At 33.5% G+C, this 288,358-nt stretch overlaps 1 pseudogene; it reads right to left on the reverse strand.

The window, feature by feature from the left end:
• Window positions 1-52,844: 52,844 nt before the first annotated feature.
• Window positions 52,845-209,523, reverse strand: LOC149543537 (beta-galactosidase 1-like; annotated as a pseudogene).
• Between the last annotated feature and the right edge of the window lie 78,835 nt (window positions 209,524-288,358).

Consider the following 288,358-nt stretch of genomic DNA (forward strand, 5'->3'; position numbering starts at 1 on the left):
CCCATTGTATGAAGTGGATGAGAATAGTGTATGGGAAAACTATAGTGAAATTTAGTGGGAAGAGTGAAAAGACTGAGAGGAATAGAGCAGTATTGCAACATCCAGTTGATGAAGAACAAAATATCAAAGTATCAAAGCGTAGAATAATAGATCTTAGAGGCTTAAGATCAAAATGAGTAGAACTAGTGCCTGAAATCAAAAATTGAAGATTGTAAGCAATCGAGTCAAAGATTTCTGATACTCTGTAGCAATTGTATTAGATAGTGAAAATCCTATGATGACAGGTTAGCTTAATAGCTATTTTGTAGATTCTTTGAAGAGGTGATTAAATCCTTTAACAGGGTGACATTTCATGTAAAGTGTTTTAAATCCTTTATTCAGGTCACTATTGACACAGTGTAAAGCCTTTAATAGGGCAAGCCTTTCATAGTGTAGACCATCAAAAGTGGTCAAACAATTATTGTTATTGTAGTGATTTTGTGGGTATCATCCCCACCCTAGTTTTACCTTCTTATTCTTGGAGGGTTTCTAGGTTACCAAATTTCTAGTGTTATGTGTTTACTTGCATGTGTTTACTTTATGGTTATTTGATATGTTACATGCATGATGTTTATTTTTAGTTAAAAATTTTAATGGATAAAATGCATTACTTCTGATTCACCCCCCCTCTCAAAAGTATTCTTCCCATTTGATTATTCTAACAATTGGTATTAGAGCAAGGTTCTCACAAGGAGAAGCCTACCAACTTAGAGAAAATATCTAAAGATGGAAGTATTCAAACTTGGGAAGATCATAGAGAATCAGTTGATTGATGTGCAACTCGCCCTACACAACTTGGAGCAAGCCAGAGAAGAATTGAGAAAATCCTTGAAGAAAAGGAAGCATATAGCCATAGCTAAACATGACATACACTACAAGGAGATTGATACCACAAAAGTGTTTTCCAATAGAGATTCCAAAGAGTTTGATGTAGCAATAGTAGAATTGATGGAGAAGAACAGAGCTCAAGCAGAAGAAATCAGGATACTCAAGCGTGAATAATAATCACAAGCCATATTGCTTTGTGAAGTAATTGAACAAAAGAAGAAAGCCATTAAAGATAAGGCTATGATAGAAGATGACAAGAGAAATCTTACCAATAGACTAGAGGAGAAGACAATTGAGTTTGAAAGAATCTCAAACATGTAGTTAGACACCTTAAGCTAGATGATGAATGCACATCATGAGCTAAATATGAAAGACATTGAGATCTCTACATTGAAGATACAAAATGAACAACTACAAAATGACCTAAAAAGAGAGAAGGAACTTGCAAAAAGTTTCAAAAAACCCAATGAGGCTATCAAGTACTTTGAGTAGCTATTGAAATCACCAAGGGCCAGTAATGATACTTCAAGACTTGGTTACACCAGCACTGAACAAGGAGAATCATTGAAGACTACAGAAGAATGGAGTAACAAATGTAAGAACACTAAACCTACTTTTCATTTCTATAGTAAAAAGGAACATACTTCTAATTTATGTAGGAGAAAGAATGCCCATCAGCATGATAAGCCTAAGAATGCAAGCTACTATCATAAGTTCAAGAAGCAAGGACATCAAGCACATGAATGCAGGACTAGGACTATTAGAACACCAAGATTTGAGGGTCACTGCTACAACTACAAGAAATATGGACATAGAGCAGTTGAGTGTAGATCAAAGCCTATGTGGACACCCAATCAACCTACAAAGGGAAATAACCATGTTCATCATTGCAATTGGGACTATAACACTAGGTATAGCTATCACTACTATCAGGAATATGGACATATTCCTAAAAATTGCACAAGGACACATTTTAGAGGGAACTACAGTAGATGGTTAGGTCAAACCACATGTTTTAGTTTCTTGAAGACTGGTCATATCAGTAGGTATTTCCCAACAAGGGCCAAGGCACCCAAGTAAGAAGTCAACAAAGGAAAAGAGAAAGTAGATGTTGAACATATTAGAGGACAAATGAATAAGACATGGAAGAGAAGGGATGGAGCTAGCACATCAAATGAAGGGATCACTTCACCCAAGAGGTCAAGTGGTCACAGCTCATCCAACTAAGGAAAGATAGGTGTATGGGACTGATATACATAGTTATCTCATGCATCAGTCCCAAGATAAACAAGCATTGTAAAGAAGGAATCAACATGATTAGAGATGCAAAAGTTAAAATTCAAGGCTTTCACCAGTGTTTCTGAGTTGTCCTTAGATGTCGAGTAAAGCTCCAGTGGATGCTGAGTAGTTAGTAGTGACCAAGTTGATAGTTAGTACTGAGTTGAGAAATGTCAATGGAAGCTGAGTGAAATGGAAATCTAGTTGAAGTTGAGTCATGTTGAAACCTTCAAGAGCCAAGTGTACAACTATATGCATTATGCATTTAATGCTAGGTTTTAAATGGTATACGGTCAATTTTTTATCATTTCATGCCATTCAAACATAGAGCAAAGAAAAGAAAAGCATAGAAGAGATCAAAGAGAAACCTTGAAGCCATTTGTATCGATTGCAACAATGATTCAGCATCATCTTCATTAATCTAAGGTATTCATCAAGTGCCAAGTTACACAATTTTAAAAGTTTAAATTTTTGAAACCCTAGATCAGTATAATGGCATCTAGTTCCAAGAACCCAAAGCATAAGGAAGGTTTTGAGGTCTAGTTAGTCAGTAATAAGGTCAAATAACCCGAGTTTAGGCCAATCCTAGAAGTCGCCTACAAAAATGACCCTACTGGCACATTGTCCATTATTCCACCCAAAGTTGTCATGGTGTAGGATGTGAGAAAATGTTACAATTGGAAGATAGGTGCAATTGGACACCTTGAGATTTTTCAAGCATATGATAAATTGTGTGATAATAAAATACTCAAGGATGAATTTCAAATAGTCGATAAAAAGGGTTTAATCCATGCCCTAGTTTATCCCATAGGTTTCAAAATAGAATGGATATAGATTGTCTTGAGCAGAATACACAATGGTTGTTTGTGGTTGGAAGGGGGACCAATTAAAATAAAAAAGAGGATAGTGCATAGGGTTACAGGCTTTCCAAACCTAGATCGACCCAAGACCTTGTGCAGTGATTCTAAAGAAGTTATTGAAAGAAACATAGGGGCTAAATGGAATAAAAGGGGCATGACAATTAACACTATCATAGATCCCCTTCTGGTCTTTGCCGTGAGAATCATTTCTCACAAGTTCTACCAATATAGTAGATTAAACAATGTACCATGCATTGCTATGGATGTAGCCTATAAGCTTGTAAAGAAAGATCATACATATGATCTGTTAGAACTAATGTTGTAGCAGATAAATGAGAACCTAGGAGCAATAAGAAGGTCAAAAGGAGCTCAATGCAAGTTTGGTTCAGTCCTTGTCTACATATTTTTCTATGTCATGGAAGAGTTTCCTTCAATTGGAAAGGTAAATTGGAATTCAAAAAAGTTTTCTATCACTCAAATCAATGAATACATTGAACAAATGGGTGACAACGTTGAAGCTCAAATGACAAGCTAGTTTGAGGATTTTAAGAAATCCATGAAGCAAAGGGTTAGGATACTAGTTTCCTTAGTGGAAAAACATATCAATAACATATGCTTCGTGGTAGACATTGACTACACTTATATCCAAGAAGCAGTTCCAAGGGTCAGATGGCTCAAACCCTTAGGTTATGAACTAGATGTGGATGAAGCTTTAGTAGCAATCACAACATTGCTTATAGAAAAGATTGATAAGGAGGCTCCTCACTTTGGAACATATGATGTTGTGTGTTCCAAGATAGATATGGAACTAAAAAAAACCTCCATTTTAAAGAAGAAGGATAAACTAGTGAAGAAAATAAAGAAGAAATTTGGTGTAGAAATTGAAGGGGTAGCAAGTGCTGAAGAGGAAGAAGAAGAAGGTGGGAGTGAAGAAGGAGAAGGGAAAGGCCCTATGGAATTGACCTAGGGCTTAGGAGAAGATAAGGAGGAAGGTGACAAAATAGAAGAAGCTGAGGAAGCACCTACACAAGCTGAGTCAAAGAAGAGAAAGGCTAAAACTCAGCCTCCAGCTCAACCCAAAGCCAAGAAGGTAACCAAGCCTGCACAAGCCAAACTAAAGACACCTACAAAAAGAGCTACCATTAGGGCATCTACACAAAAGGCCAAGGAGGAAACAAAAGAGAAGAAGCAGGCCACTGAATAGACTGGTGAAGTGCAAAAGAAAAGAAAAAAGTATGTAGCACAACTAGATCCTAATGAGGAGAAGACTAAATCAGAGGATATCAACCAATTTAGAGTGGTAAGTCATCCTCCCAAATCAGTCATGGATAAAATCTGTGATAATGTTAGGAAAAATGTAGATTAAACTGATTTGAAAAGTGTTGATTTTAATAAGTTAAGTAGAGAGGACCACAACAAGATAGAGGAATCAGTGTATGCCATGATGATAGAGTTTAAGAACACACCTCTAGAGTTAGACAATACCATGCCTAGGGAATTATATGAGATCATTGAAAAAAATGGCACTTGAGAATGACACTATTGTCTCAAGATGGAGAAGGAAATTAGATAATCAACATTGGCACAAGTGATTCCTAATCCAAAAAGAGGTCAAATTACTAAGGCTACTAAGAAACATGGTTGCAAATTTGCACAAAAATATAGAGCCTTTAGTATTCTACAAAATAAAATTGAAGATGTAGTGAATAAGTCCACAAAATTGTGGAAGTCAATATACAAATTAACTGATGACAAGGATGAAGAAGCAAATAAGGCTAAAGCCAGTGAGAAGGAAAAGGAAGCCAAAGAAGCAGAGTAGGAAAAGAAAATAGAAGAGAAGGTAGAAGAGGAGAAAAAAAAAATGAGATGAAGAGAAGAAAGGAGAAGAAGAGAAGAAAGAGGAAGAGGATAAGGAAAAAGGATAGGAGGAAACACAAAAGGGAGATGTAATGGCAACAGTTGAGTAGCAGCATCAAGAAGAACAAAGTGTGCAAGACACACAAATGGCACCTCCTAGCCCTCCTCATGTAACCATCACACCTGCAAACACAATAACTATCAATGATGTTACTAAAAAATCATGTCAAAACATCAATCCCCTAACTGCAGAGGATCTCAAGAAGATCCTTCACCAATCAACTTTATAGGCACAATTATGCACAAATTCTATATTGTTGAGTGTAGATGAGCTAAAAAAGGTATTAGGAAGACCAATAAAAGACAAGGTGAAACCACAAGAACCACCTTCCATCTTTACAACTACTAGCACTAAACTCCTACTTCTTCCACCACTATCATAGATTGCAACAGTTGATACATCTATAACAATTGACACCATTCAGAAGTTGAGTGTAGAAGTAACGAAAGACATAGGGAAAACATGATAGATTGCTACATTTGGTCCTACAGTACAAAAAATAGGTACACCCCCACTAATTTTTGTCATTGATCAAGGGAAATCTAAAGAAGACAAGGAAGACACATCAAAGGAAGAGGAGTAGGACACAATACAAACACTGGTCAAGTTACCAAAAATAGACACCCCTACAAAAACTCTTTAGAAATTGAGCACTAATGCAATACCTTTGCAATCTCTACACCAGGCTCGAGCTCAACAAAAGTGACCAGGGTACTTCACCATGGAGACCCTGAGTTAGATGAAGACATTGTCATACCTTCTTATGACTCAAAGACTATCACCATTAAGTAGATTACAGAGATGTAGGATGCATTAAATAGAAGGGGAAGACAATAAATACTCAAAAAAGAGTATAAACATAAGCAAGAACTACATGAGATTAAGGACATTTTTATGGATGCCTTCAGCTTGCAGTCACTAGATGAGTCAAAGCCTATAATGGAACAATTATCAGATATAGTTGAATAGGTGACAAGTGAAGACCAGGATACCAACATCAAACTTATGGAGTGGTCTAAGAGGAAGTTTCAAGGAAAATTAAATGAGGAAATATCCAACAGTATAACACTTCAACAAGTTGAATTGGCCAAGAACATTGAAAAGGTCAAAATTATACTTGAGAATATCTTCTCATTGTACAACAAGCTTTGTGATTTTTCCAATTTCACATACAAGATAGGCCAAAGGAACATGAGCTTGGAGAGAAATATAAAGATTTCTAGCATGCAGCTACCCACTAATCCAGCTCAAAGTGAGAAGCATTTTTCTCAATCGCTTCACACTCAAAGAGAATTAGTTGCACTAGCAAGTGAAGAGGCCAATATAAAAGCCAAATTGATACATATATAGCCCTCCATTACCCCACATCTGGAGGTCCTCCAAAAAGAGCAAGCCTATGCAGAGAATATTCTAAAGAAAGATCCTAATCTTTCTACACTTGATGGGCTTGTACATCTTGCTGCAGAGACTGCCATCCAGCATAAGTCACTAGAAATTGCTTTGGAGAATTGGGATGCAGCTCTCAAGATAATAATGGAGGTAAGCATCACATTTTTTGCAAAATATGGTATTACTCCTTAGAACCCTTTGACATAAGTATCAAAAAGAGGGAGATTGATATAATGTTTAGGAGGAGAAAGAAAATAAAGAGGGAAATATCACTAAGGGGGAGAATGCTAAGTATTCTAGTGATTACAGTCTTTCATTCATTATTTTGGAGAATGAAAGGGAAAAGATTGCAGATAGCCATAAAGGGGGAGATAAGACATAATGTGTAAATAGTGTGGAGGAGAAATAATGTTTTGGGGGAGATATGAATAAACCTACAAGAATAGATAGAATAGATAGAACAGCTCAACAAGCAAGCACAGGGAAAAGACAAAGAGTATCATATACATTAGCACAAGAATTTTGGTTGCAGGAATGAAATGACATAATCAACTTAGGGGGAGTTATAAGAATTTTAAGGTATATTGTTGCTTACAAAATTTTGAACAAGTTTTTGAAATTTTGTATATATGCCAAACAGATTGGATAATGTACTCAAAAGGTCAGATAAATAATGCTTAGTTAAGTGTTTTTGAAACTCATGTCAAAGGGGGAGATTGTTGGTCTCAGATTGGTTTTGGCGATTGAGTGTCAACACACTTAACCACTTCTCATATAGAAGTCGAGTACACTATATATGTTGAGCTACAGTGTGTGTCGAGCTAGAGTTCCAATAGGTGCCGAGTGATCTTCAGGTGCCAAATAAACCTTATGAGCCAAGTGATATATAGGTTCTGAGTCATAGTTGATGCTAAGAAAGTTAGATTTCTATAGGTGCCGAACAAAGCAGAATCAAACATGTGTCGAGCACCAATAATCCAGTATGTGCCAAGTAACACAGAATCAAACTCAGATGTAAACCATTTTTTGGGCCAACATAGAAGGATCTCAAAGGATAATAAGGATAAGAACAAATCTTTTATATTTCCTATCCAATCAACATGCAACCAATAAGAAAAATGGAGAAGGCATGCAACCAATGAGAAAAGTGCAAGGAATGAGTAGGAATTAAAGATTCAATATGGACCGTAGATCCATACCTAACCATAAGTCTTCATAATATTTAAAAGGAGGATGAAAACCCCATTGTATGAAGTGGATGAGAAAAATGTATGGGAAAACTATAGTAAAATTTAGTGGGAAGAGTGAAAAGACTTAGAGGAACAGAGCAATATTGCAACATCCAGTTGATGAAGAAAAAAGTATCAGAGTATTGAAGAGTAGAATATTAGATCTCAAAGGATCAAGATCAGAATGATTAGAACTGATGCTTGAAATTAGCAATTGAAGATTGTAAACAATCAGGTCAAAGATTTCTAATACTCTGTAGCAATTGTTTTAGATAGTGAAAATCCTATGATGATAGGTTAGCTTAACAACTATTTTGTAGATCCTTTGAAGAGGTGATTAAATCCTTTAATAGGATGACACTTCATGTAAAGTGTTTTAAATCCTTTAATTAGGTCACTATTGACACAGTGTAAAGCCTTTAATAGGGCAGGCCTTTTATAAGGGTCAAATTTAGAATAGGATATCATATCATATAGAATTACTATCCAGATATTATTCTTATAGTAACAATACTATTAAATCTAAAACATCTTAATTGGCTAGAACTATCTACACGTTTATGATAGTAACAATAATATGAAAAAATAGAGTGATTTATTACAAGTAAATTAAAGAAAAATATTAGATAAGTTCCATTTGTATGCTCACTTTAATCCAATTGAACTTTTATATCAATTTATCTTGTATAGAGAATGCAGCAAAATATATTACAAGTTGCAATTTTTAAATTAAAGTATTAAATATAGAATTTGTAGTATTGACCCTTATGAATAGTTTAAGATCTTCAATACCTCTAAGAATCTAGTACTTCCACAATTTTTCCAATCATCTTCAACATTCTATTTGGGAAAAATTCATCCTTTGAAGTCTTTAGTCACTACATTTGGTGCTCCCATCTAGATCCAACTGCAAGACCCAAAATGAGGCAAGTGGTAAAGTTGTTGAAGCTAGAAGATTGTGTACCTAATTTTTCTCTAGAAATTCATACCTATACCATAGAGTATCATCCCATCATTCTAGACCTACAATGAATGAAATTGATTAATTAATGAAGGTATGTTAGTTTGAGCTCACTTGGTTTCGAAAATATTTTAATATTCTCTACTTAACAAGGCCAACCATGTAAAGGTGGAAGCTCATCTAGCCTCACACCTCCTCCCCATAACATCAACCTAAATTCCTCATTATCATCTAATTACATACTTCATTCATTCATTCATCCATTTATGAACTATAACATTCAATCAAGACAATCACATAATATTCATTGATATGATATAAAATTCATTAATATGCAATACTAATCAATAATTCATTAACATGTAACAATATTCGTTAACATGACATAAAAATCAATATTAATACTTAACATTCATAGATAATTACTTAAAACAATGTTCTTCATTATCCAACGAAGTTTATCAAATAAGGTTGATCAAAGAGCATTTTTAAAAATCATTTCTTCTTTTTGTTTTTCTTAGTTTTCTTAAGGAAAAGGTTGATAGGAGTATCAATTTCTTCCTCATTCTTCTCCCCTTGTGGAATATGTAATGTAAAATTATGATGCCTCCTCCTATTTTCAGGAGTATGAGGCTGCTACACTAAAGGGGGCTCTATTAGAATAACAAGTAAATGGGTCAAATTGGCATTTTACTTTTCTTTTTTTTACTATTACAAGAATTTCATTAACCAGTAGAACATAACATCTATTTTTCTTACCTAACAATGAGACATCATGTACAATAACATTTTGATCCACTGCCACCTCGACATACTGAACACTTTGAACATGCTTCACTCCTTCACTCCTTCACCATGATGTTCAACATGCTCTAAAATATTCAAAAAAGGTTACATGTCAAATTGCAGTTAAAGATGTTAAATTGTATTCATAATTGTGTAATTAATTTCCAGTAAAAAATTGTAAGAATTTACCTTAGGGAAAAATCACCCAAGACCAAGGAACTCAAGCACAAGCACAACAATAGACCAAAAGAGTATGATCAAAATGATTATATGATATTCATTCAATGTATCAAAGTAAACTAGGAGTGCCTATATATAAAGGCCTCTAGAATGCATAGGAATTAGCAACATGATAAGTCATACAACCAGGCACATGTCCACCAGGTGTGGGTTATCCTCCATTAAGCACAAGAGTAAGTGTGATGATGTGAGGATAAGCCTACAAAGGTGTAGCATGCAAAATTATGTTGTAGACACCATGTGCTAAATTAGAAGTGCAAATAATTGTGTTGTCTACACAAAAACTCAGTTAATTATGCAAAATCCAATGTTGTAGACACCATTTGTTGAATTAGAGTTGGTTACTCTGGTGTTGTCAACATGACAACTCATAAGAGTACAAAAAATCCTAAGTGTCTCACCCAAGAAATAATAAAATAATGCATAATAATAAAATAATGCATTAACCTAAGTAAACTTAAGTAAAGTGTAATAAGTAAATACTTGTTTACACCAACACCCCCCCTTAAGTGCACCTTAGGGGAATGCACTTAAGCTTGCGAAAGCTAGGATGAAATGCATAATGGGTCTTGACTAATAGGCCATGTTAGGTACCCATGTACATAATGCAATGCAATCTCTCATAAAGTGGAGAAAGAGGGAAAAATTCATGGGAAAAACCCTCCGCTAAAAAGAGAGATAAAAAAACTAGATGCATGGATGGATGGAGTAATCAAGATCCCCCATTACAACATACATCAAGTATATAAATAGAGAAATATGAGAAGAACACAATCCCAAAAGAGGAAAAGGTCCCCCCCACAAGAGAGAGAAGAAGAGAGACAAGGTAGTCCCCACCCCCCCCTCAAAATGTAGAATGGCCATCAGTGATAGCTGCTTCAATGTAGAAGTTGATCCATGAATACTGAATAATGATCAATGATGCCTTTGAAACCTACTCAATTGTCCCTATGTCAATGCCGATTGCCGCCCCTTCCAATGCTACTAAAAAAAACAATGTCAGATCTAGCAAGGATGGATGTAGAACTTGTCCCAAAGAAATATATGTCTCCTCAAGTGATAAAGAGACCTCCTACAACTTTTGTACATAAGAATCCACAATCATATCAGCCTATGAAGATCGATCATGTAGAGAATGGACATGAGGGTCAGAGTGAGCCCTCACAACAATTGAAGATCAATCTTATGTGGATTGAATGTTGGTGGATTCTGAAGATCAATACCCTCAAGTTTGTAAAAATCTATAAGTCTTGTGTTCACATATCTAATTTCATTGTCCATCCGAAGAACTTTGATGGCTTTCATTGATTATTGTTCAACATGACTCTTGAAGGCTAGAAACTTGTCCAACACTTCATTCTTGTGATGAAGAAAGTAGACCCATGTGTAGTGTGAAAAGTCGTCAATGAAAGTGAGTATGTAGTAACCCTGGCTAACTGATGTCACTACAAAAGGACCTACTAGTACCATGCAAACCAACTAAAGAACAACTAGTGCTCTTGAAGACTTCCCTTTAGTAAACTTCTCCTCTAGATGCATATCCACTAAAAAATTTGAACATTCACCTTTAGAAAAGTTGATTGTAGGTAGACCTTTGACCATGTTTTGTGAGCAAAGTTGCTAAAGATAGCGAAAGGCAAGATGGCCAAACCACTCATGCCATAATTTTATTTGTGGATGAAATTGAGTCAACAAGGCATGCTAAGGAGACTTAGGCACAAAGTGGTAGAAATAATACAACCTCATGTCATGATTAACTTTCCACTCTACAACCAATGAATCATCTTTGAGAGTGCACACCATTACTGAATCTGGAAGGAACTCAACTTGATTTCCATCTCCAAGGTGAGTGATTTGGTAAATATTGAGGAGATTAGAGCTTAGGTTAGGAACATAGAGAACATCTTTGAATTCCCCATTTTCAATCTCCACTTGTCCTTTCCCTTCAACCTCCATTTTTGTATTATCTCCTACAAAGATGTGTGGTATCTTGGACTAATTCAATGAAGAAAAGCCTCCTTTTGAAGAACTCATATGATATGAGACACCTAAGTCAAGAATCCATTCCACTGAAGAACATGAGTTTGCCATAAGTGCTTGCCCTTAGCCGTTTGAATTTGAAGATGAAGATCCTTTCTCCTTATAAGAATTAGGTAGTGGAACGTTGTGTTTCTTTATGATGTTTGTTAACTCATCAATCTTTTTATGATAACACTCATGTTCATCATGCTTATTGCAATAGGCACACTTTTTCTTCTCCTTATTATTGTCCCCCTTCTTGTTTGAATTTGAGGAAGACTTGCCTTGTTGATTTGATGATGTTGTTGTCTTTTCTAAATCCTCTTGTGTCTTATTTTTCTACTTCTTTTTCTTGCCCTTTGCTTTATTTGAAGTTTGAGAACCCACATTATTGGCCACCAATGCCTTAGACTTAGTTGACTGGAGAATCCCCATTGATTTCAACTTATGTTCTTCTTCATCCAATAGTTGAGCATATTGATCAAAAGAGAGTTTCTAATAGGTAGCTCCTAATGAAGTCTTTGTGGTGCTATAAGAAGAAACAAATGTGGAGTACTCAAATGGAAACTTATTATGAATGAGATAGATTAACCTATCATCTTTAATAGGATTCCCGCAATCATCAAGTTTTGTTCTTAATTCATTCACCTTTATGATAATATCATGTATAGAATCAAATGTCTTTGGATCTAAGGAGACAAGCTCATCTTCAATTTTGTAAATATCCTCCTCAAAAAATTTACCATATATGTTTTTGAGGGTATCCCAAGCTTCCTTGGATGTATGAGACTTTTGGATTTGATAGACAATCTTGTCTTCAACCCCCAAACAAATATCACCTTAGGCTTTCCTATCTATTATTTCCCAAGTAGTGATTTCACTTGAAGATACTTGATCACCTGTTGGTTTAGGAAGGGTACCATCCACATATTGAGAAATTCCATTATGCATTAAATGACACCACATTTTAATTGACTATGTCGCATAGTTATGTGGTGTTAGTTTTGAAAACTCAAAATTTTCCATAATGCAGAAAATGAAAGAAAATAGTAGGAAAAGAGGAACACAAGACCAAGAACACCCCCCCTTTTCATTCAATCAAGAAACTCCCCCCAAAAAAGATGATTTTGGCACTTTATATGTAGTGCATTTACAATAGCCACTTGTCAATTTTGGCCTTAGTGGACTTTTGATTTTGCCTTTTTACAACCTCCTTATGTAGTTCAAAGCTGAAACATTACAATGTATCTGAGATATACAACAATTCTGAAGATATATCAAAGCATTACAATGGAGAAAAGGACCTAATTCTGAAAGTGATACTCTTGTCCACATAACCCTATAATCTGATTGTAGATCTAGAAAGTAGACAAAAAATAACACACTTTCAAAAAAATGGAACCTATTTTCAAGTTCAGATGAGTTCGTACAGAGCAATTGAAGTTGCAAAATATGGGATTGGATAGGTACAGTCACCAAAAGGCATAATTTTTGACAAATCCATGCACCAAAACTAGAAAAGAACTACACCACTAAAATTTTTAGGAAATTTTAGCCAAAAAAAAAAAATTGCACTTGATTTGGAGCTCGAATGATCGAGTTATGGCCTCCCAAAGTCAGACTGTCAAATCAAAAATGAATCTAGAGAGGGGTCTAATCAAAAAAAGATAAGGTTAAATTTGATGGTCAAATAGCCATCGCAGTAGTTCAAATTTTCCTCTTAATGATGGTTAAATGGTCGTCAAATTTAAGATAGTGAACTGTTGATGTCAGCAAAAAAATTGCCTCCCACGTGACGTGGTAGTACAGATTACCTACATGTTAGTATACAAAAAAAACACATGGAAGTTGTAGTTTCTAACATGATAGATTACATGGTAGTCAAGTTAGAAAAATGTTACTACTGATGTAGGAGATGTCTGTCATTGATTGGACTTCTGCTAACGTAGGCGGGCTTGCTGAAGGGTCCGTTGAGTTGGCTTAGACATGGCAAAGCCTATTTGGCAAGCTATACACTCCACATGGGTAGGGTCTATGTCACCGTTCCATGTGGTGGATTGGAGGGTAGGTCCACATCAATGTAGATAGGGTCAATGCATGGTAGGAATGTCAAATCTACCACTGAGGGAATATTACGATGCCAAGCCGAACTATTTATGCGGGGCAATTGTCGAAAGCTTTCAAACTATAGTGGAGGAAACTTAGTTTTGTGGGCACCAAGAATCTTAAAAAATATCCCACATTGGTGGGAAAGAAACCCTATGGGTTGTTTAAAAGAATAGCCTGCAATATATGAAATAAAGCCGCAGTGAGAGTGAAGGGCCTACCAGTTATGGAAGTTGTCAAATTTGTAGAATATGCAGCCAATTTCCACAAACTGTGTTGCCACTATTTGTAATGAATATTTTCCTAGATATATGTGTGATTCTCATCAAATAAATAAAGATGTTGATGGAATATTCAGCTTGCAAGGGACAGGGTGTCACTACCCAGTTCCTGCAAAAAAAAATTCTCTACAGGGCCAACTGGCCAGAAAAATCTGAAAAATACCCAGATTCAAAAAATAATTGCAGAGAATAAATAATTAAAAATCTAAACAAAATAATTGGACAAATTTAATCGATCATACCAAATTTGCAAATTAGGGCCTACGAGTGTTGGTTTGCAAAAAAAATTTGCTTCAAAATTGACTTTGGCCCAATATAGAAAAATTTATAGTTGATTTTCACCAAATCAATGTTCTAGATGTAATGGCAAGGTCCTTTTTGGCTCTAGACACTCCCAATATCTATGAATTCTCCAGATATGGGTCGAGGTACTAAAGCAAAAACGGTCTTGAATGGCTATGTGAAGAGAATCTCCCTCAGCTCTAATACCATGTAAGAATTTACCTTAGGGAAAAATCACCCAAGACTAAGGAAATCAAGCACAAGCACAAGAATAGACCAAAAGAGTATGATCAAAATGATGATATGATATTCATTAAATGTATCAAAGTACACTAAGAATGCCAATATATAAAAGCCTCTGGAATGTTTCTAGAATGCATAGGAATCAACAACATGATAAGTTATACAACTAGGCACATGTTCAATAGGTGTGGGTTATCCTCCATTAAGCACAAGAGTAAGTGCGATGATGTGAAGATAAGCCTACAAAGGTGTAGCACACAAAATTATGTTGTAGACACCATGTGCTAAATTAGGAGTGTAAATAATTGTGTTGTCTACATGACAAATCAATTAATTATGCAAAATCCAGTGTTATAGACACCATGTGTCGAATTAGAGTTGCTTACTCCAATGTTATCAACATGAAAACTCATAAGAGTACACAAACTCCTAAGTGTCTCACCTAAGAAATAATAAAATAATGCATTAACCTAAGTAAACTTAAGTAAAGTGTAATAAGTAAATACTTATTTGCACCAACACAAATTAATACCTCCACCACTATGATGCACATCATGGCATTCATCATACATAGGTTATGTGATAGGATTTGAAGGCTGCTGTGAAATGTTATGCACATTTTTATGCACTCAATTTATGTTGGAAACTAATACCAAAAAAGAAATTTCTCAACTATTCAATTTGATTTACTTTTCATTTGACCAATTTACTTGCATCTTATTTGGTGCACTAGATTCTTGGGCATGGATTTTAGATTATTGTCATAGGTGTGTAACCATGACTTTATAGCATTTCATGAAGGCAATTTTTTTAATCTTCATCCATGGACTCTACATTGAATTCAGTGCCTTGTATTTTTTGCTTAAAATTGTCAGTTTTGCATTTATGATTTAATTAAACAAAATTGGTTGCAACATTTGATAAAAAAAATTATATGAAATTCCATTGCTGCTACTTACAAGTTGAGAGTGAAGATTCATATAGCCACCAGAGCCAAGTTTGTATTGGCCAACCTTTTGTGGTCTCATTTTGTTAGCTTTTGATGTGTCCTATAGTTTATGAAAAGTTTGAAACATGTTAAATTACATATTTACAAAGATCACTAATTAGTGCATGATTACATTCTACTTAATACTATCATAACATACCTTCCTTTACCACATAGCCTTTTCTCTTTTACATCTTCTATTATTTCATTCCACTCCATAGGTGGAATCATCAGAGGAAACTCGTACTTTGGGTTATCCTTTAGACCCATTCTATATTGGTCCCTCACAATCTTTATATGTGTGGATGCTCTTTTGAGAAGTAGAGCATTGTCAAAAAATTTATTTCCAAAAAGGTCCTCAAAAGATGTAATGAGCTAAAAAAATTCAAGACCTTGTTTATTCCACCTTTAAAAAAATTGTTAGATCAATAAATTTAATATAGTACAATAAATAGAAGAAAAGAAAAATATTATAGCAATGATATGAAACTACGTACCTTCTACGTATGATGGGTCCAAACAACTTCAATTTCATTTCAATAAGATGATCATAGAATACATCATTTCCTACAAAAACATCATGGGATTATCAGTCCAAAATGAGTTAAGTATAAGTAAACTAAAATTACAATATAAATAATAAATTTTTTAAAGCAACTAGAAGATTTGGTAATTTTAATGTAAACATAGTTTTCTTGTCTAGCAACAATGTCCCAGCAAATGAATCAGTACTAGTCACACGAGCTACTCTAGGAAATGGTTTAGCTTTAGTAGTACTAGTATCTATTGTTATGTGTATCTATTAGTGCATGAAATTGGTCCATGAGTATAAAATCCACCCCCAAAAAAAAAATTATGATTAGCACATTACAAAATATAGCAAAACAAGTCTTCACTAGTTGTACTTTGCATAGTCAAAGATGCATGCAAGCTCCTTGTTGTTGACAATGTAGTCGGCAATATTGGAGTGATGATAGAAGGATGCATTTGCACTTGATCATGAGTTGAAGAATAATTTTTTAGCAAACACATTTTCAATGAATAAAGATCAAATGGGATACTAGCTAGAAGTATCCAAACAATGTTGCACTAGTAGGGCCACAATCTTCTATTATTGCTCATATTGTTTTATATGTAGCCAATGAACTTCATGTATCGATTCTTTCATTTGGAGAAACATATCCAAATCTCTCATCATATTAGTATGGAATGAGTGGTTTCTATGGGAGAAATGGATAGCTTCTTATCATGGTTGCATATACAAAGTATATGTATGGAATGATGGCAGTTGCAATTGTTATTGGTTTCTATGGCTAGAAAGATATAATTTTCACATTGCATTTTTTGGTGCACTAGAGTTAATTTTCATATGCATTATAGGGTTATATATGTATAACTATAATAGTGTATAAATTTGATGCAAGAATGTGGCGTACAACTGTTGCATGCTTTCTTCTCATAGGAGTTGTTTTATGGACTTTGGAGCATAAATCAAATCGTGATTTTCAAGGATGTCCAAAGGAGAAAGCCACATTGTTAGAAAATACATTTGCAACATTGTTTATTTTCATTTTTAATGGATAAAGATCAAAGTTAAGTGTTATAATTTTGTAAATAGAAAGTGTTACTTACATGAAGGTTGTGCGCTACAACCCTCACCATATTGACCATATATCTCATAAGTGTCACAAAATCCTATAAGAAGAACACATAATATTTTAGATCATTATCCATAAGATACTATAAAATATAAAAATCTATTGAAATTTTATTACTACTTAAGATTAATTACTGCTTACTTTCAAACAATTGACTCTAAGTATCAATTCTTCTTTTAGTGCTTTTGTCTCCTCATGTATGTTTCTCTCGAGGAAAAGGTTAAGAATTTCATCACTATATTTTGTTATAAATTTATGGGCCATGAATATGAGGTCAATGCTATACATGATGTCATCTACAAATGACATATGTGTTTCATATTGCATTTAATTTACTTTCATTTTCACTTTTCCCTATCAATAAGTATCAAGTTGTGACATTGATATCAATAAAAATCCATCAAAATAACTTAAAGCCATAAAGAAAGGAACATAATAATATGATATTTGTTTCTATATAATTTTTATGATTACACTAATTAAGGTTTAACTTCACTGAAGAAGGTGTGTGAGCTGGTACATCCCCACCTATGTCTTGTGGTGTATCCATGCCACCTTGTGAAAAAGATTAGTAATTCTTAGCATTTAGCAGTGAAATGAAAGTAATAGACTTACCAAAAAAATTATTAATAAAATAGTAGATTGTATATTGGAGTCAATATTAATTGGAGGAAAGGTTAAATTTTATACTTACCAATCCTATGATAGGGAATGTTTTTGTATCTACACGATTCAAATTGTAATATATCATAAGCTCTACCCCTACACTTATTGATTTTATTGCACATACAAAAATAAGATTTCCTTCACATGCCTTGAATATAGATTTCAATCACTTATTAGTTGAGATAGGTTGAGAACTATTTATAAATCCTACAATATTCCCTATTGCTTTTGGCCTTCCATCAATATACATAGAGAACCTTCTATTTTGATCATTTTCTTTGCATTGTATATAATTTGGTGACAATGCATACCTACACATATTTTTTAATAATCTGCATCCAATTGTTGTAATTGTAACATGGTCATACATCATCAATTCAACAAATTTATTGTAATTGACCTTTATGTCATCCATAGAAAATAGGCCCAAATCATGTAATGAAGATGGAACTGTGCGATATATCCTTTTATTAATAGAAAAATTAGTGTTAACTGGAGGTAGCCATTCTTTCTGAAGATGTGTGTACCCCCCAATAAGAAAAAATTTCATTCATCTATTGAATTTTCTTCTAATCTTTTGAATTCTACTTGATCTCCCTATTTTAAACCTACTAAATATCTCACTTTTTTCTTCTATTCCCACATTTTCCTCACTCAAGGAAGACAGATTGGACAAATACCTATTTGGTGATACTTGTCAATCCATGTGAGTATGTAAGATCCTAATCAAAGGCATTAAATAGCCTACATATGTAAATCATTTATCTTAAATTAGCCAAAAATTACATGATATATATTCTACAAATTACATAGAAGACAAAAATTGCATGATGCATTCATTGAAATCATTGTATATTTTGTAATTCCTTACCTCTACTTTATGTGTGGTAGCTATGCAATATCATTATATATACTCCATGATAATAGATTTGAACACATAATAACTTAATTATAAAAACAAAAAAAGTCAAACAAATTTCTATAATATTTCATGACCCCATCATGCTTGACATTGATCATATATCAACATACATTTCATTGATCATGTCATTGATCATCATCTTCATCCATGTCATCATAATCATCACCATCATTGTACTTGTCATTTTGATCATCATCATCACCACCACCATCTTCATTTCCATCATCATTCTTCATCACTATTATCATGACCATCATTGCCCTGATCATCACTATCTTCATCAAATTTGATCATCATCATCATCACCATCATCGTCAACATCACCAAAATATTCTTCTTCTTCTTCTTCATCATTGTGTAATAGTAATTCATGATCATTATTTACTTCATCTTCTAATTATTTAGTATCTTCTTCTTCTATCACATTATACTTTACCAATCTTCCTCTCGGATCATGTCTAACAACAAATGACCAACTTGTTTTATGTGGAATGGCAAAGTAAAACACTTTCTCACATTGGCTTGGAAGAACATAGTGCTTATCTCCAACTGGTTCAAATGACCTAGTATTAATCATTGTAAATCCACTATGATGTTCAATAACAGTCCTATCAAGATCATTTTGATTTACCCCTAGCCCTAGCCTATACCATTTGATGAAAAATGGAACTAATTTGAATGAATTAAAGTCTCACTCAATTATATCATAAAAAATGTCATAGTATTGATTTTTAGATTGTTGAGGATGTATCTCATTTGTAGACAAAATATTGGCAACGTCAAAGATTGAACTTATCCCAAAATCACAAGTTTTCTTTATTTTGTCTAACTTTCTTATGCAAAATTTATGGCCATGGTAGTACATAGTTTTGTGGTATTTGGTCTGCAATTATTCAAACATGTCAATATTATTTGCATCAATCTAGGAGTTGATATTAAACTTATGGGTCATGATTAATAATCTTCTACATACCTTTATATCTCTTAAGCTATATGTTAGATAAGTACCATTGACATAACATTGGGATCTCCATTATGATGAGATTCTTTAACCAATGATGTAACATTGTCCCATGTTAATGAGTGACCATTTTTTTGAGACTGTTGAATCCATTCCATTATCCAATCAAGATTGTTTGTAATATACAAATGTAGTACATCCCACTCATGACCAACTATAAGAAAATAACTAGACTAGTTAGTGATAATTTATATTGATGATGGATAAGAATTAATTAACTACAATAACATCTTATAATTACCTCTCACTTTTCTCAATGTACCTTTCCCCATCAAGTACTCCCCTTCAAATTTGTTAAAGGATTTGGGATCCCAAATGCAATCTACATGAAACTTTGATGCAAACTTGAGAAGATATTCACTAATGTACACCACGGTCTGGTATATCATATATCCCTCTACCATAGAACCCTCAGGATGTGATTTTTATCAAACCAAACCCTTCATAAACTTTAAGTACCTCTCAACCATCCACATTGACCTAGTTTGTACATGTCCACACAATTCAATCTTCTCAACTTGATGTATGAGGCAATGTTCTTGAGCATTGAAAAAGTTTGAAGGTAGACACTTTTGCATTTCACACATAAGTTGTGGAATTTTTCTCTTCCAATATTTTATATATTTTTTTTATCAATTCCTTTAGATGATAACCACCTAAAAGAGATTCAACACGCAAGAACATATAAATGAGATTTTAGATAAAAATATACAATAAATTACATAAAAAGTAAAGGAAGTCATAAATATAATATATGTACAACAAATCTAATAAATAACACTTGTAACCTCAAATATTTTCCAAGATCATATATAATTTGTTTAATATTGTTGTCAAATTGGTGTGGGGGGATAGAGGTAGGACATATTGCAATCATTAAAAAATGATATTTCAATATATTATAAAATAATGTAATAGGTAGTACATGCAATTTTACAAATATATTGTAAATAGAGAACATGACTTACCTTGATGAGGTATGTCAACCATGTGTTTTTTACCCTAGCCCAAACTCACCTTTCTTTGATACAAGACTACTTATATTTATAGCAAATCCTATGGAAAATTTTATTTTTCTTATGACTTTTTTTAATGTGTCACTTTTTTGCTCCGTTAATAACCAAGGAAGGGCACTTGTATTTATGCAGTCTCCATTTCTATTTGATTTAATAAAATTATTTAGTGTATGATTGGATTCATGAATGTCATTACAAATTTTGGAAATTCTTTCTCTATCATGCCTTCCATCCAATATTTTTCATAGTGTCTCTGTTACATTCTTTCCAATATGTACATCATCAAATAAATGTAGGATTGGGAGATCATTGTAGTACGATAACCTACAAAATTGAGTAGGATAATTTTTTATTCCTCTAGGAATTTGGTCATTAATGCCTTGAAAATATTCATGAGCATTAATTCCATAACTACTAAATAAAAGACAATATCAAAATATAAATTTTAAACTTCAGACCACAAACTGGATATTACCTCGATGATTCAGTCAATTGTATTCCAACTTCCATAGATAAGGTGTCATTCTTCATGGCCTTGATTTTGTCTCTTCTTTTCCATTAAACAAATGTTTTTTAGTAATTCAATACTTATGATTATTGTGGAGAAAGTTCCTAAACTCATCAAACAACTACTTTCCTAAACTTCTTGAATGACAAGATTCCATTTTCGGACCATAAACTGGACATGTAAATTTTCCCTTTGTCTAAAGACCTAAAAGATAATGTACAATTGGATCATTTAAAATTATCATTCACAACTTAAACATACAAAAATAATGTGTAAACACTATAAAAGGCCAAAAATATGTGATCTTAACAATATAACATACTGCAAAAATGAGTTATCCCAGGGGCATCATGTATTATCCATACAAGAATTGCATGGAATTAATATTTTCTTTGTCCTATTGGTCTAGAGATGTCATACATAGTGACCCCATTCCATAACTTCAATATCTCATCAATAAGGGGCTTAATATACATGTTCATATCTTTAACTTGGTACTTACCTAGTAATTGAATGAACATAAACATTACATAATTATTATGACTATTTTGATGCACTATTTATAAATTAATTTAGATAACTATTAAATGATAAAATACCTAGTACAATCATTGAAAAAATAGTTTGCTCCCTCTTTATGGACATCCAAGGAGGAATGTTATTATTAATAGCAAAAATAGGCCACACTAAGTAAACAAATCTCATATCTCCGAATGGATTGACACCATTCACTGCCAATGCAAGCTTGAAATTATGAGGTTCTTCTTTAAAGTGTGGCCATGTTTTTTCTATCTCTTTAAATGCAAAAAAATCTACAAGCATTCATATAATGTCATTTTGGTTTCTATCATGTGCATGGTAATCCATAAATTGTGCCAAGCTAGTGCACTTGAATAATTGTTCAAGATGTGGAATAATGAGAATGTACTGAAGAACCTTGTGAGGCACCTTTTTTGTTATTTGATATGAATGATATCTACTAATATGACAATCAAGGTATTCTATTGCAAATTCATGTTGTTTATGATATAGAATGTGATCATTGGGACATGCATGTATTATCTAATACTTCATTCTAATTTGATTCATAATAGTAGATAATTCTCAATATGATGAGGCAGAATGTTTGATGGTGGTAACAAAAACTCACTTATCAACCTACAACAACAAATATGAATTGTTAATATAATGAATAGTAATGGTATGATAACATTGAAGATGACAAAAATGACATACCTTAGCATATGTGATATTGTTACATTAGATAAACCATTAATAACATTCAAGTTCACCAACAACACTATAGAAAAGAGAAGAGTTGTTTGGGAGCCTTGATATAGGAGCTTGTATGCCTTCTCAAGTATAGGTATATCAAGACCATCTTCATCATCATTATCAGATGTGCTAGTACCATCATCATGAGAATCTTCATCAGTTGCACCAATACCATCTTCTTCAATCATGTCCTCTAGCACATTATCATCTTCTTCCATGGGAGTGTTATCCTTAGCTTGGATATTCACACCTCCATGTTCCTTCAGTTGGATATCCACATTCACTAATCAAGGAAAACCATGGCCCCGTTCAATGTGACTATGTTGTCTACAATGATTCTTGGCTATTGTGATTAGAATTCTTTGATTTTTCAAGCCCTTAGACTTTTTGTAAGGACAATTACATTTATTAACTTTTCTTTGGAACTGAGACCATAATCTAGCAATTGTCTTGTTATTTTGTTCTAGGTTCATATTGTCAAGCATGGTCTTTCTTCACAAGAAAATATATTTGCAAAAATTATTGGACATGTTGTACTTAATGTTTATATGTGCACATATGGTTTTGAAAAAAAAATTTGGTTTAATTAATGTATATATCTACAAAAATATTGGACATTTTTTACTTAATGGTTATATTTGCACATATGGTTTTGAAAGAAAAATTTGGTCTAAATAATGTGTATATCTACAAAAATATTTGATATGTTGTACTTAATGTTTATATTTGCACATATACTTTTGAAAGAAAAATTTGGTTACCTCGCTCAAATTTACCCATATTATAATCAATGAAAAGTTGTCTGCTTACAACGCTCTTTGTTAATTGTACAATATACAATGCTCATTATAAAATATTTAATCAACAAGCTCATCACCTTGGTATTTAATTGTTCATCTACAATAAGTTTACAATTAGCATGGTACATAGGAGATCTCATTACATCATAGTGATCTTCTATGAATCATTGTGCCCACGAGGAGTACTTGAGCTCACTTGAGGAGAACATTTTAGCTCAACTTTATAATCAAAGTGTTTTATCTCTTAGCTCCTCAAGTAATACTACACAATCTGAACTTTTTGATTCTTACTCTTGTTCTTATCTATGATAAATTCTCATGGATAGTTATTGAAACTATACTTCTCCATGTTGAAATCAAATTTCAAAGATTTGGTAATGTTGCTTCTCACTAAATCCTACATTCATATCACTCTAAGCTTTCCTTTTTGGTGAAAATGTATGTCTTGTATTGGGTCAAAGAATTTTTGTGGGTTCTTGTCACTTGAAATGTACATGGTTTATTATGGACCTTGTTGCCTTGTGGAAGTTTGAGATCTTGTGAAAATTGGCATGATTTCTAAGGATGTATGTCAATGTACCTAAGTATGAGGGATGTATGCAAAATGCACTTTTTTTTTTCTTTTTTGGATTTTTTGAAATATAATTATGAAAAAAATGCACACTATGGGTATGTATGAATTTTTTTTTTTGGAATTTTAAAAATTTTGGATTATGAAATTTTGACATCAGCAATAGAATCTAGGCTAAATTTGACAAACTTTAGACTTCTTCTTTTTTAAGTTCTTTTTTGGACTATTTTGATCAACTCAACCCTCCAACCCTAAAATAAACAACCAAAAAAATGAGTTATCCCAGGACTAGCAATGATGTACTCTCTAGTACAACATATTCATGATTAATTTAAAACATATTGCAACCTAAATTCATGGATGATCATTGGAGGGAGGTTAGAATCTTGGGGAAACTAAAATTTGATTGAATAAAAACAATTTCATTTCCATGTTTGATGGGAAGGATAAATAGAGTTAAATCTATAACTTGTTTGAACTAAAAGACTTACTTATTCCCAAATTATAACATCTCAAGACTTGCAAGAAGTGAAGGAAAGCAACCTCCACTTGGAGGCAATCTATGATTAATCTATTTTGGCTCAATATGTAGTTCACTTTAAGATTTGCAAGAGGAATGATCATTGCTTTGAAAATTGAATCAATCCATGATCCAAGGCATGTTTTGATACTAATGCAATGTAGTCTTATGAAAACATTCAAAGTTTATCATTTAATAAAATCAATTCTTTTCCCTCCTTATTTTATAAAGTCAAAGATGTAGGGTCTAGGAGGTGGAAGATGGAGATGATGTTACAAGCTCAAGTCTGGGACTTTGAACGAGATCAAGCTACACAAGGACTGCTTCAAGTTTCAAGACATCCAAATGAGAGGAAAATACGTCATCAAAGTGCAATTTAGGTTTGAGATCAAGCTAGGTACAATCACATGAAGACATCATCAAATATAATCAAGTTTAAATTAGATTGAGATACAAGTTCAAAATGAAAATTCAAGTTAAGGCATGAGAAAGATCTCAATAGATAGAGAAGAATCACAAGATGAGGCAATTGAGAACATGGGCCAACACATTCATCCTAAAGAAGTTGATAGTTTTACAAGAGCTAATCAAAGTTAGAAATGTTGAGAGTTAATTTCTAATAATTGACAAAGAAATATTTTCACTTTTAATAGCCACATTGCACAAACCAACATTCAAAACACATATTCTCAAATGGAGCTATAGGATAAGGATGATGAGGTGGCACCAAGTTGTCTTCTCCAATCAAAAAATTCTAATTCAAGCAGAGTTAATCATATTATACCAAGTGTCATTTTCTCATTAGCTAAAAAAGCATTGTAATTTTTTTAATGGCCCATGATGTAGCATGCTCATGTAATTAGTTGTAAAAGATATGCATTGACATAATAAAATATGATTGGAGTGTTGTTGACCAGTTGGCAACAACTATTGGATTCTGTTGTAAGAAAAATTACCAACGTGGATATCCCTAATATATTTATTTAACATGATTATGATGTTGATCATGTTGATTGAATCTATGGTAGATGATTATAGTATAATCCTAATCAAGGATTGTTTGAATTATCATGTGACTTGAATGAAGAAACTCAAGTGACTTCATTTTTGCCAAGATTTTATCTTTGATAAGTAATCTCAAAATAATCTCAATGCCCACTCTCTCACAATCTATAATCGCAAATGCAGATAGTAAAATCACTTTCTATTCTTTCAATTTTGAGTTGCATACCTCTTACAGATTTTAGGTGTTCTAGGTGCCTCTTCAAACAATCCTTGAGACTCAATAGCTTCCTTGTACACAAGTGTATCTTTAAAGTCTATTGCACCAAAATTGTATGTCTTGATTACTACTCCACAAGAAATAATCTACAGAAAGAAGAGATCAATCTCATTCATTATTGAACAAAAATCATAATCCCACAAATATATAGCTGCATTTAAAGAGCACAAGAAATTATATTGCTTGAAATCATTATACCATTAAACATACATGAAATCTTTCTGAACTTTGACCTTTATACACTTAAAAATGCCTATAGATTTCTGTAAATAATTTTCTGTACACCTATGACACTTTAGACCCCAATACAAAAATCCTTTTGGGTATAGCTCAAGTTGACCTATACTGGTATATTTGACTAGGTCAACCTATACCTTAGGGTATTCTTAAGACTAGGGATCATGGGGTCTAGGGTAAAGTCTATAAAGATTCAAACACCTAAGACACTTAAAAATAGTCCCTCACTCTCATAGGAATCTTTATAGCATATAGTATAAATATTCAAACACTTAAGCACTTCATTCTAGGATATTTTAGCACACATTAGTTTTGTTTTGGTCTCCCTCACTCTCTCTCACTCAAATTTTAGGTCATCTATCATTTTATGCACATGTCCTTTAGGAGCTATTTCATCACCATTTTGGTCATATATTCTTATAGTTCAAAATCCCTTTGGATCATGTGTTCTAGGGGAAAGTGTATAAATATTCCCACAAGATATGTTATTATTACTACAACTAAAAATACTTAAAATTTCTAAAAAATAATTAAAGCTTAAGGGGATGGATAATTACCCTTCAAATCTAACTCTTTGACTGAGTACAAGTTGCTTCAAGGGGCTAAAGTCAGTGATTGACTTTTACTATTATGTTCTAAAACCTTGTTAAACACTAGTAGACTTACTATACCAAAATAAGATTTTTTTTGTTGGTCAATCCATGGTGGTATGGTACAAAATCCTTAGCTCTAGCAATAGCTCTTACAATCCTAAAATCCTCAACACCCATAATCCACATCTCCCACAAGATATGATTATTTAGCTCGTACAAACCTCAGCTCCAATACCTCCAATAGTGCATGAAGAATAGTAACAAATTAAAAAATTAAAACTTTTGGCTATTTTGTTAATACAACTTGAGTTGGTCAAAATTTTGACCAAATTGGGAAACCCTAAGTGTTGACATTCTAGTCATGTTTGTTATGAGTGACATATACTTATTCAGATTATGAGTTTATACCAAGAATATTGTATAGTTAACAATGTTAACCAAGCATTTTAGTTGCTACTAAGTTCTACAGTTGCTACCAAGTCCTTTGGACAAATTTTAGTTTACACTAAGTAGCTACTACCAAGGTGATGATTAGCACTACAAACTGAGCATCTCAGTGTATATCAAGTTTACTAGTGTAAACTAAGTTGTATAATGCTTATCAAGTTTGTAGTTGATCAGATATGAGTCCAATGTTAACCGAGCTACTCAGTATTAACCAAGAGACTCAGTTTATACCGAGCTTGAAATGATAGCATTGACTGAGCTATGCAATGTGAATCAAATAATTTAGTTTATATGCTAAGTTTTGTAGTATTAATTGAGTCACTAGTGTAGATTGAGTTCAAGACTACTTGGAAATGATTAGTATGGATCAAGCTTCTATGTATATTGAGTGCATGATGGAGCTGAGAATTGATAATGGATGTTGAATATCAGAACATCATCGAGTCAATCTTCAAAACCCAAGTTTCTACACTTTGGCTAACTTTGTAATATTTGTCTAAACTTGTATCATGGTTGACTTTGTAATTATGTAATTAGATTGGTATATGTAATGTAATGTATTACATCCAAATAATCATACAGAAGTAATGTAATCATCATGATAAGAGTAGAAGAGTGAATTACAAAGGCTACAACAATATAAGGAGTAGTAAAGATTCATCTATCACAACAAGGTGATTTGTACACTCACAAGAATCTCATTCAAAAAACAAAGTTGTAGATCAGAGATCAGCTACTGCTCCATCCTAAGAGGTGGATCAGTCAAATCCTTTAACAAGGTAGACCTAATAGTCTTATGTAAATATCTTTACCAAGTGCATACTTCATTGTATTTTTGTTAATCCTTTTGCAAGGTGGACCTAGTAGTCCTTATTGCTCCTAATAGGGAAAATCATAAGAAGTGATCATTATAAGCCTTAACAGGCCAACCTTATACTATAGTACTAAAGCTGGTGGGTATCATCCCCACCACAATTTTACTTTCTATTTGGAAGGTTTTTGGGTCACCAAATCTTATGTTAAAGTATTATGCATGCTTTCATGTTTTTAGTTTCTCATGCATGCAATTAGATTAGAATATACATAAAGGATTAATTTCTAATTAGGATAAAAGTTTTATAAGTTATTGATTCACTCCTTCCCTCTCAGTAACTTAGCCTATCATAATATTTGCAACAATTGGTATCAAAGCTCTGTGGTTCTCAGTGAAAAGTTTAACAACTTGAGAAAAGATCAAAGACAATGGAGGTATTTAGACTTGACAAGGCTATTGATAATGAGAAGCTAGATTTGGAATTGGCCATTGGACAACTCAAGAAAGAAAAAGAGAAACACTCTTAGTCCCTAACAAGAAGAAAAGATCTTGTAATCCAGATGAATGATTCACTCTACATTGAAGAAAGAATTGAAGACATCTATTCAAGCAATTCAGATGAATTTGATGAAGCAATAAAAAAACTATTGGAAAAGAATAGTACTCTGCAAGAAGAAGTAAGAAAACTAAGAAGAGAGCAATAAATTCAGTTAGTAAGATTATGTGAATTCATGGAAGAGAAAAATAAGATTAAAGAAGAGATGAAGGAAAGAACAATGAAATTCAGTACCTATCCCTTTAGAAAGAAAACTCCATTGATTAGCTCACCAATGCAAATGAAAGAATCATGAATCTAAGATCAAACAATGAAAAATTGAATAATGATCTAAACATTGAAAGACATACCAATGAAAGAATGATAAAATCCTAAGTAGACATGAATCAGTTGAATGAGTAGAGTCATTTTAGACAAAAAGGAAAAATAGGAATTGGATATATAGAAGAAGGTGAATCATCCAAGCAAGGATCTCAAAAGAATAAATTTACTTGTAGTCACTATGGTAAGATAGCTCATACTTCAAACAAATTTTTGAGAAATGGGAAAACAAAATTCAATGGAAAATGCTACAATTGTAATCAACATGGTCATAGAGAAAATGAATGCAATGAAAAACCAAGATTTGATGCAAAATATCACAAATGTAAGAAGGATGGACACTAGTCATCAAAATGCAAAACCAAGATATTGAATCGAGCAAAAAAAATTGTGAGAGCTATATTTGGTTGGGACTATAACACTCGGTGCAGATGTCATTATTGTGGAGAACTTGGACACATTGGAATGAATTGTTTAAAACAACACATGAGGAAAAGAGATACTACCAAAAAATGTTTCATCTATATAGAACTTGGTCATCTTACCAAGAACTATATGAATATTGGAAGAATAGAAGATGAAAAGAAGGAAAAAGTTGATAACATCATAAAACAAACGAGACAATAGTGGGTTCCAAAGTCTACTGAGAATGCAAGTCCAAGAAATGATGATTAAGTCACTCAAGAATTGGGTGATTCCACTATTTCCACTTGATTTCTTAAAGGAGAATTGGAAACAGGCTACTAAAGAAGACATCTAAATTGGTTCTAGTTAATAGGACAAAAGATCCATATCAACATTCAAGATGCAAAGGGATCACTAAGTAAGAGGTACCAGTTACTACCAAGTTACCTTCCTTACCGAGTGAGGTCGGGTTACAGACTCTACTGAGTGAGGTCAGTAGTGACTAAGTCTTATATGGTTACCGAGTCATGAAAGACCCTACCAAGTTATCGATGCAAATAAAGTGGATGACAGTCTGTCAATTTGATCTAACATCTGTACTAGGAATTTATGATGAAACTTGATAGAAGAAGTAAAATCAAAGTCATTTTTTCACTTTGAATTTTCAAGAGCTATTTGTGCAGAGTGATCTTTAAGAACATTCAAGAGATTTGAGTTAATTGCTACCAATTTTTTTTGAATTCTCTCAAACCCTACCGAGTGAAGATGGTAGCTACTAGTAGAAAGGTTAAATGAGGATCAGACATGTTCATTTGTGGTATGGAATGGAAAGCACTACATTTCAAGCTCACTCTTATAGTTGTGAAAACCCTAGATCCAAGTGGAGCATAGTCTCAAATCCCTCCTAAGGTACTATTGATTAACATCATTCTTTCTCATTTCAAATGTACAATTAAAGATATTGGTACACTACCCTAAAGAAGCTATGTGTTAATGGTGTGTTGAAACCTAAACACCAACATCTGGAAGTGAAAGGTTTAACACATTCTTCATATGCCATGAGAATTTCAATTTAAATGGATAAGATACATCCTAAGTCATGTGCATAATGGTCATTTGTGGTTGGAGCAACTAATTTTGATCACAAAGAAGATGATCCATAGGATCACCAGTCTCCCCATGTTATCAAAAGCCAAAATGACCAAAACCCTAAGTTATTTTAAATTGGAGAAGAAAACCCTAGCTAAGTGGGATGGAAGTGGAACAAAGATTAGTAGTGTGACTAATATGGAGCTCAAGTTTGGCATACATATAATTTCTCTCAAGATCTATAGTTTGAAAAAATTGAATAGTGTGTCATGTGAAGCAGTGGACCTAGCATACAAGGTAGTCAAGAACAACCTTTCTCTTGACCTTGCCAAGCTACTATTGAACTAGTTCAACAAAAACATGGAGAGCATTAGGACATCAAAGAACAATCCATGTAAGTTTGGCTCACTATTGACATGTTTATTTTTCTATGTTCATAAATTCTTTCCATCAAAAGGTACTCTTGTTTGGAGAAAAGATGTGCTAGTACTCTATTAGATTAATGAATACATTGCTGAAATGGGAGAGAATTATACTAGTATCATGGACAATTATTTTGATGCATTCAATGAGAAATTAAATAAAAGATTTTGAATCCCCAAGAAACTAGTTGAGGATTATAAAGATGATGTTTGTTTTATGGTAGATAGTGACGAGGTATATATTTAGGTAGTTAAGCCTAGAGTTGCATGGGTGAAACCTCTAGGATATGAGGTGAATATTGATGAAACAAAAGATATAATTGAAGCACTAATAAATGAGCTAGTTGACCCCAAGGTTTCTTAATTTGGCATCTATGATGAGGCTAAGGCCAAGATTGAACTGGAGATCAAGTTTCCTTAGGCAGTTAGCAAGGGCAAGAAGAGGATTGCCAAATTGAAAACTAGTTTTTCTCTCTTGTTAACTGAAGGAAAAGGTGAGGATGAAGAAGTAGATGATGAAGAATCAAAGGAAGAGGAGCCACTAAAGAAGAAGGGCAAGTTAATCATTACCAAGCCTACCAAGACATCCATTGTAGTGTTCATCAGGAGATCCTCCAGAAAGAAAGAAGACAAAGAAGGAGGAGACATAATTTTTAAGAGGTCTCCTCCAACATTTGAGGAGAGAATGAAAGAATTAGAATCATCAGGTTCTGGAATAACAAACTTCAAAGCAATGAAATATGAGACCAAAACTGTTGATGAGTAGAATCAGATTGAAAATATATTGATATCCAAGATGGGTAAGTGGAAATATTCACCTGACTAGCTCACTTAGCAAATTCCCAATGCTTTAATGGACAAAATTAAGCCAAGATGGGAGCATGTAATGCAAACTGTAAAGGATATATATGAGTAGACCTTAAGGAAAATTATGCAAATTTGATTGACAAGGAAGTGAAAGAATCTTTAAAGAAAAAATGAGGAAAAGTTAACCTTAAAATTCAATATTTGTCTTATTTTATTGAATCAAATAGAGCATGTTATGAAGAATGCTACAAATACATGGAAGAATGTCTATATTCTTCACAAACTAAGTGATTTTTTTGTAAGTGTAAGTGATAAAGATGGTGATGATCATGAAGAAAAAGATAATGACGAAGTGACTTATTTTGATAATGTTGATGATGAAGAGGAATAGGAGCAAGAGGCTACCAAGGAAGATACTCAAGATGTTGAGGAAACTAACCCAGTTAAAATTGCTACAGTGGTTATAACCTGACTTCCTCACTCTCCAAGAAAAATATTGATAATGTCAAGTATGGAGACAACCTCAGTAGGATTGACTATGACTAGCACTGCAAGCATAAGCATTCAATCAATCTTTGCACTAGTCTGAGCACATCATTGATTGAAGTGCAAAGCACTTCATCTACCAAGTTGCAAGTTATACCCTCTACATCAATTTTGGCTACAATAGGTATTTCTAATAGTATTTCAACAATGAGTACAGTATCTATTTTTGTTGCAAGTCCTACTATTTCAACTATTGTTTCCATTCCTAGTACACAAGCAATAAGTGCAAGGATAGTTGAGACCAAGCCTCAACTGAGTACAAAATTTTTGGGAAAAGGTAAAGAAAAGGAAGAAGATATAGATCTTCATGAGGAGATTGTCATTCCAAAATGGGACATCTCAAATCTAACTCTAGATCATATGCAAACCTTTGGTGAACTTCTACAAAAGAGAGCCAAGCAGCAAAGGCTAAGAGAAGAAAGAAACAAGGAGTTCAAGATCATTAAGGATGCTAAGAACATTCTAGCAAGGGCCCTAGGTATAGAGGTTAATACTTCTCAACCAATTTTGTATCAGTGGGTAGAGGTAGTCCAAAAATACAATGAAGATTTGAATGGACAAAATAAATTATTGTAGAGAGCTGAGAAAAAGTTTTAGAACTTATTGCTCAATAGATTGCCATTCACCACATAGAATTGTCTACTATTTTGGGCTCTCTAGAAACTTCTTGCACTTATGTATCATTAATTTTTGGTAAATTATGTGATACATCAATTTTCACAAAAGAAATAAGAGACAAATTGTCTAAAATTGATGAAGATCTTAAGGTAAGTGCATAACAGTTGCAATTCGACTTGATTTCTAGCTCTACATAGTTCAATAGAATTAGATTTTTGATAAATATATAGATATAACTACTCAGAGAAGAAGCAAGAATTAGATCAACACCAAAAGATATCCAGAATATGATTCCCACTAACATGGATGCACTACAAAAGTTTATTGCACATTCAAAAACCCTCATCCATGATAATAATTTCTCTATTGCAGACCACATGATTGAATTATTAGTAGAAGTGCAAGTGGCATTGCACACATATAGGGTCTTGCAAGAGAATTGAGACAAGACTTTGGTGCTCATATTGAAGGTACATTCAGAATTCCTATCACATTTTGTCATTACTATGTAAATACATATAGCATAATTCTTTGGCATTAATGTCAAAAAGGGGGAGAAGCTTTAAGGAGATAAAAAGGGGGAGAAGATTGGATAAGGGAGAAAATTAAAAGGAAAATTGTAGACTGTAGATAAAATGAACATTATATGTATACTATACTGTATATTATGTATGGGGGAGCATTACCATGTACAAAAATGTATCCTTTACAAAACAAATTTTGAAAAATCTCAAAAATACTATACTCTACCGAGTTGGAGATATAAGGTGATGAATAAAGGTGTTGTTGAACATTCTTTAATTTAGTTTTGACTAATAAGTGTTTTTGTCACTAATGCCAAAGGGGGAGATTGTTGACATTCTAGTCATGTTTGTTATTAGTGACATAAACTTATTCAGATTATGAGTTTATACCAAGAATATTGTACAATTAACGATGTTAACCAAGAATTTTAGTTGCTACCAAGTTATACAGTTGCTACCAAGTCCTTTGGACATATTTTAGTTTGCACCAAGTAGCTACTACCAAGGTGATGATTAGCAATATAAACTGAGCATCTCAATGTATGCTAAGTTTACCAGTGCAAACCGAGTTGCGTAGTGCTTACCGAGTTTGCAGTTGATGAGATATGAGTCTAATGTTAACCAAGAGACTTAGTTTATACCAATCTCAAAGTGATATCATTGACTGAGCTATGTAGTGTGAATCAAATGATTCAGTTTATATGCCAAGTTTCATAGTATTTGCTAAGTCACTAGTGTAGACCGAGTTCAAGACTAATTCAAAGTGATTAGTATGGACTGAGATTCTACATCTACCAAGTGTATGATGATGTTGAGCATTGATAGTGGATACTGAGTATTAGAACCTCACCGAGTCAATCTTCAGAACTCAAGTTTCTACACTTTGGCCAACTTTGTAATATTTGTGTAAACTTGTATTGTGGCCAACTTTGTAATTATGTAATTGGATTGGTATATATGTAATGTATTTATCACATCCAAAAAATCATATGGAAGTAATGTAATCATCATGAGAAGAGTAGAAGTTTGAATTACAAAGGCAACAATAGTATAAGGAGTAGCAAAGATTCATCTATCATAGCAAGATGATTTGTACACTCACAAGAATCTCATTTAGCAAACCAAGTTGCAGATCAAAGATTAGCTACTACTTCATCCTAATAGGTGGATCAATCAAATCTTTTAACAAGGTAGACCTAACAATCTTATGTAAATCTCTTTACTAAGTGCATACTTCATTGTATGTTTGTAAATCCTTTTGCAAGGTGGACCTAGCAGTCCTTATTGCTCCTAATAGTGTAGATCATTAGAAGCAATCATTGTAAGCCTTAACAGGCCAACCTTATACTGTAGACTAAAGCTTGTGGGTATCATCCCCACCCTAGTTTTACTTCCTATTTGGAAGGTTTTTGGGTCACCAAATCTTGTGTTAAAGTGTTATGTATGCTTTCATGTTTTTAGTTTCTCATGCATGCAATTAGATCAGAATATACATAAAGGATTAATTGCTAATTGGGACAAAAGTTTTTTAAGTTACTTATTCACCCCTCCCCTCTTAACAACTTAGCTTGTCATAATATTTCCAACACTAAGTTGGTCAAAATTTCAACCAACTCAAGCATAAAAACAAAACAAAACAAAAAATTTAGGTCAAAATTTGACCTATAATTTACTAGTCCTATATGGTGTTTTATTCAGAAAACTAGCTCCAATAATTAGGTCCATACAATGAATTATACTTCTTACTTATGGTAAACCATCAGATATATCTTCAATAACAATCTCCTTATACTCAATCAATAACCTTTCAATTTTTTTTGGCACTCGATCATCACAATTTTTTGTCACTTGATTGCTACTACCACAACTTGGTCCTTTAGGGATTACAACAAAATATACTTGGTTCTTTTTCAACCTCTTTTCAAATTATTTCCCATTAACCACACAAACTTGAACATTAGAACAATTAACCTCATCTAAACTTTCAATCAAAAGAAACAATACTTTCTTTCTTCCATTCACCCAAAGAATATATTGATTCAATCTTCCATCATGCATAACATATCTATCATATTTACAAGGTCTACCCAATAGAATATGACAACAATTCATAGGCATAACATCACAAAAAACTTCATCAAATTAATTTCTAATCTTGATCTTCATCACACATTGTTCACTTACAACCATCTTATGTTCATCCTTGATCCATGAAACATGATAGGGTGTAGTGTGTCTCAACCTCTATAATTGTAACTTTGTAACCAGCTCCTCTAAATCTAAATTTACTAAAATTCCATTGTCAATAATCACTTTGCAATATTTTCCAACCATCTTATATATGGTCTTGAAAATACTTCTCCTTAGGATAGGTCCCTCATCAATTCCCTTGTTACACATAAATTCTCCTTACCATTAGATTCCCTCCAACCTTGGCTCCACTTGGTTAACCCTCAAGATCTTCTTGAATCACAAACTTTTTATTACCTTATTCATTAACACCAGAATATTTGCACTCAAATGGTCTCCTTCTTTTCCACATCTAAAAAAATTACCATGAAAACCACCTCTAGAATAAGAATGACCTCTTCCTCGATAAGAACTAGTACCTCCTCAATAAGAATTACCACCTTTACATTCAATCTTACCTTTGTCATCATTTCCACTCAGATTTTCCCTTGCACAAGATTGTTAGAACTACCAACTTATCCACAAGATCTACCTCTACCTCTCTTGAATCTAGCACCTCTATCTCTTTGTCTTTGTTCATGCTTCTTTGTCAAGATCTCCTCATCTTTCAAGGCATATTGATATGCTTCTTCCATACTTTCCAATTCACAAAACTTATCTCATCTTAAATTCCATATCTCAATCCATTTAGATACCTTGCAATGTTCTCAACTTCATCATCTACATGTCTAGATCTTATGTGCAATCTATAGAATTCCTCAGTATACTCTTTTACAGTCATGTCCTTTTGTCTTAGATTTTGCATTTTCCTTAAGAAGCTAACTTGGTAATCAGCAAGAAGGAACTTCTTCTTCACTTGCTCCACCATTTTCAACTAGGTCTTGATCTTCTCTTTTCCTCTTCTTTGTCTATTAGTTTGCAAATTCTCCGACCACATTGATGCATGGCCTTTCAACCTAGTGACTATAATCTTCACCTTCCTATTATTAGAAGTTATTTCAAACTCAAAGAACTTCACCATATCAAAGATCTAGTCCAAAATAGTAGTGGCATCTAGTTTTCTAGCATAATGAACAACTTCCAAAATAGGATTTGAATGTGCCCTAGAGAATACTCTCAATGATATTTTCTCATCTTGATCTTCTTCAAGTTCTAGATTAGGGTTTGGTGTGATTGCTTTAGCATCACTCACATCATCAAGATGTGCTTGTCTCCTCTTGGTCATCTCCACATCATCTAATCTGGTTGTAATTTGTCTCAAAATGTCCATAATAGTAGTCTCAACATTTCTTCTACCTTGAACCATCTTTACAAATAGGTTCCTACAAGATTGTAACCCTCTTTAAGTTATAGGTCAAATATGCAGATCTACCACCCTACAAAAAAATCCAACTTAGGGTTCTACACTATCCAATTCTACAAGGATGAACCTAAAACTTTGATACCACCTGACAGAAGGAGAGATTGAAAAACTAGGGCTTGAGGCACACTTAACTATCCAATTAACTTGTTGAGTAACACAATGAAAGAAAACAACACCAAGGAGAGAAGGAGATTTGAAATTATTTCTTAATTCATCAAATTATCTGCATACATGCCTAGCTATAAAGTCTTCTAGGTTAAGATGAACAAATACAACTTCAAAATGCACTATCCAAACTTCAAACTCATTATTCCAAGATATTTTGATCTCTACTCTCTAAGTTCTTACCCAACTTAAATCAAATACCCCTATTTATACTTTCTAAAATGGTTTACATAATATTCCATATCATTGCATAATATAAAGGATTGTTGGAAATAACAATGGGAAAGTAAACTCTAAGAGGGGGGGTGAATCAACACTTCAAAACTTTAACCATAAATAATTCACCATACATCCATCTCACAACTTAGCATGTAAATTGAAATAACTAACTACACATGTTCATCCATAGCATGAAACAAATAATGCATTACATAATAAATTTTTTACCCAGAAACCCACCAATGAGAAGGTGAAACTTGGGCAAGAATGACACCCACAAATCATCACTATTGTAGTTGTAAAGTGTAGCCAATTATGGTTACAATAATTTTGATCATAAACTATGATCTACTCTGTGAGGGGTCTACCCTATTAAAGGCTTACAAAGGCTATTAGGTCTCACCCTATTAAAGGATTTCAACACCCTGCTAAAAGTGTGCCTTGTTAGAGGACTTAAACTTATAATAAAGAAAGCACTTGGTTAAGAGATTTACACAACTTTGTTAAGACTACTCTGTTAGGAGATTTACTCTATATGATGCAGGAGCATCCAGAGGTATAAGGGCAATCCTGTGTCACCCAAAAAAAATGTACTTAGACTTAGTTTCTATTTTATGTCTTTACATTTTTGGATACCCATTTGGCTCAAATAAAGGTTCCAACTCTCATAGTTCAACTATCAGTGCATTTGAAAATCCCAAAAAAATAGGAGCATGCAATTTGACCATCATTTTGGTGACCTAGAAGGTGTGACTTGGCCAGATGAATGTAATCGAGATTTAGAGTATTCCAGAAAAAGAATCAGGTCAAAAGGCCCCACGGTTTGAAAGTTATTGTAGTTTTTCGGGTTTTGGAGACCCCCTAAGAATGCTTCAAAGTCAGGTTTGGGGCATTAAATGACCTTGAAAAGGGTCAAAAAATGGGGGATGAGCAAAGCTTTTCCATAGGGCTATAGAGCGCTTCGAGAGCTTTTCGAAAATGTAAACAGTTCGTCAATCGGAGTTACAGTTCAAAAGTTATGCCTCCCGGAAGTTTGGCTACCGTTTCTGGATTCTTCTAGAATTGCACCAACTTCTAACGCAGCTTTCGGAACCTTCTATTTTGTCGGTGGATGCCTACTAGCACTTTCTAGAATGTACTCCTAGTCCTTAACCCTCTGGGGTCTATTTAAGGAGATTTTTGGCATTGTAATAGGCAATTCGGATTGGAGCTTGAGAGGAGGTGCTAAAAGGAGAAATATTCTCCAGATTTATGCTATTGTAAGCCCGCAGGGCATGTTTTGAAGTTTATTTTCTCTACACTGTTTGTACTAGCATATTTTCTCAGTTAATATAATTCCCCTTTCTATTGTGTCTATTCTGTTGTTGGGTTGTGTCCCCATCAAGTGGTATCAGAGCGGGTTTTCCTGAGTGTGCAGACAGAGCGCTGACTGTGAGGCAGTTTGCACCAGGACTGTGTGGTTGTGGGTTTGAGTTAGAAGATGCCTCCATGAAGAGAGCATGGCGGAAGGGCTAGAGCTATTGATCCTGAGGAGGTTAGAGCCCTCCAGAGACAGGTACAAGCATTGCAAGAGGAGCTTCGTAGAGGAGCAAATATTGCCGCAGATGACAATAGTGAGGATGACAATGAAGAGGAAGTAATGGAAGTTGACGGGGAAGTTCTGAATCCTGTAGAGGAAAGGCTTTTTAGGGCCATTTCTAGGTTTGGGAAGAGACCTACAATTGAAGTGGGTATATTTTCGGGAAATTTGAAACCAGATGAGTTGATCGATTGGATCAATGAACTGGACGAATACTTTGAGTATGAGGATATAAGGGACCCATATAGGGTTAAGTTTGCAAAGGCAAAACTAAAAGGCCATGCCAAAATCTGGTGGCAAGAGATTCAACTGGAAAGACTTAGAAGAGGAAAGGAGATCACAAGATGGGATCGCATGGTGGACAAATTGAAGAAGCAGTTCATTCCTGTGGACTACGAGCTTGATCTGTTTAAAAAGATGCATGGGTTAAAGCAAGCAGGAAGGTCAGTCCAAGAATATACAGAGGAGTTTTACCGACTCCTGATTAGAGCAGGGCATGCAGAGGCAAATAAGGAGAAGGTTGCTCGTTATATCAGTGGGTTACGACCTAGCATCCAGGAGGAATTAAGTTTGGTAAGAATGACCAGCGTTGAAGAAGCATACCAGTTTTCCCTACGAGTTGAAGAGAAGCTGAGTAAAAGGTTTGAAGGAAGACAAAGAGGGCGCGGTCAAGGAGGAAGGGGAAGCGGTAGATCATCTGGAGGTCGCAATGAAACTCAAAAGAAAAATGAAGATGAGGGTACTAGCAGGAACCAGAGGAATGAGGGTTTCAACCGCTCCCGTGATCAAGATTTTGGAAATCAAAGAGGAAGAGGTAGAGGACATGGACAAGGAAGAGGAGGCTTTCGTGGTACCTGTTTCCATTGCAATGAAGAAGGTCATCGTGCCTTTGAATGCCCTCAACGACAAGGAAGGATAGATAGGAGAGCTGAGGGCCAAGCTAGGGTTGCTCATGTGGATGAGGATGCACAATCATCACATTCAGAGGATGCAGAAAGAGGAGAGGCCTTGGTAAATGAAAGAGTCCTACTAAGTGGTGAGAATGAACCAGGACAACGGAGGAGTTTGTTCCGTACCAGATGCAAGTGTGAGGATAAATGTTGTGATGTGATCATTGATGGTGGTAGCACTGATAACCTGGTATCAGAAGAGATGGTCTCTAAGCTGAAGCTCAAGAGGGAGAAACATCTCCAGCCCTATCAGATTTCTTGGGTAAAAGATGATCATAAGGTCCTGGTAAGTGAACAATGTTTAGTAAAATTCAAAATTGGGAGTTACCATGATGAAGTTCTTTGTGATGTTATTTCGATGGATGTTTGCCATCTATTGTTGGGTAGACCATGGCAGTTTGATAGACATGCAATACATGATGGACATGCAAACACATACTCTCTGACAAAGGATGGAGTTCACCACAAATTGAAGCCCATGAAAAAGGAAGGTGAAAAGGTATGTAGCAGTGCTAGGATTTGTCTTGTTGATGGAAGGAAGTTTTTAGATGGCATGAAACATCAGCGTATGTACTATGCTTTGATTCCTAGGAAAGATAAAGAAGGTAGTAGTGAAATACCATTTGAAGTTTCAGATTTACTAGGAGAATTTGGAGATATTATCTCTGATAATGTTCCAGATGGATTGCCACCAGTAAGGCAAATTAGTCATCAGATAGATCTGATTCCAGGAGCTAGTTTTCCTAACAAGGCTGCTCACAGGATGACTCCTACTGAAACAGAGGAGCTAAATAGACAGGTTCAGGAGCTATTGAGGAAGGGCTTGATTCGAGAGAGCCTGAGTCCATGTGCAGTACCTACAGTACTTGCACCAAAGAAGGATGGAGAGTGGAGGATGTGTACAGATTCTTGAGCTATAAATAGGATAACCATCAAGTACCGGTTTCCTTTACCAAGGATGGATGATCTTATGGATTGCTTGAGTGGAGCTCAGTACTTCACAAAGATAGATCTAAAGAGTGGCTATCATCAGATATGGATTCGAGAAGGAGATGAGTGGAAAACAGCCTTCAAAACCAAGGAGGGTCTTTATGAGTGGTTAGTCATGTCCTTTGGATTGACGAACGCCCCAAGCACCTTCATGTGGCTCATGAACGAGGTACTTAAGAAGTTCTTGGGAAAATTTGTTATTGTCTATTTGGATGATATTTTAATTTTCAGCAAGACCTTGGAAGAACATTTACTGCATATTCGTAGTGTCCTTGAAAGGCAAAGGGAAGAGAAACTGTTAATTAATCTAAAGAAGTGTGTCTTTGCAAAAAGTGAGTTAGTTTATTTGGGATTTGTTATATCACCTGAAGGTCTCAAAATGGATCCAGAAAAGGTAAAAGCCATCTTGGAATGGCCTACTCCAAGGTCTGCTACTGAGGTAAGATCATTTCATGGTCTGGTTAGTTTTTACAGGAAGTTTATTAAGAATTTTAGTGGCATATGTGCACCTCTAACTGATACAATAAGAGGGGATAGAAAAGAGTTCAAATGGACTGCAGCAGCTGCGAGAAGTTTTGAATTGCTGAAGAAGAAGGTGACTGAACAGCCTGTGTTGGCACTTCCAGATTTCAGAAAAGTATTCCAGGTGGATTGTGATGCTAGTGGTAGCGCTATTGGGGCTGTATTAAGCCAAGAAGGTAAGCCTATTGCATATTTTAGTGAAAAATTGAATGATGCAAAGAAGAAGTATTCTGTTTATGATCAAGAGTTCTACGCAATAGTTCAAGCCTTAAAGAAATGGAGGCATTATTTATTGCCAAAGGAATTTGTTTTGTATACTGATCATCAGGCATTACAGTACCTAAATAGCCAAGGTAAATTGAATCAGAGGCATATGAAGTGGGTAGAATTCTTGCAGAGTTATACATTTGTGTTGAAGCATAGAAGTGGAAAATCTAACAGGGTTGCAGATGCATTAAGTAGGAGAGAGCTATTGCTTACAACAATGCAGGTTGAATTAGTTGGGTTTGATGAACTCAAGAATTTATACCCCGAGGATCCTGATTTTGCTGAAGCATGGAAAGCTTGTAAAGAACCTGTTGCTGTAGATAGAACCAAGTGGTTAGACTATTTGATTCAGGATGGCATGTTGTTCAAAGGTAGTCAATTGTGCATTCCAAGGAGTTCCATGAGGGAAAATCTGATTAAGGAGAAACACAGTGGAGGGATGGCAGGACATTTTGGTCGGGATAAGACCATTTCCATTCTTAGAGAACATTATTTTTGGCCTCAAATTACACAGGATGTGAAGAAGTTTGTACAGAGTTGCCAGGTTTGTCAAGTTGCCAAGGGGTTTAGTCAAAATACTGGCCTATATCAGCCATTGCCTATTCCATCAAGGCCATGGGAGGACATAAGTATGGATTTTGTTCTTGGATTGCCAAGGACACAAAGGGGTAATGACTCAGTATTCGTGGTGGTTGATAGGTTCTCCAAAATGGCACATTTCATTCCATGCCACAAAACTCATGATGTTGTCCATATTGCAGACTTGTTTTTCAAAGAGGTAGTAAGACTACATGGTCTTCCAAGGAGTATAGTTTCTGACAGAGATAGTAAATTTGTGGGATATTTCTAGAGGACATTATGGAAGAAGTTGAGAATAGACTTGAAATTCAGTTCCACACATCACCCACAGACTGATGGCCAAACAGAGGTGGTAAATAGAAGTCTGGGCAATTTGCTAAGATGTTTAGTTGGAGATAAGCCCAAGGGATGGGATTTGATTCTACCACAGGCAGAGTTTGCTTATAATAACTCTGTAAATAGGAGTACTGGAAAATCACCATTTCAAATTGTATATGGAAATAGCCCAAGGACTGCACCAGAATTGAGGAAGATAGAACAAGGGGAGAGAACAAGTGCTGAAGCTGAGGAATTTGCTGAACACATCAAGCACCTACATGAGGAGGTTCAAGCACACATTATCAAGATGAATCAAGAGTATAAAGCTAGGGCTGATGCAAGGAGAAGACATAAGGAATTCCAAGTAGGGGACCTTGTCATGGTGCACTTACGAAAAGAAAGATTTCCAGTTGGTACTTACAACAAGTTGAAAATGAAGAAATTTGGCCCCTGCAAAATTTTGAAGAAACATAACTCAGGAAATGCATATGAGGTGGAGCTGCCAGATGGTATTCACATTTCTCCCATTTTCAACATTGCAGATTTAACAGAGTATCATGATGATGGTGCAGATGAGGAGCTGGTTTTAGAGCCATGCCCAATTCCTGCTTCTAAGAAGGAGGAGATAGAAGACATTCTAGATCATCGTGTGGGTAGGAGTACCAGAAACAGGCAGTATGAAGAGTATTTGGTCAAATGGAAAGGACGACCGATTGAAGACTCAACTTGGATTTCAGTAGCTGAGGTTTCCCATTTGGGATTTCCTCTACCATCCATAAAGTGACAGGGTCACTTTTCAATCTACCCTGGGTGTCTGATGCAGGAGCATCCAGAGGTATAAGGGCAATCCTGTGTCACCCAAAAAAAATGTACTTAGACTTAGTTTCTATTTTATGTCTTTACATTTTTGGATACCCATTTGGCTCAAATAAAGGTTCCAACTCTCATAGTTCAACTATCAGTGCATTTGAAAATCCCGAAAAAATAGGAGCATGCAATTTGACCATCATTTTGGTGACCTAGAAGGTGTGACTTGGCCAGATGAATGTAATCGAGATTTAGAGTATTCCAGAAAAAGAATCAAGTCAAAAGGCCCCACGGTTTGAAAGTTATTACAATTTTTCGGGTTTTGGAGACCCCCTAAGAATGCTTCAAAGTCAAGTTTGGGGCATTAAATGACCTCGAAAAGGGTCAAAAAATGGGGACGAGCAAAGCTTGTCCATAGGGCTATAGAGCGCTTTGAGAGCTTTCCGAAAATGTAAATGGTTCGTCAATCGAAGTTACGGTTCAAAAGTTATGCCTCCCGGAAGTTCGGCTACCGTTTCTGGATTCGTCTAGAATTGCACCGACTTCTAACGTAGCTTTTGGAACCTTCTATTTTGTCGGTGGATGCCTACTAGCACTTTCTAGAATGTACTCCTAGTCCTTAACCCTCCGGGGTCTATTTAAGGAGATTTTTGGCATTGTAATAGGCAGTTCGGAGTGGAGCTTGAGAGGAGGTGCTAAAAGGAGAAATATTCTCCAAATTTATGCTATTGTAAGCCCGCAGGGCATGTTTTGAAGTTTATTTTCTCTGCACTGTTTGTACTGGCATATTTTCTCAGTGAATATAATTTCCCTTTCTATTGTGTCTATTCTGTTGTTGGGTTGTGTCCCCATCACTATATCACCTATTAAAATTATTTAGCACCATGATCCTTTGGTTAGAACTCTATTTCTCGATGCTAGATCTTCTCTTTCCTCATGAATCCTTGATCCTTCTGATAAGATATGTCTCCTCTTTCCTCTCTCTACTTTCCTCTATTCTCTCTAACTAATTTTTCAAATCATAACATTATCACAACCTCCATAGCCAACATGAATTCTCTTTATGCACTTAGCATTCATCTCCTTTTGCACATTCACTCATTTTAAAAACTCCTTAGGGTTTGCCTTCTTAAGTAAACATAGGTGGGATAGGGTTAGGTAAGAATCAATGGCTGATGTTGATCCTTATTGCTACTTAGAACATCCCTAAATTTGATTAGTCACATGTACTACATAGTATTTCCTAATATACCTCCATACACATCTTCTAGAATCATAAAAAAATCAATAAGCTAGCCCAAAAATGGTTTATATTGAAGTTTTTACCATTACAAATAACTTTGTATAGAACTATTCACTCAGCATCTGAAGGCTCTAATGCTCGTCCATTACTATATTCACAATATTGTAACTTGCTTCTTGAATGACTTGACATACACTATTTACTTGACTCCTAAATCACTTGGCATGTATAGTCTACTTGTCTCATGAGTGACTCAACACATACTAGGTATATTACTTGACATGCCTTGATTGCTCAGCTCACATTGATTGCTTATCTTGCTTTGTTCACTTGACTTGCATTGTAATACTAATAGATAATGACTGTGTTTTATCACTACCTTGTCAAAACCAATCCAATTCCCCATTTGACATGAGTGGCAAAAACACCGTGTCATGCATATACAATCCTTATTATAAGCATAACTCAAACAAGATATATATGTGGCTCAACTCTCATACAAAATTTCAAAAACTTCAAAGAATTTCAAAATGGATGACTAACTGTCATACCTTATTTCTCCATTTCTCCATTACTCCCTCTGAGTAAGTATTTTCTTTCTATATTTGAATCTGATACTCCTGTTGTGTAGATTTGTGTACCCTATTTCTACATGATTAGTCCCCCTTACTCAAAACTCTATTTCCTTTATCAACAAAAAAATTTATAATCCCCCTTTTTTGACACTTATGTCATGGGTGGTACACTAATAGTGTGTTTATCTAAAAATTATTTATGGATCTCCATTATGATCTTCAAAGTTGCATCCCAATTGTTGCATGCTACCTCCAGAGATTGATAGTGAATGTCTAGCTGGAAAACAAGGTCAACTAAGCCATCAGGAGTAGAAAGTTGGTTATTTTTCTTCATCAATGTCATAGCATAGACCAGTTCCTTATGCAACACTTCCATGTGTAGGGTCAACATGGATTGAATACTAATCAAGGTAGCTTGAATGTTTACATCTTGTTCTTTCAGCTCAATAAGTGTACCTTTAGTGGACAATAATCTTTGAAAATGAGCTTGGCTTTGACCAAGAGATAACTTAAGAGTAGTGCTTGTAGTTTGTAAATCTCCTTGTAGTTGGTCAATAGCTGTCTAAAAGTCCTATGTGAAAATATTCATATCACATAACTTGGTGTATAGAGAGAAAATATCACCTAAAACCTTCTTCACACTCTCCATTTTGGTTGTTAAATCAACCTGTCTTAGTGCAATAGGACTAGATATCTTCTCAAGTACCTTAGTGTGAAATTTTCTTTCAAATCATTCTAGAAGTTTAACATTAGTGTCCAGTCTTCATCCTTTATTTTGTCAACAATGGTGATAAGTTTATAAATTATGGGCTTATCTTTATTTATTTCTAGGAGATTGAATGCATCATAAAATATGTCTTTTGTCTCATGTAAAACTTGTTTTTTCTTGTACTCCCTCCTCATCATCTCTTGCATTTTCTTCCTTTGTACTATCTCCTACAGAATGCTCATATGCTCAATAGTAATTATTTCCAAATCAAATTTTCTTGGGCAACTCAATTACCTCATCCAAACTGACATCCCCAAAAGATGTGTCATCTAGACTTCTAGATGTACTAGCACTTGGCTTTGATATTTTCAATGGTCTCACATCTGTGCTCAACCTTTGAAGAGCTTGACTACTAGGAAGAGTGATAGAAGCTAGTAGAGTTACCAAGGTCTTTATAGCAATTTTTTCCTCTGGTGTAGTAGTCACCTTCAACTCTTTAGTCATTACGCCTATAGTTGCTTCCTATGGTGCTTGAGTATAAGGTGTAGGACTTGCTTCCTGACTTGTATGGACTTTTATTTCATCTACTTCTATTGTCAATATTGTTGGAATACCTAAACTATTTAGAATAGGCATATATGTATCTTCTATTGTGCCTTAGCCTCTATTATTTGAAATGTAATGGTGGGCATTACAAATTGTACCTATTTAGGGTGTGCCTTTTGATCCACTTGGAGATCCTTATTGAGGGGGACATTTGATGTTTCTTTTTGTTGTTCCCCTAAAGATGCAAGTTTTTCCTTCTCAATCTCATCTATTCTCACCAATACAAGATTGTTACATAATTGTGCTCCCCTGGTGAAATCCTTCAATATATTCTTCAAATCTTCCTCAATCAAGGGATTGATGTTCTGAGCTAAATTATCAGGAATGTCCTTGATTTGCACTTATTGTTGGTAACTCACTTGGTGAGGACAAGCATTTGACACTTGTTCATCCTAAACATCTTGTGTATCTTGTTGTTTTTTCTTAGTTGTGGCCTCTTCTTTTGCTGTTGCCTCAGTACCTTCCACATTGCCATCCTTGAATGGAACCTCTTTTGTAGTCTCACTAGTACATTTGAGGTCATTTTTCAACCTTTATTGGCCAAAATTGAATTCTGACCAAATTCAACCAAATTTGACCAATCCATTGGTCAAAATTTTCTCGTCAAAAATTGCACAGAAGTGTTGGTCAATTTCTACAAAGCATTGAATGCTTGGTAGAAAACTCCATAGCATTGGTCAAAATTTTTTGAAGCTCACACTTGTTGAGGTCCACTTCAGCAATGGCCCTTCCTATGAAATTGCTATCTAAAACCTTTCTAATGAGATAATTTGTTGTGAGCTCTTCATTAGTGGGATGGAATGTGAATCTAGGAGGCAGTTGTGCATCACCCATATCATGACTATAACTAAAGTTAAGAGCCTCTATTATTGAATTCTCTTCCCTATCACCCATATAAGCTCACACTTGTTGAGGTCCACTTCAGCAATGGCCCTTCCTATGAAATTGCTGTCTAAAACCTTTCTAATGAGATAATGTGTTGTGAGCTCTTCATCAGTGGGATGGAACGTGAATCTAGGAGGCAGTTGTGCATCACCCATATCATGACTGTAACTAAAGTTAAGAGCCTCTATTATTGAATTCTCTTCCCTATTACCCATATTAGCAAATATGGGTGATAGGGAAGAGAATTCAATAATAGAGGCTCTTAACTTTAGGTACAGTCATGATATGGGTGATGCACAACTGCCTCCTAGATTCACGTTCCATCCCACTGATGAAGAGCTCACAACACATTATCTCATTAGAAAGGTTTTAGACAGCAATTTCATAGGAAGGGCCATTGCTGAAGTGGACCTCAACAAGTGTGAGCCTCAAGGAGGGTTTAATTCCCTCCTTTATTATTCACACCATTCTAAATGTAACAAAAATCAATCTAGATTAAACCACTTAAGTTTCATAACAACATGGGCATTACAGTAGAGGATCTGACATGCCTTTCCCTCAAATCTAAAAACCAATAATTATCTCATAATGGAAACATTTATAGCAACTTGGTTTGTATCTCAGTTATAAGAAAACCATCCAACATTCTTTCTAATGGAAAACTTTGATAGTATCAAGGGCATAATGAAGGACTTTGCAGCAATCACAAAGGAAATCTTACAATTTTCCATATACCAGTTCAAACTTAGATATATCTTGCTGATCTAACAACATCCCATCATTAAAATTGCTAGAGAGGCATGCAAACATTTGCAGATCAGCATAAGATCCATAATACTGAAATGTACTTGTAATATGCACTTGGAGATGATGCATAGAACCTCTATCTGCAAGAGCCATTCAATGAAAATTCGTAGAAAAATAACAAAGTTCTAGACACAAGCAAACAATAATGTGCTACTCATCTTGCATCCTATGCCTTCCCACACCTAAGATATTAATATCTTTAATTTATGAAATAGTAAATGTTGCCACCAGAATCTCTTCAAATTCTCAAGCTACCGGCTATCAGCTTGTATAATATTTTTGTAGTTCGATTCTCATTTAGCCACCTCAAGCTACAAGAGCCTCTTCTCATATAAAAAGAATGCTGCCTTTAAAAAATTAAGTTATGCCTCTTAGAGCTTGATTCTATTCCAGCCTATGATAGCCTCATGATCACATATCTGTATGCCATAGAGATGTGTTAAGGAGACATCATATTAAGACAACTATGTAGTCTACTACTCAAACCCTAGTAAGCTCTCACAAACAAAAGATTAGACTTCACTATCAGAGAGTAAAATTTTACAGTAGAAAATCTGAAAATTATACTTACAGTTTAATAATAGGATGAGCCATTGCCATGTAAGTATCCACCACCCATGCCATGAGTCAAATACAAAGATGAGTAAGAACCTCCACCACCTGCAAATAACATTATAAAATGAATAGGAGACTTAATCTGACTTCAACATATGGAAGTGTTAACATAAATAAAATCATGCAATTCAACATGGTTGCTCAATATTGTCTTCTTGTTTGTAAGATTCAAATAAGCTTAAAGAAATGGAGGATCATGAAGATCTCAAGTAAAAGTTTATTTACTGTCCATATATTTCCAAGTCTAGCCAATAGAAATAGTAAACATTTATCAACTTTCTATTTAAATGGGAACTTACACAAGGTTCCCTAGAATGTAATCATTAAGGATGTATCACTAATATTTCAAGTATTAAGGATGTATCACTAATATCAAGTATGAGCCACAATGACACCTGTATTTGAAGTATCAATGATGTATCACTAATATTTCAAAATTTACATTTTTTAAAGCTTCACAGGTGTATTATTAATTATTAACAAGTAAAATTTTGCTAGAAAAGAGTTGAATATCAATTATATCATTTACAAGGAACATTGATGAACTTGCTAGAATGTCGTTCCTTTCAAAGTTTTTTGAAACTTGGGAGACTAGTTGCCCCGGCCTCTTATTTATCTTCATCAAAACATGAAAGACTTGGTGGATTGCTTACAAAGCTAAAAGTTATCACTTAATTGTTAGAATTTTATAGCTAAAATTATTAGATGTTGCAATATAATTTTGATAAAAATGCATGTCCAATAGTCACTTGTTATCCTTTTATGAGGCCTCAAGTCAGCATGTACAAAAGGCAAACAAAATTATTCAAAGATGTTAGTTGATTTGTTGTCAAGCTACTTTTCACTGTGCAGATGGCAAGCATTGCATCTTGACAGACACATATTGCAACAGAACTGTAGGGTCACTGCCAATTTCTCGGAGAGACAAGAATGCCCAAAACATGAAACATATAGGCCTTAGCCACATGAAATAAGACCCAAATCTGGGCAAAAAACTCGTAAACAAGGACCTAAACTAGATCTAATCCAAACATGTCACCTCAAATCTACAAGGTAGATCCTAATCAGCAAGGTGATCCCAAATCTAGGCTCTAAGCTCGTTAATAAGAGAGGCCATCAGTATACTAACATGCATCCTTGGAGGGATAAATTAGGCCCTAATTCAATTAAATTTCAAGCAATTGAGATCCTAGTCGAATGAGTTCTTTAATTGGGATCCATGGCCCTAAATCTAAGTTTGCCCTAAATCTGAGTTTGCATTAAACTTATAGCTACTTTTATTAACCATATGGACCTAAATCAAGCCTTAATTGAGATGAGGCATGACATAAATTTGCCCTCTAATAGAACACACAGTTCCAATTTCAAATGCAAGGGCCTGATAACCAAATGTGTGGCCCATTGTTCAATTATTGGCCCCAATATCCAAACGTGTGGGCCTCTAATTGGGCCCAAATCTGAATGCATAAGAACCTACCATGAAATGTGTGAGCTAGAGTTTGTAAATTGGACTAGAAAGAAATGCATTAGGCCCCAAATTGTCTAACGTGTGGAACCAAGGCCTTAGATCTAGCCCCTTTCTCAAGCAAATAGGCCTAATGAGGCCCAAAACTCAAAAAAATAGACCTTAAGAGAGAAAGAAAGAAATGAGCAAGCAACTATAGGAAAGGGAGTTAGAAATGCTGAAAGTGCAGAGGCACAAAGGTTGGAACAATTGAAAGCTGATACACAAGAAATGACACATCAATCCAACTTCACCTCTACATGGAGAAAATTGGAGACACCAATCTTGGGCCATTTGAAATGAAATTTTATAAGGGATAGAATGTATGGAGTCAACCAATCCAAGGTGATCAAGATGATCATTATGAGTGGCATCACACAAGCAGTAGTCTTCCCTCCTATACATCAATGGATAGAGTTAGTTTTAGAGATGGCAAAAAACTACACTCTAACCACAAAATAAGTCCTCACACTGAAGGGAAATGTTGTAGCTCCACTCAAAGTGGATACCATAAGAGATTGATTTTAGTAAAGATGAAGGAGATCTCATTTTGATGCATGGTCACCTGGGCATGTCCAGGGGCTGTTTGGAGGAAGAAGAGAGTCTTGGCATATGTTCTCAATGGACTCCAACAACCACCATGCATGGTGCAGGGCACCCTAGCAAGAGCATGAGAGGAGAGTCATTTAGACTCATGAAGATCAAAGTGATCTTGAAAGATTAAGAGTTAAATGTAATCAAATCTATGATCCATCTTTGTATTTTATGTTTTGATGTAATGAAGCCTAAAACTATAAAGGCAATGTAATAGAGGTAAATGGTATTGAAAGATTAAAATGCACCTAGGAGGTTATTACGGGTCATTTTATGGATCCTAGCCTAGTTATGGGATTTAAAGACCTATATGGTATTGGACCAATGTAATATGGTCTCTAAAATCCATTAAATATTGTAAAAGCAGTAAAAGTGCTCAAAAGTTGTACTTTGCCATGTTGGCAATTTAGGTCTAGTAAGGCTTGTAAGGGGTTTAGGTGTCTTTGGAAGGGTTAGTGAAGTTATTAAACCTTTGAAAAGGTTAGTGAAATGTATTAAAGGCATATATGATTGTAAGTTGTCAAAGTTGACACTTTGTGTCAACTTAGACAACAAATTTTAGTTTATAACTGAGTGTTACTATTACGGTTAGACAACAGTGGGTATTGGCCTTGTTTGGCTATTTAGTGGAAGGTGGTAAAGTTTTAAAGGAAATGGAGAGTTGGTGTTTGGAATAATAAGACATGTAATAGACTCTGGAAGCAATAAAAACAAGTTTTTTCTCAATTAACTAGCCACTGTTCCAGTATAGTCATAACCAATACCTCTGAAATGATAGTTGAGTTTGGCTCTCGATTGATCATGATGTAGGAATCTTAAGGAAGTTGTGTCTTATTCTTTTCATGCATTTTCTTCCTTATTTCATAGTTTTTAGTTTCAAATGATCGGGCTGTGTTTGTAAGACAGTGATTGGCAAAGCACAGTCGGGTTTAGATTTGAAGTTTTCTACAATGTGGCAACTCTTACACCCTCTGTGATCTATGTGATTGGTGGAAGATTTCCACAATGTTGTACATACTTGTATATTATTATTTTTCTATAGGAGAATAGAGAATCTTGGTGGAGAAGCAGTGTTGAGTGTTTATTTACTGATTGTGAAAGAGCCTGTGTGAGCACTAGTCAACATGAATGGGCTTTCCTTCAAGGATAATGATATTTGGTGAAGGAATATGTATGGGGAGGACATTTATGAAGTGTTGGTGCAGTCCTTTTGTTTTGGTGATGTTGTTAGAGGTCTCATTGAACAGGCCCTAGTTTAGTGACCCTAGAACCAAGGGTTTGGCAAAAAATGAATTGGATGGCTAATAGAACCTTGGAGATTTCAAAATATCTTGTTTTATGAGCCCTAGAAAGACTCTTTCAATGTTTGGGGACAAGAGGATAAGTGGAGCTATGAGTTACTTTGAAAATGGGAGAGAAGTAGGCGTTGTTTGGTGTCACTAGTGGTATTGGATCTTGGGTATGATCCAAAAGAGTTGATATTGAAACTTAGGGAGGATGTATAGATCCCAAAAGGGTATCTTAATTAGGTTATAGTTTCCCTAGTTGTTTGGGATATATTAGAGAAAAACCCAAATTAGTGACTGGGATAAAATGAACCACAGTTGTTAAGATGAACCATGATAATCATATCATTCATGGGATAAAATGGGGTTGTAGTAGAAATCATCTCTCTTTGCAAAATCTCATTCGGGACATTTCAGCATTGGTGGTGAATTCAAGTCCAAGCTGCAAAAGCAAAGACATTTACATAAAAACTAAGCAACCCTGTCTAGCAAGAAAAGATATATAGAGATCTTCAACTAAAATTACAAATTGATGCTGAAAAACTTAAACCATAAGAATTGTTCTATAGAATAATAAAACAAATGATGATAGCATACATTTCTCATTTCTAGGCTATTCTGGTGCTCAGTGGTAGATTTTTGTCCCTGCTGAATCATGCTGCATGGAATTATATGGAATATTTGATCATTTAATATAATCTACATGCATTATGCAATCATATGGTTCAATATCTTACCTAGTTGTACAATAGAAAAATGATAAGACAATTGACAATGATTTATGATTTACCCGAATGTAGAATATGCAAATGCCACGACAGTCAAGATCGATCTCACAAAGTTTAAGAGGTGCTACTTGATAGCTTGACTTGTTTCAGAGGTAGTCACAAAAGGATCAAATGCCTTGGAAAGAATAAATTACTATAATATACCTAACACTTCCCTTAACAAAAAGAATATTTGCTACCAATTTATTCCAAATCCAAGCAATCAAATTCAAAATACACTAAGCCAATAGGTTTCCAGTTGGTTGTAGCCAGGATCGAGGAATATGATACCTGAAAAATAAAAATTATTGTCTATCAACTACATATTCCTCTTAGTAGCTTTTATTTTATTTTAAAGCTCTTAAATTCAAATTTTACCACAAAAGTTGCAGTATCATCCATAAACTAGCATCAAGGAGAAAGTTGAACACAAAAAATATAAGAAATCTCACCAGCATTGAGATAGCTGGCCATAATTTTCAGCACATTTCTTTGGACAAAAAGTTCCTTGATAGTTGCATCCATCTGAGTAGACACCATTGACATGATAAGAAGGCTAGTACCGTCCAATATTTTGACCATTTACCCATGCTTGGCCTTTACCCATTGTGCTCAAATCCAATCCTACTGGATCTTCACCAGCTGGTGCATCAAATGTTGCCTGTACAGTAATACTTTAAATTTTAATGAAAAATGTTAAACAAAGTACACAAATTATAACTATGCAAACCTTTTCATGGTTCCTGTGGTTGTTGACACAATCGTAGATTTAACATTTAACATTAGGAGCATACCTTGTACCATGTTAGTGGCTGTCTCTAAGGGACAACTACTCCTTTCATCCATTCAATAGAGGAATGACCATCTATTGTATGGAGATCCATTGATTTACCTTTCAAACCAACCTGCATCCACAAAAAATTAGATATGCATATACATAGAAAAATATTACAAAATGAGCTGGAGCTGTGTTATCAATCATAATAAATCACAAGATTCCAAACAAGTATTTCTCCTAGAAATCTGTACCTCACATTTGTAATCCATTCAATACCATTCACCCTTTTGCATTTGAACCCCAAAAAACATCCTTTATGTCAAAAAGTAATGCTCATATTCTTGAATATTAAGGAAGAAAGTTAAGTTGTTCTAGAATTTGAAGAGAAAAAAATTAAAAGATACCTAGGTCCACTTGTCACAGGTAAAATGTGTAGAGTCATCATGTTATTATAATTTGCGAAGACATATATAGAAAAAATATGGTGCTGTTGGGATGTTTGGAAAGAAAAATAATCAATTTTAGTTCAAATTGTGATATATTAAGCAAAGTACAAATATCACCAGCTTAGCAGGAAGACACAAAATGACATATTTGATCCAAAATTGATGACTTCAACCGTGTTTTATTACTTATCCATTTGTGCTCTCAAAAAAATGTATCATATCTAAATAATTTAATCAATAATTAAAAATTTAAATGTATATAAACTATTCTTTTCTACTCCAAATTATAGTATCCTATTTAAGAAAACAAAATAAAAAATTTGCATTAACATGGTTCATACCTAGTAAGACCACTTTTGTCTCGACAAGTCTCGTGTTCCCTCCTTAAAGCCACTAAGGGTAAGTGGACCAAGAATCCCTATATTCCAAGATTCAAAATGGGGTCCAATATTCTGTAACATAAACAGATAAATCAAGAATTAGTATCTAATGTGGAAAAGCATTATACTATTATAGTGACAACCAGTAATATTATATCTGATTTCATTTGACATAAACAACTAGTGATTAAATTCTTATACATGAAATTAGACATAAAACAAGATATTGGCATCACTACACCTACTATTTTCACTTCTACATCTGCCAAATAAGAAAAAATTATAGAAGCAACTGCACATATGTAGTTTGAAACAAACTTGTAAACCAACTATCATACTCAAGAGTGTAATTATGTTTGTTCCAACCCTAAGCTTCACACCGGATGGATATCTCACTTTAGGGTTTTCCTTGCTTCCAAGTTAAGAGCCTGTCAAAAGCATAAATCCAACATGAAAAGTCCTCCCAATTCTCAATTTCTATGTCTCAACATCCAAAAACCAAAAACAAAAACATAGACCAAACTAGCAATTATTAGTCCAATCTGACTGTCTAAGTCAACGGCACTAAATTAGAAAACACACTCTGAATTCAAGGATGTTGGATGATCTTATACCTGTAAATTCTCCATTGATGAAAACATGCAATGCATCACGTACTGAATCTATAGAAAGAACTGAAAGACCACCATTCTTTATAAAAGGCTCATCCTCACCAACTTCAACACTATACCATACATGATACAACAAATGTATTAATATGTGAAACTATCAATTTGTGCCCAGCAAAAGAAAACTCTTAGGTTTGAATTGATTTAAGATTCTTGTTTAACAAACTAGATTCGTGTTCAACAAAAAAAGTTACAAACTAACCATATGACTATTCATCAAGTAGTCTTCCTATCCACAATTCAACATTAAACATTTAGAATCTAGAGGAAGTATTAAATAATAGATCTACGTGGAAGAAAAAGGAAAATAATTGTTCATGATTTCCTTAAATATTCCTCTGTTATCAAGAGTAATATGTTAATATTTAATGGAGTCAAAAACTTAAATTGTTAAAATAGAAGAGCATTTAGAGCTCAGATACAATCAATATGGATACCGTAAAATAAGTCAAATGTGAAGCGTAAATGAGAATCAAGGAACAACAAGAAAAATATTTCCAAAAATGGAAAAGATACAAATGCAAGACACTAAATAAAGTTATTCCGCAAAAAGCATAAGCATGCAAGAGATCAACTAAAGTTATCTTGTGATCTATGGATTAGAACATAATTAATTTTCTAACCTTTCTAAGATACAGTTACAAATCTCAATAATGTGAAAACCGAAACCAACAGAAAACAATCATTCTAATTAGTAAGAATGTTTGATAAAATATTCACCTCGGTAACCATTTAGAAAACTACAGAATTAAAAAAAGATGTGGAAAAGGTATATCTCACCTCATAGTGTACCACAAGTAGTCGGTATTATCTCTTGTAGTGTTTATTTGCTCCAACAAACCTATTGCAGTGAGAGAGCTATCCACATTGGAGGTAACATATTCCTAGAATGATTCCCAAGAAAATCCCTTAACGGGTGTCATTTTCATTTGAGTTGTTTGGACAACAAATTTTCATAGAGCATGTGAATTTATTAGTGCCATAAATTCTACAACTCATGTGCAACTGAAGTAATTCAAATACATTCTATCCATGTATAGAAGAAATATAATGCTCTCTAGAAGAGAGAATATTTTAATAAATATTTTTTCACACTAAGTTTCTGTAGTTAGGGAGAATGCTAACAGACCAAGCAAGGATGTAATAGTGCTGATTGTTAAAAAAGACTACTGCAACAGAGTTTACATCAAAATTTGCAAGGAAAGCAACACAACTTCCACACCTTGCAGAATACACATACGACTGAAAAGACAATGTTGTCAGCTCATTGTGTTTATAATAGCATTATCAACTTCTAAAAAAAATTTTCGCCTTTTTCAAATGAGACTTTAAAGTTTAATGTAAAAATAGTCTATAAAGTAGCAAACCAGTCAACATGCTCAACTTACTTGCTGATAAGTGCCAAGAGAGTTAACTTGAGGATCACCACTAACTAAAGCAGCCTCACAAAGCTTTATAGCCTTGTGTAATTCTATAAGATGTCCCCACTTTGGTTTCCTAAGAAGCCCTACAAAGAAAGGAAAAGAAAAATAGTTCATGTTCTAATTCCTGAAGACTTTATAGTATTTTTGAGATAGAATAAAAATACCAAGCTCAAAACAATTTACATGTTTAAAAATACTGAAGATCCAACTGATTTTATTTTACCCTAAGGTAGCAAGGAACTTAAAGCGGGATATAAACCTCATCTTTTATAAAGATAGACAAATGTATTGCTCTTTAAGAATTTTATGTAATTCAGAAAAAATGATCTATTCTAGTTTGACACTGTTAACAAAGAAGAATATCAACACAAGTCTTATCTCATGCCCGACAAAACATACCATATTCATCAATAGGTGCATCATAGTCATAACTAGTTGTAATGAAAGGCCCTCCTGTAGTACGGCCAAAATTTGTTCCACCATGATACTACAAAGAAGAGAAACTGAATTAATATAAAAAATGAGGCCATATAAGAATGGCATGTGCTAGGATAACCCATTTGCTTCAAGGTGAGCTCTACCATATAATAGTTCACAAATGATCCTCCTTTCTGAATAAAGCAAGCAACTGCAAAGGCCAGATCTTCAACAGGTCTATCAGAAGTAGTACCCCCAAATTTTGTAAACCTACAAAAGAAGTAGACAGTGAACTTATAATTATAATGTTAATGGCATTCAGTGTACCCACTGGTTAAAATTAAAAAAGAAAACACTTTACTATCATTTCTTAAAAAGCTAAAATCTGCAGGCCATCAAGAAGATCGATTACCTAATTATTGCAAATAGCACTATATAAGCAATTTTCAAAATTCAACAGCATTGAGAAGAGGGAATGATCTATACTAGCCACTCCATGCCTTAGTCCACATTGATCGTTTGTAGGGTTTGTTAGGTTCAAAGTTGTCACAGTAGAAACCGTTGCAAGTGTTAATCTATCAACAATATTCAACAAAAGGGTTGAAGCATTGAATACTTATATTATCAACAAGAATTATTATAGGAACATAAAATAACATGTAGACACCTCAAAAACCCAAAAGCTTACATTACATTATTTACCACTTCTTCAATTTTTTGGATAAGTGTACATTACATTAAAATACAAAAACTTAAATGTTAGGAAACTAAATTGATGAAATGGATTTAGTGTAATTGCAAGGACACAAGATAATTCCAAACTAACCATCACAATTGATAGAGGCATTAGAGTCTCCAAGCCTCAAAATAGAAATGGGTCATATGAAATAGAACTCACCACAGGATTTGGCACATCATCCTATTTGCACATAACCCAGGGTACACCTGTACCCAATCTCACAGCCATTTGTGTAGCCTAGTTCATGTATGATGCCCCAGTAGGCCCAAACATTGCTTCATCAAGTTTGTATTCATTTTCTACTTGTGAAGAGGATGAATTAGCAGGTTAGGATATTCATTGATTCCATACAGATGTACACTTAAAACTCTTCTTGTTTCACTGATCTTTTGTAAGATCAATGACCTTAAGATAGAAAAAATTACCTTAACATAGATTCATGGTAACGTTGTAAGAAACACACACACCTGGGACATAATAATAGGTCCAACTTGAGACTCAAAGAGCCCTTCACTCTTCATTAAGTCCACAACCTTTGATGTAAAACTTTGCATTGCATCTACAGTACTCATCACTTATTCAATATGAGAAACAAGATCAAATATTATGCAATAAAATCCTGTAAAGATACAAGGTATTTATAAGTCTTAAAAGTTTCATCATTTCATAGAGAAGCACCTTGAATGACACGTTATCCATCCTGAAGCTGATGCTAGGGACAAACTTTAACCAAACTAGAAAGCCCCTACAAATTGATCGATAGAATTAATATCCACATTTAATAAACCATGTTGGGTGTTTGAAAGAAGATAATCTTGCATGTAATATAGATCAGTTACAAAAAATTATACCCAAAATTCCATTCGGCACAGACATAAGGACCAATTTGAAGGCTGACATATAATCCTCCTGTTGCACTATCTTCACGAACTTTACCAGATCAAATCTCCCCTCAAAATATTATTGCAAAAGCAATAAAGCAATACAGAGTCAAAAATAACTTAGCTTTGGAACCTGCAAGATACTGTGAATCTAAATGCAACCCTATACAACTGAGTAATTTTAAGAAAAACCCATGACATTCATTGGAGAGAATCTAGATTTTACTTAATAGGACTATGAGAAATGATTTGCATGCTATGGACATTGAAATTTGATGTAAATAGGAGCTCTTTGTAAACACTACGATGAGAAATATTGCATGCATTCAGTTCGATGGAAAAGATGCTTGCAAATGGAAAGCCCTCTATCAATTCTTACATTATATAGCAGGCGGAATGAATGGTTTCTGATATATGTGCTGAGAGTGCACATATATATGTGGCTTCAAATTATTTTATGAAAAGGAAACACTCAGGACTAACATTAATTTACACATCACTTTCCTAACATGAAAAATACCATCATAACATGTACACTAAAATTAAAGTCAAACACAACTTAGTTTTAAGTGGCTGGATTCTATTTGTTCATCTGTTGATAGAGAAACTAGAGAGAGATGCTGCAACCTGTAGCTTCATCTCCATATCCAGTGCCTATTAACTTTGTTTACCCAAATCCATAGCCACCAACACCCTTTAACAGTAATTTGAAAGAAGACCCAACACAATAGTAGGACATAGGGGTAGGGGCCAACCCTTTAGAAGATTGGGGGGGCATTTGACTGAATGAAAGCACGAGTAGCCCAGGACTAGTAACAAAGTTATCAGCTAGAAGGATAGGAATCAATCCACCAACATGCCTATTGCCACAAGATTGAAAATGTGTACCATGCCTTGCAAATCTAATACAATGAGCTGTTTCTTAAAAAAAATGCATAACCTCTACAATATGCCAAGAAGCCTCCTGCAATGAAGCCTCTTGATATCTTGCATTTTTATATCACTGTGTGTGTATTTCATATTACATACTACAAGAAAAATAATGATACACACAATTTATGTGCCTAGGAAGACATAGAAGAGGGCTTCAAATGCAATTCAATATTGAATACTTTTTGAATAGATAATCAAACTATTTTTCATGTAAATACAACCAAAGTTTTAAATTAGAAGTTGAAATGCTCTAGATATTTGTTTATTCTTCACCTGCATTTTGGGAGACTTTGCTTGAAGACTTTGCATTGAGTGTAATAATTTCTCCTGCTAATTTGCTTGATTCTCCCAACTAGATATCAAGTTAAATGAAAACAACTTTCCATTAAACATTAACGAATACAAGATACATTGCTCCTTAATATGACATGTGTCAATCTCAATTTAGACATAATAAACCTGTTAATTTACCCAAAGCACTCACATTTGAGAAGATTTGGTTTTGATTGGAAAACAACATGAGCAAAGATGTTCTACCACCTGCTGAAACTTGCAAATGTAAAATATAGTAGAGAAATAGGAAACTAATCAAAAATTTCAGACAACTCATATCACCCAAACCATACCCTTATATTCAAATACTTTAATTGCATGATGAAGTACATTCACCATGTAATGCATATTTCATAAATCCTATTCATGATCATTCAATTAAATATCCCCACTTGCTGGATAAATCTAATCTTTCCATTTTCCAAGAGGGACACTCTCTCCCATGTGATAATAATAAAGAATCTAACATCTAATAAATAATGGACGATATTTTCAACTATAGGTGCAGATGCTGGCAAATCCATTAATTATATTTATATTGGATATTCAACTATCATTTACATATATAGTGTTTTCTTTCCCAAAATGCAATAAAATATCAAATAAGGAATTATTTCTTGCAGCTTTAAATAAGGTTTAATCCATTGCATGAAATCTTATGCATATAAAAGCACTTTAGAATTATAGGAAAAAAATCAGCAACTAAGTATCTTTAACATCTATCTACATATAACTCAGACATATTTTTAAAAATTACAAATTTCAATGGTGTTTATTAAGGGTTACGTTACTGAAAATAAAACCTAAGAGATCCAACCTTCACACATCTATAAAATAGTAGATAAAGAACATATAGATGCTATATTTATCTATAGTTTGCTACTAGCATTTTAAGCTTGTGGATTCTTGGATCTATTGGCAAAGCACTAAATTCTCACCTTTAAAAAGCTCAATTCTTATTGGTTGCAAAGGGTTGAGTCCAAGAGTTACACATTATAAGGACAAGTTCAAAAAAACTTTTGATTTTTTATTCAATTTCTAAATAAAAAATTTGAAGTGCCTATGTCATTATCTAAGTTATTAGTTTCTTTGGAAAATTCCCAAGTTTTGTTGCGGGTGTGAGCCTAAGACTGGTTCTAGGCTGGTTCGACCCAAAAAGTGAGTCAAACCTACCAAGAGCTTTGGGTGCCTAGGAAGCACCCAGGCAGAACCTAGGATAACCAGTCTTTGGTCATTTTATGTTATTTCAATACGAAGAGAAATATAAATATTATATATTAAATACATAGTAATTTGGATTTTCATTGTGTAATGAAATTGTGTGAATTTTTCAAATCATGAATATATGAAGTATTTTATTAATAAGTTTATTCACAAGTATGAAAAAATCATGCATGTGTATGTAACTGTGAAACTATAACATCCAGAATTGCATCGCTAGACTTATCAATTGATGAGCTTAAGGGGCTTTCTAATGAATGGTTCATAAGGTACAACACTTGGTGAAGGTTTTGCAAATGGGGTTGCAAGCTTTGGGTTTAACTATGGAGGAAACTCTGTAGTTAAGTACGCTCAGGCTGGAGTAGTATTGGGATGGGTGACCTCCCAAGAAGTCCTAGTGCTTCACCCTTGTGAGCATCACCTAGATCCAATGAGTTCTAAGTGTTCCATTTATTCTCATGAGAGATGGATTCATATTGAATCACTACTCATGAAACATGGGTCATCAAGTTTGACTCAAAAATCACATAGTTAAATCTTGATATTCATATCACAATTTGACTTACTGTGGAAATTATCTACTACTTATCAATCACTAGATTCATTCCTTTAGTTCATAGGAGCCACATGTCACCACCCATGCAACAATTAGTGCTTTCCCTAGAAGGTGTGAGACTTTAGCTCCCCAGGGACCTCCAACTATTATCGACATCATGTGGGACACAATAATTTTCTTAAGCATTGGACAAGGTGCTATGTGGACTATATTAATCTTGTGGGGCAACAAAAGCATTTTGTGGCATAATAATTATGAACATTTCAATCTTAACTATTTAGCCAAGCTAAGCTAACTAGTTGGATTACCATATATCTAAGAGATGCAAGATATTTGTGCAAGTAATTAGTCAATAATTACATTGAAAACTCATTTCCTACCAACATAGCATGTCATGAAATGGAGGCTTTAGTTCTCAATAACTAAGATATATGTGAGATTTTCAATAAATCACTAGTAATCAGGTTTGATGGTTTTGTCAAGTTCAATTCACTAGTTAATGATCAGAACCATAGATAGATCAAGACCCTAAAGTTTAATAACAACAGTGAGTTCACTTCAATACACTTCCAAGAATTCTAAGAGAGGTAGACATTTGAACAATTCAATCCAATACACCTCTCAACAAAATCAGGTGATTGAGAAGAGAAACAAAAATATTATGAAAATTGCCTAGTACATTATGCACAATAGAGCCATGCTATAAAGATAAGAGGCAGTGAACAATATGGTATATCTACCAAACAAAATTTAATGGTATTTAATTTGGAAATACTTAAGGTTTTCTAGCCAATCTATGATATGAGAAAATATGAGCATGATAATAGCATGTCAAAGAAAAATTCTTTTAGTTTTTTCACAAAAATGTATTTGAAAATAAGTCAACTACTTATCTTTTTATGTACTTGTGGAACTCAATATCTTGTTTTCAAGGCTATTATATTTAAAGTTTACCAGGAAAAAGATTGATGTTTCAAGAATTTTATATTTGAAACTATTCGTAAAAACAAATATTTTCAAGGATGTTAAATTTAAGTTAATCAGAGAAAAGATTATTCAAGATGACCATTTCAAAACAACCTCCTATATTTTTTAGGGAAACTTGAGAGTGATAAGACCATGCATAAAAGTTGCAGCAATTGCCTTACCTGTAGAAGCATTGAAATGCAAAAATTTCAAATCTTGAGTGTGCCTGCCACCAGCTTTTACAGGGCTTGAGAAAGGCATTTTGGTTGAAGAAAACATAGAGAAAGACTGAAGTTGAGCCATATCAGTATATGCAACTTCCAATTTGTCCTGCACCCATTTTCCATTTTAAAATATTAGATAAATTTCAATGCCTGCTCAAATTACTAGAGAATGGGAGATGTAAAAATACACACAGTTGAATCCCAAAAGCAATCTATGTTACTTAATTCACGTGTGTGGAAAACTCTTTCCTACCATCTGAAATAACTGAAATCTTCTTTGAAATTATTTTAGTTGCTATGAAAATTTATAAACTTTAAGAATTATTAATGCACACTTATTATCTATGACGTTCAGAGAAAAAAGACATCACATAAGCTAAATAGTGCCTGTTGATAAAGCAAGGCCAATTTTATGAAATGAAAAAAATATTGTTTCTATCCATCATATGAGTATGGATAAAATTCAAATAAAATTTGAAGAATAGTGACAATAATTGTGAGAAACAGCAACTGAAAAGGTTTTTAGTGCAAGGATCTGTGGCCTAACAGTAGCAGGGATAGTATAACCCAACAAAGGTTCAACCCTATAACACCATGGACATGAGGAGAGTTTTTGCTCCAGCAAACACTGAGTACCTTTGAATGTAACCCATGTGTAATAAGGTACATTAGAGACTGGCCCATGAATAGATATCTAAAAAATGTGCTTCAAGCTTATTCCACACAAAAAAATGTAGTCCAAGTTAACAAACCCCACACAACCTTAAACATATCAAGATATTCTCCCACAACTAAGTCAAATTGTGCACCAGACCATAAACTGTATAATTAATCTATCAATGGTAGACCAAAAAAAAAGCTTATTTCATTTTGCATATATTCATCTACAACAGGATATACTAATAAGTTAAAAAAAGAAGTTATGAAGCTATAAAAAGCTTCCAATAATCACTCTCAAGTTATTAGTAGCTGCTAGTTTATAAAAGATAGAAACCCTTATCTTTTTCAGTATATCGCATTGCCCCAATCCTATTAACTTGAATCTTGATGGCAGTGCTTTGATCTCCATTAAATGATCATTTTCATTGAGATGGAGACTCTCAAAGACAGGGGTAACGGTCTTCACAAATAGAAATCCTACGCACATTTTTTTTTTGTAGACGCACCTCCTTGAGGTTACTCAGTCCAAAAGTAAATGACGCAGCTCAAAATCTACTTTGATCAGGCAATTCTCTACTTCTAAATATTCTAAGAGATTAAGTTCCATAGAAAAATCGCGTGCATGAATGAGTAAGTTCATTTGGTTTAATGTATAAGGCCTGTGTTGGTAAAAATTTTGACCAACATGGGCCTTACATGTAAAATAAATGAAATTTTTTGCTTAACATTTTGACCAACTTAAATTTATTTAGTTACTGGTCAAAATTTTTGGTCGAAAATGAGGTTAAATGTAGTAGTGTCTTTGCTACCTCTTGTTCAATTTTCTTAGGGTTTTTCACTTGTTTCTCACCTTTTTCTTTGATTGCTAGAGTGGATGATCCATATATTGATTTCCAAATTGATGTGCTTTTGTTAACCAAATCTTCAATATTCTTAGTCAGGATATGGAAAGCTCTATATTTGGGGAAAAATTAGACTTATTTTTTTCCATAGCCTTAGCAATCTTCCTTTTGTCCAATTCTAGCATAACTTAGGCTAGAGTTGATTCCCAAATTTGTCTTTCAATTTGCAAGTTGTATTGCCATTTCTACTCAACTCGATCATATAGACTTTTGAGTAGTGAGTTGGCAATTTCTAGAGGAGTCAATTTGACTATAGCCATCATGACATATATGGCTTTCTCAATAGTATTTTGTTCAACTTTGCCTAGCTTATCAAAGACAATGTGTGTGAAACTATATAAATCTTCATTTGATTTGATATTATCACACAAATTGTCAAACTCAGAGGAAGGATTGTGGTTTACCACTTTAAATTAACTCATGTCATCTAACTCTTATTTCTCCTCATCTAAATTTGGTTTAGGCTCCGACTTCTTCTTTAATCTCTTATATGTTTTCTTAATAGGCTCACTTGGCTCTGTTGTGTTAAATTTCCTCGTGCTTTTAGGCTTAGCAACTTCTTTTGCTTGAACAATGGCTACCCTTGTGCTAGACCTAGTAATAGGTACTACAGGCTTCTATTGTGGCTTCTTCATAGGATTCTCTTGTTTCTCCATTGTTTGTTACTTGGCTTTCCTCTTCTTGGCTATAGTTTCTTTTGGTGCTTCCTCAACTTCTTCTCCCTTAACACCTTCTATATCTTCTTCTAGATCCTCTCATTGACCTTGAGTTAATGCAAGTGGGCTTGGCCTTGTTCTTCCTCTTCTTCATCATCACCTTCTTCTTTTTCTTCTTCTTCTCACCCTTTTCTAAATCTCTCCTTCATCTTTTTAACAAGTTTGTTCTTCCTCCTAAGAATTGTAGCTATTTTCAAGTCAATAGTTATCTTTGATTTAGCTTCCTCATATTTCCCAAATGAGGTGGCACTCTTATCAATTTCTTCTTCCAATAAGGTTTTAATTGTTGTAGAGGCCTCATCTACACGTATCTCATATGGCAAGGGCTTAAGCCATCTAACCTTAGGTATATCCACTTACACATATGTGTGGTTGGCATCTACAAAGAAAAAAATATCATCATAGTGTTTCTCCACTAAGGATATAGGGATCCTTAACCTCCATTTCATGGATTTCTTAAAATCCTCAAAATAACTTTTCATTACTGAATCAGAATTATCACCTAGATGCTTAATAAATTCTAAAATATGCACTACAATAGACCTATTGGTCTTCAAAGAAACCATTCCAAATGTGGGGAATGTGTTCTACACATAGAAGAATATGCAAACTAGTAAAGAACCAAATTTGCATGATGCAATCTTTGCTTTCCCTATGGCCTCCAAGTTTTCTGATAGTTTTTGTAGTTGCAACTCAAAAAGGTCATAAGTATGGTCCCTCTTTACTATCTTGAATCCCAAATCAGCAACCATGTAAGAAACATTGTTCAACTAGCTAGACTGAAAGAACTTGTGAGCAATCACTCTCATTGAAAAGGCAATTAGGGGATCTAAAATTGTATCAATAGACATCCTTTTTTTGTTCCACATTGCACCTGTGTTCTTCTCAATGGTCTCCTTTGCATTACTTATCATGCTCTTAGGTCTATCAAGGGAAAGTTACCCTGATACTCATTTTATTATCCTCTTAGTGAGCTTAATTAGTCCATTCTTTGACCAGATATAATTTTCATGTATGAAGATCAAAAAAATTCTAATCCATTCTATCTTAAACACTTGAGGAAAATCTAGGGCATGGTTCAACCCTTTCTATTCAAAAAAATTGTATTCTTCCCTCAAGACTCCATTATCACAAAGTTTGTTGTAGGCATCCCTTATCTCCATGTCACTTAGTTTTCCTATCTTTCCCATGTAACAACATCTGAAGTCTTGAATCATTACAAATTTTGGTGGTATCATTGACAATGCACCAAATGGGTCTCCTTTGTATGTTATTTTATTTATTTCTTGGAAAGGTGGTTGTCTTACATCATTACTTATTAATTTCGCATTGAAAACCTCCTTTCCCTCTTTCCTAACACTTTCAGATGAACTAGACACCATTTCAAGTAACTAGGGTTTTAAAAAATTCAAAACATAACTCGACAATAGTGAAATACCTTTCCAATCTGATGAATGAGTTTAGTTGCATCTAAATTTGGTTCACAAATGATAGAATCTCCTTTTTCAATTCACCTTTATGCTCTTTTTGCTCTCTTCAATCACTGATGAATGCAAATGAGTCAAAAATTGACTATATAACCTTTCATATATGACAATAAATGCTCAATTCTTACATAGCTGTAAGCTTGGCTATCATATGATTTCCCATTCACTCACCTTATACATGATTTCTAGTATGCTCACCTAACATAGAGAGCTTGGCCAATACTAATTACGATTCCATCACTCAGCAATAACTATGAAACTTTCCATGCTCAGCAACAACATGAAAACTAAAAAAACTAAAGATTTCTTCTAGGTTTTAACCAATACATTGCATCTTAGTTTGTGCATATATAATATTTTCAAATCTTAGATTCTTGGAGCTGATGTATAATATAACATTTGAAATATCAGTCCCATACCTCCCTCTTGATTACCTGGTTAGGGTGTGATCACTTGATCCATTAGATGAAGTAACCTTATATGAACTTGATGTGTTTAGATCTTCCTTCTTCTTCCATGTCTTATCCATCTATACTTTGACCTTCTCAACATTGACATTTTCTTTGCCTTTATTGTTTCTATCACTCAGTGTTGGTGATCTAGTTGGATATTTTTTGCTAATATGACCAGTCTTGACATAACTAAAGCATGTAGTCTCACTCAACCATCTATTATAGTTGCCTTTAAAGTGTATTCTAATGTAATTCTCAAGAACATGTCCATATTCTTGACAACAGTGACAACTATACCTTGTTTTATAATCCCAATCATAGGATTTTCCATTTTGTTGTACCTTTGTCTTCTTGTTTGATGTCCACTTGGCATTAGATTTGTATTCATATGCTTTCTACCCATACTTATAACAATTATGGCAATATCCTTAAAATATTTGAGTGCTCATGGTCTTGGTCTTGCATTCATGTGACTGATGTTCTTGCTTGTTGCACTTATGATAGTAACCCTTGAAATTTTGCTTAGGGTTCTAATTTGCATTATTGCTCCTGCAAACATTTGTTGTATGGCCTAACTTTCCACAATTATGACAAGTGGGTTTGTAGTTCTTACCTTTGTTGTTTCTTTGTTCACCACTTTTAGATGATTCTCCTTCCTTGGTACTAGTTTATCCTAATCTAGTAGCATCAATGTTAGATCTTGGATATCTCATCAATTTCTCAAAGTATTTGATGGCTTCACTAGGTTTGTTAAAACTTTTAGAAAGCTGTTTTTCTTCTCTCAGTTTATTCCTTAGTTGTTCATTATGTAATTTTAGGGCTGTGATCTCAATGTTGTTTCCATTCAATTCATGGTTTTCAATCATCAATTGATTCATTGTATCCAGTTGTATGTTAGCAATCTTTTGTAGATATGATGTCTTCTCATCTAGTCTATTGGTCGGTGTTCTTTTTTCATCTTCAATCATGACTTTGTCTTCCTCAATTTTTTTTCTATTCAATCACCTCACATAGTAATACTGATTGGACTTCTTGTTCTATCTTAAGATTTTTGACCTCTTGAGTTAGGGCATTGCTCTTTTCCATTAGATTTGCAACTACCACATCAAACTCACTTGAGTTTCTATTCTCAAACAATTCAATAGTGTCTTCCTCTTGGTAATGAGTGTCATTTGGCTAAATAGCCAGTTCCTTTCTTCTCTTCAATGAATACTACAATTTATCTCTTGCTTCATTGAGTTGGTCTAGGGAAAGTTGTACTTCAATCTTCTGGTTCTTAATAGCCTTTCCCAACTTGTAGACTTCCATTGTCAAGATCTTTCCTCAAAGTTGTAAAGCTTTCCATTCTAGAGAATAGTGCTCTGATACCAATTGTTGGAAATAACAATGGGAAAGTAAACTCTGAGAAGGGGGGGCAAATCAACACTTCAAAACTTTAACCTTAAAATATTCAACATACATCCATCTCACAATTTAACATGTAAACTGAAATAGCTAACTATACATGTTCATTCATAGCATGAAAAAAATAACGCATAACACAATAAATTTGTTACCCATAAACCCTCCAATGAGAAGGTAAAATTGGGATGGGGATGACACCCACAAATCTTAAAAATTGTAGCTATAAAGTGTAGCTAGTTATGGTTACAATAAGTTTGCTCATAAACTATGATCTACCCTATGAGGGGTCTATCTTGTTAAAGGCCTACAAAGGCTGTTAGGTTTCACCCTGTTAAAGGATTTCAACACCCTACTAAAAGTGTTCCTTGTTAGAGGACTTAAACTTAGAATAAAGAAAGCACTCGATTAAGAGATCTACACAAGTTTGTTAAGACTACTCTATTAGAAGATTTAATTTGTATCACCTATTAAAATGATTTAGCACCATGATCCTTTAGTTAGTACTCTATTGCTAGATGTCGGGTCTTCTCTTTCCTGATGAATCCTTGATCCTTCTAATCAGATATGTCTCATGTGTCTTCTCTCTAACTGATTTTTCAATTCATAACATTATCACAACCTCCATAGCCACCATGAATGATCTTTCTACACTTATCATTCATCTCCTTCCACACATTCACTCATTCTAAAAACTCCTTAGGGTTTTCCTTCTTAAGTATACATAGGAAGGCTAGGGTTAGGTAAGAATCAATGACTAAGGTTGATCTATATTGCCACTTAGAACATCCCTAAATTTGATTGGTTGCATGTATTGTATAGGGATTCCTAATATACCTCCATACATATCTTCTAGAATCATAAAATAATTGTTAATTCATACCAAGAATGGTTTACATAGAAGTTTGTGTCATTAGAAACAACTATGTACAAAACTATTCACTCGACATCTGAAGGCTCTGATGCTTGGCCATTACTATATTCAAAATGTTGTAACTCGGTTCCTAAATGACTTGGCATACACTAGTTACTCAGCTCCTAAATCACTCGGAATGTATGGTCTACTTGGCTCATGAGTGACTTGGAACATACTAGGTACATTACCCAGCATGTATGATTTGACCACTAATGCTTGGCATGCTTTGATCACTCATCTTGCACTAATTTCTCGGCTTGCTTTGATCACTCAGCTTGCACTGTACTATTGATGTTAGAATAATCAAATGGGAAGAATACTTCTAAGGGGGAGATGGGGGGTGAATTAAAAGTAATACATTTTATCCATTAAAAATTTTAACTGAGCATTGGATTGGTTACATAGTGAAAGGGTATGTCCCTTTGTTTACAAAATTTACAACTAACTGACTCAAATGTTAAAAATTAACTATATGCACATAAAAAAAGTTTATAGAAAAAAGACTTATACTGTTTATTATGATGATGATGACTCGATAAAATCATTGCATTTCCTAATGTATTTTGCATATTTTATATCTCCCAGTAAATTTGCATTGTTGATTACTTCACTTGCCTTGATCATAATTTTGAAGATCTACTCGATCTGTATGCTGGCCTTTGACATCTCTAGGGCATTATTTTGTGCAACTTCTAGGGCTCATTCCTACATCACATAACACATATCCATCCATCTCTCTTGATAAATGGTGTCCCTATTTTTATCTTTCCAAGATATAACTCTGTGTTATGTAACCAATTCCTCTATTAACTTGAAAGAAAACTGAAATTGTTGTGAATATGTAGTATGATCCTTAATCAACCTTTCTACTTCTTGGATACCTTCATCTTCTTCAAGGGTATTCTTTTCTTTATCCAAGCTCTTATGTGTCTCATTATGTCCCATAGATAGGGTTTTATAAGTAATGTAAATATCCCAAACCTGGCCAATTTTGTTAAGCAACTTCTTAAAACAATTTTTGATCAGAGTGCTAGAGACTTCTCTTCTAATCATCAAAACATCTTTCAATTTTGTATTCTCTTATTGAAATTTCTTTAATTCAATTCTTAGAGCATCAATAGATGATTTTCTCATTGGTTGCACTTTAGGCTTCCCTAACTTTAACATATTTTTATATAAAGTTTTCTAGTTATCCCTCTTAAATGTCACTTGCTTCACACTTGCTTGATTAAACAATGCCAAATCCACTTGCATGCTTTCAACCTTGTTAGGGTCTATCACCCCTATTTTTAGTGTCATCAAATGACCAAAAGCCTGATCAACATCAATAATTTTTGGCCTTTGTATGGGGGGTATAAGGCCCACAACAATATTGGTTTTTCATCTTCCAAAAATCTTGAACTAATTATGACATCTTTGAATCCATGTACATCAAGTTTCATATCCTTTTTACTAGATTTAATTAAACTTTCAAAAATGTATGATGCACTCAAATCCCAACCAAGAAGAACCATCACCTCTGCTTCATTCAATAGTTGCCTTCGTCTTTCTAGAATCATATGCTCAACTTCCCTTTTGATATCTTCCTTCAAATTTTTCATTAGTTCTTGTTCATTCTCAAGAGAGATATTTTGGATATTCTATCTCAATAATTTTCCTCTGTGTTTATACAAAACAACCATGAAATCCTTGGATTTGATACAAGCATCATCATTTACAAATTTTCTCGACTCCAAAAGTCTTTCATCCTTCTTAAAATTTATCCTGTCAAGGATCTGCACATCATGCTCCAAGGGCTAAAGTATTGGCTTGTCTATATTTCTTGAAATTGGAATAGGGGAATCTAGAATCTTCTGAATGTCTTCTTTAAATTGTTCTCTAGATTTTTCCCTTTGTTCTTCTAGTTCCCTATTTTGATCCTAAATCTTTTGTAGTACTTCTTTGCACTCCAAATTCTTGAAACCTTCCTCATATTCAATGCCTTGGTGAATATAATCACCAAATTTCTTTGATTTCCTACAAGCATGAATGTATCCTTCTAGATCATAATAACTCTAGGAATCCATTTTGTATATGTGATATTCATTCTAAAATTTCTCTCTAATCTTTTCATATGACTTAGTTGCATAAATAATAAAGTCTCCAAAAGATAAAATTGTTGGAAGGAAAGTCTTATTTCTTTTTTTACCTCCAAAATTTTGTTTTCTAGATTCAGACATCTGCCTTATAATTTCTAGATATGCAATTCTATCTGGCATTGATGCTGGTAATCTATATGGCCTTCCTTCAAACCCAAATAATTTGATACAAGTAATCATATGCATACTAGTATCCCCAATTTTGTTTGATTTTCTCTCCCAACCCATTATCCCTAGGTCTTAAAAATCTTTTAATATCAGGGCTAATTGAGGGAAAAGACTGGTGTCCAAACAAAGTGTAGAAAGGTTGAACAAAGTGATCTTCAAATGTAAAGTAACAAGAAAAATTGAACCCATAATCCCATATTGGTGTCCACATTTGAAAAGGCTTCATTTCTCCATTAGATTCCCTTAAATTCAATTTCAAACCCTCACCCCACAATCCTCTCATTTACCAAAAATATAAAACCATGTGCATAAGCAAGGAATAGTGTTTAAAAGTAGGGTAATCAACATATTTAAAATTAACAAAAGATGTATGAATATTATCAACAACATACTTTGTGTAATCATAGAGTCTAGGCTCCAACATTTAAATGTCCGATGTTAACACCATGGACCCAATTTTCATCAAATTAGGTGCTTCCATCCCTCCTACTTGTGCACATGATTGGTATGTCATGTCTAAGTATGTCTTAAAGAATTTTATGTTGAATGGAGGTCCATTTGCTATAGTTAGAGGCTTATTTTCTATTTTGTGCAATATCAATTTCCATTGCATATATGAGATATCTGACCTCTTATATTCATTTTTCAATTATGTGAATGACAACCTTTTAGTTAAACCACCAGTGAGTCTAAAAGCTTCATTTAGAGATTCAATAGATATCTTCATAAATTTTTCCCTATCCTTTTCGTATATGCATCTATCTTCAGCATTATATTTTCTTATAATGACCTTGAGTAACTCCACATTGACAAACATATTTTTCACTATCAATTTCCCTAAATTCATCTCCCAAGGATGACAAATAGATTCATTTTGATTTCTCCTCATATAATGATTAAAAGGAACTCATAACCCCTAGTCCTAGCCCACACATCTCTAATGTCACTATACTTGCCTTCAATTTTGTCTAGAGATGTGAATTTATTTCTTATTGACTTAGGACCTACAAAAGCCATCTATTCAATGATGTCTTCATTCAAGTTTTGTAGAGGAACTTCATCATCTTCTTTTTGCTTCTTATCAGCTTTACCCTTTTTGACTTTCTCAACTTTCCTCTTCTGTATAGAACCAAAACTCTTTATGACACCTTCTAAAACTTTCTCTGAGTACAACTTGTTGATCTCAGATTGGTTTTGACAATTGAGTGTCAAGACACTTAAGTCATTTACTAATTTCATGCTAAAATAGTAATGCATACTAAGCTCAAATGAGTGTTGAGTCACTCAAGTGCCGAGCAAACAATACTTTTAATGTGATCAAGTTTCCACAATCCATCATAGTTTTGTGCATCAGTTTCTGGATTAGATTGTGTGAAAATTGTCACACAATCTAATCTAGAAACTGATGCACAAACAATACTTGCCAAGTGATTCAAGTACCAAGCAAATAGGTGATGCTGAGAAGTTTAGGTGTTGAGTTAGAAATAGAATTTATAGTATGTGTCGAGCATCAATAAATTCAAGTGTTGAGCATCATAGATTGGACACATTTGTTTGTGATTGTACAAATAACTGTGTAAACCATTTTTTAGCTGACCTAAGGATAGAATACAATCCATTAAGGATAAGGATGAATCTGTATGTGGATTCCCTATGCAATTACATGTAGCCAATCAGAAAAAGAGAGAGATTAAGTGGCAAAAAGGATGAATCTCAGCCATAGATTCATACCTAACCATAAGTCTTCTAGTCTTCTTAAGGAGGAAAAAACCCTAAACTTCATAATGAGCATGTAAGGAATTGAAGGAGGAGAATAGTGAAGTTTGCATGCAAGAATGGAGCATTCATGGAGACTTAGAAGATATAGAAAGTGAATTACAAAATCAGTTTGAGAAGAACAAAGGATAGAGGATACAACATTGACATATCAGATTAGAGTGGATCAAGAAGGACATTGTATAGATTTGATCTTTAATCAGGCTATCAGAGTTAATCACAAGATCTATGCTAAAACATCCTAATAGGTGATTTTAGTTAAATATTCTAACTGGAGTAGTCCTAATAGACTGTTGTAATTCCTTTAGTAGGGTGACATTCCAAGTGGATGTTCTAAAGTCCTTTAGCTAGGCACACCTCTAATAGGGTGTTGAAATCTTCTAACAAGGTGGGACTTAATAGTCCTTGTAAGTTCTTTAATAGGGTAGGCCTTTCATAGGATAGATCATGTCTCATGGTCAAATCATTATAACCTTAATTAGCTACACTTTATTGCTACAATAGTGAAGAATTGTGGGTGTCATCCCCACCCAAGTTTTACCTTCACTTTGAAGGTTTTCTGGGTAGTCATATCAGTTGTCCAATGTGTGATTGATTATGTGTTTACATGTTATTTCAAGTTTATCTATTGAATGCATGAGTGGTAAAAAAATTTATGGGTTCATGTTTTAACTGCTAATTCACCCCCCCTTCTTAGTAGTTTACCTTTTCTACTTGTAATTCCAACAATTGGTATTAGAGTTAAGTTCTTAGAAGAAGAAGCTTTGTAACTTAGAGGAAATATCTTTAAATGGAAGTCTACAATATGGGAAAGACCATTGAGAATGAAGAGATTGAAATACATATCATACTATATCAACTAAATGAAGCTCGAGATGCTTTGAAGAGTTTCCTGAAAAGAAGGAAAGAGATTGCTATAGCAAAAAATGGCACACAATATAAAGAGATTGACACCACAAAGCTATTTGTAGATGGTAACTCTAGTGAATTTCATACAACAATTATAGATCTGATGGAAAAGAATAGAGCACAAGCTGAAGAGATCAGAACTCTCAAGTTGAAGCAAGAATCACAAGCTATATTGCTGTGTGAGGTGACTAAACAAAAGAAGAAAGCTATAGAAAACAAGGCCATGATTGAAGAAGACACAAATTTTGGCAAATAGATTAGAAGAAAAGTCAAAAAAGCTATCCAGGATCTCAAACATGCAATTGGATACCTTAAGCCAAATGATGAATGCTCATGATGAGTTGAATGTCAAGGACATTGAGATAACTACATTGAAGTTGTAGAATGAACAACTATAGAATGACTTGAAAAGATAAAAGGAATTTGCTAAAATTTTCAACTAGTCAAATGAAGCCATCAACTACTTTTAGAAAATACTAAAATCCCCTAGATCCAATAGAGATACATCAAAATTGAGCTACACAAGCACTAAAGAAGGAGAATCATCCAAATCTATTGAGGAAAGGAACAATAAAGGTAAGAACTCTAAACCTACTTGTCATAGTTGTTGTAAGAAAGGACATACTGCTAATGTGTGTAGGAGCAAGAATGAAAATCAAAATGGTTGGCCTAAGAACATGACTCATTGCCACAAGTGCAACAAATGAGGTCATCAGGCACATGAATGCAAAACCAGAACCATGCATGCATACAAATTTGAAGGATACCACTACAATTGTTAGAAGTATGGACATAGAGACTTTGAATGTAGATCCAAGTCCACATGGTCATCAAGCAAGCCAAAAAAGGTAAGAAGCTATGAAAACTCCTATAACTGTTATTAAAATAAAAGATATAGCTATCACTATTGTCAAAAATATGGACATGTACTTGAAAACTACATTAGGAATCACTTTAGTGGTAACTACAAGACATGGTTGAGCCAAACCACATGTTTCAGCTGTCACAATATTGATCACATCAACAAGCATTGTCCAACTAGGTCCAAGGCACGAAGTTGTGAATTTGATAAAGGTAAAAGCAAGGCAGATGTTGAACACATCAGGAATGAGATGAATAAGACATGGAAGAAGAAAGATGTTGGCAGTACATCTAATGCAGAAGGGATCACTTCACCCAATGGGTCAAGTGGTCACACTTCATCAAACTAAGCAAACAAGATGTATGCGGGACTGATACTTAAAGTGTTACATTATACATTAGTTTCAAAAGAAACTAGCACTAAAATGATTACATTAGCATGAATTAAGATGCAAGAAGTTATGGAAAATTCAAGGTTAAATCCTTAAGTTTTCATGTTGTTGTCAAGCATGAAAAGTCTTCTATGTATGCTGAGTGAAAATTTAGTTAATGTCAAGCTACTGATCAAAGAAAATTAGAGATGAGTTTGTAGTAGCTGTCGAGTGAAGGAAGTCTCTATAGATGCCAAATGAAATAGTAATTTTGATGTCAAGTTTATAGTTGTACAAGTACCAAGCATTAATTGTAAAGTTTTGGAGGGTATAAGGTCAATTTGCACCTATTTTTTGTCATTACAAATTTAAGAAAGAGAAAGTAGAGTGAAGAGGTGATTCACAATCTAGTTCAAAGTGTTTGGAAAGATCCTAGTGATGATCCAACTCTAATTCACCAATTTTTTTGAGGTATTCTTCATAAGCTAAGTTACATAATTTAAAATTTGTAAAACCCTAGTTTGAAATGATGGCTTCTAGTTCAAAGAGTGTGAAGGAAAAAGAAGTTTTTGATGTCCAATTAGTTAGTAATGAAGTCAAACAACCAAATTTCAAAGCCATCCTAGATATTTCTTATAAATGACCCGTCAGGCACGTTATCAATGATCCCACCCAAGGTCATAGAAGTCCAAGACATGAGAAAATGTTACAAATAAATATTAGGAGGCATAAGTGACATGGAAATAAGGTAAGCTTATGATAAGTTGCATGGAAATAGAGCCTTGAAGGAAGAATTTAAGATTGTGGAGAGAAATGGTTTGACCCATGCCCTAGATTTTCCCACGATTTTCAAAAATGAATGGATAAAAATAGTGTTGAGTAGGATACACAATGGATGTCTCTGGTTGGAAGGAGGACTAATCAAGATTTCAAAAATAATTGTTCATTGGGTGATAGGTTATCCAACCCTAGATCGACCAAAGACACTATGAAGTGATTCAAAGCAGGCAATAGAGAAGAACAGAGTCACAAAATAGAATAAGCATAGAATAACAATATATACCATCACTGATCCATTACTTGATTTTTCTATTAGGGTTATTTCATAAATTTTATTAGTAAAGTAGGTTGAACAATGTGCCATGCATTGTAGTCAATTTTGGTTACAAAATTGTCAAGAAAGATCACATGTATGATCTTGCAGAACATCAATTACAACAAATAAATGAAAACCTAGGTGCCATTAGGAAGAAAAAAAGTTCACAACGTAAATTTGGATCAATACTTGTGTGCATATTCTTCAATGTATAGAATGAATTCCCATCTTTTGGAAAAATAGATTGTAAATCCAACAGATTAGTGGCTATGCAAATCAATGAATATATTGAGAAGATGGGTGAGAACATTGAGACTGTTATGACAAGTTATTTTGAATATTTTAAAAAGTATATGAAGTAGAGGTTGAGGATACCTATTTCCTTAGTCGAACAACACTACAATGACATATGTTTTCTTATGGATATTAATTACACTTACATTCAAGCAACAATACCTAGGGTAAGATGGTTAAGACCCCTAGGCCATGGGATCAATGTTGATGAGCCTCAACTACTAATACTACACTCCTAGTAGAGGAGATTGATAAAAGTGCCAAAATATTTGGCAACTATGATGTAATGAAATCCAAAGTTGAGATGAAGTTGAAGACAACCTCCACATTAAAAAAGAAAGACAAACTGGTAAGGAAAATCAAGGCCCAATTTGGTGAAGAAGAAGAAGAGGATGAAGAGGATGAAGAGGAAGAGCACAAAAAAGCCCAAGAACTTCTTGCATTGACCCAAGGAAAGGGTGAAGACATTGAAGAAGAGAGTGCCAAGGAAGAAAAGGAAGCAAAGGAAGAACCAAAACAAGCATAACCAAAGAAGAAGGCAAAAGCTCAACCTGTACAAAGACAAAGGCTAAAAAGATTGTAAAGACAAGCCAAAAAAGTCTTCAACACCTACAACCAGGGAAAACACAAGGGCCACTACACAAAAGGACAAAGAGAAATCCAAAGAAAATACCAAGGTTACTAAACAAGAAGGGCTAGAGAAAAAATAGCAAAGAAGAAAATATATTGCAGAACTAGAGACAGATGATGAAAGAACATAATCTAAAGATACAAGTCAGTTTAGAGTGGTGAGTCATTTGCCAAAATATAATCTTGAGAATCTTTGTGAGAATGTTAATAATAATGCAGATTTATTCGATTTAAAAAAAAAAATCTAATTTGGGAAGCATAGTAGAGAAGAACAAAATTTGATTGAGGAATCAATATATGCAATGATGTCTAAATTTAAGAACACTCCACTTGAATTAGATAATACAATGCCTAAAGATTTGTATAATATTATTGAAAATAAGTGGCATTATTGTTTAAATCTAGAGAAACAAATCAAAGAACCCACACTAGTATAGGTGATGCCATATTTGACAAGAGGAAAAATTGTCAAAGCAAATAAGTAATATGGTGGAAGGTTTGCACCCAAATACTGGGCATTAGCATCCTTCAGAATAATATTGAAGATATTGTCAAGAAATACATCCAAATGTTGAAATTGATCTATGGATTGAGAAGTATTAAAGAAGGAGAGGAACATCCCTTTGAGGGAAGGAATAATGATGATGAAAACAATGATATGGAGGAAGAAGATGTAGAAAAATATACTACTATGGAGGAGACACAAAAAAGAGAAAGATGACATGGCTATAGCTAAAGAGCAGTAGGAAGAACAGAGTGTGCAAGACACAAAATGCCTAGCATGAGCCCTCCGCATGACACAACCATGCCTGTAGAAACTATAACTGTTAAGAATGTTCCTAATAATTTAGCTCAGAACATCAATCCTTTAATTGCAGAAGATCTTAAGAAGATTCTTGACCAATCCACATGACAAGCTAGATTGTGTGGGAATCTAGTATTGGTTAGTGTCGATGAACTTTAGAAGGAAGTATATGACATTACAAGGGATAAGGTGAACATGCAATAACAAACTTCTACCATCCCATCAGCTACCAATGCTCAACCTTTAACCCAAACATTAGTAGACACATCAAAAAAGGTTGACACAACTAACAAAGTTGATTTGGTTGAACAACAATGGACTGAAACAGAAGAGGAAAAATAAACTTTAACAGAGCAAATAGGAAAGAAAGACACTTTTGTACCTATAACACAAACACAAGGTGCAAGTCAAATCATTGTAATTGATGGAAGCAGATATGAAGAAATTAAGGACATACCAAAGGAGAAGGAGCAAGAGGCCACTCAAGCATTGGTAACATTACCAATATTTGGCACTCCTACAAAAGTTCTTTAGGAGCTGAGCATTGAAGCTGTACCATTGTAGATATCAACACCATGCTCAGGTTCCTCCAAGGTTGCTAAGGTAATTCACTATGGAGATGTAACTCTAGATGAAGAAATAGTGTACCTAAATATGATTATGTAACCATAACATTAGAGCAGATAGGCATTATGAAACAAGCCTTGGAAAAGAATAAAAATTAAGAAATACTCATAAAGGAGTATAGATAGAGGCAAGCATTGCAAGAAATCAAAGACATCTTCTTAGATGCATTCAACTTGCAAACACCTAAAGAGTTAAAGCCACTATTTGAAAAATTATAAAAAATTGTGGAATAGGTGAATAATGAAGACCAGGACACCAATGCAAAACTTTTGGAATGGTCTAAAAGGAAATTTCAAGGAAAAGTGAATGAAAAGATATTGGGTGATATAGCACTACAAAAATTGAGAAAGTGAAGAAGGTACTTGAGAATATTTTCTCATTGAACACTAAACTGTGTGATCCCACACTCTTCACACAAGAAACAAGCCATAGAATTCTAAGTCTAGAGAGAAATTTAAAAGTATCAAGTATGCAACTACCTCAGAACCTAGCTTAGAGTGAGAAGCATTTTCACTCATTGCTTCAATCACAAAGTCAACTAGTTGTATTGACAATAGAAGAGGCTAATATAAGAGGAAATTGATTAACATCCAAGCCTACCTTATCCCTCATATGGAGATACTCCATAAAGAACTAAGATTTGTAGAAACATTGTTGAAGAAAGATACTAATCTTTCTACATCAAATGGACTAGTTCAAATTGTAGCAGAGATAACAATCCAAATAAAGTCACTAGATGTTGCATGTGACAATTGGGATGCTACTCTAAAAATAATCATGGAGGTCCAAAAATCTTTTTTTGGACAGATATACCATCAATGTATAGACCCTTTGACATAAGTGTCAAAAAAGGGAGAGAAAATTAAGAAAGGGGGAGATGATAAAATAATAAAAAGGAGACATAAGTGAATAAAAAGGGGGAGATAAAACAAAATAAAATAACTCAAAGGGGGAGCAAATAGAACAAAGAGAAAACAAAGCATATCAAATAAAGAGTATCAACATATTGAAGACAAAGAATATCAACAAGAGACAAATCTTCTCAGAATGGAGAACAATTTTTTTTTGATATAGGTTAGGCACATTGACTCAAGGGGAGTTATAAATTTTGAGGTATACAGTCTATTACAAAATTTTGAAAATGTTGAAGTTTTGTATAAAGTTGAGTTGTGAATATATTATACTTGAGAAGGCTAGATTGATTATGTACAGTTAAGTATTTTTGACACTCATGTCAAAGGGGGAGATTGTTGATCTCAGATTGGTTTTGACAATTGAGTGTCAACACACTTAAGTCATTTACTAAGTTAATGCCAAACTAGTAATGCATGCTAAGTATGATATGTAAATACAAGACTGTGCCAAGTTCTAATGAGTGCTGAGTCACCCAAGTGCCAAGTAGACAATACATACTGAGTGATTCAAGTGTCGAGATAACAGTAGATGCCAAGTAATTTAGGTGCCAAGTCAGAAAGAATATTTATATATGTGCCGAGCATTAGTAACTTCAAGTGCTAAGCATCACAGATTGGACATATTTGTTTGTGATTGCACAAACAACTATGTAAACCATTTTTCAATTGACCTAAGGATAGAATACAGTCCTTTAAGGATAAGAATGAATTTGTATATGGATTCCCTATACAATTACATGCAGCCAATCAAAAAAAGGGAAAGATTAAGTGACAAAAAGGATGAATCTTAGCCATAGATTCATACCTAACCCTAAGTCCTCTAGTCTTCTTAAGGAGGATGAAACCCTAAACTTCATAATGAGCATGTAAGGAATTGAAGGAGGAGAATAGTGAAGTTTGCATGTGAGAACAGAGCATTCATGGAGACTTAGCAGATATAGAGAGTGAATTGTAGAATTAGTTTGAGAAGAACAAAGGATAGAGGATACAACATTGAAATATCAGATCAGAGAGGATCAAGAAGGACACTATATGGATTTGATCTCTAATCAAGATACTAGAGCTTATCACAACATCTATGCTAAAACATCATAATAGGTGATTTTAGTTAAATCTCCTAGGTGGAGTAGTCCTAACAAAATGTTGTAAATCCTTTAATAGGGTGACATTCCAAGTGGATGTTTTGAAGTCCTTTAGCCAGGCACACTTCTAATAGGGTGTTGAAATCCTCTAACAAGGTGGGACTTAATAGTCCTTATAAGCCTTTAATAAGGTAGGCCTTTCACAGGGGTCAAATCATTGTAATCTTAATTGGCTACACTTTGTTGCTGCAATAGTGAAGAATTGTGGATGTCATCCCCACCCCAATTTTACCTTTCCTTTGGAGGGTTTCTGGGTAATCATATTAGGTTTCAAATGTGAGATTTCTTATGTGTTTACATGTTTTAGATGTATATGCTTTACATGTTATTTGAAGTTTATCTATTACATGCATGAGATGGATGAGTGGTGAAAAGTTTTATGGGTTCATGTTTTAACTATTGATTCATTCCCCCTCTCAGTGGTTTACCTTTCCTACTTGTAATTCCAACACAAATCTCTATTAAAACTATATACAAACAACAATCTCACAATTTTCCTTTAGGAATTCATGAGATCAAACTAGTAATGATTGTCTTTTATTACCAAATAGATTGAATTTGTGCATTTAATTTCTGCATGAATTGAAACATAGAGCCATTTTTTATCATTGTAGCAAATGAGCTAGCTGTTAGAAGTCATTTCATGCACTTATTTCTACACCTAATGAGACATATTAAAAAATTTGATTTCTAACACTTTCAATAATATAAATATATGAAATTCTTATCTCTATAGCTTGTTCTCACAAATAACAAATTGCTTTTAACTTCATGTCTATTACTATAGCAATGGTGATATCACCATTGCTTATTGCTATACTAGAAACCCTTCATCTACAATCTCTAATACACCTTCTCATTATTAGGTATAAAAATATGAAAAATTTAGCCTTTGATATTGGCACTTGAAATGTCGCTATAACACATAGCGATATCCCACAACTCATCGCTGATCGCTATATCTCCATAACACTAAATGAGATCAATGATCACATTCAACTTATTACTGCAACTCATAGCGATGCACTTTTAATAATACAACCCTCCATTGCTATAAGTTATAGTTATTTCCAAGTTTCATCCCTAATCCCTATATCCTTTTTGTGCTCTCATCACTTAGCAATAGATCATGATTGCTATAACATAAAATGATATATGAAAACTTATCACTCATCGCTATACTGAAATTCCATATCCTCTACTCATTGATGAGATATATCAATATAAGTTATAGTGATAATTTAATTCCATCACTCATCACCATATCTGTAATGAGTCTTCTCTGCGCAATGATGAATCTAATTACTATATGCTATAGTGATATCATACCCTAGTTCAAGCTACCCAAACTGCAATTGCTGAAAGATACCCTGATATCTGATGCATCATTGTTATAATTGTAGTGACAATCTCAAAAATGAGAATATCTTCATGAATTCAAATAGGACCAAGGCCTAGATTGATTAATGGATATTGCCATGTGATGAGTAAGCTCTAGGAGTGAAATTTCTACAACATGATTCTTTTACTTGAGTGATAAATAGCTATTTTATGCCAAAATACAAATCTCTCTCTAATCTTGGGGATGTTATATTTTCTTTAGCTAATAAGAGTGAAAATGTCCCATAACATAAAATAAAATTGACCCAAATTCTTTAGGATTCCCTAGGTGGCCAAAAAAAGAAACTAATGTTTGTACATCTCAATCCAGACATTGACTCTTACTTGAAGACAATCAACACTTTGAAATTTGCAAAGATAGTGTCTAGCTTGGAATTGGGTGCTATACATAGAAATAAGGAAAGAAAGGATATAAGAGATCTCAAGGAATAGATTTACAAATTGAAGGAAATCATTGTAAGAAAAAATGTCGAGCTCAAGCATTTGCAAAAATTGAATCCCTGAAGATGTTCTGCACACTATTAATAAATATCATATACCCACTTTGGAATTTGTTGTAGATGAATTCTATGAAATTGTTATGATATCTAATCTTCTTATTATTAATTATGTGACTATGGATTCTTGTTATCAATTGAGTTTTTCTACTTATGCATTTGTTATGTTTTATGAGTATTCAGTTGTGTGTTTTTATAAGATTTCTTAAGAAATTAGATTTTAGAAGCTTAAAAATTTACCAAATATATATTGCATCTAGATGGTTTTCATATAGGTGAAACATTAGTGTTATACAAAATATTAGTGTTTTTCTTTAATCACTATAGAGATGATTACTTTAGACATATAGTGAAACTATTATGCATGTTAATATAGGTATTAGGCACTTTAACACATGCCTTGGTAGAAGTCATGTGCTAGTCCTGTGCGCTTATTTATCTTAATCTCTCCCAAAGCATGTCTAATATATTCTATCTTTAAACATCTTGATAGATTTTTGCAGCAAATATCCCATCGAAAGGGAATGCTTCTCATGCTTTAACTTTCCATTGTAGCTTGTACCTTTAATCTTGCAAATTCTCAACTCAAAGTATGTTGATGCTTTTAACTCTATCATCCACTTATATGCACTAACAAGGAAACTCTACTTGAAAAATAGTACCTAAAATGTGACTCAAATAGTTTCTCTCTTATTTTGTACTGACATGTCTTTATAATCTAATAAAAAACTATCAACACTCCCTTAACTTTTTTACATATCTACTAAAATGGTTATCAATGAGAACATTTTAGTATCACTAATGGTCTTTTGAGATATAAGATACTATTTTAAAATATTTTTTAATTATTTTTTATATGTAAGATATTATTTTAGAAGCATTTTCTATAACTTTATTCTCTTGTCCCATTTGATGTTTGAATGATTTATATAGTCTAATTTAACTAATGGAAGAGTTGATTGCAGTTTGTTTTCTTGATTCCCAATTGAACTGCTATCATGATTTCATCATCATTGTTAAGAACTTGAGAATCAAGTAAATGAGTTGATTTCTCATGTTTCATGTTACATTCATCAACTATTTTTATTAGAACCCAACAATTTTTCCTATAATTGTATTTTCAAGATATGTTTCCTACATGGCACCCTTGCACTTGGGGCAACTAGAGGCTTGAAAAAATAGAAGGTAATGGAAGAAGGTTTAATTACTATTGAGGAAATAGAAAACTTGAAGCTTGCAGAGGATATTATGAAGACTTTTTATGAGATGTATTTTGTAACAACTACTAGTTGGCTTGGCACCAAAAATTGCACATTTTTCATATACAGGTGAGCTACTTTGGAGGAATTAATAACCTAGATCAAATACATTTTGTTATTTTTCTTACTACTCATGTTTTTTGTATCTTTTTTTGAGGGTATAATTATGAATTTGAAAATTTTGAAACAAGAATTTTATGAAGATGGATTACAGGGAGGAAATAAAAGTTCTAAGTTCCTCGATGACATAATAATTAGATATGTAGACTGCCACAACCTTCTATGACCTGAGACCATGGAGTCATTTTTTGTGTTGCACCGCATAACTCAAGATCCCAAGTAAGATTTTTATCAATATTAATTGTATCCTACTATTCCATGTCACAACATCTAATTTTTGCATTTTTTTGAATCATTATTTTTCAATTCATTAGCTGATTTGAACTTTCTCTACTTCTTGATTATTTTATAATAGCAAGATTTTTCTAAAATATGATATCCTATATTACTATGCTAAATAATGGATGTACTCCTTTTATTTTACTATGTCAAAAATTGGAGCCAAAATGTTTGTCTTAGCACCAAACTCCATCATGTCACTATATATCCATTGTTTGGTTTAGCTTTGGAAGTAGTCAAATCTCTAAGGTAAAGGTTGGAGGTGCCAATACAAGTTAACTTACATCTTTATTGACAAAGAAAGGGAATTCATTATAGCTAGATGGTCTTTCAAAACCCATTACCATGCTAGTTCCTAAATTGATAACTTCCAAATGAGTGGTTTTTACAAAGAAGAGTGCTCATTTTAATGATTTCTTCCCCTAAACAACCCAAATATGTTTTGTTTTCAGAGAACATGCCATACTATTTCATATTTTGACATACAATACACATCTATTAGTCATGTTAGAAATAGTCTTTGAAATAGTCAAGGTAGATACAATGAGTTATTGCAATTGAAGGGCATAATACATTTTGGTATGAGATATTTAGGGAATGATGAGTTGATGTTGTAGAGAATTGTGGGTTTTGAATGGGTAGGAGATGTAGGTGACATGAAGAGGGCTTTAGGATATTACTTTAGAATATGACTTGTCCAACAATGATACGCCACTTAGTATAAGTCTAGTTCAACTTTTATAAGTTTTGTTTAGATAAACTAGCAAATAATGAATGCCTTCATATTTTTTGGACATCGACATGAGGTAATGATTGATTTTCATTTTTTCCATGTAAGCTTGAAATAATATTAGTGCTTGATATGAAGATTCAAATGTTCTTAGTTAATTTGTGTATTGGCAAGACTATGAGAATGATGATGCAGGGGAGGAGGCATAAAATGTTGATGATGAGATGATATACATTGAAAATCTTAAAAATATTCTACTCAAATCAAAACAATAAAATAATTAAAATCAATAAAAAAGGTACTAAGTAGAAATTCATAGGTTATAGATTTTTTGTGGAATATTTTATTCTTAGGCCCTTGTTTGTGTGAGGACAACTAAAAGTGTAATGGAGGAAGTTATGAGTCCTGCAATTGGTAGTATTTTAGCTTCTATATCCTATTCATTACTTCCATCAAACTTTAATGTGTGGACAATGTTTTCACTTAATTATGATATCTATGTTATATATAATGAATAATTATGGTATGTGATTTTCCATGGTTATAATACTATCATATTGTTATTAATGGTATAATGTGAATGGATGCTTGTTTGTTAAGAGGACCCTTGAAACCTATGTGGAAGAAGTTAGATGACATAGACCAAATGCAATTGATAGAAAACTTTTCCAACTCTATCTTGGAAGGAACTAACACCCAGAGGATTTGGAGGAGTTTATAGGATGATAATATTATGTTTTATTAACTTTATGTATTGATTCTTGCATGTTCCTATATTCTTGTCTACTAATTAAGAGTTCAAACATGACTGGGACACCGGTTAGTTAGTTGAGGTCTTTTAGTTTCATAAAGGAATAAGTCACCCTCAATGTTGGGGAGGTGTGACATGTCTCCCTAGTAGAATTTAAGATGTAACTAAGCCCACTCTCTTAGAATGTGTATAAAGTTTAGTTTTGCCAATACTTGGTGGATCAACCAATGCACATGTGATATACTTAAATTCACACCTTGATTTTTGATTTGTTAAGTTGTTACTACAATGGTCTATAATGTACTATTTTAGAGGAATAAAGTGAATGACTTGATGATGTGTTAAGGTTACTCGTGAGTTTGAGGTTACATTTCCTCAAGCAATGACCACTTGAGGCAATACAATTCTCTTGTAGTTAGATTCATTCAATTTAGCAATAACATATATTCTCTCCCTCTTCATGGTCTAGATGTAGGGAATGGGACACCTTGATAGATGAGAACATCATCCATCTATAGCCACTTGTGGTGCCATCAATATAGGTTTGTGAAATCTCATCTCAAGGTAGTGGTAGACCCACCAAAGAGTTGAAGATAAATATCCAAACTAATCAGTGACCAACATGTAGTCAGTGATTGCTTTGGATATTTATCTTCCAATAAATTTTTTATTTTTACTTTTAAAAACATGTTGGCCAAAATTTCCACCAAAGTTTACCAACATTGGGTGAACTTTTGATCAATCTTGGTCGTAATTTCCACCAAAGATTTTTTGAAATTATTGTCTTGGGTTTGGCAGCTTGGTCGATCAAGGGCCAACATTGGTCAAACTCTTGACCAATCTTTGGTGGAAATTTTGGCCAAAGCATCAAGTAGGATATCATCATGGGTTTGGCATCCTGGTTGATGCTTTGATTGACATTTTGACCAAACTTGGTCAAAATTTTGACCAATGGTCTTATTAGCAAGGGAGGCCATTTTCAACCAAATGCATCATCATAATTCTAAAACCTACAAGACTTGGTCAAATTTTTGATGAAGAAATTAGTGACAAAGCATGAGTCAAAAACTCAACCAGTTTTCATTGAAAGATGAGTCAAAATGTACTAGTGTAGATTGACACCTATAGAGAATGAAAAACTTAATAGACAAGTGCAAGAGTTATTGTAGAAAGGTTTCATCAAAGAAAGTTTGAGTCCATGTATTGTACCTGGTGTATTAGCACCAGAGAAAAATGAAGAATAGAGAAAGTGAACTGATTCCAAATCTATTAACAAAATCACAGTAAAATATAGGTTTCCTATGCCGAGAATGGATGATTTAATGGATTATTTGAGTGGAGAAATGTATTTTACCAAGATTGATTTGAAGAGTGGTTATCATCAGATCAAAATTAGAGAAGGTGATGAATGGAAGACTTCTTTTAAGAAAAAAGATAGTTTGTATGAATGATTGGTTATGTCTTTTGGTTTGACTAATGCACCTAGTACTTTCATGAAGTTGATGAATGAAGTTCTCAAGAGGTTTTTGGTTAAGTTTTTGATTCATTATTTGGATGACATGTTGATATTCAATAAGAATAAAGAAGAACATATTGATCATGTTAGACAAGTATTCCAAAGATTGAAAGAGGGGAAGTTATTGATTAATTTGAAGAAGTATTCCTTTATGCAAGAGGATATTATGTATTTGTGATTTTTTTATTTCAGCTGATGGTTTGAGAATGGATCCTAAGAAGGTTAAATCAATTTTGGAATGGCCTACACATAAGAATGTGGGTGAGGTAAGATCATTTCATGGTTTGGCTAGTTTCTACAAAAAAATATAAAGAATTTCAGTTCTATTTGTAATGCTATGACTCAAAAAATTAGAGGAGATAAAAATGATTTTAAGTGGAGACATGGGGTTGATAAGCCTTTTGAGAATTTGAAACAAAAGGTTTTTGAGTTATAAGGTATTTCAAGTGGAATGTGATGCAAGTGGTAGTGCAATAGGAGTTGTGTTGAGTCAAGAAGGTGAACATGTTGCTTTCTTTAGTGAGAAGTTCAATGATGCTAAAAGGAAGCATTCTATGATCAAGAGCTTTATGCTATTGTTCAAGCCTTGAAGAAATGGAGACATTATTTGATTCCTAAGGAGTTTGTGTTGTATACTACTCATAAAGCTTTACAATATTTGGAAAGTCAACATAAGTTGAATAAAAACATGTGAAGTGGGTTGAGTACTTACAGAGTTTCACATTTGTGATCAAGCATATAAGTGGAGTTACTAATTGCATTATTGATGCATTGAGTATAAGAAATTCTTTTTTGACCAAGATGAAGGTTGAAGTTCTTGGTTTTGATGAAATGAAAGAATTGTATGATGTGACTATGATTTTTATGAGCAGTGGAGAGAGTGTAGAGCACCAAATCCAAATCTATGAGAATAAATGGAAAATTTTGATGATTATTTCATTCAAGAAGGTATATTATTCAAAGGAATTTGATTGTGTATACTAGGAAGTTCCATGACATTTAACTTGATTAAGGAAAAGTATTACGATAGTTTGTTTGGACATTTTGGAATTGATAAGAAATTAAGTTTTCTTAAGGATAAGTATCATTGGCCACATATGTATAAGGATGTTTAGAAGTTTGTAAGGAGTTGTGGAATTTATCAAGTTGTAAAAGGAGTAAGTCAGATTAGTGGTTTGTATACACCTATTTCTATTCCTGAGAAACCTTGGAGTGACATTACTATGGATCTTGTTCTTAGATTACCTAAGGCACTAAGAGGTTATGATTCCATATTTGTTGTTGTGGATAGATTTTTTGAGGTGGCACATTTTATACCATGTAAGAAGAAATCAGATGTTGTGCATATTATTGAGATTTTCTTCAAAGAGATTGTTAGATTGCACGAATTACCAAAAAGTATTATTTCTAACAAAGATATTAAGTTTTTTGGTTACTTTTGGAGGACTTTATGGAAGAAGATGGATACCAACTTGATATTTAGTTCTACATTCTATCCATAGATAGATGGATAGATAGAGGTTGTGAATAGAAGCTTGGGTAATTTGTTGAGATGTTTAGTTGGAGATAAGCCAAATAATTGGGATATGATATTGGCACAAGATGAGTTTGCATATAATAATTTTGTTAATAGGAGTATAGGAAAAATAAATTTTTGATATTGTTACTAGAATACAGTCTAGAGGTATATTAGGTTTGAGGGATGTTGCTAATGAAGATAACAGAAAAAATGAAGTGAAAGAATTCACTAGTTTTATGAAATCTTTGCATGAGGAAGTGAAGTTGAAGTTGGAACAAAGTAATCAAATGTATAAGGAGAATGTTGATAAGTCTAGGAGACATCATGTTTTTGAAGTTGGTGATGAGGTGATGGTTCATTTGAAAAGTGGAAGATTTCTTGTTGGAACATATAGTAAGCTAAAAATGAAGAAGTTTCGACCTTGTAAGATATTGAGGAAGTTTGATAATGGTAATGCTTATGAAGTTGAGTTACTTGATGACATCGATATATCTCCTATATTTAATTTTGTTGATTTACATAAGTATAATGAGTTAGATGATGAAGTTGTTGTACCTAATGATTATCCTAAGAAGCATGTTGAAGAGGTTGAACATATATTGGATCAGAGAGTTGGTAAAAGAACAAGAGAAAAATACTACTATGAATATTTGGTGAAGTGGAAGAATAGACCAGTAGAAGATGCTACATGCATTTCTCAATCTAAGTTGGATTCAACTCAAGTTGTGATATCTCAATGATTCAAGAGAATCATTTTTTTCAACCCTAATTGTCTAATGGGGGAGCATATTGAGTTGTCTTGCTATCCTACTCATCTTTGTTCATTATACCTATTGGAGCCAAGTGCCAGTGGTTTCCAAGTTGTTATTGTTATCGAGTTGTTCAATGTTGGTTGAGTTATTGTAGGTAGTGATGGACAAGTTACTATAGCTAGTGATGGCTAAGTTACTATAACTAGTGTTGGCTAAGTTACTATAGCTAGTGATGGTCGAGTTACTATAGCTAGTGATGGTTGGGTTATTATAGCTAGTGATGGTCAAGTTATTGTAGTTAGTGATGGTTAAGTTACTATAGCTAGTGATGGTCAAGTTACTGTAGCTCTCTAGTATTGGTTGAGCTATCTAGTATTGCCCAACCTATCTAGTGTTGGCTAAGTGTTCCTTCATATGTCGAGTGAGCATAATATTTACTAATTCTTAATTCCTTCTTTGATCAATTTTGTCTATGATTAGTTCTTAGTTGGATCTAACTTATGAAATTAACTTGGATCACAAATTTAATGTTTGGATCTTGTCTTGGGATATGTGTAGACTATTTTAAGGTTGGTCTTTCTATAATGTGATGATCTAGAATCTTCTATAAGACATTTTAACAACTATAAATAGGAGTATTTGGTTTAGGTTAGGTAAGAACTTAGAGAGTGGAGATTAGATGCTCCTGGAATAGTAAGTTTGAAGTTGGACCATATATTTTAAAGTTGTATTTGTTGGTCATAACCTAGAAGGCCTTACATCTAGAAATTTATGTAGATAATTTGATGAATTAATAAAGCATTTGAAAGTTCCTTCTGTCCTTACTGTTGTTCTCTATGTTTATTTCTTCCATTGTGTTACTCAGCAAGGTGATTGGATAGTTAAGTGTGCCTATGGTCCTAGCTTTTCAATCTCTCCTTGCTTCATCTTATTACAAAAAATTGTTAATGCTTCCACCACCAATAATCACATCACAAAACTTATCTTTACATTTGTACCTAGTGTGAAATAAGCTCTTCCTCTAGTCTAGTTCACTCTCACCACTCAGTAGGACTCTTATATTAACTACAACCTCTCCTCTTTCAACATCTTTAGAAGCTAATGATTTGGCATATTTATCTACATGATCAACTATGTTCTAGCCTTCAATTCTCTTATTTGTCCTTTCTTATCCCGAGGACATTCAAATTCTCTATGACATTCTCCATAGTGAAAAAATGTTCCACAATAGCCTCCTCTTTGTGATCCTTTTTGGAAATAATCAAGACTAACAAGGTTACTGAGAGGGGAGGGGTGAATCAGTAACTCTAAAACTTTAACTCAATTTTGCATAATAATATTTTTATCATTCATCCATCTAAACTACTATATGCATGAAAAGATAAATATTTGTAACACATGAACACACAGATTTGGTGACCCAGAAACCTTCCAATTAGAAAGTAAAACTGGGGTGGGGATGATACCCACAAAACTTCAATACTACAATATAAAGTTGGCTGGTTAAGGCTTACAATGATCACTTCTGATGATCTTCCCTGTTAGGAGCAAGTAGGATTGCTAGATCCACCTTGTTAAAGGATTTACAAACATACAATGAAGTATGCACTCTGTTAGGAGATTTACAAAAGACTGTTAAGTCTACCTTGTTAAAGGATTTAGCAAACTGATTCACCTGTTAGGATGAAGCAGTGGATCTGATTACAACTGATTGTTGGTAAGATCCTTTGCGCTCTGATCACCTAATGTGATGAATATATACTTTTTGCATCAATGTTGACATTGCTGACTTAACATTCTCCATATATAATATTTGAATAGGCATAGTGAACTGTTGCCTTTACTTGTTATGCTTGTTGCCTTGATTAATTAACAACAAAATAAGTGGATCAGTTATTGTGAGCTGATAATGTACTACCTAAGGTAATCTCATTGACTTATAAAATAATCAAGTGTCAATAAGTATTCATTGCTTGAGACATTTTAATTACTTATAATAATCATATGGATTAACATAAGTCATTGTTACAATGATGAATCACTTATTTATCCACAGCATGACAGTGACACCCAACCATGGATTAATGGTACCATCTCTGAAAATGTTATTGAAGTATGTTGCCGTATGGATACATCCATACATGTTAGAATGATCAAGTGATACATCATTGTAGCATGTAAGTATATATACATATATCAATCATACCAAAATGAATTTCATCATAGACATATCAATGATCTCAAGATGACGCGATGATGTAAGATGTAGCCATATATGCATATGTATATGCCCATTAATGCATGTGCGTGCATGTGTACCTTTGTATATGTGATTTTCTAGGCATGCAATTATGTTGCATGTCCATTTCATAATATAATATCATTAATCATTTATTTATATATTTTTATACTATCATAATAATAATTATATATCAATATTATATAATAATGCTTGATGCACTACTATTAATATTTATATATTCAATTTTTTTTAATAACAATGAACATAATTTATTAATAACATTATTGTTATTATTATGTGTACAATTGATATCTTGATTACCTTACTAATATTATCAATCTTTTATTTATTATATTTTAATACTATTATCATATTATAATTATAATGTAATATCATATTGTATGATAATAACATTATTATTATTATTATTTTATTTATTAATAATGATTTGACCTTTAATATTACCTTATTACCTTAGTAACGTATTATTATATCAATAATATATTATTATTTATCCTTTAATAGTATCTTAAACCATTAATAATATATCAATATTTCTTTTAACATTTAAGAAATAATATATTTATTTATTCATAATAATTTACTTATATTACTCAAATTAGGGGACATGATAGTCCACCCTTCCTCAAATTGCTTGTCCTCAAGCAATGATTGCTTACACTAAATATTTATTGTGAATTCAATATACAAGTTATACACTGGAATGAAAGAATACATAAGGTATGCATGTGGTTAATGTCAAAATGCATGAAGTAAATATCTGAGTGCTTGCAAACACAAAGCATATATGAAGAAGACACATTAATGCATGAAGACACAAAGTATACACGATGTAGACACATGATGCATGAAGGCACAAAGCATAAATGATGTAGACACATCATACACTCCTTGTTGATTTTCATAATGAAGTAGAGTAAAGGAATGAAAAAATATACTTCCCCAATACTCCTTTTGGTCATGGATCCTACAAACACAAATAATTTTTAGTATATAATAGCTCTAAAGAAAGATGAGTCTTGTGATGATTCCTTCCCTTCTTATTATGATCATCTTGAGATGGTAGATTTATGGTGCAAAGGGTGCGTGAAACAAGCTACAAGTGGTTCCCTGGAGGATATCTGTCATGTGCTCGAATTTACTCTACCTCTCCCTCCACCCACTCCCTACCTTAGGATATCATAATGTGGTTGAGAAGATTAATCTAATGAACATAATTACTTGACACAAGAATCTTTCTCTCTCCTTATTATGATCATCTTGAGATGGTAGATTGACAGTGCAAAGGGCGCGTGAAACAAGCTACAAGCAGTTCCCTGGAGGATATCCGTCAGGTGCTCAAATTTACTCTGCCTCTCCCTCCACCCACTCCCTATCTTAAGAGATCACGATGTGGATGAGAAAATGAATGTTAATCTAATAAATAGGAATCTTTCTCTCTCCTTATTATGATCATCTTGAGATGGTAGATTGACGGTGCAAAGGGTGCGTGAAACAAGCTACAAGTGGTTCCCTGGAGGATATCTGTCAGGTGCTCGAATTTACTCCGCCTCTCCCTCCACCCGCTCCCTATCTTAAGAGATAATGATATGGATGAGAAAATGAATGTTAATCTAATGAATAGGAATATTTCTCTCTCCTTATTATGATCATCTTGAGATGGTAGATTGACAGTGCAAAGGGCGCGTGAAACAAGCTACAAGCGGTTCCCCGGAGGATATCCGTTAGGTGCTCAAATTTACTCCGCCTCTCCCTCCACCCACTCCCTATCTTAAGATATCATAATGTAGACGAGAAATAGAACCCTATGTATTATCTAATTAGATGGCTTTCCTTTCTATCATAATTGGTTAAATTTTGGAATATACACTGCTCTATGGACACGTATTTACTCCTTGTGCTCAAAATCCCATAGTTTTTCAAATATGCCATTTAAAATAGTATTATTAAAATGGATGTAATATTTCTTAGTTTTCTTCATGTGAATCCAAAAGATAATTATTTTATCTTTTAACCAAATCTTTCCTCTCAAATTCTCCTATTAATATGTGAAATCAAAAGGTCTTTAGTTGGAAACAAATTTTCCACATCATTGGAAAAGAAAAGAAATGGATAGGGAAACTCATATTACCCATTTTCATAAGTGTAATGTCCCAATTGTAATGTCCCGTTCTGGACATACTTCAAATTTCTCTTAGTCACCAATTTTAATAACTTTAGGTGTGTGTTCTTTACTTGGAAATAAAATTAGTACTTATCTTCTAGGGTTTCCAAATTCTTTGAATAATATAATGAGTGATAGTTTCATGTATAGAATTGCATAATTAGGACTATAGTCCTTCCTAATAATATATTAGTTTATTTTTTATTTTTATTTTTTATTTTTATTTTTTATCCTTATATATCCTAGGGTTATTCTTATTTTTGTTTAATGAAGAAATATTAATTTCCTTGTATTACTTGAAGACAATGTTCTAACTTGTATTATATGTGCATTTTGGTGTGTCGGGTACAATGCTTGTATTTACTTGTGTTTCCCCATTGCACCTCTCTAATCTTTGTTCATATGTTCCAATGCAAAAATGCCTCCTTATGTATGGATATACATTAAAATTTCTTCAAATCCAAATGCTACGATACTTTATTTTCGCTTGTATAAGTATTAAGACTAATGTTATATTGAGCGTACAAAGGCTTCATGTAGATCTACGCTAAGAGGAGTTACTTGTATTGGCAATGTGGCTAGCTTCTGTATGGTTGACTACAGATTATCATTACTTATACTTCCATGCCTTGTGCCCTTTTAACCTTCTTCCCTGTGCTGGATTAAACCTTAGTTCCTTTTTATTTTTCGTTGATGTGGAATGTGATTCCACTATTATACTTCCATGTTCCTTCCAAAATCTAGAAATGAGTCAAGAGCAGCACCCGTATATAGTAAAGGAATTAGGGTTTACGTGTGGAGGGCTCACACTAGATGCTCTTGCCCTCATTTTCATGAAAATGTGTTTTCAGGAGAATCTCACAGTGGTGCCCGAAGTTTGCAAGTCATGGAGGATGGTAGTCGTGCAGTCAGACTGCTAGCAAGAGATCAATATTGAGGAATGGTGCCATCACAAAAATTATGGAGAGAATGGTTGAGATTCTTATCAAGAGAAGCCAAGGATCGATGCACAAATTATCTTTGTCTAGATTGGCTAGTGATAAAACCTTCACTTTCATTGCGAGCTATTAATAATCTCAAGACACTGCACATGCCAGCCAGTCAGGTTGTTGATTCCATTGTTACTAAAGTTACTTGTACCTAGCTTATTCCTGATGATTGGCAGAGAAGTGGGAGGAAGATATTTGAGCTTGTTGATATTTGTGTTGTTCATTATAGAACAAAAACATGTCTTTCAAAATTTTGATATCTGATTGTGGAACACGAATATTTCTTTTTTTTTCTAGGTAACTACCTTTTGATAATTATTGCATCTCTCAACATTTAATATTGCATCCCATGGATTAAATGAATTCTAAGTGTTCTATTTATTTTCATGAGGTAGATTTGTGTAAATCACTACTCTCTGAAATATGGGTCAATGAGTTTGATTCAAAAACTACATAGTTACATTAATTTAATTTAACATAGCCTTTTGTCTCTTCAGTGCTTTGTAGAGAAGCATACACATGGGATGATTGATGATAAATTCCTTCAGGCGAAGGTCAATCCTTCGATCTTGGGAAATTGGTGGACATATTGTGTTTTACAGAAATGTTGATTATAGCCACACTATAGAGAAGTTTGTAAGAGATTTTCTTGCTATTGCATCTCCCAATCACGAAGAATTTGAGGGAGTGAAATGCCTATGTGTCGGCATTGCAGAAGACATTTGTTGCCAGTAATAATTCGATAAAGTCATTTGTTGCTGATGTTTATAATTTTGTTAGGGATAATTCTATGGGGATTATATAAATTTGAAGATTCTTATCCTCCAATGCCATCTTATCAGAAGATAGAATGATGCAGCTTAGATTCATTCTAATCATGAAATTAAAAGAACATATATAGTTCTTATTGTACAACAAAATATATTAAAGGCTTGATCATATGGATTATAGGCTTCTACAGGCTTGATCATGATATGTTGCCATTCTCAATATTGATCAAGTTTCTGCAATTCCTCATCTATGTTTACTTGTAACTAGTGAGATACTCATTAGATGGAGAAAGCAATTGTAGAGTGGGGTAAAGGAATGTCACTGATCTGAGTTTTCCCTAATTTTTAGCTGATCATAGCTTACAACTATTTAGTATAAATATGTAATCATTGATTGACATTAGAAATCGATGGAGAATTTATATTTAGGTGGGAAGTCATATCAACATTTGTTTGATTGACTTGAATTAAATTCTTTGCTGCAACTGCACCATTGATGCAAGTTTGACAGAATTCTAGGGTTTTCTCTATCAATTCTTTTTTTTTAAACTATAATTTATTGTACACAAAATTCAATGGCACTGTATAAAAGAATTCAACAAACATAACCTATAGGAATGCTCTTGTAACAATTTATTCTGAGTGACAATAGGGGTAGGCAGACCATAGATCTCAAGCGTGTTTAAAGTCTCTGATGGATTGACCACAGGACATGGCAGATAGGTGCTCCTTTAATATCTTCTCCAAAAACTCATCGATTATCTGCTGAAATTTCTTCTAATAAATGATTTACAGGTTGGCAGGATGTTAGCTCTGATACCAATTGCAATGACCCCTTTTTAGGGTCATTCATTTTTGTGACTTTTCTCTTCTTTACTTATATCTTTTGCCATGTTTTCTCTGATATAACCTTATTATGTATGTAATCTGCAATGCTTCAACAATGGTGAGTCATGTATTTTGATGTGCAGTCGGGTCTGAATATTTGTACGACTATTAATGTGTTGCCGTTCCATCTCTCTGTCATATTTTCAATTGTTGACTTAACATTCTCCATATATAATATTTGAATAGGCATAGTGAACCGTTGCCTTTACTTGTTATGCTTTTTGCCTTGATTAATTAACAACAAAATAAGTGGATCAGTTATTGTGAGCTGATAATGTACTACCTAAGGTAATCTCATTGACTTATAAAATAATCAAGTGTCGATAAGTATTCATTGCTTGAGACATTTTAATTACTTATAATAATCATATATATTAACATAAGTAATTGTTACAATCATGAATTACTTATTTATCCACAACACGACAGTGACACCCAACCATGGATTAATGGTACCATCTTTGAAAATGTTATTGAAGTATGTTGCCGTATGGATACATCCATACATGTTAGAATGATCAAGTGATACATCATTGTAGCATGTAAGTATATATACATATATCAATCATATCAAAATGAATTTCATCATAGACATATCAATGATCTCAAGATGATGTAAGATGTAGCCATATATGCATATGTATATGCCCATTAATGCATGTGCGTGCATGTGTACCTTTGTATATGTGATTTTGTAGGCATGTAACTATGTTGCATGTCCATTTCATAATATAATATCATTAATCATTTATTTATATATTTATATATTTTTATACTATCATAATAATAATTACATATCAATATTATATAATAATGCTTGATGCACTATTATTAATATTTATATATTCAATATTTTTTTAATAACAATGTACATAATTTATTAATAACATTATTGTTATTATTATGTGTACAATTGATATCTTGATTACCTTACTAATATTATCAATCTTTTATTTATTATATTTTAATACTATTATCATATTATAATTATAATGTAATATCATATTGTATGATAATAACATTATTATTATTATTATTTATTAATAATGATTTGACCTTTAATATTACCTTATTACCTTAGTAACGTATTATTATATCAATAATATATTATTATTTATCCTTTAATAGTATATTAAACCATTAATAATATATCAATATTTCTTTTAACATTTAAGAAATAATATATTTATTTATTCGTAATAATTTACTTATATTACTCAAATTAGGGGACATGACATTTACACTGGCAAGGTCAACCAAATACAAGTGAACAAGTATTACTGAGTCGGCCAGGTGGTAGAAAACTCGGGTTCCACAAACTGACTCGATGACCTTTTGATACTCGGCATCCACTATAATACACTGCATCGTCATGCACTCGGTAAGAGTAGAGGCACGGTCCATACTAATAATTCTAAGTAGCTTGGAACTTGGTAACCATTGGTGACTTGGAGAATATTGTGTCACTCGGTAAAAACTGAATCCATTGATAACCTTCTTCAGTTGGTAAATACTAATTCCTTCATTTACCTTAATTATTCAGTAGTCACTGATTCCTTCATTTACCTTGGTCACTCGGTAAACACTAAGTTCTTTGTTTACCTTGATCACTCGATAAACACTAAGTTCTTTGTTTACCTTGATCACTTGGTAAACACTAAGTTCTTTGTTTACCTTGATCACTCGATAAACACTAAGTTCTTTGTTTACCTTGATCACTCAGTAAACACTAAGTTCTTTGTTTACCTTGATCACTCGGTAAACACTGATTGCTTGGGGAACACTGTTCTGCTTGGTAACCACTAACTGCTTGGAGAACACTATTCTGCTCAGTAACCACTATGAACTTGGTAAATACTGCTGAACTGCCCATATGCTCAGTTTCCAAAAGAATGCTCGGTATCAACTGTTTACCTGTGGAGTTTATAAGGTAACCGCTGAATGCTTGGTGTGAACTGTAGACTAGGTGATGAGCTCGGCAAGCTTTCAAAATTGAATAAGTGTTGTCACTGATGATAAATATATCATAATTCCAACAATCTCCCCCTTTGGCATTAGTGACAAAAGCACTTATGAGTCAAAACTTATATACAATGTTTGACATACTGACAACTGATTCTACTGAATATACATGGCTTCCTTACATATGACTCCCCCATACAATATACACAAGGTATTTACCTAAGTTATATGAATTTTATTTACAGTATCTCTTTGTCCATTTTGTACATTTATCTCACCAATAACTCTTTCTGGGTATCTCTTTCTCCCCCTTTTTGACAATAATGCCAAAGAATAAAAAATGTATTTACATAGAAACACAAAAATGTGAGATAAACTCTGAATGTACCTAAAGAATGAGTTGCAGAGTCTTGTCCCAATTCTCTTGCAGGATTTTGCATGTGGATAGAGCTATTTGAACTTCTGCAGAGAGTTCAATCACATGGTCTGCAACGGAGAAATTGTTGTCATGGATCAATGTTTTTGAATGGGCAATGTGCTTTTTCATTGTGTCCATGATGGGAAGGATCATATTCTAAATATCTAACAATGTAGATTGGATCCTTCACTCTTCTCTCAGAAATTCTACTTGTTTTTCTAAAAAAAATTTGATTCTGATGTGATGAGATGAGGTTGAACTGGGGTCAAGCTTTAGGTTTTGTGCGCTTGCCTTCAGATCCTCATCTATCTTATTCAATTGCTCTCTTATTTCCTTAGTATACTCAGTAACATCACAAAGCTTAGCAAAAAGAGATGTTACATTATTAAAAGAATTTTCAATGTTGGTCAAAACTATGGTTAATTCAACCTATTTTATTGCTATATGTTGAGCAATATGCTCAAGCACCTTATTATCAAATTTCTTCTCTACCTTCTCTATCAACTTTTCTTGACTGGAGGTGTCCTCATTTAATTTATTGACTGCCTCTTCTAATTGTAGCAAAATGTGTTGAGAAGTATCAACATCAACACCTATAGCCTCAGTAATTATATTTTTCACTTCATCAATAATTTTAAATTCTCTATCTCTCTCATTCCTTAGTTGTTTCTACTTTGCCTTCAGTTCTATTTGCTGACTTAGCAGTCTTAGTTCATCAACTAAAGCAGTATTCGTATCTATCTTTGGAATGACAATTTGAGTATCCAAGTCTACATCATCATCAATTGTCTTGCCTGTAAGCAGAAGTTTTAATGGAGTCTTTGGTTTTTCTACTATACTAACATCTTTTCCTTCTGAAACAGAGACAATGGTTGATGAGGTTGGACTGGCTGTCAAAAATGGAATAGGACCAACTAAAGGAAGACTAAGAGAGGGGCTAAATGTATCCAAAATTGGTATACTTCCCAGAATTGATGTGCATACTAAAATATTTACAATTGAAGAGCTTACTGGTGCAAAAATTGGTGCTAATGTAGCTGAAGTTGAAAAAATTGGAGAGCAAATTGGAAAACTTACTGTACATACTGCAAGAGTAATAGATACTTTTGATGTGGTGACTACTGCAGTGGATGACTCGATAATTGAAGAAGCTACCTATAGCTCGGTAGATGAAGTGGAGGTATGCAGCTTGGTAGATGAAGTGGTAGACACTTCCATTGATGATACCTGGAGCTGAGATGTGGCAAGTGCAGATGATATATCTAATGAAGTTGTGACCAAACCTGTCGAAGCTGACTCCAACCTTGATGATATCACAGTTTTAGGTGGAGAGTGAGGAAGGGATGCAATAACTACTGCTGCAATTTTCATAGGGTCATCCTCTTCCTTATCTGCCTCTTCAGCTTCTTCCTCCTTGTCTTCTTCCTCCTTATCTTCCATCAGTGCATGCAACTCTCTTGGTGAGACTGTGATAGATGGAGTGCTATCAAGCTCATCATTGCTCTCGATGTCATCATCTTTGATTTCTACTGGGTCTACACTAGGCTTATGTCGATGATAGATGTTTTTCCACATGTTTGTAGCATCATTTACAACATGTTCAATGTCTTTAATCAAAATCAAACAAGTGTGGAATCTGATCATCATTTTACCTTCATAGTTTTTCATTTCAGCTTTTACTTTTGCTCCAGTGAGACTTGGTCAGAGATTCCTTAGAGATTGCTCATAAATATCTTTTATCATTTGGGTGGCTAACTCCCATCTCGGTTGCAATCTCTCTAGTAGTTCTTTTGAGATTTGAGGGGCAATCTGGTCTGGGGAGTATTTCCATTTACCCATCTTGTTGAGTACCAGTTCCTCAATCTGCATTTTCTCTGAATCAGTTCTAGTTTCAAATTTTAATGCTTTGAAATTTGTGATGCTAGCTCCTTCCTCCAATTGTTTGAGCCATTGCTCGAATGTGGATATAGGCCTAACTAGTATAGGTTCCTGCTTACCTTTCCTGGTTCTTCTAGTGAATACTACAGTAGGCTTCTTTTTGGGTTTGGTAATGATTACCTTACCTTTCTTCTTTGGTTGTTCCTCTGCAGATTCTTCTTCTCCTTCTTCTACACCTTCTTCTTCTTCTCCTCTTTCTTCTTCTTCTCCTTCTTCATCTTCACCTTTTCCCTCGGTGAGCATAAGAGAACCGGTAGAAGTTTTCAATTTTTCTATTTTCCTCTTGCCCTTGCTTATGGCTTTTGGTAGCTTGATTTCAAGCTCAATTCTGGCTTTAGCTTCTTCATAAGTTCCAAAAATTGGTTGCCTTGGGTCTATTGACTCATTTACCAATGCCTCTATGATGTCTCTGGTTTCATCAATATTTACCTCATAAGGAAGAGGTTTTACCCATGCAACTCAGGGTCTGACTGCCTGAATGTATACCTTGTCACACTCAACCATGAAGCACACATCATCTTTGTAGTCCTCAACAAGTTTAGGAGGAATTCTGAATCTATTATTCATTCTTTCCTTGAAGTCTTCAAAATAATTATCCATTATACTATCAAAATTTTCACCCATCTCTGCTACAAACTCATTTATTTGATACAAAATTGGAATATCTTTCCTCCATGCAACTGTACCTTTTGAAGGGAAAAACTTTTGTACATAGAAAAATAAAAAAACTAACAAAGAACCAAATTTATGAGAATTGGTTTTTGAGGTTCTTATACTATCCATGTTTTTATTAAGTTGTTTTAGCAACACATCTGCTAGGTCAAACTCCATGTTTTTCTTCACAAACTTATAGTCTAAATCTACAGCCTCAAAGGGCGCGTTGTTCAATTTGCTAGAACTATACATCTTATATGCAATTAAATAGAGTCTGAATCTTAACTCTACATTAGATACATTGTTAGGTTTTAATCCTCTGCCATCCCATTTGGCTAAGGTTAACTTTTGAAGTTCATCCTAACTTAGGGTTTTGGTGGTTTTTTATTTGCTTAACATTGGCAAACCCGTGATCCTATGAATCATTTTCTTTGTTATCAGGATGGGTTGCTCTAACCATAATTGACCATTATGCACTCGGCTTAAAATGTATCTTATCCATTTCATTTGAAAGTTCCTTGGCAAATGCAGGATATGGGTCAAACCTTTGGTTTCTAGATGTTTGAATTCAGGTTTGAGGGTTCCATCCACACACAAATCAGCTAGGGCGTTATCCATATCTAGTGTCCCTATTTCTTGAATAGTGCATTTGAAATGAGTATGAATGTTGTTTATAACAAGTACCTTTGGTGGAATTTTTGATCGAGCTCCATGAGGGTCAAGCGATTCAGCTATGGCGGGAACGAGCTTGAAACTAGGTGCTTTCCATTCTACTCCTTTCACAAGCATTTCAGAGCCTCTTTTTGCCTTGTTGCTGCTGGTGCTTGCAGATGCCATTGCTACTTGGTAAGTGAATGATTTTGTAAACAAATTCTTCACTAGAAAATCACTTCAAATCACTTGAACTCACTTTCGCACTCTTGGAAACTCTTCACTCTTTATATTCTGAATTCGTGGTGAAAAAATGAGATCAATTTTTTCCTTTTTGATGAAAAATTTGCCATTAATGCTCAGGTACGAAGGTAGCTGAGATGACCTAGGGTTTTTCAGAGATTCACCGACTTACTCGATAAACCTTGCAACTCGGTATACAAACAAAATCTTTCATATTATCAACCTGGCTTGGTTAAGTTTGAAACCAACCTTGCTCGGTAAAATACATCACAGTGAACAATACTAATTTGTCATTTACACTTCTACATTCTAGAACTGCTTAGGATATTGCTTGAAGATGTAGTCCCCGGTCCTTCTTGATGAGTCTAATTAGAAATGGTGGAGTCACCCACTTCTTGAGTGACATAGCCATTATTTGAATTTTCTAGCTCGGTAGATTTTGGAATCCACTGTTGTCTCATCTGCTTTCGAATGTTGTCAGCTCTGGATTTGTTTTCATCTTCAATTCTTCCTGTATTCATGCAATTCTTGGATATATGACCAAGTTCGATACATGTATAACATCTTATAGTAGTATCTTTCTTCCTTAGATGATGCCTTGCACAGTTTATTCCAATGTGTCCATATTCTCCACAATAGTGACATCTACACCAAGTATTGTAGTCCCAACCAAATAATGCATTTACAATTTGTTCTGCAGGATTGAATGATTTAGATCTACATTCAGATGCCTTGTGACCTTATTTCTTGCATTTGTGACATTTTCCCTCAAACTTTGGTTTTACTTTGCATTCATTTTCTTTGTGACCATGTTGATTGCAATTGTAGCATTTACCATTGAATTTTCTTTTACCATTGCTCCAACATTTGTTAGATGTATGACCTAACTTTCCACAGTGATTGCAAGTAGGTTTTTGATTCTTTTGGGTACCCTGTTTGGAAGATTCACCTTCTTCATTATATCCAAGGCCTGCTTTACCTTTTTGTCTATGAAGATTCTGCTCATTTTGCAAATTCAAATGATCCATATCTGCTTGAGATTTTATCATCCTTTCATTGACTTGTTTTTCAACATTTAAGTCATTTTTTAAACTTTCATTGATTTTTCTTTCAGATCTCAGATCACTTTGCAAACTTACATTGATTTCTCTTTCAGTGATTAAATTATTTCTCAAACTTTCATTCTCAGATCTTAGAATCATAATTTCTTCATTTGCATTAGATAGTTGTCCTATAAGATCTTCATGCTGAAGGGATAAATTATTTCTTGCCTCTAAGTCTTCATTTTCCTTGTTTCTCTGTTCCAAAACTTCACATAACCTAATGGATTGGACTTCTTGTTCTCTTTTGAGCTTTCTTACTTCTTCCTACAGAGAACCATTCTTTGCTAGGAGTTCCTTGATTGCTTCATTAGCTTCATTTGAACTGCATGATGGTAAAAGGTCTTCAATCCTTTCTTCAATATATTGATAATCATTCATTTGTCTTGCAAGTTCCTTCTTTCTTTTCAGGGATTGAGAAAGATGCTCCTTTGCTTCATTGAATTGAGTCATGGCCATTTCCAGATCTAGTTTTTCATTCTCAATAGGTTTGTCAAGTCTGAATAACTCCATTGTCCTTGATCTTTTCTCAAGCTGTCAAACTTTTGCCCTGAGAACCACAAAGCTCTGATACCAATTGTTGGAAATAATCAAGACTAACAAGGTTACTGAGAGGGGAGGGGTGAATCAGTAACTCTAAAACTTTAACTCAATTCTACATAATGATATTTTTATCATTCATCCATCTAAACTACTATATGCATGAAAAGATAAATATTTGTAACACATGAACACATAGATTTGGTAACCCAAAAACCTTCCAATTAGAATGTAAAATTGGGGTGGGGATGATACCCACAAAACTTCAATAATGTAGTATAAAGTTGGCCGGTTAAGGCTTACAATGATCACTTCTGATGATTTGTTGTGTTAGGAACAAGTAGGATTGCTAGATCCACCTTGTTAAAGGATTTACAAACATACAATGAAGTATGCACTCTGTTAGGAGATTTACAAAAGACTGTTAAGTCTACCTTGTTAAAGGATTTAGCAAATTGATTCACCTGTTAGGATGAAGTAGTGGATCTGATTACAACTGATTGCTGGTAAGATCCTTTGTGCTCTGATCACCTAATGTGATGAATATATCCTTTCTACATCAATGTTGACCTTGATGTATTCTTCTGTTCTGCTGGTGATTCGCTTTTTCTTTTTCTCAAAATTATTGCTACACATCATAATCAACTACTCTTAAAATCTCATCATTTCACATGATATATACCAATCCAATATTTACACTGGCAAGGTTGGCCAAATATAAGTGAACAAGTATTACTAAGTCGACCAGGTGGTAGAAAACTCAGGTTCCACAAACTGACTCGGTGACCTTCTGATACTCGGCATCCACTACAATACATTGCATCGTCATGCACTTAGTAAGAGTAGAGGCACGATCCATACTAATCATTCTAAGTAGCTTGGAACTCGGTAACCATTGGTGACTCAAAGAATATTGTGTCACTCGGTAAAAACTGAATCCATTGATAACCTTCTTCACTTGGTAAATACTAATTTCTTCATTTACCTTAATGATTGAGTAGTCACTGATTCCTTCATTTACCTTGGTCACTCGGTAAACACTAAGTTATTTATTTACCTTGATCACTCGGTAAACTCTAAGTTCTTTTTTTACCTTGATCACTCGGTAAACACTAAGTTCTTTGTTTACCTTGATCACTCGGTAAACACTAAGTTGTTTGTTTACCTTGATCACTCAGTAAACACTGACTGCTTGGGGAACACTGTTCTGCTCAGTAACCACTAACTACTTGGAGAACATTGTTCTGCTTGGTAACCACTGTGAACTTGGTAAATACTGCTGAACTACCCATATGCTCGATTTCCAAAAGAATGCTCGGTATCAACTGTTTACCTGTGGAGTTTATAAGGTAACCGTTGAATGCTCGGTGTGAATTGTAGACTAGGTGATGAGCTCGATAAGCATTCAGAATCGAATAAGTGTTGTCACTGATGACAAATATATCATAATTCCAACAATCCTTACCCTCTTCCTCTTCCTCTTTGATCTTTATTAGTCTCATCATGGAAATAATTGAAATCGTTTCTCCTTTGATTCTTACTACTACTATTGGCTTCATCCTTCTTCTTCTAATCTTTATTTTAGCCTCCATAAGACCGTCTACCAAATGTTCCAACATGACCTCTTCCACACATCTTTTCCTCAACTCTTAGGTAAAATTGATATGCCTCTTTAATACTATTCATTCAAACTAGACTCAATTCCTCTTGAATTCTTGGCCTCAACCAATTAAGGAAACTAATAACTTTCTCCTTTTCAGCTTCTACATGGCCTTTCTAATTAGAAATCAATAAAAGACTTCTATCTACTCCTAAACAAATCTTCTTGCTTACATCAACCCTTACATTTTCTCAAACAGATCAAGGTCATAATCTATGACAATGAATTATCTCTTTAATTTAGCTATCATCTGATCCCATCTTGTGATTTTCTACTTCCCTCTTCTATTTCACTCCAATTAAATCTCATGCCATTAAATATTTGCATGACCCTTCAACTTGGCATTCACAAACTTGACCCTATCAAGATCCTCTAAATCTTCATACTCAAAATACTCTTCTTATTCATTGATCCAATCAATTAATTCATCCAAGTTATGATTTTTTTAAAATGTGGGAACCTTAAACTTAGAGCTTTTTCCAATCGTCAAGATGGCTCTAAAAATCCTTTCTTCTTCTAGGTACATAACTTCCTCTTCTTCTTATTGATTAATGTTTCCTTCTTCTATTTCATCCTCACTTTCTTCTCTTATAACAAGATTCATTCCTCTATAACAATGCTTTAAGTTGTCTGTAAAGGGCTCTAAATCTCTCAAGTGTAACACCTCCATCTCTTCCACCATATTCCCTATGCGGAGGCATTTTTGTACTTTCATTAAAACCCTAGTTCAAACTATCTCACTATCGATGATTTGTCTACATACTCAGCCCAAACCACATTCCTAGCACAAACTGCCTCACACTCAAGAACACACTATTTTATACCACTTGATGAAGCATTCTCCCCTTAATACCAAAAACACATAACATAAATATAGAAAAAACAACAATTTGTGAGAACAAAATATGGGCTTCTTATTATCTACACAAATGTGAAATTAAAAAAATTTGAAATACAATTTGCAAACCCACATTGGCACCTTCTTTACAATAATATGCAACATAGTGTTATGAATTATCACCCAAAATTGTCCTATTCAACCTATGAACCTTCTTTATATAGGAGATTTTCCACCATCTTGGATATTTCATGACGTTTAACCCAACTCTTAAGGCAAACAAACCTTAAAATTACATATAGAGTCGATTCCAAATAATTAAACATTTTATTTCAAGATTTTTGGGTAGCACAACTTTGGAAGGCCATAACATGAAAAATGTTGAGTCAATTGGCTATTATGACCCCATTCCATAATCCTCATCACTTTTTCTCCAATTCCTAATTTTTGTAAGCCCCAGTCAGCCAAGTTTCAATCCCCATATGGAGCCTCTAAGTCTTTCAAAATTGGGCCTAAAATTTTGTATCAAAATTTTATACCAAAAAATCCATAATAAGTTGAGGAATTCTTGTGATATGGAAGTGAACTTCAACTGATAGGTTGATATATCTAAGATGAACCTCTAGCCTTAAAATTAGAACATTCTGTGCTCGTATGACTAGCTTACTAAGTAGTAAGCTTCCACAAATAGCAACTTTGCACTAAGACAACCATTATTGAAAAGGAAAAAATAAAATATTTTTGGGTGATGCAAGATTTCTCTTACACCCAAGATGCTCCTTCATCATAAACCATTCTATCTAAGGTGTCCCATTGATTAGGAGCCTTGAATGATGATTTATAGCTTCCTTATTGTAACATGCAAGGGAAATGAGTGAAATAAAAAGCTTGTGGCTCTCAAATCAATCAAGAAAAGTGACCCTTGCAAGGAGCACTATAGGGTGGAAGATTAAATGGAGTAAATAAATGAGATGATAGTATCTATTGAAGTTGATGAAAGATCAACCCCATAGCTCCCAAAAATCACTGCATACAAACACTAGTTACATAAAAGAGAGGAGCAAAACTATGGAGGCTCAAATTCAGAGATGCATAAAAGATTAGACATTGTCGATGTGCAAAAAAGAATTGCAAATTGTATTGAATGAATGAATATATTTGCAATTGTCATCATTATGAAAGGAGAAAGGTAGACACCCTAAATGGAAATATCCTAGGTTGCATGATAATAATTAATTTTTATATGCCTGAAGTTTATCTTAAGTAAAATAGAGATAATGAGTGGCTTAATAATTAAATATAAATTATTTAATTAATATGGAAATATTTTATTAATCTAAGATCCCCCCTTAAGATAAACTTAGGGAGTAGTTAAAAACCTAAAAATTGTTGTTGAAAGTAAAAACAAGTGCTACCGAAAACAAAGGTCTGATCAGGTACCCAAGCATGACCAAATCTTTGTAAAGAGGAGAAATAGAGAAAACCACATGGGAAAAACCCTACTCCAAAGAGAGATGGAAATAATGCTGAAAAGAACTAGTGAAGGACTCAAGAATCTTCCAAACTAGGGAATGTCCTAGAATATAGGAACAAATGGATGGTCATGTAGAACACCACTAAAGCATGTAGAAGCTGCAAAGCTTTGTCAAATTAGATGTTGATCTAAAGAACCTCCACTAAAATAGAACCTGAATAGGTAGAGAAGACTATAATCTTCATGAGTGCTCTCAGAAGACACTACTTGAATCAAGAGGCACACAAAGGAAAACAACTAAACTCAAAAATATAGATGGCATAAAACATCAACATGATTATATTGACTTAATTCATATTACAAAGAGAGATCATCCTTATAAAGGAGATCAAAACCGTAAAAGGTAAAACCTAGGTTGCATTATAATAATTAATAAAAGAATTAATTTTTATATGCCTAATGTTTAGCTTAAGTTAAATAGAGTTAATTATAAATTATCTAATTACTCCAACACCCCCCCCCTTAAGGTAAACTTAGGGAGTAGCTAAATACCTATAAACTACTAGTGAAAGTAGATTTGGGTCTCGACAATAAGACTTGATAAGGTACCCAAGCACAACCAAATCTCTAAAAAGAGGAGAGATAGAGAAAACCACATGGGAAAAATCCTACTCCAAGAAGAGATGGAAACAATGTTGAAAGAAGTAGTGAAGGAATAAAGAAGCCTCCAAACTAGAGAATGTCCCAGAAGATAGGAACAAAATGATGATCATGTAAAATACTATTAAATCATGTAGAAGCTACAAATATCTATAAAAAGTAATTGTTAGTTTAAAGAACCTCTACTAAAATAGAACCTAACTAGGTAGAGAAGACTTTAATCTACATGAGTGCTCTTAGAAGACACTACTCAAATGAGGAGGCACACAAAGGAAAAAAATTGAACTTGAATATACATATGGCATGAAACACCAAATCTTGAAGAGATGATCAATCAAACATGAAAGGTTGTAACCAAAGTAGGAATGAAAATAAAAGTGTCTATATGATAAATAATCCATCTCACTGAAATTCAAAGGTACCCATCCACTGCATCTGTCTAGTACATAGGAATAAATATTAAAGAAATTGATCACTCCATCAAACCAAATAAGCATAAGAACCAATAGAAGAACCCCCCTAATGTAGACAATAGTGAGGTGACAAGAAACTAGAAAAGTGGGTCAAAATAACTACATGTCAAGGAACCACAATCAAGATGAACAAAATAATATGTATGTGTGTATTGAGGTGATCAATCTTAGACACATCATGAGGCTAATGTCATAAAAGGAAGATGTCAAACAAAGGAAAAACATCAACCCCCCATGGTACTTTAATCAGAGTAGTACATGTACAATAAGGAACAAGATATGGTAAATCCCAAGAATACAGTAATTTGTATGAGTGTCCTTAGATGTCACTTATTGAATTAGAAGGCAAAACAAGGCAAAAAAATTGAAATAAAAATATAGATGGAATATGGCACTTTATCTCAGTGCATTTGCAAGAATGTATACAATAGATTTCTACAAAAACCAAAAGAGACATAAGGATGATACAATAGATAGTACAACCCAAGACAAATCATCAAAAGCAAGGAAATTGATCCCCAAACTTGAAACGACCAAGATATCCACTAGAATGAAAAAAATGCAAAAAAATGAATACAATATTCTTAGAGAATAATATGGAAAAACAACTAGCATCACTAGAAAGAGCTCCAAAAGAACTTTCTAATGATATAAAGAATTCCCAAATCAAAGATTAGATGCTCAAGTTATGTCTTCCAGAGTACAAAATAGAACTCTTAACTTTGATAGCATAAAAAGCCATAAAAAGGGCATCAAAACATAAAATAACCTATACCAAGACAACGATCTTAAAAAGAACTTTTTGACGATATAAGATTTGTCAAAAAATACCTCTATGTGCCCAAGATATGACCAAAATGCCATCAATAGGTCTTTAGGAAAAAACAAATCAAAGAAAGGAACGTTTGAAGGCCACAAAAATTTGGCTAAAAAATGTTGATATCAAGACCTATGTAAAAGTACTGATGATGTCAGTAAATTTTCAAGTCTATCAGTACCTACATCCTTGACGATGTAGGCATACTCATGCACTTTTTCTTTTTGTTTAAAAAGCTACTTTTTAAAAATAGCTTTTAAAACCATGCAAAACAAATGCATGCATTCTTTTTAACAATTTTTTTATGAATTTTTTTTGAATAAAAAATAAATAGTTGCCTTGGGAAGCAATACCAGATTTGGGGAAAATTTTTATTGCTTCAAATTGTAACTATGTCCAAATTGAACAAATTTTAAATGAGAATAGCAATTTTTGGGTGTTACGAATGCAATAGTGAGATCTATTTTGGCTCAAAGTGTACTAAAAAATAGTGACCCCCAGATCCAATGTAAGACTTCTAAAAAACAATAGATCTAAAAACTAAAGCCAAACCTCTAATGAAGATAATAGGGGCATGAAAGTATGTAGCTCTAATACCATATTGAAGTTGATGAAAGATCAACCCCACATCTCCCAAGAATCACTACATGCAAACACCTGTTACAAAGTGAGAGGAACAAAACTATGGAGGCTTCAATTCAGAGATCCATAGAAGATGAGGCATTCTCAATGTGCAAAAAATAATTGTGAATTGTATTGAATGAATGAATATATTTACAATTACCATCCTTATAAAAAAAGAAAGGTAAAACCTAAAAGCTAGAAACCCTAAAGTGAAATATCCTAACTTTCATGCTAATAATTAATAAAATAATTAACTATTATATGCCCAAAGTTTAGCTTAAGTAAACTAGAGATAATAAGTGACTTAATAATTAAATCAAAATAATTTAATTAATAAGGAAATACTTTAGTACTCTAGCAGTATCCAATGGTTCCCAAGTAGATATGCAAATGCAAGTAAGCTAATATGAATGTGAAATATACTCTAATTGATGATGCAAATGCAAGTAAAACTAAAGAAAGCTAATCTAGCAAGATGAGAATTACAATCCTCCTAATTTGACTACATTATCTTAGATAAAATCAAACAAAGGAAAGATTCATATAAGATGCAAGTAGACACGATGAAAGTGCAAGTATAAGTGCTCAAGCACCAAAGAATGCAAGTAATCCAAATGGTAGCATAATAATAGTGTAAACAAGATGGATTCTTAAAGAGTGAGGAGGGAGGCTACTTTTAAAGAGAAATAGATGATTAGAGATTAGGAGGCAAAATCAAGGTTGGAGAATTATTTCCATTTTGAATTTGGTGCACAAGATTCTCAAGAGAAAAAATAGATGACTTTCACCTTGGAAAGTGTGCATTCAATAAATCACAAAATGTCTTTTTATTTTACTTTTAAATTAGAATTTTTTTTAATGTGCACACATAAAACAAAAGGGAGCATGTTCTTTCAATTAAATAAAGAATTAGGATAAAGTGGTAAAACCACATGATATAATTAAATGATTATTTGATCAAATATTATGATTGATAAATTATGCAAAATTGATTAAGCATAAGATTTAGTCTAGCATAGAGATTAAAATATTTAAAAGGGAGCTTATACTATACCAGACCATTTTTGGGTGATTACATTTGCCCCTCCTTGACTGATGTGTAGTGATTTGGGAACACATTAAGTCAAAGAGTGATGATGTCAAGAAGATAAGAGATTTGACTCTATACTAGCAGTAAACAAAGTGCATTGAGATAACTAAACCTGAATTAGTAGTGAATAAAGGTTAGCAAGATAATTCCAATGCATAATTTGAAGAAAAAATTGAACACTTAAACAAAGATAAATAGATAAGAAAATATCAGAAGTGATATGATGTAATGAGAAATGATATGCCCAAGAATTAATAGATTAGATCAAGATTCTACCACAATTGAAGCAAAAGGTAGATAGATATAGTAGAATCAATTTGTAACATTGAAAGATAGGGTATTCTTTCCCCCTTGAGATAAAAAATGAAAGGATATACAGGAGATGCAAAAACTAGATAGACTTGATTAAATCAAGTTAAGATAAGGTCCATGATGATAGATAAGTGATGTAGAGAACATTTGACTACCAAGCACTGATAATGTTCCCTAGTTTGACTGAGATGAAGAAGAAAAGAGATGGAAATAATTTAATAGAGATGATGAGGACATAGAAATTATGAAATGATGATTGTCTTGAAAGATGTGAAGATTTTTGTGAAAAGAGATAGTCAAGTATTAATAGAAGAGAAAGAAATTAAATCACAAATTTAATAGTTAAGATGAATTTGGGTTTCAATTTCAATCCCAAAAATGCTTCCAAGACATCAAAATTAGGTTAGGGTGTAATTTTGGTAGAAATTCAAGACTTTTAAAAATTAGTTCAAGATTCTATATAAGGGGCCCAAAGGGTCATTTTCAAATCATTTGACATTTGTCATTTTGTGAGTCTAGAGCCTTTAGAGAGCAACCATGTAGGTCCTAGTGCACAAGCATACTTTTGAGCTGAGTTGATTGCATAACTAGCTATGAGGATGCCTTGCATCACTAACTGATCAAAAAACAAACTCAATTTTGTTTCTGTTTCATAATTTTTCATGTCTCTAAACCCATTTGAGTAAAAGTTTATATGATGGTTTAAAATATTGTATGCTAGTTATGTAAAAGATCATAGATCATTCTTTAAATCTATAAGATTTAATATGGTATTATATTGAAATGTTGCATGAGAGGCACACATGAGTCATAAGATATGGTATGAAGTGTTGGAAGAACTCAAAGTGTTGTATGGTTTGAGATAAATTGTGATACAATATCTTGCTGCCTATGAAATGACATACAACTTTATGTGGTTGAATTATTTCTTCCTAGATTAATCAGCGAGAGTTGTTAACTATTTTGGGTAATTCTTTGATGTTTTTAGACACTTCTTGATATCTCATTGATATTTTCTAACATGTTTTCCTTGTTTTTTTGGTTATGATGAGTGTTTCTTGATGTATAAATTATATGTCCACATCCTAAAAACACTTCTCTTAGTCAGTTAGCTCTTGGATGAGGATATACAAGTGCTCACAACCATGGGCCTTGGTCTTTACTATATTTTCCCCATACCACATAAAACCTTGGTCTCTTCACTTCACTAGCTAAGAGGTTCCATTCAAAGCATAGCACCTTTCACTTGTTGACAGAAGAGATGACCATCACACTTAAGGATGTGTATCAAATCCTTTGGATTCCATACAAAATAGAGCTTGAAAGTATCTATATTTCTATTTTCACTTTTTAATTGTGTTTTTATGATGAGATACTCATGATAGATATTGATATGCTATGACTTGTGATGTAGGTGTATTTCAATCAAACCTTGACAAAGGGGATAATAGTCATGCAATGTATGTTTCACAATGATGCCATCCAAGATCGCTTTATCCTTTGGGACCAGATGTTGGGGGAGTATAGTGATGAATTTATTATATTGTTTATTCTATGCTCTTTTATTGGATATGTATTAGATGTTGATCAAAGCTAGAGGAGCTTCCACTATGGATAGGACTGCCTGATTATGGATTTGATGTCTTGTCCTTAACATATGTAATAGATACAAAGAGTGATATGATATCATGTATAGAGAAGGGGTAAAAGAGATGGTTAGAAGGGTTTGTGGTAGGATAGGTGTTGGTGTTGGAGCATATCATTATGATCTTCCCATAAGTTAGCCTAGATAGAGGGGTAGACCCTACATCTTTAGATACTCTTGATTCATCTAGAAGACACATGTCAAGGACATAGCCTATTAGAAGAAAAGGCCTAATGACATCACCTTGATTACATAGTGACCTTATAGAGAGGTCAAGTAGTGGGAGGGAGAATGGGACATGTTAGCCTATATGTTCTACAATAGGCCACTATTAGGAAAACATCTAGATCTTGTGGAGTGATTTATCAATAGCCATGTATGGAGGTAATTTGGGAGGAATTAGGGTGTGAGTATTTAGGTGGCTACATATTCTAGGTACCATGCAAATGAGTCCTTACAATGGAGACCAATGCTTAAATATGATCAGTGTGTGATTGAGGTATAACATATACAATGAGTTGACTAGGACTTACTCCCAACCATAGAAGATGAAGGAGAGTCTCTTGAGTATAGGAGAATCTTCTTAGTATAGGAGATGACTAAGGGATCATCCATTTACAAAACCAAAAGGGAGAGAACCTCATGTGGGAGGCCAAGGTAGAGGGGATGATGAAGATGGGGGAGATGTAGGAGGAGAAGGTAGATAAGGTAGGATGAGGGATAGTGACCCTGCTAGTAATCATTGAACCACTAGATCTAGGGTGAGAAGGATAGCAGTGGCCATGAAAGAGGATCAGCCCATAGAGGAGGAAATGATGGCGTACAAAATTTTTATAGATATGGGTTAGAGGAAGACTTATTAGTAGGAGGAATAAGGGGATTACAACTCTTCAGCTATAGCATGGATAAAGGAGCTCAATGTAGAGGAGCAACAATTGTGAATCACCATGGCAGTTAGAGACTAATAGCTATAGGACATCAAGGAAGAGGCATGGTCCAAGAAGAAGGCACTAATATAAGAATAAGATAGAGATCACCAAGATGTAGAGAGACATAGAGCACATGCATCATACTACTATGCAACCTATATAGTAGTGATATTAGTAGGGAAAAGGATTCTTGACTACTCATAAAGAGAAACACATTTAGAGAGTGTAGTCTAGCCACCTAATAGAACACATGCTCCTCCCCCTCCTCCTCCTACATAGGAGGGTGGGAGCACATCATGAGATCTTTGATGTCTTAGTTTTGTTTCTAGGGCTCCATTTTTGAGATACTCAAGGTTTTGACATTACATCCAAATTTTAATCTCATGTTTGTATGTGTACTCAATTCATTATGATATATATGAGATACTAGATTTGTCTTATATTATGTACTTGTCTTATTTACTTTATGCGCATGTTGATACTAATATCATGGAAATCTCTTTACTTTAAGATTTTATTTATTTACTTATGTGATGTTGATATATGATCATGTTCATTTTTCTTTTAGTACCATGATCTATGTGATTCTCTCATAGTTGTCAATATTCTAGTTCCAATAGATTGTTCTCATAAAAATGTGATTTGAAAACTTATCTTTTTGGGAAAGATTGAATACAATGATATGATTAACCCATTTTGATGATAGGAAGAAGGATGATAATAATTGAAAGTTTCAAAGGAAGAAAAGATACAATTGAAAAAGTAGAAAGAAGACAAAGGTAGTCTAACATAGTTAACTATCCCTCCAAAATGATGAAGGCGACTCCCTCCTAACCCATATCCAAACTAGAAATGCAAACTATAAGGAAACCTTAAAATTAAAAATGATATGAAGATGCAAAGTGAAAGTTGCAATAGTAAATTAGATAGGTGCTTATTTTTACCATTGGGCCTTAAAATGTGAGAACCTATCATAAGCATCATAGACATAGAGATCAAGATGAGTTTTTGATAAATTCACTAAGTTTAATGTTGCAACATTACAACTCTACCAAGGCATAAGTGATAGGATAAATATGAGTGAAGTCTTGTATGAGAAAGCACATTGTAATAGATAAGAAAATAGCTACAAATAACCTAAGTGTCCAAGGGATTAAATTAAGAGACACCTAGGATCATCAACGCTACACCTATAGGTAGAAATGAAAGAACACATCCTCCATTGCTCAAATCCTCTAGTCAAGCAACATCCTAGAGAGACTAATGAGGAGACACACAATGAAAATCATCAATAATAGTCAACACACAAAGAGAAAAAGTGAAGCATATCTTAGTCATTTTAGTTTAAGTGTGATGTAAAAAGGAAAAGAAAGTGTTGACTCTTTAGGGCTCATGCCTAGAAGTGAGAAATAGCACACAATCCTAGACTATTGAAAAAGTGTAAAATCAAGACACTATGTGTCAAGGAAAGCATTGAGAAACATTATTTGGTGATGTCATTTAATACTAACACATCCTATAAACCAAAGATGAGACAACTCATGACCTATAGACCTAGAAAAAGACCAATTCTAGACCAAGGTAGATGTAAGTGTAAGATGAAGATCAAAAAGTCTTAGAGTTTAAAGAAATAGACTAATAGATAGTAGTGCAAAGGTCTTTGAAAGGATTTTTTTTTTTGGATTTCTTATGATTTTTTTAATCTTTTCTAATATTTTGATTCCTTGGTGATACATTAAACTAGCTATTGATAGATATTCACTAAGTTGATCACTTTTTGAGAATTTTTTCTACTTTTTAGGATTTTTTCAAGATCATCAAATATGTATAAAAGAACTCTAGATGCTAGGATGTCAAGCAAAGAACTTCTTTGGATGGAGTATATTGATGGAATCAAGAAGATGCCCCCCCCCCCCCCCCCCTCTAGTGTGGAAATCTTATATGCACTAGATCCAAAAGAAGTAGTGATAATATAAGGACCCAACGAATTCAACTCATATTTTCCCTTCTGAGGTCTATTCTATTGGTTTTCAGAATTTTATCTTAAGACCAAGTCACCAAATTCAAAAGCTTGATGATGGAATTTCCTTTTATAACTTGTATAAATCCTCTTTTGATAAAATATCATGTGATCAAAGGTTTTTTTTTTGTTTTTTTTTTAAATTTTTGCGTTCATCCAATAATTCCAATTCTTGCATGCAAGAGATTTGGTAGTCTCCATCGATGATAAGTCCTCTAAGGTTGACATGGAGTAATGGATATTTAATTCAATAAGTAAGAAATCATTAATCCCATAGATAAGGGAAAAAGGAGTAGCCCCTATAGGTGTATTTATGGTACTTTTATTAGCCCACAAAGCTAGGTTGATCTGTAAATATTAATTTAATCCTAATTTACTAATAATCCTATGTAAGATTTTGAGGATCATTTTTTTAGAGGCTTATTCTTGGTCATTCCCTTGAGGATAATACATAGAGGACCAATGATGTTCAATCTTGAATTTCTGGCACAACTACTTGATATCTTTATTTTTGAATTGGCTTCCATAATTAGTAACTATGGAGGAAGTCACACCATACCTACAGATGATGTATTTGAGGATAAATAGTGACACTTGTTTCCCTATGATAGTTGAAAGAGGTACATACAACCTCAACCCACTTAGTGAAGCATTTTGTGGTAGCTTTAATGAACTTTTAACCTCTAGATGAGTTAGGATGTATATAGCCTACAAATAGAAAGCTTGTTGTTGAAAGGTCTAGTGTGAAATAGAAAGTATAAGATCTCTTCTAGGAGTATAAATTAAATTCCCTAGTATCCGATACTTGTTACAAGATCTAGAATAGTGAGTAGCATATCTCTACATGTTATGCAAGTAGTAACTAGACCCAAGAAATTACTGAGCTAGCACAAGACCATTCAAGTGAGACTCACACACACACACTTATTGACTTTGGCTAACACAAATTCATATTCTTCTCTTTCCAAGTACCTAAGAAGTTATCCATCTAGATCCCTACTATATAGGTCACCAAATATGAGGGTAAAATAGGGAGCATTACAGATAATTTTACTTTTCTCATTGTGAGTTAGGACATTAGGGATAATTTGGTCATGGAGTTAAGAGTACATTTTGGCATAATATGATGAATTGTGGTCAATGGTAGTGTAGATGACATGATTTTCTGGTGAGTCATAGTTAGTGTAAAGTAGTTCTTCTACCAAGAATTCATATCTTGATTCATGTTTCTCTAGCTACAAGATGGGATCTAAAGCGACCATAACATCAACCACTTGATTGTTAGCTCTAGGAATCTGTTGGAATGTGACAAAGGAAAAATAATTCTTGAGATCATCAAGCATCTTCTTGTAGGGTACCAATTTGTCATATTTTATTTGACAGTCATTATTTTTTTTATTGATAATTAGCTGAGAATCTAACGAAGACATGTAACTCTATGATCCTCCATTAAATTGCTAGTTTGATCCCATTAGTAAGAGCTTCAAACTCAACTATATTACTGGTTTATGGTAATAGTAATTTGTAGGACTTGGGTATAGTATATCCTTGGGAATAAAAAAGATAACTCCAACACTAGCACCATTTTTTTAATGGGAACTATCAAAGAACATTCTCCAAGTTTGTGATGTTAAGATTAGCCATGGACATAAATAACAATTACATGCAAATATTACCGATATGATTAAATAATAAATTGCACAAAATAGAACACAAGACACAAATATTTGACATGGTTCACCCAATTCCTAGGCTACATCTACCAACAAAAAGTCCAATATTTTTATTATCCAATGATTATAACCTAATTACAATTTGTAATCCCTTGCAGCCCAATACCACTGCAAGAACTACAATCTCATCATACATTATGAAGTCCCTAACTCTAAGAAATTTTATACAATATTTTCTCTACTTACAAAATTAGGGCTAGAATAAATCATCCAATAGAAAAATAACAACTAATGTCTTTTGCAATAGTAAATTCATTTTTGGCTTCAGGGGCATTGTCCCAAAGAAACCCCACAGGGGCATTTCCCTAGGACCCCACAAGAGGTGCTTCTCTTTGACCTCATCTTGAGGGAACTTTCCCCAAACCCCCATAGAAATAATATGGGGGGAAACTATGTCAAATAAAAGGGGAAAAATTAACCTCCAAGTCTTATTAGGCTCCACAACTCAACACATGAATTCATATACATGATAGAAGATTTAGGAAAATCAATTTATATTGGATTTTTGTCTTGAAGAGGAAAGCCAACTAGTTGATATGCAATATATTTTATTTTAATGGCCTTATGCTCGACATTATCAACGTCAAATTTAGAGAGAATCATCATCTATTTCACAAGTTGATAAATAAGGGTAGCCTTACTCAACATATATTTTAATAGGCTAAATTTTTCTGCAAGATGTACAATGTGTGCAAGCATGTAGGGTTTTAATTTTTTAGATGCAAGGACTACATCAAGGAAATATTTTTCAATATTATTGTAGTTGACCTCATAGGATACTAATATCCTACTGATATAGTATATTTCTCCTTCTTGTCTCATCTTTTTGTTCTAGTAATGCCCCCAAGGATGTATGTGTAGTTGATATGTACAAAATGAGAGGTTTCCTATGAATAGGAGGCATTATAATTGGAGATTTAGCAAAGTTTTATTTTATTTCATTCATACTCTTTTCATATTCCTCATTGTAAACAAAATAAGCTCCTTTGTGTAGATTTATTATTAAAAGGTTGCATCCTATTGATAAGTTGAGGTACAAACCTCCTAATAGATTAAAGACACCCTTGGAGACTTCTCATTTGACTTATGTTTTTGGAAGGTGACGTATCCATTATGACTTCAAATTTCTCAGGGTCAATTTTTTTAATCAAAATGGGATGACGTTCTTATTGGAAACTACAATTTGAATAATTTTTATATTTTCATTGATGTCAAAACATACTGATGAGGTAATTACTACCTAAGTAGAGTACCATATCATTTGATTGAAGAAGAGGATTTGAAAAGAATAGATAACAAGAAGACCTAGTGGAAAGGTTGAGTTGTGTGGAACTACAATGAGCACTTTATTATTTGGCACATTGGAAAGATAGCGTGTTGTTTAATTATTATACTAAGTGGAGAAGATAGTTGAATTGAAGCCTAGTAGAGAAGATCAATGAAAGACCAAATACATAGGCTAAACTGAGAAATAGAGTAGAGTTGCATGTATATGATCAAATTATTGTTACTTTCTAACCATTGTATCAATTAAAATCCATTAATCAAGGTTGACCTAACAATCATTTGTAAATCCTTTAATCATGGTGACATTCTAATGGGATGTTCTTAAGACCTCTAACAAGTCCACTCCTAACAAGGTGATTAAATATTTTAATAGGGTCATACTTAATGGTATGTATTGTAACATTTAAAAGGGTTGGCTCTTAACTAAGTTCACTTTAGAAGAGCAAAAATTTGGTAACATGTTACTGGTGGTTTTTCCCAAATTGGGCTTCCATGTTAAATCCTAGTGTCATACTTGTGTGAATACTATATGATGTGTTTTATTCTTCATTTCTTTACATTCTGCAAGTAATTTATGATTAGGATAGTGAACTATGAATTTATGTTATTTATAAGCTATTATAGGGACTGAGTGGACTAATGAATAAATCTAAGTTGTTAAAAGTGGTTAAAACTTTATTTGGAACATCTAGACCCGAGTATAATTGGTACACTCCCCCCCCCCCACCACCTCATCTATTCTAAAATCATTCTAACATTTGGTATTAGAGATTATGGTTCTTGTAAGGAAAATTTGAAGGGACTTAAAGCTAAAGATAATATGTTTAGAAAGGAGGTACCCAAGTTGAACAAGGATAACTTTTGTACATGGTAAAGCTTGATGAAGTTTCACCTTACCAGAATTGGAGATTGAATAGTATGCTACCTAGAGCATAACTATATAGTAGTCCCAGCACCTTTGACATCCTAGTAGATAAAGGAGAAACAAGAACATGATCATGCAATGTTGGAGATTGTATTTTCCCTAAGTTACTCAAAGTTTGATGATATAAAGGAATGCACTACTACAAATCTCTTTTGGGACAAATTGGCAAAGATCCATGGCAGAGACATGAATGTACTAAGAGCTAAGTCAAAAATCTTCAGAGGAAATTCTAATGATATGAAGATGAAAGAAGGTAAGAACATTACACAATACCCTGGCCAAATCAAAGAAGTAGTGAATGTAATTAGATGAGATGAAGGAAAAAAATAGTGATAAAATGTGATCGACAAGGTACTAAGAACCCTACTTCCTATTTATGCTATTAGAGTTTCTGCAATACAAGAATCAAGATGTACTCCTGGTAATGATCCAACCTTGGATAGTCTAATTGGGAGGCCTACTACTTTTGAATTGTCAAATTTTGATAATTTCACTGGCCCTACTATTGAATCTGCTTTCAAGTTACAACTGCTTCTACATAATTCTAAGAAGAATAAAGGAAAGTATGAGGATGGTGACAGTGAATCATCTGATGATGATCTTGAAGCATTAATGGCTAGAAGGATACCAAGGGGCAAAAAAAAATTCAAAGTTAAACTTCATATAATATTTTTTTATGCAATAAGCACTAGTATAATTTTGGCAAATAAATGACAATGTAACTAAAACTTTTAGTCATGAGACTAATTGTTTTAGTCATGTGACTGAAAGTGATCCAATTCTAACATTATTTTACAATTTACAGGTATAACTAACTAAATAAATGACTGATTTAGTCATCAAATAAAATGACAAGGTTAGATAAAGATAAGTGACTAAATAAATGATCCGATAAATGATTAAATAATTGATCACTAACAATTAGTCACCCAAACAAATGACACTAATATTATCACTATTTTGGATTATTTTCATTACAAAGAGAAGTAAAATGAATTAGGTAAGTCATTCCTTCATTTTTATTTTTTATAAACCCTTCTTCAAATATCATGGAAAATGTACGAAGAAAAATACAAGTCTTCTTAGAAACCCTTGTTCAAATATTATGGAAAAGATAAGAAAAAAAAGATTTCCTTGTAGTTGGTTTGTAATGTAAATGTTCCTACCTTATTTCTCTTTCACTCAAAAAAAAGTGTAGTGTGAATTGTATCTTTACTATTTAAGGATTAAACAAATTCATGCATACTTATTTAAATAAAGATTAATTCATATAATGCATTGCAAAAAAAGAAGTTGATATTTTAAAATTTTTCAAGCACATTAAATGTCTAAAATTTTCTATAGAGTACCAAAATTGTTTCAAACAAAGGTGAGCTTTTCAAACTATTGAGAAAGATAGCAGGAATCCACTTTCTATTGATAATAAAGAGACTTTTTCTACAATAATTCAAATTATGATATATTGTTGTTAGAATTCAACTGCTTAGTTTTCATTGACCCATGTTTCATGAGTGGTAGTTCACAAAAACTCATATGTGGAACACTTAACACTTATTTCATTTCACTCATGAGATCAAACAAGTGCTAAGTGTTCCATTCATTCTCATGTGAGATGGATTTTCATGAACCACTACTCATGAAACATAGGTTAATGAATTTGACTCAAAAAAATGTATACTTGAATCTTGATATCAACATTGCAATAGTTTGTTAGGCAAGAGCCTACAATGCAATGGTAAATTATGAGCCTCTCATCAAGGAGGTCTTGGGTTCAAATCTAGTCAAAGTTAACACATAGTAATAATTAATCTTAACAATAATAATAAATGAATAATAAATAATCTAGGCTTTGGGTTCTCTTTCTTTAATCGAGAATCAAAGAAAAGAAGGCATGATAATCAAGGAGGATATTAGATTCAAGAAATTAGAGGGGCATTAGAGCATAAGAGAAATATATGATGAAACTTCAACCAAACAAGCATGAGAATCCTACCACATTTCACTACATAATTACCTCATTTATTTTTTAATTTTGAAAATAATTAAGGGACTTTAAATTAATTCTAAATATTTTTATTTCTTAAAAATCATAAAAGTATATTTTACTCTTTCAAAGTTTTTAAAATTTTAAAATTATCAATATTGTACAATAACATTAGAGTTTTTTTCCATATTGAATATGATAAATATGTTTAAAGAAATTCCTTGACAACAAAGCATTGAAGTTTTTAAAATAAGGATACTAATATATTAAATAAATGTAAAAATATATTAAAAAATCCCTTAACCCCAAAACATTTCTCCATGCCAATCAAAAGGTAAACCATGCAAATCAAAATGTAAAAACCCACACTAAGTAGGGCACGAAAAACCACTAGGGGATAACATAACTAACCATTTGAAAATATTCTCTATCTCCATGAACTAAAACATTGTTCTCCTTCCAAAATCTAACCATTTTGGCATAGGAGCCAATAAAAGAGTGCAGGCAACAATATTTCCCCTTGGATGCAACCCAACTACATTACATAGGAGCATGATAGTGGTTATGGGAATGGTAGATGTCACAACTTCTGAAGGAGGAACACTTGGAAATGTGGGATCTCATAGGATTCAACCCAAATATTTGACACCATTTCTCAAAGAAATATAGCTTTCTGGAGTGTCTCAACTGTAGAAAAAAAGCATAAGCTTTAGCAGAGGTATATACAAATTCAACTATCTTTGCTAGCATCCTACATGTGATTCATAATGAAAACCAAATAAAGTGCATTATTGGTTTGATTGAACACCACACATGAATGTGGTTTTATAAAAATCCATGATAGCTTGATATCTATCGAATAAGACAAGTTCTTGAGATGAATGGTGAAAGAAAAATTCCATGACCTTTGTCTACTTCTTCCTAGATCTGCCAGACATAAGGCATGATACCTATTTGATAAAATGTCAAGCAAGGGAATGTTGATAGTAAGTGAAAATGCTACTTGATAAAATTTCTATAAAAACATTAACATTGCATGTAAATTTTTTGACAAAATGCCCTAAATAAATGTCATCTAATGTGAAGGACTGATAATAGGTTTTTTTTTGCAAAACTAGCTTGTTAAAAATGGTTTTTGAGCAAGTGAAATTGGTTGGTTTGAGCCCAAAAACTATGATCTTTTCTAGCACATGGGATGCAAAGTCATATATGAGGAACTTGATATTGTTGAATAGAGCCACCCCAAGGAGAAGCGATTTCTTTCTCACCAACTATTTGGTTAAATTCCATGATTGCAAGATATACACAAAATTGGTCATTGAATTTTTTTTGAAAACTTTCATGCAAATGCAGTTGGTGGGTGTAAAGTTGGTATAGTTCATTGATTCATTTTTTTTATTTCTTGAAATTAGCCATTGTCCTTTTTTAGATTCTTACATTCACATCACAAAGTTTTCACCCCTTTTGATCTCAATCTCCTTGTACAAACTGTTGAATGGTTCTCCTATTAAGCTTATACATGGCAGGAAGAAAATACTAATGATGAAGGTTTTTTCATACTCACTAAGACAAGGATTTTAGACATATTTCTATTAGACAAGGAAGACTAGTGCATGCACTATACCATATTACACTAGAATCAAGAGCACTAGACTGCTTCTTCCTTTATTAGATTATCTCTCACCTCTAATGCTAACATGGAGACTATATTCTTCTTACCAAGGCTGACCAAGTTGCTACCAAGACTATTTGACTTTTTTATACTAACTTAGCTTAATTAAAATTTTATCATTATTTCTTTTGGGTGTGTTCATTGTCTGATGGGATTTGGGTTGGATGACTTTCAAAACTTAACTAATTATTTCTCCATATGGTAGTTTGTTCCCTTATCACTTATTAAGTTTGTTCCCTTATTTCTGGAAATGGTCAAGCGTTGTAGACTAATTACTAAATACAATCTTATGATAACTTGTCCTTATGATTAGTTGTGAAATTTGTCCTAGTTATTTGTGAGATTGAATAGGATTGTCGATGGTGCCTTGGAATGTTCACTAGATGTCCTTATATGTTCATTTTTTTTTTGAATTCTTCCTATTGTTTATTTTTTCCTCTTTGCTTGTGCTGGTGTCTTTGAATTTTAAGGAGTTGCAAAAATAATTAAACTTTTGAATGAAGGTGATTACTAACACTTTTTATTAATCTAATTCATATGATATTCCTTAGCATTGGAACTTAGATGTTATCTATAGCATTGAGGGAATGTCATCTTCTCTTTTAATGCTTATCACTCTATATTAATCACCTACTCCCTAACTCTAGATTATTGTTTCTTCACTTGTTCATTCCTTGGTCAGTAGATGTTAAACTCCGTGTCTCTTATCATTCCCATAAATCTATCTGTAGGGTTAATCTTCCTATATATATATATATATATATATATATATATATATATATATATATATATATATATATATATATATATATATATATATATATATATATATATATGATAATTCTTGTTCATGCACTAACTATCCTCTAAATATTAGTGTTCTTTTGTAGCTTCTTTGTTCATAATGTCATTTTGTCTATCCCACTATTAAATATGAAGAATAAAAATATTGTTCCTTTTAGCTCTTTTCAATGAGCCTTTTGTACCATGGAATACTTTAAAGGATCATATTTTCTTGGCTGAAAAGTAATGGTGTATTTTTGGTTCATTCTTATTTTGCAATCATTGTTGTGTTCAATACTTTCTAAACTATCCTCAGCATAGTTTGAGATCAAGCTAAGCATTAATTACTAAGACATGTTTTTGAGAACTAATGAAATTTATATTGTCAGAAAAAGATAGAAAATTTCTCAACAGCTAAAGCTATGACTTGCCCATCAGTAAGGAATAACCAAACACAAAATAGTTTGAAATGTATGTAATATCACTTCTTTTTATCCCTTAGTTTCTTTAGCATCATAGATTAGAAGTGACATGATTCTTATTTTGAGTTAAATTAAATTTGATACATGCACTTGACTAACATATAAAACTATATATTTATGCCAAAGCACTTAAGGTAACATGTTTCTAGGTGACATCTTGTATACAACATAAAATTAAATGTTCATTCTAGAATACAATCTTATGAGTGCATTAGTGAAGGAGAAAGTTATGTACAAATATGTCCAATTATATTTTCAAACAATATATGAACTCCTTTACACCAGAAATCCCCTGATTTTATCATCAAAGCAACTGAGGAATCTTGTACAAAAACTCTTGTTTTTACAAATCAATCTTGTTATGAAAAAATTAGGTAATCCAATTTTTCTCAACCTATAATAAAAAATGTAACCAGGCAATGGTTCAATCAGTGTAGATCAAAAGCACTTGATTCCATGCAACAGATCAAATACTTAGTACCTAATTTTGGATGACAATTGATAATAAAGTACTTTTGTTTACTAGTGATAGATGCTTTGAATATTACTTTTCTAAACCTATTAGGCATTGCATTCAAATATTATTAAAGTGAAGGAATTGGGAAACTCTGCAAGAAGAAAATTAGATTTTTTGGATAACATTAGTGCTTTCCAAGTAAGAAACTCAAATAATTCTAACTATTGCCAAGAATTGGAAAAAGATCTTGAATTTGAGAAGGCTATCTATACCCTATGCACTTCAAATGAGATCAGTAAGTGTGAAAGAGTTGTCTTTACAATAAAATATTCATGGGTAGATTTAAAAAATAAAACAAAAGTTGAATCTTAATTGCTAAGAGCAGCCATTGTGGATTAGCTCACATAAATTCTTCTAACATCTAGGGTAGAGGACATTTTAAGGGATACTATTTGTGTATTTTCCTAACTAGTAATAAGAGACAAGTTTTTTGTGCACAACATTCTCAAAAATGATCCAGAACTCAATTTTGTCTTAGCTATTCTCAAAAGAAGGAAGATATATGAGGCTTCTATTCTTCTCTATCTGTTAGATCTCTCATGTATACAGTTGAAAACACTTGACATATTGGAAATTCTTGTAGAAGTATTATATGATTGGAGCTACTATGTTAAGGGACCAATTCATCTTCCATGGACACTGAGTTTTTCAACAGTGCTGATGATCAAATTATTAGTCAATTTTTTTGATTATTTAAGAAATGACTCACATCTTTAGGATATCACATATCTTAGTATCCTTCTAGGCCTTTTGGATAACCGATAATCTCAAACATGAATGATAACATTTTCTACATTTCATGTTTGTGTTGCTTCCTTAAAACTGAACATCATATGCACCAAAAAACAACATCTAATACTAACCTAAAATCTTATCATTCATACCATTGGAAACTAGTGCTATGCATCTTGTGAATTTGGAAATCATTACCCAGTCTAAGAATCATTATGTTGATACTAGTATAGTCCTTAACAGAGGTCATTTCATCAATAAGGATATTGATAAGGCCATTCACACTATTTTTTTCAATGGGCAGACTAGATATTGATTGATTTTTCAGCATTATGGTTTGTCTTAATACTAGAAACTTATGACAAATAATTCACAGGTAGGAAGTTTTTTATAAAACATTTATATTAGCTAGAGTTAAGCCCAATTCTTCTACATACCATAGAATACTTTTGATCTTTGAGATGACTTGAAATAGTTTATTTCACAACAAAAATGCTATCTAATATTTACAGCCTACTTAAATATACCTTGATATTGTGTCATGCTCTTGTGAATTTTGCCACTTATATATGTTCTATTTTCAAATGGCATCCAAATTTAAATGGTATATAAACTGCTTGCATGCAATTCCTTTTCATTGTCTAAGTTAAGAGTAAAAATATTGGAAAGTAAATCATAATAAGATATCAAGATTGTGTGAACTAAGATGTCTCAACAAAACCATGCACAAAGATAAGCTTCCAGTTTCTTTTAGAGATGAGTTAATTTATGAGCTACATGGTGTTTATGTTCTGTAAAGACAAAAAATTTCTTTGGATATTATTGAATCTTTGTAAAGGGTATGCTTATGACCATCTATGGATCTTATGAGAGACACTACACATTTTTTATGCCATTTAGACTCACAATACTTTTTCTACATTCTCTAGTTTCAAGAATCCATTTTGAATACTATTGTTTGAAAATTTGTGTAAAGTTTCCTTAATGAATTGTAGTTACAAGGAAACTTGGGAAAAAGTCTTTGGCATGTTGGCCGAGAATTATAGATAGTTAAAGATAGTGAACACGATTAGTGAAAATTAAAGTCTATTTTTTTTAGTATTTGAGTTACATGGTGAATGCATGGAGGAGCTAAGGTGATATCATAGTGTTAAAGTGTAGCTTCAGTAGAAGTGAAGCACATTAAGTAGATGATTTTGTGTTTCAAAGGTGCTTTAAATTAATCTTGATATTAGACCTTTATAATATATGTTTCAAATGTGTTTTAAAGTAATCAAGTGTTTTATGTAGGTTGCCAACCTAGGTTCTTTGGCAAAATTAAATCAACTTTCAAGAGATACAAATTTGACTCTAGTGCAAGTTATGCAACATTCTTCTAGTCATAGTGTTATAGGATGAAGAAGCAATTCTGACCTTGGTGTTTGTAATGTCCCTCTTCCTTAACTTCTTATGATTTGGGGACTACTACTTCAAATTCCAATAGACTCCTTGGTTTTATGCAAGATTTATGTTGACAATAGTATTGTACAATGATGATAATCTCCTTAGATTTGTAAGATCAGGTATATCAATACAAATATATAACTATATGTTTGTATCTCTAAATATATAGGAAAATAACCTCCTATTAAGCTATTAATTGCTTTCATGTACTATTTGTCGATGACTTAAGGATTGTTCAATTTAAGACTAGGTGAGTTATCATTGATTCTGGTCATATAATGAGGGACATTGAATATAGTTCTAAGAGATAACACTATCCCAATTATCCTTCTTCTATTGTTGTGAATTACAGCTAGTTAATTAGATCTCAGTTATTTATCTGATATAAGAAATATATAATGGTGGTATTCACTTGACATTGTTCCTGATTATTGTTTTATTATATGTATGACTAATATCCAAGGGGTTACTTGCTATATTTCAAGAGATTCAACTATCAAAATAGAAAATAAAAAAATGTTTGATGTCTTTTTCTTTGAGATGTTTCTTATCTGTCTAAAGTTGTTTTATGATTCCTCCTCTTCCTCTAAAGGTAGAATTACCTATCTATTAATATTCCTTATAAAAAATGGGTGTGTCCCCTCAATTTGATCCTCATGGCAGTAAGTTGTGACTCTTAGATTATCCCCATTTTCTCAATATTTATCCTTATATGTAATTGTCTTCTAATAAATCCCTTATTATTAGGAAACTATTGCTAAGGCTAGAGTTTAACTCATGATTAATATTCTCTTCTAAAACTAATTATAATATTTGTCTGACCTTTTAGAATGTATATTTTCAATATTGCTCATTTTAAAATTAATGAAGATGGTTGACAATTAGCAATAGTCTATGCAAATCATCACTTTTACATAATCCAATGCAAGAGAATACATGAAATTTTAAAAAAGGATCTTAGGGTTTGGGTTATCATAGAGTGCCTCCATAGCTAGCATTTTCGGAAAGAGTATCAAGGTAGTGGCATTTTTGTTGTAGGAACTTGTGAGTAGGACTTTTCCCTTTCATGAATGTGTGACATATGGTTGTGATAGGAAGAGATGTATACATAGAGGCCTATGTTTTTTTTATCCATGGACCCCTATGATCTTTTTTGCAACCACTACAGTTATTATGATATTTCATGTAACCACTATGGTTGTGAAGTAGTACTATTGCATCTTTGATTTTTCTAGAGTAGATATCGATCCCAATTGGTGTTAGAAATATAGATGAAGTAACTAAGAGGGTAGGGGTGAATCAGTTACCACAAAAATCAATTCCAAAATCCCTTAGATATATTTACATACTATTGATACTCAGTAAATAGTGCAGGAAAACTATAACTTAGTAGATTAATTAATTACTGTTTATCTAGCATTCATAGAATATGTTTGTAAAGATTAAAATAAATGAACACAAGAGTCATCAGATTTAACGTGGAAACCCACTATGGGAAAAACCACCAAGTAACTAGTCACCAATTTTCACTCTTCTGAAGTGAGCCCTGTTAGGAGCTAACCCTGTTAAAGGTTACAAAATACACTGTTAGGTGTGACTTTGTTAGAGGATTTAATCACCCTATTAAGAGTGGCCTAGTTAGAGGTCTTGAGAACAATTCAACTGAATTGTCACCTTGTTAGAGGATTTATAAAATGGCTATTAAACCAACTCTGTTAAGAGATTCCAGATTCACTGTTACAATGATTAGAAAGCAACAATGAGGTGACCTGAATGATATGCAACTTATCTTTTGCTGATTACAGATCTTTGTTTTATTTTATTGGATCCTAGCTGATCGAATACAACTTTGCATTTCCTCCAAGATATTTAATCCTTCATCAGAGTTTGTTCAGTTCACTTATTTCATCCTTATCCATATGCTCATTTTCTCACACCCACTAATTCACAACTTTAACATCTATATATATACCTTTCAGATTATCAAGTCAGCTTAAATATAGGTTCTAATAACAAAAGAATCATTACATTAGTCGGCCACATGAAGCAATTTAAACTTAATACCAAAATAGTGAAATCCTTTGCTAGCCAACCAAGCTCAGTAACCATTGCACCAAAGTGGTTTTCTAGTGTTAACCAAGTGAAGTTCGGTAAACACTGCAAACTCTGCAAGAATCCTTTGGAGACTGAGTGAGCTCGGTTAGCACTGACCTTCCTTTACTGAACATGTGAGCTTGATAGACATTGACTTTCCTTTGTTAACCTTGGGAGCTCAATAGACATTAGCTTTCCTTCATTAACCTTGAGAGCTTGGTAGACATTAACTTTCCTTTGTTAACCTTGGGAGCTCGGTAGACATTAACTTTCCTTCGTTAACCTTGCGAGCTCGATAAATACTAACTTTTGCTACAAAATCCTTTGATGCCCGAGTGAGCTCAATAAACATTAACTTTTCTTTGTTAACCTTGGGAGCTCAGTTAATACTAACTTTTGCTACAAAATCCTTTGATGCCCAAGTGAGCTCGGTAAACATTAACTTTTCTTTGGTAACCTTGGTAGCTCGGTTAATACTAACTTTTGCTACAAAATCCTTTGATGCCCGAGTGAGCTCGGTAAACATTAACTTTTTTTTGTTAAGTTTAGGAATGTTCGGTAGACACTATAAATTGCTTTGCAAATCATCTGAGCTTGGTAGACTCTGTCTGATGACTGATATGACATTTGTGTAACATCAAAGACAACACATAATTAACAATTGTATCCAACAATCTCCCTCTTTGGCATTGATGGAAACACAACATGTCATAGCAGAATGAAATTTGAAAATAAGTCTAACAAGCCTTTTGCTGTTCGAACAACTTTATCTATTAGATAGAAAACTCTCCCTCTTTCAGTAATCTCCTTTTGTAGGGATATCATAGCAAACTTCTTCATTTCAAACAAATTTCAGAAAGATATGACAGAAAACTCTCCATCTTTGACAACACATGCCAAAGATAACAATACTCAAATGATTCTAATGTACTTTTAGTACTAGTTCATATGCAATATTTCTTGATTATGCTACATCAATTGATATATTTTCAATTGGTATGCATTGATGCATCACTAAAACTTTGTCTTAGTGAACTTTAGATAGGGCAGTGACCCCTAACTTACTTCTTAGATACAAGAATGCATCCTTAGGTAATGGCTTTGTGAATATGTCAGCAATTTGTTCCTTTGTATGAACATATTCCAATATGATCTCCTTGTCTTGCACAAATTCTCTGACAAAATGATTTTTTATTGCAATATGCTTGGTTTTGGAATGCATCACTGGATTCTTAGATATGTTTATTGCACTTGTATTATCACAGAACATAACAACTAGTTTTTTGATTTCCAGCTTCATCCCTTCCAACAATTGTTTAAACCAAACAATATTAGAACAGTTTACTGTAGTAGCAACATACTCTACCTCTTCTGTAGATTGGGATGTGCAATTCTTCTTTTTTCTTGTCCAAGAAACCAACCTTTTTCCAAAAAAGAATGCTTCTCGGCTTGTACTTTTTTTGTCATCAAGGTTTCCTACCCAATCAGCATCAGTAAACACTTTCAAATCTAGATTACCTCCAAATTTGTACCATGAACCATAATCTTCAGTTCCTTTCAAATATCTCATTATTCTTTTGATTGCCATCATGTGATTTTCTCTTGGTTTTGCTGAAAATCTTGCTACAATACCAACTACAAGGGCAATATCTAGCCTAGTATGAACTACATATTGCAACTTTCCAATCATAGATCTATATAGTGTTTGATCTACTTCTTTTGATTCATCTTCCTTGGTAAGTTTTAATCTAGTACACATAGGAGTCCCAACTGGTTTACAATCTTCCATACCAAAAATTTTCAATATCTCCTTGATGTATTTTGATTGAGTGATGTAGATACCATTTTTATTCTACTGAATTTGAAGACCAACAAAGAATTTGATTTCACCAAACATAGACATTTCAAATTCATTTTTCATTTGCTCTGAAAATTCTTTGCAAAGATCATCATTTCTTATGAAAATAGTATCATCTACAAATATTTTTGCGAAAACAATCTTATTATCTGGTCCTTCCTTTATATACAAGCTATTGTTATCATTAGTTCTTTGAAAACCAATCTGAATAAGATATTTTTGCAATCTTCCATACCATGCTCTAGGGGCTTGTTTCAGACCATATAGTGCCTTGTGTAGTTTGCATTAGTTTGCAGACCATGTTCCTTTTATCTAGATCAACAAAACCTTCAAGTTGTTCAATGTAGACCTCTTCATCCAGTATACCATTGAGGAATTTTGACTTGACATTCATTTGATAAACTTTGAATCCTTTGTGAGCAGCATATGCAAGTAAGGTTCTGACTCCTTCCAATCTTGCAACAGGAGCAAAATTTTCTCCATAGTCTATTCCTTCTTCTTGAGCATATCCTTTGCATACTAGTCTAGCTTTGTTTCTTGATACCTTACCATCTTCATCCAACTTGTTTCTGAATACCCACTTGGTTCTAATCACATTTTTATCTTTAGGCCTGGATACAAGAGTCCATGTCTTATTTTTCTCTATCTATTCTATTTCTTCATTCATAGCCTCAATCCAACTATATTTTCCAATGCATCATTGATATTTCTAGGTTCAAAATCAGCAAGTAAACAAGTACCTTTCAACTTACTTCTTTTAATGGTTCCTTCAGATTTGTTTCCGATGATCTGATCTGCTAAATGATGTCTCTTGACATATTTTGCTAATACAAGTTCCTTTCCTTTTGAAAGAATTTCATTGTTATCTTCTTGCATTTCAACTTCAGGTTCTAGCTCAGTAGATATTGGCTCGGGTCCTTTAGACTCAGTAGACACTTGCTTGATAGTATCTGCATGTAACTTAGGTTGTTGTAGCTTGGTTTGAACTACCTATAACTTAGTTACTGATGACTTGGGAGTAGAGGATTCTTGATTGACTGGTACTATATTAGGTTCAGTGTAAACAAACCTTCTATAGTCTTCTGGTTCCCTTTTGCTTTCTTCTTCAGTCCTTTCTACAAACTCATCAACTTTCACATGTGCACTTTCTATGACTCTATAAGTAGACAGGTTCAAACATCTACATGCTTTACTTTTGCAAGAGTATCCCAAAATATTCCTTCATCACCTTTTACATCAAATTTTTCTTTTCTAGATTCTTTCAAAATGTAACATTTACTTCCAAATACTTTTAGATAACTTACATTAGGTTTGTAGCCATACCATAGCTCATAGGGATTTTTGAATGAGTCTTTCTTAAGCTGTACCCGATTCAAGGTATGAACTATAGTGATGATAGCTTCCTTCCAGTATTTAATAGCAATGTTCTTTTCAATCATTAGGGTTCTTGCATAATCCATGCTAGATTTGTTCCTCCTTTCAGCTATTCCATTTTGTTCAGGAGTTCCAGGGGCTGATACCTATCTTTTGATTCCTCTTTCAATGCAAAAGTTATTGAACTCATGTGAAATGAATTCTCCTCCTCTGTCTGACCTCAAGCATTTCAATCTTTTTCCTATTTCCTTTTCTACTCTGGCCAAGTACCATTTGAATTTCTCAAATGCTTCTGATTTGTTCCTTAGATAGATGACAGTCATCATTCTTGAGTAATCATCAACAAAAAGAATGAAGAACTTTTCTCTAGTATAGCTTTCAATTCCAATGGGTCCACATAAATCAGTATGCACAATTTCTAATATATCTTCAGACTGATAGATTTTGCTTTTAAAACTAGTCTTTCCCATTTTACCAATCTAACAATTCTTGCATAGACCGACCTCAGGTTTCTTTATGTTAGGAATGCCTCTTACTTTCTTGAATTTTCTTATCTTTACCAAGTTAATTATCAAAATTGACATGACACAACCTTTTATGCCATAACCAACTTTCTTCAAATTAAGCAATAAAAAATGAACATTCACGAAGTTCAAGATAAAATAAGTTACCTTTTGTTTGAGTGCCTGATCCAATCAATTTTTCTTTGCCATCCAGCAGTCTTGCTTTTCAATGCATGAATTCTACTTTGAATCCATTATTGAGTAGTTTTGCCACACTCAACAAGTTATGCTTTAGTCCTTCTACCCAATAGGCATTATCACATATAAGTTCTTTGGTTAGAGAGATTCTTCCTCTTCCTTTTATACAACAAGGTTCATTGTTACCAAATCTTACACTGCCACCATCATAGTTTTCAAAGTATTCAAACTTAGTTTTATCACCAGTCATGTGATGAGAACAACCACTATCTATGATCCATGTATCATTTTTGCTCATATGAGAAATGAGTGCCATTTCCTCATCATTTTCATATTCATCTTTCATAGCAATGTAGACAATTTCATCGTCTTCATCATTATTAGAATCATTAGAATCTTTAGCCATAAAACACGTTTTCTTACCTTTATCTTTGAATGATTTGAAGTTTTTCTTGCCATTGTACTTGTAACCTTTCTTGTCATCTTTATTCTGCTTGTTTGGGCACCTAGCAGCAATATGACCAACTTCTTCACATGAAAAGTAGATTAGAGGAACTTTACCTTTAAATTTACCTTTGCCTTTAGAATATTTCCTTGCTAGTAGAGCTTCAATCACTTCAAGATCACTATCTAAACTTTTCTCTGATTCATCTTCACTTCCTGATTGAGATTCCTTTTTCTTTTTTCTTTTCTCCTTAAGTGAAAGCTTGGCTTCAAATGCTGATTCAATGTTCTTGGAAGCTGGAACATAGTTGTCAAAGTTGTCTAGTTCAAATGCAGTCAATCTTCCAACTATGGCCTCTAGATTTATCTTGTGATTTGATTCACATCTTCTTTCTTGAATTGCATAAACTTTGATTGTATAAATGGGAAGTAGAGTTCTAAGAACTTTACTTATTATTGTCTCCTCCTTGATATCTCCTCCAGATACTTTGATTGCACTGACACATGCTTTGACTCTTTCAACATATTTTGCAATGTTTTCATCCTCTCTCATCCTCATTTGATCAAATTGTCCTCTCAAACTTTCTGCTTTGGCTCTTCTTACATTATCATCTCCTCCATAGATTTCTTTTATCTTTTCTCACATTTCAAAGGTAGATTTTTTGTCTTTAATGTCATCAAATTCTTCATAACTCAGAGTAGATGCTATATCTATCATCATAATGTTGTGGGTCTTCTTTTCAGCAATATCATTGACATATAATGTACCAGATGGTTCTGCATATTTTTCATCAACGTATTTTAGTCTTGTATCTCCAATAGAAGCTAGATGAAGTCTCATCAACCCTTGACATGCTAAGAATTTGTCCCTATTAAGTCTTGGAATTTCCCTCTTATAAGACATCCTGATCTTTGGCTTAGATCCTTGAAATCTTGTCCTGTAAGAACCAAAAGCTCTGATACCAATTATTAGAAATATAGATGAAGTAACTGAGAGGGGAGGGGTGAATCAGTTACCACAAAAATCAATTCCAAAATCCCTTAGATGTCTTTACATACTATTGATACTCAGTAAACAGTGCTAAAAAACAATAACTTGATAGATTAATTAATTACTATTTCTCTAGCATTCATAGTCATTAATATGTTTGAAAAGATTAAAATAAATGAACACAAGAGACACCAGATTTAACGTGGAAACCCAATATGAAAAAAAGCACCAAGTAACTAGTCACCAATTTTCACTCTTCTGAAGTGAGCCCTGTTAGGAGCCAACCTTGTTAAAGGTTACAAAACACACTGTAAGGTGTGACCTTGTTAGAGGATTTAATCACCCTATTAAGAGTGGCCTGGTTAGAGGTCTTGAGAATAATTTAACTGAATTGTCACCTTGTTAGAGGATTTATAAAATGGTTGTTAAACCAACTCTATTAAGAGATTCTAGATTCACTATTACAATGATTAGAAAGCAACAATGAGGTGACCTGAATGATATGCAACTTATCTTTTGCTGATTACAGATCTCTGTTCTGTTTTACTAGATCCTAGCTGATCGAATACAACTTTGAATTTCCTCTAGGATATTTAATCCTTCATCAAAGTTTTCTTAGTTTTCTTATTTCATCCTTATCCATATGCTCATTTTCTCACACCCATTAATTCACAACTTTAACATCTATATATATACCTTTCAGATTATCAAGTTGGCTTAAATATAGGTTCTAATAACAAAAGAATCATTACATTAGTCGATCGCATGAAGCAATTTAAACTTAATACCAAAATAGTGAAATCCTTTGCTGGCCAACCAAGCTCGGTAACCACTATTCTAGAATGGTTTTCTAGTGTTAACCAAGTGAAGCTCAGTAAACACTACAAACTCTGCAAGAATCCTTTGGAGACCAAGTGAGCTCGGTTAGCACTGACCTTCCTTTACTGACCATGTGAGCTCGGTAGTCATTGACTTTCCTTTGTTAACCTTGGGAGCTCGGTAGACATTAGCTTTGCTTCGTTAACCTTGAGAGCTCGGTAGACATTAACTTTCCTTTGTTAACCTTGGGAGCTCGATAGACATTAACTTTCTTTTGTTAACCTTGCGAGCTCGGTAAATACTAACTTTTGCTACAAAATCCTTTGATGCCCAAGTGAGCTCGGTAAACATTAACTTTTCTTTGTTAACCTTGGGAGCTCAGTTAATACTAACTTTTGCTACAAAATCCTTTGATGCCCAAGTGAGCTCGATAAACATTAACTTTTCTTTGTTAACCTTGGGAGCTCAGTTAATACTAAATTTTGCTACAAAATTCTTTGATGCCTGAGTGAGCTCGGTAAACATTAAATTTTCTTTGTTAAGTTCAAAATTGTTTGGTAGACACTGTAAATTTCTTTGTAGATCATCTGAGCTTAGTAGACTCTATCTGATGACTGATATGACATTTGTATAACATCAAAGACAATACAAAATTAACAATTGTATCCAACAATTGGGCTTTTCCATTAGGATGTTTCTTCTTCTTGTTTTTCCTCTTTGACTCCATTGATTCAAATCCTAAAAAAAATCCAGTCTGTGGTCAATATTCTTAAAAATACCTTCCCATTCTCCTATAAAACTAAGAAAGCATTTGGTAAGACTTCTAACACTAGTTATAAAGAGCATACGGGTTACAAGAATATGACACATGATTTTTGGCATCATTCAAAGGTATGAGGAATTGCTTTTGTTGTTCCCCTACCTCCATAGAATTTGTAGGTTTCACATTTTCTCCCTCATTTTTCCTAATTGCAGATGTTATGTTCTTCCCAAATTTAATAATGTGCTCTCTACTATTCCATCTTTCCTTTGGTTATACAAAAAGCTTTCCATTCATTTTTCCACCATTGATCTTCCAAATAAATTCTCAAAGTTCATTCCACCTCTAAAAAAAATACAAATGAAGCTGTGAACTCCAAAAATAAAAAATAAAACCGCAATCTTCCATACCTACATTTTGCAGAGATGGCAATGAAAATATTCAAATATTTACTCTCCAAATGGATTGAGCATATTCAATCTACACTGGTATGCACAATAGCTAACTTGTTTTCAATATTTTATTTTATTTGAATTTCATTACCATCAATCATTACATTTGTGTGGGTTGTAAAAAAGAATATGAATATTTCTATTTTTCTTTTAGTTTTGAAATTAATGTGTACACTTCCATTTCAAAAATAGCAATTAGTTTTGATATTATGATTTGGTTTACACTTTTGAAAGTACTATTTAAGTTCCTGCAAATATTTTTTGTTAACTGCAAAGGAAGAGTTGTGGTTCATGACGACCAACACTTCTTTGTTAGTCACTAGTCATGACCTATACCTAGCCTCTTGGATTAACCACTAGAAATGGATGCCATCATTAGAAAAAGTCAACTGCTACTTGCTTCAATAACTATAGTAGAAAATCTAGTAATTATGGTTATTGTGCATAGTTATACATTTGGATTGAAGAAGAAAGTTGGGGAGCAAAACTAGATCATTACATCAACATATCTTAGGTTTTTGAAGTTTTGACATCTATGATAATTTAATATGGAATTATTTTTATGTATCTTTGTGGACTCATGTTGAAGTATGACAATAATTTATTTTAGGCATCTACAGTTCACATAAGATATTTCTTTTTACATGGTCATCTGGAGTTTCTCATTCTCTTTCCATCAATTTTGGCTAGAAACATTTCTTTAATTTCTTGTATAAAAGATGTACTCAACACTTGTTTCCTTTATCATTATTTTTCCTCTATTAAACAATGCATTCATTACTATGCATAGGGAACCCAAATTGGAACCACATATCTGTACCAACTTAGAAGTATTCAATCTGCCTTTGTTATTAGTTTATTTCATATATATTATCATAGGAAGGATATTGATTCCTATAGATATACATATCTTTATATTTCATTGAATTTTCTAAATGCAGATTCCTATAAAATACCTTATTAACTATTGTGTGCAATCCTAGATCATAGAACATCATTGTATCATAAACAATTTAATAAATTTGTAGATGCTCAAGTTCTAAAATCTAACAAATGAGTTGCATTATATCAATGTATTAGAATGCCTATAAATCATAAATCATGTTCATATAGTTTGTTGAATTTAAATGCTTGTTGATTGGTTGGAAGTCAAGTTGGATGTGTTTACTTGCCAATGATTCTAGTTGGGGGGTGATGTGTTCCAACAAATATGGATTGTCTCTTTGGGGCATAAATCATACAAAATTATGGCATTACGAGATGAAATTTCTCAAGGACCGCCTCATAGAAAGAACCTTGAAACTTTATCACAATAAGAAAACATATAGCATAAACATTATGCAAAAATAATCTACTTCTTATCTTTTGTACATCTAAAAAATTGCAAACTATTAATGCAATATTAGTAGCTTAAAAAATATACAAATGTATTAATGTAGTCAATTATCTAGAATTTGACTTCCAAGTTGTAGCTTCCTCATAAAAATATTGAGAATTCATGGGATTGTTCTTTGATTCAAATCAAAGGTTATTGAAACAATGTTTTGTAATGCTATTATTGCTACTTTTCAATGATCGATCACATTGTTTTATTGTTCCTTTTAACCTTCACAACAATTTTTTAAAATGTAATATATATATAATCTTTGTTATTTGATTAGGCTAGAAGTCTCTTGATTTAGATAGAAGTCTCTTGAGGCTACATATCATCCTAATAATCAATAGTGACTTAGTAGAGAGGAAATTTGACTAAGAAGGGATATTGTTGATACTATTTCTAGCGATATCATATACTAGATATTCAAGTGCTGTCAAGGAAAATAATGCTTGATGAATTTTATTTTACACATACCATATTTTCTTCTTGAACTTTGTGACCCTTCTAAAGGATCTTTGACAATGTGGACACTTCTCGAAAAAGCCTTATTTGGCTTGTGCACATTTTCTCATTTTTTTGAATTACCGTTCCAACAATGGCAGGAGCTGTACTACCCTATAGCTCTTGTGTTATCTTTTTTTCTTTCAATAATATGTTGCCATTGATTAATGATAAGTATTTACACCATTTATATGTTTGCTAACTAGATGTAGGAATCTGTGTTTTGACCTCTCTACCAATGAATGTTGGCTCATCAATGTATTTTTGAAATTATTTTTGGAGGAGGTTGGCATATACCTTCACTATTATCATGAGTAGTGCACAACTACAACTATTTGTGGAAGTCATTATTCATGTAGACTACATGCACTACCAGCTTCTCATTCATCATATAATTATCTCACAAAAGCCTTGGTTCAACTTTTATTATCAGTATTGACTTTTTTTATGGGGTCTACTCTATTAGGGACATCACTTTGATATAGTTTATATTAGTCTTGCACACTTATCTTATATCTACTATTGGAATTTATTTGAGCTTTGTCGCTCCAATAGTTGATGGTATTGTTAATCAAATGTTGTTTATTAATAAGTAATATATGAACAAGATTCATACATTACTCTATATTGTAATATACTCTAAATTTTATTTATATATTATATATGAAAAAACAATATTATTATGATGGATAAAATGATAGATGGTATCATTTTATTATAATGTAGGTGATGTTATTACATTGTAAAAATATATGAGATTGTTTGTTACTAATATTATTATATTATTATAATAATGGATCCAATTATATATATATTATTATTTTTAATATTAGATACTAAAAATGGGGACATTATAGTACTATTGGTGATAATTTGGTTGGCTCAATTGGAAATTCTAGAGGAACACACAATCATAGTTACAATCTCCAAATGCTTGATGCAACATACCACAATCTTCCTTAATCCAAAGATTTGGAGTGCTTGAGGAGTTATGTACATGTATGCAAGATTTCCTCAATAGTAAAAAAGGAAGCTTAAATGTATTATTCATATGCATTATATTGAAGGTGGACATGATTCTATTTTAGGTCTTTTATTTAATTATGTTGTTTCATCATCTATGAAATGTGCAGGGGCAAGCTGTTGTAACACCTACAAGCTTTCCTCAAGTTCAATTGCCTATATTTGAAAATCTTGCCTTTTGGGAGTACTTGGAAACATATACTCTCTTTTTTTCTTTTTTACTACAAATAAGTAGGGTACAATTCTACAAGATTAATACTCAATGCTTCTAAATCAACATAAGCTCTTTATATTGAATGTTATTTATCTAGTAAAGACACATCCTGGCTTGAAAACATGATAAAATACATATCAATAGTACTACAAGAGAATTGAAGAAATAATCATGGAGGTACCATAGGAAATATAATACATGGTTCCAGAGATGTGAGGAACCAAAAGTCACAATAGATTAATATGAATAGGGCACATATGTGTACTTTGATTTCAAAATATTGAATGATGACTACCAACATGGCTAGGATGATATTTTTCAAGTTTTGTGCTTTGTCATAATTTCTCATTGAATTATTTTGAAAAAATATGTAGGTTCTTGCTACTACCATGAATAGAGTATATCATGAGAAGAGTGTATCATGTTATAGTGACCATGATCATGATAGATCTAATGTTGGGAAGACAACTTTGTCAAATTTTTGCATTAATCTTTAAAGGGTACTAGCTCAATAGAAGAGCACCTACTTTATAAGTAGGATGATGGTGGTTCAATTCCATTGTGCCCTAATATGACTAAATTAATGATTAAATAAACTACCACATATATTACCATATATACTACCAAAAATACTACCATATATACTATGCAAAAAACTACCAAATATACTAACAAATCAACTACCAAATATACTACCTCATCAACTACCAAATATACTAACTAATTAACTACTAAATTATACTACCATATGCACTACCCAAAAAACTACCAAATATACGACCAAATAAATTACCAAAATTACCATATAAACTACCAAGTAACAACAATAAATGACTAAATCAATGACCTAATCAATGATTAAAATAGTTTAGTCATAAATTTGGTTGAGAGATAAATGTCTAGCAAAAAACTACCATTGGTCATGTGATCAAAATTAGTCACATATCTACAATTTTTAGTAGTTTATTTAGTAATATAGTGTTGTTTTTGTACTAGTGAAGGTTGGTCATATTGCTGCAAGATGTCCTAACAGGGATGACAAGGATGAAAATAAAGGCAAAAAGTATAGAGGAAAAAGAGATGGAGGAGACAACAAAGGATACAAGGACTATAAGGGAAAAGGTAATAAATCTTGTTACATTGTTGAAGAAGAACTGGTAGTGATTCTAATAGTCATGATGAAGAAGTTGTTTATGTTGCAATGAAAGATGATTCTAATGAAGATTAGAAAACTACACTTATTTCATATGTGAGTAAAGGCGATAGATGGAAAATTGATAGTGGTTTCTCACATCACATGACTAGTGATAAAAATAAGTTTGAAACTTTAGAATATTATAAAGGAAGTTGTGTTAAGTTTGGTAATGATGCAACATATCTTGTGAAATTTAAATGATCAATAAGATTGACTAATAAGATGAGATGTGATAATGCTTATTTGGTTGAAGGATTGAATTACAATTTATTGAGTGTTACACATTTGAACAGTTCAGGTTATAGAGTTGAGGTTTAATATAGGAACACTAAGATCGACAATGGTTCTAGATAATTTATTGGATGTGGAGAAAAAAACAAGAGGTAACTTGTTCTACCTATATGTAAGCAATGCCAATTGGGTAAAATGACAAATTTGAGTTTCAAGAGAAAGACCTATTCATCTAATGATATATTGGAGTTAGTTCATACTGACCTTTGTGGACCTATTAGAGCACAAAGCTACTATGGTAACAAATATTTTATTCTATTTGTTGATGATTACTTTAGAATGATGAATGTGATATTTATTAAACAAAATTCTAATGCATTTCAATTGTTAAAGTGATATTTGGATAGAGCTGAAAAATAAGTAGTTAAAAGATTGAAGTATCTGAGATCTGATAGAGGAAGTGAATTTATATTTGAGGAATTTAACATATTCTACAATGATAGAGGAATCAAGAGACAAATTTTAGGACCAAGGACCTCTCCACATAATGGTATAGCTAAAAGAAGGAATAGATTAATCATGGACTATGCTAGGACATTGATGATGTTTGAATACTTTAGAATAATTAAGAGGGGAGGTGAATCAGTTATCCAAGGTCTAGATTTATAAATAAAATTTTCACGACTTAGTTAACCCATAAAAAATTTATACTCATGCATGCATCCATAATATTATGCAATCATTTAAAACTTGTAGGTTACTGTCAAATCAAACTTGCAAAAATGTAAACATGAAACATAATAGATTCATCAATGCACTTGACACAATGAATTACATGGAAACCCAATTTGGGAAAAACCACCAATAGCATGCTACTCTTTGAAGAAAGGCCAACCTTTTTAATGGCACTATTAAATGTGACCCTATTAAAGTATTTCAATCACCCTATTAGGAGTGAGCCTTGTTAGAGGACTTTAGACCATTCAATTGGAATGTCACTTGGTTAAAGGATTTACATATGACTGTTAGGTCAACCTTAATCCAAAGGATTTATCCTAGACTGATACAATCATTAGAGAGTAATAGTAAGGCTTTGATCTTATACAACTTACAAATTCATTTGCAAATTATAGATATTGTTCTGTCCTCAATTCTACTTGGCCTTCATACTTTGTAGCTTTGATGGCTTGTTCACCCTTTAAGCATTCATCTCTTTAAGCCTTCTTTCTTAACATGCCATTGCTGACTCTTCTCTTAGGTCACTTGATGAAGAAAAGCCCTTGACTCCTTGTCTTCTTAGGTTCTTGCACATGACAACCTTGCTTCATGACTAGTCATTCCTATAAATAGGAAATCAAGATCTTTTTGCCACTCATTCTCCACCATCCAATTTAGAGTTTGGATGGATTAGGTAGGATACAATGTATCTACCCCATATATCATATCTCTTCTAGAAACTTCTCCTAGAATCCACTTTGAATTCACCTAAAAATGGTTTACATTTACCTTGAATTTTGTGCCACAAGCTCATCAACCTTATCTTCCACCTGCTTCACATAATCTAAGAAAATAAACTTGTCAACTTAGATCCATTAAATTCATGATCTTTTGAATAATGTAATAGCTCAACATTATCAAGCTTCTAATGCTTAGCACATACTGCATTGCTTGGTATCCTCTATGAAATTACTCGACATGAACTAAAGTTTGTTGGAGCTCTACATCAACTAAACTTTACTCGACATCCACTGTTCTGCTCGGCATACATTGGAATGAACTTTTACTTGGCTCCAACTAATTTTTTGCTCAACTTTCTCTATCTTTTCTCGACAACTACTATCCACTCAGTCAAGCTTGGAAGAAAAAATTTGTGTAACTTGTTCTTCTAAACCTTCTTAGTGTAACCAACCTTCGTATCCTTAAGTAGATTGTGAATACATCATGTCATGACTATCTTAATTGATTCTTGTTCTTCATTACATAAACATCACTCAAACTTTCCTCTAGGTGCTATTGTTACATCTTTTGATCAAATCCTCTTTGTCAATCAAATAAGTGATAGTAATTGAATCTTATAAGGAGTTATCTTACTAGAAAATAGCAGATTTGACATCAGTGAAAAAATAATGATTGAAACATAGTCTTCTTCAACAATCTCCCTCTTTCAATCTAGTTTCAACAATTTCCCTCAACAATGATCTTTTCAATCTATTCTCAACAATCTCCCTCTTTGGCATTGATGGAAAACCAAACTAATCAACCAAATCAACCAAATGGTAGACACCTTATTTAACCAAACTAACTAGGATAAAATAGTAAGACAATACCAAAAAGAAAATAATTCCATGTATTGAAATCTCTCCCTCTATCAATAACTTACATCTTCTGATTAGGTTTTAAAAAAAAATTCTTATAACTCCCTCTTACTATATCTCCCTCTTACTAGGTAAATGTTAGGATTTCTCTTTCTTTGCTCTCTTGATCAACAAGTGTCTCCTTCAACAATTAACTCCCACTTAGGATTAGTAAACTCTCCCTTTTTTACAACAATGCTCTCCTGATATAATCTCTCCCTCTTTATCAGTCAGTCTCTCTTAATCAATAAAACTCTCCCTTTTTAACAACAATTCCAAATACTTGTCATCTTTAACATGACAGATATAAACATTTTTAGTTTCTTGAATTTCTCCCTCTATCACCTTGCTTGTGACTAATTTTAAATTTTAGCTCTTTGATTACTTTAGGAAAATCCTAAAGTAAGATCCTTTGCATCAATGTGTAACATATGAACATTAGCTTGTTTGATTCAAGGCACTCCTCTTGTTACTTAAATAGCCTTAGATGGGGGTATCACCCCTAGTTTACCTCTTAGATACTCATGAACATCCTTAGGTAATGGTTTCATGAAGATATCAACAATTTTTTCCTTTGTGTTGACATATTCCATCTTCACCTCTTTATCTTGAACTAACTCTCTCAATTAATGATACTTGATTGCAATGTGCTTATTCTTTGTATTCATCATAGGATTGTTTAATATATTGATAATACTTGTATTATCACAATAAAGTATCACTAGTTCTGTGATCTCTTTTTTCATACCTTTGAGTAGTTGTTTGATCCATACAATGTTTGTACAATTTATAGTAGCAGCAACATATTTAGCTTTAGTAGTAGATTGTGAAGTGCAATTTTGTTTCTTGCTAGTCCATGTAACTAGTCTCTTGCCTAAGAAAAATGATCCTCCACTAGTGCTCTTTATGTCATCAATGTTTCTATCCCAATCAACATCAGTGTAGGCTCTCAATTCAAATTTTTCATTCTTCTTATAGTATAGACCAAAATCTTCTATTCTTTTTATATATCTCATTATTATTTTTATAGCCATCAAATGATTCTCCCTAGGATTAGCAAAGAATCTTGCAACTATCTCTACAGATAATGTAATATCAGGTCTGTTATGTACTACATATTGCAATTTTCTAATCATAGACCTATACAATGTTTGATTCACCTTAGCTAAATAATCATTCTTTGAAAACTTGTGTCCTATTACCATAGGTGTACTTACTAGTTTGGAATCCTCCAATCCAAAAGTTTTTAGTATTTCCTTGACATACTTTGACTAAGTGATGTATATACCATATTTTATTTGATATACTTGCAAACCCACAAAGAATTTGATCTTTCCAAATATAGACATCTCAAATTCTTGCTTCATCTGATTTGCAAAGTTCTTACATAAAGCATCTTGACATCCAAATATGATATCATCAACAAAACTTTCAAATAAAAAAATACCTTTATCTTTCTTTGTCTTCATGTATAGATTGTTGTTATGATCAATCCTTTCAAATCCAATCTTCACAAGATAATTATGAAGTCTCTCATACCATTCTCTTGGTACTTGTTTCAACCCATATAGAGCCTTGTGTAGTCTACATACCATGTTCTTATTGATAACATCAACAAAACCTTATAGTTGTTGTATGTAAAATTCTTCCTCTAATATACCATTTAGAAATATAGATTTAGCATCCATTTGATAAATTTAAAACCTTTATATGCAGAATAAGCAAGTAAAGTTCTTACTCCTTCCAATCTAGCAATAGGAGAAAATGTCTCTCCATAGTCAATTCCTTCTTCTTGTGTATATCCCTTGCAAACTAGTTTTTCTTTGTTCTTTGTGACTTCATCACTTTCATCTAGCTTGTTTCTAAATACCCACTTGCTACAGATCACATTTTTGTCTTTTGGTCTAGGAATTAGACTCCATGTTTTGTTTTTCTCAATTTGTTCAATCTCTTCTTCCATGGCTTTACTCTAGTCATCATCTTCTAATGCATCTCTCACTGATTTGGGTTCCTTCATGCTTATCACTTGTCAATCTATTTCTTATCATTGGTCTAGCATCTTTATCTCCAATGATTTGGACAGCAGGATAATGTCTTTTGACATACTTAGAGAATCTTGGTTTAACTCTAGTTTGTTCATTTTGTCTTTCAACTTCAAAGTCATTGTGTACATCTCTGTTAGGTAGCTCAACATATCTTTCATGTACACTAATCCTAGAATCAAAATGTGCATCCACTTTATTTTATAACTCAACATCTATATGTAGTTTGATTCCTGAATGCAACTCGACATTCATAGGGTGTGACTCGATAGTCACTGAAACTTGTTGTTGATTTTTAGCTTGATTTGTAGCATCTTCATTAGTAGGCATACCTTCATAAAAGTAAACAAATGATTTTTATTCTTTTGGTTCTTTCATAGGTTCATCCTCATATATCTCTATATATTCATCAATGTTCACATTTGCACTTTCCACAATTTTGTTAGTGTTAGTATTTAAACACTTATAAGCTTTACTTCTTGTGGAGTATCCTAGGAATATACCTTGTTCACTTTTTTCATCAAGTTTTCCATTCCTAACATCTTTAAGAATGTACCAGTTACTTCCAAACACCTTAAAATATTTTACATTGGGTGAATATCCATACCATTGTTCAAAAGGTGTTGACTATACCTTTCTTGATTTGCACATGGTTCAAGGTATAGATAGTTGTACTTACAGCTTCTCTTTAGTATTTCAAACCAACATTCTTCTCCATCATGAGTGTTCTAGCACAATCCACTATAGATATGTTCCTCCTTTTAGCTATTCCATTTTGTGGAGGTGTTCTAGGGGTAGATGTCTATCTTTTAATTCCTTTATCATTACAAAACATTTCAAATTCATTTGATGTGAATTCTCTTCCTCTGTCAGATCTCAAACACTTTAGGCTTTTATCTATTTCCTTCTCAACTCTTGCTAAGTACCACTTAAACATTTGGAAAGAATCATATTTCTATTTTAGAAATGTAACTATCATCATCCTAGCATAGTCATCAAAAAATAGCATAATGTACTTATCTCCTTTGTAGCTTTGCACATCAACTGGTCCACACAAGTTAGTATGAGAAATCTCTAGTATTCCTTTAGAGGTATAAGTTTTACTCTTAAAACTTGACTTTTTCATTTTGTCTAACTGACATTGTTTACACATTACATTATTAGACTTCTTCAATTTAGGAAAACCTTGAACTTTATTTATGTTACTGATACTAACCAAGTTATCAAAGTTAACATGACATAACCTCTTGTGACATAGCCATACATCATCAAATTTTACAAGACAAGTAACATCTTCTATATCAAGATAGAATAGATTACTGCTAGTTTGATCACCCTTTCCAATTAGTTTCCCATTTATGTCATATATCTTAGCAATCTTGTTTTCAAATTCAACCTTACATCCCAAATTATTCAGTTGTGACACACTCAACAAATTATAGTTAAGTCCTTCAACATAATAAGCATTGTCACATAAAATCTTATCTATGAGTTTGATAGAACTTTTTTCTTTTATCAGACATGGTGCATCATTACCAAAACTTACACTATTTCCCTCATAACAATTTAGTTTAATGAACTTGCTTTTGTCTCTAGTCATGTGATGTGAACACCCACTATCAATGATCCATCTATAATTCTTGTTCATACAAGTCACAAGTAAAGTTGCTTCATCTTCATCATATTTTTCCTTCATTGCAACATACATCATCTCATCATCATGTTCATTAGATTCTTCTTTTGTTTCCTCTTCAACAATGTAGCATGGCTTCTTGCCTTTGTCTTTGTGATCCTTATTATCTTCATCTCTTCTACTCTTGTACTTGTCACCACCTTTGTAGTTCTTCTTCTCTAGAAATCTAGCAGCAATATGACCAATCTCATTGTAATTGAAAAAAATGATGGATAACTTACCTTTGAACTTGCCTTTACCTTTGTGGAATCTTCTTTCCAGTAGTGCTTCAAGTTGTTCAACATCCTCCTCATTTGTATCACTATCACTAGACACATACTTCTTCTTCTTCTTCTTCTTCTCATTAGGTTCCTTTAATGATACTTTATCTTTAAAAGTAGATTCAATCTTTTTAGGTTTGTAATTATCAAAGTTAGATAGCTCAAAAGCAATGAGTTTACCTACTAGACCTTCAAGCAATACTTTATTTCTTGGAATACATCTCAATTCTTGAATTACAAAAAACCTAATAGCATATATAGACAATAATGTCTTTAAAACTTTTCTTAGTACAATATCATCATCTATATTACTAGTAGCTCCTATTTCATTAACAACTTCTTTTATCCTTTCAACATATTGAGAAATATTCTCAACTTCTTTCATTCTCATATCATCAAACTTACCTCTGAGACTTTTAGCTTTGGTTCTTAGAACATTTTCATCTCCTCCATAGATAGTGGTTAGGGAATCCCACATTTCCTTTGCACTATCAAGGCCTTTCATATCATCAAATTTGGCATAACTTAGGGCAAAGGCAATCTCCATCATTGCTTGGTTGTGTTCTTTCTTCTTCTTCATATCTTCAGCAGTTGGGGCATAGCAAGATCAACATGCTCAAAAGAAATGGTAGATTGTGCATGATCTCCAATTCCTCTAAGGTGTAGCTTCATCAAACTTTTCCATATGAGAAATTTATCTCTATTGAGCTTGGGTACTTCTCTTTTTGACATCTTGATCTTTGTCCTTCTAGTACCTCCAAACTACTCCTCTTAAGTAGATGGCTTTGATACCAATTGTTGGAATACTTTAGAGTAATTGAGAAGTGGGGTGAATAAATTATCCAAGGTCTAGATGTATAAATAAAACTTTTCACATTTTAGTGAACCCATAAAATATTTATACTCATGCATGCATCCATAAGATTATGCAATCACTCAAAACTTTTAGGTTACTATCAAATCAACTTGCAGAAATATAAACATGAAACATAATAGATTCATCAACACACTTGACACAATTATTTATATTGAAACCCAATTTGGGAAAAACCAACACTAAAATGCTACTCTTTTCACTCTTATGAAGTGATGCCCTATGAAAGGCCAACCTTGTTAAAGGTTACAATACACATTGTTAAATGTAACCCTATTAAAGGATTTCAATCACCCTCTTTTAGGAATGAGCCTTGTTAGAGGACTTTAGAACATTCACTTGGAATGTCACCTAGTTAAAGGATTTACAAATGATTGTTAGGTCAAGCTTAATCCAAAGGATTTACCCTAGACTGATATAATTATTAGAGAGTAACAATAAGGCTTTGATCTAATACAACTTACAACTTCATTTGTAGATTATAGATCATTGTTCAATCCTCAATTTTGTGTGGCCTTCATATTTTGCAACTCTAATAGCTTGCTCACCCTTCAAGCATTCATCTCCTTAAACCTTCTTGTTTAACATGCCATTGTAGGCTCTTCTCTTAGGTTAGCTAATGAAGAAAAACCCTTGACTCCTTATCTTCCTTGAGTTCTTGCACATGACAACTTTGCTTCATGACTAGCCATTCCTATAAATAGGAAATTAAGATCATTTTTTTGCTCATTCTCCATCGTCCAATTTAGGGTTTGGATGGATTAGGTAGGATACAATGCATACATCCCATATCTCATCTCTTCTAGAAGCTTCTCCTAGAATACACTTTGAATTTTCCTAAAAATGGTTTACCTTGAATTTTGTGCCACTAACTCATTGACCTTATCTTTCACCCAGCTCACATAATCTAAGAAAATAAACTTGTTGGCTTAGATCCATCAAATTCATGATCTTTTAAATAATACAACTTGGCATTATCAAGCTTCTAATGCTCGACACATGCTATGTTGCTCGGCATCCTATGTGAAATTTCTTGGCACAAACTAAAGTTTACTGGTGCTCAGCATCAACTAAACTTTACTTAGCATCCACTGTTCTTCTCAACATATAGTAGAATGAACTTTTACTTGACTCTAACTAATTTTCTACAAAGCTTTCTCTGTCTTTGCTTGGTACCTACTATCCACTCGGTCAATCTTGGTAGACAAACTTTGTGTAACTTGTTCTTCTAAACTTTCTTAGTGTGACCAACCTTTGTATCCTTAAATAGATTATCAATATAGCATGTCATCATTGTCTTAATTGATTCTTGTACTTCATTACATAAGAATAACTCAACCTTTCCTCTAGGTTCTATTGTTACATCTTTTGATCAAATCCTCTTTGTCAATCAAATAAGTGACGGTACTTGAATCTTATAAGTAGTTGTCTTACTAGAAAATAGAAGCTTTGACATCAATGACAAAATAATGATTGAAACACATAGTCTTCTTCAACAATCTCCCTCTTTAAATCCAGTTTCAATAATTTCCCTCAACAATGATCTTTTCAATCTATTCTTAATAGATGATGGAGAAGAATGTTTCACAAAAGTACTAGAGAGAAGCTATATGTACAATTTCTTATACTTTTAACTAAACAAAAGAAAGAAAGTTACAAATATTACACCTTTTGAGTTACTATATGGATATGCACCTAGTGTGAAGTATTTCAAAGTATTTGGAAGCAGATTTTATATATTGAAAGACAATAGACATAGGAAAATTGATGCTAAAAGTGATGAAGGCATATTTCTAGGATACTCCACTAAAAGAAAAGTATATAAATATTTGAATTCTAAAACTAACAAAGCTATGGAAAGTAAAAATGTTAGAGTTGATGAATATGTAAAGAAAAATGAAGTTGAATGCAAACAAGAACCTAAAGACTACAAGAATTTTTTATATGTCTATCAAGGAGAGCGTAGTACCATACCTAAGCCTAAAAGGAAAGTTGTCAAGCAAAAATAGCCAGTGAAAGTTGAGTCACAATAGTAGACTGTCAAGCATCAAGAAATTGGAGCTAAGTGTTAGGAAGTGATTGTTAAACAACCAGAAGAAGAATCCAAGATACAAGAAGTAATACCTGAAGTGATTGAAGAAGATGAACCTGATGAACCAATACAATAAGAAAGAAGAGCCAAACCTATTCTAGAAAAATATGTAAGAAGAAATAAAATCATTAGAGACAAAGATTAAAGAGTTATGACAAGAAAAAGACTAAGGAGTGATACATGCTTATTGTTGATCATGAGCCTAGATCAGTCAAAGATGCACTTGAGAATGAAGATTGGATTTCAGCCATGAATTAAGAGACTAAGAAAAAAGAGAAGAAAAAGACCAAGACATTGGTACCTAGATGAAAGGAAAATAATATTATTGGTACAAAGTGGGTATTCAAAAACAAGTTGAATGAGAAAGGTGAACTCACAAGAAACAAAGCAAGACTAGTTTGTAAGGGAGATGCAAAAGAAGGAATTGAATATGGGGAGACATTTTCCCCAATTGAAAGGTTAGAAAGAGTGAGAACTTTTCATTTATATGTTGCTTACAAAGGATTCAAAGTGTATCAATTGGACATCAAATCTGCATTTTTAAATTGCATACTGGAGGAAGAATTCTATATTAAAAAACTTGAAGGATTTGTTGATCCAAGCAAGAGAAATATGGTATGTAAGCTACAAAAAGCATTGTATGAATTAAAAAAAGATCCTAGAGCATGGTATGAAAGATTGCACACATATTTGGTGAAGATTTTTTTTGCAAGGACTAATGGTAATGAAAATATATACTTGAAGACTAAGTCTGAAAAATGGATAGTGTTAGGTGAGGTATTTGTGGATAATATCATATTTGGAGGAAAAGATTCATTTTTTCAATGATTTGCTAATGAAATGAAGAAAGAGTTTGAGATGTCTATATTTGCATAGATCAAATTCTTTGTTGATTTTGTTGATCTCTAAGGCTATTTTTTTTATTAGTGTCCAAACACATGGTCATTTACAAGGCAAGATTACAAGGCCATCACTGTGAATGATGTTAGAATTAATAGTTCACCAATATAATCGAGAGGGGGGGAAGGGGGGGGGGGGGGGGGTGTGAATCAGTTATATATCAAAATTAAACAATTCTTACTTTATCAATCAAATTAAACATCAATCATAAAAGAAATGTGCATACACACATACACTAGATATGTTGACTAGGGAAACCCTTAATCAGAGGGAAAACCCTAGTGGGAATGATGCCCACAAAATAATGTACTAATTTGAATATTTTTTGTTAGAGGATAAACATTGTTAGGAGTCTGTTACAATTCTTAGTATAAAGAGTCCCTATTAGGAGACTTTGAATCCCTATTAGGAGTTAAAGAAGGCAGCTAAACCCACTGTCCAAATAGCTTCAGGATTAGATCAGTGAACCCACTATCTGATTGATCTCAGTACTATTCCTTTTAGAACAATAGATGTGGAAAAATCTCTTTTCTCTTCCTCTATCTAGTACATCAGACTCCTTCACCTTCAAACCATGCAAATAGATTTGAAACTCATTAGTAACCCTTAAGGTCACTTAGACACATTAGCAAATTACTCTACTCTTCTACTTCACAATTCACAAGTCTTCTTTGCTTCACGATCAGACCCCTTTCTTTTGGAAAACATATTTCCTTTATACCATACTCAATTATTAATCATTTGAGTCAACTCTATATACTTAACATTCATTAGAGTTGGCTCCATATTTAATTAAATGAAATACACATTTAATTAATGTTGTTAGCTCATAGTTGTTTCCAAACTTCCACACGTGCGACTTCCATATCTGCACACTTGCTAACATCATCAATGGTTAGTGTTCTTCCTCTAGTTAACTGTGCAACCCTTCATTCCAAGCACAATATGTTATATTGATCATACAATAGAAACTATTTTCCCAATACTCTATTTTCCTACAGTTCTTAGTAAATCATCAATATCTTTTGTATGATGTTGATTAAGGTTCTACACAATTGACCACATGTCAAATACATGTTGTAGTATATGTTGTTAACTGTGCATGGTTAGATATGCAATGTGATGCCCTCAATACATAAATCTTAGTCTACTACTCTGTCAGTCTTATTATGTTGTCATCAATGACAAACAAAGTCATAACACTATTCTAAAATGTTTTCTCATAGCATCAGCATTCATGTTAACAATCTCCCCCTTTGGCATTGATGGCAACATAGATTAAAAACATCTAGTTCCAAGAATACCAATGAGTTTTCTTTATCAATCAAATCTTGCTTCATGCAACACTATTCCTCCATAGTGCAACTTCTCTTGTTTTCTCATATAACTTTCTCTCTCATTCTAATGTTTATATCACTCTCTCTCTCTTTCTAATTTTTTCACATCACTCTCTCTCCCCCATTAACATCAATGTCAAAGGTAGTACAAAAATTGAACACATAACAACCTATTAGCATGACCACAAGCCGATCTTTTGCTTTGCAATCTTTGCATTTAACTAAATAACACAAGTATCTAAAGATATTGTTGTATACTAATTACCTATTACCAAGAGTCCTTGACTGACTCTGTTCATCACAGATACTCCCCCATTGAGGAAGCATCAGCATTCAGTCCAGTCTAATAATGGTGATGTATACCTTGGATTGATGCACTTCTGCATCTCTTACTCTAAGCTAGGTAGGGGCATAACCCCAAGCATACCTCTCAAGTACTCAAATGTATCCTTTGGTAAGGCCTTTGTGAAAATGTCTACAATCTATTCCTTAATGTTGATGTATTCCAATCTGATTTCTTCTTCTACAACTTTTTCTTTCAACACATGATATTTTATAGCAATGTGCTTAGTCTTAGAATGAAAAATAGGATTCTTAGACATGTTGACTGTACTTGTGTTATCATAGTAAGTGATAATAGGTTCTGTGAATGTGATTCCAATATCCTTCATCATCTGCTTCATCCATATGACTTGATTATAGTTGTTTGCTTCTACAACATACTCTACCTCTATAATACTTTGTGAGGTACAATCTTGCTTCTTTCTAAGCCAAGAAACTAATCTTCCTCCAAGGAAAAATGCTCTTTTGCTAGTGCTTTTACTATCATCCCTATCTCCTACTTAATCAAAATCTATATAGGTACAAAGAGTAAAGTCACTATTTCTGTCATACCAAATACCATAATCTGATGTTCCTTTCAAATATCTAAATATTCTTTTCACTATTGCATAGTGATATTCCTTAGGATCGACTTGAAATCTTGCCACAATTCCAACTACATTGGCTATATTTGGTCTGCTATGAGTCAAATACTGCAATCCTCCAATCATAGATCTGTACTTCTTTTGTTCAATAGTAGGCATCTCATCTTTGCTAGATAATTTATGACCAGTTACCATAGGAGTTCCAACAGGGTTACAACTTTCTACCCCAAATATTTTTAGTAAATCCTTTAAATACTTGGTTTGAGAAATAAAGATACATTCTTTTTTCTAAACAATCTACAATCCCAAGAAAAAATTCATTTCACCTATCATGCTCATTTTAAACTCATTCTTCATGTCTTCTGAGAATTTTTTACTGGCTTCATCATTTCCACCAAAAATGATGTCATCAAAAAATACAATAATTATCAATAAACCATCTTCTATTTTCTTTAAGCACAAGTTACCATCTGTTGTTCCTTTAGCAAATCCAAGCTTTGCTAAGTATTTTTCCAACCTTTCATACCAAGTTCTTGGTTCTTGTTTTAATCCATACAATTCTTTCTTTAGTCTACAAACCATATCCTTTTCTTCCATTGAAGGAAACCCCTCTGGTTGCTCAATGTAAACTTCTTCTTCAAGTTCTTCATTTGAGAATGTTGACTTAACATCCATCTGGTATACCTTAAAAAATTTGTTTGCTGAATATGCTAGAGACATTCTAACTACTTGCATTCTTGCCATAGGTGCATATCTTTCTTCATAATCAATTCTTTCTTGCTGAGAGTAGCCTTTGCACACAAGTCTTACCTTGTTTCTTATCACTTCTCCTTGTTCATTCATTTTGTTTCTGAATACCAATTTAGTGCCAATCACATTTTTTTCCTTAGGTCTAGGAACTAATTCTCATGTGTTATTTTTAATTATCTACTAAAGTTATTCCTTCATTGCTTCTTTCCAATAATTATCTTTGATTGCTTCATCTATGCTTCTTGGTTCTACTTGAGATATTAGACATAGTTCTTCATTAATTCTGCTCCTTGTCATTACCCCCTTATCTTTACTTCCTATTATTTGGTCAATAGGATGATTTCTTATCATGTTTCTATTTAGAGTAGATTTTTTTGCTTCAATTCTTATCTCAGGTACTTCGCTCTATTCTTCTCTCACATCTTCAATTTGCACATTATTCTACAAGTCATTGTTAGTCTTGAGAAATAACTCTTTACTTTTGTTAGCCTTTCCAGAGTAATCATCTCCATTGGAGTTATAGTCCATTATCTTTTCCTTGGTACCAAAATTTTCATCCACTTTAACATTTGTGCACTCTACTATAGTTTTTGTTCTATAGTTGAAACATCTGTAAACTTTACTTTTCAATGAATAACCAAGAAACATACCTTCATTGCTCCTTGGGTCAAATTCACCAATATCATCATCTCTTATGATGTAACATTTGCTTCCAAATATCATGTAGTACTTGACTAATGGTGAGTGACCAAACCATTATTCATAGGGTGTTTTGTAGATATCTTTTCTAATCTACACTCTATTTAGTGTGTATACTACTGTATTGATAGCTTCTCTCGAAAAGATCTTTGGTACATCATTCTTGAATAACATAGCTCTTGCTGCTTCAAAAATTGATTGTTTCTTCTTTCAAAAATCTCATTCTACTCAAGTGTATGGGGTGAAGATAGTTGTCTCCTGATGCCATGTTCTTCACAATACATATTGAATTCTCTAGAGGTGAATTCTTCTTCTTTGTCTGATCTTAAGCTTTTGATCTTAACTCCATATTTATTTTCCACCTTGTTCTTAAATATCCTAAATTTCTCAAATGCTTCTGACTTTTATTTAAGAAAAGCTACCCACCTCATCCTAGTGAAATCATCAAATCTATATGTACCAGTTCCAACTTTTGTGTAGTACAAAACTACTTGCTAGGAAATGAGACTCTTTTCTACTTGGCCAAAATGCATTCCTTACAAATAATGTTAGTGGGCTTAGAGATTTTGGGAAAATCTCTTATAGTAAGTGTATTATTTGCCTTCACAATGTTATCAAAGTTAATGTGACAAAATTTCCTATACCATAACCAATTGTTGTCAATCCTTGCTACTAAACATGTTATTTTAGTGGAGTTTAATTGAAATACATTACCTCTAGTTTTTGTGCTAGTATCAAGTAGTTTTCCTTCCTTCTTCTTGATAATGCATGTATCATTACCAAATTATAGTTGATAGCCTTTGTCTATAAGTTTTCCAATACTCAACAAGTTATGCTTAAGTCCATCAACAAAATAAACATCATCAGTATATGTTTTACCATCAAGTGTTATAGATCTAATTCCTATAATATGACAAGTTGCATTATTCCTTACTCTGACAATTCCTCCATCATAGCTTCTAAATTTGAAAAACTTGCTCATATCACCAGTCATGTGATATGAACAACCACTATCAACGATCCAGTCTTTCTTTTCAACTTGTGAAATCAGAAAACTTTCCTCTCTGATTTCTCTATTAGGATCATCCTCTTTTATATCTACAAATCCTAATTTATCTTCACTTTTTCTTTGATCAAATTCTTCTTCATCTTCTTCTTCAATAGCATATAAGCAATTTCTAGAACTTCTAGATTTGAATCTACCCTTAAACTTCCTTTCTCTTTTAGGACACTTAGATGCATAATGACCATATTCATTACAAGTCCAACATTTAAAGATATTCTTACCATCTTTTTCTCTTTCCACAAGAAGAGCCACTCCTTCTTGGATCTTTTCTTCAATGGATTTGCTTTTGTTAGCAATGTCTCCCTATGTTTTTTAGCTCCTTGCTAAACTAGGTTTGATGTTTAATGCACTGAATACTATCTCAACTTTTGCCAAATCTCTTGACTATTTAAGATCAAATTTTGAAACTTCTAATCTACCAAGAAATGTCTCTTTGGTGAAATTAGTAGTGCAAGGTATCATCAATTGAATCATTTGTACTACTGAATTGAAAGGTGGTGTCAAACTTTTCAAGATCTTCCATATCACTTCATCATTAGATTTCTTCCCATCAAGAGATGTGATTCCTGCAACAATCTCAAATATTCTTCCAACATAGCTTCTCATAGATTCATCTTCCATCATTCTACCATCTTGAAATGCACAATACAAATTTTTCAATCTAACTCTTTTTACATGTGTATCACCTTCATAATTAGCTTCTAAAGTTTTCCAAATTTCATGAGATGTTTTAAGTAGTTTTACTTGACTATACTCACTTTTAGGTAATGTTGATAGTATTGCTTCTCTTGACCTTATGTTGCACATAAATAGTTCTCTCTATTCTTTGGTGTAGGTTTCAAGATTGTCTTCTTCTACAATGTTTTTGGATGTCTTGGTCATAAGATAATATCCTAGTCCCATGCACAAGAGATGAGTCTTCCTTTTATCCTTCCAGCTATTATAGTTTGTGCCATTGAATCTGGGACTCTCCTTTTTGAACATATTCACCATGGATCTCCCAAATTTGTTTAAAGGATGTTTTAAGTAGTTTTACTTGACTATACTCACTTTTAGGTAATGTTGATAGTATTGCTTCTCTTGACCTTATGTTGCACATAAATACTTCTTTCTATTCTTTGGTGTAGGTTTCAAGTTTGTCTTCTTCTACAATGATTTGGATGTCTTGGTCATAAGATAATATCCTAGTCCCATGCACAAGAGATGAGTCTTCCTTTTATCCTTCCAGCTATTATAGTTTGTGCCATTGAATCTAGGACTCTCCTTTTTGAACATATTCACCATGGATCTCCCAAAGTTGTTTAAACTTTCTTTCAAGGACCTAATGCTCTGATGTCGATTATTAGAAGTAATAGTTCACTAATATAATTGAGAAGGGGGGGAGGAATCAGTTATATATCAAAGTTAAATAATTCTTACTTTATCAACCAAAGTAAATAGCATTCATAAATAAATACGCATACACACATACACTAGATATGTTGACTAGGGAAACCCTTGATCAAAGGGAAAATCCTAGTGGGAATGATGCCCATAGAATAATGTACTAATTTGAATATTCCTTCTTAGAGGATAGACCTTGTTAGGAGTTTTTTACAATGATTAGTACAAAGAGTCCATGTTAGGAGACCTTGAATCCCTGTTAGGAGATTCCAACCTTGCTAGGAGTTGAAAAAGGTAGCTGAACCCACTGTCCAAACAACTTTAGGATTAGATCAATTAACCCACTGTCCAATTGATCTTGGTACTATTCTTTTCAAAAAACTAGATGTATAACAATCTCTTTTATCTTCCTCTATCTAGTACATTGAACTCCTTCATGTTCAGACCATGCAAATAGATCTAGAACTCATTAGTAACCCTTAAGGTTACTTACACACATTAGTAGATTACTTTACTCTTTACTTCACAATTTTTAAGCCTTCTCTGCTTCAAGATCACACCCCTTTCTTTTAAAAAACATATTTCCTTTATACCATACTCAATTATTAATCATTTGAGTCAGCTCTATATACTTTACATTCATTAAAGTTGGCTCCATGTTTAATTAAATGAAATACACATTTAATTTATGTTACCTACTCACAGTTGTTTCTAAACTTCCACACATGCAACTTCCATACCTATGCACTTGTTGACATCATCAGTGGTTAGTGTACTTCCTTTAGTTAACTATGCAACCCTTTATTCCAAGCACAATATGTTATATTGATCATACAATAGAAATTGTTTTCCCAATACTCTATCTTCTTGCGATTCTCAATAAATCATCAATATCTTCTGTACAATGTCAATTCAGGTTTTGCACACTTGACCACATGTCAAATACATGTAATATATGTTGTTAACTATGCATGGTTAGATACAAAATGTGATGCCCTCAATGTATAGATCTTAATCTGATGCTCTGTTAGTCTTACTATGTTGTCATCAAAGACAAACAAAGTCATAACACTATTCTGCAATGTTTTCTCATAGAATCAACATTCATGCTAACAAATGATTTGTCTAGTAAAGGTTGAGCATACAATGCTTATACCAAGCAAGATAGTGATTATTGAGTATTTAGTAGTGATTGAGAAGATGAACAACCTAAGAAATATAGTAGAGATTGAGCATGTTGACAAGTTACTAAGTGTCAAGAAAATAGGAGTATAGAAGTTGAGTAATAGAATGAATATGTTTACATGACTGAGCATCAGAGAATTCAAGTGTTGAGTAGTTCAGTTTTGACATATAAGTTTTTAATGGCACAAACACATATGTAAACCATTTTGGCCAACTTTTCTATGATATTTAATATTTGAAGATTTGCTAAGGATTTGATTATGCATCATTATAGAAGGTAATGATCCCAAGGGATACAATTCAACCAATCATAAAATTGGATTGAAATGGAAAAATATGATGAAGTGTAAGTCATCGATCAAGATCTAGAACCTTCATAGGACATCTATTTAATGAGGATTCTAACCCTAGAATTGTAGAGAGGTTGATGAGATGCTTAAGAATATCCTTATGCACATATGAAGGAGTAAAGATAAAGTTTGAAGACAAAGAAGATAGAGAGAAATCATATTAGTGAAGGACTTAACAAAGTTATCATATTAGAAGATCAAATCAGAGATACAACAAAGAGGAGACACAAGATTAGCTTACAGAGTAAACCAAGGGTCAAGTATTGAATTCATTATTATTAATTGAGACTAGGTAAATCTCTTAACAAAGTGGTCTTACAGATCTATGTAAACCTCCTAACAAAGTCCTTACTTTATTGTAAGTGTAAAATCCGTTAACAAGGTGAGACCTAATAGTTTGTTAAGGTTTTAATAGGGAAAACCCCTCACAGGGTAGATCAATTTTTATGATCAAACATTGTAACCCTAATAGGTTAACTTTATTGTTACAAGAGTGAAGATTTGTGGGTTTCATCCCCACCCTAGTTTTATCTTCATCTTGAGGTGTTTATGGGTAATCAAATCATAGTGTTATGCATTGAACTATTTATGAATGTGATGTATTTCATTTATGTTTCAACATTTTTGTTTTAATGGTAGATCTATGAGATGAATTAGGTGTGGATTTGTGTTATTATTTTTGAAGCATAAAAGTTTAAGGTCATGATTCACCCCCCTTTCAGTATCTTGTTTCCCATATACTTATTCCAACAATTGGTGTCAGATCTCAATTCTCTTATTAGGAAGCCTAACATCTTGAGAGGATAAGATCATGGAGATGGAAGTGTACAAGATGGGAAAGATCATTGAGAATCAGATGATTAAAATTGTATTGCAACAATTAGAAGTAGCAAAAAAATAGTTAAGGAAAATCCTAAAAAGGAGAAAAGAGATAGCTATTCAGCTAAATGACACCCAATACAAAGGTGACACAGAAGAACTATTGGGTAGTGGAAATACTGGTAAAAATGATGAAGCAATAATAGAATTGCTACAAAAGAATAGTGCCCTAGTAAAAGAAGCAAAAGATGTCAAAACAGAACAAGAAACTCAATCAATTACACTTTGTGAAGCAATTGAACAAAAGAAGAAAGAAATGGAAGACAAGATCATGGCTAATGAATACAAAAGATAGATGGCTAACATACTTGAAGAAATATCATTTGAGGTACAAAAGCTTACAAAAAATTAGCTTGATATGATAAATCAATTAGTAATTGCAAATCAAGAAGCAAACATAAAAGATTCAGAGATCACAAATCTAAGACTACAAAATGAGAAATTGAAAGGTGAGATAAGGCATGAAAAGGAACTCATTGAAGGATTTGAGAAAATATGAAAATCAAATCCACAAAGCCCTCAAATACCTATATGTAGAAAACCTATCATAGAGAAGAAAAAGACAAGAAGAGGAAAGGGTTTGCTCTAAAAACATGGAAATTATATTCTCAGATGAAGAAAAGATAAAGAATTACAAAGAGATCAATCTTTATAAAAGGATATTGAAACCCAAAAAGGGTAACCTAATAAGTTACAAAAGGTAACCTAAAGGTAAAAGCTATTTCATACTTACTAATTAATTATTAAATGGAGAAAGAACTATTTAATACTTACTAATTAATTATTAAATAGAGAAAGAAAAAATGCATAAAGAAAAATCTTAAGAAGAGAGAAAAGGTAATTTAATTAATGAAATGAAATTAACCTTTTTCTCTAACACCCCCTTAAGATGAGAAACAATGGGGAAAGAGCAAGGAAACTAAAATGCAATGCTGAAAGAAAACTTGGGTCCCAACAACAAGGCCTAATGAGGTACCCAGTCACAACAAAATCTCTATGAAACAGAGAAATAGAGAAAAACTAGTGGGAAAAACTCTACTCCAAAAAGAGATAGCTGAAAACCTAGTGAAGGATTGAAGAAGCCTCTAACTAGAAAATAGGAATAAAGAGTGATCATGAAGAAAACCATAGAAGCATGTAGAAGCTACAAAATATATCAAAAAGAAACTACTAATCTATAGAACTTCCTCTAAAATATAACCTAACCAACTAGAGAAGACTATAATATGCATTGAATTAGGAGGCAAAAAAGGAAAATAACTAAACTCAAAAATACAAATGACATGAAATACCAAAGCCTAAAGAGTTGATCAATTGAACCAAAGAAGCATGAAAAACAACAAAAAACCCCCTCTAATGTAGACAGGGTGAGGTGATAGGCAACTAAAAAAGTGGGCCAAAAGAACTTCATGTCAAGGAACCATGATCAAGATGCATGAAAGATTACATAGATGTGTATTGAGGTGATCAATCTGAGACATGTCATGAGGCTAATGTCACAGAAGGGACACTCACTAGACAAAGGAAGATGGAAAAAAAAGGAAAACATCAACCTCCCCCCCTATTACACTTTATTAGAGGAGTGCATATACAATATGGCACAAGACATAATGAATCCCAAGAATACAATAATTTGTACAAGTGTCCTTAGATGAAACTACTTGAATTAGAAGGAAAAACAAGGCAAACGACTTAAACAAAAATATAGATGCAATATGGCACTTTATCTTGATGCATTTACATAAAAATGCTTACAAATGATATCAACAATGATAAAAAATGGAAAAGAGCCGATACAATAGATAGTATAGCCCAAAAGAAGAGATCACATGCTATGAAAATGATCCCTAGACCTAAAACACCTAAGATATCCACCATAGTGCAATAAAGAAAAAAAACATGATAAAAAGAGCATGGAGTAGAATCTGGAAGAAATTATAGCATTTTTGAAAAGTGGACAGAAACAACTTTCAAAAAATGGAGATGGAACGCTAAAGATATGCCCTCTTGAGTGAAAAACTAAACATATGGCTCTCACTGCCAAAACGAGCAACCAAACTACATCAAAACCAAAAAAACTCATGCACCACTATCTCCGTGCTAAACAAAGACCAAGCTAGTTTTCATACACCAACTAAGTATGAAGACATGTATTACAGACCTAAAATGAATGATTGAAGGTATTTATCAAATTTTTTGATTCATTTGCATTCATCAAGTGATCAAAGAGTTCATGAGAAATTTTTAAGGTGATTGAAGTGATTTTAGTGACCAATGTAAAAGAATCACATAAGTTTTCAACGAATTTGTGGAACAAAGTAAGTATCATTCTTAGTGTTGAGTTAAATATTTAGTGAAGATATTTGCAAAAAGTTTTGTTTAAAACCCTAGTTTGAAATGGCATATGGAAGTGAAATAATGAAGGATAGAAGTGCACAAATTATTAGGAATGATCAAATTCCTCCACCAAATTTTAGAAATTTAGTTAATATTGAAAAAAATGTTGATGATATTGGAGCTTTATCATCAATTCTTCCCAGAGTCTTGACTATTCAAGATTGAAGATCATGCTATTTATGGAAATTTGGAGAAATCAGAGATTTTAAGATTAGAATAGCTTATGAGAAGTTATGTGTTGATGTAAACCTAAAGGAAGAATATAAGATCATTATCGAGAAAAGGCTTACCCTTGCCCTAGGATTTCCAAAAGTTTTTAAAGTTGAATGGATTAAGATAGTGCGTAGTCAAGTTCATGATGTGAAAATATGGTTGGAATGTGAGCTAATAAAAATCAACAAGGTAATCATTTGCAGAGTACTGGGTACCCTACATTGGACCGACTGAAGAGAACAAGGAGCAAAATGAAGAATGAAATCAAAAATATGACCAAGGTGAAGTGGAATGGTTGTGGAATGTCAATTGATGGAATTGAGGACCCATGAATTGAATTTTTTATTTGTGTAATTGCTCACAAGTTCTATCAATCTAGTAGGTTGAACAATGTCTCCTATGTAGCAGTGGATTTGGACTAAAAAATTGTGAAGAAGGATCATTCATATGATCTTGCTAAGATGCAATTTCACCAACTTACAGAAAACCTAGAGGTAGTAAGAAAATAAAAGAATGCTTCTTGTAAGTTTGGATCCTTATTTTTCTATGTATAAAATTATTTCCCTACCATTGGAATAGTTGGATGGGATAGGAATAGAACTTCTATAGATCAACTAAGTGATTTGATAAGAAGATTGGGAGAGAATTTTGAAGTAGTAATGGATAACTACTTTGAAGAATTCAAAACTAAAATGAAGAATAGAATGATAATTCCAAAGTCATTTGTGGACAAATATTATGATGAAGTATATTTCATTATGGACACAAATTTTGTTTATGTACAGGCAGTGTTACTGAGGGTAGAATGGGTAAGGCCAATGCCCTATAATTTAAATGTAGATGAGGTAACTACAATAGTTACTACACTTCTAGTAGAGGACATAGATGCTAGTGCTCAGTAATTTGGCACATATGAGACTATAATTGTCAAGCTGACTATTGAAATTGGCACACTTAAAGTAGGAACGAAAAGAAAGAGAAAGGTTGTCATAGCTAGAACTAAGGAATAAGGAGAAGGATCAAGATAACCTATAGAAGTTGAGGAAGGAAAAGGTAAAAAAATTATTGTTATTAATCCAAGGGCCACCAAAAAGAAAAAATTTGTTGTGATAGAAGCTAAGGTGAAAATAGATCTAAAGAAGGACATGCAAGAAATAGTGACACCTAAAAGGCCAAAAGGCAAGGTGATTATAACTAGAAAAAGTACTACATAGCCCCCAACTAAGCTATTGACTGGAAGTCCATCAAATAAGAGGAAACTAGTTGAAGTGCAAGCTAAGCTAATTAGGAGAAAATTGATCATTGCACAAGAGGAGGATGAAGATGATGAAAAGATAGAGTCTGATGAACCTAGAAAATTACAAATTATGAATAGACTCCCTCCAATGACTATGGATTAGGCATATGAAAAATTGGTTGAATCTAAAAATATTTTGGGATTCAAAGATATTCAATATGATTCTTTGAGTAATGATGATCAAGTTAAGCTTAAAGGCACAATGATAGACATGATGATCAAGTTCAAGTGCACACCCATAGAATTGGGAACTAGTTTTCTTGTGGGTTTATACAAAAGAGTGGATGATAAGTGGAAATGGGTGTTGTCCACTGAGAAGAAAATAAGATAGACAACATTGGCACAAGCTATGCCAAATTTAGGGAAGACTCATATATCTATAGCCCTTAAAGATTTTTTTAAGAAATTTATGTTGAGGAATAGGGCATATTAAGTTTTGAAAAATAAAGCTCATTAAGTTGAGCAAGATAGTATTCAAGTATGGAAAGAAGTATATGGATTTCTTACTCCATTTGTAGAAGTGAGGGAAGGTCAAGAAGCCATAGAATTTGAAGATGAATACAAATAGGAAATGGCCAACCTAACCAAGGATATTTGGCAACTTGTCAATCACTGTGAATAGAAAGAGACAACCACAATTGAAGATGACATTGACACCCCTCTGCCTAATCCAAATATACTAACAGAAGAGGAAATTCAAAGCTCAATGAATGATTTAAGAAATGTTAGAAATAATAGTCCACCAAGATAATTGAGAGGGGGGTGAATCAGTTATCTAATTAAAACATTTATCAACCTTAATTAATCTTAACCGTTCAAGCAAAGTAAATAGCAACCATAACAAGATGTACATACATAATTACACTAGATTTTTTAACTTTGGAAACCCTCAAAATCAAAGGGAAAACCCTGGTTGGAATGATACCCACAAAGATATACTGATATATATATATATATATATATATATATATATATATATATATATATATATATATATATATATATATATATATATATATATCCCTTGTGAGATGATGGACCCTATTAGGAGTCTATAAACACATTCAGTACATAAGAGTCACTATTAGGAGAATTTGAATCCCTATTAGGAGATTAAGAGTCACTATTAGGAGAATTTGAATCCCTGTTAGGAGATTCCAAACCTACTAGGAGTTGTGTCGACCCTATTAGGAGTTGTAAATTTAGAAGGACCCACTATCCGAATAGCTTCTAGGGAAAGACCACTAAACTCACTATCCAACTAATCTCTCAACTATTCCTTGTATAATAATTGTTCATACTATGCTTTATCCTCTTTCTTATCTCCTGTCAACTAGATCAATCACTAGTCAAACCTTGTAGACTAGGTATGAACCTCAAATCCAAATATTAAACCTTGGATCACCAAATAAAACCTAAAAAATGAAGCTCTCTCCAAATTTTCTCTACTCTTCTTATCTTCAAATTCTATTCTTCATGCTTCTTGCAATCATTCATAAAATTGATATTCAATCAAAGGAAAATTTCCCTCTTTTATAATGAATCCATAAAACAATTCCCTAAGTTAGCTATTACACCTTCTCAATTAATTATTATAGGACCTCATTAAGAACACATTACACTTTGTGATAACAATAATCAATCGCCTTTTAACTTGAATAAATTGTGGTAAATGTAATATTATGAGAAGCAAGATTAGCCACATCATCACCAACATGTCTTCTACACATCTTTAATCTTGCTTCTCAGAATAAAAAATCTACTAAGAGATGACCACAACATGCTTTTGTAAACTCTATCTTAGAACATTCTTCACCAAAACTCACATAACTTCTTCTAGACTTAATATCTTTTTCTTTTGAGTTTAGCTACATATGCTAGACACTTAGTAGTATCTCCCATTAATTTTTCTAGTGAAAGTACTCAATGATTTGTCTGTACCAACTTGATCTTTCTATTGTTCTTCTATTAGATACCACCAAAAACTGCTATGTTGACATCAATGACAGACACAGTCGTAAATGTAACATATCATCATGATAATAATTTAATCATGTTTCTACAATACTCCCCCATAGAAGTATCATTAGCATTCATACTTCCAACAATCTCCCCCTTTGGCATTGATGGCAACATAGATGAAAAATATCTAGTTCCAAGAATACCAACTGTAAAAGATTGTTATCCTTTCTTTTCAAATCCTCTTAATCAATCATTTTCCCCATTGATATACCTCAATGTACTTTATATCAAATTTTTCTTCATGCTATAATATATCTCTTCAATGTACTCTTTATCAAACTATTTTTCATGCTGTAATCTCTCCCCCATTGACATCAATGTCAAAGGTTTAAACAACCATCTATCTCTACAAAAATTGTCTCTAACTTTCTCAAGTATCCATTGACACTGTTCAAAATGACATCCATCAAGATTCCTAGATGACTATGTCCATCACAGATACTCCCCCATATAAGAAGCATCAATATTTAGTTTAGAAAAATAATAGTGGACTGATGCACTCTTGCATCATCTACTCTAATATAGGTAGGGGCATAACCCCTAGCATACCTCACAAATACTCAAAAGTCTCTTTAGGAAGAGGCTTGGTGAAAATATCTACAATCTACTCTTTGGTGCTTACATACTCCAATCTAATTTCCTTTTCTACAACCTTCTCTCTCAATATGTGATACTTGATAGAAATGTGCTTAGTCTTATAATGTAATACTAGATTCTTTGACATATTCACTGTACTTGTGTTATCACAATGTATGACAATAGATTCACTGAATTCTATCCTTATATCCTTTAGCATCTACTTTGTCCAAACAACTTGATTACAATTTTTTTGTTTTTGCAACATATTCTGCCTCTGTTGTACTTTGTCAGATACAATCCTACTTCTTTCTTAACCAAGAAACCAATCTTTCTCCAAGAAAAAATGCTCCACCACTGGTGCTCTTTCTATGATCCATAATGCCTACCCAATGAGCATCATTATAAGCATATAAAGTGAAATCATTACATCTATCATACCACAATCTAAACTTTGGAGTTCCCATCAGATATCTAAATATCCTTTGAGCTACTACATAATATGCTTCTCTCGAACTAGCTGGAAATCTTGCAACAATTCCAACTTCATTTTCTATATCTAGCCTTGCATGAGTTAGATATTGCAATCCTCTAATCATAGATTTTTACTTCTTCTACTCAAAAATAGGTCTCTCATCCTTTGTAGATAACTTGTGTCCAATTACCATAGGTGTTCCAACTAGTTTACATGTTTCGAAACCAAACCTTTTCAATAGATCTTTCAAATACTTAATTTGATAAATAAAGATTCATTCTTAATCCTACACAATTTGTAATCCTAGGAAGTATTTAATTTCTTCTATCATACTCATTTCAAATTCCTTCTTCATTTCTTTTGAAAACTTGTCACTTTCATCATCATTTCCTCTGAATATGATATCATCAACAAATATTACCACAATCATCAATCCATCATCTATTTCTTTCCAATATAGATTACTATCTTCCATAACTTTGCTAAATCCAAGTTTTGTCAAATGCTTGTCCAACCTTGTATACCAAGTTCTGGATGCTTTCTTTAAGCCATACAATGCTTTCTTCAATCTACATACCATGTCCTTATCATCTGTTAAAGGAAGGCCTTCAGATTGTTCTATGTATACCTCTTCTTCAAGTTCTCCATTTAGAAATGTTGACTTAACATCCATCTAATATACCTTTAATTTCTTATATGTTGTTAGGCTAAGAATAACCTTACTACTTCAATTCTTTCCAAGGAGCATAGGTTTTTTCATAGTTCATTCCTTCATGTTGTAACCTTTACATACCAATCTTTCTTTATTCCTTACAACTTCACCTTGTTCATTCATCTTGTTCTTGAATACCCATTTTGTTCCAATCACATTCTTGTCTACTGGTCTAGGGACCAATTCCCATGTCTCATTCTTCACTATATGATCCAATTCTTCTTCCATAGCTTGCTTCTAATAGTCATCTTTACATGACTCATCTACATTCTTTGGTTCTACTTGAGATATCAGACATAGTTCTTCATCGATTCTACTTCTTGTCATCACACCTTTATCTCTATTGCCAATGATCTGCTCTGGTGGATGATTCTTTGTCATATTCTTACTAGAAGTAGGAGTTGTTATCTCAACTCTTACCTCTATTCTAGTTTCCAAACTTTGTTCTTTCCTTAGTTCTCCTTCATTCTAAAAATTATTATTAGTCTCAAAGAATACTTCATCATTCCTTGGTTTAGTAGCAACATTCTCATCATCAAAATTGTAGTCAACTATTCTTTCTTGTATCCTAAATTTCTTATCAACTCTTATATTTGCACTCTCAACAATAGTCTTAGTTCTTAGATTATAACATCTATAAGCTCTTCTTTTCAATGAATAACCAAGAAACATACCTTCTAGCTCTCCTTTTGTAAAAGGTAAATACCTTCCTTTAACTTCATGTCTTCTTTAGATATGGATTTATTTTCACTTATGCTTCTATTCTTTTGTATACAATAGAAGGATTTTGGATCTGAAAACTCAATTCTCTATTCTTTACAAAAACTCGACAACTCACCAAGAATCATCATTAACTGGGGGTTAAAATTTCCTCTATCTAACTTAGGGCTATCCTTTTTGAATATGTTTTTCATGGATCTCCCAAAGTTGTTAATCATTATCTTCAAGAACCTAATGCTCTAATACCAATTTTTTAGAAATAATAGTTGGGGGGGTGAATCAGTTATCCAATTAAAACATTTATCAACCTTAATTAATCTTAACCATTCAACCAAAATAAATAGCAACCATAACAAGATCCACATACACAATTTCACCATATTTTTTTATCTAGGGAAACCCTTGATTAGAGGGAAAACCATGGTAGGAATGATTCCCACAAAGATATATTGATATATACATTCCTTATTAGAGGATGGACCCTATTAGGAGTCTATAAATGCATTCAGTACATAAGAGTCCCTATTAGGAGACTTTGAATCCCTGTTAGGAGATTTCAACCTTGTTAGGAGTTGTACCAACCCTATTAGGAGTTGTAGAAGATAGAAGGACCCATTGTCAAAAAAACTTTTGGGGAAAGACCACTAAACTGATTGTCCAACTAATCTCTCAACTATTCCTTGCAGAATAATTGTTTGCATTATGCTTTATCCTCTTTCCTCTTTCCTGTCAGCTAGACCAATCAATGTTAGACCTTGTATACTAGGTCACAAACCTTGAATACAAATATCAAACCTTGGATCACCAAATAAAACCCTGATAACAAAGTTATTTCCAACTTTGCTTTGTTCTTCTTATCTTCACATTCCTCTCTTTGTGCTTCTTATAATAATTCATACAATTTATATCCAATCAAAGGAAATTTTCCTTCCTTATACCAAATCCATAAAAAATTCCTTGAGTTAGCTATTACACCTTCTCAATTAATTATTATAGGACCTCATTAAAAAAATGTTACACTTAGTGATAAAAATAATTAGTTGCCTTGCAACTTGAATAACTTTTTAGACAGGTAATATTATGATGAGAAATATTAGCCATGTCATCACAACATTTCTTCTACACATCTTTAACCTTGCTTCTTAGAATAACAACTCTATTAAAAGATCTAACAAGTTTACCTGAACATACTTCTATAAACTCTATCTCAAAGTAGTCTCCACCAAAAATTACATAACTTCTTCTAGACTTAATATTTTTTTCTTTTGAGGTTAGCTACATATTCTAGACACTTAATAGTATCTCCCATTAACCTTGCTAGTGAAAGTACTCAACAATCTATCTGTACCAACTTGATCTTTTTATTGTTCTTCTATTAGATACCACAAAAAATTGCTATTTTGACATCAATGAAAAACATAGTCATAAATGTAACATATCATTATGATAATGATCTAATCATATTTCTACAATACTCCCACATAGAAGTATCATCATCATTCATGCTTCCAACAAGAAAACTCTAGACTAACCCAATTTTTTTATAGATAATTGAATATCCAAAGCTTAAAAATAAGAAGATTGGTGATATTAATGTCACATTAGCTCTAGAGGATATGAATGTAGAGAAAGTTGGTAAGGTTTTAATTGTATATAAACCATTCATTTGTATGCAAATTTTTAAAAAGTAAGCAAAATTTGAGAAAGATTATTGCACTAAATCAGTAGAGGATCAAGTCACATAGAAAGAGCAAGAGGCTACTCAAGCTCTTATTCAATTGCCAAGTGAAAATGTTGTAGAATCAAAAAACGTAACACCTATGCAATAGATGATTTCTATAAAAGTGTAGCAACCAAAGTCAAGATCAAGTAAAAAGGGAAAACAATTAGAAATATCACTACCTAGTGATACACCCTCATGATCTCAAGATGTGACTTCATCAGTGAGCCTTGATGAGGTAATTACATTACCTAAGTGTGATTTGAATATTCTTACATTAGAAAAAATGCAAGAGTTGCAAATCTTGTTGAGTCGAAAGGGAAAACAAGAAAAACTGGGAAGAGAGAAGAAGAGAAGATAGGTACTTCATACTACCAAAGATGTTTTTATAGATGCATATGGAATCACAGATGTGAACTATCAACATACAATTTTGGATCATCTAGTAAATTTAGTTGATAGATTTCAGTTAAAAGACATTGATACAAATGAGAAAGTATTATAATGGTCTGAGAGAAGAATTGAACATAAAGTATTATAGAAAGTATCACAAGAAGTCATACATGGACAAGTTGAGCTTTCTACTTCTATCACATAGCTGGAAACAATTTTGACAACCATCAATTCTTTATATTTGAAATTATGTGATATAGATTTCTTTACAACATATACTACATGCTCATTAAAGCTATTGCATGTGAACATAGGAGAGAATGTTATTACATTGGGCAAGAACACAAGTTCAAGTTCATCCTCTTATAGTGAGCTAGAATTTAGTCAAAAGAGGTTAGCTAAGCTCAGGGCTAAAGATACAAAGATTAGGCACAAGTTAACATTGATTCAACTTTAGTTAGTGCCACATATAGAGATTAAATAGAAGGTGGTCTCTGTTGCTAAAGACATTTTGAAGAAAGAGACACATTTCTCACATATTGTAAGATTCATTGATCTAGATGTCGAGCTAGAGATTCAATTTCATATTTTGGATCAAGAACAAGAAACATGGAGTAAAGGCTATGCCAATATTGTGCCAAGTCATCAACAATTTTTTGATAAGTATTAATTAGCCCCTGGGTAACAAGGGATATGAAATAAAGAAAGACTAGGAGAGAGAGGTTTATTAGAAACAAAAATGGATATAAATCAAGGAGAAGAAATATGTAGATCAAAGATCAAATATCATAGAGAGGATCTTATTATGGTCTCAGGGGGAGTATACATTTTTGAATGAAATAATTGCATGAAAAAGTGTTTTTTGCCACTAATGTCAAAGGGGATATTTATTGATCTCTAAGGCTATGTTTTCAATTAGTGTCCAAATACTTATTCATTTATAAGGAAATATTATAAGGTCATCACTGTGATCAATTTATCTAGTAAAGGTTGAGCATACAATGCTTATACCAACAAGGATAGTTATTGTGTTATGTGTTGAACTATTTATGGATGTGATGTATTTCATTTATATTTCAGCATTTTAGTTTTAATGGTAGATCTATGAGATGAATTAGGCCTAAATTTGTGTTATTATTTTTGAAGCATAAAATTTTAAGATCCTAATTCACACCCCATCGCCCCGCCCCCTCTTAGTATCTTGTTTCCCATATACTTATTCCAATAGGTTTGCAAGTGTATCAAATGAAGAAGGGTATATACATTACACAATAAAAGTACATTAAGGAGATATTGAAGGCTTTGGAATGGAAGACTCAAGGCCACTTAGTACACCTATGGCTATTGGATATAAACTTTCAAAGAGTGATGATACTACAGATGTGAATCAAACCTTGTATAGATCAATGATAGGAAAGCTTCAATATGTTGTTCATAGTAGACCAAATATTACATTATTTGTTGGGATTATTGCCAAATTTTAAAAACCTAAGGAGAATTACATGATAGTTATAAAAAGGATACTAAGAAACCTAAAAGGAATAGAAGACTAGATGGATTGTATTACAAGAAAAATGACAAGTTTGAATTGAAAGTGTACACTAATGTAGATTAGGTTGGAAATGTTAATGAGAGAAAGAGTGAAACAGGTGGAGATTTATTTCTAGAAAAGATATTGGTTTCATGGACAAGCAAGAAACATATCTACATTTCACAATCTACAATAGAAGTTGAATATGTAGCAGTAGTAGTTAACTATTCTAACATAGTGTAGATCAAGAAATTGTTGAAAGGAATAAAGATATCACTAAACCTATTGTCATATTTTGGGATAACACCAGTTCTATAAAAAAATCTAAGAATCATTTGATGCACACCAAGATCGAGCATATTGCCATCAAATATCATTACTTGAGAGAGTTAGTACAAGACAAAGAAGTGAGGTTGGAGTATGTGAAAACAAAGGATCACATAGATGATATTTTTACTAAGCCATTACCTAAGGATGCTCATGAATATCTAAGAGGTAAATTAGGGGTGATTTCCCAAAGTGAGGCTACCTAAGCTAGAGACGAGTATTGCATCAAATGTTTTGATCAAAATATCTTACAACTTGATGCAAGAGGTCACAATTTAGGAACTACCTAAAGCTATGAATAGATAAGAACAAGATGTTGAACCAATCATAAACAAGATAATAGAGGAAGAATCTAGTTTAGAGAGCTGACATAGAGTTATCTACATGATAAAGATGTATGAGATATATTAAGACGCCTTTGGCATTGTTGACAAAGTGAGATAGTTTATACATTTATTGTGGGAAGTTATACACAAAATGTTAATCTCAGATTGGTTTTGACAAGTGAGTGTCTATACAATTAAGTCATTTACTTAGTTCATGCTAAGTAAATAATGAGTCTTGAGTCACTCATGTGTCAAGTCACTCAAGTGCTAAGTAGATAGTATGTGTTGAGTGATTCAAGAGCTAAGCAAGTAGTGCATGTTGAGTGATTTAGATGTTGAGTGATAGTATTGAAGTTAGTTGATGTCAAGCATCAGGGACTTCAGATGCCGAGTAACACAATTTTTTCATAGTTGTTTGTATTGGCACAAACTACTTTGTGAACCATTTTTGGGCCAACTTGAGGCTTGAATTATGATATTTTCTTGATAAGGATGAATCTTAAGTGGGAATCCCTATGTATTACATGCACCTAGTTAGATAAAGGGAAGGTTTAAGCAATAATATGGATGAATCACAGCCCTTGATTCATACCTAGCTCTAAGTCACCTAGGTCTTCTTAAGGAGGACAAACCCTAAATTTCTTATAAGTGGAATGGGAATGAATAAATGATCAAGGAGATTTTTGCATGCACAAATCAAGAAAATCATGGTGACCAAGGTATTATGACTTGAATTTTATTGTAGAATCAATTAAAAGAGAATAGAGAAAGGAAATAATGAACATCAAAGAGACACCTAATCAAGAAGGATCAAGTATACATCAGTATAGAGGTGATCAGTCATCAAGCAACATAGTGCTAATCATAGGATCATTGTTGAGACATTCTAATAGGAGAATCAGTTAAATCTCTTAACAGTTAGTCCTAACAGGTTGTATTTAAATCCTCTAACAATGTGCTTGCTTAATTGTGAGTTGAAGTCCTTTAATCTGGCACATTTCTAATAGGGTGTTGAAATCCTTTAACAAGGTAAGATCTAACAATCTTTATAAGCTTTTAATAGGGTAGACCTTTCATAGGGTAGATCATGTTTCTTGATCAAACATTGTAACCTTCATTAGATACACTTTATTACTATAGTAGTGAAGATTTGTGGGTGTCATCCCCACACTAGTTTTACCTTCTCATTGGAGGGTTTCTGGGTAATCATATCTTGTGTCATATATGTGTGAATGCTTACTTTTTTAGATATTTTAGATATATATGGTTTACATGGTATTTTAGTTTACTTATTGAATATGTGAGATGGATGTGTGGTAAATATTTTTATGGGTTAAAGTTTAAAGCATTGATTCATTCTCCCCCCCCTCAAAGTTTACCTTTACTATTGTAATTCTAACAATATGTATCAAAGCCTTGTTCTTTGAAAGTGAAGCCTAACATCTTTGAGGAAAGATTTTGGAAATGGAAGTTTACAAGTTGGAAAAAGTTATTGAGAACCAAGATATTGAAATACAACTCATTCTACATCAGTTGAATGAAACAAGAGAAGATCTAAAGAAATCATTGAGAAGAAGGAAGGAAATTGCTATTGAGGAGAATGACACTAAATACCAAGAGATGGACACTACTAAGCTATTTACAAATGGAAACTCCAATGAATTTGATGTAGCAGTTTTAGATCTAATGGAAAAGAACAAAACCCTAGCTGAAGAGATTAGAAACCTTAAGAAAGAACAAGAATCAAAAGCCATATTACTATGTGAGATGATCAAATAGAAAAAGGAAAAGCTATAGAAGAAAAAGTCATGATTGAAAATGACAAAAAAGTTTTGACCAATAGAATAGAAGAGAGATCATCAGAGGTAACTAGGATTGTTAACATGCAATTGGAAACTTTGGGTCAAATGATGATTGCAAATCATGAACTGAATGCTAAAGACATTGAGATAATAATATTGAAGTTGTAGAATGGTCAGCTGAGAAATGATTTGAAAAGGGAAAAGGAGTTTATTGAAAGTTTCAATAAACCTAGTGAAGCTATCAAGTACTTTGAACAATTGATGAGATCCCCTAGATCTAACAATGATACATCTGGACTAGGATATACAAGTACTAAAGAAGGAGAATAACAATGATACATCTAGACTAGGATATACAAGTACTCAAAACCTACTTGTCATAATTGTGGTAAGAAAGGACATAATGCTAATGTGTGTAGGAGCAAGATTGTAAATCAGAATGATAAGTAGAAGAGCATGGGTCACTACCATAAGTGAAACAAATAAGGTCAGTAGGAACATGAGTGTAGGACCAAGACCATGCACACTCAAAGATTTGAAAGATATTGTTATAACTATCAAAAGTATGGACATAGAGCTATTGAGTGTAGATCCAAACCCAAGTGGTTATCAAACAAGAAAGCAAAGACAAAGAACAATGGAAACTCTTATAATTGGGATTATAATACAAGGTACAATTGTCACTACTATCAATAGTATCGACATGTTCTTGATAATTGTATTAGAACACACATTAGAAGTGATTACAAAAGGTGGTTGAGTCAAACTACATGTTTTAGTTGTTTAAAGACTAGTCACATCAGTTAATATTGTCCAACAAGGTCAAAAACAACAAGTTGTGAGTTCAAAAAAGGAAAGGGCAAGATAGATATTGAAGATTTTAGAGATGAGATGAACAAGACATGGAAGAAAAAGGAGGATTGCAGCACATCAAGTGCAGATGGGATCACTTCACCCAATGGGTCAGGTGATCACACCTCATCAAACTAAGTAATCAAGAGGTATGCGGGACTAATATTTCAAAGATACACCATGCATTAATTCCAAATATTTAGTTCTAAAATGATTACATATGAATGAATAAAGATGCAAAGTGTTATTAGAAATCGAGGAAAAATCTTTAAGTTTTGTTAGTTTTTCATATTATTATTGAGCACAAAAGGTTTCTTATGGTTGTTGAGTAAAAAGTTAGTGGATGCCAAGCTAAAAAAATTGGTTAGTTGAGGCCAAGCTTGTAATGGTTGCCAATAAAATGAAAAGACATGTGGATGCCGAGTGAGCCAAAAATCTATTGATGTTGAGCTTACAACTATGTAAGAACTTAACATTAATTGCAGCATTTTAAGGGCTGTTTGATCAATTTTAGCTCATTTAACATCACTTGAATTCAAGAAAGAACATAGAGAGCTATAGGTGATCTGGAGAACTTCATCTAAACCATTTGTAGATATTTGAATGGTTATTTGACACCATTCCATTAGGATTTATAAGGTATTTACCATGTGTCGAGCTACACAGTTTCAAATTTCACAAACCCTAGATATATGTGATGGCATCTAATTCTTCCAAAGCTAAAGGTGTAGAGGGAAAATAGGTTTTAAATGTTTAGTTAATCACTAATGAGAACAAACAACCTATTTTAAATGCTACTCTAGATATAGCATACAAGCAAGATCCCTCTGATGCATTATCTATGATACCAACACAAGTGTTGATGATTCAAGATGTCAAGAATTGTTACAACTGCAATATTATAAGCATTAGAGACATGGAAATTAGAGAATAATATGGAGGACTATGCGAAAAAGGAGTGTTAAAGGAATAATACAAGATTGTAGAGAAGAAAGGGTTAACTCATGCCCTAGATTTCCCCAACATTTTCAAAATTGAGTGGATTAAGATTGTCTTAAGTAGAATTCATGATAACTTAGTATGGTTAGAGAATGGGCCAATCAAAATAAAAAAGAAAATAATTCATAGGATAATAGGGTATCTAACCCTAGATCAACCAAAGACTATGAGAATAGAGTCAAAGGAAGTCACTAAAAAGAAAATAGGGGTTGTATGGAACAAAAGGGGAATAACTACTGATACTATCACAAATTCCCTAATAGCTTTTGTAGTGAGGGTAATTGCACACAAGTTTTATCAATTATGTAGATTAAATATTGTACCTTGAATTGTAGTAGATATGGGCTACAAGATTGTGAAGAAAGATCATACTTATGATCTTGTCAAGTTATAGTTGCAGCAATTGATTGAAAATCTAGGACCAATAAGGAAAACAAAGAGTGCTCAATACAAATTTGGACGTACTCTAGTATGTATTTTCTTCTATGTGTAGAATACATTTCCTACATTTGACAATGTATTTTCTTTTATGTGCATAATACATTTCCTACATTTGACAATATTGCATGGAAGATAAATAGATCAATTGCAGTTCAAATAGGAGAGTTCATTGAACAATTAGGTAATAACTTTGAGTTAGTAATGACTAGTTATTTTGAAGATTTCAAACAATCTATGAAGAAAAGATTAAGGATACTAGTTTCATTAATGGAGAATTATTATGATGATGTTTGCTTCCTAGTTGATATTGATCACACATTTGTACAAGCAGCAGTTCCAAGAGTGAGATGGCTAAGGCCATTAGGCTATGAGATAAATGTTGACAAGGCTTCTACAACAATCATAGCATTACTGGTAGAAGAAGTAGACAAAGAAGACAAAGCATTTGGTAACTATGAATTGGCCAAATCAAAGATAACTATGGAATTGAATACTACTTCTATAATTAGGAAGAAAAACAAATTGGTGAAGAAACTGAAAGAAAAATTTGGTGAAGGAGCCGATGAAGAAAAAGAAGAGTAAGATAAAGAAGAGAAAGAGGATACGTAGGTTCAAACACCATTGGCACTAACACAAGATCAGGGAGAGGATCAACAAGAGGAGGAAATAGAAACTAAAGAAGGTGTTGAGGAAGAAGAAGTCAATGAAGCACCTACTCCTATTGATAAAAAGAAAATAAAGGCAAAGATGCAAGTAGTGACAAAACCAAAGAAGGTTACAAAGCCAAGCCAACCTAAACCAACATCACCTACCACAAGGGCTAGTACAAGAGTCACTGCATAGAAGGCTAAAGAGGTAACCAAGCCTAAAGAGTAGGAAGGTGGAGCGCATAAAAGACCAAGAAGAAAGTATGTTGCTCAGGCTAAATTTGATGAGGAGAGAACTAAATCTAATGAAAATAGCCAATTCCAAGTGGTGAGTCACAATCCATCCTCAGACCTAGATAACTTATGTGAGAATGTTAGAAATAATGCAAATTTGTCAGGTTTCTCTCACATTGAATTTGATATTCTTGGAAAAGTTGAGAAGAATCAAGTAGAGGAGGAAATATATGCCATGATGGCTACTTTTAAGAAAGCTCCTCTAGAAATTTCAAACTCCATACCTAAGAGTTTATATGAAAGAGTTAAGCAAAAATGACACTATTGTTTAGATAAAGAGAAGCAAATTAGGGAGACATCCCTTGCTCAAATTATGCTAGAACTTAGCAAGGCTGAAATGACAAAATCCATTAAGAAATATGTTGTCAGATTTGTACCTAAATATAGGGCATTTAACATATTACAGAATGACATAGAGGATGTTGTCCATAAGTCCAAAAAAATGTTGAAGATTACATATGGACTAGCCATAGCCAAAGATGGTGAACAAGAACCTATTGAGTTAAAAGATGATGAAGAGGATAACAATAAACAAGACACAATTTTAGGGAGGCATTGTTATGGATGTTGATAAGTAGGAAATAGTTGAGGAAGAGTAGCAACAAGACCAAAGTGTACAAGATACACAAATGCTAAGTGCCAACCCTCCACAGGTGACAAGTGAAATCACTAAAACTATCAAAGTTAAGGATGTCTCTAACCCTACTGATTAGAACATCAATCCCCTAACAAAGGAAGATTTGAAAAGGACACTTTTCCAATCTAGTTTTCAAACCAAATTATGTGACAACCCTGTACTGGTAAGTGTGGATGAAATTCAAAAGCTAAAGTCTATGACTACAGGGGAGGAAGTGAAAACACAAGAACTACCTATAATCACTCCTCAAGTCACAAGTGTACAACCTTCACAACCCTTAGTTGTATATTAAAGGAAGGAGAGAATAGGATGCACTGTCATTATACTCATGGAAGGCACTCTAGTCTCAAAAATGCACAAGAACCTAAAAATGACAAGGTGGACAGACTAGTTAATGATGGGACACAAAGCAAAATAGGTCAAGTAGATGTACCTACACCTCCAACACAAGATCAAAGTGCAATACAAATCAAAGAGGTGAAAAAGTACAAGACTAAAGAGACAAATTTGACACCCAAGCTAAAGGAGCTAGAACAAATTCTCAAGCATTGGTGACATTACCAAAATCTAGAACTCCTTCCAATTAAGCTCTTCAAAGGCCGAGCATAGATGCAACACCTTTGCAATTCTTAGTACCGAGTCCTTGCTCATATAAGGAAAGAGAGGTAATAACTTATGGAGATGTTAACCTAGATGAAGAAATTGTATTGCCCAACTTTGATCTTGCAGCAATAACAATTGAGCAAATGGGTATACTTCAAGAGGCCCTAGCAAGAAAGAAACATCAAGAATTGCTTAGAAGGGAGCATAGAAAAAAGAAAGCTTTGGTTGAGATCAAAGAAATTTTCTTAGATGCATTTAGTCCACCTACTCTAGATGAAACTAAGCCAATCATTGAATAATTGACCAACATAGTGCAAAGAGTAACTGACACAGACTTGGATGCCAATGTAAAACTATTGCAATGGTCTGAGAAGAAGTCTCAAAACAAAGTGAATGAAAAGATATCTAGTGATATAGTACTAACATAGGTTGCATTGGAAACTAAGATAGATAGTGTGAAGAATGTACTAGAGAATATTTTCAATTTGTACACCAAATTGTGTAACCCTACACTTTTCACATAAGAGATAAGGAATCACATCTTGATTTTGGAGAGTCAAATAAACTCATCACGTGCAAAAAAATTTATGACTCTAGCTCAAAGTGAGAAATGCTTTAGGACCCTTCTACAATTCCAAACTTAGTTAGAAGCACTATAAGTAGATGAAGCCAATAGTAGGGCTAAATTTATTAGCATCTAGACTACATTGACTCCTCACATGGAGGTCTTACACAAGGAGCTAGGCTATGCAGAAATACTTATGAAGAAAGACCCCATCTTTCTACATTAGATGACCTAGTACACTTTTCTACCAAGATAGCCATCCAAATTAAGTCTTTGGAGGTAGCTTGTGATAATTGGGATGTAACTCTTAAAATAATACTTGAGGTCCATAAATCCATTTTGAAAAAATACACTCTTAGTGTATGACCCATTGACATTAGTGTCAAAAAGGGGGAGTAAGAGCAAGTGGGAGAGAAAAAATTAAAGGATGTAGGGAGAGCAGAAAGTAGATAAATAGAAACATTTGATGCAAATCTACTTAGCAAGAGATAGATTTTGATATAGACTACAGAACAAGATAGATCAAACAACTCAGGGGGAGTTATGAGACTTTGAGGTATAAGTCGTGTTGCAAAATTTTAATAGTTTGAAATATTGTATAGAAGCCGAATAATCATTTATCTTATTCTTGTAAAAATAAGAGTATTAATGTATGACAAAGTGTTTTTGACACTCATGTCAAAGGGGGAGATTGTTAATCTCATATTGGTTTTGACAAGTGAGTGTCTATACACTTAAGTCATTTACTTAGTTCATGCTGAATAAGTAACATATGTCAAACACAACATGTAAGTTAGTGCATACTAATAAAATAGTGAGTGCTAAGTCACTCATGTGTCGAGTCGCTCAAGTGCTAAGCAGATAGTATGTGCCAAGTGATTCAAAAGTCAAGGAAGTAGTGCATGCTGAGTCATTCAGATGCTGAGTGGTAGTATTGAAGTCAATTGATGTTGAGCATTAGGGACTTCAGATGTTGAGTAACATATGTGAACTATTTTTGGGCTGACTTAAGGATTGAATTATGATTTTTTTTTATAAGGATGAATCTTAAGTGGGAATCCCTAGGTATTACATGTACCCAATTAGGTAAAAGGAAGCTTTAAGTGGCAATATGGATGAATCACATCCCTTGATTCATACCTAACCTAAGTCACCTAGGTCTTCTTAAGGAGGACAAACCCTAAATTTATTATAAGTGGAATGAGAATGAATCAATGATAAAGGAGAGTTTTACATCTACAAACTAGGATCTATTCATGATGAGAAAGGTATTATGATTTGAATTATATTGCAGAGTCAATTAAAGGAGAATAGAGGAAGGAAAAAATGAATAGCAAAAAGACATCTAATCTATAAGGATTAGGTATACATCAGTATAGAGGTGATCCGTCATCAAGCAATAGAGTGCTAATCATAGGATCACTGATGAGACATTCTAATAGGTGAATCAGTTAAATCTCTTAACAAAGTAGTTCTAATAGGCTATATTGAAATCCTCTAACAAGGTGCTTACTTAATTGTGAGTTCAAGTCCTTTAATCAGGCACACTTCTAATAGTGTGTTGAAATCCTTTAACAGGGTAAGACCTAACAGTCTTTGTAAGCTTTTAATAGGGCAGACCTTTCATAGGGTAGATCATGTTTCATGATCAAACATTGTAACCTTCATTGGATATATTTTATTACTATAGTAGTGAATATTTGTGGGTGCCATCCCCACGCTAGTTTTATCTTCTCATTGGAGGGTTTTTGGGTAATCATATCTTCTGTCATATATGTGTGAATGCTTATTTGTTTACATATTTTAGATGTATATGCTTTACATGGTATTTTAGTTTACTTATTGAATATGTGAGATGGATGTGTGGTGAATATTTTTATAAAGCACTGATTCACCCCCCCTCCCCCCCCCCCACCCTAGAATTTACCTTCCTATTATAATTCCAACATGAAATAAGGAGAGTATGAGCAAGAGCAAGAGATTTGATGTTCTGATATGATAGGGTTGTTGGATCATGAGATGAGAATCAGAATGAAACTAAGGATATTAATTAAGATTTGTTACAAAATGTTAGAAATAGATGATACTAAGAAGGGGGGTGAATCAGTATTTTACAAACTTTTTCCCACAATTGAATATTGTTAACTACTTTATAACTTTCATATAAAAGTAAAAAAACAATGTTGAATAGTAAATATAACCATACAAGAAGAGAACTCATAACAACATTATTTATTAACTAGGGAAACTCTAGCCAAGGGAAGACCCTGGTGGAGATGATACCCAGTAGATGATTCACTAAACAAAAGAATTATGTTAAGGATATTGACCTTGTTAGGAGTTTATGAAGTACATATAGTATCTTGAGTCCTTGTTAGAGGACTAGACCTTCTTAAAATTCTCAAGACTATTAGGAGTTGCTTCAACCCTATTAGGAGTTGGTAGATCAAATAGAATGTATGCAAGAAGAGCCCACTGCCCTAACATGCAATAAGCAATAAAGTTCTTCACAAGCATAGGTATATATACATACAATACTTTCTCACTTGTAAAACTACACTTGATCTAATCATACATCAGATTTTGTATTACATAAGACTCCCATATATTTCAAGCTATCTTCACAATAGTTTGGATGTCACACATCTTACACATTATTTTCACAAGATAAGATCTTTACTCATATCTCATAAATTAATAAATCTCTTCTCAATCAGCCTTCATATCTTCACATGCTTGACTTATTATAAAATCACTTAGGGATTAATATATATAATGTTGGCCCATCATGACTTAGTAATTATTTTGTCACCAAAATAATTTCTTAAGTCATACAACTCATACTTTTTGTATGCTTTTTTTTGTCCTGTTAAATACCTAAATTGATAAATCAACTGTAACTTATGTCATATTATCCATACACATATGTGCATTGGCCTACATCATCATGATATTGTCATATAGCTATCCTCAACTACACATGAGCTAACTTGAAGTGTGTGATCCATACAAATCACATCTATCTCTATACTATTGCAAACTATCTAACACTTAGACAATTTTATAACTCTAAATACATGTTTCCATAAATGACAACACTTTAGACATCTAACTAACCATATTGCAAATATAGAACACATAATCATTTGATAGAAGAAAATCAAGTAGGATACTTGAATGACTTTTTTGGTTGCATGGTTAATTGAGGTGTTGCCATCAATGCCAAAGAGGTAGATTTTTGGAAACTATAATTGGAACAATAATTACATTGTCATTGATGTCAAACCTTATTGATGAGATAGTTTCTACCTAAGTAGAGTGCATGTATCATTTGATTGATGAAGAGGATTTGAAAAGAAGAGATAACAAGAAGACCTAGTGAAAAGATTGAGTTATGTGGAACTACAATGGGCACTTGATTAGTTGGCACATTGGTAAGATAATGTGTTGTTTAATTATTACACTAAGAAAAGAAGATAGTTGAATTGAAGCCTAGTAGAGATGATCAATGAAAGACCAAATGTATAGGCTAAACTGAGCAACAAAGAAGAAGATTAAGGAACTTATAGTCGAAGCCCAACTATGCTAGTGTCTACCAAGTGAATAATATAAGCTAAGAAAATATATTGTTAACCAAGTATCAGTAAAGACTACATATCAGAAAAGTCAGACCTAGAAAAGTTAGTGTGTATCGAGAAAAATAGTTAGTATTGACCAAGTTTTCTAGTGATGATCGAGGTCAAGGAGCACAATATTGAGTGAGTGATGACATTTAATAGTTTGTGAAGTAATTTAGATTCCCAACCAATATAGTTGAACTTTTGGATTGGGAAAAGTGCATAAAGGATAAGTATCGATGAGTTGGAGCATTTAATGCATGATAAACTATGTTTGAGCATTCCTAGGCATGGATTCATAGAGAATTTTTGAGAAGTATCTAGAAGGAGAAAGAGGAAATAAAATGATAGAAGGATTTGATGAATATGACCTAACTCTAAGATCAATAATGACATTTAAGTGGCAAAAGATCAAAGCTACCTATTTAAGGAGGTATAAGGATAACCTATTTAAGGAGGTATAAGGATAACCTAGAGAAATTAAATAGTTATTGATTCTATTGATTGACAAAGTTGAGTAGAAGACTGTGAAGAGCTGAGCAGAGGTGAAGTGTGATTGCACGAAGGGTTTCCAAGAAAATCAATGATGAAAATAATAATAGGTCAATCAATGGATCAACAAATGATCTACACTATAATTTTTATTTGCAAAGTGAGTTGTATTTATTATATAAACTTGTCATTACTTTTTGACCATTGTATTAGTTAAAATCCTTTAATCAAGGTTGACCTAACAGTCATTTGTAAATCCTCTAATCAAGGTGAAATTCTAATGGGATGTCCATAACACCTTTAATAAGGAAACTCCTAACAGGGTGATTAAATCCTTTAACAAGGTCACACCTAATAGTGTATTTTGTAACCTTCAATAGGGTTTGCTCTTAACTGAGCTCACATTAGAAGAGTGAAAAATTGGTAGCATGTTACTAGTGGTTTTTTCCCAAATTGGGTTTCCATATTAAGTCTTGGTGTCATACTTGTGTGAAATCTATTTGATGTGTTTTATTTCTTACTCCTTTACATTTTGCAAGTTACGATTGGGATGGTAAATTATGAGTTTATGTTACTAATATGTTGTTATAGAGACTGAGTGGAATAATGAATAAATCTAAGTGGTTAAAATTTTATTTGGAACATTTGGGCTTGAGGATAATTGATTTACCCCACCCACCCTCTTCGTTATTCTAAAATCATTATAATAGTTCCAACAAAAGGTCCCCCATGCACAAGTAAAGGCATCTTTCTCTTGATCTTGAGGAGCTATCTTAATTTGGTTGTATCCTAAGAATCTATCCATGAGATAATACATTTTGTAACCTACTAACATGTCCACTATCATGTCTATGTTAGGAAGTGTAAATTTATCCTTAGTGTGATATTTATTGATATCTCACAAAATTGGTGTATACATCAATGGATATCTCATGTTTTAAAATAAGTCCAATATTTGAAATCCACTTAATATAATCGATAGCTCTTATAAATCATTATTTGAGGATCCTTTCAAATTCTACTTTGACTATGACAGCTACATGTGGATGCATTTTTCTCAAAAAAAATTAGACACATCTTATACCAAGAGTTATAGATAAATGATACATCATAATATTTGTCTCAAGCCATAGCATTTCTGAATAGATCCAAGAAAAATTGATCTTTTTCTTCTTAAAGAATTTCATAGATTCCTTATTTTCTTCTTTTGATAGCAACTAAGCTAGGTGTATAATTTAAGGATTTCCTTCTATCCCAAGAGTTATAATTTGGGTAGACTCAATCAATACTAAAAATCTTTCTTGAAAATAACTAGGCAGGCTACCAAGTACCTTATTCTTAGGTGCCTCAAGGAGGTTTTACCCTTGGATACATCTTTTTTTTACATTTTAGGCTCTGACATTCCAACATAATGGTTTTCACCATTAGAGAACCTATTCTTTTTCATTTTTATTTTTATTTTCTAATTAAGGTGCTTGATATCTAACTATCATATTCATAGCTAGTTCAATTTTTAAAGAGAGTATGAGTTCAATATCATTCAGATAATAAGAAACCTCATAGTCATTTTGAAAGATGAGTAATTCAAACTGTTGGTTTTATTTCAACCAATCAATGGGATCTGGGTAAACATTTGAGAGTTCAATGGAATGTTCTAGGTTGTTTATGTGGTAGGCATCATCTCTAGAAACAAGCAAGTGAAAATCTATAAAGTACCCCCTCAAGGGTACCTAGATCAATTAGTCCCTATTGATGGGATGTTGTTTTGCATACTACCAACAAAGTTACAATTCTCAAAAGACTAGAATGTTCAACCAATATCACCTAAAAGAGAGAAAATCAAAAACTTTCCACTCCCAAGCTCCATATAGATCAAGTCTTGATTTTGCAAGAATAGGAGAAGTTAGATAAGGATGTAACTAATATATAATAAGGTGGGTTTAAGCTTCATCATTCTGATGGCCTATATTTTTACCATTAGTAAAATTTTGAAAATATCTTGTGAAAACTAGGTGAATAAATGAGATTAGGGTTTCCATGTTTTGTTGTAGAGCTTTTAGTAGAAAAATCCTAATTTATTTGACATGTTCCCTAGGTTCGGTAAGGTTTCTAATTCATCCTTCATAACTCAAGGATATGATTGAAAATGTTTTCATCATGTCAAGACTTAGTCAAAAAAAATTATTCAAAGTTTGACATTATAATTTCCCCAAGTCTTTGTTGTGATGTATAGCCTAATCATACTCGAAGGTTTATTCAATGTGGTTTCCCCCCTGGTTTTTTTTTTCTATTGGATGAATTATTCTAGCACTAATTTTGTAAGTGAAAAAATCTTGTATAAAATGGCTTAAGGTTAGGGATTTCATAATGTATAGTGATATTGTAGCTTCTTATGGTGGTATTGAGCTATAAAAAATTGTAGATTGTAATCACTAGATAATAATAATATTGGAATTTCCATTAGTGGATGTAGCCCAGAGATTGGGTGAACAATGTCAAATACTTGTGTCTTTTGTTCTCTTTTGCGTGATTTATTATTTTTTGAAATTATTTATATTTTCACGTAATAGTTATTTATATTTGAAGTTAATCCTAACAAGTGGTATTAGAGCCAAACTGTCATCATTTTATTTTTTAGCCAGGCCATCATCATTTTTTTTAGCTTTCCTCTATAGTAAGGTCTCATGATTCAGTGGGAATCTCATGGCTGAGTGGGAGAAATTGAAAATGAGGGTAAGATGAAGGTTGAGAATTTTAATGGGAAGAACTTTCAATTATGGAAAATGAAACTAGAGGAATATCTTTATCAAAAGGATTTTATGGAAGCCATTGGAAGGAAAAACCAAGAAATAAGGAACTATGACAGATGAGGACTAGGAGATTTTAGATAGAAAGGAACTTGGAAGTATTTCATTATGCTTAACACCATCAGTGTCATTTAGCATTAAAAAAGAGAAGATGATGAAAGATTTGATGCAAACCCTAGCAAAACTATATGAAAAGCCCTTCGCTTCAAACAAGGTATTTCGCATGAAGCATTTATTTAATATGAAGATGGCATAATGTGGATCTTTTTTAGATTATTTAAATAAGTTTAATATTGTTACTAATCACTTATCTTCTATGAATGTCAACTTTGATAAAGAAATTAGGGCTCTCTTGATTTTGTGTTCTTTTCTTGACAATTGGAATAGCTTGGCAATGGCTATGATTAATTCTATTTCTAGATATAATACCCTAAAATTTGATGATGTGTTGGTGTTATTATGAGTGATGAAACTCATATGAAAACCTCAAGTGGATCTATATTACGAAGTTCTTTGAATGCACAAGGCAGAGGTAGAATGACTAAGAGAAGAAATAATTCTAGAAATTATGGGAAATCAAGAGGAAAGTCAAAGAGAAATAGGTCTCAATCTAGAGGATCGAGAGATTGTTGTTACTGTGGGAAACCAAGGAATAAGAAGAAATATTGGTGGGCTCAAAATAAAAATGAAGAAGACAAACAATATGGAAAGGAGGCAAATTTGGTAAGTAATGAATCCAAAGAGGATTCTTTGCTTCTTTCTTTAGAGTGTGTTGATGATTCTTGGGTTTTAGATTCTAAGGTTTCATTTCATGTTACATCCCATAGAGGTTATTTTATTGATTTCCAAGGGGATTTTGAGCTTATTTATTTGGGGGATAATGAACCCTATCAGATTGTTGGAAAGGTAAAAGTTAAGATTAAGTTACAGAATAGGAATCATTGGCTACTACAAGAGGTAAGACATGTTCCAAGTCTAAGTAGGAATTTAATTTCAAAAGGAAAACTTGGTGATGAGGGTTGTGTAGTTACTTTCAATGATAAAAATTGGAAGGTTTCAAAAGGTTCCCTTGTAGTAGAAAAAGTTGTGAAAGTAGTCACCCTATATCTTTGTATAGGTCATATTGTTCCTTCTACTTTGATTATTTTAGAGAAAAATGAATGTTCAAGAATAGTTGTTGCAATCGAGTAGGGAGAACAAACATTTGTTGTAGATTTTGATATAGTGCTATGGCACCACAGACTTGGGTGCATGAGTGAGAAAGTTATGAAATTACTTCATTCAAAGAAATTTTTACTAGGTCTGAAATGTATCAATATGGATTTTTGTGAAAGTTGTGTGTATGGAAAAGAAAAGAGAGTGAGTTTTGTGAAGAGTGGGAAGGAAAATAAAAATGAAAAATTAAAGCTTGTGCATATAGATGTATGGGGACCATCTCAGGTATCTTCTCTTAGTAGCTCACATTATTATGTTACATTTATTGATGATGCAACTAGAAAAGTATGGGTTTATTTTATTAGATAGAAATCTAATGTATTTTAAACTTGTAAGAAATGGAAATGCTTGGTTGAAAATAAGACTGATAAAAGATTAAAATGTCTTAGATATGATAATGGTGGTGAGTATTGCAACAAAGAATTTGAAGACTATTGTTCCTATAATGGTATTCATAGATAGAAAACTATTCTAAGGACTCCACATGAAAATGGAGTGGCTGAATGCATGAATAGGAAAATAATGGAGTGTGCAAGGAGCATGAGGTTGCATGTTGGTCTACTCTTAAACATGTGGGTGGAGGTTGTCAATATTATTGTATATTTGATTAATAAAGGTCCCTCTACTCCTTTGGGTTATGGTATTCTAGAGGAAGCATGGACTAACAAGAAGGTGAGTTATTCTTTTCTCAAAACCTTCAGTTGTGAAGCATTTGCACATATAGAATTTGAAAATAGAACCAAGATGAAAGCTAAGTCAAAGAAATGTATTAGTTAGATATGGCATTGATGAGTTTGGTTATAGGCTTTGGGATTTTAAAAATCTTAAAATTGTACTAAGCAAGGATGTCATATTCAATGAGAAAGTGTTGTACAAAGATTTGTTGCAATAACATGAGAAGAAAGAAAATGATTATGTAGTGCTCAATTATACTCTAAAAGATGATGGTCTAGTAATTCCTCATGTTTTGCAACAATTGAAATAACAAATACCATACACTCATTGAATGTTAGATGGTCAAAAAGGCTAAGTAGACCTCCAAAAATATTTTCTCCCTCTTTGTACTCTATTTTACTTACTGATGTTGGTGAACCTGAATGTTATCATGAAGCTATGTAGATGAATACTAAGATTTAGTGAGAGTCTTCAATGAAAGTAGAAACAAACTCTTTGTTGAAAAAATAAGACATGGGATTTATGCAAGTTGTCTGTAGGTAAAAGGGCTTTACAAAGTAAACAAGTTTACAAGTTAAAAGAAGAGGATGCAGTTAAGAAAAGATTTAAAGCCAAGTTAGTTGTAAAAGGATTTGCACATAAAAAGGGCATTGATTTTGATGAGATATTTTCTCCTACTATTAAAATGACTTCTATTCACATTATTTTAAGTATTGTGGCTACTAAAGATTTTCATTTGGAGTCACTTGATGTTAAAACAACTTTTCTTCATGGTGATTTGGATGACAAGATATATATGGCACAACCACAGGGATTTGAGATGACACAAGGAGTGATGTGAATAGACTAGGGCCAAAGGTACACCCAGCTATCTTACTGCCTACACAGATTCAACACAGCAGAAATAATGACTAAAACAAACAAATCCAAAGATAGAGAAAGTAAAAGATTTCATTCATATATGCATTCAAATATCTATTACATGCCCAACTATAAGGCCTTTTGGGTTATAGCCAAATATAATCTAATTACAATCTTTGATGATCCAACTTCACACTCTACTTCCTACTCACTCTCTAATTTATTCTCCTAAAACTCAATCCTAGATCTCCTTAAATACTTTTGTGTCTATAATTTAGCCTATCACAAAATTAACCTTACATTAAATGAATGCATAGCCACAAGTCAGCTCACATCAAATATTAACTACTAATAACAAAATTAAATAGTGCAAGTTTTGCCTAATCTTGAACTAGACACAGACAACTCAGCAAATGAAGACTCCACCAAATATAGACACTCGGCATCCAAATGAACACTCAGCAACCACATGAACTTAGCAACTAAAGATCACTTAATAACCACACAAACTCGGTAACCAAAGGGTGACTTAGCAACCAAAGATCACTTGGAAAGAATTATGAGCTCACCATCAACCAAAAATCTCAGCATCCTCTAAATGCTCAGTACCCACTAAGAACTTGGCAGTGCAAGACATTTCAACTCAACAGAACTAGAAAAAACTAAAAACATGCAAGATAGAAGAGAAACTCAAGATGTTCTTGCATCATGAGATCAAAGGTGTCATTCAAATCATATTTTTTATTTTAAGAGGTTGGATGATGACAGCTACATTATTTTATGTTTATATGTTGATGATATGCTTGTAGCTATGTCTAACATGGATCACATTAAGGGGTTAAACAACAGTTAGCACATTTATTTTCTATGAAGGATTTGGGGGCAAAAAAAAAAATCCTTGGTATAAAGATTTTTAGAGATAGGAAAAATAGAAAACTAATATTATCTAAGGCTGACTATATTGAGAAGGTGGTGCACAACTTTACTTGTTCATTAGAAGTTGACTAAGGAGATGTGTCAAAAGACATAAGAAGAGGAGGATAAGATGTCCAAGGTACCCTATGCTTTAGTTGTAGGAAGCTTGATGTATGATATGGTATGTACTAGGCCAAATATTGCACAAGTAGTGGGAGTTGTTAGCAAGTATATAAGTCATCCAGGGCTTGAGCATTAGAATGCAGTTACATAGATTCTTAAATATTTGAGAGGAACATCCAGTATGTGTTTACATTTTGGGGGCTCTACTACTAATTTTTAGGGCTATGTTGCCTCAAAATTCATAGGGGATATTAATACTAGTTGAAGTACTATAGGTTATGTATTTACTATTAGTGGTATAGTAGTGAGATGTATTTCATGGTTGTAGAAGGTAAAGCTTTATTCACTACAGAGGCAAAGTATGTTGATGTTACAAAGATAGCCAAGGGGATGATGCGGCTTCAATTCTTCATAGAAGAATTGGGACACCCACATAAGGATAATTATTTGTTTACAAATATCTAAAGTTGCATTCATCTTGTGAAGAATTCTGCTCTACATTCAAAGATAAAACATATACAGTTGCAGTACCATTTCATTGAATCAAATTTGGATGATGGATAGTTAAAGCTAGAAAAGATACATATAGATGATAATCTAGAAAATATGTTTACCAAGGCAGTAATGAGGGAGAAGTTCAACTCCTCTTCAGCTTCGATTGGTCTTCTAGATGAAACAAAATAAAAGAACAATAGATTCTAGGGTGGTTTATTATTCTAGTGGAAGCTATAGGTTTAGTGGTGCTATGATCAGTCTCCAAGTGGGATATTGTTTTGATGTGGAGCTTGATCAGACTTAGAGGTTTATTCATTGTGGTTTTCCTCCAAATTATTTCTATGGGGGTTTGGGGGCAGTGCCCCCAAGATGGGGTTAAGGGGTAGCACCCCCAAGATGGGGTCAAGGGGTAGTGCCCCCAAGATGAGATCAAGTGGTAGCACCCATGCAAGTTCCTAGGGCAGTGCCAAATGTACACTCCCTATCATAGTACAGAGTGGGGTTGAGTGGAAATGCCCCCATGGGGATTTTTGTGGGCAGCACCCCTGAAGCCAAAAATGACCTTATATTGTAAAAGATGTTGATTGTTATTCTTTTATTAGATGACTTATTCTAGCCCTAATTTTTTAAGTGGAAAGCTTGTATAAAATGGATTAGGGTTAGGGATTTCATAATGTATGGTGATATTATAGCTTCTTATGGTGGTATTGAGCTATAAGGGATTATGAATTGTAATCATTGGATAATAATAATATTGGACTTGTTGTTGGTGGATGTAGCCTAAGGATTGGGTGAACCACATTAAATTATTGTGTCTTGTGTTCTCTTCTATGTGATTTATTATTTTGTGATATTGATTATATTTGCATATAATTGTTATTTCTATTTGAGGTTAATCCTAATAGTCCTTTACTCTACTGGGAGTTCATAAGTCATAATGAGTATATTTCATATTCCCTTCCAATCTCATGATCAAGTATGAACATAGCATCGTCAAGTATTTTTTAATTTGTTTTGACACTACATCTATAGGTTCAAGCCTATCATCATAAGAGACTTTGGTAAAGGAAAAATTGTGTTCTAATTTTACACCAAGGGCTATGAACATAAGATCATAGGTCTTTTTAGTAAAGTTGAATATTTTTCCTGATCTTATGATCTAAAGGTAAACCGTATCATCCCAGGTCTAAATGTGTATGTTCAAAATAAGTCACGATGATATACTCAATGGAAATCATAGAAGCATAAGTCATATTAAAAGGGTCGACCAAAGATATGCTTTGGTCTCAAGCATAAGTGCATAAAAGTTTTTCAATTAAGATAATAATTCTCCCGAACATACAATCCAAAGGCTAGTGTAAGGGCATGATTGTGTTTCAAAAGGTGGTTGATTCTACGACTAAGGGTTAAGCATAACATTGTAGGGTCCATTCTGATGCATCCCAAAGTTATAGTTTAAGGTGAGCATAAGAGAAGAGGTCTATTTCCAAAGTATTGCAATGCTATACAAAAGGTTGCTAATAGTTAAGCATAAATTTGTGGTTAAAAGGTGATATAATAGTTAAAGGTCATGACTATTTGATAAGCTATGAAGCATAAGATTGGAAGGTTGTGATAGTTAATTTTGTAGACTTATGATGATGAAGAAATCTAGTGGAGCATAAGATCATAACTCTAAAAAAATAAAAGTTCATAAAGTGAATTCATAGAAATATGAAAAGGACAAGGGTTATCAACCAATCAGAATTTTGGGCATAAAATAAGAATGCTAAGCTAGAAAAAAATGTCACCAAAAGTCTAAATTAACACTCTGACTATAAAATTTGAATCATTGTGCATGTAGGCATTTAATGAGTAAATTAAGTTGATGTGGCACACTCTCACATAAAGAAATTCTCTATAACAAAAAAAGTACCAGTTGGTAAAGCTAGAGAAGATTATTGAGTTGCAGAGCACTTGAATTTTTAGATTGTTGAAATGTTAATTGAGAGTTTCATAATTTAGAACCTATTTGCAAAAAAAAAATATCAGAAATAGTAGGTGACAAGGCATAGTGTAAAGAGGTGGAGATAGTTCAAGCATCATCCTCTAAAATAGGTAAAACAAGACAGAGGAATCCTAATAAGTATGTTGATGAATGGGCTCAAGTCCTATCATGGTCATCTAATGCAATTTCTATGAATGATCATAGTTTTAGTGATCCATAAAACTATTTTAGAGATTTCATCTATCAAAATACAAATGGTATGAATTGTTTATGTTCTTTTATAGCAACAGATTCAAGAAGCCACAAACCTTAAACCCATGGAGGAGGAATTTAGCAAATCTTATTTTTCCTGAGGTGTATATGAATGTGGACTTGTTGAAATCCCTAATAGCAGCATACAATCCTACAACCAAGTCTTTTCACAAGCAAGATGAGAGCTAATGAAGGGTGCTCCCCTTAATACCATAAACCATATCAAAAACAAAGAAACAATAGCAAATGCAAGAACAAAATATGGACTTCTTATTTGTGCCAGAAATGAAAAATTATAGAATTCACAAGTACAATATGCTAACAAACATGGGTGCCTTCATTACAAAAATCTACAAGACTAAACTGTGCACTACCACTTAGAGTTGTCTTAGACAATGTTTGGGCCTTTCTTCAATAGGCAATTTTATGTTGCCTAGGAAGGTTCTAGATGCTCAAACTTAATACCTAGGGCCAACAGACCCTGAAAATACATGTAGAGTTTTCTAAATACATATTTGACAAATTATTTTAGAGATTTTGGTAGCCCAACTTCCAAAGGCCATAACTCTCAAACCATTGCTTTGATTGTCTATTATACCCACTTTTTGGAAATGCCAACTTGTGATCTATAGGCCTAGAATAATGCAACCACCCTTTTGTCAAGTTTTCTGACCTCATCTGGGCACTCTAAGACCTCCAATAGTGAGCCTGGAGATTTTTCTACAAATTTTTCAACCAAAAATCTATAATAACTTCTCTTATACTTAAGCTGGAGCAATGATATTTTTATGGTAGGCTTATAATTCTAAAATGAACCTTCATGTAGAAAATCAGAACATTCCAAGCTTGTATGAAAAACTTACTAAAAATAGCAAGTTCCCATAAATAATAACCACCCTTTCTACTAGTCCTAATTAAAATACAAAAGACTAAAAAGAAAATATTTTTGGGTGATGCAAGATTGCTCTTACACCTAGGATGCTCCTACATTACACACTAGGGGTAATTTGAGAAGTGACTCCATCACGTCTTAGGTTTTTAGAGGAAAACCAAGATGGTTAACCTCCTCCCTTGCTAGCCATGATGAATCCTCTACTAGCCTCCCTTTCCATTTGACCAAGTATTCCTCATAAGTTTTGTTCTGTCTTCTTTTTCCAACATAACTGTCCAGTATCTCCTCAATCTCCTTTGTAGCCATACTAGCTGCTAAAATACTCCACTGCACTTCTGTAACTTCATCTCCATCACCTCCTTCATAAGACTCCATCAAATCTAAAATTTTAAATACTAGTGAAGCATTCAATTTAGCAAGAAACTCCACTTCATAAGCATTTCCATAATCATGCTTTTTCACTATCTTGCATGGTCCAAACTTCTTCATCTTCAACTTATTATATGTACTCACTAGAAAATGCTCATTTCTCAAATGAACCATGACTTCACCTCCAATCTGAAATTCCTTATACCTCCTTTTCACATCTACTTTAGCTTTATACTACATATTTATCTTTATGATGTGCTTCCTCACCTCCTCATGTATGTTCTTCAAATGTTTAGCAAATTCTTCTACTTCAACACTACATATCTCTCATTTCTCCAATTGCCACAATTCAAAAGTATTTCTGGGACTACTCCCATATACAATCTAGAATGGTGATTTACCAGTATTCTTGTTGATAGAATTATTATATTCAATTTTTGCCTATGGTAAAATCATATCACGTCCTTTTAGTTTGTGTCTAATCAAACATCTTAGTAAATTTCTCAAACTTTGATTCACAACTTCTTTCTATCCATCAATCTTTGGATGATGTGATGAACTAAACTTCAAATCTGTCTTCAACTTCTTCCATAATGTACACCAAAAATACCCAACAAATTTGGTATCTCGATCTAAAATGATACTTTTTGGCAGAAAATGTAGTTGCACCACTTCTTTGAAAAACAACTCTACCACATGAACAACATCACTAGTCTTCTTGTAAGGAATAAAATGTGCCATCTTTGAAAATCTATCAAAGACCACAAAAATAGAATCATGCCTGTGTTATGTCCTTGGTAATTCAAGAACAAAATCCATGCAGACATCCTCCCATGGCTTCTCTAGTATAGGTAGTGGCTGATACAACCCTATATTTTTCTTTACTTCTTTTGCCATCTGACATACTCTGCAACCTTGTACAAGCTTCTTTACATCTTGCTACAACTGTGGCCAATAATAATTCTCAGCAACCAAACCTATGGTTTTATCTCTACCAAAATGTCCATCCAATCCACCACTATGTTTCTCCATGATGATATTCTCTCATTGAACTTCTAGGAATGCAGAACCAGCTTCCTTTAAACAACATACCATCCTAGATCATGAAATCCAACCACTTTTTCCTATCAAGTGTAACAATTTTGGTACAATCCTTCCATGCTTCACCAAAATCAAGATCATCTAGATACAAAGTACTAAGTTCCTTGAACCCAACCACCTCTATTGGCATTTCTGTTAGCAAAAGTTGTCTTCCACTAAGAGCATTTGCAACTTTTTTAGACTTCACACTCCTATATTTCAAAACAAATGTATAACTCTACAAAAACTCAACCATTTCAAAGACCTTTGGTTTAATTTTCCTTCACTATTTAGATATTACAAAGCTTGATGAGAAATATTCAAAACAAACTCCTTAGGAAGAAGATAGTGTCTCCACTTCTTTAATGCTTGAACTATAGCATAAAATTCTTGATCATAAATAGAATATTTTCTTTTTGCATCATTCAAATTCTCACTAAATATTCAATGAGTCTACCTTCTTGGCTCATAACAGCTCCTATTGCAGTACCACTAGCATCATAGTCTACTTGAAATACCTTATTATAATTAGGAAGTGCTAAAATAGGTTTCTTAGTTACTTTCTATTTCAACAGATTAAAACTCTTGTCTACTCCTATAGTCCACTTAAATTCTTTCATATCCCCTCTCATTGTTTCAGTGAAGGGTCCACAAATACTACTAAAACTTCTTATAATTTTTTTATAAAAACTAGCTATTCCATGAAAAGATCTTACCTCTATCTCACTCTTTGAAGTAGGTCATTCAAGGATAGCCTTCACTTTCTCTGGGTCTATTTTCAAACCTTCTACTAAGTCTACAAATCCCAGGTACACTAACTCTTTTACAAAACTACACTTCTTTAGGTTTATCAGCAACTTTTCTACCCTCAACTTATCACACACCTTGCGAATATGGATCAAATGCTCCTCCAATGTCTTACTAAAGATCAAAATATCATCTACATAAACAATGCCAAACTTACCCAAAAACTCCTTCAGTACCTCATTCATGAGCTACATGAAATTTCTCAATGCATTGGTTAGCCCAAAAGGTGTGACTAACCACTTGTACAATCTTTCTTTCATCTTTAAAACAATCTTCCATTCATCACCTTCTCTGATATGAATCTATTGGTACCCACTCTTTAGATCTATCTTTGTGAAATACTCATCTCTACTCAAATAGTCCATAATATCATCCATCCTTGACAATGTAAATCTATACTTGATTGTGATCTTATTGATATTGTAGGAGTATATGCACATCCTCCATTCTCCATTCTTTTATGGTACTAATATGGTTGGTACAACACATGGACTCAAACTCTCTCAAATCAACCCCTTTTGCAACAACTCATGAACTTGTCTGTTCAACTCCTCACTTTCTACTAGTGTCATTCTATGTGCTTCCTTGTTTGAAAAATTGGGTCCTAGAACCAAATTCATCTGGTGACCAATCTTCCTCATTGGGGGCAATCCATTAGGTACATTATCTAATCCAATATCAAAAAACTCTACTAACATATTTGCTACTTCTAAAGTTACCTCCTCTACATCTTCTTTAGTATCTTTTGGGATTATAGCAGAACATATATGCTCACACTTCATACCTTTGAGAAATTCTTTTCCATCAAAAAAATATATTCTGGCATCACTACATGCCTTTTCTTCTTTATCCTTCAATGGATTTAACTTATGTTCCACTCCATCCTCGGTCAGAGTGTAGGTATTTGCTTGCCTATCATGTACAACATGCCTGTCAAACTACCATGGCCTACCCAACAACATATGACATATGTCCATAGGTATGATATCACATAGTACCTCATCCTAGTAGCTTCCAATCTTGAACTTCACTAAGCACTGATCATTAACCATGACTTGTGGTCATCTTGTGCCCAAGCAATACGGTATGGACATGGGTGTTTCTATCTTTTCAACTTTAACTTGGTGACCATCATTTCTAACTCCAAATTTTCAGTACTTCCACCATCAATGATCACATCACAACACTTATCTTCACATTTGCAACTTGTGAAAAAAAAGCTCCTTCTTTGATCAAGTTCATTCTTACCTAATGCAGGAAGAAGGAAAACTAGGGCCAAAGGCATGCCCAACTATCCAAACCACCTATAAGAGTTAACATAGTGGAAACAAAACACAAAGAACAACAACCAAAGGAGGAGGAAGTGAAAAAACTTATTGATTCATCTAATAATCAGCATAAATTGCCAACTGTAAGGCCTTCTAGGTTACGGCCATGTAACAATTCAATTGCAATCTTTGATGATCCAAATTTGCATTCTACTCCTTCCTCTTCTAAATTCCTCTAAAACTTAATCCTAGACTTCCTTAAATACTTGTGTGGCCACATGTTAGCCTATTACAAAACTAAACCTTACATTAAATGCATGTGTAGCCACAAGTCGGCTCACATCAAATATTAACTACCTATATTGTAATTAAATACAAGCAAGGTTATCCCAAACTAGAACCAAACATGGATAACTTGGCAAATGAAGGTTCCACAAAATACTGGCACTTGACATCCAAATGATCACTTGGCAACCACATGAACTTGACAACCAAAGGATCACTCAAAAACCACATGAACTCAGCATCCAAAGAAATGACTTAGTAGAAACTAAGAACTCAAAAATCAAAGGATCACTCAGCAACTAGATGAACTCGACATCCAAAGGAATGACTGGGCAACAACTAAGAACTCAAAAATCAAAGGATCACTTGGCAACCACATGAACTTAGCATCTAAAGGAATGACTTGGTTGTGCAAGACATTGTAACTTGATAGAACTAAGAATATGTAGGATTGTAAAGAAACCCAGGATGCTCCTACATCAGACAACTAGGGTTAGAAGAAATGATTCTCCTGAATCATTAAGATATCACAATCTGAGCTAAATTCAACTCAGATTGAGAAATCCATGAAGCATCTTCAATAGGTATGTTCTTCCACTTCACCAAATATTCATAGTAATCTTTTAATCTTGTGCTCTTACCAACTCTTTGATTCAATATCTATTCAACTTCTTCAATTTTCTTCTTAGGATAATCTTTTGATACAAAAAATTCATCATCTAACTCATGATAGTTGTATAAATCAGCAATATTAAATATAAGAGATATATCCATGTCATCATGAAACTCAACTTCATAAGCATTACCATTGTCAAACTTCTTCAAGATCTTACAAGTTCCAAACTTCTTCATCTTTAGCTTACTATATGTTCCAAAATGAAATCTTCCTTTCTTCAAATGAACCATCACCTCATCACCAACTTCAAAATCATGATGTCTTCAAGATTTATTAGCATTCTCCTTATAATTCTAATTACTTGGCTCCAACCTCAACTTCACTTCCTTATGCAAAGACTCCATAAAATCAAAAAATTCTTCCCCTGCAACACTTCTCTTCTCTACACCAGCAACATCCCTCAAATTTTATACTCCTCTAGGCTACATTCCTATAACAATCTCAAAAGGTGTTTTCCCTATACTCCTATTCATAGAATTATTATATGCAAACTTAACTTGTGCCAATACCATCTCCCAATTACTTGACTTATCTCCAACTAAACATCTCAACAAATTACCCAAGCTTCTATTTAGAACCTATGTCTTTCAATCTATTTACAGATGGAATGTAGAAATAAACGTTAATCTAGTACCCATCTTATTCCACAAAGTCTTCCAAAAATAACCAACAAACTTACTGTCTCTTTTAGAAATAATATTTCTTGGTAATCCATGCAATCTCACAATCTCTTTAAAGAAAAGTTCAACAACATGCTCAGCATTTGATGTCTTGTTACAAGGTATGAAATGAGCCATCTTGGAAAATCTATCCATAACAACAAATATAGAATCATACCCCTTTACTATTTTTGGCAATCCAAGAAAAAAATCCATACTAATTTCATTCCAAGGTTTCTCAAGGACAACAATAGGTGTATACAAACTAGTATTTTAACTTACTCCTTTTGTAACTTGACAAACTCCACAACCCTTCACAAATTTTAAACATCCTTATACATTTGTGGTGAATAATACTTATCCTTCAGTAAACTCAGTGTCTTATCAATTCCAAAATGTCCAGCCAATCCACCACTATGCTTTTCCTTGATCAAATTGACTCTCATAAAACTTCTAGGGATACACAACTGAATTCCTTTGAACAACATACCTTCTTGAATGAAATATTCATCATACTTACTTATGTGATCTGTCATATTTGGTGCTTTGCACTCACTCCATGCCTCAAAAAAATCAGGGTTAGTATCATACAACTCTTTCATTTCATCAAAACCAAGAACTTCAATCTTCATCTTAGTCAATAAAGAACATCTTCTACTCAATGCATCATCAACTCTATTAGTAACTCCACTCTTGTGCTTAGTGACAAATGTGAAACTCTACAAGTACTCAACCCATTTCATATGTCTCTAATTCAATTTACGTTAACTTTCCAAGTACTATAAAGCTTTGTGACCAGTATACAATACAAACTCCTTGGGAATCAAATAATGTCTCCACTTTTTCAAGGCTTGAACAATAGCATAAAACTCTTGATCATACATAGAATACTTCCTTTTACAATCATTCAAATTTTCACTAAAAAAAGCAATAGGTTTACCTTCTTGACTCAATATAACTCCTATTGCACTACCACTAGCATCATATTCAACTTGAAAGACCTTATTGAAATTAGGTACAATCAATACAAGCAATTCAACAACCTTTTGTTTCAAAGTCTCAAAACTCTTATTAGCTCCATGTGTCCACTTAAATTCCTTTGTATCTCTTGTCATTTTCTTAGTAATAGCATTACAAATAGAACTAAAATTTCTTATAAACTTTTTGTAAAAACTAGCCAAACCATGAAATGATCTTACCTCACCCACATTCCTTGGTGTAGGCCATTGCAAAATAGTTTTAACCTTCTCAAGATCCATCTTCAAACCATCGGCTGAAATCACAAATCCCAAATATACAATCTTCTCTTTCATAAAAGAACACTTCTTCAAATTAATCATCAACTTCTCCTCTTTCAATCTCTTCAATACTTGTCTAACATGCTGAAGATGTTCTTCCTTAGTCTTACTGAATATCAAAATGTCATAAAAATAAACAATCACAAACTCACCCAAGAATATTTTTAGAACTTCATTCATCAACCTCATGAAAGTACTAGGTGCATTGGTCAAACCAAAATGCATAACCAACCATTCATACAAACCATCTTTTGTCTTGAGAGTAGTCTTCCATTCATCACCTTCTCTAATTATGATTTGAGGATAGCCACTCTTAAAATCAATTTTTGTAAAATACTTTTCTCCACTCAAATAATCCATTATGTCATCCATCCTCAGCATAAGAAACCTATATTTCACTATGATCTTGTTAATAGCTCTGGAATTAGTAAAAATCCTCCATTCTCCATTCTTCTTAGGTGCTAAAATAGTAGGTACATCACATGGATTCAAGCTTTCTCTAATCAAACCTTTCTCCGACAACTCATGTACTTGTCTATTAAGCTTTTCATTCTTTATAGGTGTCAATCTATATGTTGCTTTATTTGGAAAACTAGCTCCAAGAATCAAATCCATATGATGACTTATGCTTCTCACTAGTGCTAAAGCATTAAGAATATCCTTAGCAACAATCTCTTTATACTCATTTAACAATTTTGTAATTTCTTCTGGTACTCGATCAATACTACCATCTATAACTTGATCACCACTAATTAGCACTCGGTTAACATTATTTTTTGGCACTCGATTACTATTATCACAACACAGTTTTCTTGGAATTATAGCAAAACAAACTTGATTCTTTTTTATTTCCTTTTCAAATTGTTTCCCTTTTACAATGCAAATTTTTACATTAGTACAATTAACCTCTTTTGAATTTTCAATCAAAGGTAGTAATATTTGCTTCTTCCCATTCATCCAAAGAGTATATTGATTCAATCTTCCATCATGTATAGTATATCTATCATATTTTCAAGGCCTACCTAACAAAATATGACAACAATCTATAGGAATAATATCACACAAAACTTCATTAAAGTAATGTCCAATTTTGAAATACACAAGGCATTGCTCACTTACCAATATCTTATGCTCATCTTTGATCCATGAAACGGGATAGGCTTTAGGGTGCTTCAGCCTTTGCAATTTCAACTTTGTAACCAGCTCTTTTGATGCCAAATTTGTATAACTTTCATTATCAATAATCACTTTGCAACATTTTCCAACCATCTTACACCTAGTTTTGAAAAGACTTCTCCTTAAAATAGGTTCTTCATCACTCCCTTTATTATATAAGTTTCTTCTCACCATTAGATTTTCACTAGCCTTAGGTCCACTTGGAACCCTCATCATCTCCTTGAATCACAACATTTATATTACCTTGCCTACTTTTATAGGATCTACATTCAAAAGATCTATGTCCCTCTTTACCACATCTAAAACAATTACCATGAAAACCACCTCTACAATAAGAATTACCTCTTCCTTGATAAGAACTAGTATCACCTCAGTAAGAATCACCACCTTTTCACTTAGTCTTTCCTTTTTCACCATTCTTCCTTTCAGATTTGTCTTTATCTTGCACATAATTGTCAGACCTAGCACCTTCACCATAAGATCTACCTTTGGCTCTTTGGAATATACCACCTCTACCTCTTTGTCTTTTTTCATGCTTCTTTGTCAAAATCTCCTCAGATTTCAAGGCATATTGGTGTGCTTCTTCCACACTTTCTAATTTTAGAAAACTTATTTCATCTTGATTTCTAGATCTCAATCCATTTATTTACCTTGCAATTTTCTCAACATCATCATCCACATGTCCATATATGATGTCCAACCTATAGAATTCCTCAGTATACTCTTTCACACTCATGTCTCTACCTCAAATTTTTCACCTTTCTCAACAAGCTAACTTGGTTATTAGTAGGAAGGAATTTGTTCTTCACTTTGTTTACCATCTTCACCCAAGTTCTAATCTTCTCCTTTCCTCTCCTTTGTCTATTAGTTTGCAAATTCTCCCACCACAATGAGGCATGTCCTTTCAACCTATTAACTACAATCTTCACCTTCCTATTATTAGGAGTGTTTTTATACTCAAAGATCCAATCCAACATAGCATTGGTGTCCAATTTTCCATCATAAGGAACAACTTCAATAGTAGGCTTTGAATTTTCCCTAGACAATACTTTCAACAACCTTGCTTCATCTTGATCTTCTTTAGGTTATGGATTAGGGTTTGGTGTTATTGCTTATCATCACTTACATCATCAATATGTGCTCCTCTCCTCTAGGCTATCTCCATAGCATCTAGTATGGCTGCAATCTACCTCAACATATCCAATATTACATTATCAGCATTTCTTCTCTCATGAACCATCTTTACAAATCATGTTCCTATAAGATCATAATCCTTTGCAAGTTATAGGTCAAATTCATAGATCTATAACCCTACAACCCAATTCACTTAGGGTTCTACACAATCCAATCACCACAAAGATGAACCTAAAGGTCTGATACCACCTAATGTAGGAAGTAAGAAAAACTAGGGCCAGAGGAACACCTAGCTATCCAAACACCTACAAGATTTAACATAGTGGAAACACAACACAAAGAACAACAACCAAAGGGGGAGGAAGTAAAAAACACTTTTATTGATTCATCCAATAATCAACATACATGACCAACTATAAGGCCTTCTAGGTTACAACCATGTAACAATTTAATTACAATTCTCAATGATCCAACTTCGCATTCTACTTCTTCCTCTTCTAAGATCCTCTAAAACTTAATCCTAGACCTCCTTAAATATTTGTGCAGCCATAGGTTGGCCTATCAAAAAACTAAATGTTACACTAAGTGCATGTGCAGCCACAAGTCAGCTCACATCAGATATCAACTACCTATATTTAAATTAAATACTAGCATGGTTGGCCCAAACTGGAACTAGACATAGACAACTTGGCAAATGAAGGCTCAACAAAATACTAGCACTTAGTATCGAAATGATCACTTAGCAACCACACAAACTTGGAAACCAAAGGATTACTCAGCAACCACAAGAACTTGGCATCCAAAGAAATGACTTGATAGCAACTAAGAACTCAGCAATCAAAGGATCAATTGAAATCGCACGAACTCAGCATCCAAAGGAATGACTCAGCAGCAACTAAGAACTTGGCAATCAAAGGATCACTTGGTAACCACATGAACTCAACATCTAAAGGAATGAATTGACATTGCAAGACATTGTAACTTGATAGAAATAAGAATATGTAGGATTGTAGAGAAACCCAGGAAGCTCTTGCATCATCACCACTCAACAGGACTCTTTTGTTAACTAGGACTTCTCTTTTAGCATCTTAAAAATGTGATGATTTGGCATCTTCATCAACATGTGCAACTCTAGCCTGGCCTTTTGTTCTTTGATCTATCCTTCCTTGGCATTGGGTATATTCAAATGCTCTATGACCTTTTTCTCCATAGTGAAAACATTTCACAAGGAAGCCTCCTCATACAAATTCTTTTCCTTTGCCTCTTCCTCTTTGATCTCTATTGTTTTGATCATGGAAATGATTGGAATTATTTCACCTTTAGTTTTGACTACTACTACTAGCCTCATCCTTGTTCTTCTAATCATCATTACTTCCACCATAAGATCAACCACCAGATCTTCCATCATGACCTCTTCCACTATTCGTGTTGTCAAACTTATTGTCTAGTTTCTCCTCAACTCTTAGGGAAAACTGGTATGCCTCCTCAATATTGTTTATTTGAACTAGACTCAACTCATACTAAATACTTGGCCTTAACCCATTAAGATAATGGGTCACTTTCTCCTTATCAGCTTCTACATGTCCAGTTCTAATGAGAACTTGATAGAATTCTTCAGTAAACTCTTGAAAATATTTTCTTTCTTGCTTCAACCCTTGCATTTTCTTTAATAGATCGAGCTCATAATCCATAGGAATGACTTGTCACCTCAGTTTAACTATAATTCAATCCCATCTGGTGATTTTGTTCTTTCCCTTCCTATTTTGTGTCAATTGAACCTCCTACCACTAGATCTTTGAATGTCCCTTCAGTTTTTCCTTCACAATCTTGACCCTATCCTAATCCTCAATATCTTCATACTCAAAGTACTCCTCTAGTTCATTGATCCAATCGATCAGCTCCTCTGGGTTAAGATTTCCCCAAAATGTGGGAACCTCAAACTTAGGTCTTTTTCCAATCTTGGAGATGGTCCTAAGAAGCCTCTCTTCCTTTGGGTTTAGAACTGCCTTTGCTTCAACATTTTCTTCTACTTCGTCTTCATCCTTATTTTTCATCTCTTATAGGAAGATTTATTCCTATACACTTTTTTCTTCTAATGCTTGCATGTGTCTTTGGAGGGCTTAGAAACCCTTAGGTGTAACACCTATAGCTCTTCCATCATGCTCTCTTCTTAGAGGCATTTTTTGCACTTCTACTAAAACCTTGTGCAAATTGCCTCACAATTGGTAATCTATCTACATGCTCAATCCAAACCACAGCCTTGGTGTGAACTGCCTAACAGTCGATGATCTATCCACACACTCAAGAAACTTGGCTCTTATGCCACTTGATGAAGAGTGCTCCCCTTAATACCATAAACCATAATAGAAACAAAGAAACAACATCAAATGTGAGAACAAAACATGGACTTCTTATTTTCGCCACAAATGCAAAATTGTAGAATTCTTGCATACAATATTCTAACCCACATGGGCCCCTCCATTACAAAAATATGCAAGACTAAGCTGCAAACTACCACTAGAGTTGTCCTAGACAATATTCAAGCCTTTCTTAAATAGGAAATTTTATGTCACCTAGGAAGGTTCTAGATGATCAAACTTAATACTTAGGGCTGAAAAACTCTGACAATACATATAAAGTTGGCTAAATACATATTTGACAAATTATTTTAGAAATTTTGCTAGCCAACCTTCTGAAGGCCATAACTCTTGAACCATTGCTTTGATTGGCTATTATAGCCACCTTTCAAAAATGCCATCTCCTGATCTATAGGCTTAGAACAATGAAGGTGCCCTTTTAATGACTTTTCACACCTCATCTTAGCACTCTAAGGCCTCCAATGGTGAGCTTGAAGATTTTTCTACAAATTTTTCCACCACAAATACCTAATAACTTGTCTGATACTTAAGTTGGAGCAATGAGATTTCTATAGTAGGTTTATAATTTCAAAATGAACCTTCATGTAGAAAATGAGAACATTCTAAGCTCGTATGACAAACTTACTAAAAATAGAAAGTTCCCATAAATAGTAACCACCCTGTCTCCTAGTCCTTATTAAAATAGAAAAGACTAAAAAGAAAATATTTTTGGGTGATGCAAGATTGCTCTTACACCTAGGATGCTCTTACATCAGGAGCATTCTATATACATTGGATTGTGCATCCTTCATTGAGGCATTTAGACTTGAAGAGTAGATGAGTGTGGAAGTAGATATCCAAGACTTTCAAGAAAAATTTGAGAGGAATATTAAATTTTATATGGGTAAGGTGATGATTTATCACATTCTATATGAGCTAAACTCAGTAGGAAAAAATCTTAAGAAAGTAGATAAGATGTTGCTAGATGACAAGTTCAAAAACTATATGCAAAATACAATCTATGGTTTGCATAAGGTTCTTGGAAGTGATGGATCAGATATGGTGTATAGAGGACCCTACCTCATGGTGTTAAAAATTAAAGATCAATTCATAAACACTGAATATGAATATGTGAAATACATCATTCAAAAGATGCAAGAATAGATTATTTCTACCTAGAGGGGGAATTTGGGAATTTTGAGTTACATCACTATTCACTATTGATGCATCTCATCTTGTACAAAAAATGTTAGTTGCTTCAGTAATAATTTCATCAATCGAACATCATACTTGGATGGAGACTTTCCATTGTCACTATGGACTTGGGTATGGGATAGAAATTACCCTTACTCTAGTTCTATTTCATTTTTTAATAATTTTAGCTCTATTATCATGAGAATTCTAGGTGCCCTACCAGATAGGCTCCATAAATTTTTATTGAGAATATTGAGGCTTGCATGGTTAAAAGATGATTCCAAATTAGACCATAATTGGGGGATGGCTTTTTATTTCAACATGTTTCAGTTATGAGAGTCTATGCATGCCCACAACCCCCACATATAATACCAAAGTATATACCACTTAGGTTGGAGATAATAGAGTTTTATGCCACCTTATCATGATGGATAGGGAGTATTTAGGCCATAAATTTCATGAAGGAACATTTTTGTGTAGATGTTTCAAGATTGGGTATTTTAAAACTAAAAAAGAGTCAATTGATCAAATTCATGAATTCTTGAGGAACTATCATCTATCTTCTACCTCAAACAGGATTTATGACCCTAAAAGTGTGATCAGAATGCATGAAAAGAAATAAGGAATTACACTCTCACTAACAATAAGGAACTACCCCAGGAAGACATAATCAAGAATCATCTAATTGAAAGTGATGTAGAAGATAGGTTGAGGAAGTTTGAAAATATTTAGTGTAGAGAAGGAGATGAAGAAAAAGGACCCAAGTTTTGAGGGTTTTTTCTTAGAGGTTGCCTATCCTTTTAGGCTTGAGAAAATGTTGTAGAATTACTATCATATGATGTCACAATTTCCATAGGATTTAAGAGAAGAAGATGGGTGAATCCAGATTCCCCTGAGCTAGATGTAGAATTGGAGGAAGAAGAGGATCATCTTGAAGCACCTACCTGGGTGGCTAAGAGAAACATAAGGAAAAAAATTGTCCACATGCCTAATAAAGTAAAAGAGAGAACATTGCAACTTATGCCTAGCAAAAGCCAATTTTTTGTTGATATGAGATAGAGTTTCATATAGGAGAGAGTGAAAGCAACAGAGAGATCCTTGACAGATCTACAGTTAACTATATCAAGGATGGATGACTAGATCCTCCAATTTGAAAAGTTTTTAGAAGATGATGATTTTATTAAGTCTCCAAAGTTCAAAAGTTTCCTATATAAGTTCAAACAAAGTGAATTAACTCTAATGTTGAAGCCTAGAGAGAATAAGGAAAAGATAAAGAAGCTTATTAAAAATATTATAGCCTATGACCCAGATAGTGAGACAATGAAAGTTAATGAGGCTAGAGACCTTGTATAGAGAAGTGGCATGTTATTGGTGTCAAGATGGGATTTGGGAACAACCTTTGTTCTAGACCAAATTAGAAGATGTTGTGGTTTCACAACACATGTCCATTTCACCTAGAAATGGGGGTCGCCTACTTTATTTTTTAGCTTTCCAGATCCCTAGTCTAGGGTCTGAGTCTTTTTTAGGGTTTTTCCTTATGTCTTTGGCCAATCTAGGTCTCAACATGAAAACCCAAATTTTGAAAACTAGAATTTTGAGGGAGAAAGTCATTTTTTTCAAATAAAAATGTATACTAGCACACCTCACCAGGTATGCTAATGCACTAAAGTAGTGAAGAGAGGACTTCCTTCTTGGAAGTGTGTAGCTACACACCTCCAAGACGTGCACTAGAGCCCTACGTCTATAAAATCTAGGACCCCCCCTCCTTACCTTATTCTTTCCTTCCTGCTCCCTACCTCGCACCTGCACAGCTCCCAAGTTGTGTTGTTGCGCTCGACCTTCTCCACTCCACCTGCACACAACACACAACACACCACATTAAGACAATACCAAAAAAAGAAGTTGTGCAGCTATGCACCTATCCAAGGTACGTAGATGGGAACCTTCTTTTTTGCATTAACCTAAAAACTTAAAAAACTAAACAATAAAACTACCTCTAGTTGAAGGTGCACAACTGTGCACTTATCTAAGGTGCATAGCTATACACCTTCACTAAGGCTAGGCATCCCTTAGGTATGTAAAGGGTGAACATTTAGTGCACCCAATGAGGTGTTCTAAATGTACACCCTTTTACGCTTACATGTGTTGTGAGGGTGTGCACCTAGCACACCCCATGAGGTGCACTAGATGCACACCCTTAATAAAGTTGGTGTATAGGTAAAGCACACCTAGTGCACCTCTAAGTTGGGCCAAGTGCGCTCTCTTTTGCCTTTTAAGGTTAGAAATGGGGTTTTTAGATGTTTTTTAGTAGATTAAGGTTTTTGGGTTATATCTTGTCATCATCAGGGTTTTGTATTAATTAAGTTTTTTCAAACTCCAGACTCATGGACCTTGATTTTGTGTAGATTCAATGGCTTCTTTATTGTCCTCCCTTACTACAAAGATGGTCCTGAAACTAGTGGTTTTCAAATTTCAAGATGTTCCAACAAAGTCACACTTCCAAGATGACTATTCAGAGATCCAGGACATTGAACTTGGTCATACCAACTAGAATGTGTTCCTTGTGTTGTGCAAAAACCCTACAAAGAGGTCCCCAATGATATTTGCTCTTCTCAAATTAGGGTTGGTCTATGTAGCATCACACTCAGTGTTGGTATAATCTTTGAAATTGATCATGGCACTAGTAGAGATTTGTGTCTCTAAAGAAAGGGTTGTAAAGAGTATAACTTAAGAGATCATGTTAGATCTAATACCTAAGAACATAGAGAATGTATTCCATCTTTCAAGGGAATATTAGTATATCAGATTGACATACCATTAGGCAAAAGGGTGGTATAGAGAAAATGTAGTGGAAGCATTAGAAATCATTCAATCCTCATATCTTATTGAGAAGACTCCTCTCAAATCCAAATTAGGAAAAGTGGACATGATAAGGGGCTCTATGAAAGAGGATATTGGATATGCTATAATAATTTTGAGTAGATTCATGTGGTTATCAGCATCAAGACACCTAAACATATGGATGGTACACTTCATTAAGACTATTAGAATAGTGAATATACCAATTGATTGGGCTTTGATTCTTAGTGAGAATGTGGATGAGCAACTAATGGCAGTCAACAATAATTGTAAGTTCTATATGACATCCTATTTGATGTACTTGTTAGCTATGAGAGAAACAAATTATTTAGACTGTTCAAAAAGGGTAGCATGTAAGATGCAAATGCATGGCCCTATATGGTATACCCCCAGTTGGTAAAGAAAAAGCTTCTAGAGCATAGCAAGGAATATAGAATAGTGAATGATGCCTTTATTTTTGCAATTATCTGGTTCATTGAAGGGGATTATGTGAAAAGGATGTCAAATGAGGTAGCGACAAAGATTTGAAAAATTGATGCCTATTACATCCAATATAGGACATTCACTTAATTGAGGGTAGTGATTATGATTGTCAATCCCATGAAGCTCCCTAGGTATCGATGTGAAAGGCTTATATTGCTAGAGATAGCACAACAACTCTTGTTCGCATATGATAGAGTAAGGAAGCAACACAATATGACTTGGGTGTGGCTCATTACTATAGAACCTTTTAGTGTGGTTCAGAGATAGGATAGTCTATCTTTTGAGTATCTCTTAGATTAATATAATTCTTCTCATCCCTATTTTCATAACATTAGAAGAGTGCAGTACTTAATGGGAAAACAATTCTATTATGAAGATGCAATTAAGGACTATTGGATGAACGTAGTAGATGACTATGATATCTGTATAGGGATTATTGTTAGGATAACTCTTTATTTGGCAAGCAAATTTTTGAAGATAAAGGTCCCTTTAAAGGTAGTATAGCAAGATACAAAAGAAGTTTTGGATCTATTGTATAATAGAGATAAGATTTTTGATCGGCCTATTATGAATGTGGAGATTGATAAGGAGGAGAACTTAGATATTAATCATAGGGCCAGGCATGTCACCAAATTGACCAAGGATTGGATAAAAATACCTTTCAAACTAGATCTAGTTCCTCAAGTGGTAGTCTTCCAAGCTGGGCACAAAAGGTAGAGGAGCCAAGGTAACAGTGCCCAGTTTCACAACTCAGTCCCTAATGAGGCTAGAAATAGTGCACCAACTTGATACAGAAGTTGGATATTATAGGGATTAGAAGGGTAAAGGCAAGAGGAAAAGAAATTCACCTCAACAAGCCAAGCTAGAAGAGGAACCAACACAAGCACCACCACAAGAAGGGGCTAAGAATGTACAAGGGTTAGAGAATGTAGAAGCTACATGGACCCAAGATAATCCTCAAGTTCTATTGACTGAACAAGGGCAAGGAGGAACTAAAATAGAAGTATAAATAGTGTCTCCTCCTCAACAAGAAGTACAAGCCGCCCCATTAGTTCCTAAGAAAAGAAAGATCAAAACTCTAGTCAAAAGGAGACAAAAGGTGATTAAAAGAGTTATTCCTTTTCCATCAATCCTAAAAGTCATTCTAGAAGAGGAAGAAGAGGATGATAAAGATGAAGAAGATAACCTTCCCTTGAGCTAGAGGACTCATCTTGCTAGAGCAATAGAGTTTGAGCAAAGAAGAAGCTCTACCATTATACCACCATCCATTCCTATGTAGCTTATTCAGTCTACAACTTTTGAGGATGAGATGCAATAGTAGATTAATGAGTAGGAGGGTGATGGGGCTGATGTATTTTAGATGTCAGATTTTGATTTTATGTAAATTGGCACTAAGTTGGTAGGAGATAATATTAGGGATACTTTGAATAATTAGCCTCAACAAGAGGATTGAAGTTAGTTGCCATCTTAGCCTCAAGGACCTAAAGAAGCTCCACCATATCCAAATCAAGTTACATTTTGCATGGATAAAGGTTCAACTACTCCTCCCTCATAGCAATGAAGAAGAACATGTCCAAGTAGAAGAGGAGGAAGAGCCACAAAAAATACCTACCAATGAAGTGTTAGAAGAAGGGAAAATACATGAGGAACCTCAACAGACTTTCCAAGACATAGAGGTGAGAACTGTGGACTCCACAGAGACAGAGACTCCTGATGTGGATCTCTCACGAAAGGAGAAGACTCTAGAGAGGAATGATAACGGAAAAATCATAGTAGAACAAACTCCTTCTTCAAAAGGTAAATCTTTGATGGAATGTATTCTAAGATGGTTGAGGAAAGAGGTGATCAGAAATAAAAGGAAGCAATATTCCACTGAGGAAGAGCATATGATAGAATTGATTGAAGTGCCTCTTAGGAAGCCTAAGTCACCTCCAAAATATGCACAAGCACTGGCCTTTGTGATGAATGATTATAATTAGAATTTTTTTTCTCATGTTTCTATCCCTCCTCCACACATAGATATTGAGGAATTGACTCTGAAAGATTATCAAATTAGGGAGGTTGTGCTTGGAAAACCCACAATGGACACTACCAAATTAATGGTAACAACTAGAATCAAAGAAGTGTTTAGACATTTACAGAAAGATGAGATGGAATTGATGACACTTTGAAAGTAGAATGTTATCCTAAAGGGATATCTAAATGTAGTCAATCCATTAGATCCTAAAATCCTGAGGAGACTTTGAATATAGCACTTGAGAAAAGTGGTAAGGAGCATGTGCAACTTGATCCATTTTTGAAAGCTTGTCAACAATGGCAAGAAAATTTTGAAGAGAAGCGTGTGGAGATTATACAGGGAAATCTTAAGTTGATACATCATATGCAGAATAATGTAGATAAGTTGGTGGCTATTTTGAACCAATATTTTGGCTTAATGTATGAAGTGCATACCTAGGGTAAGGACTTGCAAGCACTATAGTCAATTAAGGGTCAAAGGTATCATATGTTAATGGAGGTATATACAGTAGAAGAGCTAGATAAAATTGATCCTTGGATAGAAAATATTGTAGATGGAAATAAAGTAATGAAAACATTACATGTCAATATTCATAAGCTCAAGGATCAAACCCAAGAGAAAATTTTGGAGGCAGAGAAACATTATAGTGATGTGTGCTTAAATATTTTTGAAGATGATTGAAGGGATAAATTGATGACTATAGAAGTAGTTTTTGAATAGTTTTGGAAGACTTTTGAAGAAGCTTCTAATGATGATGATATTAGACAAGCACTCAAGATTGAAGAAGCATTACTAGATTTGGATGTAAAACTGAGAGATTTTACAGAAACTTGCATCAAGGTAGGCAATAATAGGAAAAAAGTGAAGGATAGATATGAAGCTTTAGATTTTTTGGATGTAGCTCAAGTCATTGAGATTATAGAGAAATTAAAGAGAAAATACCCAAACTTAGCTCTGGTATAAACGGGAACAAAACCTAGAAGCTAGAATTTCAGTTTTGACACTTGGTGAAATTTTGCATTTTTTGAACCTACTTCCAAGGTGTGCTAGGTGTGCTACTTCTAAGGTACACTTCTTCTAAGGTGTGCCAAAATTTTTTTGAAGAAGTCAAAGGTGCACCAATAGTTAACTATCAGTTCTAAATTTAGAGCTTTCCATGCATCAGAAATGCATTCTGATGATAGTTTAACTCTTGCAAACGCCTAGTAAAGATGGAGCTTCTATTTTTGGCACTTCTAGACACTCCTACATAATCTAACTATTGTCTTATTCTTATTTTTTCATACTTTCTTTGTTTAAAATATGTAAAGGCTCATGTATCCATTTAATGATATAAATATGGATGGAGTCCTACTAAGCACCAGTTAGAGAGTTAGTTTGTACATAAATAAATTTGTTTTATTAGTTTAGAAGCATATGTGGGCATAAAGAGATCTCTCACTCTCAACACAAATTGAGGAGAGTATTTCTTATAAATTCAAGAATATAACATGTATTTTGGGTCATTATTTTGATGCAATAATATATGCTATTGGTGCTCACATTTGGAGTGTACTGATTCTTGCCTAAGTGTGTTATATTTTGTGAATATATGTTCATGGAATTTGATTGAGCCAATATTTTTATTGCATTATTTTGATTGAGTGATCTTTTAATTCTGGTGTTTGCTACAGGTTTACAAATTTTGTTGATGTACTTAGCTCAAGAAGAGATCACCCTTATTGTTCCTGCATAGCTTTTTGTCTCACATGAGTGCACTCTTCGTGGCCTTGTGATCTGATGAAAAGTGAAACATATTATGGTTACTAAATTCCCATCAATGATTGAATCAGTGGAATTAAGTGTTTCTCCTATTCTCATTAGTTACCTACCAATCTTTTTGAAGGCTTAATTCATAGATGTGCTGTTTCTGTGGCTTATGTCTATTAGGGATTTACTTTTCAAGTCATTTTCTTAAACTTCTTGTTACCCTATCTTTGTTATTTTCTTTTACAAACACTTGCTTAATTTAGGAATTCATATAGTTGCATTATTAAATTGCATTCATCAAAAAATAGAAAAATACAAAAAATATATTTCTTTTTGTGTTTATTCTTTTGAGAAAGCAAGAAAATTCTACATCTTATCCAAATTGTTCAGAACCAACAAAGGCCTCCCTATGGACAAATACATTTATCTTCAACTGAGTGAATTCTAGTAGGTTGCAGGATTTCCCAAAACCTTAGAGTTGATCACAGATCAACTTTTCAAGAGAAAAGTTTGAAAGGATTCATGTCGTTAAGCATCGTGCAATTTGAAAGCTCAACAGAAGACAAGATAAGGAAATTTATTATAAAATCTTTGGTGCATAAGGCCTAAAAAGAGGCTTAGGTTTCAACATAGATAGCAAGACATTAGATGTATGGAACTTTTCTCCTAAGACAAATAGGCCTAGGCTTATGGATGTTCAAGCCATAGCACAAGGTAGTACTATCATATGGACATTGGACTCTACTATTGGCAATGATATTTTAAGTGCTTTGAAGCACTTCTCTTTCATGAATAAAGCTAAAGTGGGACAGATTGAAGATCAACTTGCTCAGACCTTTAGAGAATACATTCACACAAGGAAATTGTATGAAGAATAACTCAAAAAGAGTTATGTATTTGAACAAAGGGTAAAGGATCTAGAAGAGAAGGTACAAGGGTTGGAAAATAAAATTGCTACCCTAAAGGAACAACTCAAAAAAAATGGAGAAAAGAAAAACTAAAATGAGGATTGATGAAATAGAAGAAACTACTGAACAAATTCCTCCCTTGACTGAGGAAAAATTAGTTGGAATAGAACAAGAAATTGTTGTAATGGAGACTAAGGATCCTACCCAAGATAACCAGCTAAAGGTGGATGCATTAAAGGGGATGTTACACCATAGAATTGAGATATTGTAAAGAGTGTCCTAGAATTTCCATGGTATTTTCATCTCTTTGCAAAGCAAAGAATATGTGTGCAAGGAAGCTTAGATATGGTTCTCTCCTATATTCAATCAATGGGGCCCATATATTCCTTTCTCTAATAAGTTGTTTATTTTCATCGCTAAGAAGCAAAAATTTCCTAGAAAAATCTTCATAGTCAAAGAAGCCTCGAAATGGTGAGACAGCTTATTGGCTTCTTTATAGACAAGTCACAAGTAATCCAAGGTAAGGTGAAGGTGATAAATGAATGCATTGATATCTTTATTCCCTCAATTATTGACAATGAAAATAAATTGAAAGACTATCAAGAGTGGTCAACATCATTTGATTATATTATGACACTAGCGAAAGTGCAAAATATTTTTGATGGGGATGTGGATGATAACTTGTTTTATGATTTGGTTGATTATTTGTTTAAAATTTAGGTAGACATGAACACATTTATAATAGAATCAAAAGTCATCATGGATGCCAAATGGAGAAAGTTTGTTGGTGATTTGAAAACTATCAAAGGCACTGACTAGATAACAAAGAGGGGGATATTGTTAGCATGAATGTTGATGGTATTCCTTTGGGGGGGGGTATCCTAAGCATTGGTGAGCATGTGACAATATTGACATATTGCATTCATGACTATATTTTTCATTGATGTCAACATAATAGTAAGTCTATAAAGACCGGTAGAGTACAAAATAGAGATCAAGGTCATACAGATAGAGTTTTGATTGTCATGTGATGCATAGGTAAGGAAATGTTCCGCACTATGTCCTAATGATGAGGTTCAATGCACATAAAGTAAGTCAAAGATGTATAAAATATATGACTGATTTACAATGAGAAATATAGAGACAAAGTACCTGAGAAGTGGTCTCTAGTGATTCCATTATATCTTCTAATAAAGATATAAAATGGAGATGCACGGTTAGTCAAAGACATAAGACATTCTGATGGTGATGTTAGCAAGTACACAAGCCCTAGTATTGCATATATGAAAATTTGTATAAACTGTGAATTGACAATACTATTGTAATTGCAAATTAATTAATTATCTTATTATAATTAATTGGGAAAGCCTCAAGGATGACTCAAGGAATTATTTTGAAGAAGTAGTATAAAGGAGAGATGTTTTCCTTGTTTTTAAGAGGGAGTGATAAAGTATTGAATGTGAAGTAATCAAAGAAGTGTGAAAAAAGAGTAGAATGTTTGGTGAATGTGAGTAAGCAATCCAAGGGATTATTGGGTTCAAGGTTTGTGATCTAGTAACAAGATCAGTAGGAGCAGAGGTCTGGTTGATAGGATAGAAGAAGAGGAAGGAGAAATACACTACAATTCTATTATTCTATAAGAAATAATATAGAGATCATTTGGATTCTAGGTTCATTGGTCTTGCCTCTAAAACTATTTGATAATGAGTCTATCTACCTTCCACAACTCTTAACAAGGTTGGTGCAACTCCTAACAGGGACTAATATGTACTGAATATTGTTATAGACTCCTAACAAGGTTCATCCTCTAAAAAGGAATATTTATAATAGTACATCATCTTGTGGGTACCATCCCCATTGGGGTTTTCCCTTTGATCAAGGGTTTCCCTAGTTAACATATGTAATGTTATTGTGTATTAGTATCTTGTTATGGTTTCTGATTATATATCTCATATGGTTAAGATTTAATAAGGTTGATAATTGTGGTAGTAGTTGGATAACTAATTCAACCCCCCTCCCCCACCTCAATTATAATGGTGGACTATATATTCTAATAATGTGTATCAAAACCTCAGTTCCTTGAAGAGAAAGCTTAATAGATTTGGGAGATCAATGGTGAGTTATTTTAGAATGGATAGTATTAAGTTTGATGGAGTCAACTACAATATTTGAAAAGAGAAGATGAAGACTCATCTAATATGTATGGGTCGAGGATATTGGATTTTGATGAAAGATAACAAAGCAATTGCGGAGGAAGCAAAACTTGAAGAATGTAGTGAAGTAGAAAGAGATTTGTTCATGTGCAATATCAAAGCTAGAGAATCTCTACTGAAAACTCTTCGTGAGAATGAATACAATTAGGTAAAGTCAATTCAAACATCCCATGTAATTTGGAAAGCATTAGAATCTATTTTTGAAGCACATACACATACAAAAAAAATAAGATTGCAGAATTGGATATGCACATTTCAAGGTGCTAAAATGATAGAAGATGAATTTTTAAGAAGCTATATTGGTAGGATATATGAGATTTTTGTAGGAATCAAGTCATATGGTGGAACCAAGGAAGAAGATGAGGTTGTGTGAAAGATCTTGAAAAAATTGACACCACCATTCAAGCAAGTAGCATAGATGTTTGAATTGTTGATACCCTCTACTAAGAAGTTCACCAGGGAAAATTTTCTTGGAATATTGGAAGTAGAAAAAGTAGGACTAAGATAGACTATAGCATTGACAAGAGTTGAAATAGCTTTTAGTGCCTTAAGTGTTCATCCAAATTTTTCTAGAAGTGTGATCACACATGGAGATTTTTCTAGCATTAGTAGAACCATATCTAATGAAGATAAGAAGATTGAAGAAGGTATAGCCCTTCTTGTAAGAAGAGAACTAGATGGTAAGAATATCTTTAAATGTTGGACTTGTAATGAATTTGGTCATTATACATCTAAATGTCCTAAAAGAGAGAAAAGTATAAGTGAAAGTTTAAGCCTAGAAGACCTAGAAATTGACTATATGCAAAAGAAGATGAGGAATTTGATGGAAAAGTTTAGAGTGAAAGTGATGATGAGCTAGGATTCATAGCCATTAAATAAGATGATCTTGACATAGAAATTAGAGAAGAAAAAGATCTAGTTTCTCAAGTTGAAAAGAAATTTGATTGGATAATAGATAGTGGATGTTCACATCACATGGCTGGTGATATGAATGAGTTTGTTAAATCAAGGAATCATAATGGAGGTATTTTAGAGTTGGTAACAATGCAACCTATCATATTATAGGGATAGGATCTATTACTCTTGATGAAAAGATTAACATTGATGATTTTTACTTTGTTGATGGAATGAAGCATAACTTGTTGAGCATTGGAAAGTTGGTGGATAAAAGTTATCAGTTGCAATTCACATAAAAGACTTGAATTATGAAAGATAAAGATGGTAAGTTTATTGGAATGGGAAAAAGGGCTAGAGGTAATGTATTTTAGTTGAATCCTACTGAGATAACATGTTTGGTTGCAAAAGTGGATAATAGTTGGTTATGGCATAGGAGGTTTTGTCATATAAACTTTGATAGCATTGTAAAGGTTAGTAGCACATTTTCAGTTAGAGATTTGCCTAAGATAATAAAGCTTACTAATATTGTTTGCAAAGAATTTATCTTGGCTAAGAAGAAGAAGATATCAGTTCCCAGCAAGAAGTTCACTACTATAGAAAAGTTGGAGATCATTCACATAGATTTAAGCGACCCCTCAAGGACAAGAGGATTCTATAGAGAAAGGTATTTCATGATTTTTGTTGATGATTTCACTAGAATTATGTGGGTATCATTTCTTTAAAAAAAGTATGAAGCATTTGAGAAGTTTAAGATATTTAAGAATAGAGTTGAGAATGAATCTGGTTTTAAGATAAAGTGTTTGAGATTAGATAGAGGATGAGAGTTTACCTCTAGAGAGTTTAACATGTTTTGTGAAGAGAATGGAATCAAGAGATAGTTGTCTTCACCCAAGACCCTTGAGAAAAAAGGGATTTTTGAAGGAAGAAATAGAACAGTAGTAGAGGCAGCAAGAGAAATGATGTTTGAGAATAATGTATCCAAGACATTTTGAAGAGAAGTAGTCAATACATCAGTGCACACTATGAACATAGTACAAATAAGAAAATGTATGGATAATACCCCTTATGAATTATGGTTTGGTCATTCACCTTTAGTGAAGTATTTCAAAATATTTGGAAGCAAATATTATATAAAGAGAGATGATGATATTGGTAAGTTTGATACAAGAAGTGATGAAGGTATTTTTCTTGGTTATTCATTGAAAAGTAAAGCTTACAGATGTTTTAACCATCAAACCAAGATAATAGATGAATGTGCAAATGTAAAATTTGATGAAAAGTTTGGAATTAAGGAAAAGATGATAGATTAAAATTCTGATGAAGAAGAAGATAATAGTGGAATTGTTAGATAGAATGTAGAATTTTTCTTTGAAACATGGGAGTTAGTTCCAAGACCTTAAGACAAGAATGTTATTGGATCAAAATGGGTATTCAGAAATAAGATGAATGAACAAGGTGTATTTGTAAGAAATGAGGCTAGACTTGTGTGTGAAGGATATTCATAGAAAGAAGGAATAGACTATGAGGAGACATATGCTCCTATAGCTAGAATGGAAGTGGTAAGAATGTTCCTAGCTTATGCAACAAATAACAAACTCAAAGTGTATCAAATGGATGTCAAATTAGCTTTCCTGAATGGAGAACTTGAAGAAGAGGTATACATTGAGCATCTTAAAGGTTTCCCTCTAATAGAAGAAAAATAAATGGTATACAGATTGAAGAAATCTCTATATGGTCTGAAGTGAGCACCTAGAACCTAGTATGCAAGGTTGGACAATTATTTTGCAAAAATTGGATTTGCTAGAGGTACAACATATAGTAACTTGTATTTAAAAGAAATAAAGAATGGACTGTTGATAATAGAAATATTTGTTGATGACATAATATTTTGAGTTAATGATAAAACAAGTGATAAGTTTGCTAAAGAAATGAAAAATAAGTTTGAAATGAGTATGATTGGAGAAATGAAGTTTTTCGTAGGTTTGTAGATTGTACAAAATAATTATGGTATTTTATTTCATAAGCAAGGTATTTGAAGGACTTTTTGAAGATATTTGGCTTGGAAAGTTGTAAGCCTATTGGTACACCAATGATAACTGGTCACAAGTTATCTAGCAAAGATGAGACACCTACAGTTGAGAAAAAGAAGTACAAATAGATGATTGGAGATTTGCAATATCTAACTCACACTGGAATAGATATAGCAAATGAAGTTGGGATTATAGCTAGATTTCAAGTTGATCCTAAGGAGTATCATTATGTAGTAGTAAAAAGGATATTCAAATATTTAATAGGAACATTTGATTACGGAATATGGTGTGATAGATCAAATGATTTGATAGATCAAATGATTTCACTCTATGTGCTTATATCGATGTAGATTAGGTAGGCAGTATGGATGACAGAAAGAGCACTAATGGTGGAGCATTCTTTCTTGGAGGAAGATTGGTTTCTTGGTTGAGCAAGAAATAAGATTGTATTTCACATTATACAAATGAAGCTGAGTATGTAGCAGCATCAAATAATTGTAATCAAGTGATGTGGATAAAGTAGATGCTAAAAGATATTAAGAAATAATTTTTAGAACCTATTATCATATACTACAATAACAAAAGTACAATGAGTATGTCTAAGAATCATGTGTTTAATTCTAAGACTAAACATATATCTATTAAGTATCATGTTTTAAGAGAGAAGATAGTAGAAGATGAGATGATCATATTGGAGTATGTGAGTACTAAGGATCAAATTGCAGATATCTTTACAAAGCCCTTACCTAAAGATACATTTGAGTACTTAAGAGGTATGCTTTGGGTTATGCCTCTACCTACTTCAAAGTAGATGATGCAAAAATTACATTAGTCTAGTGGTATAGGCTACTATTGTTTGACTGGACTAAATGTTGATGCTTGGAGTATCTATGATGAGCAGAGTCATTGAGGACTCTTAGGGCCCATTTGGTTGCTGGAATACAACCAAAATAGGAATAGGAAATTAGAATATGATTTTTATTCTTTGTTTGTTGCATGGAATAGGAATAGGGAATAGGAATACGTATTCTCATTTTAGCCCCAAAATGAGCTTTTGTCCATTCCAAAAAATACCTGTAATTGGAATTGCTATTCTTGCATTCATTTTAACTTTTTCAAATTTGATTAAATTTTCAAATCCACTTTGACCTGGGGTGAGCGCTAGAACTTTTTTTTTAATATTTTCAAATATTTTAGTGATTTTCCAATGGCGCCGATTACATCTTCAGAAATATTTTCCAATGGCGTCGATTGCAAGTTAACCCTATTCCAATTTAAGCTTGCATAACCAAACAAGGGATAAACTTGATTGGATTGCATTTTTCCATTCCTATTCTTCATTCTCCATTCTCATTCAAATTTTCTATTCTAATTCTCAACTCCTACGCTTTCAACCAAATGGGCCCTTAGTGCTTGGTATTGAATAGTGTATTTGAACATGTGAGCTAGTTGAAGACTTGAAGCAGTAAATTGACATAATGAAGCATTTATCATTGATATCAATGGGAGAGAGAATGCATGAAAAATATCACCTAATTATGTATGGGGGAGACATATTTATTAGGGAGATTTAGAAAGATTCATGTAAAAGAGAAGGAATCTCTCTATGGGGAGATAAGTAGCATGAAGAGTTTTGATGAATGGGGAGAAGCTAAGAAGTTTATTAGTGAAAAAATTATGATTTCAATCTTGAAGATGCAAAATAGAGCATTACTCAAGAGGATTTCAAATTTTATTGATGAAGAGGATTTGAAAAGATGAGAACAACAACAACAGAAGTAGAGTGTTGTTTGGTATTCTTGGAACCTAGATGTTTTTTCATCTATATGTCCATCAATGCAAAAGGGGGAGATTATTAGCATGAATTATAATGGTATTGCTTTGGGGGAGTATACTAAACATTAGTGAGTATGCGGTAGTATTGACATGGTACATTCATGACTATGTTTGTCATTGATGTAAATATTATAGTAAGTTTGTGAAGACTGGTAGAATATCAGATAGAGATCAAGGTTGTATGGACAAAGTTTCAATTGTCAAGTGATGCGCAGGTAAGGACATGTTCCACACTATGTCCTAATGATGAGGTTCAATGCACATAAACTAAGTCAAAGATGTATGGAATATATGTCTGATTTATAGTGAGTAGTATAAAGACAAAGTACTTGAGATGTATTTTCTGGTGATTGCATTATATCTTCTAATAGAGATATAATTTGGAGATTCGCACTTAGTTAGAGACAAAAGATAGTCTAATGATGACATCAGTGAATGTGCAATCCCTAGTATCACATGTGTGAAAATTTGTATAGACTATGAGCCGATAGTGCTATTGTAATTATGAATTAATCTTATTATGATTGATTGGGAAAGCCTCAAGGCTGGCTCAAGGAATTAATTTGAAGATACAATATAAAGGAAAGATGTTTTCCTTGTTTGTAAGAGCAAGTAATAAAGTATTGAATGTGAAGTAATCAAGGAAATGCAAAAATGAGTAGAGTGTTTGGTGAATGCAAGTAAGTTATCCAAGGGATTATTGGATGTAAGGTTTGTGATATGGTAAAAAGATGAGAAGGAGTAAAGATCTGGTTGATAGGACAAAGGAAGAGGAAGGAGTAGTATACTATAAGTATATTATTCTACAAGGAATAATATAAAGATCATTTGGACAATGGGTTCATTGGACTTTCCCCTAAAACTATTTGGATAGTGGGTCCATCTACCTTCCACAACTCCTAATATGGTTGGCACAACTCCTAACAAGGTTGGAATCTCCTAATAGGGATTTAGAGTTTGCTAATAGGGACTGAAATAGAGTAAATATTGTTATAGACTCTTAACAAGGTCCATCCTCTAACAAGGAATATTTATATTAGTACATCATCTTGTGGGTACCATCCCCACTGAGGATTTCTCTTTGATCAAGGGTTTCCCTAGTTAACATATTCGGTGTTATTGTGTATGAGTATCTTATTATAGTTTCTAATTATATTGTTCATATGGTTAAAATCTAATAAGGTTTATAATTATGATAATAGTTGGATAACTGATTCACCTCCCCCACCCCCCCCCCCCCCTCTCAATTATATTGGTGGACAATATATTCTAATAGATGTATTTGTGGGAGACAGATGGAGAGATCAAGGCAAAGCTCATAGGAAGTAGTTAGAAGATAGCTAATGAAATAAATGAAGATAGAATAGAGGAAGGACAAGAATCATAACAAGTTGTCTTATCTTTGCATGTACTAATTATGGATAAGCTTGCATTTTAAACAAATATTATACCTAAATACTAGATATGATAGCTATTAATTTTAAGCTACTTCCCAGATTAATCAAAGTGCAAATAATGTTCATAACTATTTTTGTCTTCTCTATAACTTATTTTGATGTCATTTTTTGACATGTATCTTCCATTATGTAGCTTGTTGCAATCCTTATTCTATAAAAGTATTTCCAAGATTGGGAAGAGGGGTCTGAGTTCTTACTATTATGATGAAATATATCATTTTAGTTGGTCCTAGATTTTGTGTTATGTGTTGATGTATTTAGTTTTTTCTGTAGAAGTTTGAAATTAATGGAGGTCTAGTTTTAGTCTTGTATTTTTATCATAAATATCATAGTAGTACTATGTATGATTCTCAAAGAGATTAATACAAGAAGTGTTTCAAGTTATCTGTGTCTCAAAATTATGTCTCCATTTTCAAGCTTTTATCATTTTGAGAATGAATAAACAAGTTTCATTTTATTCAAATGCAATTAAATGAGTTGTGTATCATTTTAGATTTGCTCTTAGTTCAAAGAATTAAGTGATTCTATGGAATGATAGGATCATTTTTAGGTATGAAAAGGATATGATAAGTATAGGATTTGGAGGTCAAAAATTGATAAATTTAATTACAAGTCAATTAAATAGATCTAAATATTAACTTGGATGACTTTGTTTTGAGAATGGATGATGGCACTAGTCTTTAGATTGAAGAAATCAAGAAATGACAATCTTACCTTAGCATAACTATATTTTATAAATCAAAATCATTAAGAATTATTGTCATAATGGAATGTAAACTTGGTCATCTCTTGTTGCATAAATTTGTCAAGTTCATTATTGGCAAAAATTGACTTTTCATTTAATTTTCAATTTCAAGAAGTTTCAAGGCCAAATTTTCTATGAAGGATTTGTATTACAGAGTATTATTAATGAAAAGTGTCAAGTCCTTAGGTTGACCCACCTTAGTTTAACAAAGCCTAAAGTGTAGAAAGCATAATTGCTTTGTTAAGTTGGTCCAGGCCCAAATAGTATATACCAAATATGGGAAGTATTTAAACCCTAGGTATCATATTATTTGTTGTTCCCTTGGTGTTAAATTTAAATCTGTTAAATCATAAACCAACACATTCTTCTCTACATCTTGGTTGGGAAATGGATCACTTAAACTAGGCTAGGCAAATATCTTAGGACATAACAAAGGGGGTACAAGGAAAGAAAATAACAAAACATAAAAGAGCCTATAGAGTTAGAAATCTAATCTACCCATAGTCTACTTTTGTGCTACTATTATCAAAAATACATACTTGAACGGTAGGATAACTTAGATACATGCTTGATCAATCAATTTGATATGAGTGTTGCAAATGAAAATAGTACCAAAGTAAACAAAGTAATTTAATTTTTATCTAATTTGAGGAAGATAATAGAAACAAAATAGAAATATCTCACTATTTTCAAAGGTAAATGAATCCCATAGAAAGCACTCCAAGATTCTTCTACTCAAAGCATAGTTTATAAATACCAACATGCATTAGGTGAAAAAACATGTATTCTAGAAAAGATAATACTACTTGCATTTATAAAAACTGGTGTTACAATAGTATGGATGGTAAAATCATCAACTTTAATGACCCTAGAATAGTTGGCCTTTCGCTTATTTATAGGCTAGTATCTATAATTTGGGTGAGAACCCAACTTTCTACCCTAGTTGACTTGCCTACCACCTTTAGTGACAAAATGTACTACTATATTCATGTAGAAATAGCTATGAAAAAGGGAAATTATGCTCAAAAATCCATGAAAAGGGGATGAAAAAAAGTGGGGAATAGAGAGAGGGGATTTCCCAAGGAAAATATGATCCATAAATTGTGATCTTTATATGCTCTTTCCATTACATCTCTACCAATTATCTCCTCAATGTGACCAATGATTGATAAGAGCACTCCACTTCTCGAACAACATAAATACATTAGGTATGCAAGGAAATACATAGTTTATAAAAAGGATCTTCATTATCTATCATCATTAACTATCAAACACATTATTAATAAGTCTCTCAACTAAAAAAATTGGCAAATGGTTGGGTTTGGAAGGAATCCCAACATATCCACCTGCACATTTGAAGGACTTAAGTTCAAAGACTTTTGAGTGCAGAATGTTGTGTCAGCTACTGCATAATGCAATCTCACCTAACCAAGTTATAGGGAAGAAGTAATCCTTGACCTAGAACTGTATTTTGTGGAGGTGTGGTGCCTCTAAAAGTAAGTGAAGATCCTTCTAAGAAAGGACTGAATTAAACCAAAAGGATCCCTCAATACTAATTTTTTTTCTTATAGGAGGGTCCTTGTTATGTATCCTTATATATCATGATACAAGGCATACCAAACATAGAAGGGGAGGTCTCATTGACCCAATAAGATAAATATCGCAACTATTGTTGATCATGCAAGAATCCTTACTTTTTCTAACTCATTTCCTCCAATATTTTCATTGCTTAGGATCCTTGAATCCTTTGTTGGCAACCAGTCCTTCCATTGTTCAAATTATGAAACCTAGCTAGCCTAGAACCCTTGGAGAATCATCTTCACATCTTTTCTCATAGATGCATATTTTATAAGGCAACAACCATCTTATAGAATTTACACAAGTTTGTGTCCTACCATGATCTCAAATAATTTGTTCAGTCCTCCAAAGTCAATACCCATTAGAACTTATGGAGACCCAATATGCATTAGTATCATGATCATTTTCCAAAGCATTACTTTTACCAAACTTGAGATCTATGGTTCTTGGAACTTCATGCCCTCTCATCCCTTTAGAGGATGATCTTTCCATATGGGAGGAAGCACAAGATACCCAAAAACCAAAATGAGTAAAGTAACTTCTGGTAAAAGAAAAAAAGAATGGTATCTGGAAGCCATACCTTGGAAGTATGAAAACTACCTCTTATTGGTCATAAGGAAAGAAATATTTGAATCTTGAGAACCTACAATTTTATAAATTGAGTATTAAAAGGATAGTTTTAAGCTAGCAAAATATCAATCATTCATTCTTCATCAAAAACCAAAAGTTTGTCACTTGGACAACAACTTTTGACAATGTGGCTCATAATGTTGAGTTGTCCTTATGCGATTGACAAGACCACTATTTAATATTCACTCATGTAACACATGGAATCAATAAATGTTGAGTATTGTTTAAATGTGACAATTATTTAAGTTCAAAATATAAATCAACTTGTTAATGATGCAAGACACTCAACCCAACGAGGAATATTGCATCATTGTAGATAATCAAAGGTAGAAATCCACATTTTATAGTCACCCAAGAATATGATGGAACCACTAGCACAGTACCAATAAGTAGCCACTAACCCTCTAGAACCAAGGTTGCATGTGTACATGAAACAGTGACAAAATATCCCACACTCTCTATATTTTACAGCTAAAACCACCAAATAAGCACCCACAAGAGCATGTCACCAACCTTTGGACTGAGAAAAAATAAACCAACTTTACCTGTAAGATCCTACCTCATGCAAACTAGGACAAAATAGAATTTCAAAGGACACCCAGATGGTGAAATAACTCCTTTGCCAAGGTAAACAACTAAGAACTCCACAAAGAAGTGAATTTGTACCACCAAGCCAAATGACCAAAAAGAAAAAAAATCAAACCAAACCCACCTTCCCTATGATTGAATGTACTTTTCATTATGATTTTTGAATGATCAACCATTCGCCAAAACTCAGACTACCAAGTGCATTCTGGCAGAAGAACATTGGTTTGTTCTTGACATGAAGGGGGTGAAACCAAAAAAGGTCCACCCCATGAAAAATAAGAGAAAGAGAAAAAAACAACTAACACGGCCAAACAAAAATCCAAAAAATATCTGACAAAAAAATGCCCAAATTGGTAGAGAAAGAAAAAAAACTCAAAAAAGAGGAAATGCATACCACATGAAAACTAGAGAAAATACTAATTACAAATAGAAAGAAGAAGCAAAAGGAAAAATACCAACCTGGAATACTAGAATGCAGAGATGTCACATTGCTAAGACCTTCCCTTGTCTAAACACAAACCAGAACTAGCTTGACCCAAAAAGTATTTCCAAAATTGAGGAATAATTACTTGCAAGTTTGGTAGCAACCCAAACAAAAATAAATCTTGCAGAGCATAATTTTGATTATCGAACAAAGTGGTAATAGATCCCTGTAGTCATCTTAAACAACTAATCTATCATAGTAATTAAATGGTTCATTGATTGTACTTTTACACCATTAATAATTTTCCATGTGTCCAACCCAAAACCACAAAAATATTTTCCTTTTTCCTAAGACATGTAGGAACAAGCTTCTACCAGATCTAGAAGCTACTTTCTCAAAGACCACAGACCACCCTTGGCACAAAGCCAAGGATCTTTACCTTCTTCTCCAATATAAGAGGGTCAAACATCCTGGACAAAGGTGTGAGGACCCAAACACCAAAAACATAAACAATCAAAAAACTTTCCCCAAGTGAGGCAAGGTTTTAAAAAAAAGTGAAAAGAGGGGACCCAACTTTTTGTTTATAAAAAGTAGGGATGGGTAGAAAACAAATTAAAAATGGTGAATTAACTGGGTAAATTTATTGCATTTGATAACTCCAAAAAATAGCCTTTAAAATCATTAATTCCTTATTATTGTGAAGAAAACCCCTTTGAGCATGAACTCCCAGTCTGAACATCCTAATTCACCATAATTTATGAGATTTACCAATGTCAAAAAGTGAAGTGTGTTCTTTGAAAGGGGGTATATAATTTAATACCTAAAGAAAATAGATAGACCAAGCTCACTCAAGTCTTCCTTTCTTTTTCTTTTATCAAATATCATGTATTATTTGAGAACTAAGGATCTCCTTCCTTCATCATTTTTTTGTGTTTTGAAGGCATGGGAGGTGATACTTCTTTCCCCAGATAGAAATTTATTATTTTTCATATGAATTCTTTCACCATCTCATCCTTTTATATGCTTTCTCATTTTGGATGAAAAAATACATTCATTTCTTGAGATACCATTTAGCGTTTAATTTCATCAACTTTGAGCAAGGACAATCTATTTATTCAGTTCTTATCATGATTATTATGTTCCATTTTCTTTGCGAACTTAGTTGGTTATTGAATTATCTTAAGAGGGGAGTAGAGTTGTTCATATTCAATGAAGGTTGGTCATTTTCTAAGTTCATACCTATAATTCTCAACTTTCAAAAATAGGGCGAGAGCGGATTCAAAAGATTGGAAAAGGAGTGCTTGAATATTATGAGATAAATTCCATTGAGTTTCACAATGTCATGCAAAGAATACCCACCTACTTAGAAGAATGAGAAATAGGATCCTCCCCCCCCCAAAAAAAAAAAGGAAAAGATTGAAAACCAAGACTAAAACAAGAAACAAAGACCTAACAAAACTACTTGTAAGGGCCAACAAAGAAAAAAGGAAAAGGAGAATAAAAGAATTTATAGGGTGAACCTAAACGTACACCAGATAAATATTTATAATAAAATATACATATGGTTCAACAAAATGGGAATGAACACCCTTACCTCATCTCCTTATTCAAAGTATTGTTTAAGAAATTGTCCATTGATAGGAAATGGAACAAATTCTCTAGTTAGCAAAGTGAGACGATAGGTATTAGCCCCACAAATCTCTATGATCTAATAAAGCCCAAGCCAAAGTAGTTGGAACTTATTTTTTTTTCTTTCTTTTCATGGGCCTTGTCTAAAAGGAGAACTAGGTCTAAAATATGAAAGGCCTTAAATTGGGCTCTTTTGTCATACCATTGTTTGAACACTACTTGGTTTTTAGTAAAGTGCTCAAGGGTTGTATCCCTTTGTTATTCAAAGTGGACAAGATTGAAGAGGTGAACCTCTAAAATTTTGTCCCTCTCATTGAAATTTCTCATGAATTTCAAGACTAGGATCTATAGGTTCGTGGAGAACACTTGATTTTGTTTGTACACTAGATATAGCAGAGAGGTTTTAAGGGCTACTAATGTAATGTGATCCAAAACTCCTAGTCTAGGTCTCAATTCCCAAACTCTACAAGGCTTCTCCTAAGACTAAATGGTTACTAAATAACCCTATTACCAAGAGGATCTCTCAAAATTATCCCCTTCTACAAGATCTATTACACCAATTTGCTACTCCAATTCTTTTCACTCTTAACTTACCTAGATCCCTAGCTAGGCATTTCTTGCGATCTTGTAAGGTAAGGCACAAACTCCAATACAATATCCCATACTCTTAAAATTTTATTTCCTATGCTTGATATAAATTTCTCTAGAAATTTATGGTTTTTCTCACAAACTCACTTCATGGAAATCTAAATTGCTCTTAGAAATCCTAGTAGCCCTAGAGCCCCCAATTAGGCCTCCTATCAAGGTTTTCACCCAAAAACTCCAAAATCTTGTAAATAAGTTATCCAATTGATTCATGTTACAAATACCCTTTTTAAAGACCTTTCATATTTCTTAGGTCTTAAACTGTCAACCTATTTGTGCATGTCTTAAGCATAAATATCCTATTTTTAAGGGTTTTGAGGGATTAAATGCAACATGGAAGGTATTGACTTCAAATTCTTACCAAATGGTCTTTCTTGAGCACCAAAAATAGTCCAAGGTACCTTCACATCTTTTTCTCCACCTCTACTTCTTGGATTGGCACAAACCAACCCCTATCACCTAATGACCAACTCTAAATCAACATGTAAATCCTAGCTGGGTATACCAAACTCGCCTAGGGCATGCTTGGAAAAATAGAAAGCCACCTCTTGAGCACTCCAAAATGTATATTTAAGCTATATACATAGTTCTCTTTTTTATTCCACAAGGCCATGGTGATTTGACCAATGGAAATCAAGAAAGAGCCATAAAACTAACGACAACCCAAAACAAGATAGTGAACTATACAATGACAAAATGAATTTTATTCACCTACCTAATTAGAACTTCAAGACACAAAAAAGATAAAAAAATATTTACATTAAATCCTCTAACTATCTATGAAGCAAAGAAAGTCCAATCAATCCATTCACATTGGATTTTAGGGTATGCAAGTTGACTTTAATTGAAAATGCCTCAAAATTTGTTATTGCTTCAACTCCAATTCTTACAATCTAAACACCAACCCTTCTCTTGGGTGTGTGATGGTGTTTTATAGTTATTTTTCACATGTGTGAACCCTCTATATTGACCCAATAATTTAAAAATGCAAGTTTTTTCAGTTTAGCAAAAAGTTGTCAAAGTTGTCAAATGCAACTTTTGCAAAAAATGCAAAGTTGAGCAACTTTTCCTTTTGACCATGTTTGGTCCAAAAACCTTACATATGAGTTCCATGTGGTCCAAAACTAAATTTTTATACCATTTACCAATATTATATTTTCTAGTCAACTATTGGTCAACCCCTGACCTATTCAAGCCATTTTAGGCAATATAAGCAACCTAAAGACTCTTTATTAACTCACCTATCTACTTGCCCCTAATACACCCTTGGGGATTTATATTTATCCCTTATTCAATGATGGTTTCTTAGAACCATCTACAATCCAAAATGATTCAGGAATTTAACCTAGATTCTAGGTGCTCCTATGCCAGCTACCTTAGTTTGAATGTAATTTTCTCGAATGGTGAACCTGATCTTGTTGTGCCAATCCCAAGGATTTCTCTCTAGTAGGTATTTGGTAATCTCTAGGAGGTTCCTATTGGTTTATTATGTTACTCTATTACCTTTATGATAATAGTTAGTTGAATATTTCAAGGTAACATTTATGTTGTAAGCCCACTCTAGGAGCTAGGTGGAGGTGCATGCTATATCATTATGGGCATTCCACACCTACTAGAAATGCTCTCCTTAATAAATTGAATTATTTAATTCATCTTTTTGTTCTTGAAAATAATAGATTCACACCACCAAGTGCAATAATATGCTATGATTAGCACATACCAGTGTCCAACATATGAATTGGGGTTTATCTCCCCGATGAAATCAAATGCCAATTAAGTGAATGTTCTAACTTCAAAAACTAGCTTGAGGGGCACTACAATATTTTCTCTCTATAACTAGTGGTTTTGAAAGTGTGGTACTTTATCACATGGTTGTAGACACCAAGAAATAAGCAGGGCCAATAATACTCGACCTAGAGAATTTTATGGGTCGTAGTGTTAAGAGAGCCATGTTCGGTCCCAAATTCTCTATGGAATTATCATATTATTTTCCTTTCCTACTCTTGATCAAGGCATCTAAGGTATATGCCTTCAAAATTCCAATAAAATAGAGTCTCACCCTTAATCATGAAATTTCCACTATTTAATCAAAGTGTGCAACATTTGTGGGTTGGGAATCTCTTTGGGAACTTGTTATATAGAAAAAGGTATACTAGATCAGCGTGCCATAGATCTTGGGTTAGAGTTTCCATGGTGTATACTTAGCATTCTAATTGTGGATTAGTTAATGCCATAACTTTTTGATAATGCTTTCCCATGGACTAAATTCATGGGCTTAATTTCTAATTCATATTATTGAAGGATGGTCATCCATTCCCCATGTCTTTCAATGGCCTGGTCTGGCCTGACTACATACACTTTGCTTCAAATAATATAATGTCAAATTTTTTTTACTACTAATACAAGATAAAATTATTTCTTTTCAAGTGTGGAATACTTCACTTTAGCATTCTTGAATGGGGAGCTCATGAAAGTAATGGGTCTCTCCTCTCCTTTGTCTTTTTTATTGTATACAACAATAGTGGAGCACATGGATGCAAAGGAATAAATATAGAATGGGAGGCTATAATACCTAGGACTTGAGTTTTTTTTATAGCCTATTTTATCTAAATAAAGGCCTTATTTTCTTATATAATCCACTCAATTTTAGTATCCTTTTTCATCATATTATTTAATGGTTTCACAACCTCATCAACTCTTGTGATGAAATGCCAAACTAAGTTTATCTTTCCAAAGAAAGATTTCATTTATTTCTCATCATTAAGCATCTATAAGTTCAATAGATTTTCTACTTGCTCAAGGTTAATAGTAATACCCTTCTTAGAGATGATATGTCCCAGTAGTTCTCCTTCAGTAGCCTCAAATATCCATTTCTTAAGGTATAGAAAGATATCAAATTAGCAAGATCTTTCACAAATTTTGGCGAGATGGGAAGGGTGATTATGTCTATCCCTAAAAAATATTATCAAATCATCCATGTAGATTATTATGCATTTATTAACTAATCCCTTGAAAGTGGTATCCATCACTTTCTAAAATGTAGTTCAAACATTTATCAATCCAAAGAGTATCTTATCTATAGGAAAACATTCCCCACTTTGTGATGAATGTTGTCTTGAGCCAAACACTGTACTCAACCATGATCTAATTGTAACTTAAACATTGATCCAATAAGGACATCATTTGTGCACCATTTACAATCTATAGGACCTTATCTAGCGAAGGCAAAGGATGGTTTTCTTTTATTAATGTCTTGTTCAAGCTACAGAAATCTATACATAACATGGTTTCTCTGCTCTTTTTTCAGACTGGGACTGAATTAGCAACCCATCTAGTATGTCATATGGGAAATATTATTCTCCCATATAGTAGCTTCTAAACCTCTTGATAAATCAAGTGTTTGACCAGGGGCTTCACTCACCTTTATTTTTTCCTAAATGGCTTGGCACCTAGGTTGAGGGGCATAATGTGGGTTATCATGGATGTATCATATATTTTCAAATCTTTATAGCTCCATGCAATGACATTTTTGTATTCTTAGAGAACCACAAGAATCTTCCCCTTTTCCTTGAGGGAAGAGGAAGTTCCAATGAACACATTTATTTCCTCAATATCTATCCTAAAATTAACCTTTTCATACTTCCCTCCTTCAGACGAGGGGGGATATATGTCTTTGAACAATAGATTTGAATCAAATTTACATTGAAGTGTTGTCAACCCCTTTGGGATTTTCTTCGTGAGGTGATTTGGGATCTCTTCTAAAGAATTTTCTTGTGATGTGTCATCATGTTCTTCTTCCAAGATTTGATCCTCAAATATGTTGTTGTTGGCTAAAAAGGATAAAAAAATTCATCCATCCTCAAAAACCTAGAAGGTGATATATATTATCTAGGATGGATGGGGTTGCTACCATCTCTACTAAAAAGCATTGGAGGCAAGAACTAGCCATGGGCTTGAGAGTGATGGAAGATAAGGCAATGGTATCAAGAACATAATTATGTTTCTATGAGATGACTCTGATATCAAAGGAATCAAAATCCTCAATCAAGCCCCAAACCCAATTGCAATAAGCCACTAGACATTTATCATGGTATTTATATTGACTCTAAACCTATTTGACAATAAGTTCTAAATCTCTATGTTCCCAGAGGTGGGAAACTTGTCCATAGAGAAAATAGGACACCTAGAACCAAGGCTTCACACTCAACCACATTGTTTTTACATTTAAATTATAACCTATAGGAGGAAAGGAAAGATATCCCCTTTGGGTCAATCAGTTTTGCCCCTACACCTAATCTAGCCTTAGCATGAGATCCATCAAATTTTACATCCATAAACCAATTTCCTTGGTTGAAGGCTCTAGGGGTGGGGTAAAGGGTGGGATTTATGATGGAAAGGATTCCAACCTTCTCTCTAATGTGGGGGACATAGGGGTTGGGGTAACCTCCTGAGGTGACACCAAGATGGGTCCCTCAATGGTTATCCCTTCATATATGATCATCAAGGTTTGTCTAAGGTGGTGTTTTCTTCTTGTCATTTTCCATCGACACCATTAGAAATGCAGATAGAAGTTATGTTCACACAAGGTTCACATTCTAACTTAAAATTTCCCTAGCAATGAATTATGCACCATGAATTGAATAGGAGACTAGATAGGGAGGCATAATCACCTTGAAAGTTGATGTCATGCTTTAACTGAATAGTGGGGTCTTAAATCCTTTGTGTGATGGTTAGATGCTAATCAAGGAATATCCCTCCTAGAATGAAATCCAAGGCCAAGCTCTCCATGGCATGATATAGACTAGGTTCAAGTTGAGCATAGGAAAATTTGCTCATTTGAACATATTCAGTAAGAGCCTATTTTATTTGGGGTTCACTATCAACTTTGATTTGGTTTTATTCTCCTCTCCAGGGAAGTCATAAGAGGGAAAAGTCTATAGAAGTATACCCATTTAGGGCCTTTGACCAATTCCAACATAACAACATCCCATAGGTTTCATGGATGTCAACCACTTGGATGTCAATGACATTGGACACCTGGGGTTCTTGGATAAGCTAGATCTAGATGTTCTTTAGCTCACCCACCATTTTGATGGTGGGCTTATTAAGATGCACTACTACAGCTTTAAGTAGTGTGTGGACTAACTTAAGATTCTTATGTATGGATAGAGGCATGACATTTCCAGAAACCCTGGAATCAAATAGGTAGTTATGCAAGTTTTTACCATAAATTTTTAGGTAGGCCAAGAAGGGAGGATCCTTAATATTTCCCTAAAAGATAGGCACATTGGCATCATTAAAGGTTACACTCTTAGTAATGGTAGGGTGTACTTTGGGTAAGTCAAGTTGTTGTATAAGGGCATGTTACTACTCTAGGAAGCTCAATAATACATCTATTAAGGACATGATAGTGTTGGTATTCTCCATTACCCTTCCAATATCAAACTTCACTCCAAAGGGGCCAAATCTTTTTATCGCAAAATTGTGAGGTTATTGGGTTAGTCCCTTGGGAGAGGTGGATTTACATTTGCATGATGGTCTAAAGTTATAGATGTATTCTTTGGTGGGATGGATATTGTCAAGGGGGCCTTATTTAATTGGCTCCTTTTTTTATAAGGAGATCACGCATTGGTGAAATCATCGGCCTCATAAGAAGGGATGGAGTCATTTAAGAACATGTTCTTCATCTCCATGTTTTTCTTGTCCATATAATATGGTCTCACACATAAAGGTACAAATAGAGGGTTCAAGTGAGGCCTCTAGAGGTGTCTGTTTGAACTATGCTTGCAAGTCCAAGTGAGAGATCTGAATTACCTTCTCTAGGGTGGCACAAGTGGCCTTTTTGTGTGACCTGATATCATGTAACCCAATTCATCAAGGGGTAGAATGCTACTAGGTCTTGAATTCCCTTTATGCTCAGGTTGACTCACAAGATGCCCCTATTATTCGATGTTTTTTCCATTATTGGTTATGTGGTCCTTGGTTGTAGTTATCATTATTGGTTCCTTGGTGACTAGATTTATTGGAACTTCTTTTCCATGAGAATATATTCCCCTATTTCTAAGAAGAGGACTATTGGTTGGTTATTGCATTCTTGTCTATTTTGAGCTAGCTCATGTCATTAGCCACACTGGTGACAATCCTCGAAAAGGATTCTATGTTAGTTTCAAGATAGGTAACTTGGTTAGGTGATTGCGATGACTACATCTACATGCACACCAAAGTAATAGGTAAAATAGGGTTCATCTCACTTGGGCCAATAGATAGAAAAAATGGGGACTTTGAATGGTAATACAACCTATGGGGTTGTAGCATGTAATGTAGTCCTAAGTTTCAAAGGTAGCATTTATTGAGTCTAATGAGAATACTCAAAAGCTATGGAGGAGTGGCCCATTTTGCATAAGTATAATAAGAAGTTAGATAAGATTGCAGTCCTATCATAGGGATTGTGTTATAACTACCTAGGTGAGGAGCTCCTCTAGAGTGAGAATGACATGGCATACTTTTTCGAGCATCAAATGAATGATCAGTAATTTGGACAGAGATTTCCAAGACCAAGGAATATTGGTGCCCTTGAGGGATGGTCCACATTACATTGACACAATTCAATCAATATCATCCAAGTAAGTCCTTAGGGTGAATTCTAATGTAGGTGAAAAGGCATATCAACATTGCATGAGAGCATGTTGGATCTGATTATAAAAACTAGGTAGAGGTTCACTGGGATCCTCTCTGATTCTCATGAGCTTATAGTGGCACAAGATAGGATTTATTTGTGACTAAAATATCAAGAGAAAGGTTCTCTCCATATAGATTAATCCACTGATGGAATTAGTAGGGAGGTTAAGGTACCAATTTATATTATTAGAACCCAGGGTCATCAGGAACATACAATAAGAAATATATTTGTGTTCTACATTGTTTCTAACCAAAGCATCCTTGAATGACTGGATGTGTTCTTTCATTGTTTGAGGACAAAAATGTTAAAATTTTGGACATAGTTTCTTGGGGTGGGATGACATATTGTGCACTATAGAAAATGTTTCCAAGGGTGACAACTATCCCCCAAGGAATGTGAGTTTTTGTGGAAAGGTCATTGTCCTTTTTTGTATTTGGGATCTAGGTATACTATCAGTAGTATCAGGTTGGGACAAGGGTTCCTTACCTTTCTTCTCTCGTTTTTTCTTCTTATCTTAAATCACAGGTCCAAGTTCTACAAACTCTGTGAAGATGGTGAATGATTGCAACTATCAAAGGTGAGTCATGAAAAAGGATTTGACTTGACATAGGGTTTTGAGGATATGATATTTTCTAAATATTTATTTAGGTGGAGATTGATCAAGATCTTCCATTCCAAAACCAAAATTGGATCGAGTCGACTAACCTGAATTTCTTGTGCTAATATTTGTACTACACATAATTGAATGATGCCAATACTCACCATGGTATGTAATAAAATTGTCTAAAGGTCTAAATAGGTCCTCCTTCTATAGCCATTTATATATTGATAGGACTTTGATTCATGTATTATCAGCAGAGTAAAAATTATTTCCAGACTAGAATATTTGACCAATATTGTCAAAGAGATAAGAAAGAAAAAGCTCTCCACTCTCAAGCTCCCCCTAGACTGGGTCTCAATCATGTAAGAAAAGAAAAATTTGGATAAGTAGGTGACAAATTTATAATAAATTAGATTGAATCTTCATCATTCTTCTCATTTTCTTGGTTGGGCAATGGATAACTTGAATTGGGTTAGGAAACAATCTTACAAGAGAACAGATGGGGTACAAGGAAAGAAAATAAAAATATATAAAAGATCCTATAAATTTAGAAATTGAATATATCTTTAGTTTACTTTTGCACTATTATTATCAATAATACATGCTTGAATGGTAGGATAACTTATATATACGCTCAATCAATCAATCTAACATACATAAGTGTTGCAAATGAAACTAGTACCGAAGTAACCAAAATCATTTAGTTTTATCCAAGCCAAGAAAGATAATAGAAAAAAAATAGAGAGATCTCATTATTTTTTAAAGTAAATGAATCCCATAGTAAGCACTCCAAGATTCTTCTACTCAAAACACATTTTATAAATACCAGCATGCATTGGGTCAAACAATAGGTAATCCAAAAAAGATAATGTTGCTTACATTCATGAAAAATGGTGTTACAATAGTATGGATGATAAAATCATCAACATTACTAACCCTATTATAGTTGACCATTCTCTTATTTATAGGCATGTATCTAAAATTTGGGAATGAAAATAACTTTTTTCCCTAACTAACTCATCTACCACCTTTAGTGACAAAATCCATTGGTATCTTCACTTAGAAATAACTACATAAAAGGGAATTTTACTCTTTAAAAAGCCATGAAAAAGGGGGACAAAAAGAAGGAAGGAATAGCGAGAGGGGATTTCATGAAGAAGAATTTATCCATAAATGGTGATCTTTACATGCTATTTTTGTCACATCTATTCCAGTCACCTCCTTGAGGTGCCCATTGATTGATAAGAGAACTCCACTTCTTTGACAACATTAAATGAATCAAGTATGTGGGGAAACACATAGTTGATGAAAAGGAATTTCTTTATCTTCCATCATTAACTTCCTACCATATTATTAATAAGTATGTCAACCAACAACAACACTAGATGGTCAGGTTTAGAAGGAATCCTAGCACATCCATCTACATGTCAAAAGGACTTAAGTTACAAGACTCCTGGGCATGGAATGTTAAGTGTTAGATACCATGTAATGAAAGCTCACTTGAACAAATTATAAGGAAGAATTAATATTAGACCTAAAATTGTATTCTATAGAGTTGTGGTGCCTTTGAAATCAAGTGAAGCTCCTTCTGAGTCAGTACTAAATTAAACTAAAAGGATCCCTTGATGTTTAAAATATTTCTTATAGGAGGGTCCTTGTCATGTATCCTTTCATGTCATGATATTGTTGATCGTAGATTGGTTTTGACAATTGAGTGTCAACACACTTAAGTTATTTACTTAGTTCATGCCAAACAAGTAGTACATGCTAAGCAAAACATGTATATTATAGAGCATGTTGAGTTCATAGTGAGTATCAAGCCACTCATGTGTCGAGTAACTCAAGTGTCGAGTAGATAGTGTATGTCAAGTGATTCAGGAGTCAAGAAAATAGTGGATGTCAAGTAAAATAGATACTGAGTCATAGCAAAGAGATCAGTATATGCTGAGGATCAAAGACTTTAGGTTTTGAGTAAGACAGTTTTGATATATTTTCTTGTAAAGGCACAAAAAATTATGTAAGCCATTTTTTAGCCAAATTAAATATGAATTATGATATTTTGGAGATAAGAACGAATCTTAAGTTGGATTCCCAATAAAATTACATGTAGCCAATTAAAAAAAGGGAAGGATCAAGAAACAAAATGGATGAATCTCAGCCATAGATTCATACCTAACCCTAAGTCACCTAAGTCTTCTTAAGGAGGACAAACCCTAAACTCTCTAGCAAGTGTGTAAGTTGTTAAAGGAGTGAAGAGAGAAGTTTGCATGCACAAACAAAGCAATCGTGTTGGCTAAGGAGTTATGATCTAAGATTACATTTTAGAATTAGTTAAAGGAGAATAAAGGAAGGAATGAGCATATAGTAAAGAGACATCAGATAAAGAAGGATCAAAAAGACAATAGTTTAGAGGTGATCTGTCATCAAGCAATCAAGTGCTAACCACAAGATCAATGCTAAGACATTCTAATAGGTGATTCCAATCAAAATCTCTTAACGGAGTAGTCCTAACATGATGTATTGAAATCCTCTAACAAATTTCTTACTTAATTTTGAGTTAAAGTCCTTTGGCAAGGCACACTTTTAACAAGGTTTTGAAATCCTTTAATAGGGTGAGACCTACCAGTCTTTGTAAGCCTTTAACAGGGCTGACCTTTCATTGGGTAGATCATGTCTCATGATCAAAATATTGTAACCTTCATTAGATACACTTTATTACTGTAGTAGTGAAGATTTGTGGGTGTCATCCCCACCCCAGTTTTACCTTCTTACTTGGAGAGTTTCTAAGTAATCATATATAGTGTTATATGTGTGAATGTTTACATGTTTTAGATGTACATGCTTTACATGCTATTTTAGTTTACACATCGAATGTATGATATGGATGTGTGGTGAAAGTTTTATGGGTCCAAGTTTAAACTATCGATTCACCCCCCCGCCCCACCCTTCTCCCCCCACCCTTAGAATTTTACCTCTCCTATTGTAATTCCAACAATTGCTATTAGAGCCTTATTCTCTAAAAGAGAAGCTTTGTAGCTTTGAGGAAAGATCTTGAAAAATGGAAGTTTACAAATTGGGAAAGACTATTGAGAATCAGGAGATTAAAATACATCTCATTCTACATCAACTAAATGAAACAAGACAAGAACTAAAGAAATTCTTGAAGAGAAGGAAGGAAATTTCTATTGCAAAGAATGACACACAATAAAAAGAGACAGACACTACTAAGCTATTTGTAGATGGAGACTCCAATGAATTTGATGCAATAGTTGTAGATCTAATGGAAAAGAACAAAGCCCAAAGCTAAGAAAATTAGAAATCTCAAGTTAGAGCAAGAATCACAAGCCATATTACTATGTGAGGTGACTGAATAGAAGAAGAAAGCCATAGAAGGAAAATTCATGATTGAAGAATATAAAAGAGTTTTGGCCAAAAAATTGAAAGAGAAATCATTATAGCTAACCAAAATTTCCAACATGCAATTGGATACTCTAAGTCAAATGATGAATGCCAACTATGAGCTAAACGTCAACGACATTGAGATAACAACATTGAAGTTATAGAATGAGAAATTACATGGTGACTTAAAAAAGGAAAAGGAATTTTTTGAAAGTTTCAATAAGCCTAATGAAGCCATCAAATACTTTGAGCAACTATTGAGATCCCCTAGATCCAATAATGATACATTTGAACTGGGATACACAAGAACTAAAGAAGGAGAGATGTCAAAAAGCGTTGAAGAAAGGAACAACAAAGGTAAGAACTCCAAACCTACTTGTCATAATTATGGTAAGAAAGGACATATTGCTAATGTGTGTAAGAGAAAGACTACAAATTAGAATGTCAAACATGAGAACATGGTTCACTATCGTAAGTGAAATAAACAAGGTCCACAAGCTCATGAATGCAAAACCAAGACCATGCACACACAAAGATTTGAAGTATATTGTTATAATGGTTAGAAGTATGGACATAAAGCTTTTGAGTCCAGATCCAAACCCATGGTCATCAAACAAGCAAACAAAGGTAAGGAACAATGGAAACTCTTATAACTAGGATTATAATACAAGATATAGCTATCATTATTGTCAAGAATATGGACATGTTCCTAAGAATTGTAGTAGGACACACTTCAAGGGTGACTACAAGAGATGGTTGAGTCAAACTACATGTTTTAGCTATTTGAAGACTGGTCACATTAGTAGGTATTTACCAACAAGGTCAAAGGCATTGTTGGTCATGTTTTTACCTTGTGTTTTTCTTGATAATGTTTTGCTGAGAATGTTCTTAGTTTTAATGTGAAAATTATGGTTTTGATTTTTCTAAATAAATTAACCCTAAGAAAAACTTTAATTAAAAAAAATTTGTGCCTTAAGAAATCCCTTTAGGACTTATGTTTCCACCTTATAAATTGAGTAGGAAAATCATTTTGAAATAATATATATTTTTAGGAACCTTTGAAAGACTTTTTACTTTATTTCATAAATTCCCTGAAATAATCTTTACTATCATATTTTTTATATCAACGGTAGTCACCTTGTCACTATAGAAATGTGTGTTCATTTTACTTCATGTGACATGGTGACCAAGCAAGTACTACACCTAGGTCCCAATTAATGAAAGCATGGTTATGAAGTGCTTTTCCCACACTATCATATCTATTCAGATCAACAGTGGTTGCTATGTCATCACGAAGAATTGCAAGATTTTTGCCAGTTGTGACATGGCAACCTCCCAAAAAAGAGAAACATGGTGGGGCCAAATTTAAAGATGGGCACTATAAAGTTTGTTTATCATTAATAGGTTTTTTCAGCATAATGGGTTGTTAGAAGTGTTAATTGTAGTAAAGGATATACCATGGTGAGAACGTGCTTAATTCATGATGCCATATTTCTTTGAATTATGGTGGTTGCTATGTCACCATCAAAAATTGTGAGAACTTCACCAGTAGTGACATGACGACCTCCCATGAAATAAGAAGGTGGTAGAACCTATTTTTAAAAGATGGTACTATGGGAACCACTTTTTATAAAGAGTCCTATCAGTTTGTCAAGATGATATCATGTCATATGCCACATGGATTCACACTCAGAAAAGGATCCATGTTGATTGGAGCTGTCAGATCTCTCCCAGATCGACAGTGGTCACCATGTCAGTATGGAAACTTGCTCAACTTTTAATGAATGCAACACGAGGACCAAAGTAAATTTAGAAGGACCCACCAAAATTGTAATAAAATACTCATAAAATGTACATCATCAGATCAAAGATGCATCAACAATGGTCATTATGTTGCATGCAGGAGTTGGTTGATGTTTATGCATAATGACATAGCAAGAGTGTGACACATGTACACAAGCACCAATGGGTCCAAAATAAGTTGCCAAAATTAAAAGGGAAGGTTTCCTTTTCCAAATATGAATTGATGCCAAATTTGGAATTTTTGAAGATGATCTACAGATTGTGCGGGGTTGTTTCAAGCCAAGACTAGGATGGCAACATGTGACAGATCAGATGGTTGTCACCATGTCACCAAAGGAAAGATGCTCAAATGATAACCATGTGACATGGGGACTAGCTGATGTGGAGGTGACATGGTAGAATAGGTAACCATATGGCATGTGTGAGATGATGAAGTAGAAGCCATCCAATCAGGGCATGACATGTAACAGGGTCGATCAACTAGGTTTGACCTAGATGGAGAAAAGGAGGGAAAAATCAAACATGGATTAAAAATTATATTTTAATGTTTTACCTTATCTGAGCATGTAGGAATTTTGAATAAGTTTTGATTTAATCCTAAAGTTTTGACTTTAGGAAATGTAAAATTTCTTGCATAAAATTTAAAATGAAATGTTATCTAAAGCCATAAAAAGGAGCCTAATTTTCAAAGCAAGATCTAAGGAGTTTCTGGTAAGTCCATATAGTAGTATTATATAAGGCCAAAATTGAGAGATAACAAACTTTCCATTTCTGGAGTTTGATTTTGTGTAGGAGATCACTAGTTAGAGTTATGCAAGGATTTGTCTCAGGTGCCCAGTATTCAGTTTAATTTAGTTAAGGTAGTTCAAATTGGATTTCCAGTGAAAAGGTCGACTAAATGAAAATAAAAGGAAACATAAATGCAATTATGGGAAAGTTTTGTCACATCCAAGGTAGTTGAATCAAAGCATTATCAACAATCCATGATGCACTTTACATATTTTGGCAACATAAGGTTTTTCATCATTGAAGAGGATATATTTTAGGTTTGTTGCAAAACAATGATGAAAACCAAATCAGATCCTATGGGTAGAAAGATGAGAGAGGTTTTAAAAAAACAAGGAATGAAGATTCAAGTGGACACATATCCCTTCCAGATCAGATTCAGGACTCCATTCTTCTTCTATGTCTTTCTCTTTCTCATCCATTGTAATGGTTCTAGTTTTGAAGAAGATTTCTCACTGTTGTGACACCTGGTTGGCAATTTTCAGTGTGATACCACATTGTTGGTTCTAGTTTTGTTTGTAAGACCACATTGTTGGATCTAGAACTATGATGCCACAATATTCTTCAACATAATTCTCTTGTATGAATAGCAGTAGTGAAGATAATATAGCTAGTTCTGATCTATTTAGTGGTTTTCTGAGTTGTTTTACATGCATTTAAATATATAGTTTCAAAGAAATGAATACAAGTGATCAAGAATCTCTTTAGTTTCATTCTGATTCATCTCCTATCTCTGTAATCTACAATCTTATGTAGTTTAGGGATAAAGAACTGAGACCCATTTGCATCCCCTTAAGGTTGTATGTCTGATATATTTTTATGTTGGAACAAAGGGCCAAGTAAATACTTGATGTGTTTGATAGGATTGTTGATTATTTTGAGAAGGATACTTCATGAGAATGAGGTCTTTATGAACACTGATGTCCAAATCACAAGGTGATAAGACAAATCTGATATCATCATGTATGGAATATATCATTGGTATCACAGATGTATGTGATTCATTTGTGGAATTTCCCAATAGATAGGGCACTGATCAGCTATAGGATCAACTAGTTCTTAGTACCACATATTTGGGGTTTTTTTGAAAATGAACATCATTAATCAAATTTTTTTCCCTTTAAATGTTGAAGAACTAAAATGTGATACCCTCACTTAGCTTATCAAGTTTGTTGGTCATGTTATTAGCTATTCCATGTCTAGTATCCTTGCATAAGTGTTAGAAGATTTAGGGTTTTTATCTACTTTATCAAGATTCCAATGTATATTTTAGCACTAGTACCATAAAAGTGAATCTAAGGTACACCTGCCTAGGTTTTGCAAAGCCTGAAGTAGAAGGGTCTAGCCTTATAGTTGGCTTGGTGTCTGAAATGGTATGGTCAAGATGGGAAGTAGCTATCCTTAGATGTATCTTGTTCTCATTGGGGTAATTTGAAACTGTGTTGTTTCAAAAGACCAACAGGCACCAAGTTGTCAATTTGACAAAAGCAAAGGCAAGATAGATGTTGAAAATGTTAGAAAGACATGGAAGAAGAAAGAGGATAGTAGCACATCAAATAGAGAAGGGATCACTTCACCCAATGGGTCAAGTGATCACACCTCATTAAACTAGGAAATCAAGAGGTATGCGGGATTGATAATTAAGGTTATACCATTCATCAATTCCAAAGGATTTAGTACTAAAAAGATTACATTACCTTGAAAAAAGATGCAAGATGTTATTAGTATTCAAAGAAAAATCTTTAAGTTTTTCATGTTACTATCGAGCATGAAATATTTCCTATGTGTGCAAATTAAATTCTAGAAGATGTCAAGCTATCAAACTAGCTAGTTGATGTCGAGCTTTTAATAGATTCTGAGTGAGCCTAAAATTGGTTAATGCTAAGCTTATAGTTATGTAAGAACTTAGCATTAATTGTAGAGTTTCAAAGGGTATTTTATCAATTTTAGTTCATTTCACATCATTTCAAATTTAAGAAAGAGTGAGGAGAGTAGAAGGTGATCTGGAAATCCATTCAAAGTAGTTGCAAAAGATTTTAGCAGTGATTCTACACCAATTCATCAGATCTTATATGGTATTTATCAAGAGCAGAGCTATGCAATTTATATTTTTGTAAAACCTTAATTTCACACCAATAGCATCTATTTCTAAGAATGTAGAGGGTAAGGAGGTTTTAAACATTCAGCTACTTAGTAATGAATTTAAGCAAACAATTTTCATAGCTATTCCTGATATTGCTTACTAGTAAGACTCCTCTGGTGCGTTATCCATGATACCACCAAATGTTTTAATGGTGCAAGATGTAAGAAAATTCTATAGCTAAAAAATAGGGAGCATTGGTGATATGGAGATCAGGGAAGCATACAACATGATTATGTGAGAACACTGTACTAAAAGAAGAATTCAAAATTGTTAAGAAGAAAGTTAACACGAGCCCTAGATTTTCCAAATGTGTTAAAGATAGAATGGATTAGGATAGTACTTAGCCAAAATTCATCATAGTTCATTATGGCTAGATAATGGACCTATCAAAGTAACCAAGAGGATAACCCATAGGGTTATTGGTTATCCAACCCTAGATCAGCCTAAGACACTGAGAAGTGATTCAAAGGAGGTGATTGAGAAAAACATTGGAGCTATATGGAACACGAGAGGCATGATAATTGACACAATCACTAATCCTTTGATAGAGTTTGTTGTCAAGGTTATTTCACACAAGTTTTACCAATCTATTAGATTAAATAATGTGCCCTGCATAGCTGTAGATGTGGGGTAGAAAATTGTTAAGAAAGATCACACATATGATCTTGCAGAGTTACAACTACAAAAATTGATGGAGAACCTAGGAGCAATAAGAAGAACTAAGAGTGCACAATGAAAATTTGGTTCTATCCTTATTTGTATATTCTTTTATATGTAAAACACTATTCCCACATTTGGCACAGTGTCATGGAAGACCAACAGATCAGAGGCAGTATAGATTGGTGAGTACATCAAGCAATTAGGTGAGAATTTTGAATCTATAATGACAAGCTATTTTGAAGACTTCAAACAATCAATGAAGAAAAGACTAAGAATGCTAGTATTTTTAGTAGAAAAGCATTATGATGTCATTTATTTCCTAGTGGATGCTGACTTTACTTTTGTACAAGCTGCCACACCAAGGATGACACGGTTGAGGCCACTTGGATATGAAATAAATGTGGATGAAGTCTCTACAGCTATAACTAAATTACTTTCAAAAGAGGTAGATAAAAATACCAAGGCATTTGGGAACTATGAGTTGGATAAGTCCAAAATTACCATGGAATTGAAGACACTTCTATTATCAAGAAGAAAGATAGGCTGGTGAAGAAATTAAAAGCTAAATTTGGTGAAGGTGTTGAGCAGGAAGAAGAAGAAGAGGAAGAGGATGAGGATGAAGAGAAAGAAGATTTTTAGGCACAAGCACCACTTGCACTTACTCAAGGAATGGGAGAAGACTAAGAAGAGGAGAAAAATGAAGCTACTAAAGGCGTCGAGTGAGAAGAAGTTGAGAAAGCACCTACTCACATAGAAAAAAAGAAGAGGAAGGCTAAAGCCCAACCAATGACAGAAGCCAAGAAGGTAGCCAAGCTAATTCAACCCAAACCAACAACACCTACTACAAGGGCTAGTGCACGTGAAACTATACAAAAGGAAAAAGAAAAGAAAAAACCTATAGAATAAGGAGGTCAAGTATAGAAAAGACTAAGAAGGAAATATGTTGCACAAAAAGAATCTAATGAGGTGAAAAGAGAGTTAGATGACAACAACCAATTTAAGGTGGTGAGTTGCAATCCCCTGTTAGATCTTGAGAACCTTTGTGAAAATGTTAAGAATAGTGCAGATCCATCAAGATTTTCTCATGTAGATTTTGACGATATTAGTAAAGTGGAGAAATATCAAGTGGAGGAGGTCATATATGTCATGATGGAAAAATTCAAGACTACCCCATTAGAGATTTCCAACTCGATGCCAAAGAGTTTATATGATAGAGTTGAGAAAAAATGGCATCATTGTGTGAACTTGGAGAGACATATAAGAGAGACCTTACTTGCACAAGTGATGCCTGAACTAAGTAACAGTCAAATTGCTAAGGCTATGAAGAAGTCTGTAGTTAGGTTTACACCTAAATATAGAGCCTTCAAAATTTTGCAAAATAATATTGAGAATGTAGTTAAGAAGTCCACACAAATGTGGAAGCTTACTTATGGGTTGACTATAGTCAAAGAAGGTGAGCCATAACCCATTGAAGTGAAGGATAATGAAGAAGATGATACAAATGATGACACTATTGAGGAGTAACAAAAATGCATATAGATGACAAGGAAACAGCTGAGGTAGAGCAACATGAAGAATAGAGTGTATAAGACACATAATTACCAAGTGGAAGTCCTCAACATGTCACAAGTGAGAATACTAAAACAATCATAGTTAAGGATGTTTTTGATGTCATAGCTCATAACATCAATCCCCTTATAGAGGAAGATCTCAAGAAGATACTAGATTAGTCCATGCTACAAGCAAAACTTTGTGATAATCCTGTATTGGTGAGTGTGGATGATTTGCAAAAATTAGTGACTAAAATAGTAAGGGTAGAGGTGAATCCACAAGAACCACCTTCTATCATCCCTTGAGTCACTCATGTGAAACCTTTGGTCAAAATGCCAAAAGATACATCTAAAAAAATTGATATAATTGAGAAGGACATGATGAAAGCACAAGTCACTACTAAAGAACATCAAGAAAAAAGTTAGATAGACTTATCTACACCTACTACACAAGATCAAGGTGCATCACAAATCATTTTAGAATTCAAGGACAAGCCTAAAGAGATAGAATTGATACCAAAGATGAAGGAGCAAGTAGTAATCCAAGCCTTAGAAACCTTACCAGTATCTGGCACTCCTTCTACTAACACTCTTTAGAAGCTGAGCACAGATGCAACGCCTTTTGCAGATCTTAGTGTCGAGTCCAAGCTCATCAAAGGAAGAAGAAGTGATCCAATATGGAGATGTGAGCCTTGATGAAGAAATTGTTCTACCAAAGTATGATTATGACACAATGACTATAGAACAAATGGGCATACTCCAACAAGCCCTAGCAAGGAAGAAGCATCAAGAAATGCTTAGAAGGGAGCACAAGCTGAAGTAGGCACTACAAGATATTAAAGACATCTTTTTAGATGCATTTAGTCTACCAACTCCAAATGAGACAAAGCCACTAATTGAATAGCTAACAAACATAGTGGAGAAGGTTAGTGATGTAGACCTAGATACAAATGCTAAGTTATTAGAATGGTCAGAAAAGAAATTTTATAGAAAAGTGAATGCAAAAGATATGAGGTGAAATAGCACTTACACAAGTTTCATTGACAATTAAGGTTAAGGATGTGAAGAAGGTTCTTGAGAACATGTTCTCATTGTACACTAAATTTTATAATCCAACACTCTCCACCCAAGAAACCAGAAATCACATTTTGTGTTTGGAAAGTCAGATCAATTCATCAAGTGCAAAACTTCCTCTAAATCTAGCTCAAAGTGAAAACCACTTCAGAACATTGCTACAAACCCAGAGTTAGTTAGCTACATTGTTAGTAGATGAGGCCAATATAAGGGCCAAACTAGTTAGCATCCAAACCACTCTAACCCCTCATATGGAAATCTTGCACAAGGAACTAGGCTATGCTGAAACCCTAATGAAGAAATACCCAAATCTTTCTACACTAAATGGTCTAGTCTAGCTTGGTGCTGAGCTAGCTATCCAAATAAAGTCTTTGGATGTAGCATGTGAGAATTGGGATGTAGCTCTCAAGATAATCCTATATGTCCTTAAATCTTTCTTGGACAACCACATGATAAGTGTATAGCCCATTGACATAAGTTTCAAAAAGGGGGAGAACAAGATAAAGGGGGAGATATAAGGAGAATGAAAAATGGGGGAGAGTAAGAAAAGTCAGAATAAGCTAAGAGGGAGTAATCAAAAGAGCAAGCATAAATAGAGCATAAAGTCAAAGAGTATCAGTTGAGATACATTTACTCAGTAGGAGTACAAAATTTTGGTTACAAAATAGAGCTATCAACTTAGGGGGATTTATCAAATTTTGAGGTATCTAAGCTATTACAAAATTTTGAAATTTTTGAAGTTTTTTACATAAGCCAAGTTACAGATATGTTATGCTCATAAGAATAAGGATATTAATGTATACTCAAGTGTTTTTGACACTCATTTCAAAGGGGGAGATTGTTGATCTTAGATTGGTTTTGACAAGTGAGTTTCAACACACTTAAGTTATTTATTTAGTTCATGCCGAACAAGTAGTACATGCCAAGCACAACATGCATATTATAGAGCATGTCAAGATCACAGTGAGTGCCAAGCCACTCATGTGTCGAGTCACTCAAGTGCCAAGTAGACAGTGTATGTTGAGTGATTCAAGAGCCAAGAAAATAGTGGATGCCAAGTAAAATAGATGTTAAGTCACAATAGAGAGATCAATATATGTTGAGCATTAGAGACTTCAGGTGCTGAGTAAGATAGTATTGACATAGTTATTCGTAAAGCCACAAACAACTATGTAAACTATTTTTTAGCCGACTTAAATTTGAATTATGATATTTTGGAGATAAGGAAAAATCTTAAGTTGGATTCCCAATGCAATTACACGCATCCAGTTAGAAAAAGGGAAGGATTAAGTGGCAAAATTGATGAATCTTAGCTGTAGATTCATACCTAACCCTAAGTCACCTAAGTCTTCTTAAGGAGGATGAACCCTAAACTCTTTAGCAAGTGTATAAGTTGTTAAAGGAGAAAAGAGAGAATTTTGCATGTTCAAATAGAGCATTCATGGTGGCTAAGGAGTTATGATCTAAGATTGCATTGTAGAATCATTTAAAGGAGAATAGAGGAAGGAATAAGCATACAGCAAAGAGACATCTGATCAAGAAGGATCAAGAAGACAACAGTTTAGAGGTGATCTGTCATCAATAAATTAAGTGCTAACCAAAAGATCAATGTTAAGACATTCTAATAGGTGATTTCAGTCAAAATATCTTAATAAAGTATTCCTAACAGGTTGTATTGAAATCCTCTAACAAGGTGCTTACTTAATTGTGAGTTAAAGTCCTTTAGCAAGGCATGCTTCTAACAAGGTGTTGAAATCCTTTAATAGGGTGATACCTAACAGTCTTTGTAAGCCTTTAATAGGGTAGACCTTTCCTAGAGTAGATCATGTCTCATGATCAAAACATTGTAACCTTCATTAGATACATTTTATTACTGTAGTAGTGAATATTTGTGGGTGTCATCCCCACCCCAGTTTTACCTTCTCACTTGGAGGGTTTCTGGGTAATCATATCTGGTGTTATATGTGTGTGAATTTTTACTTGCTTACATGTTTTAGATGTACATGCTTTACATTATATTTTTGTTTACACATTGAATGTATGAGATGGATGTGTGGTGAAAGTTTTATGGGTCCATGTTTAAACTATTGATTTACACCCCCCCCCCTCAAAAGTTTACCTTTCTTATTGTAACTCCAATAGATATAAGGTGTACTAGACATAGAAGGGGTGCTACTGTCAACCCAACAAGATAAATGTCTTCGCCCAACCCAACTATTGTAGAGTACCGATCATGCAAGCATACTTCCTTTTGCTATTTTGTTGCTTCCAAGGATTTCCTTTCTTGAGATCCTTGATTATTGTGTCAGCAACTAGTCCATCCAGGGTTCAAATCTTGGGACCTAGCTGGCCTAGAACCCTTGGGGAATTATCTTCCCATATTTGCTCAAAGATGCCTATTTTATAAGGCAATAACCATCTTCTAGGATTTACACTAGCTCTTTTCTCACTACAATACTTGAACAACTTTGTTAATCCTCCAAGGAAAGTACCCATTAGCACCTATGGAGACCAAACATGTGTTAGTATCATGATCCTTTCCCAAAAAACTACTTTTATTAGACTTGAGATCTATAATTCTCATGACCTCATGGCCTCTTGTCCCTTTAGAGGATGATCCTATCACATGGGAGGGAACACAAGAAACTGGAAAACTAAAATGAGTAAAGTAACTTCTAGTCAAAGACAAAAAGAATGATATCTGGAAGCCATACATTAGAAGCATGAAAAACTACCTCTCACTGGTTGTAGTAGAATAAATTTCCAAATCTTGAGAACCTACTAGTTTAGAACTTGAGTATAAAAATGGATAGTTTTAAGCTACCAAATATCAATTATTCATTCTTCACTAGAAACCAAAAGTTCGTCACTTAGATAAGAACTTCCAGTGGCATTGCTATAATACTAAGGTGTCCTTACATGATTGATAAGACCATTATTCAACATTTTTTCACATGACACATGGGACCAATAAATGTTGAGTACCTTTTAGATGTGGTGCTATTTAAATTCAAAATACTAGTCAACTTGTTGTTACTGATGCAAGGAACTCAACCCAAGGATGAATATTAAATCATACTAGATGATCAAAGGAAAAAAACCATCATTTATAGTCACCTTATAATACAATAGAATCACTAGTGCAACACCAATAATCCACCACTAACCCATCAAGATTGAGATAGCATGTGTGCATGTAATAGTGACAACATATCCCACACTTTCTATCTTTTAGAGGTAAAACCACTAACTAGGAACCCATGAGAGCATGCCTACAACCTTTTACCTGAGCCAAAATAGACCAACTTGACCTATGAGATCTTTCCTTATGTAAACTAGGACAAAAGAGGATGCCAGAGGGCACCTAGATGGTGAAACCACTCTTTTGCTAGGGAGAAAACCCAAGAAAACCAAAAGGAAGTGAGTCTACACCACCAATCCAAATGGCCAAAAAGAAAACAACAAAACCAAACCCACCTTCCTGATTGTGGAATGTACTTTGCATTATGAGTTTTGAAAAAACAACAAGTGGCTAAAACTCAGACTATCGAGTGCATTCTATCATAAGAATGTTGGCATGTTCTACATATAAAGGGAGTGAAGCCAAAGAATCTCCACCCCACAATAAATAACTGAAAGATAATATTAAAAAATGAACAAATAATTTTTTTTTAAACAACCACCAAAATAAATTCCAAAAGTGGTAGAGAAAGAAAAATTACCCTAGAAAAAGAGTGAAAGATGGGCCACACAAAAACCAAAGAAAATACAATTGCAAATAGAAAGAAGAAAAAGTAAAAATGTTAATCTAGAGTACTAGAATGCAGCGATATCATAGCGTGAAGAGTTGTCCTCATCCAAATATAAGTTATAACTAGCTTGATCCAACAAGAATTTGCAACACAAATAAATAAGTACTTGTAGGCTAGGTGGAAACCTAAACGAAAACTTTTGCTTGCAGACCACAATTATTATTATCAAAAAATGTGACAAATAATCTCTTTAGGTATCTTAAATAACTCATCAATCATGGTAAGTAAAGGGGTCATTAATTATACTTGTCCTCCATTAATAAATTTTCCACGTGTCTAACCCCGAACTACATGAACATTTTCCCTCCACCTAAAACATGTGAGAACAAACTTCTACCAGATCCATAAATTTCTTTCTCAAAGACCATGGACCCCCCTCAACATGAAACCAAGGATCCTTACCTTCTTCTCCAACACAAGAGGGTCCAAGATCTTAGACAAGGATGCAGTGAGCCCAACATCAAAACTAAAACAAACAAAATACTCTCCCTAAGTGAGATAAGGCAAAAAGAAAAAAAAGGGACCCAAATTTTTGCTCATAAAAATTAGGGATGGGTATGCAAGGCATATCATTCCCCTAGTATGATTAGCATATTCAACAAGTGAAATGTATAGATTTGACTCATCAATTCTTGTGGGTGACTTGTCTACTACCTCAAATTTATTAGCATAAGTGTGTACAACATCCACTCATAATTCTATAGATTCTATTAAAACTAAATCCCACTTATACTCATGTGAATTTGAACTAAGATTTATTTCAAGGAGTCAAGTATTATTTCTTCAAATTGTCTCTCTATTAGGATCTTCAACCTCTGAATCATCATACTAATAAGATGTAGAAGCTTCATCATCGTGTTCTAGTGGAGATCATTCTTCATCCCAAAGGACATAAGTAGAAGGATAGCATTGTCATTTTTCTTCATAGTGTTAATAGGAGAAGGTTCTTCCCCAAATTTAGTTGTACTATCTGGTGTTTCATTGTAGATAGGTTATTTGTCATTATTAGGAAATCCTAATCCAGTCTTATCCCTAGACTTCTATCCATCTATGTGATTCAAGGGTTCAAAAGGAGTGCACTTTTTATTACTCAAAGCTCCATGGGCTAGATATCCCATCTTAGCTAAAAACTAATATTATTTCCATATTTCTTAGGAGATATTCTAGTACTTAATGTGGCTTCCTCATAAGGTTCTCCTCTATAGGTTCACTCTCTAATAGCTCCCTCTTCATTTTCTTCTTCTAAAGGGACTAGTAATTGAAAAAAGGTGCCTTAAACTGTAGTAATTGAAGATGTTGGTTTCATTCCTTTCAAGTTTTACCATAGGAGAAGAGTGACATAGGAAGAGTGGCAATGGAATCTACACAATACTTTCCCATCCCAATATTGATAATTTTCAACTACTTCTCATATTCAAAAAGTGTACTCTTATTTTCTTCAATATCTCTATTATGGGGAGCCAAAGATTCAACAAGAACATTAATAGACATAGAATTATCCCCAAGAATAGACATCTAACTACCATTATAAGGTAACTTCATATACTAATGGTAAGTCAAAGGAGCTTCTTGCATGTCATGAATCTAAGGTTAACCTGTCAAAATATTGTAAGCAAGACAAATATCCAAAACTTGAAAGACTGCATCTTTTTCTACCAAACCCGCTTGAATAGATATAAAAACTAATCCTTTAGATGAACTCATAACTTCATCATATACTTTGATAGTGATCTTTCTCTTGGGGTCAAAAATAAACTCTAATAGCCTCAACTATTTAACCAAATCAAATGAATAGATGTTTAATCCCATAACATTATTTATAAGAACCCACTTGAGTTAGGTTCGATATATTTGAACTTCAAAATATAAGGAAAGGTTATGAGGATGGCTTAAGGACTTGTCATCTTCTTCAAAAAATGTTAGGTAATGAGGAGCAGCAATATGGTTTACCATAGTCTGGAATTGATTGATATCAATGTTATTGGGGACATTAGTTGTGTGCAAAGCTTTATCCAAAAAGAAATTTTATATAGGTGACATTTCTACAAACTCAAATATAGATATCTGAGATGGGGTCCTTTTAAATAGATCAAAAAGGTTCTATCTAGACTTGGGCATAGAAGGTGCTTGTTTGGAATAGGACCAAACATGTTTGGAGGTTGACTACATAGAGGAATTAGGACCCTTAAAGATAACCTTACATTGACTTCTTGTGAAAACATTCAAGATTTTAGCATGTGAATTAGAATTTAAACCTCTAAGAATAATCAAAGGTTTGTTCATTTTTTCTTCTAGTATCATCATTGTAAGGTTTTGACTATGTGAAAGAAGAGCCAACACCTCTTAATATAACTTTGGGTGGTTTGTCAATGTATGAATAATTGTCACATTTATCACCCTTAGGTCTAACTATGTGTATACTTTCCTCAATGCGTTCAATCATATGTATCACATTATCATTATCTTTTTATGTGTAGTTAATTATGGAATTTTCATTCTTCTTCTTAGATGTTTCAACCTTCTCATATGTGAGGAGTGGTTCCTTCAAAGCTTTGTGATCATAATTCTTAACAAGTCCATATACTCCCACCTTTTCATTGTCAATAAGATTTTGAATGGCATGTTTCAACCTTATTAAATTTTAATTTTTTTTTTCCTTTTTTTCAATGATAGTCACAATAGTGGGCAACATTCTACCCATTACTTTTTAACTCAAGTTTGTAAGGTCTAGAGTTATCTAGTAGTGTGATGATCTTGTTGGAAATTAGGGTCTTAAGAACCAAATCATATGACTCTCCCGAGGGTGTGAAGTCACATTTAGGTCTAGGTTCTTAAATGAATCTCCCTCTAAATTCATTTGATTTTTTTGAGTCATTAGCCTTGGAAGCCTCTTATTGTTTATTCATTTGAATATCACTAGTCAAGTTGAAAATAGGCTCCTTATATTTGGGTGTATCAACAATACCATCATTGACCACATGCTTATTCTTGTTCCAAGGTTTTTTCTTGTCTCTTTTTTTGTAAGAATGATGCCATTATTTGGACTTATCCATTATTTCACTTCTTGACCAAAACATCTTCTATGTAGAAAGCACTTTCTATCACAGCATCAAAAGTGAGGAAGAGTAGTTCTCTAATGTCATAGTGTAATTCAGGCATGAGATTGTTGACAAAAATAACAATGTTTTAATTCTTAAGAATTTTTTGAGGATAATAGGAGTGTGACTTCCTCCACCTTTCTATAAATGTAACAAAAGGTTAGCCTTATCTTTGTTATATGTTTCATAGGCAAGCATATTGACTAGATATTCAAAATTGTAAAAATTGTGTTGAACAAATATTTTGGGAAGATCATCAAAGGAATTAAGTGGAGAGGTAATCTTTGTGAATCATTTCATAGGTTGACCACTTAGAATCCTAGGAAAGAATCTCATGAGATAGTTTCATCATGCATAAAGTCCATACTTAAGGCATAAAATTGCCTCACATGGTCATGAGGATCTTCATTTCCATCATATTTGTCATATTTAGGCATCTCAACATATTTTGGGAAAGGATGCATGTAAAAGCTCTTGTCAAAAGGTAGAGCACATATGGACTCATGTGAGACTAATGTTTTAGGTTTTCTTTGTTCCATCTTCATTGCCATCCATTCTTATTACATCTTCTCAAATTGTTTTTTCCATTTTCTACAAAGTTGTAGGTTCTTCCTTTTAAATCAATATGTAAACATCAAATTTTTGAGGTAACTTAACTCCTTCAGAAGCTAAATGAACAAATAATTTATCCTTGTATTATTTTTAATTTTTTATCATAAGATTTTGCCTGCATCTATCTTGTTAAAATTGTAGGATCTAATCTTCAATAATCTTAGGATCTGAGTCATGGCCATGTTGGGAGTCATCTAAAGAAGGTCTAGTATGTAAAGATATAAGGGGTGAATCATATATAGAATTGTGAGGTGATCTTGGAGGAGTGCTTGGAGGTGAAACATTTTCATTATTTCCAAATACATTTGTGTTGATTTTTTTAGCCAAACATTGAGCTTATTTATCGATGTAAGATATCTTCCCTAAGTCAATATGTTGAAGTATTTCATTTTTCATGAAAAGGTCATGAATTTGCTTGTTACCTTCCTCTCTATCCATAGTGCATGAGAGACTAGTTTTAGATCTAGGTGATGTAAGGGGTGTTCCAAAGTTGTTGCAAAAGTAGTTGAAGGGTTCAAACCAACTCTCTAGATTTTCCTTTTGGGGTTCATCAAAGAGGGATTGAGGTTCTTTACCTAAATGATGTTGATGTCTAGTAGTCAAAGGTAACTATTCAAACCTAATTTAAGACTACTTTCCTTGATTAATTTGAAATGTAGTTGTCACCAACATGTAAAAGAATGTAAAAACCTGACAAGATGAATCACTAAAACTTGATATCCAAACTAGATGATAAAAATATCCACTTGTCCCAAAATTTAGAAAGAGATTAAAAATATATTAAAAGAGATCTTGTCACAAAGTGCCCAAGCTTCTGGTAGATTGCCTATGTACAACACTTGTGAGAAAGTAGAGAGGTCAAGGTGAAAGAAAGAAAAATATATTAAAAGAGAGATATGGACAAGTGAAAAATCTTACTAGTCAAAAATGTAATTAAGATATCCAAATAATTTGTTCATCTGAAAAAAACCTCTAATCTATTGGTTTTAGACCAAGGAATCAGAAAAAGTTAGGTATAAGATGCCCTAATCAATTAAGAACAAGTTTGGAGTGTGAGAAACTTGAATCAAAAACCAAGAAATAGTAAACTAAATGAAATTAAGACAACAAGGCAACACTTCATAGAGAAGCTAGATGATAATTCAGCATGAGATGATAGTTTGGAGTATGGGTAGAAAACGTTTTAGAGTATTACAAGATCATTTTTCCTATAACTTCTAGATGACACTATAATTTTGTATTTTTTTTTTCTAACTATAGGAGACGATGGTAAATTCTAGAAGTGCAAAAAGACCAAGTTTTGACTCCAAAATACTAATTTGAATGACTATTTTGATAGATTTGGAAATATATATTGATTTGATAGTGTGTAATCTTACTTTTGACAAAAAGTTGAAGTTTATAAGACAAGTTTTTCAATGCAAAAGTGGGGCATGGAGTAGTCTTGAAATAATTAAGAAAGGGAGAAAGCAACCTTGAATGAGACAAGCACATGAGGAGGTCTCAAAGAACTAAAAATCCCATGAATCCTATTGTCGTGTATGTTCAAATGATTTCCATGGGTCTTAGCACAAACAAAGAAACACTAAGAAAATTCTACCTTAAGTAAACAACTCATTACTCGATACCTTTTCCTACAACTTGATGCCCCCTTGCCTTACACAAAGTGGTTTCCCATAATAGATATTGGTTTTATTATAGAGTGCTTTTAACAAATCTAAAGGGATGGACACATATGGTGAGTCAAACCTTTAGGTGACCCAAGTAATCCACTTGGGTCAATCCTACACAAAGATATTGAGCGACTAAATAGGGTGGCCTCTAGTCCTAGGTTCTTAGTAAGGGTATTTGTAGTCATAGGTTCTTAGTAATATATTGAGTGACTAAGTAACACCCCTCTTGCATCTATTTCATAGATGCATCATAGCCACAAGAGAATTAAAACTAGTGATTTCACCATGTTCACAATCACATGAGCATCCTCATTAGAGAGAATGAAGATACTATATCCCTCCAAGGCTTTAGCCTTTTCCAATGGCCTTAATATTATAGTGGATCGGAGTAACCAAGTTCACTTGTCCCCACTCATGCCTTTCCTATTGATATTTCCCCCCCAATAGTAGGTCATTAAAATGTAAAAAATATCACAAGGAGATAAACAAGAAAATGGATAACACAAGGAGGTCAAGATTTATGATTTTCCCTCAAAGAGGAAAAGAGCATGCTCTCCTACTCCAAATGTTTCTCACATCAAGAAAATTTAATTAAAGCCACTAAATAATGACCTCTCCACTCACTTTATTGATTCACACTAATGGGTATATAAGAATTTTTCCTAGCGAAAAATGATGTCAAGATCAAGAAGCTCAAGAACAAGTACAATATTGACCAAATGATGTATGATCATAATAACAGTATGATAATGAATTGATGTACAATTACACTAGGAGTGCCTATATATAAAGGCCTCTAGAATGCTTCTACAATGACTAGGAGTTAGCAGTATGATAAGCCTCATAACTAAGCACATGTCCACCAAGAGTGGATTATCCTCCATTGAGCATAGAAGTTAGTGTGATAATGAGAGGATAAGTGTAGATAGGTGTGTCACATAAAATTATATTGTAGACACCATGTGCTAAAATAGAGTTGCTAACTCTTGTGTTGTCAACATGATAACTCATATGAGTATGGATACTCCTAGGTGTCCACCTAATAAATACTAAAATAATGCATTTATCCTAAGTAAACTTAAGTAAAGTGTAAATAATAATTATTTACACTATCACCCCCCTTAAGTGCAACTTAGGGGAATGCACTTAAGCTCACAAAAGGTATGATGTAATGCATAATGGGTCCCGAATACTAGGCCATGTTAGGTACCCAAGTAAAAATGCAATGCTCTACATACAATGTTATGCAATGTAATGCAATCTCTTTGAAAATGGAGAAAGAGGGAAAGCCTCATGAGAAAAACCCTCCCCAAAAAGAGAGATAAGTACAATAAAGAAAGATGCATGTATGGATGGAGTAATCAAGACCCCCCCATTATGACATACATCATGCATATATAATAGAGAATCCCTCCATGAAATCCCCCCCTTAGTGAAGGATCTCATAATGATAAGTGCTTGAAGACAAAAGAAAAGCCAATGTCTATAAACAACATTTCTCCCTTTAGGAAGAAGATACACCAAGTATAGGTGCAAATATGCTTCCCACTATGGATAGGAAGATGGAAGAGGGATCCATATGTAGTATGGAGTGGATGCTGCCTCTGAAGTCTTCTCATGTGTCGACAAGTCCTTGATTAATGTAGATGCCACAAACCAATATGGTGGATGCCCAAAAGATGGTGGCAAACAAGGTAACATGTCCATGTATGAAACTAAATCAACATCCAAAGACAATGAAGCATCTAGGTAGCAAGATATGGGAAGAGAAGCAATGTTGTCTCCCCTCAATAATGAATGCTTATCCATGAAAGAAGCTCCTTAATGACAAATGAAGCTGCACCATGAAAGCTGAATGAGGTTCCTCCTTGTAGGAAGAAGTGGTGCCATAGGTGTAGTAGAGAATGCTCCCCATCTAGTAGGATGAATCCTTAGAAGATATGATGTCTGAGGAAACTGGAATACAAGCTCAAAAGATAGATATGTCTTCTCTGAATTGAAAGAGTTCTCCTCCAACTATTGTAAAGAACTATCCACAATCAAGTAAGTCTTGAAAGAAAGATCAAGTGGTCGAGGGTCAGAGTGTGTCCTCACAACAAAGAGACGATGGATGTCATCGATGTTGGCTACCACATCTTCAATGTAAGACTCCACAAATAGCCCTATAATGTCTAGAAGGAAGTCATCCCATGGTGTTGAAGTAGGAAGACATGGTATATCTTGTTGTACTAAATCAGGAGTATCTGTGGCTAGAACTAGATTAGTAGAAGCAATAGGAGCATCAGGATGTGTGATCTCATCTAGAGTTGAAGGTAACAAAACTAGAGTGACTAGAGGTAGAATGTCCTCTAGAAGTGGAGGAATTGTTGGATCTCCATATGCTTTCCAAAGAGCCATCCAAATGTCATAAGGTTTAGTTACCTTTCCAATGAGATCAAGGAAATAAGCATTGATACTAAAAAAAATAACATCTAAAATTATTTTAACAGGTGTACGATCATCAGAGGGTAGTTCTTTGGAACATAGATAAGGAAATACTTCCTTATGCTCTCTTCTTAAATGATCAATGATTAAAGCACTCCATTTATGATAGTTCCTCTTTGTTAACCTCGGTCTAACACTAAACTAGCATGTGAAACAAAACTCCATGAGATCAATGTATGTATGCACCCCCCAAAATGTAAAAATAAGCAATCAACCCCCCTAATGTATGATTTGGCACTTTATACTTAGTGTGATTATAATAGGCACTTACCAATTTTGGCCTTAGTGGTCTTCTATTTTTTCTTTTTACAACCTCCTGTTGTAGTTCAAATCTAGAACTTTACAATGTAGCTCAGAAATTCAACAATTTTGAAGCAATATAATGCAAAAAAAAGACCTATTTCTGAAAGTGATATTTTTATCCACACAAGCCTATAATTTGATTATAGATCTAGAAAGTAGACAAAAAATTATTCACTTTCAACAAAAATGGAACCTAATTTGGAGTCTAGATGAGCCCGTATAGAGCATTTAAAGTTGCAAAATGCAAGATTAGACAAGTATAGTCACCAAAAACAAAAATTTTTGACAAATATATGCACCAAAACTAGAAAATAATAGCATCACTAAAAAATTGAGGAAATTCTAGCAAAAAAAAAAAAAAAATTGCACCTAATTTGGAGTCCAAATGATTGAGATATGGCCTCCCAAAGTCGGATTGTCAAATCAAAACTAAATCTGGAGAGGGGTCAGATCAGCAAAGTGTGAGGATAAATTTGACATCAAAATGATTTTCATGGTAGTGTAATTTTTCCTACTAGTGATGGTCAAATGATCATCAAATTTAAGATAGTGACCAGCTGACATCAGTGAAAAATGGGGTCCACCTGATGACATGGCAGGTGATGTCACTACTAACATGGCAGTGTATAGAATGTACATGTGGTAGTGGAGCTATTAGTATGGATTAGTCTAACATGTCAAACAGTGTACAGACTTGGCAACTTAGGTGGCACCTGTCGACATGGATGTTGACTATGTACAGTCATCGATGTGTCGGGTTGAGTTGGTTGGTGTCTAACACGTCCCACCATGTGGAACTTGTTGTGCAAAGTTGTTGGAGAAATTTCTAGAGTTCTACATTGTAGTAGGGGCCAGTGGCTAGAAAGCTACAAAATACTTTGCCGACAGATAGTGTTTCTGACTGCCACGTGGTAGTATCAGAAGAACAGAGGATGCCGACATGGAGGGTAATGTGCTGACGGGGAGTGTAATGTGTTGGCACATGGGGTTATGGATAATCCCACATGCATGCAATTTTCAAATCCTTAAGTGTATAAAATGTGTGGTGCCATTGAACTTATTCGGCAATGAAACAGTCGATGATCTTGATGTTGTTGGTTTCATTTGTGGTATGCCGTCAAGTTTAGGCTTGGCTGCCAGTTGTTGGCTTGGATTTGCTAGAATTTGTGTGGTCATAGGTGATATAGTTAAGACCACAGATTAAGAATGGAATATGATAAATCTATGATAAAATAATTTGTGTAGGGGTTGGGATTTGACCACCCGATTCCTACAAAAAAAAATTCTCTACAGGCCTGATAGTTTTGAACAAAATAAGAAAATTGTAGATCCAAAAATGCAAATTCAAAAATTCAAAAATATTTTAGAGAAAATATAGATCTAAAAAATAAAATCACAGATCTAATAGATCATACCAAATTCTGCAAATTGGGCCTTCGAGTGTTGGTTTGCAAAAAAAATTTGCCTCAATTTTGACTAGTGCCTAGGGTAGACGAATTTATAGTCAAAATTCACTAAATCAACACTCTGGATGCAATGGTGAGGTCCACTTTGGCTCTAGATGCTCGCAATGACTATAGATTCACTAGATCTAAATCATTGGCCCTCCAAGATGTGAAACAACAATGGCCTCCAATGGCTATGAAATGATGCTCCTATTGCTTTGATACCATGTAAGAAACAAGATCAAGAAGCTCAAGAACAAGCTCAATATTGACCAAATAATGTGTGATCATAATAAAAATATAATAATGAATTGATGTACAAGTACACTAGGAATGCCTATATATAAAGGCCTCTAGAATGCTTCTACAATGACTAGGAGTTAGCAATATGATAACTCTGACAACTTTGCACATGGCCACCAAGAGTGGATTATCCTCCATTGAGCACAGAAGTTAGTGCGATGATGAGAGGATAAGTGCACATAGGTGTGTCACATAAAATTATGTTGTAGACACCATGTGCTTAATTAGAGTGTGAACAAATGTGTTGTCTACATGACAACTTAGTTGATTATGCAAACTCTAGTGTTGTAGACACCATGTGCTAAAATAGAGTTGCTAACTCTTGTGTTGTCAACATGACAACTCATATGAGTATGCATACTCCTAGGTGTCAACCTAATAAATAATAAAATAATGTATTTATCCTAGGTAAACTTAAGTGTAAATTATAATTATTTACACTAATAGGGTCAAGATTTTTTATTGTCTTAGAAAGACAAGAGAATACTCTGTTACCATCAACCCAAACCCTTACTCATGAGTTATTAGGTGCCTGTGAAAATGAAATGCTACCAAAAACAAGCACACTGATATAAACAAGTAAACACAATAAAATAAAATAAAATAAAAATATTTTTCTTTTGCTTTTTCTTTCCTTCAAGACAACCTACAAAATCACTTCTTAGATGCTTAGCAATACAATCCTTTAGCAAGAAACCATACAAAAAACAAGTTAGATCACACTATATATAATGAAAGCTCAATAAAACCTCACAAAACAAGTGTTAGCTATTGTCAAAAACTACAAAATACAAAAATGTAAGCTAAATAAAAATAAACTAAGCTAAATGACTCAGTCTATGCAAGCAATCTTGATGGGGACACAACCCAACAACAGAATAGACACAATAGAAAGGGGGAATTATATTAACTGAGAAAATAAGCTAGTACAAACAGTGCAGAGAAAATAAACTTCAAAACATGCCCTACGGGCTTACAATAGCATAAATCTGGAGAATATTTCTCCTTTTAGCACCTCCTCTCAAGCTCCAATCCGAACTGCCTTTTACAATGCCAGAAATCTCCTTAAATAGACCCTGAAGGGTTAAGGACTAGGAGTACATTCTAGAAAGTGCTAGTAGGCATCCACCAACAAAATAGAAGGTTCCAGAAGCTGTGTTAGAAGTCGGTGCAAATCAAGAAGAATCCAGAAACGGTAGCCGAACTTCCGAGAGGCATAACTTTTGAACCGTAGCTCCGATTGACGAACCGTTTACATTTTCGAAAAGCTCTCGAAGCGCTCTATAGCCCTATGGACCAGCTTTGCTCATCCCCCATTTTTTGACCCTTTTCGAGGTCATTTAATGCCCCAAACCTGACTTTGAAGCATTCTTAGGAGGTCTCCAAAACTTGAAAAATTGCAATAACTTTCAAACCGTGGGGCCTTTTGACCTGATTCTTTTTCTGGAATGCTCTAAATCTCAATTACATTCATCTGGCCAAGTCACACCTTCTAGGTCACCAAAATGATGGCCAAATTGCATGCTCCTATTTTTTCGGGATTTTTAAATGCATTGATAGTTGAACTATGAGAGTTGGAACCTTTATTTGAGCCAAATGGGTATCCAAAAATGTAAAGACATAAAACAGAAACTAAGTCTAAGTACATTTTTTTGGGTGACACAGGATTGCCCTTATACTTCTGGATGCTCTTGCATCAGACACCCAGGGTAGATTGAAAAGTGACCCTGTCACTTTATGGATGGTAGAGGAAATCCCAAATGGGAAACCTCAGCTGCTGAAATCCAAGTTGAGTCCTTGATCGGCCGTCCTTTCCACTTGACCAAATACTCTTCATACTACCTGTTTCTGGTACTCTTACCCACACGATGATCTAGAATGTCTTCTATCTCCTCCTTCTTAGAAGCAGGAATTGGGCATGGCTCTAAAACCAGCTCCTCTTTTGCACCATCATCATGATACTCTGTTAAATCTGCAATGTTGAAAATGGGAGAAATGTGAATACCATCTGGCAGCTCCACCTCATATGCATTTCCTGAGTTATGTTTCTTCAAAACTTTGCAGGGGCCAAATTTCTTCATTTTCAGCTTGTTGTAAGTACCAACTGGAAATCTTTCTTTTCGTAAGTGCACCATGACTAGATCCCCTACTTGGAACTCCTTATGTCTTCTCCTTTGATCAGCCCTAGCTTTATACTCTTGATTCATCTTGATAATGTGTGCTTGATGTAGATGCTTGATGTGTTCAGCAAATTCCTCAGCTTCAGCACTTGTTCTCTCCCCTTGTTCTATCTTCCTTAATTCTGGTGCAGTCCTTGGGCTATTCCCATATACAATTTGAAATGGTGATTTTCCAGTACTCCTATTTACAGAGTTATTATAAGCAAACTCTGCCTGTGGTAGAATCAAATCCCATCCCTTGGGCTTATCTCCAACTAAACATCTCAGTAAATTGCCCAAACTTCTATTTACCACTTCTGTTTGGCCATCAGTCTGTGGGTGATGCGTGGAACTGAATTTCAAGTCTTTTCTCAACTTCTTCCACAATGTCCTCCAGAAATACCCCACAAATTTAGTATCTCGGTCAGAAACTATACTTCTTGGAAGACCATGTAGTCTTACCACCTCTTTGAAAAACAAGTCTGCAATATGGACAGCATCATGAGTTTTGTGGCATGGAATGAAATGTGCCATTTTGGAGAACCTATCAACCACCACGAATACTGAGTCATTACCCCTTTGTGTCCTTGGCAATCCAAGAACAAAATCCATACTTATGTCCTCCCATGGCCTTGATGGAACAGGAAATGGCTGATATAGGCCAGTATTGTGACTAAACCCCTTGGCAACTTGACAAACCTGGCAACTCTGTACAAACTTCTTCACATCCTGTGTAATTTGAGGCCAAAAATAATGTTCTCTAAGAATGGCAATTGTCTTATCCTGACCAAAATGTCCTGCCATCCCTCCACTATGTTTCTCCTTAATCAGATTATCCCTCATGGAACTCCTTGGAATGCACAATTGACTACCTTTGAACAACATGCCATCCTGAATCAAATAGTCTAACCACTTGGTTCTATCTACAGTAACAGGTTCTTTACAAGCTTTCCATGTTTCAGCAAAATCAGGATCCTCGGGGTACAAATTCTTGAGTTCATCAAACCCAACTACTTCAACCTGCATTGTTGTAAGCAATAGCTGTCTCCTACTTAATGCATCTGCAACCCTGTTAGATTTTCCACTTCTATGCTTCAACACAAATGTATAACTCTGCAAGAATTCTACCCACTTCATATGCCTCTGATTCAATTTACCTTGGCTATTTAGGTACTGTAATGCCTGATGATCAGTATACAAAACAAATTCCTTTGGCAATAAATAATGCCTCCATTTCTTTAAGGCCTGAACTATCGCATAGAACTCTTGATCATAAACAGAATACTTCTTCTTTGCATCATTCAATTTTTCACTAAAATATGCAATAGGATTACCTTCTTGGCTTAGTACAGCCCCAATAGCGCTACCACTAGCATCACAATCCACCTGGAATACTTTTCTAAAATTTGGAAGTGCCAACAAAGGTTGTTCAGTCACCTTCTTCTTCAGAAATTCAAAACTTCTCGCAGCTGCTGCAGTCCATTTGAACTCTTTTCTATCCCCTCTTATTGTATCAGTTAGAGGTGCACATATGCCACTGAAATTCTTAATAAACTTCTTGTAAAAACTAACCAGACCATGAAATGATCTTACCTCAGTAGCAGACCTTGGAGTAGGCCATTGCAAGATGGCTTTTACCTTCTCTGGATCCATTTTGAGACCTTCAGGTGATATAACAAATCCCAAATAGACTAACTCCCTTTTTGCAAAGACACACTTCTTTAGATTAATTAACAGTTTCTCTTCCCTTAGCCTTTCAAGGACACTACGAATATGTAGTAAATGTTCTTCCAAAGTCTTGCTGAAAATTAAAATATCATCCAAATAGACAATAACAAATTTTTCCAAGAACTTTTTAAGTACCTCATTCATGAGCCGCATGAAGGTGCTTGGGGCGTTCGTCAATCCAAAGGGCATGACTAACCACTCATAAAGACCCTCCTTGGTCTTGAAGGCTGTTTTCCACTCATCTCCTTCTCGAATCCATATCTGATGATAGCCACTCTTCAGATCTATCTTTGTGAAGTACTGAGCTCCACTCAAGCAGTCCATAAGATCATCCATCCTTGGTAAAGGAAACCGGTACTTGATGGTTATCCTATTTATAGCTCGAGAATCTATACACATCCTCCACTCTCCATCCTTCTTTGGTGCAAGTACTGTAGGTACTGCACATGGACTCAAGCTCTCTCGAATCAGGCCCTTCCTCAGCAACTCCTGAACCTGTCTATTTAGCTCCTCTGTTTCAGTAGGAGTCATCCTGTGAGCAGCCTTGTTAGGAAAACTAGCTCCTGGAATCAGATCTATCTGATGACTGATTTGCCTTACTGGTGGCAATCCATCTGGAACATTATCAGAGATAATATCTCCAAATTCCCCTAGTAAATCTGAAACTTCAAATGGTATTTCACTACTACCTTCTTTATCTTTCCTAGGAATCAAAGCATAGCACAAACGCTGATGTTTCATGCCATCTAAAAACTTCCTTCCTTCAACAAGACAAATCCTAGCACTGCTACATACCTTTTCACCTTCCTTTTTCATGGGCTTCAATTTGTGGTGAACTCCATCCTTTGTCAGAGAGTATGTGTTTGCATGTCCATCATGTATTGCATGTCTATCGAACTGCCATGGTCTACCCAACAATAGATGGCAAACATCCATCGAAATAACATCATAGAGAACTTCATCATGGTAACTCCCAATTTTGAATTTTACTAAACATTGTTCACTTACCAGGACCTTATGATCATCTTTTACCCAAGAAATCCGATAGGGCTGGGGATGTTTCTCCCTCTTGAACTTCAGCTTAGAGACCATCTCTTCTGATACTAGGTTATCAGTGCTACCACCATCAATGATCACATCACAACATTTATCCTCACACTTGCATCTGGTACGGAACAAACTCCTCCGTTTCCCTGGTTCATTTTCACCACTTAGTAGGACTCTTTCTTTTACCAAGGTCTCTCCTCTTTCTGCATCCTCTGAATGTGATGATTGTGCATCCTCATCCACATGAGCAACCCTAGCTTGGCCCTCAGTTCTCCTATCTATCCTTCCTTGTTGTTGAGGGCATTCAAAGGCACGATGACCTTCTTCATTGCAATGGAAACAGGTACCACGGAAGCCTCCTCTTCCTTGCCCACGTCCTCTACCTCTTCCTCTTTGATTTCCAAAGTCTTGATCACGGGAGCGATTGAAACCCTCATTCCTCTGGTTCCTGATAGTACCCTCATCTTCATTTTTCTTTTGAGTTTCATTGCGGCCTCTAGATGATCTACCGCTTCCCCTTCCTCCTTGACCGTGCCCTCTTTGTCTTCCTTCAAACCTTTTACTCAGCTTCTCTTCAACTCGTAGGGCAAACTGGTATGCTTCTTCAACGCTGGTCATTCTTACCAGACTTAATTCCTCCTGGATGCTAGGTCGTAACCCACTGATATAACGAGCAACCTTCTCCTTATTTTCTTCTGCATGCCCCGCTCTAATCAGGAGTCGGTAAAACTCCTCTGTATATTCTTGGACTGATCTTCCTGCTTGCTTTAACCCATGCATCTTCTTAAACAGATCAAGCTCGTAGTCCACAGGAATGAACTGCTTCTTCAATTTGTCCACCATGCGATCCCATCTTGTGATCTTCTCCTTTCCTCTTCTAAGTCTTTCCAGTTGAACCTCTTGCCACCAGATTTTGGCATGGCCTTTCAGGTTGGCCTTTGCAAACTTAACCCTATCTGGGTCCCTTATATCCTCATGCTCAAAGTATTCTTCCAGTTCATTGATCCAATCGATCAACTCATCTGGTTTCAAATTTCTCGAAAATATACCCACTTTAATTGTAGGTCTTTTCCCAAACCTAGTAATGGCCCTAAAAAGCCTTTCCTCTACAGGATTCAGAACTTCCCCGTCAACTTCCATTACTTCCTCTTCATTGTCATCCTCACTATTGTCATCTGTGGCAATATTTGCTCCTCTACGAAGCTCCTCTTGCAATGCTTGTACCTGTCTCTGGAGGGCTCTAACCTCCTTAGGATCAATAGCTCTGGCCCTTTCACCATGCTCTCTTCATGGAGGCATCTTCTAACTCGAACCCACAACCACACAGTCCTGGTGCAAACTGCCTCACAGTCGGCGCTCTGTCTACACACTCAGGAAAACCCGCTCTGATACCACTTGATGGGGACACAACCCAACAACAGAATAGACACAATAGAAAGGGGGAATTATATTAACTGAGAAAATAAGCTAGTACAAACAGTGCAGAGAAAATAAACTTCAAAACATGCCCTACGGGCTTACAATAGCATAAATCTGGAGAATATTTCTCCTTTTAGCACCTCCTCTCAAGCTCCAATCCAAACTGCCTTTTACAATGCCAGAAATCTCCTTAAATAGACCCTGAAGGGTTAAGGACTAGGAGTACATTCTAGAAAGTGCTAGTAGGCATCCACCGAGAAAATAGAAGGTTCCAGAAGCTGCGTTAGAAGTCGGTGCAAATCAAGAAGAATCCAGAAACGGTAGCCGAACTTCCGAGAGGCATAACTTTTGAACCGTAGCTCCGATTGACAAACGGTTTACATTTTCAGAAAGCTCTCGAAGCGCTCTATATCCCTATGGACCAGCTTTGCTCGTCCCCCATTTTTTGACCCTTTTCAAGGTCATTTAATGCCCCAAACCTGACTTTGAAGCATTCTTAGGAGGTCTCCAAAACCCAAAAAACTGCAATAACTTTCAAACCGTGGGGCCTTTTGACCTGATTCTTTTTTTGGAATGCTCTAAATCTCAATTACATTCATCTGGCCAAGTCACACCTTCTAGGTCACCAAAATGATAGCCAAATTGCATGCTCCTATTTTTTTGGGATTTTCAAATGCACTGATAGTTGAACTATGAGAGTTGGAACCTTTATTTGAGCCAAATGGGTATCCAAAAATGTAAAGACATAAAATAGAAACTAAGTCTAAGTACATTTTTTTGGGTGACACAGGATTGCCCTTATACCTCTGGATGCTCCTGCATCAAATCTGATCTGGGGGCAGTTTACAGTATAATTGAATATTGTAGAATATACCTCTAAAATCTAGATGATACTTTAGGTCAAAGAGAAAGAGAGTATTATAATAAAATGATATACTACAAAACTTCAAACAACAAACCATAGAGAAGGCAGACAATGTTTAAAAAACTTGTAAAGTATCAATTGCAATAGAAATAAATATCATACCAAAGTAATGAGAAATGTTGTATGATACTTCAAATTGGAAAAACAAAATTGACGAACTTGCAACAAAAAAATCCAAAAATGCAAGAAATGTAGACTTAAAAATTGGCTCTAGCCCCACGCTGGGTGCCCAAAATGTATGTTAAAAATGTAGCTCACTTCTTTAAACCATTTTATCCAAGGTATCCCATTTATTAGGAGCCTTGAATGGTAGATAAGATCTTCCTACTTGTAGCGTGCAAAAAAATGAGTGCAATACAAATCTTTTGGCTCTCAAATGAACTAAGAAAAGTGACCCTAGCAAAGTGTACAACAAGATGGAAGATTCAATACAGTAAAAGCAATGAGATGCTAGTATCTAATGATTCCCAAGTAGATATGCAAATCCAAAGTAAGCTAATATGAAGGCAAAATATAATCTAAATGATGATGCATATGAAAGTATAAATAAAGAAAACTAATTTTAAAAGATGAGAGTGACAATCCTCCTAATTAGATTAGGTTATCTATGCTAAAATTAACTAAAGGAAAGATTAATCTAAGATGCAAGTAGACTAGATGAGAGTGCAAGTGTAAGTGTTGAATAATGCAAGTAATCGAAATGGAAAAATAATAATAGCATAAAGAGGATGGATTGTTAAAGAGTGAGGAGAAAGCCTCATTTTTAAGAGATATAAATAGTTAGAGATTAAGAGGTGAATTCAAGGGTGGAGAATTATTCCCATTTTTACTTTTGTGTACAAGATTCTCAAGAGAAAAAATCAATGGTTGGCTTGAAGAGGTAAAAGGTGTGTGGAAGGGGTTAAGAGGAAAAAGATATTCGTCTCACCTTGGAAAGTGCACATTCAATGTGTAGAAAAAAGTATTTTTCTTTTACTTTCAAATTAGAAAAATCATCTTTCATGTGCACACATATGATAAAGGAGATGCATTTAATTTATAGGCAGAAATTTCTTTCAATTAAATAAAGACTTATAATTGAATAAATGATTAAGTGATGATTTGATCAAAAATTAATGATTGATAAATTATCCAAAATTGATTAAGGATAAGTTGTAGTCTAGCATAGAGATTAAAATGTTGAAAAGGGAGCTTATAGTTTACTAGACCATTTTTGGGTGATTACACTTGTAGTAGTTGTGAGAGTTAAGTTGGGTTGATGTTGACATTAATATAGGATCGTATATGGATATGTTATTATATTTTATTGACTCTATGCCACTCCTATTTTAGTTACATACTCCCTTGGACTCTTCATTATTAGAGAACATTGAGATGATTAGAGATGCAACTTATGTTGATGACACCATGGTACACATTTATGAACCTCTTTCTCATCAGACCCAAATAGCTCTTTTAGATTTTGTGTTTTCAACAAACACACGAGTGTATTTGAGTATTGATATTTGTATATGTATAATTTTTTTGTAGGAACATGTAGCAATGAATATTACTTCTAGTGCAAGCTCAAACTATGGTGGGAGAAAAAATGTTATAGATGTGACACCTATTACTATTGGGAGGATAGATTTGATGGATGTGACACCTACTCATGCACATGTGACTTTTAAACAAACTTTTAAATGCATGTACATGTCAAAGTGTGTTTAAATTTGTATATATTATAAATAGTTTTATTATGTATGTATGTATGTATGTATGTAAAAAAAATTGTAGTACTAAATTTGCATGGGTCACTTGATACTTCACAGCCACATGATCCTCATGAGTCTCAACCAAAGGGTCATTGTTCGTATGCTTATGGATGACTCTAAAGTTTAGGAAATGATATTTTTAGTTTATCGTTGATATTCTCTGAGACATATGTTTATGATTCAATATTTATGTTTCCACCTAGCATTTCACATTTATATATCATATTTATATGCACATGTATCACCTTAATGATTTGATATTGTATATGATTGTCTAGTTTAGGATATGTGTATGTATTACATTTATGATTTGGCATTATACACATACACATGCATGCACAAATGTTTAAGATTGTGCATAGGAGGAAATGGAAGCAATTCACCCTATACACAATGAAGGGAAAAAAACAAGGTTCACCCCTGATGAAAAGGTTTGATTAGCATAAAAGAAAGTGTCAATGTGCAACCTAATGCAAAAGGTTGAATTACTCAAATTTACTTCCCTCTTGCCTCCACCTTAAGAGGGTTTTAAGAAAGTAAATATGAAATATAGAGCTATAAAAGAAGATGATAAAGTAGGTATATTATACCTTGTGAGATATAAACATTTGGATCTGATTTTCTACTTATTATGCTTCTCAAAATAGATAAACAACACCAAATCTGGGCCCAAAACTACCAAATGTGAAAAACCCAAAAATTGTTTAGCGGTCTAGCAAGGTCAACTTATGGCATGCAATTTCAACTTTATCTTAAAGCAAGGGAAAACTACATACTTGATCAACTATGTCTAACCCAATTATGATTTTGTAATCCTGGAAAATGACAAAAAGGGTGTTTGAATCTACAATCTATTCATCATTCTGAGATGTAAAACTTGTAAAAGAAAGTGGTTTTTTTTTTTGTTTACAAGAGTTTTCTTTGTCAAACCCTAATTTAGGAAATAACCTTGAATTAAGATAGAAATGGAACTGATAGCAAGTCATGGTGGTGCAACAAAAGGAAAGTAAAGCTAACATAACTAGATCAAGATTAAAATACCTCCTAATCAAGCAATGTGATCTTAGTTGATTGCAATAAAGGAAATGCTAATTTAGGATGCAAGTAAAGTAAAATAGTGTGAAAAAAATTAAAGTGCAAGTGAGTGCTCAAGCAAGAGAAAGTATGAGAACATAACACTAGCATGAACATGAGATAATGAGAGTGAGGAGAGAGCCTCCTTTTAAAGAGAAATGGATGGTTAGAGAGTAAGAGCCAAAATCTACAATGGAGAATAATCCTTATGTTGACTTTGGTGTACAAGCTTCTCAGGAGGAAAAAATTAATGGATATGTTAAAGAGGAAAAAGATGTGTAGAATAGATTAACAAGAAAAAGAGATTCCACTCATCTTAGAAAGTGTGCATTCAATGTGTAGACAAAAAGTCTTTTCTTTTATTTTTAAATTAGAAACTCTTTTTTCATGTACACACATAAGAATAAAGGGCCCAATTTTTATTTAATTAAAGAGGAGAAACTTCTTCTAATTAAATAAAGACTTAGGATAGGGTGGCGGCCATTATAGTTTACTAGAGCATTTTTGGGTGATTACAATGTAAATGTGATATGAAAGTAAAAAATTTAGATATTAATTAAAAATCTACTTTTTGTTAGCCAATTGTGTAGGTACAGTTCCAACTACACAACCAAGTGTCATAAATGACCTAGGAAGCCTAGGAATGTAGATAGATATCCTTAACATCTAATTTGATCAACCAAGCGCACATATAGATGACCAAGTACATAGGGTGAACATTTGGTCCTCAAAATTGTGTACTTGGGGTTTTGAAATACCAAAACTCTAACTACAAAATGCACACATTAAATCTAAAAAATAGAAAGAAACCTAAGGCATCCAAGGGCATAGGTTTTTTACCAAGTGCGCAAGCTGCATAGTTGATCACTAGAATTGCATTATTGGTAATGAAAAATGCAAAAAATAATTGTTCATATACCTTAGATATCCTATGAATCCACTCAAGTACCTCAAGTGCCTAGCTACAGTCCCAAGTGCGTACCTAAGCTCCATACTTGCAAAAACACATCAAATACATAAAAATTAGTTTAATCAAGCATGATTTCATGTCAGGTTTACCAAATGTAGGAGTAGAAAATAGATGAATCTATGAACCAAAAAACCTTATAATATATGTAAACAATCCTAATCCAAACATAAAAGTAACTTGAAAATAAAAGAGATCTAAACACAAGAAAATCCCCCCTCAAGTTGAGATCCCATGCTTGTTTTTCTTCTTCATTCAAAATGGGTTAATGTAGCTCTTAACATTGACAAGATGAATCTATTATATGAATACAAATGACTATGATAATGAGAATACTTGGAGGAATTGGTTAGCCAAACAAGTGAAAAAAGGCTCAAATATAGAGTTTGAGAGCTAAAATAAATATTTGGAAGAAAGATATGCAATTCGAGGTTGTCATAGTTGTATTATACACATTGGAAAATTGTAATGATTAAATGATCAAATTAGAAAATGTGTCATAAAATGACATAATAATGTACAAGAAATGTGCATATAAAGGTGTGAACACAATTAGAAGAAAAATGAAAGGAAAGGTGTAAGAATGGTTTAAAGAGAAAGTGTAAGAGGATGGAATGGAAAGTGTAAGAAGATGCAAGGTAGAAAATAAGAAGATAAAGCACAATTAGGGGAAAATGTAAGAGTTAGGATTTTTTAATTTTAAAAACTCACAAATCCCTTGGAATTAGTTATTAGAACTTGGGAAATTAGAAAAATCCCCAAATTCATAGAAATTAACTACTTAGTTAATTGTGATAAGTTAGTAAAAGGGATAATTAATAAGATGGGATGAATTAAATGATTAGGGACATAGGAATAAACCATGGGTTATTTACTCCTATAGGGAAAATCGACAAAAAATATTGGCCAATTAATTAAATAAATGCAACAATAACCCCATTGAAGGATTGCGATGAAAATGTAGATCAAATGTGATGATATTGAATGGTTAATGTCCTAATTAAATTAATTGAATAAATGATGCTATTTTGACTAACTCAAATTGATGATATATCAAGTTCATTGGAAAAGCATATGTGACATATGACATTAACAAACTTTGTAAATGCCATAGGGTTGATCAAAATTGACTAATAAGGTTAGTTGGAATAACATCAATAGACTCTACCAATGATATTAATCAATTGGATGGAGACACAACCAAACATAGAGGGACTCAACAATGTCAATGATTGAATTGATGATAATTGATGACGGATTAGACTACTAAGGAACTTAATAATTCCAAGGATCAATTGATGATGATAGGTTGAATTGATTATAGTTACTAACAAATTAGATTGATAAGGAACTGAGGGACTTGACAATGCCTAAGGGTTGATTTGCAAATGATTGATTATGCTAATCTGATGATATTTTATTAGGCACCAAGGGACTCAACAATGCCCAAGATAAGTTAAAAGTGCTTGAGGTTCATTTTTTATATGCTTTATTTTTATTAAAGTTGTTTTGAAAGGTTTTGAACTGATTTTGAGTTTATTGCAAGTGATTTTGATGATATTTAAATGGTTTTGGACTTATTTTGAAATGGTTAGGATGGTTTTGAATCAATTTTCAAATATTTTATATTTGGTTTGAAAGAACTAAAAATGATGAAAAAAGTTGCATGAAAGAGGTTTTGAAATATTGTAAAATAAGTTTGAATAATGATCAAGTGGGCCAAAATATTGAAGTTAGTAAAATGAGAAAACTAGAAGTTTTAGTGGATGTTAGCGATGAAAGAGTAGGAACAATACATTTTTGAGCATCAACACTTGAGAAATCCTATGTTGGGTGGGAAATGTACCATAATAAAAATCTTAATCAAATAGGAATGAGAAAATGCCTTCCTCTTTGAAGATCATTAAGTTGTTATTGAAGAGATTTAATGTGTTTATTCAAAGCACCAATAGGGTTTATCTCAACTTCATCTCATTTTAGCTTTGAAAAATAATAGGCATGGAGTAACTTAACTCTTAGTTGTGTTAAGGTCATAAAATACCTTTATTTTCCATTTCAAACATAATTTCCATAAGCTTTACAAATATAAGATTTTTTAAGCTACCCCCACTTTTTCATCTATTATTTCTTTATTCTCAAAATTATAAGTATTATTGTTGTGGGTTTTGTGGTCAATCCTAACGAAATCATTCTGATGTTGTTGCATATTTGATTGACTTCCTAGTTTTGAATTAGTTTTAAAATTATCTGCATTTGGATCAAAAGGATTGAAAGTGATATCAAATGGGTCTTGAAAGAGGTTCTAAAATACTGTAAAATAAGTCTGAATGTGATCAAGTTTTCCAAAAGATCAAAGTTCATCAGATGAGAAAATGGGAAGTGTTAGTGCACATTAGTGATGAAAGAGTAGGTGCAAACCATTTTTGAGCATCTACACTTAAGAAAACCTATGTTGCATGGGAAAGGTACCATACAGTGTTTACTTTAGTGATGAATATTCACTCATCGGTGAATTCAACACATCAAACTACATCAATTTGGCAAATTTTCCCCACATATGTGGTAGGGCCTATTGCCCCAAATACACCAAAATGGGGTCATACCCTCAACCCCATCATCATAGAATTTTTTCCATCGGCTCTCCTTTTCACATGATATAGCCAATCATAATTATTTTCTACCCATGACAAATTAAACACATTTACTTGTAATTTCTAAAGGGAACTTTTTGGATGACCTAATTTTCCCATGGTTTTAAAAGTTTTTAAGGAAAGAGAAAACATTTGCCCCACAAATATGTGAACATGTGTCCCACACTAATGCATCTTTACCCACTATATTATGCATGGCCATATATTGGATAGACCATAATTGCCTTGAAAATTCAATAAGATGTATATTTATTACGCGAGCTTCGCCAAATATCTTGTATGTGCTATAATATACCTGCATAATTCACCAAAAAGGATTGGTATAAACACATTCATAGATCATTACATTCTCTCAATTCTAATTGATAGAAAAGTCTCAATTTTTCAAATTACCAAGCATTGGTAAGTGACGATTACAATTGAGGCAAAGGTTAGTAACTCAAACCCCTATCTATCTAGACTCTGCAATTTTAGTTTGTTCTTATTTATTAGGTACAAGTTATACTATTAGTGATTAGTTATCACCTAATACCAGTAACCAAGGAGACCTAGGACATCTATATTTATTGTTTAGGTCATACAACTAAGGAAATTTATTTGGATAAATATATGCAATAGTCAACTGCCACTTCTTCAAAAAGTTGAATTTTTTGGTAGCCTATATTTCTTTGGAGATGTCAAACATGAACAAGGATGAGTCTTACATGTGGTGGAATCCAAGAAAGGCTAGCCAAACACAATTATAGAACCTTATCATTATACTTTAGTGGCCAAAATCATGAAGCTACAATATCATAACCACTGGCATTACCACTACCACATATTGAAGAAGTTGGTGAACATGATATCTCTGATCATGATGATCATGAAGGACACCTTCAAGTAAATGCCTAGAGTAGCCAAGATCTTTAGGTAAATACCCATAGTAGCTAGATCGATATTCATATAATCAACTTGGATAAGAATTCTAAATATGGTGGTGGTGCATGGAAAGAAAGGGAAAAAGCGTTTACAAAGCAAAAAATAATGTGAAATCTAGAAAAGAATGGAATTGGGATCCATCAATAAAGGTGAGCCTCCAGTAGTATTTAGATGTATGAAATGCACAAGGAAAAATAAAAAGGAAAAGAGGTTGTAGGTAAATATCGGCATCAGATATAAGCATATGGGTAAATTTTATGAGAAGAAAATCATAGATGGAGTGGAAAAATCTATGACAAGATGGAAAACCAAGGAATATAGAAACCTATTAAGAATGCAAAAACCTTTGAATTTCATGAGAAAATATAGGCAAAGTCTACTAAAGTAAAAGGATCAATTGAATCTCTTCTTGGAAAGGCAATGGAAGTAGAAGAAATGGGTAAATCTCTTTAGTTAAGTGTTTTATTTTATATTTTGAGAAAATAGAGTTCCATGATGGACTACCCATCATTGAGTGTTTTATAAAAATTTATGAGATCTCACTATTATTTGAGGAGTTAGTGGTTACTAAACAGTGGATGAGAATTGACAACTTGTCTTACTAAGCTTGAAAAGGAAAATATCAAAGCAGAAATTAAAGAGTCATTTTATTACATTATCTTTAGATGAGGTGACAAAAATAGATAATATTTCCTCAATATGCATGCATGTCCATACTATACACAATTTTGTTTGCTAATCCAACCTACCAACTATTGTTAAAATGAGGATAATTCAACAACCAAAAACATTTTGAACTAGCAAAGAGTTCTCTTATTGAACATGGAGGTGTAGATGACATGATGATTGCCCAAAAGTCAATATGTGCTAGAGTAGATGGAGCTTCAGTAATGCAAGGCCACAAGAATGGTCTTATCAAAAAATCAAAATATTGTCTTGCACCTTATTTTGTTGGCATTCATTGCATGGCTCACAGAATGAATCTATATTTTGGAATTGTTAGCAACTATTTGTAAATATAAAAAATTTGAATTTTTAATCAAAGGGATCTATGAACACTTATGTTCCTAAATGATTCAGCGAACTTCAACAATTTGTTGAGGGACTAACTAATGGAAGAAATCTTCTTAAGGATAATGATACCATATAGATCTCTTTGGATGGACCAACGCATCAATTTTTTTTGAATATCCATCATTGCTTGGTACAATGGAGTCAACTTGTAATGAGGGTGGCCAAAAAAATATGGGGATCTACTTGAAAGGTTAAGTAATGTAGAGACACTCTTAACATTAGAAACTATTCTCCCCATGCTACAGGAAATGTGAAATATAATGAAGAAGATCCAGTAGAGATTTATGTATATTATAGAATATAATACACTACATAAAATGATATGTGTGACCCTTGATAATCTCTATAGAAATATATGTCCATTTTATGTGAATGAAAAAATTTCAAGGTGGATGAAAATCACAGATTTGGATAACCTTGATAACTTTTCAAACATATATGCAAAGGGGGATTTATGTGTCAATATACGAGGTGTTGAGATATCGGTGCACTAATATGGAAGGCTCGTGTCTTTGAGAAAAGGAAATAAACCTGTGTAGCCAAAATAAACTGTTACAAAGGAAGTGTTTGACAAGATTGTTGAGTTTGTAATTGATTATGTGAAGGACATTTCTTATAATATTTTCTTAGAAATTAGAGAAATATTATCTCCACATGAATTACTTGAAGCAATATGTATTGTGTTTCCCAATTATTGGAGTCTCAGGAGTTCAAAATATTTTAGAGATAAGTTATTGGTTTTGAAAGATAAATTTTGAAAAACCAAAAAAATCAATAAGCTAACTATAACTAGATTTTAGATGAACCTCATTTGAGAGAGAAATCATGCCATTTTTCAAAGAGAATGAAGGAGCAATATGTTCTTATGTGGAACCCCAAAGAAGAATGATTGATAATCAAATGTTGGAGAAATTTGGCTCAGAGAAAATTGTTGAGGGATTCAATGTCAAAATATATTGAGCTTGCTAATTTATGTTTTAACATGATATTGGGGTTTTTGGAGGATGATATACTTTTCAGTGCTTTGGCATTCCTAAAGTTAAAGGTAATAAATAAACTAGACCAAAATTTAGAAAATTGCCTAAGGTTGTATACATCTAGATATGAAAATAATTTTCATTATGAAAGGGCATTAAAAATATGGAGGAATAAATGTCAAACAAGAGGTTTAGGAAACATTTCAAACAATTGTTCCTTCAACTTCTTGAGTTCTTTTTCTATCTCCATATTTACATCACTTAGTTTGTTTTTTCTTCCAGTTGTTCCCTCGTAATTTCCATTTATACCTTTATATTTTTTGGTTGTGCAATTTCTTCTTAAGAGGAAACATTTCTTATCCTTTTCTTTATTTCTTTTCATTTATTATCTACTACTTTCTCCTTTGCCTTTACATTTTCTAGGTCTACTTTCAACTTTGTCAATTGCCTTCTCTGACCATTTTTTCTCTCTCTCCATCTTGAAGAGTGAACTATAGACCACAAAGTTGGTCTTTTTGCCACATAGACTTTGTCCACATTTTTTACTTTAAAGAAATTCATTGATAGGGTGTTAACATGAAAATTTTGGTGGATTTATCTCTCTCTGGTGGATTATTAACAAGTTGTGGGGGGAAAAAATCATGAACTCCATCCATTCTTTATTTGGATTACATGTTGGAAATACACTACTCCACATAGGTTCTGTAAAATGAGCCACATCAAGTACATCCTTATTCAATTCTTTTTTAGTTTTTCTATTCATTTATTGGGTTTATTCAAAATTTGTTACAAAATTATTGAATTCAAAATATCGGTCTACTAACACAATATGATGTTGGAAAGGAGAAAGGGCACTAATAGCAATGTACTTGTCTCCACCAATGCCTGAGTTTACAATAATTGCATTATAAGGAACAACAACAACCTCACCCCTTCCTAATTATGTCACACTTCCACTAGTGATTGGAGTTTTTGGACAATTTTTAGGGTTTTATCCTAAGGGAATGGTGGCTAGCATTATATCAGTATAGGTGTCCATAACTCTTTGCTTCTTTACTTATTGATTACGTTTAATATTTGTGTTAATGTCTAGTCATAATGTCCTTTTTGGATCACTAGAACTACCCATGCTATACCCACCAACAATAGTGTCAGTGGAAGTTGGAATTAAAGATGGGATGAACAATGTTGGAATTGATTCACCTTTTTTTGATGAACTTGATGGGTTATCTCCAATGATTGGTTTATGACTAGATTTTGGTGGCTTTAGTAAGAGAGGAGGATACCAAGGTCCTTGACCTATTAGGCCCATCCCACCATCATGTTAATAACCCATTTTTATATCATCATTTTTCTTCTACCATAAGTTTCCACTATCTACTGATTGAGTGCAACATATGGTTTGGGTGAAGGAAATATACTAGTAGTATTTTGGGGAGTGGGTTTAGTGGAACTAGTGTTGATCGTTGTGGATGTAGGATCCTAAGAAACCTCATATTGATCATCTCCATCCTCAACATCATGTTGTGTTGTTGATGCATTTAGATGCTCATTATCTCATAATTTTCTAAATGTTTCATCCTCATCAAAGTCCTAAAAATCTCCAAAGGTTTTAGGCTCATCGAGATTCTTCCTCATTTCTCAAAAAGTAGTAATTTTTTCCTAAGGCCAATGTGCAGCTTCACAATCTTTATTTATAGCATATGAAATAGATTTTTTACTTGCATAATTTTCTTTTTGGTAGAAATTATAGGATGTCATGGGATGCACTTTTGGTTTTTGTTTGTGAAATTCTTTAATTTGTGCTTACGATTCCTCTTTTGAAATATTGTTTTCACTGGCGGATTTCTTCATCTCTTTTTTGACTACTTCCCAAGAGTCCATGTTTTTAAAATTTTCAATCAATGGAATAGTCTCATGTTGACATTTGCTTGCAGATTTCCTATTCTATATAATCTTTCTACCAATTATGTTTAGTGGATCATACTACTAGTTCCTAGAAACATCAAATTTAAAAATTATCAAAAAAATATGTGTGACTTTGAATGCTTTTCTCTCAAATTCCAACCCTCTGCATGATAAAGGAAAGGAATGAAATATGGTTTTATTTTGCTAACCATGAAAGAGTACATCTATGTTCTCCATCTTCTATACATATTCCAATGCAAAAAACCCTCTATGTCAATTGTATTGGAAGTTTGTAGGGTTCTACCGATGAACTATTAAACATTAATACAATGTACTCTTTCATAAAGTACTAATCAACAAATTGAAATTGACTTCCTAATTGCATGTAATATTTACAAGGCATGGGAAATCTAGGCATTGAAGTGACTACAATTTTATGATACAGTGGTGCCCAAAAAAAGTCTATGAAGTGGTTATAGTCCCTTATTTTATCACTCATCCTTATCACAGGTGTCCCTTCATTTATTATTTTCTCAAAATTAAGGTGAAGCTTCTTTTTTTTCCAAATATCTAATGATGCTTTGGTAATAGAAGATAGCACAAGTAGGTTGTGTATTTAAATGTCTCGTGTGAACCTATTTTAATCATTAACAATTGTTCTTGCATGTGATGAACAATGTACTCAATAAAATTATATGTTATTGGTTGTTTTAGACAATGGATATTGAAAATCATTTCCAGAATGTTGGTACCTACTTTCTCATTACTTTCCAAACCCAAAAACATTAATAGAAGGGATATATTATCCTGAACCCATTGCAAAATAATCTCAAATTCATAAGGTAGTTTATGATCACAAGCCAAATTGCATCTATCTACTAACCCTATAATATATAAAAATTTTCTATCTGGTTGTAAAATCTCATATATTTCTGCAATTGTTTTTAGGTCAATATGGGTTCATTTTTGTGCTTTGTACCCTACAGCCAATAGACTAGAAAATTTACTCTATGTTATCAACATAATTACCTTTTATATATTTTTCTTCGCAATTTTCTTTCTATTTTCATTTTTTTTTGGCCTAGACCATTATAAATTGTGGATAAGAGAATACTAGAGATAATGCCATGCAGGTTATTCTCACAATCCACATTGCAAATTTATTTACAAAGGACCCTATCATAGTGTTTATTTTAACATATTTTGACTCCTTTGTGGATCATTCCACTTGTTTCAATTGCATGTCTAATTTCCTTCATACTCCTTCCATAAATAACAAGATCAGAAATATCATGGAATTCATCAGTGAAACCTAGTATTTTAAATAGTTTGTAGAAGTCTATTGTTGATTTTTAAGTCCCTTGTATTTTAATTTGGATTGCATTACTACTTCCAATGCCACTCCTCTTGTATGTTTTTGTCATCATTGAAAAAATTAAAGAACTATACGAAGTCACAAATTATAATTTATAGGCATGATAAAAAATTAAACCCTAAATTATAATTCTATTAGTTTACTTTGCAAGTTATCTAGTTGTTAGAATGTAACAATTTAGGCTTACAATGCATGATTGATCCAAAATTAAACCCTAAATTGTATAGTCGATACTACACTTATAGTATTAAAAAATGAGGTGAGAAAAATATGTTTAGGGTTTAACCTATAAAGTTGAAACTCAAATGGACAACTATAGTCTGTGAATTGTCTTAAAAGATTGAGATTGTGTTGCAACTTGCAAATTGTAGCCTCTTTCTAATCAGTGATGCTCCAATGTGTTTACTGAATCTTGGCAATTTGTGTAGAGATCTAAGATTGAATAATGACAACAAAACCTTATGGTCTACACAAAAGAAATTTTTACAACTGGTATTATAATTTATGGTAAAATGTGCAATGTTACATGTATAATTCAGGATTAACTTTAAAAATTAATAATTATTGCTACTTTCTAAAGAGTCATAGACTTCTTTCTAAAGACTTCTTTTCTAGAAATATTTTGAAAAATAGATGAGTGGTTCTGAAATTAGTTTGAAATAAATCTTGAGCTATTGATCTTTAATGATCTGACGATTGTCAACACATTGATTGTTGCCTCTATATTGTAGACAATTAATGGTATAGATGTCATGCTACTACACCATGTCATAAAGAAATTATGAATAGTGATTAATCACACTTGAGATGGGTTTTCATCGTATCTTCTTTTTAGGGGCATTTTGGAAAATAAGTCAAGTGTTTTTGAAATTGGCCCAAAATACATCTAGATTCATTGATCTTTGTTGATGGAACAATGGTCAATGTGTCTACTTTCTTGTATAGTTTAAATGATTATGATGTTGTACATTAATTGATATTGTAAGTTCCACTTTGTTTTCTTTTAAATCTACTCATAACACTTCACAAGTTTTATTCACTTTGTCAAGGTTGACTTTGTAAACTACCAAGACATCTCCTTCAAATATGATGCTAGTCTTTCTGAAATTTTGTTCTTTAATTTAAATACAACTAGTACTCTTCACTTTTGTCCTGCATAACCATGATTATTAGTCTTTTTTTTCATTTTGTAGATAAAGTAGTAAAAATGCAATAAAAATAAAAGGAGCTCACCTTCTCTTTTTTTGGTTCTTGCCTTAGTTGTGTAGCCTTCCATGTTCTCTTACTAGCATCCATAGTCTCCTACATTTGAATTATGAGTCACCCAAACTGTGGTACACCATTTTTCATCTTCCAAGTATGAAATTATTGTTTTTTTTTTAAGGTACATCTATTACTCTTAATGTTTCAATAGTTGGTTATTATTGGCCTTCAAAATACAAGAGTTTTTGCTATATTTTTCTCTTGACATTCTCTTTACCTCATACAATTATATAAGAAGGGGATAGTTGAGCTTCCCAAGATATTGGAAATTGTCATACAACTTTGTATGTATTCAAAATATTAATATGATATTGTGTTCATAGAATTAAAATAATGAGCTTTTTGTGTTGTAAATTCATTGTTCTCGTGGTTGTTATTATGATTATAAATGCTCTCTTCTTATTTGCATAAGAGAATTAGCTATTACTATCACATTCAAGGGTGAACCCACAAAAGTGGGTTACACTTTTTTGGAGGAAGGAAATTCTTCAAAAACCAAAATGCCATTTTTTTTTTTCCTTATGAAGTTTTGATAGAAACTCCTTAGGGACTTTCAATAGAAAGTCCTTTACTTTCTATTAAAAGTACCTTTTAAGGTACTTTCGATCGAAAGTAAAGTACTTTCAATTGAAAGTATTTGATTGAAATCACACAAAAAAATTTAAATAGTTTGGATAGAAACTAGCTAAATTAGTTTCAATAGAAACTACTTTCAATCAGAAGTACTTTCGATAGAAAGTACTTTCTATAGAAAGTCCCAAGTATATTTTGTAAAGGATAAATAATTTCTAGAGAAACCTTGGCTTGGGGACTCAATTAGAAGGCACAAATGGAAAATTCAAAACTTGCCCATTAGCATGGAACAAGCAAACAAAACAAGATTTCTAATTATTATAGTTTTGATTTCATTATGTACATATTTTTTGGCATGAATCAAATGTAGGTTTACTTCCCAAAATAAACCTTTGTATTGGACACTCATGGAAAAATAGTATACAAAAGAATAATTTTTTTGAAAAATAACCAAAAGCTCCATATTTGTGTCCTCTTTCTATATAAAAAAAGATTTCAAAATCTGATAAATACAAAATAAGCTACATGCATCAAAAATAACATAAGTCAAAAAACTTTAAGTGTCAATAAAATATGCAATACTAAGGATAGTGACATCAAACCACCTCCGTGAGTTTGATATGGATGTTAAAAAACTAGATTCAAATGAATCATATTGATATCTATTATAATAATAAAAGTTATGCTTGTCAAAAATAGAGTCACTCTTTAATAATCAAGTTTTTGATAACATACCAATTTTTATGGAAGAAAAATAATTAAGTCAAATCAAGTCAAAATATAAAAAAAAAGTTACATTTAGAATCTACACAGAAAATCCTAAAAGCCTCTAATTTACTTTATCTTCAAATTGGTAACCATTAAACGAAAATTTCCATCTAAACGTGAATTTTATTTTTTTTTAATTCATAGTTCAGTGTCATTTAGGCAAAAAAGTGTAATCCGCTATTGTGGGTCCACCCTCTAAAAATATATTATTATTATAAATGTATCTAGAGGAAAGTTGAGAGATGGTTTTACCAATATGCTTTCAATTTGTAAATAAAGCATACATTTTTTGTAGTGGTAGAACATGTGTAATCAACGAGTGGCTTGTTCATGTTTTTTGAATGGTTTAGTAGAAGATTGTATTGATGGTGTTCCATATGAGTTGTTAAGTCTTTTGATGTTTTGTTTGTATATGTCATGTCAATGTTAAAATATCCAACAATATAGGTAATGGAATTTGGATTTGTTGTATTGGATACATTGTCAATGGTTTCTTTAATGTCTAAAAGGGATATAGCCTTGCGTACAGATTTCATATAGTGATTATATTGTTTGAGTTTGACATTGTAACTAGAATTGCCTCTACATATTGTGAATTGTGTTTTCTTATTGCTAAGACCATTATATCCTTTCATATCAATGTAAGTAAACTGTATATTTGATTAATTAAGTGGACCCAGAAGTATGCATGGAGGACATATTCTTGAGTTTGATTCATGTGGACCTCTTGTCAACACAATATATCTGCTGACATTATTTTAGTGTCATTGATAAGATCGGTTTTATGTGCATGCAAACTTTTAGTATTTAATATGCTTAACAAAAATTATGGTGTTGAATGTGGGAATGTAGTGTCATTTTCCATTTCAAAATGTGTTTTAAGTCTAGGAATTCCATTTCTTGATTTATTTTTTGTTTTACTTTGAATTTTTTAGGCATGAGAGGGTTTACAAGGAATAGTTTTTGTATGCAATAGTACTGTATAAGTTATACCATGTTTTCATATACCTATTTGGTTGAATGCTAATGCTTCTATAATGAGACCTTGGGACTGATGAATTGTTCACATGTACGCCACTTGTATGAGCAAATTTTTTTTAATAGTTATCATGAATTGAAATTTTAAGAATTGGTCTTGGAATTCATGAATAGGTATCCAGTCTTTTTCAATATACTCAATATAGTACATAATATATTTGGCTCTTTGTTGATGTCCAACATCTGGATCATTAATCTTATCCACATAATATCAAATTCATTATGTTTTGTGTAAGCTTTGAAGATACCATTAGAATCATTGACTAAACCATCGCTCATGTTGTATTTCCCTGAGTATAACTCTACAAGTAAATTTGGTTTCACCTATATTTCTAGTGGTAGACTAGTTATATGAGTATAGAGTCGTACGCAATTTAGGTTCTCCTCATATTCATCTATTGCTTTCAAAATAATAATTTCCTCACATAAAATTGTCAACATGTTCTTTTTATGTGTGTCTACATTGATTTTGAGGAAAGGGAGTGTCAGGTCTATTGGTATTGGCCATCATATGGATTCTCTATTGAGGTAATCAATATCATATGTTGTTTGTAAGCCTTTACAAATTCTATTCAAAATTCAAATAAATATTTCATCTTTTGATGCATTTCCATTTGTAAGTAGTAACATTTTACATTCTCTTTCCAAAAATTATAAGGCATCAAATCTTTATCTGGAAGCCTATTCTCAAACACAATAGTAATAGTGGCAAGTACAGGTTGTGCTTGTTATAGATTACCATAAAAGATTGTATCTAAATTTCCAAAATATGAAGTCGGTTTATGTATAATTTTTCGTAAACATGTATCTATGTACTATAGAAAAGTAGAACCCACTAAAGAAATCTCATCAATCAAAATTACTCTTAGTTGGTCATAATGCTTTGACATTTTGTCCAGTGTGTCATTGTTAACTGGTAAGAATTCAAAGTTGTTGAAAGGAATATGAAATGTTGAATGTATTGTGACACTACCAATGTTGTACATTGCTTTCAATATATATGTTGTAACTAGTCCTTTTGGTTTATCTAGGTCATTGGCTAAAGCATTTCTATATACATGCAATAGCACTTGATAGATGACATTTGTTGTGAATTTTTTTCTAGTCCTAGCCCCCCAAATTAGAAATAGATTTATTGGTTTTTTGGTGTCTATTATTTTCTTCAACACAATGTCTTTAATGATTAATTGCTACTCCTTGTTGAGCATTTGCCTAAGTTTGTAATATTTTATATTATCAAGTACTCATTGATACTTTTCTATTTCAAATCCAAAATGTGTTATTGCTACCATTTTACCCGTTGTTGGTCATGCAATTTCTGAGTGGATGTCATATGTTTCCCCCTCCTTACTTTTTCTCATTGTTGCATCATTGATGTTGTCTTCTAAAAATCTTAAGTTGATTTCATTGGCTTCTTTTTCAATGTTGCTCCACGCACTATTGAAGTTATAGTAGAATTTTGAGGGATTCTTTTTTATTGTCTCTTCAGGGAAAGAAAATTCATACTATCAGGTTTCAAAGTTTTGTTTCAACTAAGTTTCATTTTTTGTGAATGGAAATAAAAGAAACAATTTCTCTCTGTAATAGTTTTTGACATCATTGTAACTATTGTAATTGATGAAGCATGTTATACTTGGTTTTCATTTATCTTTATTGTGCAAACCTTTTCCATTATGTTCTAACCCAAATTCCACCAAACTTATGTGGTGGATATTTTGTGGTCATCTTATGTAATAATCTATTATAGATTTAGCTATTACATGTTCAGAATCATCTACTTGTTTGTTTAGTTATTCATATGATTTGAGTACAAATATGTGATCATTTTTTGCTCTTGTATCTATAAAAATATGTTTGTGTGAGCTTTGATTAAGGGGAAAGGATAGAACCAGATGGATTACTTGTTGTCATGACATTTCTTATAAGTTCAATAATGCATTTCCCAATGTACTTATCAACCTAATATCATCTATATTTTCTCTTTGGTGGTCTTCATGTATTCTTTTGAATGCACATGTCATTGACTTGTCGGCCTTTGCCATGTACAAACTACAATACATAGTAGCAGCATATGCATTCAAGATAAATTTTGCATCTATGTTTTCTCTCCATAATAGTGGAATTTGTTTGCAAAAACTATTGTTCAATGTTTTAGAAGGTTTTCTTCAGAGGAATAGAGTTGTCTTGTCTAATGTTGACCTTAGAGAAATAATGTACTCACTCTTAGTTATTCCCAATATGTCTAGGAGCATTTGAAATGTGAAGGAATTGTTGTA

The sequence above is a fragment of the Cupressus sempervirens genome, chromosome 8 (genome assembly GCF_028749045.1).
Source record: "Cupressus sempervirens isolate cs-2001-9-10 chromosome 8, ASM2874904v1, whole genome shotgun sequence".
Taxonomy (NCBI): domain Eukaryota; kingdom Viridiplantae; phylum Streptophyta; class Pinopsida; order Cupressales; family Cupressaceae; genus Cupressus; species Cupressus sempervirens.